Source organism: Pleurodeles waltl, chromosome 5 (genome assembly GCF_031143425.1).
Source record: "Pleurodeles waltl isolate 20211129_DDA chromosome 5, aPleWal1.hap1.20221129, whole genome shotgun sequence".
NCBI classification, from domain to species: Eukaryota; Metazoa; Chordata; class Amphibia; order Caudata; family Salamandridae; genus Pleurodeles; species Pleurodeles waltl.
The window spans coordinates 914,760,251-915,048,608 of NC_090444.1; positions in this window are offsets into that span (position 1 = coordinate 914,760,251).

Sequence of the window (288,358 nt, forward strand, 5' to 3'; positions counted from 1 at the left end):
GGATGAGTGAATAGAGGGCTGAAGTTTCCAGCAGATGCTGCATCTCAGTGACCTAACAACTCAACACTTTTCTCCTTTTCTCTATCCCATTGCCCTTTCCACTGCCCGGTTGGTCACAGTCACCATGCACTCTTCACAAGGCAGCTGGTAAGCAAGCTATGGAGGTGGGACGCCCATCAGACAATAGATCCTAATTGCTTCCGCAGGGCAAACCGATTAGTGAATCAGGTTTCTACAGATCCACATACATGCAGTGAGGTGTCTTTGTCATATAATCAACATATGATTTTATTTCGCGAGGATTACCACAGTTAATACAGACAGTGCTCCAAAAATCTTCTGCATTGTCCAGACAAACATGGCAAATATTAGCTACAAATAATCTGCGTCTGCCTAAGTACCAATTGTTTCTAGATAAGGCTAGTAAAATACTAAAGGAAGTCAAAAAGATCTATTGACAGCTTAGGCAATATGTGCTGCAGTGGCAAGATTCAGCTCAGATACCTACACATGCCCAAGTACCTACCATTAATTGACAAACTGTTAACGCACTAAAAAGACACTGTCCCACCAAGCAGAATGAGTTTTTATTTTGGGTCACCAAAACATTTTGAAGCAGCATACCCTCATTCCACTCCACATGATGAGCACAGGATGATAACTGTGTGCCTTCTTGTGGTGACAGTGTCTAATCCTCACAAATGTCATTCACGGGGAAATATGTAGGCAACCTTATATACATTTACACGTGATTATTTGGTTTACATGAACCAGAAAAATATAAATAAATCATTAATCATCATCCTAAAAGCGATCATTAGTGGGTAAAAACCTGTAAACATCAATAAAATTAAAATATTGGAAATACTTGCATTAATACTTAATGAAACCACATCATTTCCGATACATGGATTCACAGCAGTTATTTATCAGTAGGTTTTCCCTGAGTTAAATTGTTGAATAAAGGTAATCACAACTATACAGACCACGTCAAAGATAAACTGTTGTAAAAGGATGAGAGCAAGTCTGCCTTGGCTCATGTTACAATGATGTAACAATGGCAATAGGTACTTTTTCCAAGGTACTGCGAACAATTTACAGAATAATGTACAATGCAAAGTGTTCTGATGAAACTGGTTATCACACGGGGCATCTACAGGGTTCTGAGAATCATGTATTTCGCCTGAAACAGGTAACATTAAACCTATGTTGCTGATAAGTCACAAACGCCACATACGTTTCCAGCAACTTAGGTGTTGAAATAATCAAGTGGGCTCTTACCGATGGTTTATACATATATTGAGGTTCTAACATTCTCAAAATGGTTAAAACTAAATGCTTAACAGATTATTTAATAGTCTAATTAATTATATCAGTTATTAAATAGTGTGTGATACCCAATAGGCGCCAAGTCCTTTTGAGTTACGGTATTAAAGGAATTCAAGCCAAAGTGTCCCATGACTATAAGTCTCCCATGATACACCTGGTGAGGCAGGCATGCCTCCCGCTAAGCCCAAACTGAAATCCATAACAACAGCAAGTGAAATTTAATTAAACTATCTACGGGGAGTACTACTTCGTCATAACAAATAAATATTGAGCAGTTTTGAAGCTGTCAGGCGTCTCCAGATGAAACTATTATCAACGTACTTTAAAATGCTTGTAGCCCCATACCCCCATTACCTTGTTTCCGTATGTAGCCATCCATAGGCTCTTGCAATTGTAAACCTTGATTATCTCCCTAATTGTCTTCTGATCAAGCTTGGCCTCAAATCTAAAAACAGCCTGGACTGTCCTCATGAACTGTTGGGACCAAGCCATGAACAAATTATCCTAATTAGGAGCGGAATCTAGTGATATCCTCGAATACGAGAAAGTGTGCCCTCCGCACTCGAGTGCCCGGGCACTATGATATCACGTTTTCAAGGATTTAGGTCGACAAATCGTCCTTTATGATTTAGTCACATAAGTTTTCAGGTCAAGTTCCTCCATGAATAATGTGAAAGCAACAGTCAGAATCTGGAGCCCATTAGCGATTATAAACAGCAACTATATGCCCTCTGCATACAGTATTACCGGAATGGGGCAATCTCCTAGTTGTGGCATATCTTTTTCATTTTTAGCAGGAAATTTTCCAAGCCATTAGTCTTGAAAACAAAACCAGAGCGCCAGAAAGCAACCGTGGCACACTCCAGTATTGATTAAATTGACGCAGTACATTCCACACTAGGGCCAAAATGCACCTTAGCTGATACAGATACCTGGAACTGCCTTAATATGCACACAATATGTTCATCCAAACCCATTATTACCATCATGAACCTGAGCGCGGAGTGATTGACACTGTAAAGGGCAAAGGTCAGAGCCATAAAGACAGGGTGCAGTGAACCATTTTTGTCGGTCATATATTTGCTAGTAAGGAACTATAGGTTCAAACTCTTCTCCACTGTTCCAAGGCCAGGCCGAAATCCGTAATGGACATCTGTAAAATTAGAATGTTGCTAGGCCTTGGCATCTACTCTTTCCATCAGAATTGTTCTCACAATTTTGACAGTAGAATCACAGAGAGATATCGCTCAGTTGCACCTAGTATCGTACCGATGCCCTTTTTAAAAAATTGGTACGATGGTAGACCTCGACCATACTAAAGTAGGGTACTCATGATAGAAACCATTATGAAATTGGTTAGCAAAGGGCCCATAGGGCAATATTATTCTTAAACCAGTCCAAGGGGGTGGCTTCTGGGCACAATGCTTTACCACCGTAGCGGTTCATTATTGTGACCTCTAAAGAGAGATCTTTTGGCTTCTATTTTCCTCCCTGGGTCCAGTCATTGAGAGGAAGGTGATGCCGGGTACAAGAATAGACACTAGTAAAATGGTCACCCAGATAAAGGGCGGGATTACAATGTCGACCACAGATGGCTTCACTGCACTAAAGAACGGATGGTTTATAGTATTTCAAAAGGCTCTGTGGTCAAGGAACTTGTCTGCCAAAACAAGCGAGTCTTAGGCTTCCACCATGATTCTTTTCTTCCTGATCACCAGGGCATCTTTATACTACCTCCTATATGGCTTAGCTTCCATAAATATCCTAAGTGGTTTTTTAGAGCCACCTGGAGGTTTTTGTGGGACTGAAACCATCCGTGTACCTTGGCCATTGGAACCCATAGGGGAAAATAATAACCATCCATAGTGGTGCTACCAGAGAGTCTTGGATATGTTAAAAAAAGAGCATGGAGTCTCACCGCAGGTGACTTAAGAATGAAGCTGATAGGTAATACTGATACTGTTACAAGAATCATTTTTGGAAATATAATAAACGATGCACATGTTTTAGACACACACCCGAGGTAAGCAGCTACTTCATATGAATTGATGGTAGCTGAGTTACTAACGATGATTTCTCACGTTTTAGTTCCTATGAGAAGGGACTTTGGTAACTAACCATTCAAAGGATTAATTAAACTAGAATATGAAAATAAAGAGACTTCCAAAGAAAACTAACATGATAGACACAGATCTCAAAGGTGAGACTTGAAAATCGCGCATAGATGCCTTAAAAGAAAGTTTCAGTATTACCGTAGACCTGAGGACTGGGGGTGGGTTGATTACTATTTGGAATGCTCTTAAGGCTCCATAGAGATGCAAGTCTTCTGATGAGAATGAGTCTAATTCTCTGCTGAAACACGGGGAAAGGAGATCTAATCCACATAAGAGTGCACACTTATATGAAATACCTGAAAAGGACAGACTGCACTGAAGGCTAAATTCTAATCCATTCAGCGGAGTACAAATAGTAAAGGTTTTTATATGGTACTTATTAATCATCATCCGCCAACGAATTTTGAACAAAATGGAATAAACTGAATCTAATGACTTAAAAGTGCAAGCTCAGAATGACCTGAGATATAGTACTCTTGAGACATGCCATCTAAAAGTCATCGTGAACCCAAATGACAACATTTTAGAAAATTAATCTGATCCTATTTTCATACTAAAAATAGTATCTGTGTTAAGTGATGCATTACAGCCTCTAAGGGTACATCCGAATTATAACTCTCTGCTTTGCTTTGCTCGGCCCCATGTCCTAGCCTTAGAGTAAATAGGCAGCGGACAACTACCAAGAAATGTCTACCCCGAAGGGCGCTGTTTAATATGAAAACTTAAAAAATACGGGTGAAGCAAACCTTGTTATAACATAGAACTAGGATTAAAGCAGAAAGTGTAGAATCTCTGAGAAGGCCTTTTCCACTCCATTCTTGAAAGACTGTGGTAGGTGTACTACTTTACTGTCATAAACACGTTAAAGATGAAAAAAATAAATCACTTGTAACCTCTCACTAAATAAGAAGTGTTTGAGTATGTGCACAGAACATCAGGAATAGATTGATATTTTTTATGATAGTTCTCTTGTTAATTTTGGTCAGAATCATGATATATTTCTTCGAGAGATGCGATGAACCTTTGGATACCCACTGAAAATCTATGCTGAATATTAGCAGCCAGCCCCCTCCCCACTCTCAAACACTGTGGTATCAGTTAATGGCAGTGAACAATAATACAGGAGAAACATTTATGTTGGTAGTGTCTGTTGAGTACTGGAAAACAGGGATTAAAACAAAAACTTTGGCGCTGATTAACCATTCCTCAAATCTAAAAGCTACTATTAGAACTATTCCAGGCAATGCTGATGGAGATACGACCTGTGTATAAAAGCACCCTAAAATGAACGGTGGGATCATCATTTGAACCTATCAGTTGATCTCCTAAATAAGGAACTGGTCAGTAGGCAAAATGAAATCTCTGGGGTCCTGGACAGTTAACTCATTTGGCAAAGAAGAGATATTCTTAGGGAATATATATTTTTACATGATGTTGGCATTTGAGGCCCCATTGGCAGATTTCCGACAGAGAAGAAATTTACTTACACTTCTATTTTGCTTTAAAGCAATACAGTATTTGATTATACATGTTGCTCTTAAGAGCTCTTCTTATATCTGATTTTTTTTATTTTGCTATTATAAAAAATTGTGAAAGTGATCACTCACCGTCGTAGTTTACAATTAGTAATTCCAACACCAGATTCGCCCTTCAGCCGCTCGTGGATGTTGATACGAGCTTTGCGGACTTGAAAAGAATTAGTTTGAGAAATAAATAGAATCTCAGTTCACCTTGCAGAGAGCTTCCACCATCATCATCGCATTGCTCTCCCAACTAAAATACTCTGCTGTTAGATAAGTGATGATATACTCGTGGCTTCCAGGGGATATATTTCCAAGTTGAGTGGGGTTCCAGTCATTAGATGTAATAATACATGGTTTACACAAGCTTGAAAATATAAGAAAGGTGTTAGTCAAGGAACTTTGACTACTTGCTAAACACCTATTAATAAGGAATAAATAGAACACTGGAATATTGAAAGCTCAAATTCAGACAAATGATGATAACTTTTAAAAAAATGTACCAACGAATATAAATACAAATAATTAAAAATGTAATTTTAATAGGAAGGGTGGAACTTTTCTAAATTTAATTGAAGCCACACATTGTTTATAATATATACTGTTTGATGCACCTGTACTGCTCCCAAAAATCAATTTGAGGATACTAATTTAATTTTTAGGCCCAATTTGAAATTCGCCTGCCATCCAACATGGATCCAGCTCTCAGAAGCGCTACTCTTGCTTGAATCAAACCCAACACATCCCAAGACCCGATGTGAGTGGTTTCCAACCATTATCAACCTTATATAAGTGATCATGATCAGCATTCAATGCCTCGTGCCCCAGCCGCTCGACACAAACCAACATGACATTGCCTGATCATCTCCAATGAATATGAGACGACTACAAGTGGTATTGCATCCCCACTACACCTGCGTGAAACCTAATCTGCCACAAAACCCATTGTAGGCTCATTTCATACCTTTGGCAACTATTCAATGAGCTCTAATGAAGCTCAGTGGGCAGAGAGATCAGAACGGTTGGAACATTTGGTAGGCCAAGCAAGAAAGCAGTAAAGCGCCCATCTAGCCAGGTTGGAAGATCTGCATGCCACTAAACATTTGAAACCTCACCAGATTTTGTGATTTGTATGCCACTGAACCTCCAAAATCTCGCAGGCACCCAAAGATAACACCCTTAACTCCCCTCGCTGTTCAGCATAATGATTTTCACAATTGAATATGGGGCAAATATAAGCAGCTTTACATCTTCGCCTGACAACTTAGTGTGCTGTAATCTCAAAGAACGATTGAAGCATTTGATGTGACCCGTGTGCACAGCATAGCATGCCTGTCTTTCCTGACTGAAGAAACTGGTGTGCTACTGAGCTTTCAGAACAACACGGCAACCAAAAATACCATCCTGAACTCCTCTTGCCCCGCTGGCTAAATTAAGTTAACGCTTTCACCCACACTGCCTACCTACCATACAGTGCTCAATTTAACGAGATTGATCCATGCTTAACAAATAGGTACCTGAACGTGCTGCCTGCAGCATGGTCTAAGTACCATGTAGATTTCTCACTCTCCCTAGCTTCTTCCATTTGCCTTCATAAGAAGAACTGGAATCTGTTCAATAACACCGGAATAACTTTAGACCACTTACTACATGTGATTACTGTACCCCTGCAAGTACATATACCATTTAACACATGAGATCACAGTAAGTCTCTCAGATAAGATTAGCCTGGCACAAGGAACTAGACAAGACTGCTCCCTCTCTCCTCTACCATACCTACTAGCAATAGAACCACTCTTACCAACTTTCAGAACCTCTACATTGATAACAGGTATTTCTTTTGACAACTTATCAAAAGTCGCTGCTTACTCTGACGATGTACTCATCTTCACAATGGATGCTGAAAGAGATAATTCTGAAATACTGGAACTAATATCCTGCAATGCTAAAGTCTCAGGTTACTCCTTAAATTCAGACAAAACTGAAGTCTTTCCCCTCTACAATATTAAGTTTGCTTCAATCTTAAAAAAATACCAAGCTACATTGGCAACCCACAAAGATTAAATAATGTGGTGTCTCATTCAAAAATAATTTAGGAGGTACAAAGAAAATAACAGAAGACAACCTACTCCAAAAAATTAGACTTGCTTTCAGCAGGTCACTAAAATTCATGACCTGGTGGAGACGTATTGAATGCAGTAAAATTATGATTGATCCACAAGTTAACTTTGTCTCGTCTATGTCACCAATACAACTACCTGAAAAATCCTTCACTAATATAGATAACCTGATCACAGAGTTTATATGGAAAAGGAAAAGAAGCAGAATGCCCCTCAAAAAGCTAAATCTAAAGAAGCAATTTGGAGGCTTTTACCTCCCAAAATTTCATAAGTACCAACTTGCCTTCCTAATCAATCAAGCTACTTCATTATTAACCACGAAAAGAACACCACTACTATCCTCATACAGCATAATAAACTACATGATATTTGCACTCAGATCACTAGACAGAATGCTTCCAAATAAAAATTATAACTCGGACTATGCCTCTGTATGGAACAACCCTAAGATAAAAATTTATGGTAATTCCCCCACATGGTACACCTGGGCATCTAATAAGATCTTTTTGAAAACTAGACAACATAGAATTTTACAACTTTCTAATAATAAAAGTTGCATTAAATAAGATCCCAACCCATATACATGTGATTTAATAGCCCTATTAGTCAAATTCTCCAAACTACCACTCGCAGCATCTTCAATATGTAAAATCTTAACACCTACCACTACTAACCAGAAATTCATGTCTGAAATCCAATCTAGATGGATCGACACTACCAACACCACCCTCACTCATAGTATTAGTGATGATACACGGAAAAAGATATGGACATCTGCTATCAAAAACAAAATATCTCCTATCCTATTACAATGCAAATACTGGCTTTAACATAGAATTTACTTGACACTGGAAAAACTTTCAAATTTAGGACTCATAGACTCTACCACTGTTCATAACTGTCAAAACTTTATTGGCTCTCTCAGACATATCTTATTTCATTGGAAAATACTCCAGGAATTCTGGAATGAGATCCAAAAACAATTAATTATATTTTTGAAACCAATAAACGCCTCGACTTCCATTTAGTAACCTTAGGTCCTTGGTCCCTACAGTCTAAATTGAAGTTAAGCCCCCTTGACATGTACATACTACACCTCTTACTAACTACAGGGATCAAAAGAAGCCTATGCAAATGGAAACCACATCGAAATTTACAAGAAGCACAGACAATGACATATCCACTGCTAACTTCAGCCCTTAAACCACACGGAAGCTGTGAAGCAAATTAGATCTCTACCTGCAAAAAAATTGAACCTCTTTAATATGATATACAACACACGTCCACAGATAAAGTTCACCCCTCCACCTCTCAGCCTATGCAACACTAACCACAATGATTCTGACACTGTATGACCATGGTGACATCTCTCCTTTCCTCTTCTCCCTTCATCTCTCTTCTTCCTACTCCCTTGGGATACATCCCCTATTCTTATCCCCCTTCCAAGGGTGTACATAGCTAAATGTGTTTTCTGTACTATATAATGCCAATATGAATGTGGCAATATCCATTAAAAACTATGTAATTGCTGATAAATGTGATCAAATTACTTGTCTCTGTGCATTCTGATCAGTATCCCTCTCTGCTCCTCCCCTATCGCTCTTATCGTCTCAGAAAACACATAATAAAATGTTTTGAAATCACGCTACACTCACTTGGTGTAGTCTATGAGGGAAAGAACCAAAAGATGGTAGGATCAACCCTTCGTGTAAATGTTGGGTAACAAAAGACCAGGTTCTGAAGGGTGAGGTATGCAATTTAGGAAACCTGATTCATTTGTGGTGCTAGAGTTAGATCAGAGTTTATTATCATTCTGAGTTTCCTTACTACAGCTGATCTCAGAGATGGTTCAAATCTAATTATTGGATCAACATGGTGGTACAGTATCAATAGTTCACATTAATATAATAACCTGTCTATCAACATGAATTGAAGAAAGGCTACAAAGTACTCGTTTCCCTATTTCCTGCAGCACTTTCCCAAAATGCGAGACGTGCAATATTGATATGAACAGTGGCTATTGCTATCAATGATAGACCAACAACCATATACAAAATAATAGTCTAAGGAAAAAAACATGTTTTGCTTAAGTCTCATAGTTTCATTATAGGGTCATTCCAGGAAATGTGATGCATTTCTTTTTTCCTTTTTAAGAGGAAAAGCATACTCAGGAGTTCTATCTTCACCCTGAGCCCTCTATCTGATGTCTCAAATTAAATCATATGAGGGTGGGTACTGATCCTTAATAATGTCTACCAGTCCACGCATAACCCTCTTGTCATAGGTGACATGCTTTAGTGCTTTGTTAAGCCCAAATAGTGTGGTGTCACATGCTTTCATCATGATATTACCTGGCACATTCACCTGAACATCATACAATCAGGCTGATGGAGTGGAGATTTAGTCATAACCACACCCTTAAATATTCTTCCACTGACTACATAACAAATCATCACTTTAATGTCCTGAAATAGACACACCCATATATTACTAAGATATGTCAGAAGTATAGCGCATGTTCATATGAATAAACATTAGGAAGGGTAAACACAGATAAAAGCAATGACTGAACAGTCACCCAAAGACTAAAGACTAAAAAGGGACCAATCTATGTTCAACCAAACAAAAAAAATAGCTATTGTTGGAGTGTGACTTTTATAATCAATATTAACGTGAAAAGCTTGCAAAATAATGTATAACGAAGCTGTATGGAAAACGTGAGATGTGCCCACGGGGTGTGGCCACCAATGTATAAGATGACTAATGAAACTGACTAATAATGAATTAATAATGTACTCATGTATGCATTTGTATTAGCATTAAGAGCTATGTATTGAGGTCTTGCTAAATTACTCATTAGGCCTTAGTTAACAAGGGTCTGGGCCTAGCTGCCTGGTCTCAAATTAACTGTGTTTTCTAAAGTGCAATGTGCTGCTTTCCTGAAGGACACAACGCTGTACTTTTCCAGAAGCTAGAGATGAGTGTGTAGCCATAGTAAATTTTTTCTCATGGGACCCGACTTGCTCAAGGAGACATTCTTGCTGAATGCAACAGTGTAATTCACAGCAGGCGCAAGGTCACCTAAACTGGTAAAGACAATGGAACTACTGACTGGAGCGACAAGTGTAACCTTTCTTACCTGACATTCTACCCGTTGAAGACTTCAATCACAGGAGCCAATAAACTGCATGAGAACTGTCTTAGGTGAAAATTCTAGTAAGGTGTGTGACGGATTATTGGACAGAGATAACGATGCACCAAATATTGCCCAATGGGAAATTAGAGACTTGTTCAACAATTTAATATAACGGCAAGGCACAAGGAGAAATCAGCCATTACTGGAAATTCCACTGACCCATTACTTTGTCATCCTTTGCCTTTCTGAAAAGACTTTGGGGGTCATTACAACATTGGCGGTAAGTGCCGCTTATCGCCGTGCTTGAAGACCGCCAACACACCACCTCGGCCGTGGAATTCTACCACAGCTATTATGACCCACAGCTCGGAATCTGCCAAAATTTAGATACCCACACAAGTCCGCCACACCAGAGGTCAGTGATAAACTGGCGAAAACAAAACCTCCACCGTCACGCCAACAGGAATAGTCCCACACTATCACGACCCACAAATTCACGTGGCGGTCTTTCAACCGCGGTATTCCATTGGCGGTACACACCGGCGTGCTCAAAATACACACACATTTACAAAACACTACCACATTGGACAAATCGAAATACACACACCTGATACACATAAACACACCACTCCCACACACCCAATACAATATAAAACACATACAATATATATACAATATATAGCCACAAACCCTTACGACCACAATTGCGACTGAAGGCCAGAGAGAGACACCTCCATCTACAAACTAGCATCCACAGGCACTCAACACCATCAGTCACAAAACATCCACGCACAAAACACCACACACCCCTAAACATCACTCCACACATCACAATACACACCACCCCACACATCACCCACACCACCCCATGGCACCGCAAAGATACCCCAGGTTTTCTGAGGAGTAGCTCAGGGTCATGGTGGAGGAAATCATCTGGGTAGAGCCACAGCTATTCGGATCACAGGTGCAGCACACCACCATAGCTAGGAAGATGGAGCTATGGCGCAGAATCGTGGACAGGGTCAAAACAGTGGGACAGCACCCAAGAACACAGGATGACATCAGGAAGAGGTGGAACGACCTACGGGGGAAGGTGCATTCCGTGGTCTCAAGACACCACAGTGCAGTTCAGAGGACTGGCGGCGGACCCCCACCTGCTCCCCCACAACTAACAACATGGGAGGAGAAGGTCTTGGCTATACTGCATCCTGAGGGCCTCGCAGGAGTAGCTGGAGGGATGGACTCTGGTAAGTCAAATCTTAACTATTACATCCCCCACCCTACCTGCATGCTATCACATACCCCCACCCTTGCCCTCACCCCATCACTCCAACTCCTCACATATGTCCCTCTATCACAACCCACCCATCCCAACACCAAGCCCTGCATGCAACACCAAAGCATGGACACCCATCACCAATGCATGGCCACTGCACATACCTACACAGACCCCTAACCAATTATCACACAACGTCCCACACAAGAATGCAAGCACTGGGGTACAGGGTCACCCACCCATTGCACACCATGGCACACACAGATGCAATAATCATGCCTTTACACACCTGCAGGACCCCTACACAATGTCACCGGACAGGAGGGTCCAGACATGTCCACTCCACCAACAGAAGAGGCCCACAGTGATGACAGCACCTCTGTCCAACTGAATCTAGATGATCAGCCCCGTCCATCTGGGACCTCGGGACAGTCGGTTCCCCTCACACTGTCACAAGCCACAATAGAGCCTCCCCCCTCAGGAAACACCAGCACAGCACCCACCCAGCGGGCCCATACCTCTGTTCCCAGGACACGTCAAGCAGCAGTGTGTCCACCACTACAGGGAACCCAGGCTAACCCACCACCCCAACAACACCAGGGACCTGGGGGCAGTGGTAGTGGGCACACAGTTCAGGGGGGAGAGAGGCCCAGGAACACAGGGGAACTGGGAGGGCTGCTGTGCGACGGGGGAGGACAGGCCCAGGGAACCCACTCTCCAGGAGGCCCTCTCCAACATCATGGGAGCCTACCATCATTCCCAGGAGACGATGTCCTGGCCAAGTTTCAGGAGACCCAGCGGCTGCAGGAGGAACAATATTTGGGGTTCAGGGAGGAACTCAAACCAATCAACACCACCCTGGGCACCATTGTAGGGGTGCTGAAGGCACTCGTCAAAACCAGGAGGGACACTGTGGCACAACAAGGGGCCCCTGACACTAACCTCGATGATGAAGTGCCCACCACCTCCGCCGGCGCTAGTGGACAGGAGGCACCACCACATGACCGCGACACCAGCACCCCACCCCCTGCAGATGGAGAACCACCCCACAAGCAGTCCCTGAGATCCAGGACGAAGACAACGAGCAATGCCAAGACCCCAGCCAAGAAATGAGACCACCCTGATTGTCATCCTTCTGTCCCACTTTGTCACCCTATCCATCCTTAAACTGCCCCATCTCCACTTCCCATGCCCCTTTGGACAATGCACCTGTGAGACTAATAGGCGGACGCTGCCATGGACATTCCTCCACCATCACCCCTGACCATTTTACAACACCCTCCAATATTTCGCACTTAAATAACCACCCTTAAAGCACAAAACAATCTGGAGTCAGTCTGTGCTTTCGAAAATGTGTATTTGCAATAACTGTAAAAATGCAATATCCATTGTATTGTCAACATACCTATGTCACACAGCTCTAGTCAATGCGGAAACAAAGCAGATGGCAGTGATGTCTTCTTACCTGTGCCCCACTGGAAGTATTGATGAATCGCTGTGTTTCTGTTGTTGAGGTCTTCTTCTTCTGCTTCCTCTTCTTCACTGTCCACAGGCTCCACAGCTGCCACAAGACCTCCATCTGGACCATCCTCCTGCAGAAAAGGCACCTGTTGTCCCAAAGCCAAGTTGTGAAGCATACAGCAGGCCACGATGATCTGGTACACCTTCTTTGGTGAGTAGAATAGGGAACCACCTGTCAGATGGAGGCACCTGAACCTGGCCTTCAGGAGGCCGAAGGTCCTCTCTATAACCCTCCTAGTTAGCCCATGTGCCTCATTATAGCGTTCCTCTGACTTGTCCTGGGATTCCTCACTGGGGTCAGTAGCCATGACAGGTTGGGGTAGCCAGAGTCACCTGCAAATGTCGAGGGAAATCTGTTAGACACACACTAACTCTTAGGGACATACCCAGACACCTAGTCACACTGTATAGACTCATTGTCCTCACCTGATAGCCACACACGGTGCCTCTGGATTGCCCCATCACGTAAGGGATGCTGCTATTCCTCAAAATGAAAGCGTCATGCACTGAGCCAGGAAACTTGGTGTTCACATGGGAGATGTACTGGTCGGCCAAACACACCATCTGCACATTCATTGAATGGTAACTCTTCCGGTTTCTGTACACCTGTTCACTCCTGCGGGGGGGACCAAGGACACATGTGTCCCATCAATGGCACCCATGATGTTGGGATATGTCCCAGGGCAAAGAAGTCACCTTTCAATCCTCCACCTGAGGGAAAACGATGTAGCTGCGCCTGTGTTTCAGCAGGGCAGACAACACTCTGGACAACACGTTGGAGAACATGGGCTGGGACATCCCTGATGCTATGGCCACTGTAGTTTGAAAAGACCCACTTGCCAGGAAATGGAGTACTGACAGCACCTGCACTAGAGTGGGGATTCCTGTGGGATGGCAGATAGCTGACATCAGGTCTGGCTCCAACTGGGCACACAGTTCCTGGATTGTGTCACAATCAAGTCTGTAGGTGACAATTACATGTCGCTTCTCCATTGTTGATAGGTCCACCAGCAGTCTGTACAGAGGAGGATGCCGCCACCTCCTCATCTGCCCCAGCGGACGTGCTCTATGGAGGAGAACAGCGAGCAGAGAGTCAACCAACACTGAGGTACATTAACACAACTTTATTCCTCAATTTTTTAAAACCGCTATGTGCCTGTATTAGTGTATATGCAAGGCCTAGATATATGTGACACATTTAAAATTAATGCCATGTGGCCCCCTGAAATGTCATCTGCCTGACCTGTAATGTGGGACAAGGGGATATGAGGTAACTGTGATGGCGTTGTACACCGTCGCGGTAGGCGGTCGAAGACCGCGGCGCAATCCTGCATTGGTTAAAATTGGACCCTATGGGTCAGAGGAGCCAATGACGATGTACACCGCAGGTGGCGGTACGCACCGCCGCGGACGTGACCGCCATTTTCTCTCTGTTCAGTCACTTGATACCTGATCTTCGACATGAGAGGACCTACGCTGCAAGTGCTGCTGTGACCTCAGTCTGGAAGAGACAATGGCTCATTGAAAGGGCCCCTGCCTTCAGCACGGAGGACCTGGAGAAACTAGTGGATGGGGTCCTCCCCCAGTACACACTACTCAACGGTCCTCCAGACAAACAGGTAAGTACACTGTGAGCATGCTGTATGGGTAATGCCTGTGTGGAGTGGTGTGGATGGAAGATGGGGGGGGAGAATGAGGCGTGCATGAAACTGAGGTGAGTGCATGTGCGTCATGGCAAGGGTAGGGATGCGGGCCAATGACTGTGACGGTGCGGATGGTTATATCTTCTCCTTTTCCCCTGTACTATTCCTGTAGGTCAGCGCCCACCAGAAGAACGATATTTGGCGTGCCATCGCCAAGGAAGTCCGGGCGCTGGGGGTCCACCACAGACAGAGCACCCACTGCCGTAAAAGGTGGGAGGACATTCACCGCTGGAGCAAGAATACGGCGGAGGCCCAGCTGGGTATGGCCTCCCAACGTAGGAGGGGTGCCCATCGCACCATGACCCCCCTGATGTTCCGGATCCTGGCGGTGGCGTATCCGGAGTTGGGTGGGCGCTTGAGGGCATCACAGCAGCCACAAGGGGGTGAGTACACTCTCATACAGCTGATTCAGCGTGCAGTGGAGGTGTCTGGGTGGGGGAGGTGGGCTGTGAGTTCCCCTAGGCCAGGGCGAGTTTAGTAGGCAAGGTCCTGTCATAAGGCAGGCCATGTGGCACCCCAGCCCACCTGTGTTCAGAGGCAACTACACCTAGACAGGCTCCTGTGACTTCCATGTGTGCAGCAATCGGGCATAGGCCTTGTAACCCATGTCCCTGTGATTAATTAGGGAACTCAAAGTGCACGGCATAGTGCGGGGGACTTCTTTGTCTGTGGTGTCCGCCAACTGTAGCGGTATTGCATGCACTCAACATGCCTTTCTTCTGTCCCCCCCCTTTTTGTGGTCTCCCTGTTCTTGTGTGCATTAGCATCATCAGGCGGAGGAGCAGTGGCACCGGAGCAGGAGGCATCTGCATCCTACATGGCCCTGGAGGGCGAAACAACGGAGTCTGAAGCCACCAGTGGGACGGAGGGCGAGGAGAGCTCCACGGCAGGGACAGGAGCTGAGACCAGCGACATGGACCCCTCCTCTGGGAGCACCCTTGCGATGGCGGGCCCCTCTGTGCCCACCGCATCTACAGCTACAGCCGCCACCCCCCTACCAGCACAGCCATCCCAGCAGCCCCACAGCGTGTGACCCGTGGCCGCTCACCCAGGAGGGTGGGCATCTCCTTCGCCCCAGGCACCTCAGGCCCTGCCCCAGTCAGCCCTGCTGCCCTCAGTGAGGAGGCCATTGACCTCCTCAGGTCCCTCACTGTTGGGCAGTCTACCATTTTGAATGCCATCCAGGGTGTAGAGAGGCAGTTGCAACAGACCAATGCATACCTGGAGGGCATTCATTCTGGCGTGGCAGCCCAACAGAGAGCATTTCAGGCTCTGGCCTCTGCACTGATGGCAGCCATTGTCCCTGTGTCCAGCCTCCCCCCTCCAACTTCCTCTACCCAGACCCAAACCCCTGTACCTCAGCCTCTCCCAAGCACACCATCAGACCAGCATGCACACACCTCAGCACACAAGGGAAGCTCTGGCAAACATAAGCACCACACATCCCGCAGGCACTCACACATGCATCATACCCATACACACATACCAACATCTACTACCTCCACTGTGTCCCTCTCCTCCACACCTCCCTCCTCCCTCTCTGTCTCGTCTCCACTCACACCTGCATGCACTACATCTTCATCCACTACGTCCATCACCAGCACACCCATCACCACACCCAGCTCACTTGCACTCACCACCCCACAACCATTCACACGTCCCCTGTGTCCTCTCCCAGTGTGTCTGTGAGCCCACCTCCCAAGGTACACAAACGCAGTCACACACCCACCCAACAGCCATCCACCTCATGACAGCCTCCAGCCCAGGCACCTTCACCCAAAGTCAGCAAACGTACACCTTCTACAACCACTACCTCTTCCTCCACTCCCAAACCCCCTCCATCTACCCGTCCCAGTGTGTCCAAAATGTTTTTCCTGTCCAACCTTGACCTCTTCCCCTCACCTCCCCCACCCCTTCAGTCCCCTAGGGCCCGCCTTTCCAGGTCCCAACCCAGCACCTCAGCCACAACATTAGACAAGCAAGTCGCCAAAAACCTGCTCGGCGGACAAGACCCCCACCAGCACCGCTGCCAAGGACACCGCCGCCACAAGCACCGCTGCCAAGGACATCGCCGCCACCAGCACCGCTGCCAAGGACACTGCCGCCACAAGCACCGCTGCCAAGGACACCGCCGGCACCAGCACCACTTCACAGGACACCGCCGCCACCGGCACCGCTGCCAAGGACACCGCCACCACCAGCACCGCAGGCCAATGAGCGCCAAAAGCTCCGACGCTACTGGGGCTGCCACGTGCAGGATGAAGCACCCTGGGCACCAAGCCCCCTCCAGAGCCAGTGGAGAAAGGCATCCACTACCTCAGTCCTTGGCAGGATGAAGCACTCTGGGCACCAAGCCCCCTCCAGAACCAGTGGAAGATCCCATCCACTACCTCAGTCTTTGGCAGGATGAAGCACTCTGGGCACCAAGCCCCCTCCAAAACCAGTGGAATATCCCATCCACTACCTCAGTCCTTGGCAGGATGAAGCACTCTGGGCACCAAGCCCCCTCCAGAACCAATGGAGAAAGGCATCCACTACCTCAGTCCTTGGCAGGATGAAGCACTCTGGGCACCAAGCCCCCTCCAGAACCAGTGGAGTATCCCATCCACTACCTTAGTCCTTGGCAGGATGAAGCACTCTGGACACCAAGCCCCCTCTAGAACCAGTGGAGAAAGGCATCCACTACCTCAGTCCTTGGCAGGATGAAGCACTCTGGGCACAAAGCCCCCTCCAGAACCAGTGGAGTATCCCATCCACTACCTCAGTCCTTGGCAGGGTGAAGCACTCTGGGCACCAAGCCCCCTCCAGAACCAGTGGAGAAAGGCATCAACTACCACAGTCCTTGGCAGGATGAAGCACTCTGGGCACCAAGCCCCCTCCAGAACCAGTGGAGAGATACATCCACTACCTCAGTCCTTGGCAGGATGAAGCACTCTGGGCACCAAGCCCCCTCCAGAACCAGTGGAGACTGTTATCCACTTGTGAGACTGTGGCTCCCCAGGATAAAGCAGTGGGCAACCCACCCACTTGCGAGACTTGAGAGACTGTGGCTCTGCACTCCCCAGGATAAAGCAGTGGACAACCCACCCACTGGAGAGACTTGAGAGACTGTGGCTTTGCACTCCCCAGGATAAAGCAGTGGGCAAACCACCCTCTTGAGAGACTTGTGAGACTGTGGCTTTGCACTCCCCAGGATAAAGCAGTGGGCAAACCACCCACTTGAGAGACTTGAGAGACTGTGGCTTTGCACTCCCCAGGATACAGCAATGGGCATGCATGGAGCCCCTTCGTGGATCTTGTGTCGTGCACTCATCCGACTGAGGTGCCCCCCCTTCCCTTCCCTCTGAGGTGCCTGGTGTATTTCGAACTGATGCCCCAGCAGTGTTCTCTCCGTTTTGATCAGGTATCTTGTGTGGGCCTCGCCCACGCATTTTGGGCCCAGTGGTCCACGGACTTTAATGGTAGAATACCTTGGACTTGTATTATTGGTGAATATATTTGTTTATAGTGTATATCTATATTTTTGAGTACTGGATTTTAATAGATAAAAATTTTTCAAATAATTTCCTTTTGTCTTTGCATTCTTCTGGGGGGGTTGGGGGTGTAACTGTAATGTATCATGATGTATTAGTGTGTGTGTTGTCGTGGGTGAGGGTGGGGGTGTTGGGTGTTGCGTGTGTGTGTCACTCTTTTTCCCCTCCCCCCTCCACTGTGTCGTAGGTGCAGTACTCACCGCGGTCGTCGCCGCCGGCGTTCGTGCTCCTGGTGGAGGAGCAGGAAGACAAAGGCAGGGAATATCTGGAGTTCCGGTTCCATGGCGTCCTGGTTCCTCGTGGGGTGTGTAGAGGTGAGCGTTTTCCCTTCAAAGTCCTGTTTCCGCCGTGTTTTTGTTCGCAGTGAATCCGCCCCGGAAAAGGTGGTGGATTGGACTGTTTTAATACTGTGGGCGGTACATTGTCTTCTGCCTGTCTGTTGGCGGTTACCGCTGCGGTATTTGTTTGTACCGCTGTGGCGGTTGGAGAGTTAAAGTGGCTGTCTATGTTGGCGGTTTCCGCCACGGTCGTGATTCCATTTTTTTTACCGCCGGCCTATTGGCGGTTTTACCGCCACTTTCACACCGACTGCCAGGGTTGTAATGACCACCTTTGTCTTTTACTCTTAACCATCCTCGCCTTGCCCTTTTCCTGAGATGCACTTCTCCTCCTTATGAGGGAAGAGCCTTTTGCTACACCCTGCTAAGACTTACCTGTTTATCTGGCTGTTGGTGAATCAACTGATGTCCTGAGGACGAAGGCTGACACTGTATGCCACCCCATTTGGATGGGTAACTATCTGATGATGTATTGTAATTGTCTGTTTGCCTTTTCTTTCTAGGTACCAACTGCTCTTTTGACAGAGACCATAGTTAGATGTTTTCTAAATTCATGTTCTAAATTGTTTTTCATGAAGCCCAACATGCTGATGCTAATTAGAGGTTAGTTAAGGATTTCACAAAATCGGGTGCAAATAGACAAATGACTGAATCTTTGCTTTGTTGAATAATGTACTAATGACACTCTGCTAAAGTTGATTCATGTTGACGTTGTGCTTTGTCCTAATGTTCATGAACTATGCTTTGATAAAATCTTATTCGAGTTGCCATATTGTAGTTTTGTTGATGTGCTTATTGATATTGAGACTAATGAATATGCTAGTAGGTTGTAACTAATAGGGAATAAATATCAAAAATCTTACTAGATATGTGTGGTTATTCATGGCCGAAAGGTCATGGTGTGTTCAACTTTTATTACATGTTAATGACTAATTTTATTGATTAAGTAATTGTGAAGATTGATTAGACTATTGATTTATCATTGGAGATGTTAAATTGATATCTCATCCTGAGGAGTCTCCAATCAGGGTCAAAAGGTTAATTGGCCTAAAACTAGTCCCCTTGTAAGTAAATTATCAAAGTTGGGATGCGTTATCAGTTCTGGTATTAGAGGATGGTTACGGCACTTTGGGGTCCTATGACGAGATACCATTGATTGAAAATTGGTTTTGAAATAATGCAAATTGGAAAGATGATGTGCCCCTAAGTTCCAAATGACTTTCCCGGAATCTCGGAGCTTGCCTAAGTGAGTTGGGTATGTTCTCAGCGTTCTAGTGATAGTGTGAGTGACGTAGGGTTTGCGCTTGCGCAGCTTATGCATACCGCAGGTGAATTGTGAGGTTTGTGACAATTTTAGGCCAGGTAATGTTTTAGTAGGAGTGTGCGTACTCCGCAGTATGAGAGTAGGGAAGTCAGCGAACTTCATATGAGTGTGGCACTCTGTGCTCAAAAATTGTCCACGTGGTTGTTGGTGATGTATGGACCCTGCGTGGTCTAAGACTCCGGGGTATATTGATGGTTTATGTTGTAATTTGCATGGTTTAATAGATCAATCGGGCATGGTTGACGAGCTGAGTTTGAGTCAAAGTGAGTGAATGAAAACTTCGATGGAGATTTGGTGAGTTCTAAAGTGCACTAGGACGAACCATTGACAAGTCGAGAGTAGAATTTCCAGGTCAAATTTTGCTTGCGAGTGCGGGATCTGAGAAGGAGAGAGTAGCGGCTGAGGCTTAAAGCAAAATCTATGTAAAGTTCTGACTCGATTGTGTTACCCTTCCTGTAGTTAACCGGCAAATTTGAGTTTTATTAGTGCTCGCAATATATTGCATTCGTTTGTGCGTATCGAGAGTGAAGAAGACAAGCCGCAAGACTTTGTCAACTGCAGTGTGTGTGAGTGTGACATCATTGGAGCTGCGCTTGGATAGCTTAGGTGGGATAGTGAGCATAGGATGTGGAGAAGGGAGATAATAGATGGAGTTAGGATGTTTCCGGCAATAACTCAAGAAGCCGGAACGCAATGAAGAAAAGCCACTTGTAAGACGGATAAAGGGTCTAGCAAAGAAAAGAAGACTAAAAAGTCCTGGGAGGAGGCAGATGACTCAGATGATGATGAGTTCCTTAATCAGTTGTTACATGATCGACCACCACCATATGCCCTAGATGATAATAGACCAAGTACTAGTGCGGGTCCTGTAAATTCAACACAGAACCAGGGAACAACAAATACAGCACAAGTAAATACAGTTGCAACACCATCTCCGGTACAGAATAGTGTCAGTGTGTCTACTGCTCCAGAGAGGCAGACACAGTTGCAGCCACCACCAGTTCAGAGGCTTTATCCTGATATCTCAATATTAGAAACCACTACGAGCTTGATGGTGCCGTCTGATCCGGCATATAGACCAAAATTAGTGCACATCAAGCCAACTCCAATTTTACTGCCTCAAGCACAGCAACAGATGGTTCCGAATTATGCCTCAGGTACGGGACCGCAGTTAGCTACAGCACCAATAATGAATCAGAACATGGGAGCTAATGCTCCACAGGCTTTGGGGAGCAGGCAGTCGCCAGCCGCCATATCCTTACCTATTACAGTTGGTCCGCCAGTACCATTGTATGCACAGGCGAAGTCTAGTGTATGTGATCAGGGAGTAATGACCCAAGAGGTGACAAGAGGAGGGGTCATAGGAAGCCCTCAAAGGGTGACTCCAGTGGAACAGACGATAGACAGATCTAGATCACTGTCCGATAGGGGTTCCTCCAGATACCATGAGACACTCAGGTTTGGGACTGCTGATGCTGCAGATCTCAAGTGCAAATGTACCGCAGACACCAATGATGCAGGCTGGTAATACATCATTGCAAGGGTTGACTGCGCAACAACTGAATGAATGGTTGGACAAGCTAAGTTCACCACAGACTACTCCTGCGACAGCAGAGCGGTCGGAAAGAGAAGATTATCTGAATTTTGTGAGGTTGGGCATTGAAGCAGCTGAGCTAGTTGAGGGAAGCATGGGAGTGAATAGATTAGGGTCATACACTGAAGCAGAGTTGAGGTATTTGTGCCCAAAGATAACTAAAGAAGTGAGCAAAGTGCACCATAGGTTGGCAAACTTAGCAGATAAATACGATATAGACCTAGACAATACTAAACATTTGAAGAGGAGTTACAGGTTAGACTTCGAGCCTAAGGATTTTGATCACATGAGGTCTACTGGGATGAAGGCACATCTTAAAGAAATTCTGCAGAGCATACAGGTTTGGGGAGCCTTAGAGAAATGGGAAGGCAGATGGGCAAAGAAAAGAGATAAAAGGAAAACTGACTGCTTGGAGCAGCAGCAGGCAAAATCAGTGCTGACACCGGTACAATAAAAATGCTACCCATGAGAGAGAAAGCTGGAGGAGTTCTTGTCCATGTACCATGGTCCAGGGGTGACATTCTGTCATTCACAAACGACTTTCCCAGGCTGAGGGAAAAGCCAATAGAGTGGTATGAGTAGACCAATAGGTTTGTGAAGCTTGCGAAGTGTCTTTGGGAAGACCTGAATACCCTGTTTGAGATTATAGTTCCAGCTGATTTGAGGATTGAATGCAAGAGAAGTGTTGATTGGCTGACAGCAGAACCGGCAAGGGACAGAGCTACAGGAGCACCGTCTCATGATGTAATGAGGTACTACTATAAGGTGATTGAGTTTTTGAAGCAGAAGGTGTTGCCGCAAAATATTGATTGGCAAAAGTTCTATCGAACGGCACAAGAGGCCAAAGAGGCAATACATGCCTATTATGAGAGGTTGTTAAAGGTGTTCAAACACTACAGTGGTACTGAAGTCATAAAAGCAAAGGACATGAATCACCTTGTGTTCAGGTTTGTTAAGGGGTTGAGACTGGAAATTAGTTAGATGATTAAGAATCATTTGATCTGTTGGCAAGCGAATCCGATTGATGAGGTGCTGCAGTATGCAAAATACTGTGGTGACGAAATTGAGTTGAAGCAGAGAAAGTTGAAGGAGAAAGTGATGGTGATGCAAATTAAGGCAGCGCAAGCAGGAATGCAGGGAAATGGTCTACAGCAGATGGTGCAACAGCCACAAGGAAACGGGATGTTTCAGACGCAAGTAAGAGGCAAAGGTCGAGGAAGTTTTGCGAACCGTGGTCCAGATTTGAATACTGTAGTGGTTCAAAATGATGTACAGGGGATGAAGAAGGTGTTACCATGTCATGCTTGCGGGGGCGCCGGACACTGGAAGTGGGAGTGCCCGATGATGGTGCAGGAGGGTGTTGTTCAACAAAGCAATGATGTCAATGCATTCCAAAATGTTAAAGGACCAAGAAAGATGGGTCAAAATCAGAATTTCCAGAATAACTTGGTTCAGATGCAGGGTCTTTAACCCATGTAACAAGTGCAGATGCCACGTGTACAACCAGTGCAGATGCAGCAAGTGCAACATCAAGTTCCTCTGGTACATAGACAGCAAATGCAGTTGCCCTTAGCACCAATGGGACAGCAACACGTGATGCTTCCTCAACAGGTCACAGGTCAAGGAATTAGTCAAAACAATGCAGTACAACAGTTCCCTTTGCATGGTGAGAATTGAATAAACGATGAATGGTCGGATGACATTTCAGAGGGCGAGGAGTGCAGGCTTGCAGCGTCCCTAGAAGTGGATCAGAGAGGGCCCTATGTGCAAGGGAAAGTAATGGGTAACAAATTTTCATTCTTGGTGGACACAGGAGCTACACACTCTACAGTTCGAAGTGCAGAAGTTCCGAAGTTGCCTCTTTCGGGACGCACAATAAAGGTAGTAGGAGTGGCGAATCAGCTCATGACTAACCCAATTAAAGATCCGGTTCAGGTTGAGATTGGTACTTTTCAGGGGTAGCATAGATTTGTGGTTTGCTACTCAAGTCCAGTGTCGCTACTGGGAAGAGACTTAGGCCCATATTTATACTTTTTGACGCAAAGCTGCGCCGGCGCAGTTTTGCGTAAAAAATATTACCGCCGGCTAACGCCATTTTGGTGCGCCGTACGGGCATCATATGTATACTTTGAAGCACGGCGGCGCAAACCACAGGTGGGAGTCATTATTTTTGACGCACACCGCAGCGTCAAGTCGTAAAGCAAAATGACATTAACGCGGCGGAAATGACTGTGGGTCGATTTACGACCCCGCAAACCGGATATGCGCCGTTTTTTGAAGCAATAGCGTAAAAAAAGAACACGAACACCGCCATTACACCAGAGGAGAGCCAAAATGGATCCCAGATGCCACTACAGACCCCAGGAAGATGACAGCAGACCAGGAACCAGCCAGTTGGACCCACACAAGAACCAGGACACTTTTAAGAAGAAAACAAAGTGTCGCTTTAGTGCAGATGAGCAGGAAATTCTGGTTAAAGAAGTGACGGAACACCAGCACCAACTGTTTGTCACATCAAAGTTGCCAATCAGTAGGAGAGAGGCAATATGGCAACAAATTGTCGACAAGATTAACAGTGTGGCTGAAGTACGCAGAACAGTCATCGAGTGCAAGAAACGCTGGCATGACTGCAAGCGCAGGACCAAGGAAAAGATGGCCAGGAACAGGAAGGCAGCACTGCAGACTGGAGGTGGGAGTCCAGCACACCAGGAGGTCGTGGACCACATGGAGGAGATGGTCACAGCCGTCATCCCTGAGGAGATCGTCACAGGGATTCAAGGACAGGACAGCGCAGACTACCAGGAGACAACGCACATGCAGGGTAAGTCGCATGGGAAAATAAAATGCACTAATGTCAACTGTGAGCAGGGGGGGATAGCGACCACTAAATGCATGAAAGTCATTGAATACATGGAGTGTCATGGGTGAAGGGGCACGGCATGGGGGCATGGCCCGTTCTGAGAAGACCTGGGGCACACCATTACACAACACCAACAACAGTCCCATGGGGGCATGCTGTCATGCCAACGATGGAGCAAAGGGAAAGCCACGCCAGGAGGGAAGGCCAAAACGTCAAACTGACATCCCGGCACACGTCAGCCACCATACCCCCTACATTAACTAGGGCCCTCTTAACAACCTCTAGCCATACTGACAACTGGAATGTAATTTCGACAACAGTTGCCACTACCACCTCTGCTCTGTGTGCAGCTCAAGTAGCCAATGGCAGTAACCTCCCCATGGATCATACACACCTAAATTAGGGGGTGAGGATGACAACTTCTACAATCCCCAGAAACAAGACAAAGGCCCCAGTACTCTCAAATGTCAATGCCCATAGTTGTCGCAAACGTCAGCCAATGTAAACAACAATAGGAGCTACACAGCCCTAAGGACACCCCCATGCTGCATATGTCAGGGTCCATCCTGTGCCTGGGTAATAGTGTAACATCCCAAATGTCATACTGCTCAGAGAACAGCATTGAAGGGGGGGGACACATGTAACTGGTCACTGAAATACACCTGCACAGTCAGAGGCGGAAATATAACACTGCTACAACTATCAGTGCAATCCAATGCACCACACATTCCCCAACATCAGCAGTACACATTACCAATGTCAACATCCATATCGGATCATAACATTGCCATGCATAGGATATGCCACATGTCAATTACGTTTAAGTGGATGTGAAAGATCAGAGATTGGGGCAGGTCCAGATTGTTAAGTGTGCTGCCAGGGCCATCAGTACACCCACAGCCAGTGAAAGGTCTCACCATGAGAATGGATGTAGACGGAGGGTTGAGTAGGAAAAGAAGGTGGCAATTCTCTATTTGGCATAAACCAACACCTAGAGGCAATGAGGCTGACAAGTCTGATAACTCAATAACAAACATGTGACACACAGGTGGGCCATAGGCCTGGAAGAATGCCCATCTGAAGGACTGGAGAAATTAACACAAAACAAGATCACAAAGTGAATTCATCAAAAGGCAGGCACGTCACATCAAAATTGCTACAACACAGACACACTAATTGTACCCTGTTTCATTGCAGAGGAAGATGGATCTCCTGCGGATATGCATGTCCCAGATTTCCCTGATGACATGGATGACGAGCCGATAAACATTCCCCAGGAGACTATCCAAAAGGTCCTTGACACCCTCCAGACCCCACCTTCAGTCACAAGGAGGAGCACAGAACAAGCAGCCATCGCAGAGGATCCACCCACCACCCCAATTGTAAGACCTGCCAGCTCCAATACAGCTGAGGACTCAGACGACACAGGCACCAGCTTTGAGAGAACTGTAGTTAGAGTACAGCGGGAGCTGGCCAAGGAGGTGCGGGTGGGGATGCAAACTATGGCAGCCAGCCTTGTGGGGATGCGTTTGTGCATGATGTCATCTGCAGATCAGGCAGCACCTAACATCCATACTGCAAGGACTACAAGAAACTGTCAAGGAATTCACCACTGCAGTAAGGGAGATGCCACAACACATCGCACCCCAAACCTTCCACTGCATGCACAAATGCAATCATGACCCCCTCAGGGCCGACCTGGCTGCCTACCATTGTGATGTGGCTGCTATTCTCAAGAACCAGCAGACCCTCCTTGCTGCAGTACTGCCCTTAAGCCTTCACAGGGAGCAGCGACCGGGATGTCTGACTCCACGTCTTCTAACACTGAGGTGTGTGTTGCCCCTTCACAACCAACAACAACAAGGACAGAGGAGGCAACACACACATCAGAAGAAGAAGACATAGAACAGATAACATTCACAAGGAAAATGACCCGGAAGCACCAGTCCCTGCCACATGGCCCACATTTACCAAGGTCCTGCGCTTTGTAACTTGCCAGTCTTGCAACAACTTTATTCAAGCACTGTTCTGCAAACCACTGTATATCTTGTCACCCAGCCCAGTGATTGTCTCTCTCCTACTCATTGGCAATTCCTGTCCCTCTGCGCTGTCTGAAACATCAACCCCAGCATGTTAAAAGCATTTTCGTAACCCCTTGTGTAGGATCGCAATGTAAGATGTCACTAAAAGGGACTCACAATCATGGACAATGTACAGATAGCACTACAGCACTTTTCAATAAATAGCACTTACACAACAAATCTGTCTTTGGGTAATGTGACATATCAACTGTGCAGTAGATAACTGAAATGTGCCTACTGTCAAATTACGTAGCTTGTCAATACAACCGTCCTGATACTATGTAGGCAGAGAATTCTGCACAGTGCCCATGATTGCATCATAGTCTGCCCATCCTGAGGGACAAATCTGATGAAATGAGAAACCATACACCACCATGCTGTGTTGGACAGAAGAATACTTCCTGAGGGGATAACTAAGTCATCAAATAGTTGCTGCAAAATGTTGTCAACATGCAAAAATAACACAATAAACATGCCACACTAAACTAAGTAATTACTACAAAAACTGCATAAATTAAGGTGTCTGAGTTAACATACAAATAGGTAATCATGCCGAACTGTGTCACAAATGATGTATGAGGGTCATGAAGACAAGAATACAAGATTGCCAATGAGAACTCATCTTATAAGGGTGTGCATGATCATCACACTGCAGTCAGACCTAAAACTGTTTCCCCACTACCAAGTCTGGAAGCACTGTTTGTGACTTTGAAAACACACTTATCAACAGAAACACATTGTCATCCATATTAATTGTGATTGGTGGTTGCAACGAAGGGTCGACACTTTGCAAGGTAGCTCTGGGCTAGCTCCCAATCGTACTGCTCAGTTGGGATTTGGTTGTAGCATAGGACACAGATGTTATAGTACAAAATTGATGTACACTGAATCGAAAACACGATCAAGTACTATTCAACACATACTATTAAGGGTTAACCAAATATTTATTAAATGCTAATCACAGATGAGGAAACTGAGGGAAAAACGTACCTACCCTAATCTACCCTGACTACTCATTACCCACAACTGTCCCTAACTAACCTAAGCTACACTTACTTATCACATGTAACGAAACGTTCTAAATATCTACCCCCCACCAACCTTATGAGACGGGACACATGGAGGACAACACATACTAACCTAAACACATAGGCCCTCATTCTGACCTTGGCGGGCGGCGGAGGCCGCCCGCCAAAGTCCCGCCGTCAGGTTACCGTTCCGCGGTCGAAAGACCGCGGCGGTAATTCTGACTTTCCCGCTGGGCTGGCGGGCGGTCGCCTTCAGACCGCCAGCCAGCCCAGCGGGAAAGAGGCTTCCACGATGAAGCCGGCTCGGAATCGAGCCGGCGGAGTGGAAGCTGTGCGACGGGTGCAGTTGCACCCGTCGCGTATTTCACTGTCTGCGCAGCAGACAGTGAAATACATGTAGGGGCCCTCTTACGGGGGCCCCTGCAATGCCCATGCCAGTGGCATGGGCACTGCAGGGGCCCCCATGGGCCCCGCGACCCCCCCTACCGCCATCCGGATCTCGGCGGTCCGACCGCCGGGATCTGGATGGCGGTAGGGGGGGTCGGAATCCCCGCGGCGGTGCAGCAAGCTGCGCCGCCGCGGAGGATTCAATGGGGCCGCGGTACACTGGCGGGACCCCGCCAGTGGTGCCGGTTTGACCGCGGCTTTACCGCCGCGGTCGGAATCCCCATTGGAGCACCGCCGGCCTGTCGGCGGTGCTCCCGCGGTCCTCCGCCCTGGCGGTCAAAGACCGCCAGGGTCAGAATGACCACCATACTATACTATCCTATACAAATATATATATATTTTTTTGGTAATTGTTTTTAGTTTTTTTGGATTTTTTTTTTTTAAACACACAAGCACCCCAACATAGCCCCCCACCCACCCACACATGTAATAAGTAAAAATGGAAACAATCAGGACCCCCCACCCACTAACACTAACTAAACTAACAGCATATACTAACCTAACACTAAGCCCCCTAAGCCCACTAACTATAAGAACAAGGAAAGAGGAGGGAGGGGAGGGAATCATGTCCATATAAAAAAGTCTAGAGGTTGGCCCTCTGGAGGGCCCTCCTAATGGACTTAACACGCCAGTTAATGTGGCGCTCATCCCGGCTCAGGTGGCTCAACTTGTGCAGCACTTTGTCCATCTTACAGTCCATTTGGTTGAAGGCTGCAGGGTCAACATATGGAGCAGTGGCATTCTGGGTACCGGTGGAGGAGGTCTGTGTGGGTGTGGTGCCAGGCCTAGTGGGCTGTCCTGCACCGGTGGCAATGCTGGGGCCTGGAAGTCCAGCAGATGTCGGACCAACAGTGGCAGCTGTGGGTGGGGCCACCTGGCTCGGATTGGTGGTTGTGCTGGTGGTGGCTGTGGTGGGCAAAGTAGACCCACCCTGAGGGAAGGCTCTCAATGCCCCGGAGGCCCGTTCATGGCGATATCGCCGGGCCATCCTCCGGAACCCCGACTCCACCAGCAGGATGTGCTGGTATCACATGGCCCGGTGCTGAAATTCACAGACCTGGTCTGGAGTCATGTTAGCAGCTGTGAAGACAAATGCAGATATTCTACATTAGTAACTGCATTGTGTGAAATGGCACAGGAAGTTAATCAGACAATACATCTACTGTACTTGTAACAGCTCATATCACAATACAGATCATTGAATGTCCCTGAGGAAGTACATGGCAGGCCAGACTACAAAGGTCACATCACACATAGCACATCCATAACCTACAAGATGGGTAACAACTGGCTTTTACTTGCAATCTGAGTTCTGGCAGTTATGAGCTAAGAATCATTCTGCATATCCTCCGCCAAGACCTGTGCTACAAATCTCAGTGTATGGAAAGCAAAACTAAAGCCACCTGGTCTGCAAGTTGTAACTGGACTTGCCAGTATAGTACCAAGTGCCAAACCTGAGTGCATATACTAGTTTGCAACCAAACTGTCACTTATTCACATGTATGTGTAGCATACTGGTAGCATCAGTACTAGGTACCCCATTCACAAACTCATGCCCGTGTTTGAGGGGGGGTGGATAAACAACTATAATTTGCCAACAACATGTACACCGAGGAGTGTATAGAAAACTCCACACATGTTTGTCTCTACAGACACACCACAGGTAAGGTGTATCAACAATTGGGAGTCAGCAAACCCTAGAGCACTCATAGGGCCACACATGTCAGGAAATGCAGAACTTGGTACACAACATATACTTCCAGTGAGGCCTGACTTACATCAGACACAGAGTTGCTAGAACACTCATGATCATGAATTGCATGCACACCTAGGCCATTGCACTCAAGTTCCACAGACTTGTAGCACTACATGTGGTAGTACATGCTGCTAGGAGGTTCTACCTACTGTTTCAAAATTACGTAGGTAAATAGGGAAGCAGATGTCTATTGGAAAGCAATTTGCTGTACCAATCTTAGAGAATGTGGGTCTGACAGGCTGACTAAATCGGAGGTCACTTCCAGTGCGACTCTTGGTGATACAAGTGTCATCCAGATGACTAACCCCTGCACTCACAGTGGGGCCTACAGGAATGGCCTACAATCCCTACATGATACCATTGGATACGCATTGGCAAACTCAAAACATGTGAGAAACTGAATTCCCACTCATGGAACAAGAGAAAAGCTTGTACAACGCATCACATCTTGCTATGCGTCCAACTCACAAGAGTCCATAACCAGCAAATACAACACATAACAGACATATCAACACTTACTGGAGTGGTCGGGGTCCTCAAATGTCGCCACCTCTCCCACAGTGTAGGGTGCTGGTCCACCTGTAAGGTATGGAAGGAAGAAATGTGCTCAAAATTTGTGCACAGCGCAACAATTTCATAAACATATACAATGTGTAGGTTGAATAAGGAACTGGCGGCCATTCAGACATGATGGTACTGCATCTGATATATCACGGCCAACTGGTACATAGCATGGGTCTCCTGTGACAGCTACACACATATCTGCACACATACATTGGCCCTAACTATCATGTGGTTGCAAATATGCCCCGTAATTGGTGACTAGAAAAAAACATGGAGTGTAATCGTCTCATCAAGTGCATCCAAGAGAGACATCCAAAGCCTGGTTACTTGAGGACTGCATTACCAGTCAAACATGCCTTGTGGCCATGACACATTTATTACACATAGGTCCAATATACAGAGGGAGGGGCAGGGACTTTTGTAAGCCATCCTGTTGTTACAGTTTATTCATTTGATGTGGCCCAGCCATGGTGATTAGCACCAACCATGGAGATGTGAAGCCATGTGCATACACTTGGACTGCCATCCATATTTGGAATGTGGCACAACTAACTCCAACAAACATTCTAAGATGTTAGCTGAGGGCACCTTTCACCTTTTTACGATGTTTTCAAATCCAGAACTGACATGTATCCAAAAAGATCCAGGAACACAATAATCCCACACATTCATAGTACTTCCGTGAACGCTTTCCTTCCACACTCACCAGACTCACATGAGACATATGTCTGAGCCACTTTGCTATTATCAATTGACGTGAAGGCAGCACTCATTTTCTGCATCATGTAGTGATTCTAAAGTCAGTCTAGCAATTGCGTCTACAAAGTTGGCCTAAATGTTGATACATCTGTACTTCTCTGTCAATAGTACCCTATATAGACATGATTGGCTCCTATTTTGTTTGCTTTTCTGACAAAAAAGGGCGCACCAATTTCCTTCATGGAAAAGTAACCTGTAAGTTTGCTGAGCACGTGCTACCTGACAGCTAGCAATTGTGATCCTTACCATACTGCATCAATGATCCCTTTATATTTCCCCAGAATTACTCACAGTCAGCAAGTTAGCTGGCAGACATTGTACTAATCCCCTTATGTCACTACAGAGCTGTTAATTATGCACATTAACATGATTCGTACTCACCAACAGTGCCACCAATCATGATTCCCAGGTGGTCCAAGAGATCCTGCTCCCCGGTGCTTCAGCTGGTGGTCACTCCTCTGGCTGGCATACACACGCTGCAGGTGATGCAGCACCTTTCCCCACCGGATTCTGCGTGCCTCTGTTGGATACCCCTGTATCACCGTGCCTGGATCATGAGCGGCAAGAAATGTGTCACAAGCCAGATTAACCCCCCCAACTCCTCTTCCCCATCCTGCTAAGACGTGGCCTACCAGACATACTTGGAAGTGAAAGGGAATAGGGGTAAAATAAATAGAAAGGAGAAAGGGGGAAAGCAGGGGTAGAAAGACAGATTAAAAGTAAACCTAACCACTAAAAGAGCCCAACTATCCCCAAACTAACACTACCCACAACAGACTCCCACAAACAACAAAAACACAAGATAAATGGACAAATGTAGACAAAACACAGTAGTACAGTATACAGCAACAATATTTATTTCACAAATTGACAATACAGATAGCACACAGGACAAAAAAGCACAAAATCTCAGGACAACACTCTCCACACAGCCACACAGTCTAGAAGGATCATAGACTGCAAAGTGAAAGTGAAAGTACACCCACTGTACATGATCTGTAAACAGGATATCCTATTACATCACTTCCTGTATGAAAAGTCCCGCGAGTGAAAATTAGCCCGCATCCACATAATAGTACATGGCCTGTACAAATATCTGGATGTGGGCTAAATTTCACTCCTGTGCGTCACAAAAAATGACGCAAATACAGTTTTGGTAGACAAAAAATGACGCATAACGCCAGGGACGTCAAAATTACAGTGCATTAGCTGGTTTTGGGCAATTTTACTTGTTTTTTTGGTTATGTTACATTTGGGATATATCAGAGATAGGCTGATTGAAGACAGTATGGAGTTGATGGTGTATGTTCACATGTGTGACATCATACTGCAATGACCATGATCCGCTACTCCCTTCACAGTATTTTTACGGTTGGCTGACGCAATAGTTGGTCATAAGTGTGGCCTACATATATGTGTTGCAGAAATTGTGCATGTTTGGCATAAGGAGAGGATAGCAATGTGACGCACATATGTACAATACCTAAATGCCTTGGGCTCAAAGTGTGTGCTTTGGCAACTATTGTATTTGTTGACCAAGTGTGTGTGTATAACATGAAGCATATTTGTACATATGCTTGTATGAATGTGATGTCCATGTGTCCAATCCTTAGAAGCAAGTCATTGTGGAAAGGAGCGAGGGCATGTGTTAGTCATTCTTGTAACAACACCCGTAAAGTGGACTTCCAAGTTTTAGGGTCACGTAGACACCACATGTGACATAGCATGCACCAGATGGATGGCAGACGCTTGTTTATGTCAATGGTCCACATTTTCTACATCCTATGTCCTAGAGTATTGGTAAGAGCTTCCTAGTCACTAGTTGTTGAATCCCACAGTGAGTCATACACATGCATGGAGGAAGTGGGTACCATGTTGTTTGCACAGACAGACAAGGGTGAATCTCAAATCTATGATGACACCACAGTTGAGGCCATAGAAGTGAGCCCCAACTATCAAGTGGCTGTGGTGGACCAGCATACAAGACAGCACGTGTCCACATATTTCCAGTGATCAATTACACATAGGTGTCTTGTTCATGTATGTGGTCCAATGATGATCCTGTATATTGTTTGGGGTGTAATTTGTCACAGTTCGGTCCAGGACTCATCATGAGTCAGTGGCAGCTATTCCTGTATCTACTGAGTATCCTTGGTTGATCAATGTGAGTAAAGTGGATGTGGACATGTGAACCAACATGTGGATGGTCCCACCCTGTCACTAACGACGTGTAATGAGACAGTCAACAGGGCAACTTTGGTGTGCTGAGTGAGATAATGTCTCAGGTGTCATGTTCTTGCAGGTGTCATTTCAACATTTGTACACAGGTTGGCCTCTGCACTTCCCACTGCATCTGGGAACATCATAGCCTCTGTGCTGATTATTCTCGCAGCTATTCACCACACATGGCACATCACTATGTTGTGAGCACTGTGATTCTGTGTGTGAACTGTCATGGTCCTGACACATGTGTATTATTCATGGACATTATCAGAGGTTGCTGGTTGTGCTGAAAGCCCCATATCCAATCCCTGCCTACTGCCCTGGGACACTGTCACACTTTGTCATTCATGCATAAATGCAACCCAGACAAGGGATGGGCCATGAATTTTGCTTTTCCAAGAGGATGGGACTCAAATGGTACAGTTAAAAGGCAGATGATGCTATACAATGTATTTGTGTATGCATTGAAGAAGCCCATGCCCAATACCCCCTGATGAATGAGAGGTTTGCTAACACAAGTGTGGTACATATGTAGACACATGGATACTTTAGTGTGACGCACAGACAGTTGCCAGTCAAGCTGACAGAATGCAAGGTGATTCAGGATCCAGCTACTTGACAAGTTACATAATCAGTGGTCTGACTAAGACTGGAGGACAAACTAGAGAGCTGACATGTCAAACTGTGTATGTCCTGTGTTTTTGAAGGTGACAAATGCACCCAGTGGCTGTGTTACACGGCTTAATTAGTATCAATGCTTAACGGTGTATTTGACATAATGGCAACTCCTATGCTGTTCCAGGCATCAGCAGGGGCAGTGTGTTTTTAAATGGGTGGTGTGCATGGAGGTGATCACAGGTGTGGGCTGCATCTGTTTCTCACCAGTCCTGTCGGTGAGACTTGCATTCTAAGGGCCAACAGACATTTTCACAGGGGAAGCAATCTGCATGTGCTAACAGGGCTTTGAAACTAGAAGACAGGGTATAAATTAACCTGATGTCCTTGCAGTCAGATGTTCTATGACAATGGCATACCATAGGAAAGGGTGTAGCACACTGGTTTGCTAATGTTGGTCTGTGTGTGTAGAGGAGGGAATATCAGGGTACACATCTTAGTATTCCAGGGACCTCTTCCGACAGGTGGGTTGTGACCAGGTGAATGGGTGTGTCAGGAGTTAGGAAATGGGCTGACATGTACATGGAATGTCATGTGTGCAATACTGCTCATATGTGTGGCACTTGTGCTGTCTATGTTCTGCTTCTATGGGACTCTGGTCACAGATATTCCTTGCAAATATTGGATGCAGTTGGACTTACTGCTGTCAAGGGTCTGGTCAGGCATTCCTCTTACTGATGCCAAAGCACATTTACTGCCTCATGTATGAGGCTTGTTTTCCCCTTATTGAGTGATGGTGTCTTAGTTGCGTGCCATATGCTGCTTTGGACCTTGATTTCAACATGTATGTGTGAAATAGTTGTGGTCCTCTGCTATTGGCCTTCAAAGGAGAAATGTAAATGATATATGTCATTAACAGTGTGTGTGTATGTGACCATTGTATGTTAGGCATCACATTAGCTCTGGGATGTTCTATGTCCTACTCAGTATCTCAGCAATGCTCCATGAGGCAACACTCTTATTCTGATAAGTAGAGATGAAGGTGTGCAAAAATGAATAGCCAGGCCATTATATGGTGATTATAATAGGTGTTTATTTAAATTAGTTAACTAAAGTGGTGAAGGTGATCATATTAAAAAATCTGTTGCCGCCTGCGTATACCAGCGGCCGTGTTCTGTAGTTCCCCCTCATGTTGCAGGCCAGCATCCTCCTCTTCCTCTTCTTCAGGCATGTGTGGCTCTGATTCCAGGAGGGGAATGTTTCTTTTGATGCAAATGTTGTGCAATATTGCACATGTTAGGATGATCCGACAGAGCATCTCGGGGGAATATAGGAGGCTACCACCAGTGATGTCGAGGCACCGGAACCTTGACTTGAGGATGCCAATGGTCCTCTCGACAATGCTGCGTGTCCTCCTATGTGCGTCGTTGTAGGCACGCTCTGCAGCAGTACTTGGGTTGCCAAATGGTGTCATAATCCATGGCTGGATGCCATACCCCTGATCAGCTGCAAGAGAAAATTATTGGGATCATGTTGATGTAGCTGGCACTATTGAAATGACCTTTCATGGCAGTAGTTGTTTTGTGTTGTCTGTGACTGTTTTGTGTAATAATGTAGCATCCTATGCTTGTAGGATGTACCATCTGCATTGTGTTGTTTCCTTGGCTGAACAAGTGTTTGTCTGCTAACCGTTTGTCAGCAGTATGTTTTGGGATTTGCAGTACAGTGTGCCCTCCCTAGCATTGTGACTTGTGATACAGGTGTCCATGTGTCTTCACTGGGGGTGAGATGATAGTTCCATACACAGTTAAAATTGACAGTGTTGTTAACACGTTCATATCAATGTACCCTGGACATCCCATACCTTTAGACTTAGGCAATGGATTAATGTAAAGGTCATTGGGACACTTACATTTTGCAATGTGACATTTGGGCAACCCACTCCACACGTTGTGATCTTTGACGTCTTAACATTGGGCCGTACTGTAATTTCCGATGTGTGACAGGTTCAATGGTGACCTAAGAAACATGGCTAGCGATGTCACGTCCTTAGTATGTTCCTGTTCACATGTTGCTGTTGTGGTGTATGTGTTGTGTGTCCTAGAGGGTTGCTGTGCAGTGTGTATATAAGTAGGATTTTTTACTTACCAACAAGTAGTCCATTGCCATACCATCCATCCTGGAAGTGTTCATTGATGGTGCAGTGATGGAAGATGTATGAGTCATGTACACTAAAAGGATATTTAGCCACGATGTTGGTGATCAATCCCTGGTGATCGACTATGGCCTGCACGTTGATGGAATGTGTGTGCTTCCTGTTGCGGTAGAAGTGTACAGTTGCAGCAGGTGGCACAAGGCATACATGTGTGCAGTCGATTGCACCAAGGACGTGTGGGAAGCCACTGATGAGGTAGAAATACTGTTTTGTTTCCTGCTGCTTCTGCAGTGTGTTAGGGAAGCAGATGTGGCGAGGTGTCAGTCCAATGATGGCATCCAGTACTTTGGGCAAAAAGGCGGAGAATGATGGTTGTGATATTCCGCCAACCAGGGCACCAGTTGTTTGGAAAGAGCCACTTGCCAGCATGTGAAGTACGGCAATCAGCTTTGTTTCTGTTGGGATGGTGCGGGGTGTCACCAAAGTGGGGGCCAACTGCAGTTCAATGTTGCGCAGCAGCTGCTGAATGGCCTGCCAGTTCAACCGGTACCTCTGGATGATGTCGTGTTCCCTGAGGCCCTGAAGGGTTGTTCTGGGGTGGAATATCCTCCCCTGCCTTCTGCGCTGCCTTTGGGGTCCCTGCTGGTGTTGTTGTAGCTGCTGTTGTTGCTGCTGGGCTCTGAGTCTGCGTGCACGCTGGATTAGAATCACCTCCATGGCTCCCTGTTGCTGCTCTGCTGCTCTGCTGTTTGTTCTGTGTGTGCTGATTAAATACAGGTGTGTTTGCCCCATTTTAACGCCTGCCCTGACCCAGGTGTTAAATTTTGACGTAAATCGGGCTGTGTGTCATTTTCTGGCTCCGCCTCCCGGCTGTGCGTCATTTTTGCCCAAAAGCATAAATACGACGCACGGCCGTTTAAGCCATTTTTTGGACGGGAACGCCTACCTTGCATATAATTAACGCAAGGCGGGTTGCCGCATCCAAAAAATGACGCACACAGCGGAATTTTGTCGTCCGCGGGCTCGGGCATCAAAGTTTAAATACAGGGCAACATTTGTACTGATTGTGCGTCAAAATTATTGACGCACAATCGGCGCAGACGGAGTATAAATATGCCCCTTACTGTGCAAGACAAGGTGTTCTATCACCTGTTCTAATGAAGGGATTGAGGTGCAGACAAACAGTGACGATGAAGGGGATGCCGGACAGATCTCAGAGCCTGAGACAGAGACAACAGATGAGGAGAACCCCCTGGTAAGCTTCTTCCCAATGTTCACAGTGACCGACCTGCCAGCAGATTTGCAGGGGACAGTAAAGGAAAAAGTGTGGGATTTGACAGGAAAGGAAGTGGGACTGATAAAAGGAGTAGAATCAGTTAAGGTCAGTGTGAAGCCAAATGCCATGTTTTCCCAGGTACTGCAGTACCACATGGCGCAAGATGTCCTTATACAGGTAACACAGATAATTGCAGACCTTTTGAAGCAAGGGGTCCTGAAGGAAGTGTTGAGCAGTCCATGTAATTCACCTATAATGGGACTGAGAAAGCATTGTGGAAAGTTCAAATTGTGCAGGAATTGAGAAAGATTAATTACATAGTGGTGAAATGTTTCCCAGTGGTGCCAAATCCAGCTGTGATCATGTTCCAGGTTCCATGTGATGCAGAATGGTTCTCAGTTGTCGATTTGTCCCAAGCATTCTTTTCTGTGCCTCTTCATGAGGACAGCCAATTTCTTTTCAGTTTCAAATTCTTGGACAAGGTTTACAGTTGGTGTCGAATTCCTCAAGGGTTTTCGGAGTCACCTTCAATCTTCAATCAGATACTGAAGAAAGATTTGGAGTCATTGGAATTGCCTTTCCAATCAACTCTAGTGCAGTACATTGATGACTTGTTGATTGCATCCAAAACAAGAGATGACTGCAAGTACGATACTATTGCCTTACTGAACCACTTGGGTAAGAATGGGCACAAGGTGTCCCCAAAGAAGCTGCAATATTGTCAGAAAGAGGTGAAATACTTAGGCCATCTGATTGAGAAAGGGTGGAGGAAAATATCTAAGGAAAGAGTGACCGCCATATTCCAGATGAGTCCCCCAACGATACGAAGAGATGTTAGGATGTTTCTGGGAATGGTGGGCTCCTGTCGTCAGTGGATCCTGAACTTTTCATTCATCTCCAAGCCATTGGTAAGACTGATGGTTAAGGAGGTTAAGGATGGGCCAGATGTCATAACTATGTCTGAGAGAGAGATGAGGGCATTCATTTAGCTAAGGGAATGTATGTGCAGGGCTCCAGCTTTAGGTATGCCTGACCACATGCCATGACTGTTTTGTCATGAACGTGATGCATGTTCTTTGTCTGTCCTGGCACTGGTCCATGGAGGTGCAAACCGACCAGTAGCAAATTTTTCAGCTACTTTGGACCCAGTCGCAGCAGCCATGCCAGTTTGTCTGCGTGCAGTAGCAGCAGTTGGTCAAAGCCTCACACAGTGTGAAGGCATAGTGTTGGGACATCCTTTAACAGTTATGGTCCCACACTCAGTCGAGATTTGGTTAACCCGTACCAAAACGCAGCACATGACAAATGCAAGACTGACGAAATATGAAACAATCATATTGGGGTCACCAAATGTAACTTTAAAAAGATGTACAGTGCTGAAGCCGGCAACTTTGCTTCCCAATGAAAATACAGAAGTTGAGGATGCTGATGATGTAGAACATGATTGTCTTGAGGTAACAGAAATGTGCACCAAACCTAGACCTGATATTAAAGATACTCAATTGGAAGAAAATGACCACATTATCTTCGTTGATGGCTCATGTTTGAGAGACTCAGCAGGAGTGCTGAGAGCCGGACACGCTGTGTGTACAATCACTGGTATCTTGGAAGCTTCCTGGCTTGAAAGAGTGTATTCTGTGGTGGAGTTGGTTGGTCTTACTAGAGCTTGCCATGCTGCTGCCCAATTGAAAGTGACTATCTATACTGATAGCAGATACGGATTTGGAATTGTTTATGATTTTGGTCAGCTGTGGTCACAGAGGGGTTTCCTGACCTCTTCTGGTTCTCCAGTGAAAAATGGTGAAAGAATTAAGGAGTTGTTACACGTGATTCAGATACCTCATGAAATTGCTGTGGTGAAACGCAGCGCTCATGTGAAATCACAAGATTTTGTCTCAATGGGAAATGGATATGCCGATCAAGTCGCAAGGTTTTGCGCATTGAACTGTATATCATTTAAAGATCAGTGGGAATTGTTACCTGAAACAGAAAAGGAGACATGCACAGGTTACGCATTAAGGGTGGTTGACACGTTGGAGGAATTGAAATTGTTGCAGGGATGTTCCAGCAGAGATGAGAAACGCACTTGGGTTAAAATGCAATGTGTGCAAAGACCAGATGATTTGTGGGTTTCAGATGAGGGGAAAATGGTTTTGCTGAACAGTCTTCTGTCACAGTTTGCAAGGTTTTACCATGGGCAAGCACATATTGGGAAAGATGCCATGATCAGGTTGTTCAAGATTGATTGGTTAAACCCAAAGTTCAGACAAGCCGCAGAAGTAATTTGTCACAGGTGCATCATCTGTCAGCAGATGAATGCGGGGAAAGAAACAGTGGTGAATTTGAGCCACACTGAGAGAGCAGGAGGTCCATTTAGCAGGATGCAATTGGACTTTATTCAGATGCCTGTGTGTGGACGTCTGAGATACGTGTTGGTGATTGTGTGTTTCTTTAGTCATTGGATTGAAGCTTACCCTACGAGCAGAAATGACAGTCTCACAGTAGCGAAGCTGCTGCTTAGGGAATTGATTCCACGTTTCGGGTTTCTGATCTCTTTAGAATCAGATAGGGAAAGTCACTTCAACAACGAGGTGGTTAAGCTCTTATGTGCAGCATTAAACAGCGAGCAAAAGTTGCATTGTAGTTACCGCCCTGAAGCATCAGGATTAGTGGAGCAGATGAATTGTACCCTGAAGTCAAGAATGGCAAAGATGTGCGCAGCTACAAATTTGAAGTGGCCTGTTGAGTTGCCCTTAGTGCTAATGTCAATGAGAAATACACCTAACAAGAAAACAGGATTGTCTCCTCATGAAATTCTCATGGGCCGAGCTATGAGACTGCCCGCCGTGCCTGCAAATGCTCTTGTGAATATCACGGATGATATGGTGTTGGACTACTGCAAGGGACTAGCTGACATGGTCCGCTCTTTCTCTCACCAGGTGGAGCTACCGCATTGCCAACAATAAGTAATCCAGGTCACAATCTGAAAGCTGGTGTCTGGGTTGTCATCAAGAAACACGTGAGGAAGTCGTGTTTGGAGCCAAGTTGGAAGGGGCCATATCAAGTAATACTGACTACTACTACTGCTGTGAAGTGTGCGGGAATTCCAAACTGGATCCATGCCAGTCACACGAAAAAGGTGACGTGTCCAACTGATGTGGAAATTGAATTGTCGAGAATAACAGCTCCAGAAAAGGAAGTCTCAGGGCCGGAAAGTAATCAAAGGGGAACTGAGACAGAAGGAGAGCCCGTTGAGGACGGCTTGGTTACCTCAGTAAGAGATGAGACCCAGAGGGGTAACAGTGTGCCTATCTCAACTGAGGCGCCAGGAGGACCGACCCAGAGAGAAGTTCTCCCAGAAGCAGATGGATGTGGTATTGAAGTAGAGCCCCTGACAGACCCAGAATGCGAAGGAGCTGAGGTTAAGAGAGTCAGAGTGTTCGAACTCATCCTGAGCAAATCGCAGGTCCATCAAGAGAAAACACCAAAGAGTCAGAGGAGGGCAACGAGCTGCCACAAGGAAGATCAAAGTCCAGAGAGACCCTGAAAGGAGATAAGTGGCCAGAGTTGCAAGTGACAAAAGGAAAGGTGGTTGTCGATGATACAATAGAGGAAGAAATTGATACCACAAGAAAGGAAGATCTGAGTGAAGGAGAATTGTAGGGCGATCGCAAGTTGAAAAGAAAGAGAGTAGCAAACAGAAGGTACACAGGTCCTGAATGGGCATACGCAACGTCAGCTGAGTGGCAGCAAGAGTTCTTGGCGTTCTGTTTTGATCGAGAAGTTCCAGGTCAATACTATGGTACCTGAGTCTGGCTAAAGAAGGCGATTGTGTTGATGTGGAAATTGAGTTAAAGAAAACTGAAAAAAGAGACTGATAAATTACCGGATGTGACACTGTTAATCTGAATTGACTTTTGAGAACTGATTTTGACAAGCTGCTAATCGGAATTGTCAAGGATCCTGGGAGTGAATGTGGAAGCTGTAAATAATTGCTGCAGAAAGACTTTTGCTTGCTTTAAGAGCTGAAAAGGAGAAAAAAAAATTACAAAAAAATGTTTTTTTTAAAAAGGCGTTAACCATCCTCAGTTGGTTAATGTTTGCACTTATAGCACTTTTGCTTTCTGATTCTTTACAGATCATGCCTGGCACTAGAGACGACAATAAGGGAATTAGGCATTGTAAATGTTTGGGTGTTGCTTTGGGTGTTGTATGTGTGATATTCATTATAGTTCTGATTTTTGGGATGCTTTTGGTGGATAAAAGTGAAAATAACAATGCTACAATTTCTGAGACTGCTACACTAACGCCTTGGGAGAGGTTCGAGCAGGAGACAAAATATTTGCATGAGGGAACTAACGTAAAAGGGGAACTATCTACTAATGTTTTCTATCACTTGCTGAGTGAGTATGTTGACACTATGGATGCGAAAGCTTGTTATGGGTGTACACAAATTCCCTTTTCAGTAAAAGATGGAGTTACCTATCATAGTTTGCCTCTAACTTTTGGGATAAGCTGTAGTTTGTTACTAACTCGATTCTACAACCAGGAAGGGATTCAGTACTTTTACTCCAATCATGATCTGGTGTTTTCTTATGTGCCTATCATAGAGGATCTGAATAGTGCAGCAAAATATTATAGTATAAAATTAGTTAGAGGGTTCTTTGAGGCGACATTAGCAATTAGTACATCTTACGCACACCGCAATAACCTGACCTGTTTGCTTTCACCTGTAGAGAAAAGCTTTCTAGATCACACGGACAACCGAAGAAGGGCTTTGAAAGGGAAATTGGAGAAAGGCTTGCAGCAGCGATCTTTTATTAGTAGTGAAAATTATAGTACAGTTAGGGAACAAGGGAAATTAGCTTTAGATGCACTACATGTAGGAAAGCTTTGCATAACACGACCTAAGTCATATTATGATAATGTGTTTGTGGGAATGAGTGAATGTGAGCATGTGCTCTTGTTTCAGAGTAAGTGGACGTTCATGTTGAATGGATAGGATCCAGCGAACCCTGGGATCTATTATATCTGTGGACTTAATGCTTATTACCGTCTTCCAAAGGGATGGTATGGGACATGTTATTTGGGGATAGTTTTCCCAAAGATATATCAGTTAGAGGATTTGAAAGGGTTTCCGAAAATGTCTGAATTAAATCGTACTAGACAAAGGAGAGACTGCTGCTGGTGTAGTAGGAGAATTCCTTCAGTGGGAGTTATCTTGAACTCCATAAAGATTTGGAAGTTGTCTACTATTGTGAATAACATGCTGACAAATTTTACAGGAGCTATACTCCTGATGGATACCGAACTTGCTGCGGAGATGGCTGTGACTCTTCAAAACAGGCTTGCTTTAGACATTCTTTTAGCAAAAAATGGCAGAGTTTGTAAGATGCTTAGGGGCACATTTATACTCTCTTTGCGTCGAATGTGCGTCAAAATTTTTGACGCACAATCGGCGCAAACACTGCCCCATATTTATACTTTGACGTCCGACCCCGCGGGCGTCAAAGTTCCACCATGTGCGTCATTTTTTAGAAGGGGGAACCAGCCTTGCGTTAATTATATGCAAGGTAGGCGTTCCCTTCCAAAAAATGACTTTAAGGCCTGTGCGCCTTATTTATACTGTGACGTCATTTTGACGCACAGGAGGGGGCAGGCCTTAAAAAACGGTGCCCAGCCTGATGGGCGCTGTTTTTTAACGCCTGGGTCAGGGCAGGCGTTAAGGGACCTGTGGGCTCAGAAGGAACCCAGAGGTGCCCTCCCATGCCCCCAGGGACACCCCCTGCCACCCTTGCCCACCCCAGGAGGACACCCAAGGATGGAGGGACCCATCCCAGGGAAGTTAAGGTAAGTTCAGGTAAGTATTTTTTTCGTATTTTTTGTGTGGCATGGGGGGCCTGATTTGTGCCCCCCTACATGCCACTATGCCCAATGACCATGCCCAGGGGACACAAGTCCCCTGGGCATGGCCATTGGGCAAGGGGCATGACTCCTGTCTTTGCTAAGACAGGAGTCATTTCAATGGGGGTTGGGCGTAAAAAAAAATGGCGCAAATCGGGTTGAGGCCAAAATTTTGCCTCAGACCTGACTTGCCCCATTTTTTGACACCCAAGCTCCATGTTCCCCTACACCGGCGCTGCCTGGTGTGAGTCATTTTTTTTTACGCACACCAGTCAGCTGCGCCGGGTAACGTCATTCAATAAATAAGGCGCCCGCATGGTGCTTTGGAATGGCGTTAGCCGGCGTTAAAATTTTTGACGCACAACTGCGTTGGCGCAGTTGTGCGTCAAAAAGTATAAATATGGGCCCTAATGAGCGACATTGTTGTGCATATATACCGGACAATAGTAATGAGATTATAAGTAGGCTTACTAACCTAACAAGAGATAGTGCAGATTTGAAGGAACTGAAAGAACCAGGTGTTTGGAAAAAGGTTGGAAAGGGACTTGCTAAAGTGGGAAGCTGGTTTAGTAACATTTGGCATGGGATATTGGCAAAGATAATACAGGGAATATTAATTGTTTTGGCTTGCTTATTTGGATTATGGTTGTCATGCAAAATTAGTAAAAGAATTAAATTGAAAAGGGCAAAAATGAACCAGAGGAGGGAAGAAAAGAAAAGGGAGAAATTGTTCAGAGAAAAATTAGACGCAACGAAAATGGGGGAAAAAATTGAAATGAAGGAATTCAGAAGATGAATAAATTGTGAAGGAAAGGTTTGTGTGATGACAAGAGTCATCAGAGGAGAGATTATTGAATGTGACTTTTATAATCAATATTAACGTGAAAAGCTTGCAAAATAATGTATAACGAAGCTGCACAGAAAACGTGATTGAATAGTATTAATGCACACGTTTGAAATGTGCCCACGGGGTGTGGCCACCAATGTATACGATGACTAATAAAACTGACTAATAATTAATTAATAATGCACTCATGTATGATTTTGTATTAGCATTAAGAGTTATGTATTGAGGTCTTGCTAAATTTCTCACTAGGCCTTAGTTAACAAGGGTCTGGGCCTAGCTGCCTGGTCTCATATTAACTGTGTTTTCTAACGTGCAATGTGCTGCTTTCCTGAAGAACACAACACTGTACTTTTCCAGAAGCTAGAGTTGTGTGTGTAGCCGTAGTAAATTCTTTCTCATGGGACCCGACTTGCTCAAGGAGACATTCTTGCCACATGAAACAGTGTAATTCGCAACAGGTGCAAGGTCGCCTAAACTGGTAAAGACAATGGAACTACTGACTGGAGCGACAAGTGTAACTTTTCTTACCTGACATTCTACCTGTTGAAGACGTCAATCACAGGAGCCAATAAACTGGATGAGAACTGTCTTAGGTGAAAATTCTAGTAAGGTGTGTGACGGATTATTGGACAGAGATAACGATGCACCAAATATTGCCCAATGGGAAATTAGAGACTTGTTCAACAATTAAAAATAATGGCGAGACACAAGGAGAAATCAGCCATTACTGAACATTCCACCGACCCATTACTTTGCCATCCTTTGCCTTTCTGAAAAGACTTTGGGGGTCATTACAAACCTGGCGGTCGGTGTTAAAGTTGCGGTAAAACCGCCAACAGGCCGGCAGTAAAAAAAATGGAATCATGAACATGGCGGAAACCGCTAACATAGACAGCCACTTTAACACTCAGACCGCCACTGCAGTACAAACAAACACTGCAGCGGTAACCGCCAACAGACAGGCGGAAGACAAGGTTCCGCCCACTGTATTACAACAGGCCAATCCTCCACCTTTTCTGGTGCGGATTCACCGCGAACAAAAACACGGCGGAAACAGCACTTGGAAGGGAAAACGCTCACCTCTACACAACCCACGAGGAACCAGGACGCCATGGAACCCGAGCTCCAGATACTCCCAGCCTTTATCTTCCTGCTCCTCTACCAGGAACAACAAAGATGGCGGCAAAGACCATGGTGAGTACTGCACCTACGACACAGGGGAGGGGGAGGGAAAAAAGAGTGACACACACACGCAACACGCAACACTCCCACCCCCACCCTCACCCACTACAACACACACACAAGTACATGTAGATACATTACATTTACAACCCCCAACCCCCCCTGGAAGAGTGCAAGGACAAAAGGAAATGAGTCGAACATTTGTAATCTATTCAAATACAGTAATCAAAAATATATATATATATATTTACACTATAAACAAATATATACACCAAGAATACAAGTCCGAGGTATTCCACCATCATAGTCCGTGGACCACTGGGCCCAAAATGCATGGGCGAGGCCCACACTCAATACCTGATCAAAACGGAGAGAACACTGCTGGGGCATCAGATAGAAATACAACAGGCACCTCAGCCGGATGAGTGCACGACACGAAATCCACGAGGGGGCTCCATGCCCACTGCTGTATCCTGGGAAGTGCAAAGCCACAGTCTCACAAATTTTTACAGTGGGTGGGTTGCCCACTGCTTTATCCTGGGGAGTGCAAAGCCACAGTCTCTAAAGTCTTTCCAGTGGGTGGGTTGCTCACTGCTTTATCCTAGGGAGTGCAAAGCCACAGTCTCACAAGTCTTTCCAGTGGGTAGGTTGCCCACTGCTGCATCCTGGGGAGTGCCAAGCCACAGTCTCACAAGTCTTTCCAGTGGGTGGGTTGCCCACTGCTGCATCCTGGGGAGTGCAAAGCCACAGTTTCACAAGTCTTTACAGCGGGTGGGTTGCCCACTGCTGCATCCTAGGGAGTGCAAAGCAACAGTCTCACAAGTCTTTCCAATGGGTGGGTTGCCCACTGCTGCATCCTGGGGAGTACAAAGCCACAGTCTCCCAAGTCTTTCCAGTGGGTGGGTTGCCCACTGCTGCATCCTGGGGAGTGCCAAGCCACAGTCTCTCAAGTGGATGCCTTACTCCACTGGTTCTGGAGGGGGCCTTGTGCCGAGAGCGCTTCATCCTGCCAAGGACTGAGGTAGTGGATGTAAATCTCCACTGGTTCTGGAGGGGGCCTTGTGCCCAGAGTGATTCATCCTGCTCGTGGCGGCCTCAGTAGCGTCGGACGCTTTTGCGCTCATTGGCCTGCGGTGCTGGTGGCTGCGGTGTCCTTTGCAGCGGTGTTGGTGCGGCGGTGTCCTGTTCAGCGGTGCTGGTGGCGGCGGTGTCCTGTTCAGCGGTGCTGCTGGCGGCGGTGTACTGTTCAGCGGTGCTTGTGGCAGCGGTGTCCTTGGCAGCGGTGCTGGTGGTGGCGGTGTCCTGTTCAGCAGTGCTGGTGGCGGCGGTGTCCTGTTCAGCAGTGCTGGTGGCGGAGGTGTCCTGTTCAGCGGTGCTGATGGCGGTGGTGTCCTTGGCAGCGGTGCTGATGGCGGCGGTGTCCTTGGCAGCGGTGCTGGTGTTGGTCTTGTCCGCCGTGCAGGTTTTCGCCGATTTGCCTGTTTTTCTGTGCCCCTTCCCCACCGTGGATGGTGACGCAGCTGTCTTCCCACTCCCAACTGTACCCCTGGGAGAGGCCTTGGTGGTAGATGTTTTGCCTCTCTCCCGCCGGGCACTGGCCAACTTTTTGTGCTTTTGAGGTGGGGGACTGTCCGTGGTCTGTCTCCTCGGCACACTGGCTTCCCTGCTGTTTGGCGCACTCCAGAAGCCGGTTACTACTGGCACCACTGTTCCTGCAGATGTTTTGGCTGAGGTGCTGGGTTGGGACCTGGAAAGGCGGGCCCTAGGAGACTAAAGGGGTGGGGGAGGTGAGGGGAAGAGGTCAAGGTTGGACAGGAAAAGTTTTTTGGACACACTTGGACGGGTAGATGGAGGGGGTTTGGGAGTGGAGAAACAGGTAAGGATGTAGGAGGTGTACGTTTGCTGACTTTGGGTGAAGGTGCATGGGCTGGAGGCTGTTGTGACGTGGATAGGTGTTGGGTGGGTGTTTGGCTGCATTTGTGTACCTTGGGAGGTGGGCTCACAGACACACTGGGAGAGGACACAGGGGATGTGTGAATGGTAGTGGGGGTGGTGAATGCATGTGAGCGGGGTGTGGTGGTGCGTGTGCTGGTGATGGAGGTAGTGGCTGAAGATGTAGTGCATGCAGGTGTGAGTGGAGACGAGACTGGGAGGTAGGAGGGAGACGAGGAGGAGGGGGACACAGTGGAGGCAGTGGATGTTGGTCTATCTGCATGTGTATGATGCTTGCATGAGTGCCTGTGGGATGTGTGGTGCTTATGTTTGCCTGAGCTTCCCTTGTGTGTTGATGTGTGTGCATGCTGGTCTGATGGTGTGCTTGGGATAGGCTGAGGTACAGGAGTGTGGGTCTGGGAGGAGGAAGTTGGAGGGGGGAGGCTAGAGACAGGGACAATGCTGCCATCAGTGCTGAGGCCAGAGTCTGAAAAGCTCGCTGTTGGGCTGCCTGACCAGAATGAATGCCCTCCAGGTATGCATTGGTCTGTTGCAACTTCCTCTCTACACCCTGAATGGAATTCAAAATGGTAGTCTGCCCAAGAGTGAGGGACCTGAGGAAGTCAATGGCCTCCTCACTGAGGACAGCAGGGCTGACTGGGGCAAGGCCTGAGGTGCCTGGGGCGAAGGAGATGCCCACCTTCCTGGGTGAGAGGCCACGGGGCACATGCTGAGGGGCTGCTGGGAGGGCGGTGCTGGTAGGGGGGGGTGGCGGCTGTGTCTGTAGATGCGGTCGTCACAGAGGGGACCGCCACTGCAAGGGAGCTCCCATCAGAGGAGGAGTCCGTGTCGATGGTCTCAGCTCCTGTCCCCGCCGTGGAGCTCTCCTCACCCTCCGTACCAAGGGTGGCATCTGACTCCATTGTGTCGCCCTCCAGGGCCATGTGGGATGCAGCTCCCTCCTGCTCCGGTGGCACTGCTACTCAGCCTGATGATGCTAATGCACACAAGAACAGGGAGACCACAAAAAGGGGGGGGACAGAAGAAAAACATGTTGAGTGCATCCAATACCGCTACCGTTGGCGGACACTACTGACACAGAAGCCCCCTGCACTACGCCGTGCAGTTAGAGTTCCCTAATTTATCACAGGGAGATGGGTTACAAGGCCTATGCCCAATTGCTGCACACATGGAAGTCACAGGAGCCTGACTAGGTGTAGTTGGCTCTGAACACAGGTGGGGTGCCACAGGGCCTGCCTTAAGAAGGGACCTTGCCTACTAAACTCGCCCTGGCCTAGGGAAACCCACAGCTCACCTCCCCCACCCAGACACCTACAATGCACGCTGAATCAGCAGAAGGAGAGTGTACTCACCCCCTTGTGGCTGCTGTGATGCCCTCAAGCGCCCATCCAACTCCGGATACGCCACCGCCAGGATCCGGAACATCAGGGGGGTCATGGTGCGACGGGCACCCCTCCCACGTTGGGAGGCCATCCCCAGCTGGGCCTCCACCAACTTCTTGCTCCAGCGGCAAATGTCTTCCCATCTTTTACGGCAGTGGGTGCTCCGTCTGTGTTGGACCCCCAGGGTCCGGACTCCCTTGGCGATGGCACGCCAAATATCCTTCTTCTGGTGGGCGCAGACCTACACGAATAGTACATGGTAAAGGAGAAGATATAACTGTCTGCACTGTCACAGTCATTGGCCCGCATCCCTACCCTTGCCATGACACACATGCACTCACCGTCGTATCATGCACGCCTCATTCTCCCCGCTCCCATCTTTCATCAACATTACTCCACACAGGCATTGCCCAATCGGCATGCTCACAGTGTACTTACCTGTTTGTCTGGAGGTCCATAGAGTAGCCTGTACTGGGGAGGACCCCATCCACTAGTTTTTCCAACTCCTCCGTGCTGAAGGCAGGGGCCCTTTCCCCAGATACATGAGCCATTGTCTCTCCCAGACTGAGGTCACAGCAGCACTTGCAGTGTAGGTCCTCTCCTGTCGAAGATCAGGTATCAAGTGATTGAACAGAGAGAAAATGGCGGTGACGTCTGCGGCAGTGTGTACCGTCACCGCCGGCGTACATCGTCATTGGCTCTTGGGACCCATAGGATCCAATGTTAACCAATGCAGGATTGTGCCGCGGTCTTCGACCGCCTGCCGCGACGATGTTCAACGCCAGCGCAGTTACCTCATATCCCCTTGTCCAACATTACAAGTCAGGCAGCCGCCATTTCAGGGGGCCACATGGCATTAATTGTGACAGCGTCACACATATCTAGGCCTTGCTTAAACACTAATACAGCCATATATCGATTTTCAAACATTTTGCTATAAAGTTTTGTTTACGTACCTCAGTGTTGGTTGACTCTCTGCTCGCTGTTCTCCTCCATAGAGCACGTCCGCTGGGGCAGGTGAGGAGATGGCGGCATCCTCCGGTGTACAGACCGCTGGTGGACCTGTCGACAATAGAGGAGCGCCATGTAATTGTCACATACAGACTTGATCGTACCACAACCGAACTGTGTGCCCAGTTGGAGCCAGACCTGATGTCAGCTATCCGCCATCCCACAGGAATCCTCCCTCTAGTGCAGGTCCTGTCAGTACTCCATTTCCTAGCAAGTGGGTCTTTTCAAACAACAGTGGCCATTGCATCAGGGATGTCCCAGCCTATGTTCTCCAACGTGTTGTCCAGAGTGTTGTCTGCCCTGCTGAAACACATGGGCAGCTACATCGTTTTCCCTCAGGTGGAGGATTTGCCTACAGTGAAAGGTGACTTCTATGCCCTGGGACATATCCACAACATCATAGGTGCCATTGATGGGACACATGTGGCCTTGGGTCCCCCCGCAGGAGTGAACAGGTGTACAGAAACCCGGAAGAGTTACCATTCTATGAATGTGCAGATGCTGTGTTTGGCCGACCGGTACATCTCCCATGTAAATGCCCAGTTTCCTGGCTCAGTGCATGACGCTTACATTCTGTTGAATAGCAGCATCCCTTATGTGATGGGGCAACTCCTGAGGCACCGTGTGTGGCTATTAGGTGAGGACATGGATCCAATACAGTGGGAATAGTTGTATTGGTCTGTGGATGTCCCTATGAGTTAGTGTGTGACTAACAGTTGTCCCTCGCCATTTGCAGATGACTCTGGTTACCCCAACCTGTCATGGCTACTGACCCCAGTGAGAAATCCCAGGACAAGGGCAGAGGAACACTACAATGTGGCCCATGGGCGAACTAGGAGGATTATAGACAGGACCTTTGGCCTCCTGAAAGCCAGGTTCTGGTGCCTCCATATGACAAGTGGTTCCCTATTCTACTCACCAAAGAAGGTGTGCCAGATCATCGTGGCCTGCTGTATGCTTCACAACTTGGCTTTGCCACGACAGGTGCCTTTTCTGCAGGAGGATGGTCCAGATGGAGGTGTTGTGGCAGCTGTGGAGCCTGTAGACAGTGAAGACGAGGAAGCAGAAGAAGAGGACATAGACAACAGGAACACGGTGATCCAGCAATACTTCCAGTGAGACACAGGTAAGAAGACAACACTGCCTGCTACATCTGATTTAATTCTTCTGCCTCTCATCTGTCTGTCATTTTCACCCAGTGTATGGACCCTGATTTGTCACTTTCCCTTTCGATTTCACAGATGTGGGTCCCACTGTGTGACCTCTGCTTTGCTTCCTCATGGACTAGAGCTGTGTGACATAGGTATTTTGACATTACATTGGATATAGCATTTTTCCACAGTTATTGCAAATACACATTTTCGAAAGCACAGACTGACTCCAGATAGTTTTGTGATTTAAGGGTGTTTATTTAAGTGCTAAATAGTAAAGGGGGTTGTAAAATGGTCAGGGGTGATGGTGGAGGAATGTCCATGAAGGAGTCCAGTCTATTAATCTCACAGGTGCATTGTCCAAAGGGGCATAGGAAGTTGAGCTAGGGCAGTTTAAGTATGGACAGGGTGACAAAGTGGGACAGAAGGATGACAATCCGGGTGGTCTCATTTCTGGGCGGGGGTCTTGGCATTGTTCTCTGTCTTTGTCCTGGATCTCAGAGACCGCTTGTGGGGTGGTTCTCCATCTGCAGGGGGTGGGGTGCTGGTGTGGTGGTCCTGTGGCGGTGCATCCTGTCCACTAGCGCTGGCAGAGGTGGTGGGCAGTTCATCGTCCAGGCTAGTGTCAGGGGCCCCTTGTTGTGCCACAGTGTCCCTCCTGGTGTTGACGAGTTCCTTCAGCACCCCTACAATGTTGCCCAGGGTGGAATTGATGGATTTGAGTTCCTCCTTGAACCCCAAATATTGTTCCTCCTGCAGCCGCTGGGTCTCCTGAAACTTGGCCAGTACCGTTGCCATTGTCTCGTGGGAATGGTTTTAGGCTCCCATGATGTTGGAGAGGGCCTCGTGGAGAGTGGGTTCCCTGGGTCGCACAGCAGCCCTCTCAGTTCCCCTGTGTTCCTGGGCCTCTGTACCCTGAATGGTGTGCCCATTACCACTGCCCCCAGGTCCCTGGTGTTTTTGGGGTGGTGGGTTAGCCTGGGTTCCCTGTAGTGGTGGACACACTGCTGCTTGACGTGTCTTGGGGACAGAGGGATGGGCCCGCTGGGTGTGTGCTGTGCTGGTGTTTCCAGAGGGGGGAAGCTCTGTAGTGGCCTGTGCCAGTGTGAGGGGAACCGACTGTTCCGAGGTCCCAGATGGGCTGGGCTGGTCATCTAGATCCAGTTGGACAGAGCTGCTGTCATCACTGTGGGCCTCTTCTGTGGGTGGAGTGGACATGTCTGGACCCTCCTGTCCGATGATGTTGGGTAGGGGTCAGGCAGGTGTGAAAAGGCATGATTATTGCATCTGTGTGTGCCATGGTGTGCAGTGGGTGGGTCACCCTGTACCCCAGTGATTCCATTCGTGTGTTGGACCTTCTGTGATAATGGTTTAGGGGGGTGTATGGGTATGTGCAGTGGACATGCTTTGGTGATGGGTGTCTATGCTTTGGTGTTGCATGCAGGGCTTGGGTTTGGGATGTGTGGTTTGAGATAGTGAGACATGTGTGAGGAGTTGGAGTGATGGGGTGAGGCAGAGGGTGGGGGTATGTGATAGCATGCAGGTAGGGTGGGGGATAGGGTAGTTAAAGGTTTGACTTACCAGAGTCCATTCCTCCAGCTACTCCTGCGAGGCCCTCAGGATGCAGTATAGCCAAGACCTGCTCCTCCCATGTTGTTAGTTCTGGGGGAGGAGGTGGGATTCCGCCGTCAGTCCTCTGAACCGCAATCTGGTGTCTTGAGACCACGGAACACACCTTCCCCCGTAGGTCGTTCCACCTCTTCCTGATGTCATCCCTAGTTCTCTGGTGCTGTCCCACTGCATTGACCCTGTCACTGTTCTGCGCCATAGCTCCATCTTCCAAGCTATGGTGGTGTGCTGCACCTGTGATCCGAATAGCTGTGGCTCTACCCGGATGATTTCCTCCACCATGACCATGAGCTCCTCCTCAGAAAACCTGGGGTGTCTTTGCGGTGCCATGGGGTGGTGTGGGTGATGTGTAGGGTGGTGTGTGATGTGTGGGGTGATATTTAGAGGTGTGTTGTGTGAGGTGCGTGGATGTTGTGTCAGTGATGGTGTTGAGTGCCTGTGGAGGATATTGTTGTTTCTGGTGGTGTCTCTCTCTGGCCTTCTGTCGCAATTGTTGTCGTAGGGGTTTGTGGGTGTGTGTTTTATATTATATTGGGTGTGTGGGAGTGGTGTGTGTATGTGTATCAGGTGTGTATATTTAGATTTGTCCAATGTGGTAGTGTTTTGTAAAAGTGTGTTTATTTTGAGCACGGCGGTGTGTACCGCCAATGGAATACCGCGGTTGAAAGACCGCCGTGTGGATTCGTGTGTCGTGATAGTGTGGGGGTATTCCTGTTGGCGTGACTGTGTCAGTTTTGTTATCGCCAGTTTATCACTGACCTTTGGTGTGGCGGACTTCTGTGGGTGTCTAGATTTTGCCGGATTCTGAGCTGTGGGTCATAATAGCTGTGGTGGAATTCCACGGCCGTGGCTGAGTGTTGGCGGTTTTCAGCACGGCGGTAAGCGGCTTTTACCGCCAATGTTGTAATGACCCCCTTTGTCTTTTACTCTTAACCATCCTCGCCTTGCCCTTTTCCTGAGATGCACTTCTCCTCCTTATGAGGGAAGAGCCTTTTGCTACACCCTGCAAAGACTTACCTGTTTATCCTGGCTGATGGTGAATCAACTGATGTCCTGAGAACGAAGGCTGGCAGTGTATGCTGCCCCATTTGGATGGGTAACTATCTGACGATGTATTGTGATTGTCTGTTTGCCTTTTCTTTCTAGGTACCAACTGCTCTTTTGACAGAGACCATAGTTAGATGTTTTCTAAATTCATGTTGCTAAATTGTTTTGCATGAAGTCCAACATGCTGATGCTAATTAGAGGTTGGTTCAGGAATTCACAAAATCGGGTGCAAATTGACAAATGACTGAATCTTTGCTTTGTTGAATAATGTACTACTGATACTCTGCTAAAGTTGATTCATGTTGACGTCGTGCTTTGTCCTAATGTTCATGATCTATGCTTTGATAAAGTCTTATTCATTTTGCCATATTGTAGTTTTGTTGATGTGCTTATTGATATTGAGACTAATGAATATGCTAGTAGGTTGTAACAAATAGGGAATAAATATCCAAAATCTTACTAGATTTGTGTGGTTATTCATGGCCGAAAGGTCATGGTGTGTTCAATTCTTATTAAGTGCTAATGACTAGTTTTATTAAGTTATTGTGAAGATTGATTAGACTATTGATTTATCATTGGAGATGTTAAATAGATATCTTGTCCTGAGGAGTCTCCAATCAGGGTCAAAAGGTTCATTGGCCTAAAACGAGTCCCCTTGTAAGTAAATTATCAAAGTTGGGACGCATTATCACTATCTTATCCTCATAAATAGAATTTTAGACTTATGAATTTATATTAGACCAGTACTGGAGACCAATGAACCACAATCATCTTTTTTGCAAAGTATAGGAAAGTGCCTTTTCTGCCTGATCCTCCCCATTGTATTTGAACTGATGCTGTTGGTTTTTGTACTCTGTACACTGGAACCTACATAATCATGCCCCAGTGCAATAGGTTTTGACCTCTAAAAACATGTTGCAGTGGTTAAAAACCCTCATTTCACATCTAACTTACCTTACCTATAAGTCCCTCGTATATGGTATCCATGTGTACTCGAAGCCTGTAAGTTCAATGTCACTGCGGGACTACAGACCTTTTGTGCCACCACAAATGTGACAATACAAAGTACATCTTCAGGCCTAACCTTGCAGATAGAGTATGCAGTTTTAAAACCGCAAAGTCAAACTGGCAAAGTAACCCTTTTGCCAGGCCTAGCTCTTTCTTCGTAGTAATTACAAGTCACCCCTGAGGTAAGACCTAAATTTCCATAGGGCAGGGTGCATGGTATTTATAAAGTGAGACGTGTACTTAACATTTACCTGTCCGGGCAGTGAAAAATCTCAAAAGTAATTTTTCACTGTGGCACAAAAAGGGTCTCCCATAGAAAAGCAAAGATTTCCATTATAACACATTATAATGCATAACATAATTTTGGAATTAGAAAAAACAATGAATAGAACTCAAAGTAATGGTGCCCAAGTGGGTTGAGGCACCCAGAGGAACTTTCACCCTATTGGTTAGGGAGCATGCAGGAGGTTCCTCATTCGTTAGGCTGGCACTGTACATAAATATGGCACGTTCAGAACACAACTGCAGCCATGGCCGGCTTTACGTTGGTGTGACAGGGGCGACCATAGTGGGCGCTGACCCAGAGGGAGGTCACTGACCTGAGGTGGGACATTGTGTTTAAAAATAACTTATGATTTAAAAGTACCTGCTGCAGAGTTCTTTGTGCATCCAGCTTTCAGTCAACAATAATAATGTCAAGATACATTTGGTGATTAGTGTTCCTGCTAGAAAGAGAGAACAGAATTTTGTCTAGTGGCAGTTTTGACTCACCATAAAGTAAGACAGAGGGTTAATATGCCTCCTGCAAAGAACAGATCTGTTTTTTTATTTTGATAGCTGAGTGGAATAGTAAAGCTAGTCTTTATCAGCACTTTCAAACATATAAAATGTATTTGAGAGAGGGGCTAGGGAGAGATGTGGGGAACTGTTTTTAGGTGGTAATGAGGGAATCTGAGGAGGAGGTCATGAAGGGGTCACCAAAAAAGATTGTCGTATCGGGTGCCACCAGCGTTAAATCTGCCCTGGATGGGCCTGTGGAAGACAGAAGGACTGCATCGACTGTTAAACTCATGGAGAGAGACCCAAAGGGTGGACTTGCTCCTATTTGTGCCCACGACTTAGAATTGGACTGCAAGGGTCAGTTGGCTGATCTGTTGAGCTCAGGGACACAAAAGGTGCAAGAAGACCATACTCATGAAGAGCCCAGTTGACCACTTTGACCGGGACCTGCTTTGCTTCCGACTGGTGTATTCTCTTGGAGTGAGTCCTAACCCTGAAGTGGTGCCCTACCAGAGCCTGGACACATGGTTGGTATTAGGGTATACTTCCCCAGTCCCCAAATTGCAAGAAGTGCAACCTTTTAAAGGTTAAAACTCCTAGGCAACTTTCTGCATAGAGAACTGACTGAAACTAGGGTCACCATCAAGGCTACAGCCATTGATGTTTAATCACTGGTCAGCCTCAACTTGCTGGCTTGCACAGCTGAAGAAGAGCTAACTTCCAGAAACATTTCTAAGTCCTGGCATTAAAGGTTTTATCAGGTCCAATGTTGAGCAACATCCAATCACCATCGAGGCCTTTTGGGGCACAGACTGCAGAATTTGCCCACTAGGAGCTTTCTCACCTTTGATGACAGCACTGGGACCTCACTCTTTAGCAATCTGCTGTCATCAAGCCCAGGTTTAGCTTTAGCTTGCTGCTTGCTCTGCTTATGACTCATCAATGACAACTTTTTTTCCATGGAAGTTTCTAAGTCAGAAGGTAAAGTGTAGACTAGGATGACAAGGATGAGCCTGGTCCCTTTAGCGATCCAGTGATCCATCATAGTTGGCTTTAATTTTTTACTTTGACCTCTTCTAGCAATGTCAGATGCTTCCAGTTGTCACTTGATGCTTTCTGGTGCTATCGTCATTAAAACTTTTAAAACTTCATATCTCCCGTTCTCCTTATTTGATTTGTGTTGTTTTAGTGTCATTTTGTTAATTAGAATATTCATTATTTTGTTTTTACATTGGAGTGGAATTTTTATTGTGTTTCAACTTTTTCATTGTTGTGTTCTTCATTTTATTAAGCTAAGTTTGCCTCCTCTGTGCCATATCAGTGGATAAGCTTTGCTTTACGTTACTGACCCTTTACTGGACTTAACAAGAATAGTAACATTATTATTTCCATCACAATTAATAATTGACTTTCTCACAAATTCTTCATCATGTCATGATTTCTTCAGGGATACCTTCACACATGGAAACATTTCATAAAAATTAAATTGCACTTTTAATTGTAGGAACACTGATGGGTCACCTTACACCAGGACAGATGGTCAATTAAGACAATACAATATCCTATATTTGATGGTACAGTATGGAAAGGTTCCAACCCTTCCCCCAATCATTGCTATGCTCTTTCCAGACAAAATGCACTCAATCCCACATTTCCATCAGTGACCAAGACTTGGTCACTCTTATTGCATTTTACACATCTTTTGACATATCCATCTATCTATCATGTTAGCACATTTTCCTTTTGGTTTAGTCAATCCCATGACTAGTCACTGTAATCCTTGAACTGTTGCATTCAGGAGGAACCAGCCTGTCACCTCATATCAATTTATTGCCTTAATTTGACAAGTCATCTGTTTTTTCCAGAAAGCTTGAAGATATAGGGGGAGGGAGTACACTGCCTCTCATCCTATCACAATTCACCCCATTTCTTCTTAATAAATGCCATACGCCTACTTCACAATTGCTGTCGTTTTCCACCAAATTTGATGCAGGTAGTGCTGTTGTTTCTAGACATGTGTTTCCAGATTTAGTCCTTCATCAGTAGAAAGCAGAAGTAGTGTAGAGCAGAGGTCATTTGGGGTTACCGGTGTGCTGCCTAAGTCTTCACAGGTCACAGTACCACTACACAGGCACACAGGTGCATCCCAGGTGAGCTCGTCAGCTCATTGTCCCAAGAGAGCTTTTTAAACACATGGGGGGAGGGAACACACTGCCTCTCATCCCAGCACAGTTCACCTCATTGCATGCTGGTAAATGCAGTACACTTACCTCAAAGTTGCTATGATTTTTCACCAAAGTTGGTGCAGGTAGTGCTAGTATTTCTAGACGCATGTTTCTGGGCTTAGCCCTTCATCAATAGCAGAAGTCATAGAGAGCAGAGAAAATTAATCTGGGGCTGCTGGTATGCTGCCCAGGTCTTCACAGGTCACAGTACTACTCCACAGACAGCAAGAGTTTTAATGTAATGTTGATTTCTGCCTGATGTAACCATCTATAAATTGATTACCTTCTTAGCTTCATACACTTTTTGACTGATGGATGCACCCGACATTTCACTTGTAGCCCAGAAATAGCCTATCAGATCCATTTTACGCCCTTCAAAAGTGACTGTAAGCATATCTGGCGGTAATAACAATTTCTCAGGCCAACATTGTTTTAACTTATCAATGGACAAAATCGTAATGTGATCTCCAGTGGCAACCAAAAGTTTGTTGCATTGTTTATCAATTAGAACAATAATATAGGGGTCAGCAAACTCCTATTCTGTTCCTGTGTTTTTAATTTTTAACCACAAAAGCTTAGGGGCATATTTATACTCTGTTTGTGCCGGATTTGCATAATTTTTTTACGCAAATCTGGCGCAAACTTAACTCCATATTTAGATTTTGATGCTAGACACGTCTAACGTCAAAATATTGGAGTTAACGTCATTTGTTTACTGTGAAAACCTACCTTGCGTCAATGAGATGAAAGGTAGGCATTCCTGGACATAAAATGACTCTAAGGCCTTAGCGCCTTATTTATCCTCCGTGCAAAAATCACGCATGGGAGGAGGAGGGCCTTAAATAATGGTGCTAAGCTTGCTTTGTGCCATTATTTAACGCCTGGATCAGGGCAGGCATAAGGGGACCTGTGGACTAATTTCCATGGTCAGTGACCATGGAAGCAGCCCACAGGTGCCCTTCTCTGTCCCCAGGGACACCCCCATCCACCCCACCCACACCTGTAGGACACCTAAGTATGGGGAGACCCAGGTATGTCCAGGTAAGTTTTTTTTTTTTTTTTTTTAAAGAGCCATTGGTGGGCCTAACTTGGGCCCCTCCTATATGGCACTGTGCCCAATGGCCATGCCCAGGGGACATAAGTCCCCTGGGCATGGCCATTTGGCAGGGGGGCATGACTCATGTCTTTACTGAAACAGGAGTCATGTACATGGGGTGTGCGTCAAAAAATGACGCTAGCCAGGTTAGTGTAATTTTTCTGACTCTAACTTGACTAGTGGAATTCTTCGACGCACAACCTCCTGTTTCTCCTACTCCTCCCCCACCCAGTTAGCATCATTTATTTTGACTCTAACTGGGCCTTACCGTCGGCTAGCGTCAGTCCTTAAATATGACTCCTGGCTGGTGTCCAGGAATGGCGCTAGCCGGCGATAAACTTTTTGATGCAAACCTGCCCTAATGCAGGTTAGCATCAAAAAGTATAAATCAGGGGCTAACTCCTTAGTACTTTCACTTTTATCTCTATTAATACCTTAGTGTTCATTTACAAAACAGCAGATGATGCTTTTTTCCTCCTCTGCATAATCTAAAAATTCCTGCTTTCCCATAATTTCTGTATTGTTGACCTAAAGCTAGATAGTTATGATAAAACGTGCAAGGATTAGCCACATTTATAAAACATTACTTTCTGTGTTTGTTTAAATTGTGTATTTTTCCCTGATGAGTTTTGTTTCTCATTTTCTGTAACATTATTAGGAAAAGTTCTCCTAACTGCTGCCCCTGAAATTGCGACATGAAATCAAGAGATCTCTAATTGTTTTACATCTTTAAATTAACTTTCTATGCTCTAAGTTAGATCAATAATAATATGTAATGCTGGGTCTTTACACAATAAGAGACTTTCTTGATTTATTTCAAATAGCATAATAGCATTTAGCAATTAATTGATTCCTAACTAATTGTGAAGTGCAAAATCTAAATTTCACACTTCCATTAAAACATATCAATGACTTGACATATGCATCAATAGTTTCACTTGATACTTATGCCCTTGTAAAATACTTGTATCTATGTACTGATAAGTTATTTCAACCTGAAAAACGTTTGTCCAGTACAGCAAAGCTATTTGGAACTCATCAGGATAGACTCCATTGGGTGGAACATATTCATGAAGATGGTCAGTTATATCTTGACCTTCTCATCTTAAATAATAGTTCATGAAATTTTTCTTTCTTTCTGGGCTACATCGCTGAGCATCCATAGAACCCAACTATGCTTTTAAACTTCTTAACCACAATTTTAATTCTATTGAAGGGCCCTGTGGAGAGCAGACACAGTCTAGTCTCTCCACGGGAGCTTTCGGGAGGGGAAGTGGCATATGTAGGGCAGGATTGTGCTAGGGGTGTGGGGGTGTGATCTGGAGGTGGGATATAAGAGTGTGAGGGCCTCTTCTGCACTAGCCCGTTTGCATGGTTAGAAGTTTTGGGCTGGTCCTTGTAGGTAGGCAGGGAGGGTTTTTGGATTGACAGCGCCAAGGCTCAGAGCCATGACGTTGCTACAGTGATGGTTGCGCTTCGCCTTCTCAGCAAAGCCAGCCAAGCTGATCTCCTCAGGCCTGGTATGTTGGACCAGGCCTGGTTCAGCATGACGCGCCCAGCGCGTGTGGCTTCCAGCTGCGTGGTGGCCACAGTTGCCACGTGCGGATCGCTCGATAGGGCTAAATGCAGGAAGTCAGCAGGGGGCGGTGACTCAGTGCATCCTCTCCCCCGGTTTAAAAAATGGCCCAGCTAGTGTTGGGGCAAGACAGGCCTGCAGTGGGGGGTGGAGGGTTGTGGCTCCCTAGTGAAGTGCATTCGTGGGGGGTCGGGCCCCATGGTGATGTACAAGTGCTGTTTCCTGCAGAGGTGGGTACTGTGAGCGTAGTTTGTGGCCCCAAAGGGGGCCAGGCAGGCCCAAAGGCTGGGCACTGTAGTCAGGACAGCCCACCTCTGGTTTCTCAGGCAGGCAAGGTGGGGGCCAAGAAGGCTGGGTTCAAAGAGGCCCCTGGTAAGCAGAGGGCTAAAAACGCAGGCAGGCATGGCACGGGGGGACAATGGACAGCACACTGGAGACTGGGGCTAAGGGGGATGGTGAGGAGCGGCAGGTGACATTGAGGGCCCCTCAGGGCCAATCAGGGGAGACATGTCATAGTGAGCCAACAGGGCAGCTCGCAGCACAGGACTGGTCCACTGTGGACATTGAGGCCAGGATCTGGGAACAGAGGATGGTGGTCAAGGAGATGGATGAGAGATGGGCCCAGCTATGTAGGGACAGGGAGGAGGCCCTAGAAAGAGAGCGACGCCCAAAAAGGAAGGCAGACAAGGAGGAGGCGGGGTGTTGATGGGCCCTGGGACTGGGCAGGGCAGTTGGGTATCGGTCCGGAGGGAGAATAGCGTGGAGGCTTGCACGACCGAAGGGTCTGGCCATGCCATGTGATGGGCACGAGTGGCGCATACGTCCATGGGTGGCACGAAGAGTCAATGCCAGTGGAGAAGACTGGAGGAAAGAAGGTGGTGCCAACAGGGCGCAATACGCCCCAGGACGTTGGTCTGAAGTAATGGAAGTGTCTTTGGAGGCCTTCTCTACAACGCAGGAACGGCTGGGGCTCAAGTATGGCGGACGCCATGAGGGAGGTCCTCGTGATGAATTGAATGAGACCATGGCTGGCAAGGGTGTGGACGATGAGTGTGAGATGGATGACGAGCTGGAGGTGGAGCTGCATTATGATGATGAGTCAGACAAATGAAAAGAGGGGTAGAATACGTGAAAGTGAGGTGAGAGCTGAACGTAGGAGGGGGGACGGGCGTGAGAGCAGCGCAACCCCCTCTTCGAATTTTATATTAAAGGAGCAGGTGGACAGTGGGACAGTGGGACAGCAAAGGCGACAGTACGCAAGGAGGAATGCGTTTGCCAGGTCTTGACAACGGCAAAGGGAAAAAGTTCCCTGGGTTCAAGGTAAGGGAGAATGGTGGTCGGTTTGGGGTGAGGGTCAAGGAAAGGTTGTGACTAAAGCACGCAAGTCCATAGATGTGGGCGATCAATCCATACATGACATACCTGGTGTTAGAACAGCCAGGTAGGGGATGGTACGCAGGCAGTACAGGTTGCAGCTCCTGCAGGTGACCCTGGCGGAACTTCGATAGGAGACGGTAAGGATGGTGATGACAAGGCTTCCTTATATGGGCCTTGCAATGCCTTTAGGTTCTCACGTGGCAGACAAGACAAAATCCAGGATTTGGCGACACGAATATGTAGATGTGTTTAAACTACTCCATAGAGACATACAGGCTAAGGAGGGCTCCAAGGAAGAGTGGGAGGTAGCGCGTAGTCCCAGGGTACCGATTACAATGGACAACTGGACGTCTGCTTTTTTGATATATGCAAGTATCTATTGCGAAACATTTCCTGACATGGCCATTGCGCTTTTTACATAATGTATATTATACGCAAGGCCCAAATACATTTTGGGGGTTTTGCATGGTTGAACTATGACAAAGAGTTCCGGGCAAGCGTCAGCGTGAATCCCCAGAAACCCAGTGGGGAAGTAGACTCAGAGTTGTGGATGCCGTAGATGGCTTCATCATATTCCATGGCATCTTCACATACCACCAGTGGGCTCCCGGTGGTGTACAAGCCCCTTCAGGCATGTCCTGCCCAAGGGGGGGTGGGCACCCTACAACGACCACAGTTATCTACTTCTGGGGCATGTTGGAACTTTATCAAGGGTTTCAGCTCGAGACATCCTTTTAATTTCAAACATGAATGTTCCAAATGCGGGGGACAGCATCCGGTCATGCATGTTTTTCTCGCACCAGTCCAGCAGAAAAGTGGAGGTCTGCCAGGGGTAGAGGGATGCAGGATGCTCCTGCGCCAAAGGGCGCCTATGCCAATTAAGCTCAAGTTCTTGTTGCCGTAGTTGCGTATGTACCCAGACAGGGACACAGCATGCAAATTGGAGTGGGGCTTTAAGGAAGGGTTTCGGATAGGCTATCATGGGCTGAGATAGAAGAGATGGGCAGACAACTTGCAGTCTGCTATAGAAATGCCAAGGGTGGTAGTGGACAAATTGGTGAAAGAAGATGTAGAGAGCAGAATTGCAGGTCCATTCTTTGACTGCTCTCTGGACACATTGATGATTTCACCTCTCAGCGTGGTGCCTAAGAAGAATAAGGGTGAGTTTCGTGATCGGTCACGTAGAGGTCCCGTCGTGCTCCGTGACTGAGAGCCTGATGGATCAGCAAGATGGCGGAGCGGAGCGCATCGACAATCGCGGATGCTTTCCATTTTTCACAAATAAATGGCTTAAGCTTCCCCTCTTCTTAGGGAATTGTGTGACTGCTAGTGAGCCTAGCAAGCAAGGACAACCCGATCCTGCAGACCCCAACGACAGCAGCATGCAGTGGGAATAGTGTGGCATGACTCCCGGCAGGGGGCAGCTGAAAATCTTATTTAGTGCAATCGACGTGGCAGCACTTGGATGGGGCTTACCTTTTACCAACTGGAGGACTTTGGCACCTCCTCTGGAGGCCCTAAATCTACGATGCAGAACGAGACATAAGTAATAAAGTAATAAAGACAGTTACAAAGACAGTGTGGCCGAGGGGGGGGGGGTGCTACAGGTTTACCAAGACTGTTTTATTTCGGAAAGGACATTTGTGATTAGCCCTGAACTGGCACCTTAAAAACTATGAAATAGAGTCAGAAGGACATATGGCAGCTCCTGTGGGGCTGGAGATAGTAGTAGGTGGGGAGATTGCTATTGGAAATAATTTTTTTTATTTTATCTGCAAAACCTCGGGAGAGATTTACAGAGTCTGAAAAAAAAACCTTTAGTATTTGGGTGATTTCTGGTTCAAGGGGGGGCGGAACACCCTGCCACACCAGTATCAGTATCAGGTATTAGACATTGAAAATTGGCACTCTGTTCTCAAACAAGACATTCTTGCTCACTCTGTGCTTCTTCCAAGGCTGCAGTAAGATAGGTTGCCGGTGAACGTGGTATAAGTTTAGTCTCTGACATTCATAGAAAATACGCATCCTTATGTAGGGACATTTTCTTAGAACACCAGTTGTTTTATTAAATAAACACCTCCCTGTCCCTTACACATTAGAGCTAGATTCCAGCCAGAGAACCACGACTGCATGCTGATTGCTGAATGCTTCGCTATAGCTGTATTGCAGACCTCAGGCCTTTGCTCAGCTATGGGGATTATGTCTTCCCAGGTGAACCTGAAGGGCAGAATTAGAGCTTAACACGCTTTGCTCTATCATAGCCTAGGTAAGAATTAGTCTGTTGACTCTAGTGACAATATGGTAGCATTATTTTCATGTTTTACTCTCCTTGTCACAATTTTAATCTTGTCATGCTGTACCGTCCTGGTTATTGCAGTTCACGCTTTGCTATCTAAGATGCAGTCACTTTATTCAAGCATTATTGAAATATATACAGCCTCTGTTTGTCATTGTGTATGTGAGACTAATGTAACTCAGAGAAGTGGATAAAACCTGAGTGACCACGGCTTCCCTGAGAAACCAGTTATGTTATGCGCACGGCTGCCCAATCATCCCTGCCCTGGGGTAGAGATGAGGCACTACTAGCTAGCTAGAGCAGAACCTGGATTGGAGCGACAGATGTCACCTGTAGTGGGTCGGACTCAGTCTCCCACACTGCAGGCGATTCTGCCACTCGAAATCCAGTAGTCTCATCAGAATAATGAGAGCCTACGTGACAATACCATCAGTCAAAGAAGGGGCTATAGACAGTGGTACAATCCCCGGCACAACTTCAAATCCTGTACTAGAAAACTCCTGTTTGGATATGTTCAATTTGGCATTACGAATGTTAGTGCTAGTGCTTGTGCTGGTGTATTTCCTCGCACCCCCAGCCCTAGTCCTAGTAACCATAGTCCAACACGCAGGATATCTTGCACCTTTTAATTGGAAGAATGGATGGGGCAGATTTTAGGGGAGCTGCGAACAATCAAGCTATCTCAGGAGGTGGCCCATGAGGAGACCAAGGATCAGCTCAGCCAGTTGAACATTCATTTAACCCACCTCTCCACAAGATTAACCCAAGTGGAACAGAGAATCTTGGTCTTAGAAGGTGCAGGAAATCAAGCAGAGTCAGCAATACCTTGGATCCAGTCAGAACTTGAGGAGCTCCAGTTAAAGATAGATGAGATTGAAAACAGATCTCAGAACAAAAAATCTTAGGTTCGTAGGGGTTCCAGAAGAGAAGGAGGCAGCTTCATCCGTAACCAAGGAAGTCTTGGATCTTTTCTGCAATTCCATTCTTCCAGACAAGGCAAAAACCGACGTGGATCTTTCAATAATGAGAGCACGGCAAACTCAAAATATCCTCGTACTATACTAGTCAATTTTTGTGACTATAGGATTAAAGAGCAAATCAATTCGCAAGCAATCAAAAAGAGGAACTTTAAGTCTGGGACACCTTCAGTTTTCACATATTTTCTGATATGTCTGTTACTGCGGCTCACAGGTGACGTGAGTTTGTTCAACTGATAGATGACTTTAAAGGGCTCAGGGCTCCGGGTGGTATTGTACAGTTAGCCAAGCTTAATGTGCTTCATAAAGGACAAGCGCATGTTTTCCAGCGCGTACAGGATGCAAATAACTTTTTATCTTTCTTAAAGAAATGTTGATGTGGTTCTTGCAGGAGAATAGGGGAGGATGATGTGAAGGGGGAGGGGGAAAGAAAAGAGGTGATAAGATGAGTAGCAAAGTAAGGGGGAAGAGGGGGAAAAGGAGTAGGAAGGAAAACTGTCTTGAGAACATTTTTGCTTATTTGAATTAATTTCAGGTCATGTGTTTTCCTTTTCTCTCTCTCTTTGGATTTCTCTGCCCGACTATCTTGCGGGTCTTCTGGGGTCAGGCTCTAGGAGTGCCATGTTAGTGCACTCTCCTTTTGGGTATTGTGGGGGAGGCTAGCGTGGAAGGGGAAGCACAGGGGGTTTAAGGGAGGGAGGAGCCAGTTCGGGTGCGGCCCTTGATGATGATGGGGAGGGGAGAAGGCACAGGGTGGAGCTAGAGCAAAAATGAAAGTGGAGGTCAGCCATCTATAGCCTTTATTATAAGGTGAGATACAAGATGGGAGTGCAATTAAGCACTTTTAGAAAATGCAGTTGAAATACAATTGACCACGGAGATGATGGGGTGGAATATTAAGAAATTATTGGGTACAATTGGAGCTAATAATAAGGTTAAACTTCAAGCAGTTCTTAACTGGTTCGAAACATCTCAAGTACAAGTCACACTTTTGCAGGAAACTCATTGGAAGGCCAATGTCAAGCTACCTAAACTTCCTCCGTGTATCGCCCACTCCTACTTTGCGTCTGCTAACGCTGCGGTATGAGGTGTGGCAGTTTTATTTTCGAAAGCAGGGAGGCTAAAGGGAGTTTTTAGAGATCCGCAGGCAAGATGGATAGTGATCCATTTTGTACGTTTTTATGGCCCAATAGAGGATGATGCAGCATCAATGCAGGCTCTATTTGTACATTTATCTTCACTGTCAGGCTATTTTCTAATCGGAGGGGATTTCAATATTATATCCAATATCAAATGGGACACATCACGTAGGAATAAAGCGCAAAATAAAGCAAGAGCCTGTCAAATGCTTTTTAAACTGATTTCGGATCTAGGATCAGTAGAGGTGTGGTGGGCTGACCATCCCCAGGAGAAAGAATTAACATCCTATTCAAAAAGGTACAATACGGCATCAAGAATTGACTATATTCTAATCTCATTTGCACTGAAGTGGCAGGGGTCAGGAATACTTGCTAATTCTTTTTCTGATCATTCCGATCCCTGAGATATTAATGAAACAGGAAATCAGCAGAGCCGCCCGCAATGGCGATTGGACAGATCCCTTTTGGCAGAGGAAGGTTACAGAATTTTTGGAGGTGAATAAGAATTCAGCCTCTCTTCTTAGCATTTGGGGAGCCACTAAAGCTTATATACGAGGGGAGGCAATTTCCTTTAAGGCTTACCTAGGGAAAACAGCTCGCGATCAAAGTAATTCACTTCAATGGGAGCTAGATCAGGCATTAAAAATAAATCAACTACTACCCAGTCCAGAGACAGAGTTAATATTGAAAAGGGCTCAGGCCAAACTAAGGGATTTCTATCTCACTCTGGAGACATACAAACATACAAGCTTTCAGAGGCAGTATGAAGAAAGTGAGCATGCAGGTAGATTTCTGGCCTGGTCAGTTAGAAAGAGATCCAACTCTAATTTCATAAAAGCTATTTTTGATGGGTATAATGGTTAGTCAGCCTAAGGAGATAGAAAAATAATTTATTTTGCATTATTGTAAGTTGTATACCGAGATGATGCAATCGAATACTTTACAAATCAAACAGTATTTAGACTCAGTGGTACTGCCAAGCTTAGACCCAGGGGCCCAGAATATATTAACGGCCGCCATCACTCTTAATGAAGTAGTAGAGGCAATAAGGGGTGCCTCCAATAGAAAACTCCAGGAGAAGATGGCCTTCCCGTGGAGGTTTATAGAATATTAGAGGGTCTAATCGCCAAAATGTTTGTCGATCTGTTCAACAAAATTATAGAAGAAGCTGAGGTCCCTTCAGCATTTTCCAGGGCTGTAGTGGTTAGCTTTGCTAAAAAGGATAAACCACCGGAATATCCGGACTCATAACGTCTGATTAGCCTTCTAAGTCAGGACTATAAATTATTCATCAAGATACTTGCGGTCCGTATGGCTCAGGTGGCGCAAGGACTGATACATGAGGATCAATGCAGATTTTTAGCGGGAAAGTTGCTGTCCACCAATACAAATTTTTTGGTTCAGGCGATGGATTACTTATCTCATAATCATCATCAGATCATAATGCTCAATGCTGAAAAAGCATTTGATTTAGTTCAATGGGAAGCATTGTTTAAGGTTCTACGCAAGTTTGCCTTTCCAGGGAAGTTTATTCAGATGCTGCGTAGGCTATATGAAGGGGCTCAAACCAAGGTCTCGGTAAACGCACAAATAGCAGGACTGGTACAGACATCACGGGGCACGCGACAGGGTTGTCCTTTGTCCCCAGTGCTGTTTTCACTCATTATTCAGCCATTGGCTGCAGCAATCCAGCAGGTCCAATATATACAGGCTCCGCTTCCTTTAGGTGAAATTATTCACCAATGATGTGATCTTTTATATTCATGCAGATCTACATTATATTGACAGAGCTTTTTCAAAGATCAAGATTTTTTCAGACTTGTAGGGCTATAAAATGAATCTGTCAAAATCAGAAGCTCTTTTGTATAATGCAGAATCATCAGTTCTATCAAAGGATATTCAGGTATTATCTTCATCTTCTAGCCCCATTAGGTATCTAGGCATATATGTGTCCAAGAACCTGGAAGACTCGTTTCAGTTGACCTGCATGAGGGTTCTTAAAAAAATCAAGGGTTAATATTGAAATGGCAGGAATCTACTATGATGATTATAGGAAGGACCACACTGGTCAAAATGATATTCTTGCTTTGTTGTTATTTGTTTTTTCTAGTAAAGTTTTGAGAGTTCCTAAAATGTTCTTCCACAAGCTGGATTCATTGATTAGCCAATTCATATGGAACCATAAGAAACCTCAGCTACAGACAGAGAAGCTAACTTTTACAGTGGAAGATGGGGGGGTTGACACTCCCCAATGTTCAAACATACTATAAAGCTACTATATTGGATTGGGCTCCAAGAGCTACGCAAATGCCAAATCTCAATTTCTATCTTAACGAAATGCTGGTACAAACGACCATGCAGCTTTCACGATTTCTTAAATATCCCAGCTTCCCAAAAAGGGTAAGATATAAAATACCACTAATGATACAGTCTAGTATATTATTAATACAGGCTAAGGGGGTCATTACAACCCTGGCGGACGGTGTTAAAGCAGCGGAAATACCGCAAACAGGCCGGCGGACAAAAAAAGGGAATTATGACCCTAGTGGAAACCGCCAACAAAGACAGCCACTTTAACACTTTGCCCGCCACGGCGGTACAGACAAGCAGCGCGGCGGTCACCGCCAACAGACAGGCGGAAGACAATGTACCGCCCACACTATTACAACCCGCCAATCCGCCACCTTTTCCGGGGCGGATTCACCGTGGATAAAAACACAGCGGAAACAGCTTTTGCTATGGGAAAACGCTCACCTGAACATATCCCACGAGGAACGAGGAATTCATGGAGCCAGAACTCCAAATACTCCCTGCCCTTGTGTTTCTGCTCCTCTATGACCAACAGCTACGTAGGCGCCGAAGACAACGGTGAGTACTGCACCTACAACATGGGGGAGGCAAAAGTTAGGGGGACACCCACCAAACACCCCCACCCCCACCCTTGCATATTACAACATACACACCAATGCATTCACCAAAAATCACAGTAACAACCCACAATCCCCCCGGAAGAATGAAAACACAAAGCGAAAATCGGTGAAACAATGTAATGTGCCAATATACATGTCATACAAAAATATACAGATATATATTTGAAAATCAGTCTTAATTATCTACAAGACGAGAAGTAGTGCAGATATGTACATAACAATGTCCGTGCACCATCAGTCCAAAAATGCATGGGCGAGGACCACAAACGATACCTGACCACAACCGGAGAGAACACTGCCGGGGCATCAGATAGAAATACTACAGGCACCTCAGGGGGAAGGGAAGGGGTGGCACCTCAGCCGGATTACTGCAAAGCCAGATCCACGACGGGGCTCCATGCCCATTTATGCCATCCTGGGGAGTGGAAAGCCACAGTCTCTCAAGTCTATACAGTGGGTGGTTTGCCAACTGTGCCATCCTGGGGAGTGCAAAGCCACAGTCTCTCAAGTCTCTACAGTGGGTGGGTTGCCCACTGTGCCATCCTGGGAGTGCAAAGCCACAGTCTCTCAAGTCTCTACAGTGGGTGGGTTGCCCACTGTGCCATCCTGGGGAGTGCAAAGCCACAGTCTCTCAAGTCTCTACAGTGGGTGGGTTGCCCACTGTGCCATCCTGGGGAGTGCAAAGCCACAGTCTCTCACGTCTATACAGTGGGAGGTTTGCACACTGTGCCATCCTGGGGAGTGCAAAGCCACGGTCTCTCAAGTTGATGCAGGTCTCTACTGGTACTGGGGGGGACTGGTGCCCAGACTGGATGAGTCTCCCCGTGAAAGGTCGTGTCCTGTCACTGTCCCAGCTGCACATGGGATAAGGATGCCTGATGTGGCGGTCCATTCATTCCTACCCGGTGCTTGCCCTGTGCAGCGGTGCTTTGCCATGGCGGTCTTTACCCTGTTCAGCGGTGCCTTGACATGGCGGTCTTTGCCCTGTTCAGCGGTGCTTTGCCATGGCGGTCTTTGCCCTGTTCAGCGGTGCCTTGACATGGCGGTCTTTGGCCGGTTCAGCGGTGCTTTGCCATGGTGGTCTTTGCCCTGTTCAGCGGTGCCTTGACATGGCGGTTCAGGACTGTTCAGCGGTGCTTTGCCATGGCGGTCTTTGGCCTGTTCACCGTTGCTTTGCCATGGCGGTCTTTGCCCTGTTCAGCGGTGCCTTGACATGGCGGTCTTTGCCCTGTTCAGCGGTGCCTTGCTATGGTGGTCTTTGCCCTGTTCAGCGGTGCCTTGACATGGCGGTTCAGGACTGTTCAGCGGTGCTTTGCCATGGCGGTCTTTGGCCTGTGCAGCGTTGCTTTGCCATGGAGGTCTTTGGCCTGTTTAGCGGTGCTTTGCCATGGCGGTCTTTGCCCTGTTCAGCGGTGCCTTGACATGGCGGTTCAGGACTGTTCAGCGGTGCTTTGCCATGGCGGTCTTTGGCCTGTTCAGCGTTGCTTTGCCATGGCGGTCCTTGCCCTGTTCAGCGGTGCCTTGACATGGCGGTCTTTGCCCTGTTCAGCGGTGCTTTGCCATGGCGGTCTTTGCCCTGTTCAGCGGTGCCTTGACATGGCGGTTCAGGACTGTTCAGCGGTGCTTTGCCATGGCGGTCTTTGGCCTGTTCAGCGTTGCTTTGCCATGGCGGTCTTTGCCCTGTTCAGCGGTGCTTTGACATGGCGGTTCTGATAAGAACATTGGTGTGTGGCATGACGTTCTCTACACTGGACATTGGTGTGTGGCATGACGTTCTCTACACTAGACATTGGTGTGTGGCATGACGTTCTCTACACTGGACATTGGTGTGTGGCATGATGTTTCATCATTGCCCAGCGGGGCTGTGGCAGCCGGGGCCCTCCAGGGCACTGACTCCGGCAGTGGTCTCCTGACCAGTGACGATACTTGGGCCCTCCTGGGCACTGACTCCAGCGGTGGCGGTGGTCTCTGGACCAGTGACGATACTTGGGCCCTCCTGGGCACTGACTCCGGCGCTGGTCTCCTGACCAGTGACGATACTTGGGCCCTCCTGGGCACTGACTCCGGCGGTGGTCTCTGGACCAGTGACGATACTTGGGCTCTCTTGAGCACTGACTCTGGCGGTGGTCTCCTGACCAGTGACGAGATTTGGGCCCTCCTGGGCTGTGCCTCCGTCCCCTGGACCGTGTGCCCACTACCACTGCCCCCAGGTCCCTGTTATTGGGGTGGTGGGTTACCCTGGGTGCCCTGTAGTGGTGGACACACCTCTGATTGACCTGTCCTGGGTAGGGAGGTTTGGGCCAGCTGGGTGGGTGCTGTGCTGGTGTTACCAGAGGGTGGAAGGTCGGTGTTGGGCTGTGCCTGTGCAAGTGGAACCGACTGTCCCGAGGCCTACGATGGTCCGGGCTGGTCATCAGGATCCAGTAGGGCAGAGCTGCTCTCATCACAAGATTGTCATCTTTTTGTCCCACCTTGTCACCCTGTCCATCCTTAAACTGCCCCAGCGCCACTTCCTATGTCCCTTTGGACATTGCACCTGTGAGACTAATGGACTGGATTCTGCCATGAACATTCCTCCACCATCACCGCTCACCATTTTACAACCCCCTCCAATATTGAGCACTTAAATAAACACCCTTAAAGCACAAAACAATCAGGAGTCTGTCTGTGATTTCGAAATAGTGTATTAGCAATTACAGTGGCAAAATGCTCTTTCAAATGTAATGTCAACATACCTGTGTCACACAGCTCTAGTCCATGAGGAAACAAAGCAGATGTCACACAGTGGGACCCACATCTGTGAAATCGTAAGGGAAAGTGACAACTCAGTGGCCATGCACTGGGTGAAAATGACAGACAGTAGAGAGGTAGTAGATGTAAATCAGATGTAGCAGGCAGTGTTGTCTTCTTACCTGTGTCTCACTGGAAGTATTGCAGGATCACCGTGTTCCTGTTGTCGATGTCCTCTTCTTCTGCTTCCTCGTCTTCACTGTCCACAGGGTCCACAGCTGCCACAACACCTCCATCTGGACCATCCTCCTGCAGAAAAGGCACCTGCCGTGGCAAAGCCAAGTTGTAAAGCATACAGCAGGCCACGATGATCTGACATACCTTCTTTGGTGAGTAGAATAGGGAACCACCTGTCATATGGAGGCAATGGAACCTGGCCCTCAGGAGGCCGAAGGTCCGCTCTATAATCCTCCTAGTTTGCCCATGGGCCTCATTGTAGCATTCCTCTGCCATGGTCCTGGGATTCCTCACTGGGGTCAGTAGCCATGACAGGTTGGTGTAATCAGAGTCACCTGCAAATGGCGAGGGACAACTGTTAGTCACACACTAACTCATAGGGACATCCACAGACCAATACAACTATTCCCACTGTATTGGATCCATGTCTTCACCTAATAGCCACACCCGGTGCCTCTGGAGTTGCCCCATCACATAAGGGATGCTGCTATTCCGCAGGATGTAAGCGTCATGCACTGAGCCAGGGAATTTTGCATTAAAATGGGAGATGTACTGGTCTGCCAAACACACCGTCTGCACATTCATGGAATGGTAACTCTTCCGGTTTCTATACACCCGTTCACTCCTGCGGGGGGGTACCAAGGCCACATGTGTCCCATCAATGGCACCTATGATGTTGGGGATATGTCCCAGGGGACAGAAATCACCCTTCACTGTAGACAAATCCTCCACCTGAGGGAAAACGATGTAGCTTCACATGTGTTTCAGCAGGGCAGACAACACTCTGGACAACACGTTGGAAAACATAGGCTGGGACATCCCTGATGCTATGGCCACTGTTGTTTGAAAAGACCCACTTGCTATGAAATGGAGTACTGACAGCACCTGCACTTAAGGGGGATTCCTGTGGGATGGCGGATAGCTGACATCAGGTCTGGCTCCTACTGGGCACACAGTTCCTGGATTGTGGCACTATCAAGCCTGTAGGTGATGATCACATGTCGCTCCTCCATTGTCGACAGGTCCACCAGCGGTCTGTACACTGGAGGATGCCGCCATCTCCTCACATGCCCCAGCGGACTGTGCCTATGGAGGAGAACAGCAAGCAGAGAGTCAAACAACTCTGAGGTACGTGGACACAGCATACTCTGAAAATGTTTGCAAATCGAAATATGCCTGTATGTGTGTTTAGGCAAGGCCTAGATATGCGTGACGCAGTCCAAAATAATGCCATGTGGGCCCCTGAAATGGTGGCTGCCTGACCTGTAAAGTGGGACAGGTGGATATGAGGTAACTGCGCTGGCATTGTACACTGTCGCAGTAGGAGGTCGAAGACCGCAGCGCAATCCTGCATTGGTTAACATTGGACCCAATGGGTCCCAGGAGCCAATGACGATGTACACGATCGGTGACGGTACGCACCACCGCGGACGTGACCGCCATTTTCTATCTGTTCAATCACTTGATACCTGATCTTCGACAGGAGAGGACCTACACTGCAAGTGCTGCTGTGACCTCAGTCTGGAAGAGACAATGGCTCGTGAGTCTGGGGAAGGGCCCCTGCCTTCAGCACAGGGGAGTTGGAGAAACTCGTGGATGGGGTCCTCCCCCAGTACACGCTACTCTACGGTCCTCCAGACAAACAGGTAAGAACACTGTGAGCATGCTGTATGGGCAATGCCTGTGTGGAGTGGGGGTGGATGAAAGATAGGGGGGGTGAGAATGAGGCGTGCATGAAACGACGGTGAGTGCATGTGCGTCATGGCAAGGGTAGGGATGCGGGCCAATGACTGTGACGGTGCAGATGGTAATTACTGTTCTTTTTCCCCTGTACAATTCTTGTAGGTCAGCGCCCACCAGAAGAAGGACATTTGGCGTGCCATCGCCAAGGAAGTCCGGACCCTGGGGGTCTACCACATCCGGAGCACCCACTGCTGGAAAAGATGGGAGGACATTCGCCGCTAGAGCAAGAAGACGGTGGAGGCCCAGCTGGGGATGGCCTCCCAACATGGGAGGGGTGCCTGTCGCACCATGACCCCCCTGATGTTGAGGATCCTGGCGGTGGCGTACCCGGAGTTGGATGGGCGCTTGAGGGCATCACAGCAGACACAAGGGGGTGAGTACACTCTCATTCTGCTGATTCAGCGCGCATTGTAGGTGTCTGGGTAGGGTAGGTGGGCTGTGGGTTCCCCTAGGCCAGAGTGAGTTTAGTAGGCAAGGACCCTTCTTGAGGCAGGCCCTGTGGCACCCCACCCCACCTGTGTACAGTGCCAACTACACCTAGTCAGGCTCCTGTGACATCCATGTGTGCAGAAATCGGGCATAGCCTTGTAACCCATGTCCCTGGGATTGAATAGTGGACTCCAAGTGCGCGGCGTAGTGCAGGGGGCTTATGTGTCTGTTGTGTCCGCCAACTGTAGCGGTATTGCATGCACTCAACATGTATTTCTTCTGTCTCCCCCCCTTTTTGTGGTCTCCCTGTTCTTGTGTGCATTAGCATCATCAGGCGGAGGAGCAGTGGCACCGGAGCAGGAGGGTGCTACATCCCACATGGCCCTGGAGGGTGACACTACAGAGTCTGAATTCACCAGTGGGACGGAGGGCGAGGGGAGCTCCACGGCGAGAACAGAAGCTGACACCAGCAATACGGACTCCTCCTCTGATGGGAGCTCCCTTGCGGTGGCGGGCCCACATGTGCCCCCCGCATCTACAGGCACAGCTGCCACCCCCCCTACCAGCACCGCCCTCCCAGCAGCCCCTCAGCGTATGCCCTGTGCCCGCTCACCCAGGAGGGTGGGCATCACCTTCGCCCCATGCACCTCAGCCCTTGCCCCAGTCACCCCTGTGCCCTCAGTGGGGAGGCCTTTGACCTCCTCAGGTCTCTCACTGTTGGGCAGTCTACCATTTTGAATGCCATCCAGGGTGTAGAGAGGCAGATGCAACAAACCAATGCATATCTTGAGGGCATTCACTCTGGTCAGGCAGCCCTTCAGCGAGCTTTTCAGACTCTTGCCTCAGCACTGATGGCAGCCATTGTCCCTGTCTCTAGCCTCCCCCCTCCAACTTCCTCCACCCAGACCCACACCCCTGTACCTCAGCATATCCCAAGCACACCATCAGACCAGCATGCACACACCTCAACACACAAGGGAAGCTCAGGCAAACATAAGCACCACACATCCCACAGGCACTCACGCAAGCATCACACACATGCAGACATAGCAACATCCACTGCCTCCACTGTGTCCCCCTCCTCCTCGTTTCCCTCCTCCCTCCCTGTCTCATCTCCACTCACACCTGCATGCACTACATCGTCAGCCACTTCCTCCATCAGCAGCACACCCACCACCACACCCCGCTCACGTGCAGTCACCACCCTCACTACCATTCACCCGTCCCCTGTGTCCTCTCCCAGTGTGTCTGTGAGGCCACCTCCCAAGGTACACAAACGCAGCCACACACCCACCCAACAACCGTCCACCTCACGACAGCCTCCAGCCCATGCACCTTCTCCCAAAGTCAAACATACACCTCCCACAACCACTACCTCTTCCTCCACTCCCAACCCCCCTCCAGCTACCCGTCCCAGTGTTCCTAAGAAACTTTTCCTGGCCAACCTTGACCCCTTTCCCTCACCTCCCCCACGCCTTCAGTCTCCTAGGGCCCGACTCTCCAGGTCCCAATCTAGCACCTCAGCTACAACATCGGCGGGACCAGTGGTGCCAGTAGTCACCGGATTCTAGAGTGCACCAGGCAGCAGGGCAGCCAGTGTGGCAAGGAGCCAGAGCACGGACAGTCCCCCACCTGTCAAGCATAAAAAGTTGGCCAGTGCCCGGCGGGAGAGGGGAAAGAAATGAGCCACCAAAGCCGCTCCCAGGGTACAGTTGGGAGTGTGGAGACAGCTGCGACACCATCCAAGGTGGGGTAGGGGCACAGTAAACCCGGCAAGTCTGGGAAGATCAGCACGGCAGAGAAGACCGCCAGCAGCCCCGCTGCCCAGGACAAGACCGCCACCAACAGCCCCGATGCCCAGGACAAGACCGCCACCAGCAGCCCCGCTGCCCAGGACAAAACCACCACCAGCAGCCCTGCTGCCCTGACAAGACTGCCACCAGCCCCGCTGCCCAGGACAAGACCGCCACCAGCAGCCCCGCTGCCCTGCACAAGACCGCCACCAGCAGCCCTGCTGCCCTGACAAGACTGCCACCAGCTCCGCTGCCCAGGACAAGACCGCCACCAGCAGCCCCGCTGACCTGCACAAGACTGCCACCAGCAGCCCCTCTGCACAGTACAAGATCAGCACCAGCAGCCCCGCTGCCCAGGACAAGACCGCCACCAGCCCCACTGCCCAGGACAAGACCGCCAGCAGCCCCGCTGCCCAGCACAAGACAGCCACCAGCAGCCTCGCTGCCCAGGACAAGACCACCACCAGCAGGATATAAAATACCACTAATGATACAGTCTAGTATATTATTAATACAGGCTAAGGGGGTCATTACAACCCTGGCGGACGGTGTTAAAGCAGCGGAAATACCGCAAACAGGCCGGCGGACAAAAAAAGGGAATTATGACCCTAGTGGAAACCGCCAACAAAGACAGCCACTTTAACACTTTGCCCGCCACGGCGGTACAGACAAGCAGCGCGGCGGTCACCGCCAACAGACAGGCGGAAGACAATGTACCGCCCACACTATTACAACCCGCCAATCCGCCACCTTTTCCGGGGCGGATTCACCGTGGATAAAAACACAGCGGAAACAGCTTTTGCTATGGGAAAACGCTCACCTGAACATATCCCACGAGGAACGAGGAATTCATGGAGCCGGAACTCCAAATACTCCCTGCCCTTGTGTTTCTGCTCCTCTATGACCAACAGCTACGTAGGCGCCGAAGACAACGGTGAGTACTGCACCTACAACATGGGGGAGGCAAAAGTTAGGGGGACACCCACCAAACACCCCCACCCCCACCCTTGCATATTACAACATACACACCAATGCATTCACCAAAAATCACAGTAACAACCCACAATCCCCCCGGAAGAATGAAAACACAAAGCGAAAATCGGTGAAACAATGTAATGTGCCAATATACATGTCATACAAAAATATACAGATATATATTTGAAAATCAGTCTTAATTATCTACAAGACGAGAAGTAGTGCAGATATGTACATAACAATGTCCGTGCACCATCAGTCCAAAAATGCATGGGCGAGGACCACAAACGATACCTGACCACAACCGGAGAGAACACTGCCGGGGCATCAGATAGAAATACTACAGGCACCTCAGGGGGAAGGGAAGGGGTGGCACCTCAGCCGGATTACTGCAAAGCCAGATCCACGACGGGGCTCCATGCCCATTTATGCCATCCTGGGGAGTGGAAAGCCACAGTCTCTCAAGTCTATACAGTGGGTGGTTTGCCAACTGTGCCATCCTGGGGAGTGCAAAGCCACAGTCTCTCAAGTCTCTACAGTGGGTGGGTTGCCCACTGTGCCATCCTGGGAGTGCAAAGCCACAGTCTCTCAAGTCTCTACAGTGGGTGGGTTGCCCACTGTGCCATCCTGGGGAGTGCAAAGCCACAGTCTCTCAAGTCTCTACAGTGGGTGGGTTGCCCACTGTGCCATCCTGGGGAGTGCAAAGCCAGTCTCTCACGTCTATACAGTGGGAGGTTTGCACACTGTGCCATCCTGGGGAGTGCAAAGCCACAGTCTCTCAAGTTGATGCAGGTCTCTACTGGTACTGGGGGGGACTGGTGCCCAGACTGGATGAGTCTCCCCGTGAAAGGTCGTGTCCTGTCACTGTCCCAGCTGCACATGGGATAAGGATGCCTGATGTGGCGGTCCATTCATTCCTACCCGGTGCTTGCCCTGTGCAGCGGTGCTTTGCCATGGCGGTCTTTGCCCTGTTCAGCGGTGCCTTGACATGGCGGTCTTTGCCCTGTTCAGCGGTGCTTTGCCATGGCGGTCTTTGCCCTGTTCAGCGGTGCCTTGACATGGCGGTCTTTGGCCTGTTCAGCGGTGCTTTGCCATGGCGGTCTTTGCCCTGTTCAGTGGTGCTTTGCCATGGTGGTCTTTGCCCTGTTCAGCGGTGCCTTGACATGGCGGTTCAGGACTGTTCAGCGGTGCTTTGCCATGGCGGTCTTTGGCCTGTTCAGCGTTGCTTTGCCATGGCGGTCTTTGCCCTGTTCAGCGGTGCCTTGACATGGCGGTCTTTGCCCTGTTCAGCGGTGCCTTGCCATGGTGGTCTTTGCCCTGTTCAGCGGTGCCTTGACATGGCGGTTCAGGACTGTTCAGCGGTGCTTTGCCATGGCGGTCTTTGGCCTGTGCAGCGTTGCTTTGCCATGGCGGTCTTTGGCCTGTTTAGCGGTGCTTTGCCATGGCGGTCTTTGCCCTGTTCAGCGGTGCCTTGACATGGCGGTTCAGGACTGTTCAGCGGTGCTTTGCCATGGCGGTCTTTGGCCTGTTCAGCGTTGCTTTGCCATGGCGGTCCTTGCCCTGTTCAGCGGTGCCTTGACATGGCGGTCTTTGCCCTGTTCAGCGGTGCTTTGCCATGGCGGTCTTTGCCCTGTTCAGCGGTGCCTTGACATGGCGGTTCAGGACTGTTCAGCGGTGCTTTGCCATGGCGGTCTTTGGCCTGTTCAGCGTTGCTTTGCCATGGCGGTCTTTGCCCTGTTCAGCGGTGCTTTGACATGGCGGTTCTGATAAGAACATTGGTGTGTGGCATGACGTTCTCTACACTGGACATTGGTGTGTGGCATGACGTTCTCTACACTAGACATTGGTGTGTGGCATGACGTTCTCTACACTGGACATTGGTGGGTGGCATGATGTTTCATCATTGCCCAGCGGGGCTGTGGCAGCCGGGGCCCTCCAGGGCACTGACTCCGGCAGTGGTCTCCTGACCAGTGATGATACTTGGGCCCTCCTGGGCACTGACTCCAGCGGTGGCGGTGGTCTCTGGACCAGTGACGATACTTGGGCCCTCCTGGGCACTGACTCCGGCGCTGGTCTCCTGACCAGTGACGATACTTGGGCCCTCCTGGGCACTGACTCCGGCGGTGGTCTCTGGACCAGTGACGATACTTGGGCTCTCTTGAGCACTGACTCTGGCGGTGGTCTCCTGACCAGTGACGAGATTTGGGCCCTCCTGGGCTGTGCCTCCGTCCCCTGGACCGTGTGCCCACTACCACTGCCCCCAGGTCCCTGTTATTGGGGTGGTGGGTTACCCTGGGTGCCCTGTAGTGGTGGACACACCTCTAATTGACCTGTCCTGGGTAGGGAGGTTTGGGCCAGCTGGGTGGGTGCTGTGCTGGTGTTACCAGAGGGTGGAAGGTCGGTGTTGGGCTGTGCCTGTGCAAGTGGAACCGACTGTCCCGAGGCCTACGATGGTCCGGGCTGGTCATCAGGATCCAGTAGGGCAGAGCTGCTCTCATCACAAGATTGTCATCTTTTTGTCCCACCTTGTCACCCTGTCCATCCTTAAACTGCCCCAGCGCCACTTCCTATGCCCCTTTGGACATTGCACCTGTGAGACTAATGGACTGGATTCTGCCATGAACATTCCTCCACCATCACCGCTCACCATTTTACAACCCCCTCCAATATTGAGCACTTAAATAAACACCCTTAAAGCACAAAACAATCAGGAGTCTGTCTGTGATTTCGAAATAGTGTATTAGCAATTACAGTGGCAAAATGCTCTTTCAAATGTAATGTCAACATACCTGTGTCACACAGCTCTAGTCCATGAGGAAACAAAGCAGATGTCACACAGTGGGACCCACATCTGTGAAATCGTAAGGGAAAGTGACAACTCAGTGGCCATGCACTGGGTGAAAATGACAGACAGTAGAGAGGTAGTAGATGTAAATCAGATGTAGCAGGCAGTGTTGTCTTCTTACCTGTGTCTCACTGGAAGTATTGCAGGATCACCGTGTTCCTGTTGTCGATGTCCTCTTCTTCTGCTTCCTCGTCTTCACTGTCCACAGGGTCCACAGCTGCCACAACACCTCCATCTGGACCATCCTCCTGCAGAAAAGGCACCTGCCGTGGCAAAGCCAAGTTGTAAAGCATACAGCAGGCCACGATGATCTGACATACCTTCTTTGGTGAGTAGAATAGGGAACCACCTGTCATATGGAGGCAATGGAACCTGGCCCTCAGGAGGCCGAAGGTCCGCTCTATAATCCTCCTAGTTTGCCCATGGGCCTCATTGTAGCATTCCTCTGCCATGGTCCTGGGATTCCTCACTGGGGTCAGTAGCCATGACAGGTTGGTGTAATCAGAGTCACCTGCAAATGGCGAGGGACAACTGTTAGTCACACACTAACTCATAGGGACATCCACAGACCAATACAACTATTCCCACTGTATTGGATCCATGTCCTCACCTAATAGCCACACCCGGTGCCTCTGGAGTTGCCCCATCACATAAGGGATGCTGCTATTCCGCAGGATGTAAGCGTCATGCACTGAGCCAGGGAATTTTGCATTAAAATGGGAGATGTACTGGTCTGCCAAACACACCGTCTGCACATTCATGGAATGGTAACTCTTCCGGTTTCTATACACCCGTTCACTCCTGCGGGGGGGTACCAAGGCCACATGTGTCCCATCAATGGCACCTATGATGTTGGGGATATGTCCCAGGGGACAGAAATCACCCTTCACTGTAGACAAATCCTCCACCTGAGGGAAAACGATGTAGCTTCACATGTGTTTCAGCAGGGCAGACAACACTCTGGACAACACGTTGGAAAACATAGGCTGGGACATCCCTGATGCTATGGCCACTGTTGTTTGAAAAGACCCACTTGCTATGAAATGGAGTACTGACAGCACCTGCACTTAAGGGGGATTCCTGTGGGATGGCGGATAGCTGACATCAGGTCTGGCTCCTACTGGGCACACAGTTCCTGGATTGTGGCACTATCAAGCCTGTAGGTGATGATCACATGTCGCTCCTCCATTGTCGACAGGTCCACCAGCGGTCTGTACACTGGAGGATGCCGCCATCTCCTCACATGCCCCAGCGGACTGTGCCTATGGAGGAGAACAGCAAGCAGAGAGTCAAACAACTCTGAGGTACGTGAACACAGCATACTCTGAAAATGTTTGCAAATCGAAATATGCCTGTATGTGTGTTTAGGCAAGGCCTAGATATGCGTGACGCAGTCCAAAATAATGCCATGTGGGCCCCTGAAATGGTGGCTGCCTGACCTGTAAAGTGGGACAGGTGGATATGAGGTAACTGCGCTGGCATTGTACACTGTCGCAGTAGGAGGTCGAAGACCGCAGCGCAATCCTGCATTGGTTAACATTGGACCCAATGGGTCCCAGGAGCCAATGACGATGTACACGATCGGTGACGGTACGCACCACCGCGGACGTGACCGCCATTTTCTATCTGTTCAATCACTTGATACCTGATCTTCGACAGGAGAGGACCTACACTGCAAGTGCTGCTGTGACCTCAGTCTGGAAGAGACAATGGCTCGTGAGTCTGGGGAAGGGCCCCTGCCTTCAGCACAGGGGAGTTGGAGAAACTCGTGGATGGGGTCCTCCCCCAGTACACGCTACTCTACGGTCCTCCAGACAAACAGGTAAGAACACTGTGAGCATGCTGTATGGGCAATGCCTGTGTGGAGTGGGGGTGGATGAAAGATAGGGGGGGTGAGAATGAGGCGTGCATGAAACGACGGTGAGTGCATGTGCGTCATGGCAAGGGTAGGGATGCGGGCCAATGACTGTGACGGTGCAGATGGTAATTACTGTTCTTTTTCCCCTGTACAATTCTTGTAGGTCAGCGCCCACCAGAAGAAGGACATTTGGCGTGCCATTGCCAAGGAAGTCCGGACCCTGGGGGTCTACCACATCCGGAGCACCCACTGATGGAAAAGATGGGAGGACATTCGCCGCTAGAGCAAGAAGACGGTGGAGGCCCAGCTGGGGATGGCCTCCTAACATGGGAGGGGTGCCTGTCGCACCATGACCCCCCTGATGTTGAGGATCCTGGCGGTGGCGTACCCGGAGTTGGATGGGCGCTTGAGGGCATCACAGCAGACACAAGGGGGTGAGTACACTCTCATTCTGCTGATTCAGCGCGCATTGTAGGTGTCTGGGTAGGGTAGGTGGGCTGTGGGTTCCCCTAGGCCAGAGTGAGTTTAGTAGGCAAGGACCCTTCTTGAGGCAGGCCCTGTGGCACCCCACCCCACCTGTGTACAGTGCCAACTACACCTAGTCAGGCTCCTGTGACATCCATGTGTGCAGAAATCGGGCATAGCCTTGTAACCCATGTCCCTGGGATTGAATAGTGGACTCCAAGTGCGCGGCGTAGTGCAGGGGGCTTCTGTGTCTGTTGTGTCCGCCAACTGTAGCGGTATTGCATGCACTCAACATGTATTTCTTCTGTCTCCCCCCCTTTTTGTGGTCTCCCTGTTCTTGTGTGCATTAGCATCATCAGGCGGAGGAGCAGTGGCACCGGAGCAGGAGGGTGCTACATCCCACATGGCCCTGGAGGGTGACACTACAGAGTCTGAATTCACCAGTGGGACGGAGGGCGAGGGGAGCTCCACGGCGAGAACAGAAGCTGACACCAGCAATACGGACTCCTCCTCTGATGGGAGCTCCCTTGCGGTGGCGGGCCCACCTGTGCCCCCCGCATCTACAGGCACAGCTGCCACCCCCCCTACCAGCACCGCCCTCCCAGCAGCCCCTCAGCGTATGCCCTGTGCCCGCTCACCCAGGAGGGTGGGCATCACCTTCGCCCCAGGCACCTCAGCCCTTGCCCCAGTCACCCCTGTGCCCTCAGTGGGGAGGCCTTTGACCTCCTCAGGTCTCTCACTGTTGGGCAGTCTACCATTTTGAATGCCATCCAGGGTGTAGAGAGGCAGATGCAACAAACCAATGCATATCTTGAGGGCATTCACTCTGGTCAGGCAGCCCTTCAGCGAGCTTTTCAGACTCTTGCCTCAGCACTGATGGCAGCCATTGTCCCTGTCTCTAGCCTCCCCCCTCCAACTTCCTCCACCCAGACCCACACCCCTGTACCTCAGCATATCCCAAGCACACCATCAGACCAGCATGCACACACCTCAACACACAAGGGAAGCTCAGGCAAACATAAGCACCACACATCCCACAGGCACTCACGCAAGCATCACACACATGCAGACATAGCAACATCCACTGCCTCCACTGTGTCCCCCTCCTCCTCGTTTCCCTCCTCCCTCCCTGTCTCATCTCCACTCACACCTGCATGCACTACATCGTCAGCCACTTCCTCCATCAGCAGCACACCCACCACCACACCCGCTCACGTGCAGTCACCACCCTCACTACCATTCACCCGTCCCCTGTGTCCTCTCCCAGTGTGTCTGTGAGGCCACCTCCCAAGGTACACAAACGCAGCCACACACCCACCCAACAACCGTCCACCTCACGACAGCCTCCAGCCCATGCACCTTCACCCAAAGTCAAACATACACCTCCCACAACCACTACCTCTTCCTCCACTCCCAACCCCCCTCCAGCTACCCGTCCCAGTGTTCCTAAGAAACTTTTCCTGGCCAACCTTGACCCCTTTCCCTCACCTCCCCCACGCCTTCAGTCTCCTAGGGCCCGACTCTCCAGGTCCCAATCTAGCACCTCAGCTACAACATCGGCGGGACCAGTGGTGCCAGTAGTCACCGGATTCTAGAGTGCACCAGGCAGCAGGGCAGCCAGTGTGGCAAGGAGCCAGAGCACGGACAGTCCTCCACCTGTCAAGCATAAAAAGTTGGCCAGTGCCCGGCGGGAGAGGGGAAAGAAATGAGCCACCAAAGCCGCTCCCAGGGTACAGTTGGGAGTGTGGAGACAGCTGCGACACCATCCAAGGTGGGGTAGGGGCACAGTAAACCCGGCAAGTCTGGGAAGATCAGCACGGCAGAGAAGACCGCCAGCAGCCCCGCTGCCCAGGACAAGACCGCCACCAACAGCCCCGATGCCCAGGACAAGACCGCCACCAGCAGCCCCGCTGCCCAGGACAAAACCACCACCAGCAGCCCTGCTGCCCTGACAAGACTGCCACCAGCCCCGCTGCCCAGGACAAGACCGCCACCAGCAGCCCCGCTGCCCTGCACAAGACCGCCACCAGCAGCCCTGCTGCCCTGACAAGACTGCCACCAGCCCCGCTGCCCAGGACAAGACCGCCACCAGCAGCCCCGCTGACCTGCACAAGACTGCCACCAGCAGCCCCTCTGCACAGTACAAGATCGCCACCAGCAGCCCCGCTGCCCAGGACAAGACCGCCACCAGCCCCACTGCCCAGGACAAGACCGCCAGCAGCCCCGCTGCCCAGCACAAGACAGCCACCAGCAGCCTCGCTGCCCAGGACAAGACTGCCACCAGCAGCCCCGCTGCCCAGGACAAGACCGCCAGCAGCCCCGCTGTCCAGGACAAGACCACCACCAGCATCCCCGCTACCCAGCACAAGACCGCAACCAGCAGCCCCGCTGCCCAGGACAAGACCGCTAACACCATCGCAGGACAGTGAGCGCCAATGATTACAACGCTACTGAGGCCGGCACGGGCAGGATAAAGCACTCTGGGCACCAAGCCCCCTCCTGAACCAGTGGAGAAAGGCATCCACTACCTCTGTCCTTGGCAGGATGAAGCACTCTGGGCACCAAGCCCCCTCCAGAACCAGTGAAGACTGTTATCCACTTGAGAGACTGTGGCTTTGCACTCCCCAGGATTGAACAGTGGGCATGGAACCCCCTCGTGGATCTGGCATTGTGCAGTCATCCGGCTGAGGTGCCCCCCCTTCCCTTCCCCCTGAGGTGCTTGTTTTATTTCTATCTGATGTCCCAACAGTGTTCTCTCCACCTTGTTCGGGTATTGAGTGTGGGCATCGCCCATGCCTTTTGGGCCCAGTGGTCCACGGACTATGATGGTGGAATCCCTTGGACTTGTGTTCTTGGTGTATATAATTGTTTATGTTGTTGTAAATGTATATATATGTAAATATTTTTGATTAATGTAATTGAATATATAACAATTATTCAACTAATTTCCTTTTGTCCTTGCATTCTTCCAGGGGGTTGTGGGGTGTAACTGTAATGTATCATGCTGCATTAGTGTGTGTGTTGTCGTGGGTGAGGGTGGGGGTTGGGGTTTTGCGAGTTGAGTGTGTGTGTCACTGTTTTTTTCCTCCCCCCTCCCCTGTGTCATAGCTGCAGTACTCACCGTGGTCTTCGCCATTGGCGTTCGTGCTCCTGGTAGAAGAGCAGGAAGGTAAAGGCTGGGAGTATCTGAAGTTCCGGTTCCATGGCCCTTCTGGTTCCACGTGGGGTGTGTAGAGGTGAGCGTTTTCCCTTCCAAGTCCTGTTTCCGCCGTGTTTTTGTTCACGGGGAATCCGCCCCGGAAAAGGTGGCGGATTGGACTGTTGTAATTCTGTGGGTGGTACATTGTCCTCCGCTTGTCTGTTGGCGGATACCGCCGCTGTGTTTGTTTGTACCGCCGTGGCGGTCGGAGTGTTAAAGTGGCTGTCTATGTTTCCGCCATGGTCGTAGTTCAATTTTGTTTACCGCTGGCCTGTTGGCGGTTTTCCCGCCGCTTTAACACCGACCGCCAGGGTTGTAATGACCACCATAGTGATCAATTAGCCATTTTCAGATGGTATAAGACAATTCAGGGAGGACGTTCAACTAAAGCAATATCCCAACTTTTGGTCAGAGTAGAAAATATTACTGGGTGTAAAATAGGGATAAAGCAAAGGCGAAAGCACAACGAGGTGTCGTAAAAAGCACTTAGAGGGGAGAATTATAAAAGAATCACAATCTATTCCAAATGGCTGCTTTATTAAATCCCTGCTAGACTAAAGGAAATGTACCCGGAGGCATCAGGTCTGTGCCCGCGCTGTCAAACGACTCAGGGGGATTGGCTTCATATGTTCTTCTCATGCATGCACTTGGCAGGGTATTGGGAAAATATTTTTCAAAGGCTTAGGTGGTCATTACAACCCTGGCGGTCGGTGACCGCCAGGGTTAAAGTGGCGTTCGTACCACCAACAGGCTGGCGGTACGAAAACCCATATTTTGACCGCGGTGGTACCGCCACGGTCGCGCCGGTATTCCGCCATTTTAGCCCCGGCGGTGATAATCCGTCAGGGTAGCACTGCAAGCAGCGCTGCCCTGGGATTATGACTCCCCTACCGCCAGCCTGTTTCTGGCAGTTTGCACCGCCAGGAAGAGGCTGGCGGTAAGGGGACTCAGGGGGCCCCTGGGGGCCCCTGCACTGCCCATGCACTTGGCATGGGCAGTGCAGGGGCCCCCAGGCAGAGCCCCGTCACAGAATTTCGGGCATTGAAATGCGCGACGGGTGCTACTGCACCCGCAGCACATCAGCATTGCCGCCGGCTCAATTACGAACCAGCGGCAATGTTGATGTGACTTTTCCGCTGGCCCAGCGGAAAAGTCAAAATACAGAGCCAGCCATACCGCCAGCACTGGCGGTATTCTGGCTTCCGCAACCTAAGTTGTAATGACCCCCTTAATGTCATGATATCGTACGAGCTAGTTCCTAGCCCAGGGTTCTGCAAAGTTGTTCCTGGAGAGTCGGGTCCATGCCAGACTTTTAGCATATCCACATTTAGAAACAAGATGTTTCAGAAATTTACATTTTTCTAAATATGGATATGCTAAAAATCTGGCATGGATCCCGCTCTCCAGGACCGACTTTGCAGAACCCTGTCCTAGCCCATTAATGGCACTATGGGGTATTACAGAAAGCACAGATTTGTCTATTTCCGATAGCCAAATAATATTTGTGGGTACATCGACAGCTAAATCACTGATTCTTCAGGCGTGGAAATCACCAGTACCCCCTACGTGTGCGGCATGGGAGGCAAAGATGGAGGCAATACGGGCAAAAGAAAACTTGTATGCTCAACGAGTCAGAGCTTTACGGAGATACCAGGTATATGGGGGAAGATGAGCAATTTGGAGAATGATTAGGTCGGGGGGGAATAGAGGTTAAGATACAAGGCCCCTCTTATAGATATGTTGTCTTAATTATTATTGAGATAAGGGCATTTTGTAAGTATTGTAGTACATTAAATTGGTTTACAGAAATTGTATGCCATGATGTAATAGGATCAAGGTTTGAATTATGTAATGTAATAGCACCTGCAAAACAAAATAAAGTGTGAGTTTTGTCTCATACATCATTTGTCCTGGCCGGAGGGGGCGTCGGTGAATGATTTCATTGTGTATGAAGACACAAAGGTGGTATAGCCTTCCATGGATGACGCCACTCAGCTTGTTGGAGGGTGCGGTAGCGGAGCTGAGCTGTCAAAATGTGACATTAAAGCAGGCCTTTCGGCTCTTGCTTATCCATCCTGAGGATTTTTCATTACTGGGCATGCAGCTAGATGGGGGGATCTGTGTGGACATGGTTCTTCGATGCGCTGCGTCATTTCCTGCACACGTTTTGAGGCTTTCAGTACATTCCTCCAGTGGGATTTTGTAAAAGCGTGTGGGCATCAGGAGGTGATATATTACTTCGACGATTTCCTCTTTGTGGGACGCGCTGGCTCCTAGTCTTGTAAGACGTCTTTGGTGGGGTTTCAAAGACTGGCAAGAGAGATGGGGGTTCCTTTGGCTCCCAAAAAGACGGAAGCCCCATTTGTATCTTGACATATCTGGGGATTGAGATGGATACAGAGGCACTGGTGGCAAGACTGCCAACAGGAAAGATGATGGAGATTTTGGAATTTTTGAGACAGGTGAGGTGTTTGTATAAGATTGACTTGCATATGGCACAGCAGCTCTTAGGTTTCCTCAATTTTGCATGCAGGGTGGTTGGGGGTTTAGGACATTTTGTAGGCACCTGGTGCTCACTATGCCGGGTGCCTCCCTCCCTCACCACAGAATTCGGGTGTCAGTGGTGCTGCAGGAGGAAATCAGAGTATGGGATACATACCTGGCACAGTTCAATGCAGTTTCCATGAATGTTCAGGAAGAGGACACAATCTGGCAGGTACAAATCTTCTTGGATGCAGCTGGGGCCTCACGTTTTTGTCCTTTTTTGGGATGTCAGGTGGTGTGCGGAGCAGTGGCCAGCACGTTGGTTGACACAGGACAGGAGTAATGCTTTTTTAGAATTCTTTCCCCTGTTGGTAGCTTTGACTGTGTGGGGCGATGAACTCACCAAGAGGGCTGTAGTCTTTCATGTGGACAACATGACGGTTGTAGAACTAGTAAACAGACAAAGGGCCAATGACCTGAGGGTGTTACATTTGTTGAGATGTTTTATGCTTAGATGTTTATTGTTAAATGTTATATTTAGGGCAGCACACATTCTTGGGGTGAACAATGCCATTGCAGATTCCCTATCTCGTTCACTGCGGCACTGTTTTTTGCAGTTGGCGCCAGGAGCAGAGCAACAGATGACAGCAGTCCCGGCAAACATTTGGGAGTGGGGGGCGTGATGGTCATTGGGCTGGTGGAGATGTCTTTAGCCGAATCAACTCGGAGGAGTTATTGCCTAGCGTGGGTGGAATTTCAGAGTTTTGAGTGTTTGGAGGGGGATTTTTGGGTGCAGAGTGATGACATGCTGCAATCTTGCACTTTGCGTTTTGTTTTGTTTCCGATTCAAAATGGTTTGTCGCCTGCAACGATTGGGGGCAAGTTGACCGGCGTGTCTTTTTATGGGAAATTGTTTTTGGGTTTGCGACCCGGCAAAGGATGATAACCTGGGTAGAATGTTGAAGGGGTGAGATGGAGCTGGAGCAAGGCAGCAAGGGAACCTATTACGTTTGAGTTATTGTTGGAATCTTTGCACAGTAGCTGGTTTGTTGTACTGACCCTTGTGAGCTTGCATTGTTTCAATTTTGCATGGTGTGGAGGTTTTTTGGTGCATTTTGGGTTTCTGAGCTTTTTTGGTATGGGCAGGTGTGTAGATATGAAGAAGGGTGAAATTTGCCTAAGATGGGGGCTCTAGGGCATATGGCTCAGAAAGTTCAAGATGGATCAGCTGGGAAAGGGAAAGTGGATGTGGCTGAAGAAAGGTGGTGTGCAGCTGCTTGCCCGATTGTTGAGTGGAGCATTTTGAGGTCTACATGGCTGACTGGTGAGGGTGGCGTTTTTAGCCATGCGAGTGGCAAGAAGCTCACTGTGTTCCAGTTGCTGGCTGTTTTGAGGGTGGCGTTACGACAGATTGGGAGACAGGCACAGTGCTATGGGAGTCATTCTTTCAGAATTGGGGTGGCTACAGCTGCAGCGCAATTAGGATGGGATTGTGCGGAGATCAGGCGAATTGGTAGGTGGCGATCTAGATGCTGCGAGCATCATGTGAGGGTTTGATTGAGGGGTAGGTATTGTAGAGTAGGACGGGATAGGGCTGGGGAACGGGGGGAGCAGTGAATGTTGTATTAAAATTTGTTCTTTTTGCAGGTTGAGTGGCCAGCCCCAGGAGTGGGAAGATGGTCACTTGGATGTTCGGTCATTCATTCATCCACTGGGCTGCGAAATATGCAGAAAGGCAGATATATGGACGCTCATTGGGATTGTCAAGTAGCCGCCATAAAGTATTGTGGTGGGTTAAGAGCGGAATGAGGTGGGGCAATTTGCTTCCTTTTCTAACATCGATAATGCCCAATTGGGGTTGTCCGGATATGCTGTTATTGCATTTAGGGGAAAATGACTTGGTAAAACATACAGGGCTCACCCTACTGCAACATATGCACCTCTCCCAGCTGTATAATGCATATTACATCATGGAGCTTTGCTTACTGTTGGGGGTTGGGGGGGGGAGAATGTAGCTGAAGGAGAAAGTGTAAGTTGTACAATATTGGAGTGGGTTTACTGGTGGGACAGCAAAACTCCTAACAGGTTTGAGCTGAGTGGAAGTAGATAGGGGAAGGTTAAGAGTCAGATGCAGGCCTGGCCACCCTTCCAGGGTGGAGAAAGAAGCAGGTGAAGGATGATAGTGTGGGGGATGCCCGAAGCAGGCAGGGGATGAAATGAAAAGGGCGATATGTGGATGAATTTGAGTGGAAGATCGGTGCACAGAGGAAAATGGAGGGGATGAATGAAAGGAGGACTAGGGAGAGGTTTCAAAGGGGTGTTTTTTTTAAAAGTTAATTTAAAGTTTGGTATCTTCAATGTTATGTATATGAGGCATCCTGTCCTAAATAAATGGCCTTTTACACTTCATGAACACTGTGTCACTGACTGTGTCCCGATGGAGGGCCCCGTGGACAGCAGATGCAGTCTGGTCTCTCCACGGGAGCTTTCAGGAGGGGAAGTGTTGTAGGTAGGGCAGGATTGGGCTAGGGTGCATGTGGATGGGATGTGGGAGGTGGGATATAAGAGTGTGAGGGAGAGAGACTGGCCTCTTTCCCACCAGCCCGTTTGCGCGGTCTGAAGTTTTGGCCGCCCACCCGCCCTGCATGGGAAAAAGTTAGGAGGGTATTTTTTTGTGTGGTCGTGTCGGGTTGGGTTGACGCCAGTTAAGGCAGTTGCTGACAGGGGTTGGGTGGCAATAGATGGGGGAGGGTGGAAAGTCAGATGCACGCCTGGCCACCCTTCCAGGGGGGAGAAAGAAGCAGGTGAATGATCATAGTATGGGGGATGCTGAAGCAGGCAGGGGATGAAAGGAAAAGGGGTATGTGTGGGTGAATTGAAGTGGAAGATGGCTGAACGGAGGCAAATGAAGGGGATGAGTGAAAGGAGGTCTGGGGATAGATTTCAATGGGGTGGGTTTTTTAAAAAGTTAGTTTATAGTTTATCATGTACAATGTTATGTATATGAGGCAATCCTGTCCTAAATAAATGTCCTTTTACACTTAATGAACACTGTGTCACTGACAGTGTCCCGATGGAGGGCCCCGTGGATAGCAAATGCAGTCTGGTCTCTCCACGGGAGCCTTCAGGAGGGAAAGTGGCGTAGGTAGGGCAGGATTGGGCTAGGGTGCATGCGGATGGGATGTGGGAGGTGGGATATAAGAGTGTGAGGGAGAGAGACTGGCCTCTTTTCTACCAGACCGTTTGCGCGGTCGGAAGTTGTGGCCGCCCACCCGCCCTGCATGGGAAAAGGTTAGGAGGGGATTTTTGTGTGTGGTCCTGTGGGGTTGGGTTGACGCCAGTTAAGGAAGTTGGTGACAGGGGTTGGGTGGCAATAGATGGGGGAGGGTGGAGAGTCAGATGCGTGCCTGGCCCCTGTAGGAGGCTGGACTGGCTTGTAGTGAGTACCAAGGGGTACTTACACCTTGCACCAGGCCCAGGTATCCCTTATTAGTGTATAGGGGTGTCTAGCTGCTTAGGCTGATAGAAAAGGTAGTTTAGCAGAGCAGCTTAGGCTGAACTAGGAGACGAGTGAAGCTCCTACAGTACCACTAGTGTCATATGCACAATATCATAAGAAAACACAATACACAGATATACTAAAAATAAAGGTACTTTATTTTTATGACAATATGCCAAAAGTATCTCAGTGAGTACCCTCAGTATGAGGATAGCAAATATACACAAGATATATGTACACAATACCAAAAATATGCAGTATAGTATTAGAAAACAGTGCAAACAATGTATAGTTACAATAGGATGCAATGGGGGCACATAGGGATAGGGGCAACACAAACCATATACTCCAAAAGTGGAATGCGAACCACGAATGGACCGCAAACCTATGTGACCCTGTAGAGGGTCGCTGGGACTGTAAGAAAACAGTGAGGGTTAGAAAAATAGCCCACCCCAAGACCCTGAAAAGTGAGTGCAAAGTGCACTAAAGTTCCCCAAAGAGCACAGAAGTCGTGATAGGGGAATTCTGCAGGAAAGACCAAAACCAGCAATGCAACAACGATGGATTTCCAGACGAGGGTACCTGTGGAACAAGGGGACCAAGTCCAAAAGTCACGATCAAGTCGAGAGTGGGCAGATGCCCAGGAAATGCAAGCTGTGGGTGCAAAGAAGCTGCTACTGGACAGTAGAAGCTGAGGATTCTGCAGGAACGACAAGGGCTAGAAACTTCCCCTTTAGAGGATAGATGTCCCACGCTGTGGAGAGTCGTGCAAAAGTGTTTTCCTGTGGAAAGACCGTAAACAAGCCTTGCTAGCTGCGAAGATTTCAGGTGGGGGTTTTGGGTGCTGCTGTGGCCCAGGAGGGACCAGGATGTCGCCAATTGCATCAGGGGACAGAGGGGGCAACCAGCAAGACAAGGAGTACTCTCAGAAGCAAACAGCACCTGCAGAAGTGCCAGAACAGGCACTACGAAGTGGAGTGAAACAGTGCTCACCTGAAGTTGCACAAAGGAGTCCCACGCCACCGGAGGACAACTCAGGAGGTCGTGCAATGCAGGTTAGAGTGCCGTGGACCCAGGCTTGGCTGTGCACAAAGGGTTCCCTCGGAAAGTGCACAGGAGCCGGAGTAGCTGCAAAACACATGCTTCTCAGCAATGCAGTCTGGCGTGGGGAGGCAAGGACTTACCTCCACCAAACTTGGACTGAAGAGTCACTGGACTGTGGTAGTCACTTGAACAGAGTTGCTGGATTCAAGGGACCTCGCTCGTCGTGCTGAGAGGAGACCCAGAGGACTGGTGATGCAGTTCTTTGGTGCCTGTGGTTGCAGGGGGACGATTCTGTCGACCCACGGGAGATTTCTTCGGAGCTTCTAGTGCAGAGAGGAGGCAGACTACCCCCACAGCATGCACCACCAGGAAAACAGTCGAGAAGGCGTCAGGATCAGCGTTACAGAGTTGCAGTAGTCGTCTTCGCTACTTTGTTGCAGTTTTGCAGGCTTCCAGCGCGGTCAGCAGTCGATTCCTTGGCAGAAGGTGAAGAGAGAGATGCAGAGGAGCTCGGATGAGCTCTTGCATTCGTTATCTAAGGAATTCCCCAAAGCAGAGACCCTAAATAGCCAGAAAAGAGGGTTTGGCTACTTAGGAGAGAGGATAGGCTAGCAACACCTGAAGGAGCCTATCATTAGGAGTCTCTGACGTCACCTGCTGGCCCTGGCCACTCAGAGCAGTCCAGTGTGCCAGCAGCACCTCTGTTTCCAAGATGGCAGAGGTCTGGAGGACACTGGAGTAGCTCTGGGCACCTCCCAGGGGAGGTGCAGGTCAGGGGAGTGGTCACTCCCCTTTCCTTTGTCCAGTTTCGCGCCAGAGCAGGGCTGAGGGGTCCCTGAACTGGTGTAGACTGGCTTATGCAGAAATGGGCACCATCTGTGCCCATGAAAGCATTTCCAGAGGCTGGGGGAGGCTACTCCTCCCCTGCCTTAACACCTTATTCCAAAAGGAGAGGGTGTAACACCCTCTCGCTGAGGAAGTCCTTTGTTCTGCCTTCCTGGGCCAAGCCTGGCTGGACCCCAGGAGGGCAGAAATCTGTCTGAGGGGTTGGCAGCATCTGCAGTGAAACCCCTGAAAAGGCAGTTTGGCAGTACCCGGGTCTGTGCTAAAGACCCGTGGGATCATGGGATTGGGCCAACAATGCCAGGATGGCATAGAGGGGGCAATTCCATGATCATAGACATGTTACATGGCCATATTCGGAGTTACCATTGTGAAGCTACACATAGGTAGTGACCTATATGTAGTGCACGCGTGTAATGGTGTCCCCGCACTCACAAAGTCCGGGGAATTGGCCCTGAACAATGTGGGGGCACTTTGGCTAGTGCCAGGGTGCCCACACACTAAGTAACTTAGCACCCAACCTTTACCAGGTAAAGGTTAGACATATAGGTGACTTAAAAGTTACTTAAGTGCAGTGAAAAATGGCTGTGAAATAACGTGGACGTTATTTCACTCAGGCTGCAGTGGAAGGCCTGTGTAAGAATTGTCAGAGCTCCCTATGGGTGGCAAAAGAAATGCTGCAGCCCATAGGGATCTCCTGGAACCCCAATACCCTGGGTACCTTAGTACCATATACTAGGGAATTATAAGGGTGTTCCAGTAAGCCAATATGAATTGGTAAAATTGGTCACTAGCCTGTTAGTGACAATTTGGGAAGAAATGAGAGAGCATAACCACTGAGGTTCTGATTAGCAGAGCCTCAGTGAGACAGTTAGTCATAACACAGGTAACACATACAGGGCACACTTATGAGCACTGGGGCCCTAGCTGGCAGGGTCCCAGTGACACATGCAACTAAAACAACATATATACAGTGAATTATGGGGGTAACATGCCAGGCAAGATGGTACTTTCCTACAGCCCCCCTTCCAGGGGGGAGAAAGAAGCAGGTGAAAGATCATAGCATGGGGGATGCCCGAATGAGGCAGGGGATGAAAGGAAAAGGGGTATGTGTGGGTGAACTGAAGTGGAAGATGGGTGAACGGAGGCAAATGAAGGGGATGAGTGAAAGGAGGACTGGGGATAGATTTCAAAGCGTTTTTTTTTTTTAAAGTTAGTTTAAAGTTTATTATGTACAATGTTATGTATATGAGGCAATCCTGTCCTGAATAAATGGCCTTTTACACTTCATGAACACTGTGTCACTGACTGTGTCCGGAAGACGGTTGTCCTTGTTCCTGCAGACATGGCGCTGGTGTTGTTATGTTTTGCATCATAATAATTATACTTATTGTCAGGAATCTCCAAGGTGCCTCCTGTGTTATCTGTCAGCATCCCCAGGGATTAGGGTTAAATTATATCTCTGCTCTTAGTTAAACCTTCATGTTTTTAAGTAAACATAATGTGCTGTCGTACACAATTGGTTTTTATCAATGCTTGTTTTACCAATGCTTGTTTGCTAATGTGAGCAGGTGTAGACATGTGCTTCTAATTGGGTGTGAAGTTTACATGTGCTTCTAATTGGGTGTGGTGACTCATCCATATGTGGATACTCAACTGCTTTCCTGATTGGCTATAAATAGCAGAGTGAAGCATGCCTCCCTGCTTGGCTTTGTTTTGCTTCCTGATCTCAGCAACTGATTTGGCAGTCCAGCCCCTGCTGTTATCCTCGTATTCAGGACTTTTGAAGCAAATCCTTTTTTTTTTCCTGTACCAGCTGACACCAGGCATTCCTCCAGCCCTCCGGAAAAGACTGCAGCTAAGTGACTAGTATTCTCCAGGGAGTTTGTTCTTTGAGCGCTGTGCTTTCCTAGAACAGCTGGTGTATTTCAGACCTCATATTCTGCAGAGTGCTTATCTTGCAGAGACAAATGCATTTCTGAACATTCTACATTATTATTGTAGTTACTTCTCTAAATGTGCTTAAGGAAATCTGCTTGAGCTCAAGTGCTACAAAAAGTGACAGTGCTATTTTAAAAGAGCATTTACGTGACTTTTCTTTCTCTAATAGCATAACTCTTGGATTTAAATTGTGTCATTCATGCCTGTGTTTCAGATTTGAGGAATTTGCTTTTGAAGGGTTTTTCACATACACTGTGAAACCAAACCAAACTCTGTCGCCCTAACTGTTTAAACCCAGAGTGGACATTTGTGTTTCTTTGATTGTTTTTGTTCCTTTTAGTTTAACCCTATGCATTCAGGAAAGTTATATGTGATATAATTAGTGCCCTTGTTTGTCTTTCTTGTGCATGATAAGTGCAACCACAGTTCTAATTGTAGTGTGCAACAGTGAATCTCTATAAAGCCTGCCTTAGTGTCGCAGTACTTATTGTTGTGGTACTCAGTTTGGGTTTTTGGTAATGCAGTGTTAGTAATTGTGCCAACAGATATTATCATCCAAGAAAAGTGCGGGAGCATCCTGGTGTTCTTCTACCGCTCCCGTGCCCATATCAGAAAGAGAGATTCAGTTTCAAGGAATGTGAGTGCACTAACTCTACTATCCCTCTGTCAACAATGACCTGCCCCCTGAAGATACAGACTTCCTGGCTGGACCGGCAAGACGTGGTATTGTTTTGTCTGTTTCTCTTCCACTCCCCCTTTCCTTTTGGGACACCTGCCGGAGTTTCTGTGTCCACCAGGAAGTGTCAAGAGGTGTTCCAGGAGGTCGGGGCATACCAATGCCCGTACAGACATCCTGCTTTTCAGGTGAGTGGCCCCGTCTCAACACTTATCAGCACAATACAAACATTGGAAAACATCTGAGATATACAACTGACAAGGATAGTTACAAATAAAAATATAACGCAGAAAAATACAGTACTGGTGGGTTGCTATGGAAAGCTTATAGTTCACTGTAGCTTGAATGTTTCCAAATCATATGTTTGTGATCAAACTGATGTTGCTGTCTGACACTGTACTTCTGTTGTCCTAGAGATCGCAATCTGAATGCATATGTTCAAAGAAAATACACACTGCTGATTACAATCTGCACATGATTTTCATAAAGCATGCACATCACTGAATTTGTTTTTATCACACATCATAATACTGAACATTACTGCAGATCAGATATTCCTTCCGTAAACCATAGCTTTTTATGTTTGTGTCTCTTTAAATGCTGGAAATGCGTATAAGCACTTTGTACTCTCCTTTTATGTTGGCGCTTTACCTGTGGACAAGCACAAAAAGTTGTGTTGCTATGTTGAGCGCCTGTTAAAATTTCACTCTTTGTTTCCTGTTGTTTCCTTTGAGTGTCACTGCTTCTTCAGCAATGATAGAAAACTGAAATATTGTTTTGTACTCAGGAAACTCAGACTTTGTCACAACCTTGAAAGGGAATGTGAAAAGAAGAAATAGAAAGTCAGTGTGACCATACAAGGGGAAGTCACACTTTTTAGGTCAGCTTAGACAGCGTGCTGTCTGCAAGACCTGTTGGATGGAGTATAGAACTTTGCTCCCACCTGCCGCTTACCTTAGGTTGAAGGCAGTGTTGTTCTTGTTTTGCTGCCTTCTAATTGGTTTGGCAGCCGATACATCACCTCCTGTACTGGGCTGAGGAGTACCGGCCAAGTACAGTTTAATTACACCTGGAATGTTTTTATGCTGAGCACTACTGTTTACAAGCGCAGTTCGTTTTCCACATTTGCCCATCACTTGGTCCTTATTTTGCATAATTAGCAATTACAAATAGTTGTGTATGCTTGTGTTTGTAAATTTTTTGTGGCTTTAGATAGCATGAAATCAACCATGATTGAATCTTCAACAGCGACTCTCCACACAGCAAGAGAGCCGATACTACAATATTCACTGCACTCTGGGAAACTCACCCCATAAACCTTTGCAGACATTCTTTTTACAACACATTTTTGTCCATAACTCAGCCTGTGGATGTCCTAGGACAAAGGGACCACCACCAAAACATTCAGAACATAACACTATTTCTTTTGGATCTAGGTTAGAGGGGGGGCAAAAATCATAACCTCTTCCACCATTCAACATGTATTTAATCTTTCCTGTAGCTGAAACTTTTGTTTTGTTATAATTGAAAGGAGTTTGTACTATAAGGGCTTTGTTTAGACTGCGAATGTGTAATACACTGTGCTCTTCAAGGGCTGAAAAATGATAATTGCCCTAAGGCATTACTAATTCAGTAAGTTCCACAGGGACATCTAGCCACGACCAGTGGTATTACTCTTTCTGCTAATGCCCAAATGCACTTTAGCTCTAATAAAAGTCTAATGTATGCACCAAAACTCACCCCATAATACTTTGCAGGCCTTCCTTTTACAACACATTTTTTCACATAACATCGCCTGTGGTGGTCCTATGGCAATGGGACCACTGACAAAACATTCAGAATAATGTGCTCTTTCTGGCCAGGCCATCTTGTGAGTCACACTAGGTTAGAGGGGGCATGAAAATCATAACCTCTTCCACCACTAAATGCATGTCTTTGTTTTATAACTGGAATGTTTGTTTTTATGTTTGAGTGAAGTGGGTGTTGTGAGGGGTTTTGTTGTGATAATATTCTGATATCCATGTTCAGTGTTAGAATGTGTAATGCACTTTGTTTGTCAAGGGTTGAAGAATGATAATTACCTCAAGTTACTATTAACTTAGTAGTTTCCACAGGAACATCTAGGCACAACCAGTGGTATAGTACCTTCTGCTAATGTGCAAGCATGGTTTATTTCTGATAAAGGTTTAATGTATGCACAGTAACTCACCCATAATTATTTTCAGATATTCCTTTTACAGCACATTTTAGACAATAACTCAGCCTGTGGTGGTTCTAAGGCAATGGGACCACCACCAAAACATTCAGAGCCACCTGCTCTTTCTGCCTATGACATTGTGTGGGTCACACTAGGTTAGAGGGGGCCCCAAAATCATAACCTCTTCCACCATCCAATGAATATTTGAGCTGTTTCATGGTTGTTTTTTTAATTTTTATTATAAACATATTTGAGTGGCATGTGAGTTCTAAGTGTCTTGTTAAGCTTATACATATACATTGTATTATACTCTCCAAGGTCGGAAAGATGATAATTACCCCAAGGGACTACTAACTCAGTTGGTTCCACAGAGACATCTAGCGACGACCAGTGATATTGCACCTTCTGTTAATGCACAAACACAGTGCATTTCTGATAAAAGTTTAATGTATGCACAAACACAGTTTATTTCTGATAAAGGTTTTATGTATAGCATGGCTAAATATTTCAGCCATTTCATTGAGGACCTGGTACTTCTCCAGCCATTTCCAGGTTTGTGAAACATTCTGAGCTTCTGACATTAGAAGAAGTTCTGTCAGTGCTGTGTGACACCGTACTCCGAGTGCTTTTGGCTCCCCAGGGACATCTAGCTACAGCCAATGGTACTGCACCTTCTGCTGTTAACTCTACAGGAACATCTAGCAACAGCCAGTGGTACTGCACTTTCTGCTGTTGACTATACAGGGACATCTAGGCACGACTAGTGGTACTGCACCTTCTGCTGTAACTCTAATGGGATATCTAGTAACAGCCTACGGCACTGCACCCTTGTGCCACCAAATTCACAGTTAAAAATTTAAAAGGCCTGCTAGACCTGAAAATGGGTAATACACTATGCCCTCAAGGGGCTGATTATATGGTTACACTGCAATCTTCTTTGTCATTCTTTTTTCATGTGATTCTGCCCTATAGGAGCTGTCAATAAGGTTACATGATCATGTTTCATCCAAATGCTATTTTTGCTGTGGTGCTCTTTAGGGGCTGTTCAGACCATTAGAGTCTAATGCCAAATGTTTGAAGGAATGCACAAACACAGTTTATGTCTGATGAAGGTTTAATGGGTGGCATTGGTAAATATTTCAGACATTTCACTGAGCAACTGTTACTTCTCCAGCCGTTCCTGTGTTTTGGAGACATTCTTGACCATATTTATACTTTTTTAGCGTTGCATGTGTGCCGTTTTTTTACGCAAAAATGGCGCAAACTTACAAAATACAATTGTATTTTGCAAGTTTGCGCCGATTTTGCGTCAAAAGATGACGCACTTGCAGCGCTAAAAAAGTATAAATATGGGCCTCTGAGCTTCTAACTTCAGAAGATGTTCTGGCAGCGTTCTGTGATACTGTACTCTGAGTGCTTTTGGCTCCACAGGGACATCAAGCCATGGCCAGGGGTACTCCACCTTCTGTTGTTGACTCTACAGGGACATCTAGTAATGGTCTGTGGCACTGCACCCTTGTGCCACTGACTACACATTTAAATTATATTTAAAAGGCCTACTAGGCCCGAAAATGTGAAATACACTATGCCCTCAAGGGGCTGATTATATGGTTAAACTGCAGTGTTCTTTATCATTCTTTTTTATGTGATTATGCCCTCTACAGGCTGAATACATGGTTACATGACCATAATTCATCCAAGTGCTATTTTTACTGTGGTGGTCTGTAGGGGCTGTTCAGGCCATTACAGTCTAATGCCAAGTGTATGAAGGAATGCACAAACACAGTTTATTTCTGATAAAGGTTTAATGTGCTGCATGGTGAAATATTTATAAGGTCAAAAATGCAAGGTTGTCATTATCATTTAGAATGCCACCAGCTTTAACTCTTGCTAATGCAAGACCTATTGCATTGTAAATGCTTGTTATTCTTCAGTTACAGCTGATTTTACAGCACATTATTATTACTTGCAGGCATTAGGTTTGTCCTCCCATTTCCGATTGGCTCTGATGAGATAAGATATGTAGGGGCATATTTATACTCCGTTTGCGCCGGAATTGCGTCGTTTTTTTGTACGCAATTTCGACGCAAAACTAACTCCATATTTATACTTTGTCGTTAGACGCGTCTAGCGCCAAGTCCATGGAGTTAGCGTCATTTTTTAGCGTGGACACCTACTTTGCGTTAATTATATGCAAGGTAGGCGTTCCCGTCTAAAAAATCGACTCCGAGGCATGTGCGTCGGATTTATACTCCCGGGCAAAAATCACGCCCGGGAGTGGGCGGGTCAAAAAAAATGACGTACGGCCGCTTTTGTGCCGTTTTTTAGCGCCTGCAAAAGGCAGGCGTTAAGGGACCTGTGGGCTCTGAAGGAGCCCAGAGGTGCCCTCCCTTGCCCACCCCAGGAGGACACTCAAGGCTGGAGGGACCCATCCCAGGGACATTAAGGTAAGTTCAGGTAAGTGTTTTTTTTGTTTTTTTTTGTGGCATAGGGTGGCCTGATTTGTGCCCCCCTACATGCCACTATGCCCAATGACCATGCCAAGGGGACAGAAGTCCCCTGGGCATGGCCATTGGGCAAGGGGGCATGACTCCTGTCTTTGCTAAGACAGGAGTCATTTCTATGGGGGTTGGGAGTGAAAAAAAATGGCGCAAATCGGGTTGAGGCGAAAAAATTGCCTCAACCTGACTTGCCCCATTTCTTGACGCCCAAGCCCCATATCCCCCTACGCCGGCGCTGCCTGGTGTACGTCGTTTTTTTTAACGCACACCAGACGGCGCCGCCGGCTAACGCCGGCTATCGTCATTCAAGAAATACGGCGCCCGCATGGCGCTTCAGAATGGCGTTACCCGGCGCTAATTTTTTTGACGCAAAACTGCATTAGCGCAGTTTGGCGTCAAAAAGTATAAATATGGGCCGTATTTTCTAATAGCATGAGCAACACATTTGGAAACCAGACTAGTCATTTTATGTGTTTGACAATTCACTAAAACAATATACATGCAGCAGAGCACAAAAAAACCTTGGCCCCTGCTTTGAGTCAGTAAGAGGATCTCTGTTACACTGATAATGGATTATGCTGCCAATATGACAAATACACACCTCAGCATGTGCTGCACATTAAGGGGCATATTTAAGAAAAGTGGTGCTGCACACAGTGCAGCATCACTTTTCTTGCGGCCTTTCGCGCCTCCTAACGCCACCATGTGTGCACCGTATTTAAAATATGGTGCACCATGTCGATATTTAGGGGACCAGCATAAACATTTTTGATGCTAGTCCAGCGCTTTGCAGAATTAGCATAAAAATGTTGACGCTAATCCTGCAAAGCAGCCAGAGGCCTATTGTAACAAATGGAACCCTCCTTTTAACGCCTGCTCTAAGCAGGCATTAGACACGCCAAAAGAAATGGTGCAACAAAATCTCTTGGATTTCCTTGTGCCATTTTTTTGGCCCCCTACAGGAGAATGCCTCCTTTGCACACATTGTGCTTGGCAAAGGCAGAATGTAGCGCAAAGATTTACAAAGTGGCCCAATAGATGCATTGCACCACTTTGTAAAATGGCGTGGTGTTTTTGGCCTTCTAACGCCACATTAGCATAAATAAAATTCCGCTAAAGTGGTGTTGGAATTGCGCTGAGGGCTCTTAAAGATGCCCCCAAGTCTTCAGCACTCACATCTAAACACACTCTTCAAGGTTCCTAACTTCGCTCTTTGGCAAAATTGTAGTGATGTTGCTCACACAGAATTCCTTTAACATACTTGTTTATTACCATCTCCAAAATATGTCCTCAACAGCAATGGCCCAGAATCAACTGACTCCCAAATAACACCAAGGGTACTTACATCATAACATTCTATGAAGTTATGACATTTCATGTAATTTTATAAACCATCCCCACACTTTCCAATCAGTTACGCACAATGTAAGGTGAACTCAACCAGAAAAATATTCTCCCAGTATATAAACTATTACCAAATAAACAGACACAAAGCGAAAATGTATTATTAACCCAAATTCAAATGATTACAAACTTTCAATATCCCATGCTACAATTAATTTAAAGAAATGCACATCAAACCAGACCTAAGTGAGTTACTTACATTTCTGTCATACCCTATGGAAAAACACGCAAAATATGTCATTATCAGATGCATATCTCACTAACAACCTGTTTCAACTGGAAGTAAAGATGCTCATTTCAATAGCATTTGCCAGCTAAAATGTTGCAATCGAATACTTAGAAACACTTACACAAAGCAAATAGTACACTAAGAATGAAAATAAATTAGGACCTGTTTTAGAATATTTAGAAAATTATCGATAGGTCTTCAAAGTTTTGGACTCAGACATCCATCAAAATTTGTAATACCTTGATTGGATTGCTGAAAAAGTGCAATAGAAAGCGAGTCTAAAAAACAACAACACTGTAGAGGGGTGACATAATGCCTTGCAGATGACAATAGGAAAATAGCATCCTAATTTCCACACATTTCTTGAGATTCAGCAAGCACAGGGCTTAGCAACAATCTAACACAAAGAGTTACCCAAAGTAAAATGAAATGCATGCATCACTGGGCCAAAATGACCTTTTTTTGGTATAACAACTGCTATGGACTAGCTAAATATAAATATGCTTGCATACAAACTAGAATGTTAGATCAGTAAAAACAATAATCAAAATGATTAATAACAGGAATTTGTGCCACTCTTGTAACTTGAATTGTGGTTGGGACAGACCTTGGTGTGAGTTACCGCTGCCTGTGGCAAGGGATGCCCTCTGGAAGCTTGTGCAGCGCCGCTTTCCATAAATCTGCCCTGAGGTTGATCCCACACCATGTGAGAACTGTTGACCCAGTCCGTTTCCAGCCAACTAGCAGCACCTAACCGATGCCCAAGAGCATGGATGATTTGTTGCAACTGGGTGAATGACATTGTGACCTCTCAGGGAAATCATGGTGGATCAGATATTATCCCTTTCTCCCAGTTACATTTGTCTCACACATGCAAAGACAAACAGAAACAGAAAATGTTTCAATAAGTTTTATTGAATCAGCTGCACTCTAGATAAAAAGACATGGGCCCTCATTACAACCCTGGCGCTAAATCCTGCTTTCTGCATTGCTGAAGACCACCAACATACCGTTGCGGCGGTGGAATTCTGCTACAGGTATTACGACCCACATTTCGGAATCCGCCACAATAAAGACACCCACACAAGTCTGCCACACCAAAGGTCAGCGATAAACTGGCGATACCAAAACCTAAATCGTCACGCCAACAAGAATATGCCCACACGATCACAACCCACGAATCAACGCGGAACTCTTACAACCACGGTAATTCATTGGCGGTACACACCGCCGTGCTCAAAATACACACACATTTACAAAACACAACCACATTGGACAATTCAAAATACACACACCTGATACTCATACTCACACAATACCCACATACCCACAGCACTATAAAACACACACCCACATTACCCAAAACACCTTACAACAAACAATTTTTGAAGAAGCCCAGAGAGATAGATTATCAAACACAACACCAGCATCCACAGGCACACAACACCATTACTCATACAACATGCACGTACCTCAAACAACACACACCAACACATCCCCCCACACATCACAACAGACAGCACCTTACACATCACCCACACCACATCATGGCACCACAACTAACAACATGGGAGGAGCAAGTCTTGGCAATACTGCATCCTGAGGGCCTCGCAGGAGTAGGAGGAGGACGGGTCTCTGGTAAGTCATATCTTTACTACTATATCCCCCGCCCCACCTGCATGCCATCACATACCCCCACCCTTACCCTCACTCCCATCACTCCATCATCTCACATATGTCCCACTATCACAACCCACACATCCCAATACCAAGGCCCTGCATGCAACACCTATGCATGGACCACCATCACCAAGGCATGTCCAGTACAGATACCCACACAGACTCCAAATAAACTATCACAATTATGCAAGCATAGGAGTAGAGGATACCTCACCCTGTGCACAAAATGGCACACACAGATACTAAAACTATGCATTTACACCCCAACAGGACCCATACCCAACGTCACCTCACAGGAGGTGCCAGACATATCCAGTCCCCCCACAGAAGAGGCCCATAGTGATGACAGCAGCTCTGCACGCCTGGAACAAGATGACCAGCCCGGCCCATCAGGAATCTCTGGACAGTCGGTTCCCCTGCCACTGTCACAAGCCACCACAGATCCTCCTGCCTCAGGAAACACCATCACAGCACCCACCCAGCGGGCCCATCCCTCTGTCCCCAGGACACGTCAATCAGCAGTGTGTCCACCACTACAGGGAACCTAGGCAAACTCACCAACCCAAGAAAATCAGGGACCTGGGGTCAGTGGCAGTGGGCACATGGTTCAGGGAACAGAGGCACAGGATAACAGGGAAGCTGGGAGGACTGCTGCGACAGGGGGAGGACAGGCCCAGGGAGCCCACTCTCCATGAGGCACTCTCCAACATCATGGGAGCATACCACCATTCCCAGGAGACCATGGGCACAGTACTGGCCAAGTTTCAGGAGACACAGCGGCTGCAGGAGGAATACTACCTTGGGATGACTTGAAGTCCATCAACAACACTCTGGTCACCATTGCAGGGGTGTTGGCAGACCTTGTCAACACCATGAGGGACACAGCGGGACACACACGGGCCCCTGACACTTGCCTGGACGATGAACAGCCCTCCACACCCGTCGGCGCTAGTGGACAGGAGGCACCGTCACAGGACCAACACGCTGCAAGCACCCCACTCCTGCAGAAGGAGAACCACCCCCCTAGGGGTCCCTGGGATCCAGGAACAAGACAGAGAACATTGCCAAGACCCCCACCAGGAAATAAGACCCTCCTGAATGTCATCCTTCTGTCCCACTTTGTCACCCTGTCCACCATAAATTGCCATTGCTCCCCTTCCTATGCCCCATTGAACAGTGCACCTGTGAGACCAAGAGACTGGACTCTGCCATCACGTAAGCCCATTGCACACCCCCTCCACTTATTAGCACAGAAATAAACACCCTTGAATCATAAAACAATCTGGAGTCAGTCTGTGCTTTCACAAATGTGTAATAGCGACATCTCTTAAATATAGCAAAGTCAATGTACTTGTTCACGTACCAATGTTACACAGCTGTAGGCCAGCAGTAAACATAGCAGAGGGCACAAAGTGGGACCCAGATATGTGAAATGGAAAGCCAAAGTGATATGTCAGGGTCCAAACACAGAGGTAAAAAGGCAGATTTATGCTAGGTCCTACAATAGTATGAGATGTGGGAAGCAGTTCTATCCTCTTACCTGTGTCTCACTGGAAGTATTGCATGATGATGTTGTTTCGGTTGTCTACGTCCTTTCTTCTTCTGCCTCCTCTTCTTCACTGTCCAAAGGCTCCACAGCTGCCCAAAAACCACCATCAGGTCCATCCTCCTGCAGAAAAGGCACCTGGTGTCGCAAAGCCAGGTTGTGCAACATACAGCAGGCCACGATGATCTGGCACACCTCCTTCAGTGAGTAGTATAGGGATCTACCTGTCAGATGGAGGCACCAGAATCTGGCCTTCAGGAGGCCGAAGGTGCGCTCTATTATCCCCCTAGTTTGCCCATGTGCCCCATTGTAGCGTTCCTCTGCCCTTGTCCTGGGATTCCTCACTGGGGTCAGTAGCCATGACAGGTTGGGGTAACCAGAGTCACCTGCAAATATCGAGGGACAACTGTTAGACATTCTCCAAGCATTAGGGAATCTCCCATACCCAGACAGCAAATGAAATTGTGTGGGGGCTCACCTATCAGCCACACATGGTGCCTCTGGATTTGCCCCATCACATAAGGGATGCTGCTATTCCTCAAATGGAAAAGCGTCATGCACTGAGCCAGGATGCTTGGCATTCACATGGGAGATGTACTGGTCTGCCAAACACACCATCTGCACATTCATAGAATGGTAGCTTTTCCGGTTCCTGTACACCTGTTCATTCCTGCGGGGGGGACAAATGCCACATGTGTACCATCAATGGCACCAATGATGTTGGGGATATGTCCCATGGCATAAAAGTCACCTTTCACTGTGGGCAGATCCTCCACCTGAGGGAAAATGATGTAGCTGTGCATGTGTTTCAGCAGAGTAGATAACACTCTGGACAACACGTTAGAGAAGATTGGCTGGGACATCCCTGATGCCATGTCTGCTGTTGTTTGAAAAGACCCACTGGCCAGGAAATGGAGTACTGACAGGACCTGCACTAGAGGGGGTATTCCTGTGGGATGGCGGATAGCTGACATCAGGTCAGGCTCCAACTGGGCACACAGTTCCTGGATTGTTGCACGATCAGGTCTGTAAGTGATAATTATGTGTCTGTCTTCCATTGTCAACAGGTCCACCAGGGGTCTGTACACCGGAGGATGCTGCCATCTCATCACCTGCCCCAGCGGACGTGCCCTATGGAGGAGAACGGTGAGCAGACGGTCATAAAACACATAGATTTCACAAGGCTGTTTAGCACAAACATAACATTTTCTCTATGTGCCTTTGTCTGTCCGTATTCCTGGCCTAAACATGTGTTACGCAGTTAGTTGGCCTGCCATGTGGCTCCCTGAAACGGCAGCTGCCTGACCTGTAAGGTGGGACAAGGGAAAATGAGGTAACTGCGCTGGCATTGTACAACGTCGCGCAATTTAGCATTGGTTATCATTGGGCCCTATGGGTTCCAGGAGCCAATGACGATGTACGCCATCGGTGACGGTACACACTGCTGCGGACGTGACCGCCATTTTCTATCTGTTCACTCACTTGATAACTGACCTTCAACAGGAGAGGACCTACACTGCAAGTGCTGCTGGGACCTGATCTGGAAGTGACAATGGCTACAGTGTCTGGGGAAAGGGCCCCTGCCTTCACTGCAGAGGAGTTGGACAGACTAGTGGATGGGGTCCTCCCTCAGTACATGCAACTGTACGGTGCTCTAGACAAACAGGTGAGCAAACTGTGTGCATGGTGGATGCTACATGATTGTATGGAGTGTCGTGGATGGAAGAGACAGGGGTGGGTGACAGGCCAGCATGTGAGGATGGTGGGTGTATGTATTTCTGGGCCAGGGTGGGAGGTTTGTGGCCAATGTGTGAGAAGAAATGTACGGGGGAGTAACATCCATTTTCACTTCACTTTTCCTCTAGGTCAGCGCCCACCAAAAGAAGGGTATTTGGCGTTCCATCACCATGGAAGTGTGGACCCTGGGGGTCTACCATAGACGGAGCACCCACTGCTGGAAAAGATGGGAGGATCTGTGCCGCTGGACCAAGAAGACAGCGGAGGCCCAGCTAGAGATGGTCTCCCAACGCGGAAGGGGTGCCTGTCGCACCATGACCCCCCGATGTACCAGATCCTGGCGGTGGCATACCTGGAGTTGGATGGGCGCTTGTGGGCATCACAGCAGCCACAAGGGGGTGAGTACACTCTCATTAAGCTGACACTGCGCCCTTTACGAGGTATTTGGGTAGGGGAGGTGGGCTGTGGGTTCCCCTAGGCCAGGGCTGACGCTCAAAGGTAGATCCATTGATTTGCAGCCTCATTCCCAGTCCAATCCCAAAGGTGATATTTGCCCTCTACACCTAGTCAGGCTCCTATGGCTTCCAGCTGTGCATAAAATGGTTCTCGACAGAGTCCCCTATGGGCATGTGCTTTTCCCCTGCCCTGTCAGTGCATGGCTTAGTGCATAGGGCTACTCCCTGTGTGTTGTGTCCGCCAACGGTAGTGTTGTTGCAGGCATTGACCATGTGTCTCTTCTGTCTTTCCCCCCCTTTTTGTTTTGTTATCCTGTCCTTGTGTGCATTAGTATCATCTGCCGGAGGAGCAGCGGCACTGGAGCAGGAGGGAGCTGCATCCCACATGGCCCTGGAGGGTGAAGTAACAGAGTCCGAAGGCACCAGTGGGACGGAGGGCGAGGGGAGCTCCACGACGGGATAGGAGCAGACACCAGGGACAGCGACTCCTCCTCTGATGGGAGCTCCCTTGCGGTGGCAGGCACCTCTGTGACTACCGCATCAACAGGTACAGCACCACCCCCCTATCAGCACCACCCTCCCAGCAGCCCCTCATCGAGTTTCCTGTGCCTGCTCACCCAGGAGGGTGGGCATCTCCTTCGCACCAGGCACCTCAGCCCCTGCCCCAGCTAGCCCTGCTGCCCTAAGTGAGGAGGGTATTGACCTCCTGAGAACCCTCACTGTTGGGCAATCAACCATTTTGAATGCCTTCCAGGGTGTTGAGAGGCATTTGCAGCAAACAAATGCATGCCTGGACGGCATTCATTCTGGCGTGGCAGCCCAACAGAGAGCATTTCAGGCTCTGGCCTCAGCACTGATGGCAGCCATTGTCCCTGTGTCCAGCCTCCCCCCTCCAACTTCCTCTACCCAGACCCAATCCCCTGTACCTTAGCCTATCCCAAGCACATCGTCAGACCAGCATGCACACTCATCAACACACAAGAGTGAACATGGCAAACAGAAGCTCTACACATCCCACAGGCACTCACACAAGCACCATCCACATGCAGACACACCAACATCCACTGCCTCTCTGTGTCCCCCTCCTCCACGTCCTCCTCCCTCCCTGTCTCGTGTCCACTCACACCTGCATGTACTACATCTTCACCCACTACCTCCATCACCAGAACGCCCATCACCACACACCGCTCATGTGCAATCACCAACCCACTACCATTCACACATCCCCTGTGTCCTCTCCCAGTGTGTCTGTGAGCCCTCCTCCCAAACTACACAAATGCAGGCACACACCCACCCAACAGCCATCCACCTCACAACAGCCTCCGGCCCATGAACCTTCACCCAAATTCAGCAGACGTACACATCCTACACCACTACCTCTTCCTCCACTCCCAAACCTCCTCCATCTTCCTGTCCCAGTGTGTCTAAGAACCTCTTCCTCGCAAACTTTGACCTCTTCCCTACACTTCCCCCTGTCCTTCCCCTAGGGCCAGGCTGTCCAGGACCCAGCCCAGCACCTCAACCACCAAATCCTCCAGCACAGTGGTCTCATCAAGTCTGGTCATATCGAGGGCAGCACCCATCAGGACTGCCAGTGTGCTACCTAGCGAGGTCAAGGAGCAGGCCATTTCGCCACCTGCCAAGGTGAAGAAGGTGCCCAAATGCCGGAGGGAGAAGCTGCACCTACCGGCAAGCAAGGGTTCCTCCAAGCCAAAAGGGGACAGTGGCAAGGCACCAGCAGCGACATCAAAGGTGGGGAAGGCACACAAGCCAATGAGCAGGAAAGGGCATGGAGGCTCCGGCTGAGGGACCAGAGTCACCCCTTCTGTCAACCACAACATCAACCTGTACGGCGGTGGACACCGCCACCTGCACGTCTGCTGCCTCAGCAACATTCCTCAGCATCATCCCCAGTGGGCAGCTGTCCGAGGCTCAACAGGTGCAGACACATGCACCACCGCCACAGACACCGCCGTAACCACCGCCAACAGCCCCGCGACCTGCTCAGACAGTGCCACCACAGCTGACATGACAATCATCCTCAGTGGCCAGCCATCCGAGGCTGCAGGAGACATCCTGGACCCTGCCCAGCGTACATGAGGCATGACTCCCAGCACTGTCGGTACCTGCAGGTGGCAGGCAAAGTCGCAGCAGGGTAGAGTGTGTCTCTGCCTCCATGGAGTATCATGCTACCTGTTCCCAGGCAATTTCGTGGCACACACACCCAGGTGAGGGAATGGAACCTGCCACACTGCATGTGAAGCACTCTGGGCACAAAGCTCCCTCCAGAACCAGTGGAGATTTACATCCACTACCTCTGTCCTTGGCAGGATGAAGCACTCAGGGCACAAAGCCCCCTCCAGAACCAGTGGAGATTCACATCCACTACCCCAGTCCTTGGCAGGATGAAGCACTCTGGGCACAAAGCCCCCTCCAGAACCAGTGGTGATTCACATCCAGCACCTCTGTCCTTGCCACGATGAAGCACTCTTGGCACCAAGCCCCCTCCAGAACCAGTGGAGAATGACATCCACTTGAGAGACTGTGGCATTGCACTCCCCAGGATAAAGCAGTGGGCAAACCACCCACTGGAGAGACTTGAGAGACTGTGGCTTTGCACTCCCCAGGATAAAGCAGTGGGCAAACCACCCACTGGAGAGACTTGAGAGACTGTGGCTTTGCACTCCCAGGACCAATCAGTGGGCAAGGAGCCCCCTCGTGGGGCAGTGACGTCGTCCGTTCATCTGGCTGAGGTGTTCCCCCTCCACCTCCCCCTGAGATGCCTGTATATTTTCTATCCGATGCCCCTGCAGTGTTCTCTCCGTTTCGAGTCAGGTATCTTGTGTGGGCTTCGCACATGCATTTTGGGACACTGATCCACGGACAATGATTTCATTAATATCTGGACTTGTGTAGAAGCGTCTGATGAAACCAGAACCAACAGCCTTATAGAAATGTACAATCCCTGTAAAGTTTGTATTTAAAAGGGACTGTATCCCTCCAGTTTACCTCACTGCGTGGAGTGCGTAGGTCTTGTGTGCAGATGTCAGCGCCACATGTTTTTTAAGCAATAGAGCTCTTAGTCTGCTTAACTTGTTCAAATTCACATTTAAAGTAGCAAGGTGAGGCCAAGTATCTGCCACTCTCGTCTGTTGCTTGGGGAGGAATAGTACATTACCACAGCAGTTGACAATTCGGGAGACTGAAACTACATTAGCAATTCCAGCTTGCTTCCCACAATATCTCTCACTATTAAGAAGCACATAACTTCCATTAGAGAGCCTGTGGAATGCTGGTCTAATCTAGGGGACTGGAATTCCTTCAGATAGCTAGCTAAATTTGCTGCTGAAGCATTGCATGCCCCGTGCAAGGACAGCTGCCTACAAACCATTGAATGGCTCACAGAAGTCTTGCATTCACTGCCACTAAGAAATATGTATTTTATGCCACTGAGACATTTGTGCAAAAAGGGTAGATCCTACACCTCATGAATGTAACTATCTCCTAGCCTGTCGTATCTGCCAACAGGAATGTGTTTTAAGCAAGACATGAAATGCAGTGTTGAAATAGGCAGATTGATAACCCCATGTATCAACCATTCAAAAGATGGTATTTCAGCCAAAGTAAAGCACAACTTTTAAAACTTTTTGATGTTAAGCATAACATAAGTTCCTTCTTTCTTAGCCATTACTTGTTGCTATTGCATCAGATTAAATGATGAAAAAATGTCCCTTTCACTAACGTATTGCCAGGGAACGCGTTCAGACTTCAATGTTTGTAGTGTCCATCCTAACTGCATAATGGACATAAGCTGACTCTGTCCATGTTGTGAAAAAGACGTGTCACTTTGTACAATGTCTATTGTAGATGAAACAATATTATTTGAAGTGTATTTGTGGTCAAACAAGATGTTAATCCCATTATCTACAATGGATAATGCTTTCCGTAAATTTTCCTGATCTATTTGCCTTAACCAGGCAGTGGCTTCTGGTTTGGAAAGTTTCAAAATTTCACTGTAAACTGCATATAAGAAGTGCTTTTTATGTTGCCTTCTGGGGCCTAACAGGAAATCCTGCAAGTCTGTGTTGTTTGACAGGAGACTGACATGTTCTTTAATAGCACCTAGTGAGGAACTTTTTAACCATTTCTGGCATAATTACCTTACACTGTATGTTGTTTTTACACCTGAATGTTGTTGTGACACATAACAAGGGTCTGGTCAACTAGTTCTCACACCCCCTGTGGAGTTTACAAAACATGCATGACAACCATTTGTATCCACTGGCCACAATAACCACCTGCCAGGACGTGTAAGCAATGTGTTAAATGTTTCATTCTGGACCCAACAATTGAGCTGTTATTCAATTGCAAAAATGTATGTTTGCCAATTGTTAAATTTAGCATGGGCAGGGATACTGGGTGCATTTAGGCCCATATTTATGAAAAATGTCTCACAGCTGCGCTAACACAGTTGTGCGTCTTTTTTTTTAATGTCTGCTAATGCCATTCTTTAACACCATCCATGTGCCATATTTATAAAATGACGCATGATGGCACTAAGGAATGTCTAACGTCTAGTCTGTTAGGCATGGCTTTAGGGGAATTGGCGCTAGTGGGTCAGAAATGACGTTAGGCTGGTTAGCAGCAAAATATCTGCCGCTAGTCAGCCTAGCATCATTTTTTGACGAACTAGAAGCCAAAAAATGACGAAGCATAGACAGGAGTCATTACCCCTAGCCCAATGCCTACACCGGGGACCAGTGTCCCCTGGGCAAACCCTACATACCAAGGGCAAGGCACGGGGCTCCATGAAAGAGGCCCCCAATGACACACCACACATATACACTCACCTGCAACTTACCTGGGATGGGTTCCCTCCTCCTGTAGTGTCCCTGTGGTGTGGGTTGGTGTTGCAGAGCACTGGGGTGGGCATCTTTGTGCCCATTTCATGGTGTTCTTCCATGAACTTTAACTCTTGGTCTGACCTCTTGTTGAATAATGGTGCTAAATGGACTTGGCGACATTATTTAGGTCCTCCTCCTAGTTGCACATCGTTTCTGCTTCGGGACCAGCATAATTTTTAGGAAGGGAACGCCTACCTTGCATCCCAAGGTGGGTTGACGCTTCCTAAAAATGGTGTTAACTCCAATAATTTGACGCTAGATGGGTCTAGCGCTAAGGCAACGCTAACCTTCCATAAATATGGGCCTTAATTCCTTAATTTCTGCCAATCCTAAAAACGTGTCTGTTGTACAGTTTCATTTAAAAATATCATTTGAACAGGTATCAGGCATGTTCTAAATAAAGCTTCTTTTGCCTTTCTTTTCCAACTTTTAGGCCCGTATTTATACTTTTTTAGCGCCACATTTGCGTTATTTTGTGATGTAAAAGCGGCGCAAACTTGCAAAATTCTATTGTATTTTGTAAGTTTGTGCCGCTTTTGCGTCAAAAAGTGGCGCAAATGCGGCGCTAAAAAAGTATAAATACGGGCGTTAGTTTCCCAAACACTCTTTAAGTTGATCGATTTCAGCTAGTATTCATAGCCTTCTAAAGCCAACCGGGAAACAAAGGAATCCAAATACATTAATTTTGTGTCCCCTAGCAAAAACTTGTGAGCTTCCATTTTAGGCAATTTAAAATAATATGACTCAGCATTTTTAACATTATGCCCAGTAAAATATACAAACTTTTCAGAGTATGTTTTTGAACTCCCCACTGCTGGAGTTGGACAATGTTCCCATTGTGTGTAATTAAAAATAGTCTTTGGGGGGCTTGCTCTGTGAATAAAATGGTGTCCATAATAATTGTAACAGAACATATCTCCATACTTTTATTTTAACTGATAAACCTCTTCACTTTCAAATACAGTAAAATATTGAGCTCAGAGAGCATCAAATCAACCTTTTTTACATCCCAGTCATCAGAAACAACTCCAGCTATTGTCAAATCATTCATGGAAAGTTTGAATACATATGAAATTTGAATAACCTCCATCTGGCTGTAAATATCAAAATAAACTTTATTCCAAACAATCCCATCAGGAATTGGTATGGTTGAAATGTTCACTAGAGACAAATCACAACGGACCTCATGGGAGGAAAAAATTGGTTTTAAGACCTCATCCACCAGTTCAACTGCAGAGCGTTCAGGAAGGTAATGATCATGTATCATTAAGAAAAAGATGATGACAAACCCATTCCATAGAAAGAAGGCAAGTACAGTTAACAGAATCCATAAATAGTACCAAGTAAGAATGAAATAGTTAATTTTGAACCAATTCATCAGCATACATCCCCTTAACAGTCTTGTTGCAGAAGTGGCAGATGAGTCAGTGAAAGAGTCACTGACATCGGCAATATATCCAGAAGCAGTTTGTTCAAAAACTGAAGCCGTGTTTGGAAGAGCAGAACAGGCAGAAATATCCCTTGGTGGTTCATGATAAACAATCCAATCTGTTTGAGTTGAATTTGAGAACAATTGCTCATTGTTGTGGATGTTTCTTGTCAAAGAAGAAGATAGTGGTACTAATAAAAGATCATATTACCCCCCCCCCCCCAAGATTTGGGAGTGTCAACATTGCTGTTCAAAAACCTGTAGAGGAACATCATGGTCTGTAGTGAGAGGGAGTCGGGAACTACCCAGGACTCCTCTAGGTCTGCTGTGTAGGATTGGCCATATAGTGTAGCCTGACTTTGTCGAAGGAGGCAAAGCAGTTTCCTTTAGAACCAGGCAGCGGTGGTAGGATAACAGTTCTTGTACCCTGTATTCCCAGGATTGGAGACGGTGCACAATAAGAAGGACAAAACTCCTTTTTCACAGCAATCTTTTCACACACTAAATCCTCAACTTTTGGAATCGAGCAGGTAGTTGTTTATTAGTGTATCCTTTGTTCCCAAGGAGGCGGCACTGGCAGATGTGTTGTTGTCACGGAACTGTTGTAAGTCCCTCAAGACAGTGACATATTAATTTATGTCAAAAGGTGTATCTGCTGCCTCTATGCCAGGACCTTGAAGATCTTGAACATACATTTATGTTCACAACAGGACTTCATATCGGGTGCACCTGCCCAGGAACCTTCAGGGCAGATTATTAAGTGCTCTCTGGACTCCATACACGTGATTAAGTCAACTATTACTTGTGCCAAATACTCTTGCTGTTAAGGATTGCTTTAAGCCTCAGTTCTTTTGCTCCACAACACTATTTCCCTCTGGATGGTACAGAGACAAACAGTACAGTTGGACCCCTAACAAATCCATGATATCCCTAAATGCCCTTCAAGTGAAAGCAGGGTCCTGGTACAAATGAAAGCCGCAACTGCATATGTGCCAATAAAGACTTGCAAATCTTTAATAACAGTTCAATTGGCAGCTGTGCATTGTGTCCATACTCATAGAAATCTGGAGCATGAGTCGACTGAGATATATTTGTATACCCATCAGGTGTCAAAGGACCACAATGGTCCAGGTGTACACATTGTAGTGGTTTGTTGGAAATTAAGAAGGGTGTTTGTGGTAGGCGTTTGATGGTGGACCCTTTTAGTTGCTGACAGATCAGACAACAAAAGACATTTTGGCGGTCATTATGAATATGGCGGAAAAGACCGATGACCTCTGTGTCGGCGGTGAACAGAATCCCGCCGTTGGCGGTGAATGGAAACCCACCATGTAATGATCGAAATCCCAACCCCGCCAAAAATTCCCACACCACCATTCCCCGCCAGGAAACTGTCGGCGGGAATCCCGGCCCACCCCACCCCGCCACTGCCACCGCCAAGCACACCCACATCCGCCCTCCAAATAATGATGCACAAATCACCTTGGCGGACAGTGGAGGCCGGACGACCATTGGCGGCTGCGACCACCACAGGCTGCATGTGGACTCAACAGCAACAAGTGCACACATTGGATAGGCGTATCACTCACACACCTGACACACATCCAGAACCCTATTAAACACCCCCAGACACACCCCACAATCCCTTGCAATGAAACCAGGACAAGAAGAAGGAGAGTACCAGAGCCAGACAGCGAACTGCAGCATACAGGAGACACACATCGACCCACAGAGGAGCACCCTTACCTAGTCACCAGTCCCAACGCCATCCACCACACTCACCATGTCTCCCCCCAAAAATCCAAGCTTCACTGAAAGGGAGCTAAGGACCATGGTGGACGAGATCCTGAAGGTGGAGCCACAAATATTCGGGCAAAGGTGCAGCACACACCCATCGCCCTCGAAATTGGAGCTGTGGCAGACCATTGTCAACAGGGTGAATGCAGTGGGACACCATTCACGCACCAGGGACGACATCCGGAAGAGATGGAACAACCTGCGGGGGAAGGTCAGGGCCATGGCATCTAGGCACCACATTGCAGTGCAGAAGACTGGGGGAGGGCTGCCACCAACACCACCCAACTTCACCAACTGGGAGGAGAAGGTCCTCGCCATCCTGCACCCAGAGGGACTCACTGGACTCACTGGAGGAATGGACTCGGGTAAGTCATCTACAATTACCCCATATACACCACAACTGCAATGCATGCACCACCCCACTCCACCCACACCCACCTGGACCTACACCCCACCCAGCCATTACCCACCACATCCACAACCCTGCATTACCCACAACCCACTAACAGGCCCAAATCACTCCCGCCATGCACAGCCACCCACCCCTGCACGTACCCACGATGGAACAATACCCCCCACCACAATGCAACCCCACCACTGGCGCTAAATGCTATGTCAACCTCTCAAAGGCACCCTGGAAGGCCACTGAAATTAACACCAGCACAAAATAGCACAGTCCTGTACACCTCAAACCTACATGCATATGTAACAGACATGTGTATGTCCCCAAACAGGTACCACAACCCATGCAACCCTAACAGACGGGACAAGCGGTTCCACAGCCCTCCAGGGAGACAGAGCCACCTCACAAAACCTTGGCGAAGGATCCCTGGACACTGATGAGCAGGCAAGCCCCTCACATAGTCCTGAATTCTCACCATGCAGCAGCCCCACCCAGGAAACCACTGTCACCCCTAACACCCAGTCAAGACCAGCAGGCCAGGGGAGGCGTACCCACGCCAGTGTCCCCAGGGCACAGACTGATGTAACACAGCTACAGAGGCCACAGTCTCCCACTCCCAACATGCAGGAAGGTGAGGGCCCCAGTACAAGTGGCACGTCAAGACCTGTGCATGGGACAGAGGCACAGGGGGCTAGGGTAAGTTCAAGTGTCCAAATGGGCCAAGGGGAGGCCACAGGATGGATGTAGCAGCCCATGACGTTATTGCACAGGAATTGGGGGGCTACCAAGGTACCCAAGACAGGTTGGCACAGATTGTGTCCACCCTGGAGCAAAGTCAGAGGATGCAGCAGCAACAACACCAACAGGCCACGGAGCAGTGGAAAGAGCACAATGCCACAATGGCCACCATTGCTGGAGCACTGCTGCAGTTGGTAAAAAAACAGTCTGACACCCACACCGGACAAGAGGCCTCCACAACAACCCTGGACAACCAGCATCTGATGACCCAAGCAGCAGAAACATCACAGTAAATACCCTCCCAGGAAACACAAAGGTCAATCATGCCACCCCAAGAAGCTCCACAGCAGGTGCCCAAACGCACTCCTAGGCCAAGATATGGCACTGGAAACCCAGCTAAGAACAAGGCCCCCTCCAACAATTGACTCTGCTACTAATGCAAAGCAACCATCACACACATTCACCAACAACACTTAGCTGAGGGCAATTTGAAGTACTGTTCGACAAAAGTGACCCATCTAAAACATCCAGCAGGGCTGCCACCAAGTAGATTTTGAGGACACCCAACCCTTACGACTCCCATCACTGCATATAGCACAATTCACTCAATTCTACCAATAAAACACATTTCACACCTGTAACACTGTCCCCTGTCTTAAATTGTGAACAAAGTGGAGTATGGATGTAACTGGCAGAGAACACCTTTATTGTCAATTTTTGCTTGATGGTGGTACTGTGTGCCCAAATGGTGGCCAGGAGGGAATGCATATATTTTCTGTCAGTACCATGCAGAAGTGGTCCATGTAATGCCTATCATGACCAATCCCCCAATATGACAGAGCACACTGACAGTATTACTCACCAACCCCAATGACAGGCTTAAGTCCCACACAGTTATTGGAAGAAGAGTTGTATCAGTTGTTTACTGGACTGGACATCTTCCCCTTCCTCATCCTCACCATCACTCTCCTCAGCTCTCTGAGGTAGCTAATCAGGACCTATAGCACCCTTCACCTCGAAGAGGGGGATTGAATGTCTCACTGCCACGTTGTGCAGCATGCAGCAGGCCACCACTATTCTACACACCTTATCAGGGCCACAGGCCAGGGAACCCTCAGATATATGTAGATACCAGAATCTAGCCTTCAGGAGACCTCTAGTACGCTCTATTACCCTCCTAGTGCGTCCATGGGCCTCACTGTATTTCCTCTCTGCATCCGTCCTGGGATTCCTCACTGGTGTCAGGAGCCACACAAGTTTGGATAGCCAGAATCACCTAAGAAATGGTTCAATACAGACTTGTCATTGTTATGTCCTTTAGTCAGACAGGCTGGTTTTCAGCAATGTGTCAGCTATTGACAGGCAAACTTTCCTATGATCCACCCTCTGTCCTCTTGTAGTTGTTCCATCTTCTGTGGCACTCTACTGTTCCTCAACACAAATGAATCATGGACTGAACCTGGAAACATGGCATTCACATGGGAAATGTACTGGTCTGCAGTACACACCAATTGGATGTTCATGGAGTAAAAGTTCTTCCTGTTTCTGTACATATGTTCACTCACTCTTGGGGGGATGATGGGTATATGGGAGCCATTGATGGCACCTATGACATGGGGAATGTTTGCAAAGGCATAGAAGCCAGACTTGATGGCAGGGAGGTCAGTACTTTGGGGAAACCGAACATAGGATTACAGATGTTGTACAAATGCATTCAGAAATCTTGTCAGTACCTGGCTGAACATTGGCTGTGAGAAACCAGCACCCATGCCCACTGTCACTTGAAATGAGCCTGTGGCAAGGAAATGGAGTGCGGAGAGCACCTGCACCTCAGTTGGAATGGCATGCTGATTATGATTTCCCGGAGTTAGTGCAGGATCCAGTAATGCACAAAGGTCCTGAATAGTTGCACATGTGAGTCTGTAAGATTATGATCTGACGCTCCACCATGGTCCCAATATCCACAAGTGGTCTATACACCGATGGTGCCCTTCCTCGCCACAGGGGTTGGTACCTGTGAGGGGTTACAAAAAGGAGTGATGTAGACACATACATAGGCACACTTCTCAACATTTCTGCACTGCATTGTTCATTGTAGTGTATCTACAATAACTGCTACCTGACAGATATATGTGTATGTCCCTGGGGGGAAACAGAGTAATTTATGTGTGCTACTTTACAGAATGGATAGAGGCCTAGGTGCTTCATGTGGTTAATAGGCCCTGCATTGTGAGTACCAGGAAATTCAAGATGCATAGGTGATGGCAAAATGTCTGCCCACCGTAGATCTGCCCCTTCGTTGTGGAAGTGACCTCATACCGCTAGTGGTTTACGTCACAGCGTAAGGCGGTGTTAACCGCTGTTTGCACCCTCATTGGCTAACATGGATGCCAATGGGGAACCCTGGCGTATCATGACCGCCGCCGGAGTTGACGGTGCATACTGCTGTGGAACGTACGTGCATTCGTCATCATTTGATCACTTGACTCCCTGATCTCGTGCAGAGAGGTACTCTACTCTGTGTACTGCTGTGGCCTGCCTCTGGTTATGGATGTGCCACGTGGTGCAGGTGAGAGGGCCGCGGCCTTCACCCAGAAAGAACTGGAGAAACTAGTGGACGGGGTCCTGCCCCTGTACAGCAAACTCTACGGACAGACAGAGGTACAGGTGAGTCTGGGTTTGGAGGGCACTGTGTGTGTAATGGATGGTGTGGATTGGACATGTGTGCTCCTCTGAGCCTGCATGGGCCATTGTGCATGGAATGCTGCGTGCGACCGTCCTGTATGTCTGAGAGTACTGTCTGTCACATGTTGGACAATTTGCCAGCTGTACCTATCGTGCATGTGCCTGACCTCTGTTTTCCATTTCTGTGTCGCCCTTCTAGGTCAGCGCTCGCCAGAAGAGGGCACATTGGCATGCCATCGCCAAGGAGGTGCGGACCCTGGGGGTCTACAACCGGCGGAGCACCCACTGTCGAAAGAGGTGGGAGGACCTGCGGCGCTGGGTGCAAAAGATCAGTGAGGCCCAGCTGGAGAAGTCCTCCCAACGTGGAAGGGGTACCTGTCGGGCACTGACTCCCCTCATGCGAAAGATCCTGGCGGTGGCGTACCCAGATCTGGATGGGCGCTTGAAGGCTGCACAGCAGTCACTAGGGGGTGAGTACTCACTGACCATACTTCAGTCTGGAAGGATGTCTGGGTGTGCAATAGGGAACATGCTGCACAGAGCAAGGAATTTGACTGGCATTCCATCCCCCCTCCAACCTCCTCTATCCCTTCCAGCACCTCACTCCCTTCACCCGTCCAAAGCACACAATCAGACCCGCTGACAGCACATCAACACACAAGAATCACACTTCAAAACACAAGCACCACACCTCCCACTACAAGCATTCACACAGCCAACAGACACTTGCACACACAACAACGTGCACTTCCCCCTATGTGCCCACCTCTTCCGCCTCCCTGTCTGTCCCCTCTACATCCACACCCTCATGCACTGCACCTTCACTCACTGTTACTGCTCCTCTTCCTGCACTCACCCCAATCGCAGACAGCCATACATGCACCCCACACCTGCACTCACCACCTCTACTGTAGTTGACACATGCAGCACACTCACCAGACTTGTAGACACCCACACAACATACATCCACACTAGCTGTCTGTCTTCTCCCACTGTGTCCACCCCCCACCTCCCAAGACACACAAACACACCAAGACAGCCACCCATCAGACATCCACCACACGACAGCATGCGGAGCAGTCACCTGCACCCACCACATGCACCCCTACACCCTATACATCCACTCCCTCTGCCTCCACTCCCACCCCCTCATCCACACCCACCCCAATTGCTCCCAAGAAACTTTTCCTCTCCCGTGCTGACCTCTTCCAACCCACTGGCCCACCCCGTCTTGTCCCCAAACGTTCCCACCTCCTTGCCCTTTCCGCTCCTTCCACATCACAGCCCACCCTGGTCCACCCTTCACATTCCCGTGCCCATTCCCCAGAGAAGAAGAAGGCCCGGTCTGAGCCTAGGCCATCCAGCTCCATCCGAGCCAAACAGACCCCACCCCCTTCAAAGGAGAAGCCCACCTCCCTCCACCCTCCACAAGAAAGTCAAAAGCCCACCCCTGTCGAAAATCCTCATCCCCACCACCCACTCCCCCCCTTCCGTGAGGTGCCTGGATCCCCATATGGTGCCCCGTTCTGTTGAGTACCCAGCACTTGTGGGAGTTAGGTGTGGGCCGTTGTGGCCCATGACAATTGGGAATTTAGGGACTGGCCATTGGCCCTGTTTGCACTGTTTGCACTGTTTGGCTCAGAGAGCTTCTTATTAAAGTTTCTGTGTGGCCGGTGTTTGGGCTGCACGCAGTAACACTCTGGTGTTTGTTTATTTTTTTATGAATGTGTGGGGCTATTCTTTATACTTAGGTCAAGTTGCATTTGCCTTCGATCGCGTCCATCCCTCTTGGTGTGGGGTGTATGACTTGTGCTGCTGGGAAGGGTTGGGGGATGTTGCCTGATGGGTAGAGAGAGTGGGTATGTAACTGTGCCCTTTCCTCTCTTGTTTCGTAGGTTGCGGTACTTACCATCGCCGTCTTCGTCGGCGGTCTCAGTCGTGTAGGTATATGGCAAGGAGCAGGGATGGCATGATCTGCAGCTCTCTATCCATGGCTGCCGCAGTACGTTCTGTGGGACTCTGGTACATGGTTCCTTATTGTGAGAAAACAGGGCTGATTGCAGAGGCCCCCTAACTTTTTGCCCCCATTTGTAACTTTTTGCTGGTGTTTTCCTGACTCTGATGGTGCCCTGGGTACGGCTAACCAGTCCCAGGGCCTGTGCTCTGTGTAAAATCAATATGCAAATTAGGCTAATTATAATTGGCTAAGTTAACCTACTTATAAGTCCCTAGTATATGGTAGGGCATGTAGGTTTAGGGACCAAAGCATAGGTAGTGCACCCATAGGTGTACTGCTGAGGTGCCCAGTGTCATTTTAAAGGCAGGCCTGCCTTGCTGGCTGCTTTTAAATTAAAGTTATATGCAAATTTGACTTTGGAATTAAAAGTAGTTCCAAAGTCTTAAACTACCTTATTTTTACATATAAATCACCCCTAAGGTGTGCCCTATGTGCCCCTAGGACTGGGTGGCATGTAACTATAAGCAGGGACCTTATAAAAATAGTTTTATAAGCCCTGGTGAGGTAAAAACAGCCAAATTTGTTTTTCCTCATTGTAGTAAATGGCCTTCATAGGCTAGAATGGGGAGACTTTATTTTAGAGTTTGGTATCAAATTAATTGTTATAGTAAATCCCACAACTTCCAGTTATTGGATTTAATATAACTTGTTCAGGTAAAGAATTTTAAACTTTACCTGAAAAGTTGCCAATTTCAGCCCTGCATTGTTTTTGCTGATGTGCTCTGATTGGCCAGCCTCTAGCTGCTGAGGTGTGAAGTGGCCTGGCTTCACACAAAGGAATGTGCCTGCAGGATGGTATCTCCCCTCAGCAGATGGTGAGGCAGGAAGGGGGAGGGCTGCCAAACTGGTCTTCAAAGGCAGAGAAGGACATTTGGAGCAACCAGCAACACCCCCACATCCTGCAACCCCAGACAACTAGGTGCCCCCTTGATTAGATTAGGAAAGAGCAGGAGAGGGGTGTGTTTATGATTTTTAGCCACACCAGTGGGTGGGCTCAGCCAGATGTAACCTCCAAAAATCAGATTCAGCCATGATGGATTTTTGGAGAATGTTGCCTCCTGGGATTGATTTTTGCCACACTTCCCAGGAAGTGGTCATCACAGGGGGAAGGACCCTGCACCTGATTGGAGAACAAGGACCCCCCCCCTGCTTTTCACCCAGGAGCAAGGATAAAACTGGCAGACCTGCACCCACACCTCAGTTCCCTACCACATTCAACAAGGAAGAACTACAGAAGAAGAAGGACTGCCCTGCTGGACCCCTGGCCTGCACCTTGAACCTGCACTCAGAAGGACTGCACCAGCTGCACACCTGGGCTTCACCACAAGAAGGACTTTGCCTTGCTTCAACTGGTACAGGGAGGGACTCCCTGTTTGCTACAGGTGAAAAATTGCTAACCAGAGTCCCCTGTACCGACACCTGAAGAAAGCGACCAGCTGACCACTGTCCAGTGGCCTAAAAGGAGTTTGCGCCAGGTGCATTCTGGGAGTTGTAGTCCTCACCCACCAAGGACCATCTCAGAACTTCTGGACCCTTGCGGTGAGCTGTGGACCTCAAAAGAACCTTAAAAGGACAAATTGGAGAAGCCCCAGAAGTTTGGAGAAGTTTGGAGAACTTTTGAATAAAAGCTCCATAGAGGGACTGACCCGCCACATCAACTCTAGCCGGCTTGCCTCAACCCTGACCCGGCCTGATTTGCTGGTTCGTCCCGGTAAAGAAAATCTCAGAAAAAGAGACTAAGGGGGTCATTACAACATTGGCGGTAAAAGCCGCTTACCACCGCGCAGAAGACCGCAAATACACCGCCGCGGCTGCGGAATACTGCCACAGCTATTATGACCCACATCTCGGAATCTGCCGAAATTCAGACACCCACACAAGTCCGCCACACCAAAGGTCAGTGATAAAATGGCGAAAACAAAACCTCCACTGTCACGCCAACAGAAACACGCCCATGCTATCACGACCCACGAATCCACGCGGCGGTCTTTCATTGGACAATTTGAAATACACACACCTGACACACATACAAACACCACTCCCACACACCCAACACAATATAAAACACACACCCACATCACGCACAAACCCCTACGACCAAAAAATCCGAAAGAAGGCCATAGAGAGACTATAGCAATAGACAACCCCACCACACAGAGGCACACAACACCATCACCCATACAACATCCACTCTCAAAACACCCCACACCACCACACATCACCACACTCATCAACACATACACCACCCCACACATCACCAACACCACCTTATGTCACGCCAAAGACACCCCAGGTTTTCAGAGGAAGAGCTCAGGGTCATGGTGGAGGAAATCCTACGGGTAGAGCCACAGCTATTTGGAGCACAGGTGCAGCACACCTCCATAGCCAGGAAGATGGAGCTATGGCGCAGAATCGTCGACAGGGTCAACACTGTGGGACAGCATCCAAGAAATCGGGAGGACATCCGGAAGAGGTGGGACGACCTACGGGGGAAGGTGCGTCCAGTGGTCTCCAGACACAACATCGCGATTCAGCGGACTGGCGGCGGACCCCCACCTCCTCCCCCACAACTAACAACATGGGAGGAGCAGGTCTTGACCATCATGCATCCTGAGGGCTTCAGAGGAGTCGGTGGAGGAATGGACACTGGTAAGTCAAATCTTAACTATCATATCCCCCACCCTACCTGCATGCTATCACACACCCCTACCCTCACCTCCTCCCCTATCACTCCAACTCCTCACTAATGTACTAATAACACAAACCACACATCCCAACACCAAGCCCTGCATGAAACAACTAAGCATGGACACCCAGCACTAACGCATGCTCACTGCACATACCATAACAACCCCCCAACCATCATCATACAAGCCCCCACACAGGAATGCGAGCACTGGGGTACACGCTCACCCACCCTTTGCCCACCATGACACACACAGATGCAATAATCAGGCTCTTATACCCCTGCAGGACCACTACGTAACGTCACCACACAGGAGGGTCCAGACATCTCCACTCCACCCACAGAAGAGGCCCACAGTGACGACAGCAGCTCTGGCAAACTGGATCCAGATGACCAGCCCAGACCATCGTGGGCCTCGGGAAAGTCGGTTCCCTTTGCACAGGCACAGCCCAACACTGACCTTCCACCCTCTGGTAACACCAGCACAGCACCCACCCAGCGGGCCCATCCCTCTGTACCCAGGACACGTCAATCAGCTGTGTGTCCACCACTACAGGGAACCCAGGGTAACCCACCACCCCAACAACAACAGGGACCTGGGGGCAGTGGTAGTGGGCACACGGTCCAGGGGACGGAGGCACAGGAACACAGGGGAACTGGGAGGGCTGCTATGCGACAGGGGGCGGACAGACCAAGGGAACCCACTCTCCACGAGGCCCTCACCTCCATCATGGGAGCATACCACCACTCCCAGGAGACGATGGCGACGGTCCTGGCCAAGTTTCAGGAGACCCAGCGCCTGCAGGATGAACAGTATTTGGGGTTCAGGGAGGAGCTCAGAACCATCAGCTCTGCCCTGGGCACCATCGTAGGGGTGATGAAGGACATACAAAAGACCATGAGGGACACCGTGGCACACCAAGGGGCCCCTGACACTAGCATGGACGATGAACTGCCCACCACCTCCGCTGGCGCTAGTGGACAGGACGCTCCGCCACAGGACCACCACACCAGCACCCCACCCCCTGCAGACGGACAACCACCCCGCAAGCGGTCCCTGAGATCCAGGAACAGGACAGAGCAAGATGGCAAGACCCCCGCCAGGAAATGAGACCACCCTGATTGTCCTCCCACTGTCTCACTATGTAACCCTGTCCAGATTGGAACTGCCCCAGCTCCACTTCCTATGCCCATATGGGCAGTGCACCTGTGAGACTTATAGACTGGACTCTGCCATGGACATACCTCCACCATCACCCATCACCATTTTGCCACCCCTTCCAATAATTAGCACTTCGATAAACACCTTTGAACCACAAAACAATCTGGAGTCAGTCTGTGATTTTGAAAATGTATATTAGCAATGACAGTGACAAAATGCCTTTTCAAATGTAATGCCAACATACCAATGTCACACATCACAAGTCCATGAAGGATGCAAGCAGATGACACACGTTGGTAACCACACCTGTGAAACCGTAAGGGAAATGTACCGCTCAGTTACCAAATACTGCTACTAATTGACGGACAGGATAGAGGTAGAAGTGTGAAAGTGAAGGTAATAGTAAAACAATTGTTCTCACCTGTGTGTCACTGGAAATATTGCTGTATGACTGACTCCCTGTTGTCTATGTCTTCTTCCTCAGCTTCCTCCTCATCACTGTCCACAGGCTCCAAAGGCTCCACAGCTGCCACAACTCCGTCATCTGGACCATCCTCCTGCAGAAAAGGCACCTGGCGTCGCAAAGCAAGATTGTGAAGCATCGAGCATGCGATGATGATCTGGCACACCTTCCTTGGTGAGTAGAATAGGGAACCACCTGTCATATGGAGGCACCTGAACCTGGCCTTCAGGAGGCGAAGGTGCGTTCGATCACCCTCCTAGTCCGCCCATGGGCATCATTGTAGCGTTCCTCTGCCCTGGTCCTGGGATTCCTCACTGGGGTCAATAGCCAGGACAGGTTGGGGTAACCAGAGTCCCCTAATAGCCACACACGGTGCCTCTGGAGTTGACCCATCACATACGGGATGCTGCTATTCCGTAGGATGTAGGCGTCATGCACTGAGCCAGGGAACATAGCATTTACCTGCGAGATGTACTGGTCTGCCAAACATACCATCTCTACATTCATGGAATGATAACTCTTCCGGTTCCTCTACACCTGTTCACTCCTGCGTGGGGGGACCAGAGCTACATGGGTGCCATCAATAGCACCTATGATGTTGGGGATATGTCCCAGGGCATAGAAGTCACCTTTCACTGTAGCCAAATCCTCCACCTGAGGGAAAACGATGTAGCTCCTTACGTGTTTCAGCAGGGCAGACAACACTCTGGACAACACGTTGGAAAACATAGGCTGGGACATCCCTGATGCCATGGCCACTGTTGTTTGAAATGATCCACTTGCCAGGAAATGGAGCACTGATAGCACCTGCACTTCAGTGGGTATTCCTGTGGGATGGCAGATTGGTGAGAGCAGGTCTGGCTCCAACTGGGTACACAGTTCCTGGATTGTGGCACGGTCAAACCTGTACGTGATGATCAAATGTCGCTCCTCCATTGTTAACAGGTCCACCAGCGGTCGGTACACTGGAGGATTCCGCCATCTCCTCAAAAGTCCCAGCTGACGGTGCCTAAGAAGGACAACAGCGACCACAGAGTCAACAAATTCCCAGGTATGTACCCACAGCTACACAGAACACGACACCAAATACAAAACTCTTCCTGTATGTGTGTTAAGTGTAGGCCTAGGTATGTGTGATGCAGTAGTAAATGAAGCCATGTGGGCCCCTGAAATGGCGGCTGCCTGACCTCTAAAGTGGGACAATGGGATGTGAGGTATCTGCACTGGCATTGTACACCGTCGCGGTAGGCGGTCGTAGACCGCGGCGCAATGCTGCATTGGTTAACATAGGACCCTATTGGTCCCAGGAGCCAATGATGAAGTGCGCCGGCGGTGATGATACGCACCGCCGCGGACGTCCCCGCCGTGGACGTGACCGCCATTTTCTATCTGTTCAATCACTCGATACCTGATCTTCGACAGGAGAGGACCTACACTGCAAGTGCTGCTGTGACCTCGGTCTGGAAGAGACAATGGCTGCTGCGTCTGGGGAAAGGGCCCCTGCCTTCACTGCTCAGGAGTTGGAGAAGCTAGTCGACCGGGTCCTCCCCCAGTACACGCGACTTTACGGTCCTCCAGACCAACAGGTAAGTACACAGGGAGCATGTTGTATGGGTTATGCTGGGTGGAAAGGGCTGGATGTCAGTAGGAAGGGGGCAGATGTCAGCGACCATGAAGGACTGTGAATGCATGTGCCACATGGCAAGGGTAGGGATGGGGGCCACTCACTTCGACGGTGCAGTTGGTAATGACTTCTCTTCTTCCCCTGTACATGTCATGTAGGTCAGCGCCCACCAGAAGAAGGACATTTGGTGTGCCATCGCCAAGGACGTCCTGACCCTGAGGGTCCACCAGAGACGGGGCACCCACTGCAGTAAAAGATGGGAGGACATTCGCCGCTGGAGCAAGAAGACGGCGGAGGCTCAGCTGGGGATGGCCTCCCAACGTGGGAGGGGTGCCCGTCGCACCATGACCCCCCTGATGTTCCGGATCCTGGCAGTGGCCTACCCTGAGTTGGATGGGCGCTTGAGGGCATCACAGCAGACACAAGGGGGTGAGTACAACATCATTCAGCGGACTTTGCGCGCAGTGGAGGGGTCTGGGTGGGGGAGGAGGGCTGTGGGTTTCCCTAGGCCAGGGCGAGTTACGTAGGCTAGGCCCCTCCGGAATGCAGGCCATGTGGCACTCCACCCCACCTCTGTAGAGTGCCAAGTACAGGTATACATGCCCCTGTGTCATCTATGTGTGCAGATGCCCACCATAGCCATGTAGGCCATATCCCAGGAATTGCATCTGTAGAGGCCAAGAGTACGGCGTAGTGCAGGAGGCTGCTGTATCTGTATTATCCGCCAACGGTAGCGGTAAGCCATGCACTCAACCTGTCTTTCTTCTGTCGTCCCCCCCCCCCCTTTTTGTGCTCTCCCTGTTCTTTTGTGCATCAGCATCATCAGGCGGAGGTACAGTGGCACCGGAGCACGAGGGAGCTGCATCCCACATGGCCATGGAGGGCCACACCACAGACTCTGAATACACCAGTGGGACGGAGGGCGAGGGGAGATTCACGTCGGTCACCGGATCACCAAACAGCGACACAGACTCGTCCGCCGATGGGAGCTCCCTTGTGGTGGTGGCACCAGCTGTGCCCCCCACTTCTACAGGTACAGCCGCCACCCCCCCTACCAGTACCGCCCTCCCAGCAGCCCCTCAGCCTTCGCTCCGTGTCCACTCACCCAGGAGGGTGGGCATCACCTTTGCCCCAGGCACCTCAGCCCCTGCCCCTGTCACCCCTGCTGCCCTCAGTGAGGAGGCCATTGACCTCCTCAGGCCTCTCACTCTTGGGCAGTCTACCATTGTGAATGCCATCCAGGGTGTAGAAAGGGAGTTGCAACACGGTAATGCACTCCTAGAGGGCATTCATTCTGGTCAGGCTGCCCTTCATCGAACCCTGCAATCTCTGGCCTCAGCACTAATGGCAGCCATTGTCCCTGTGTCTAGCCTCCCCCCTCCAACTTCCTCCACCCAGACCCAGTCTCCTGTACCCCAGCTTATCCCAAGCACACCATCAGACAAGCATGCACACACCTCAAAACACAAAAGTAGCTCAGGCAAACATAAGCACCACACAACCCACAGGCACTCATACACGCATCACCCACATACAGACACAGCAACATCCACTGCCTCCACTGTGTCCCCCTCCTTGTCGTCTCCCTCCTCCCTCCCTGTCTCGTCTACACTCTCACCTGCATGCACTACATATACAGGCACTAGGATTCGCACCAGAACACCCAGCACCACACCCGCTCACCTGCACTCACCACCCCCACTACCATTTACACGTCCCTTGTGTCCACTCCCAGTGTGTCTGTGATGCCCCCTCCCAAAGTACACAAACGCAGGCACCCACACACCCAACATCCATCCACCTCACGACAGACTCCAGTACCTGCACATGCACCCAAATCACCTAAAGTTCCACTCCTACAACCACCTCCTCTTCCTCCACTCCCAGAACCCCTCCAGCTACCCGTCCCAGTGTTCGTCAGAAACTCTTCCTGAGCAACGTTGACCTCTTTCCCACCACCTCCACCCCTCCAATTCATAGGTCCCGTGGTAGCACCTCAGCCAAAAAAACTCCGGTACCAGTGGTGCGTGTTAAAGGTGTGTGGAGTGCAGCGGCCACCAGGGCAGCCAGTGTGACACGGAGCCAAAGCACTGCCAGTCCACCCCCTGTAAAGCACCTTAAGTTGGAAAGTGGCCGACGGGAGAGGGTGAAGACTCCTGCCGGCAAAACAGCTCACAAGGGTCCCGGGGGAGTGCCGAGTCAGCTGTGGCTCCTCCCACGGTGGTGAAGGGGCTGAAGAAGTCTCCAAAGTCTGGGAAGAGCAGCACGGCGGACAAGGCCGCCATCCTCCCCGCCGGCCGGGACGCCACCGCCAGCAGTATCGTCACTGGTCCGGAGACCACCGCCAGAGTCAGTGCCCTGGAGGGCAGCAGTATTGTCACTGTTCCGTAGACCACCGCCAGAGTCAGTGCCCTGGAGGGCAGCAGTATCGTCACTGGTCAGGAGACCACCGCCAGAGTCAGTGCCCTGGAGGGCAGCAGTATCGTCACTGGTCCGGAGACCACCGCCAGAGTCAGTGCCCTGGGGGGCAGCAGTATCGTCACTGGTCCGGAGACCACCGCCAGAGTCAGTGCCCTGGAGGGCAGCAGTATCGTCACTGGTCAGGAGACCACCGCCAGAGTCAGTGCCCTGGAGGGCAGCAGTATCGTCACTGGTCAGGAGACCACCGCCAGAGTCAGTGCCCTGGAGGGCAGCAGTATTGTCACTGGTCCGGAGACCACCGCCAGAGTCAGTGCCCTGGAGGGCACCACTATCGTCACTGGTCAGGAGACCACCGCCAGAGTCAGTGCCCTGGAGGGCAGCAGTATCGTCACTGGTCCGGAGACCACCGCCAGCGTCAGTGACCTGGAGGGCCCTGGCTGCCACAGCCCCGCTGGGCACTGAGGGACCGTTATGCCACACACCGCTGAACAGGGCAAAGCACCGCCATGGTGAAGACCGCTGAACAGGGCAAAGCACCGCTGAACAGGTCAGAGACAGCAAAGGCAAGCACCGCTGAACAGGGCAAAGCACCGCCATGGTGAAGACCGCTGAACAGGGCAAATCACCGCTGAACAGGTCAGAGACAGCAAAGGCAAGCATCGCTGAACAGGGCAAAGCACCGCCATGGTGAAGGCCGCTGAACAGGGCAAAGACCGCCATGGTGAAGACCGCTGAACAGGGCAAAGCACCGGTGAACAGGTCAGAGACAGCAAAGGCAAGCACCGCTGAACAGGGCAAAGCACCGCCATGGTGAAGGCCGCTGAACAGGGCAAAGCACCGCTGAACAGGTCAGAGACAGCAAAGGCAAGCACCGCTGAACAGGGCAAAGCACCGCCATGGTGAAGGCCACTGAACAGGGAAAAGACCGCCATGGTGAAGACCGCTGAACAGGGCAAAGTACCGCTGAACAGGTCAGAGACAGCAAAGGCAAGCACCGCTGAACAGGGTAAAGCACCGCCATAGTGATGACCGCTGAACAGGGCAAAGCACCGCCAAATCAAGCATTGTTAGCCCATGTGCAGCTGGGACAGTGACGGAACTGGGACCGTCACGGGGAGCGTGATGCACTCTGGGCACCAGTCCCCTTCCAGAACCAGTAGAGACATGCATCCACTCTGTCTGTCCTTCACAGAATGAAGCACTCTGGGCACCAGTCCCCCTCCAGAACCAGTGGAGACATGCATCCACTCTGTCTGTCCTTCACAGGATGAAGCACTCTGGGCACCAGTCCCCCTCCAGAACCAGTGGAGACATGCATCCACTTGAGAGACTGTGGCTTTGCACTCCCCAGGATGGTACAGTGTGCAAGCCACCCACTGTAGAGACTTGAGAGACTGTGGCTTTGCACTCCCCAGGATGGTACAGTGGGCAAACCACCCACTGTAGAGACTTGAGAGACTGTGGCTTTGCACTCCCTAGGATGGTACAGTGGGCAACCCACCCACTCTAGAGACTTGAGAGACTGTGGCTTTGCACTCCCCAGGATGGTACAGTGGGCAAGCCACCCACTGTAGAGACTTGAGAGACTGTGGCTTTGCACTCCCCAGGATACATCAATGGGCATGGAGCCCCGTCGTGGATCTGGCGTGGTGCTGTCATCCGGCTGAGGTGCCCCCCCTTCCCTTCCCCCTGAGGTGCCTGTTGTATTTCTATCTGATGCCCCTGCAGTGTTCTCTCCGTTCCAGGACAGGTATCGTGTGTGGGCCTCGCCCATGCATTTTGGGCCCAGTGGTCCACGGACATTGAAATGTGCATACCTGTACTACTATTCATGATGTATATATTTGGAATGTGTATATATTGATTTTTGATACATTACAATGTTTGAACTCATTTCCTTTTGTCTTAGCATTTATCCGGGGGGGGTTGGGGGTTGTTACTGTGGTTTTCGGAAATGCATTGGTGAGTGTGTTGTAGTGGGTGAGGGCCGGGTTGAGGGTGGGGAAGTTGATTGTGTGTGTTCCTGACTTTTGCCTCCCCCCTCCCCTATGTCGTAGGTGCAGTACTCACCGTTGTCTTCGGCGCCTACGTTGCTGGTGATCGTAGAGGAGCAGGTAGACAAGCGCAGGGAGTATTTGTAGTTCTGGCTCCATGGTGCCCTCCTTCCTCGTGGAGTGTGTTGAGGTGAGCGTTTTCCCATTGCAAAAGCTGTTTCTGCCGTGTTTTTATCCACAGTGTATCCGACCTTGAAAAGGTGGTGGATTGGCGGGTTGTGATACTGTGGGCGGTACATTGTCTTCCGCCTGTCTGTTGGCGGTCACCGCCGTGCTGCTTGTCTGTACAGCCGTGGCGGTCGGAGTGTTAAAGTGGCTGTCTTTGTTGGCGGTTTCTGCCACGGTCATAATTCCCTTTTTTTGTCCGCCAGACTGTTTGCGGTATTACCGCAGCTTTAACACCATCCGCCAGGGTTGTAATGACCCCCTAAGTCTGAAGGTAAAAAGTTGACCGGGACCTCCCAGCCAGCCTATCCGAGGAGGGCTCCAGGGACGTCGGATCAAGATCCAGGTTTACCCCGGTCGAAGAATTTTCACCTCAAAAAAACGACTAAGTCCGAAGGTAAAAATCTCCACCGAAGATTCCCGCGACGCGTTTCCGGAGAAGGGCTCCAGGAGGTCGGATTGGACTGGCAGGTTCGTCCCGCTGAAGAAAATCTTCGAAAAAGAGACTAAGGTGGTCATTCCAACCCTGGCGCTCCATGACCGCCGGGTTGGAGGACCGCGGGAGCACTGCCGACAGGCCGGCGGTGCTGCAATGGGCATTCCGACCGCGGCGGTAAAGCCGCGGTCGGACCGGCAACAGCCAGTGTACCGCCGCCCATTGGAATCCTCCAAGGCGGCACAGCAAGCTGCGCCGCCGAGGGGATTCCGACCCCCCCTACCGCCATCCAGTTCCCGGCGGTCCGCCCGCCGGGAACCGGATGGCGGTAGGGGGGGTCGCGGGGCCCCTGGGGGCCCCTGCAGTGCCCATGCCACTGGCATGGGCACTGCAGGGGCCCCCGTAAGAGGGCCCCTAAATGTATTTCACTGTCTGCTGCGCAGACAGTGAAATACGCGACGGGTGCAACTGCACCCGTCGCACAGCTTCCACTCCGCCGGCTCGATTCCGAGCCGGCTTCATCGTGGAAGCCTCTTTCCCGCTGGGCTGGCGGGCGGCCTGAAGGCGGCCGCCCGCCAGCCCAGCGGGAAAGTCAGAATTACCGCGGCGGTCTTTCGACCGCGGAACGGTAACCTGACGGCGGGACTTTGGCGGGCGGCCTCAGCCGCCCGCCAAGGTCCGAATGAGGGCCTAAGTGTGAAGGTAAACTTTTAACCGAGGCCTCCCGCGGCCTGTAGCCGAGCAGGGCTCCATCACGGTCGGCCTTAAACTTTGACTTTGCCCCGGTCGAGGTTAACCAGATGACCCGATTGGCGCTTTTTGTTTCTAGGCGCTAAAAAAACAATAATTCTTTAAAAATTCATATCTCCGGTTCCCCTTTTCCGATTTTATTTGTTTCTGTGCCATTTTAAAGATAAAAATATAAACTATTTTTATAAATTGGTTTTGGATTTTTAAACTGTTTCCTGTGTTTTATTTAATTACTGTTTTGTGATATTTGAATGCTTTACACTCTGTCTACTAAGTTAAGCCTTGACGCTCGTTGCCAAGCTACCAAGGGTTGAGCTGGGTTTAATTTACTTAGATCTAACTGGACCTAAGTGGAGGTTAGTGGCCTATTGCTAAGTGTAGGTACCTACCTGCCCTTACCAATAACCCATTTTCCACCATTTTTATTTGGTTAATTTCCACCTGGCTTTGTGTGGCGGTGGTTCCCGCCCCGGAACTGGCGGCGGAATGGTGGTTCATAATTTGAAGAAGGACTGTGGGTGGACTCTGCCGTCAGCAGCGGGACTCCTCTCCTGGTGATGGGTGGTTTGCGGGATGCGTGTGTTTCGTTTGGATCATTATTTGGCGGTCTGGACCGCTCCTCTGTTGACGGTTTCTACCGCCACCGTTGGCGTAGCAGAACGGACCGCCATGTTTGTAATGAGGGCCTTTTTGTATAAATCTGCCCACCAGTAACATGCTTGTAGTACAGAAATAGTAGCTGTCACACCAGCATGGGCAGAAGCAATTCCCTCATGCGCTGCTTTAATCAACTCAGGTTTTTGGTCTTAGTTCGAGATCACATGTTCACCCACCCTTGGTATTGTTACCAGGGCAGTATTTAGGCTCAATATGTAGTAGGAATATTTGCCAGGATATGCCTTTGGCATTGGCTTGCTTTTGGCTGCAGCTTACACAGTAGCCAATGTTTCATCATCTAACGTCGTCCGTGAATGAGTTATGGTAGCAACAGAAGCAGTAGTTACTGCTGACTTGGCTGCTTCGTCAGCCAAGGAATTGCCTGTAACGTGTATTCAAACATGTTGATGTCCCAGTGTATGAACTACATGGACATTAGGTAGCCTTTCTTTCAGATCTGCTACTTTCTCTCACAATAATCTTTGTTTGAATGGTGTTTCCTTTTGGATCTATGAACCCATTCTGGCACCAGTAATGCAGGTGTTCATTGCAGGACTGGACGCAATATTATGAATCACGGATGATTAATGTTATTTGTCCTGGATCTGTGCGTTCCAGTGCCATCAACAGAACCTTATGCTCTGCTAGTTGTGCAATGCAGTTCCCTAAGGTCTGTGTGTAAATATGTTGTAGATGGAATTCACATTCTTCATGTAGCCACTCACAACCGCCAGGCAGCAATTTATTGATGTTTAGTGCATATAGCTGCTTGGGCTGAACCATAATTGTACATAATTTTGTCATATTGGTAAATAGGCAAGGTGTTTGCTGGAACTGGGTACTCTAGCTCTTGTTGAGGAAATTCTTGAGTTTGTAATTTAGGGTGGAAAACGTAGTCAATATCAGTGGCCATCAGAGATGTTGCCCATTGAATCCAACGTGAATATAGTGCCTTTGCATTAGGAATGCTGGCTTTTGCGACAGCCTCTAGTGTTCAGATCAGAGACACGACAATAATACATTTCCCCTGGGCTAGAGGTCTCTCTTTAATGACAGCCATCTGAACAGAAGTCAGAATTTTTTCTGTGGCAGCAAAGTGTTGTTCAGCTGTGGAATACAGATGTGATTTGTATGCTGTAGGGACGGCATCACACTCGTTGAACCAACGGCACCAGCAATTACTCTGATGAACAAATGTGTTTTGTTGTCCCTAGTGTAAGTGTTTTGCTGCAAGCAAATCTTGTTTTAATGCTCTAAGAATGTGGGTGTGTTCAACTGTCCAATATTTACTTAAAAAGTAAGGATGTTTGTTAGAAATGGGGTCTTTGGTTGACAGTCAGGTTACCCACTTTCCAAGCAAGGACCCTCACTCTAGTCAGGGTAAGTCACACACAATCCAAATTATCCTGTGCCCACCCTCTGGTAGGTTGGCACTGAGCCGTCAGGCTTAGCTTAGAAGGCAATGTGTAAGTTATTTGTGCAATGAATCATGCAATAACACAGTATAAACACCACAAAAATTCACCTTTTTTAGAAAAAAATTGAATATTTATCTGGTTAAAATAAGGTCAAAAAGATCAAGATTTGATAAGTACATGTTGAAATATCACTTTAGAAAATGGTTAAAAAAAAAGTCTTAAGTTCTTAAAAGCAAAAAGTGTCTCTTGCAAGCACAAAGTACCTGGTTTGTGTCTAAATTATCAGCAAGGGATCGCAGAGGAGGAGATGTGTAGAAAACTGGGAGGAGTGCATTGGTTTCTCCAGACGCACACAGATGATGCATCAATATTTTCCATGCAGCAAGGGCTTTGTGTCGATTTCCGGCTCGTGGTCTAGGATTCTTTATGGGTTGCAGAGTATTTGGACACCCCGGGGACAATGTGGAGAAATCCTGGGCATGCAGAACGAAGTCACAGTAGCTGCGTCAATCCAGTGGGTGATGCAGGGAAATTTCTGTTGCACGGCAGGCGCTGCATCGATACTTCTCACAGGAAGTCAAGCGTCATCGTTCCAGCTCCGCTGTGCATCAATTCAGTGGGCCGTGCGTCAAAGGTCCGCTCGAAACGCTGGAGCTGCGTTGATCTCCACTCGGGGAGCCGGGCTGCGTCGTTCCGGTTCGGTGTGTGGTGATTTTCTCACTGCGATACAGGCTGTGCATCGACTCCGGCAGGCTGTGCGTCGATTTTTCGTCTCACAAGGAGTTCTTTGCATAGATGAAGGGCCATATTTATACTTTTTGATGCACAACTGCAGCAACGCAGTTGTGCGCCAAAATTTTTACCGCCGGCTAACACCATTCCTACACGCCATGTTAGCGCCTTATTTAAGGAATGACGTTAGCCGGTGCTGCGGACTGGTCTGAGTAAAAAAAATGACGCACACTAGGCAGCGCCGGCGTGGGGGAAAATGGGGGTTGTGCATAAAAAAATGGTGCAAGTCAGGTCTGAGGCAAAAATCAGGCCTCAAACCGGACTTGCGCCATTTTATGACACACAAACCCTATTGAAATGACTCCTGTCTTTGCAAAGACAGGAGTCATGCCCCCTTACCCAAATTAGGCACCCCTATGCCACTTTAAAAAATAAAAAAAATACTTACTTCAACTTACCTGTACTTACCTGAAATGGGTTCCCTCATCCATGGGTGTCCTCCAGGGGTGGGTGAGGGTGGCCGGGGGTGTCCCTGGGGGCAGGGAAAGGCACCTCTGGACTCCTTCCGAGCTCACAGGTCCCTTAATGCCTGCCCTGACCCAGGCGTTAAAAAACAGCCACATCAGGCTGTGCACCATTTTTTAAGCCCCACCCCCCCCCTGTGCGTCAAAATGACGCTGGGGTATAAATAAGGCACACCGGCCTTAAAGTCATATACGCTTACCCTGCATATCATTAACGCAAGGCAGTTTCCTGCCTCCAAAAAATGACACACACGGTGGAATTTCGACGTCCGCGGGGTCGGGCATCAGAGTTTAAATATGGGGCAAGGTTTGTGCTGAATGTGCGTCAAAATGTTTGACGCACATTCGGCGCAAACAGTGTATAAATATGCCCCGAAGTCTTTTTGGCCCTGAGACTTTCGGAAACAGGAGGCAAGTTCAATCCAAGCCCTTGGAGAGCACTTCTCAGCAAAGCTGGAGGGTAGCAAGGCAGCAGGGCAACAGCAAGGCAGCAGTACTTTTCAGCAGAGCAGTCAGGTGATTCCTGTGGGCAGCCAGGTACCTTCTCTTGGCGGGTTGCAGGTCCTGGTTCAGCGTTCCTTTCTCAGTAGGTATCTTGTCAAGAACTGTCTGAGTTGGTAGGGTGAGAGGCCCGGTTTGAATACCCAAATGTCCCTTTGAAATGGGGGAGACTTCAAAGACTGGCTTACGAGTGCACAAGGTCCCCTTTCAGTTCCATCCTGTCTGCCAGGGTCCAAGTAGGGGGTTTGGCAGTCCATAGTGTGAGGGCAGGCCACTGTCCTTTGACATGTAAGTGTCAGCCTCTCCACCCTCCAAGCCCAGGAAGACCCATTCAGTATGCAGATGTATGCAGGTGTGAATTAGCATCCTGTGTTTGGGGTTGTCTGAGTGAAATGCACAAGGGAGCTGTCAACTTACCCAGCCAGACATGGATTGTAAGGCACAGAAGGATTTAAGTGCAGATAAATGCTCACTTTCTAAAAGTGGCATTTCTAAAATAGTAATATTAAATCAAACTTCACCAGCCAGCAGGGTTTTGTATTACCATTCTGGCCATACCAAATCTGACCTTGTTACTCCCTTCAGATCAGAATCTACCAATCACCCAGTATATGAGGGTAAGTCAATGAAAAGAGCAGGTCTCACAGCAGTGTAAAACTAATTGAGTTTTACACTATCAGGAAATATAAACTACACAGGCACGTGCCCTGCCTTTTATCTACACAGCACACTGCCCTATGGGTCACCTAGGGCCTATCTTAGGGGTGACCTATATGTAGGAAAAGGGGAGTTTAAGGCTTGGCAAGTACTTTTAACTGCCAAGTCAAATTGGCAGTGAACCTGCCCACACTGGCCTTGTGATGGCAGGCCTGAGACATGGTTAAGGGGTTACTTATATAGGGGCACAACCAGTGCTGCAGGGCCACTAGTAGCATTAAATCTACAGGCCCTGGGCACATGTAGTGCACTTTACTAGGGATGTATAAGTAAATTAAATAAGCCTATTGGGTATGAGCCAATGTCACCATGTTTTAAGGGTGAGAGCATATGCACTCTAGCACTTTTTAGCAGTGCTTAAGTGTGCAGAGTCCTAAAACCAGCAAAAACAGTGTCCAAAAAGTGTAGGAAGGCAGGCAAAAAGTTAGGGGTGACCACCCTAAGACTGTCAGGTCTAACAATATATGAGACAGTATAACAGTTTGTGATAATATGGAATGTAAGTTCTGCCAAAGTTTAAAAAGTCTAACAATGACTTGAGCTTTCTAATAGTGTTTGGAGGTTGCAATTGTGCACACTTTTCTAGAAAGTGGGGAGCTAGGCTCCTGCATTCATCTGATAGTTTGTATCCCAAAAATAGGACACTAAGAAGGGCTATTTTTGTTTTTCTGAAATTAAATTTGTAGCCTAAATCGGCAATGCAGTTCAACCGTCTTATATGTTGAATGAGATTATCATCCGTAATGTAGATATCATCTACATAAACAATGCCTCAGGGTCAATGTTGTATAAATTTAAGTAACACAAGCTGAAAAAAAATCCTGGGCTGTTTTTATACACTTGTGGGAGTCTACAAAACTGTTTTTTTTTAGTGTAAAGAGCTAAAGCTTGTTAAATACCTACTTTCAGGCACTATGTTTTGGCAAAAAAAAAGTTGGAAATATCCATGGTTGTTTTGTATTTTTTGGGCACTATATTGTTAATAAGTTCTGTATTGTGCACATCTTGAATGGCAAATGTCCATGTATGACTATTTAAATTCCTATAATCTAAGACTGTCGAAAAAAAGGCATGGTCTGGTTTAGCTACAGGGAACAATGTGTTGTTCATTATTGAGTGAGGCACAGGGTTCAATTATGCCCTAGTACATCTAGCTGAGTGAGGATTTCCCTCACAGGTGCTTTAGATTCATGTTTAATAGGATATTGGGATTGATCTAATTGGTATTATATAGTAGGGAGAATCTTTATCCCACCCTACCTAGTTGTGATACAGCATGGGTGCCTGCATAAACACCCAATCAATTGCGCAAGCCTCTCTGAGCTTTACTGGAACTAGGGGAGAGAAAGAGATTTCAATTACCTTTTCCCCATATGGAAGATTATGGGCGGATTTGGTGGCCAATCTTTTTCAGCCAGTAAAATATCAAACATGGTAGTTACGTAGTCCCCAGAAGTAAGAATAAATTGTGCGCTCATTGTCTCCTTCTAAATATACTTTTTGTTTATACATCCTGTCTGGTGGGAAGATGTGCATATCCACATTCTCGACTTCTAAAAAGTTGTTAGCTGCTTTCACCACCAGATGCTCTTGAAGATTCCAGTAAACTATTGTGACCTCTGTCACACTGTGTAGCAGGGCCTGTGCCCACTTCATGTTCTTCAGTGAAGCTCTAATCCTGCATGACATTTGGTACAGAAATTGTTGCCACCTTCTTTTTAAATTGAGGTTTTTGCTGGGGAAGTTCCTCTTCTTTTTTAACAGAAACTTCTGATGAGTGTTGTGAGTCCTTTCTCAGTTTTATGTACTCAGTTCGCTGCTCTAATCGCCCACCTCTCTCACTGTATTTATCCAGTGAGTCCTTAAAGGAATGAGATTAGCGTGTATCTGTATATTGATATCTATCAGGAGTTGTTATGTCATCTCTATTTCTAAGGTTATAACGGTTTTGAGGGGTCTCTGAATGCGGAGATTCTCCTCTTTTTTTTTAGGTGTTTGTTTTTGTTTATTCCAACATTTTTGAGAGCCGCCAGGTAGAATTATCATAGCATTTACCCTTTAATTGTGGTTTACTACGTCTGGCTCCCGGACTTTCCTGACCAATACTAGAGTAGGTTTTGGGGATAATCTTTGGCAACTCACATTCTTGATCCTGTTGAGGAACGTCCCAGACCCACTGGCGTATAGCCAAAGCTACTGATTCCCCTTTAAGATTACTTAATACTAAAGACACAGTGGCAAAATTGTCCATTAATTGCATCCCTAATTCCAGGACTGGGGCAGCCTCACATTCATCTTGTATATGTTTTAATAATTACGGAAAATGAGCAAGTGTTGGAGTACCATGTTTGGAGGTACAGAAAGTGTCAAAGGCCTGACCACAGGTGATGCAATTATCGACTGAGGGAACCATCCCAAATGGCAAGCACATAGTAAGAATTCTATATTTATCTTGAGGTCCTGTATGGGGAATACTGCCTCCAGCGCATTTAGGCGCTGATTTATACTTTTTATGTACCGCATTACTGTCATTTTTTTACGCAAGTGCGGCTCAAAGTTACAAAATACAAAATACAATTGTCAAAACATGACGGTAATGCGGCGCCAAAAAAGTATAAATCAGGGCCTTATTTTATGAGCTAACCAAAACTGAATTGTTTCCCCTTTGGCGGGTACTTTTCCCATAATTAAATGGACAGTCTCAGGGTTAATGCCTGATGTAGCTGCATGTGGTTGCACTGGCACAGCGCATGTTGGGTTGGTATTACAAAATGTGTTGCTGTTTCCATCTACTGCTGGAAATTTTACCAGAGATTTAAAAAATGTTGTTCTATAGGCTGGATGATTCTCAACTACAAAAGTAAAATTGCCCCCCTGAGCCATGAGGCCATGTTATAGTAAATAATTAGTAAGCGGGGGCCTCATGTTTACTTCTATTACCACCTTGTTCTGGTTGGCTATATTGATTGTATTTTCTTCAGAGATAAGGACACTAAATGGTGATTGATCCTTTCAACATTCGAGCTTGAACAACCTACATCATTAAATGGGTGCTACCTGTCTAGTAGTGGAGGAGATCCTCAATGCCACGGACATCTCCATGTATAGTACTGAGGTGCCTTTAGCACGTAGTGAGACAGAGATACTCATGGAAGACCGAAAATCAGTACTTGACCAAACGTTGGTGGTGACATATCGCTTTCGCTCTCATTGTACCAATAATACTGCTGAATTTAGGCGGCAGCTTCGTCTGAATTATGGGGAACTGAATTTGATCCCACACCATGTGACAACTGTCGACCCATTCTGTTTCCAGCCAGCTAGCAGTGCCTTTCCTATGCCCAAGAGCAGAGGTGATTTGTGGAAGCTGCGTGCATGACATAGTGACCTCTAAGGTAAATCATGGTGGATCAGATCTTATCCCTTTCTCCCAGTTACATTAATCTCACACATGCAACAGCAAAGAGACGCAGAAAATGGTTCAATAAGTTTAATTGAATCAGCTGTGTTCTAGATAAAAAGACATAGGCTGTAATATTAGGATTATAAAACATCCTAAAAACAGGATGGTGACAAGAAAAGTGAAACAGGAAAAGTCCCACCATATTTTCAATATGCAAGATATATAATTCTTCCCCATGCCACTAATGTTCTATGTTAGAGCACAGCAGGATAAGCCTTAATCTACCCTTCAAGACCCCCAGGAAGATGTCATGCCCCATACCTGAGTATGACAATAGTGAAGAAGCCTGTTGATTATTAAGACACCTTCCCTATATAGGCCAGGGAACCAGCAGTCTCAGCAAGCAGTTGTAGCTAAGTCAAACAACATGCAGTGGCAGTCATCTGGCTGGAACCTCCCTAACATACAGGGAGCAGAGAAATGTTTTATAATGAAACAGCCAGTGTTCTTAGAAAAGTGTCCCCCATGTAAAAACACGTATGTTTCTGTGAATTGTTAGAAACGTGATGTACACTTTGCGCAGGCAACCCTATCTTGTCACAGCCTTGAACAAAGCACAGAGTTGAAAGAATGTTGTGCTAAGAAATGTAAATGCCTTTCTAGGTGAAAGAACAGCAAGATAGAGGAAAATAAAACCACCACAAATGTTATTGCTTCTAAAACCATGTAAGTGGACTAAAAGGTGATGTAACTAGGCTAAAGGGCACACGCACCAGGCCTATTTGCTAAAAGAAAAGTCCCCAAAAACACAACAAAAAATGCATTCACTACAAGATCCTCTCACTTGTATTGATCATTGTTTCCTGAACAAAATTATTATTAAAAATTCTTACTCCATTCCTTTCATATCATTAATATTAGACTGAATTGAAGATGCTAAGATTTTATGGAAAGTGGACCTTAAAACTTAAAAGTGTTTATCATTTGCTATGAATTTGTGAGGGAGATCAGTGGAAGACGTCAATGCACAGTAAATTTGGGTGTTATGAATATCCAGTCATGCTATTTGGTCTATGCAATGCAACCACAGCATTTTAGTGTTTTATTAACAACATCCTCAGAGAATGTATTTACATTTTTGTCATTGTTTACACGGAAGATTTTGTATTCTCGAGACAGACAACACATTCAGCATGTATGCAGAGAATTGAAATAATTGTGGGGAAATCAGTGATATGAAAGGTGGGTGTTTAATGTACCTCAGATAAAACATTTAGGACCTGGTTAAAGAAAAGTGGCACTGCACCCCGGTCAGCGCCACTTTTCTGGCACCCCTTCATGGCCACCTACCGCCACCATGTTTGTGTTGTATCTAAGATATGGTGCACCATGGTGGTAGTTAGAAGAACTAGTGTCAACATTTTAGATGCTAGTTCGGAGCTTTGCAGGATTAGCATAACAAATGTTGACGCTAATCCTCCAAAGCCCATTGGGGCCCATTGAAAACAATGGTGTGCCTCCCTTTAACACCTGTTCCAACTAGGCTTTAAAAGGGCCAAAACAATGCCGAAAAGAAATCTTTTTGATTTCTTTGTTGCATTTTTTCACACACCCCCACCAATGGGGAACACCCTCTTTGCAAACAATATGCCTGGCGCAGACATAATGTAGCGCAAAGAGTTACGAAGAGGCGTAATGCATGCATTGTGCCACTTTGTAAATTTAGGGGTATATTTATACTCCGTTTGCGCCGAATTTGCGTCATTTTTTTCGACGCAAATTCGACGCAAAACTAACTCCATATTTATACTTTGCCGTTAGACGCGTCTAGCGCCAAAGTTCATGGAGTTAGCGTCATTTTTTGCGTGAACACCTTCCTTGCGTTAATGATATGCAAGGTAGGCGTTCCCGTCTTAAAAAATGACTGCGATGCATATGCGTCATATTTATACTCCCGGGCAAAAATGACGCCCGGGAGTGGGCGGGTCTAAAAAACCTGCATTTGCGCCGGATTTTAGCGCCTGGGTCAGGGCAGGCGTTAAGGGACCTGTGGGCTCAGAATGAGCACAGAGGTGCCCTCCCCTGCCCCCAGGGACACCCCCTGCCACCCTTGCCCACCCCAGGAGGACACCCAAGGATGGAGGGACCCACCCCAGGGACATTAAGGTAAGTCCAGGTAAGTATATATTTTTTTTTGTTGTGGCATAGGGGGCCTGATTTGTGCCCCCCTACATGCCACTATGCCCAATGACCATGCCCAGGGGACAGAAGTCCCCTGGGCATGGCCATTGGGCAAGGGGGCATGACTCCTGTCTTTGCTAAGACAGGAGTCATTTCTTTGGGGGATGGGCGTCGTAAAAAAATGGCGCAAATCGGGTTGTGGTGATTTTTTTGCCTCAGCCTGACTTGCACCATTTCTGGACGCCCATACGCCATTTTCCCCCTACGCCGGCGCTGCCTGGTGTACATCGTTTTTTTTAACGCACACCAGACAGCGCCGGCGGCTAACGCCGGCTAACGTCATTCAATAAATACGGCGCCCACATGGCGCTTCAGAATGGCGTTAGCCGGCTCTAATTTATTTGACGCTAAACTGGGTTGGCGCAGTTTTGCGTCAAAAAGTATCAATATGGGCCTTAGTGCAGCAATTTTGGCCTTGTTGGGCCACATTAGTGTAAAAAGTAATGACAATAATGTGGCACAAGGAGGTGCTAGAGGCTCTTAAATCAGCCCCTTAGCATTTGTGATTTCCCCTGAACTTGATAACAAAAAGGAAAAGGCTCAGACAGTTATTGATTGGCCTAATCCAAAAACAATGAAAGACCTTCAGAGGTTTTCAGACTTTGTAAACGTTTACAGACATTTTATAATGATTTTTTTCTTAGATCACATAGCCCATTACTAATCTGTTAAAGAAGGTGATTCCATTTTAGTGGAATAATGCTGCAGAAGAGTATTCCAGGAATTGAAGAACAGTTATACTTTGGTGTAGGCATTTAGACATCCTGACACTAGTCTACCTTTATGTTTTGAAGCTGATGCATTGGCTGAAGCTTTAGGAACAGTATTATCTTTAGTAGTAGTACTATCATCAAGAAACAGGTTAAATTAATTCAGTATCTAGAAATCTGACTGATGCTGAAAAGAATTATACAATTTTGAGATGTATTTATTGCCTTTTATAGTAGTATTTACAGAATGGGGACACTATTTGTTTGAACACAAGTTCCAGTCACAATTTACACAGATCACCATAATTTGGTGTTCTTATGACCAGCCAAATCATTACCAGATAAACAGATGAGGTGGTCCTTATTTTTTCTCAGACTTTAATTTTTAAATATCCTTCAGACTGGGGCAACAAAATCAGAAAGCTGTCTCATTGTCTTATATAAAATATGACGGTGCTGAGAAGGCACAAACGGATTGCTGAATGATTACAAAAGAAAAATCTGAATGGTATATATTTCAGAGAGTATTAAGAGAGGTATGTTTGTTGAGGGAAGAAGGATTAGGTTGATAATAATGAGAGACAGAGAATTGAAACTCACTTATTGTGGTTTAACCGAGGTCTACATTTACTTAGGGTGGAGATTAAAAAGCGTGTGTTAAAGGAAGCACATGATTCCTCATCGCCAGGTTATCCAGGTATAGCTAAAGCAATTGAATTAATGAAGAGGTACGTTTGGTGGGAAAACGTGGGCATAGATATAAAAGAGTATGTTTCCACTTCTGACATTTGTTATAGAAACAAGAATGATCATAATCAGCCAATGAGATTGGAACAGCCATTTAAAGTCCACAGAATAAAAGGAAATTATTCCCATGGTTTATCGATCTTCCATCAGATAAAAAGTTTAAAGCCATTTTTCTAATTGTTGATTACTGATTCGTTTTATAATCACCAAATAATTGCAATCAACCTAAGAGTCTGCTCTTTTGTTTACAACACATAGTAAAACTTCTTGTGTAACCCAAACAGTGGCTTCTGCTCATGCACCTCAATTCATCCTAATATTGTAAAAATAATTTTGTAAAAAAACTGAAATTGAAGATCAGGCTGTATCACCACCACACAGGTGGTCAAACCGAAAGAGTCAATCAACAGTTCAACACATATATAGAATGTTTTATCCAAGATTAGAAATCAGGATTGGCTCATTTGTGGTTGGCAATATTTTGTCACAATAACACTATACATTCCTCTACTAGTCATAGTCAATTTTCTATCATGCAAGGTTTTCCTGCACTGTTCTTAGTTAATATATATCTCTCACTAATTTATCCATCTGTTGAAGAAAGAATTCAGCAATTAGACAATATTTATTGGTGAGTAATGGAGAATTTAACAGAAGCCAAATGTAAGATGTTAAGTAGATGTTAAAAATGAAGATGCAATGTAGCTTTCCACTTAGCATATTAAATTGCATAGCTGAAGAAAATTTCCATCCAGATTTATTGGACCTTTTTCTATAAGTAATGTGATTAGTCTGGTGGCTGTGAAGCTGACATTACCAAATACAATGAAAAGCTACCCAGTGTTTTGTTATTAGTAATTAAAACCAAGAAAGGTACTTGAATTGAAAAACCACCAGACCCTGTAATTCAGGACTCTGAAGTAGATCAGGCTGTCATCTGCATATCACCTCCACACAGGTGGTCAGACTGAAAGAGTCAGTCAACAGTTTAACAAACATTTAGAATGTTTTATCCAAGATTAGAAATCAGGGTTGGATCATTTGTGGTTGGCTGAATTTTTTCACAAAACACTAGATATTCCTCTACTAGTCATAGTTAATTTTTTATCATGCAAGGTTTTCCTCCACCGTTCTTAGCTGATATATAACTCTCACTAATTTATCCATCTTTTGAAGAAAGAATTCAGCAATTAGACAATATTTATTAGTGAGTAATAGAGAATTTAACAGAAGCCAAATGGAAGATGTTAAAAATAGATGTTAAAAATGAAGATGCAATGTATCTTTCCACTTAGCATATTAAATTGCATAGCTGAAGAAAATTTCCATCCAGAATAATTGGACCTTTTTCTGTAAGTAATGTGATTAGTCTGGTGGCTGTGAAGCTGACATTACCAAATACAATGAAAAGCTACCCAGTGTTTTGTGATTAGTTATTAAAACCAAGAAAAGTACTTGTATTGAAAAACCACCAGATCCTGTAATTCAGGACTCTGAAGTGGAATATGAGGTTCAGGTGTCTTGGACTCGCAAATGGCGAGAAAGAAATTGAAAAATTTCATAAAATGAAAGGGTTACAATGCAGGGAAAAATTTGTCATAACCAGCACAAAATGTGCATGCCCCTAAGGCTCTAAAGAAAAATCATAAAGAGGGGAAGGGAAGGCCCTGACTAAAGTAGTACTGTCATAATTACACCTATAGCAGTGTTAATTGTTAATAATTGTCCAGTTACATGTGATAATGTGTAAAAATGGTGTTAAATGAGTAACACAACCAGAGAGCTAGACATAAGGATATGGAAGTTTAGAGGAAAGCTGCCATGCACATTGGCGAATGCCTTGGCCAAAACAAAACACAATTGAATGACATGGGAAATGGTACTTTGAATACTGGGGCCATTTTGGATTGAGACTGGATAAAAAGAGAGTGAATTCAGAGCCTTCTCACTTCCCTGAGCAGTTTATGTTTGGCAGTTGTCAGAGGATCATCATGGAGCCAGTCACTTGTGGTACAAGTGTCATACTTGAACTTCTGACTTCCTACTATTCACACCCTCTTGCTGCTCATATTGTTTTCACAATCATTGCCATTTTCAAGGGCTTGTTTGCTTGTAACTCTTCTGCGCACACATTATTTTCTGTCACGTGTTTTAGTTTTTGCAAATCCTATTTTAAACTTTGAGTCTCTCCCATTTCATCTTCAACATTGTATATATTTTCATTTTTCCTTGGATTACACAACTGGAACTCATTTTGAACTTACGAGCATTGAACTCTCCAGTAAGTCCATAACATTCTTATGCAAAGTTTACACCACAAAGATTTTCAAGAAAACAAATGATAACCATTGTTTTCCTATATTTTCTGTGAGAAAATTGAATTAAGTTTTGGGGAAAAAAGGGTTGAATTAGCAGATTTGTTACTTGCTAATTTTGCATATTTCAGTGAAAAGTTAGACAAGAAAGCACTGGGTTAGAGGACTTTTTGCTTGAGTAATTAAATTAATGGATTGCATATGATTTGAAAGTTGCAAGTTTCTTTTTCTAATCTGGTAACGTTTCATTGCATACTTCCATAAGCACATTTTGAAGAAAGTGTGATACGCCTCGAATCAGTGCTTTCTCTCTCTTCCCATTTCCATTTTCCCCTCTGTATGGGCTGCTGTGATTTCTGTTACATCTTCCTACTTTTCTTTTGTGCCCTTTACATTCCAGTGCTGTTGGGAAGGCTTTATGGGGAGCTTTCTGACTTGCTTTGATGGTGCTGGGCCCCCTCATAATGGCGTCATTGTCAGTTTCAGGGACAAGTTGATTCTCTATGGTACTTAATTCCTTAGAGTAGCCATTGTGGAGCAGGGGGCTTGCAAGAGCTGTTAATTGGTTCAGGCCATTGCCCTCTCCTCCTCATATGAGATCTTGGGAGGATATTGTTTGCGCCATTAGACAGAATGTCTCTCTGCATTTGTTTTCACTACATTGGCTCCAAACCGGGCACAACTTACTACTTACACTGCAGGTGACCTGTGTTTTGCTTGCAGCCTGTGTTTTGAGGAGCTGGTAGCCCTACCTAGGTGAGCTCTTTTTTGCAGAGCAGGAGCTCATGCCTGGTTATTATTTGGTGCTCAAGCCCATTTTAATATTAATGCCAGTGGATAAGGAAAGATTCTTTCCTTGTAGGGTAACACTCATTTGTGGCAGGTTCCCTCTGTAGACGTCGGCCTCTGTTCTATGGGATTACAAAGTCAGAGGTAAGCTTAATATATAAGGCAACTGAACTATGAGATATCTTTTTGGTGCCTCAAAGCATTCAGAGTTCTCTAAAGGAGAGGAGAGGGGAACTGTCTGGAGGAGGTAAACACTTTATGATCAGAAGGTATTTCTTGGAGTTTTCACACAATTTGGGCTGTTCTGTAGAAAATGTAATGGTTTGTGTTCTCTTTTTCCTCTGGATTCCTTCAGGCAGTTTTAAGAGATGCCTAAGGCCTAAGGTCTCAGTGGGTATTAATAGGTCTTTCTCATGCAGATTTTTCCATTCTGTTATGTACCTAGTTGGTTGTATCATGTGAAGCACACACAGAAAAAAAGATAGTATGAGAAAACAAAACATCAAGCCACATATACAAACGATCAGCAAAATGTATCTTTAAAAACATGGAAGATAAAATATAAGAAGCGTTAAAAAGCATAGCCACCATAAAAACCATAAAAACATAAGGGCAAAAGTATTTGGGACAAGTGTCACAATCAAATACAGTACAATTAATTAATCCTAGTAGACCTCAGCTGAATTGCCGCTCTTAAAAAGCAAGTTACTTTAGAAATAGTGTGCTCATCAGGTAAAAACTGTAAAGACAAAAGAGCTGGATGAACCTGCACAAAGTTCAAGGATTTCAACAAAGGAATGATAGTCTCCTAGGCAAATTGAAATATTCACAGAACATGGTAAAGTGTAGGGTATCTTGCGGAGACATACTGTCGCAGTCGCAAGGACCCAGGGGACCAGGGGCATTCCATCAGCTAGGACATGCCAGTAGATGGTGCAACATGTCAAATCTGAATCGAATCAACAAAAATCTATCCCTGTCCCTTGTACGGAACCGTTTTTGGGAGCATATGACCACAAACAGAGCGTTTCAACATTTCCACCTGCTCCCTATGATACATTCTACGTTCAAGGAAATGATCCCTCACCCAGTTCGACTCAGATCTGACCATGGACTGTGTGCTCAGAAATAAGGCCTCTCTCCCCAGGCTTTTAAAATACTTTTTGATATGTGCAATGCAGGTGATTATAGCTGCATTGTTAAGAGACAAATAATCCTTGGAAATCAGCCTATTTAGATGAGATTCACACCTTGTCGAAAACTTATTTCCAATATAAAAGAGGCCTGAAGACAACATTATCCCTGAAATACCTAGCTCCTCATTAACATAAACTGATGGGACACTTTGAGGTACACCCAATAAACGCCTTAAAAAACATTTTCAATAGTCTGTAAGTGTCTGTTTTTACATACCCCCAAATGTCACTGCTATACATGACCTTTAAAACACATTTGTGGGAATATTTATGAGCCCATTGAGCCACCTTAGCACTGCCATAGCAACATTTTTTTATGCTATGGCAGAACTAAAGTGGCTTTTTCCCCCGCCATATTTACAAAGTGGCACAATGCATGCATTACGCTCTTTGTAAACCCCTTCTGCCACAATATGCCTTCGCCAGGCATAATGTATGCAAGGGGACATTCCCCGGTTGGGTGGCTGAAAAAGTGGCACAAGAAAAGAAATTTACTTACACCATTTTTTTCAGAGTAGGCATTAAAAGGGGGCACACCATTATCAATAATGGACCCCTGTTTACTCTGCAGGTGTAGCACCAAAACTTTGAAGCCACTCTTGCAGAGTACATCAATAGAGTAAAGAAAATGACTCTCTTGCCCCTTACCCTGCGCCATGGTCCGCCGTATGTTAAATACAGTGTACACATGATGAGTGTAGTGGGGTGCTAGGGGCGCAAGGAAAGTAGCGCTGCACTGGGTGCAGTGCCTCTTTCCTTAAATCAGCCCCTTAGTCCTATAGACCTTTGTTAAAGCTAGTGGTGACCTGCTCCCCAGTATGTGTAAAGCTGGTCACAGATGTGTTCCCCTTTATAAATTTTACCCCCTTGTTGACAATCAGGGGTTTCCAAGACATACTGGAGTCAAATAATATCCCAAGAAAGGAGAAAGCTGGAACTGTAGTCAAGGTGTGAGAACACCCACTGAATGTTTTTGTTCTGGTTGAACGTGGGCCTACAACCATAACATAGGTCTAACTAAATTAACACAAAGATCCAGGCCTTGGCATCAGGACCACATTGTCTGCATATAGCAGTACCGGGCACAATCTCATCCCTACCTTTGGACAATCAACCTCCACAGACAATAGGCTTGCTATAACTCATTTATATACAGGGTGAATAAAAATGGGGCAAACATACACCCCTTTCATACACCTTTACTCATTGTAACTGTACGGGTGCAGGCAGTGTCATGGGTGTATTAAATTGATGCTGTGGTGCTTGCATGCAATTCGTTAAGGAAGTACACAATGTCAGGGTCCACCCCCATAGAGAGCAGCATACATCAGAGCTTAGTCCATTTGACCCTATCATAAGCAGATGGACCGATTCGGATTGGGACACTGTATACTTGTTTTTAATAAGCAAATACAAGTTCAGACATTGATCAATTGTAGATCCATTCAGCCTGAACCCATATTGCACTTCAGAGATTACATTATTCTTATCTTCCCACATTAGCCTATCCAAGAAAACCCTCCCCATAACCTTCATAAAAGAGTCAAGCAAAGAAATCGAGCAGTAACATTGTCTTTGTCACCCTTATTTAAAACAAGGACAATGACTGCGGTGGACCACGAGGGTGGCAAGCCTACTCTAATGGCTGCATTTCAAACCACCATCAGAGATGGGCCTCAGATCTCGGTATCTTCAATAAATATATATGGAGGAATACCATCAGGCTGGAGGCCTTATTACTTGATAAAGCTAAAATGCCCTTCTTTACTACACCTAGAGTAAAGAAGAGCCAGACCTCCCTAGCAAGGGAAAATGCAAATGATTATCTGTTTGAATAGATAAGTAGTTATCAATCTCTTTCAAAATGTACAACCCAATGGCTGGCTGTAATATGGTGGAGTAAGGCGGGGCAGTTATCATTCGCAAAACGCAGCTGATCGATAAGGTGCTAAAACACAGAACTATTTTTATTGGCACGTGCTTGCATTTGGTCATCCCAGGCTATTTAATTTAGAGTGGCTTTGCGTTTTTGAGTTCCATTGTATAAATCCTTCTGCAAGTAGCTATACATTCCTGGCCTTTAGGAAACATTTTAATGTCTGCTTTAAACTTCATAATACCTTAGAGCAATTATGATCAAACCATTTTGGAATGGAAGAAACATTAACAGCGGGAGTGTTAAGTAAGGCTATCATTTTGACAGGCCACGAAAAGAAATTTTGTTAAAGTGCCTGGGCTCTACTCAGGTCTATTTTAATCACCTGCCTTGGCCTATAGGGAAAACACCCCCCGAGGCCCTGGCTCCTAGCATGAGAGCCCAACTCTCTAAATGACAGAGAAGGTGGGTTATGGTTACTAAAAAGGCTAGTCAATGTGCTAAAGTTGGGAATCATCATATAGAGGTATGCTGATACAAAATATAATTTTATATTGAGGAGCAACTTCTTCCTGTAAAGATTGATAATATGTAAGTCCTTGCAGAACGAATCATTTTGTCCAGGGTAACAAGAAGATTATCACTATTTAATACTTCATTAAGATCTGAGCCTTCCCTGAAGTGATCCATATGTAGCCTCTCCACAACAATACATTTGGACAAATTGGTAAATGGGACATGAGGGCGCTCGCGAAGATGGATATTAAAGTCACCCACTAGAATTTGATTCACAAGGCCTTGTCTATTAGCCATCAATGTACTTAAAACATAGTTTAAAGTTATAACGTTAAAGGATTCGGTTGGCCAGGCCTTGGCATTGTAGAAATTGATCAGAGCAATGATAGTAAAACCCGGAATAGTAATATTCAAAACTTGCAACAGACTTGAGCCATACTAACCTTAAACTTCCCCCGAAATCTAAGGAAATAAAGGTGACTAAGCCTATCTTGGCCCACCCAGCCATCAAAGCCACGCTGGGGTAAATATGTTTTATAACCTTTGACAAAGAAACAGTTTGACCATTCCCATGTCTATTGCAAACAAATGACCTGGTAATGCCTTTTGAACTGCAACCAATTTAAATCATTGAACTTGATGCAAGTCCAGCAATGTTCGCTTACAGTAGTAGGAGGTCTTGGGGGCCAACAGGAGTCTTTCAGGCAACTGAGTATCACACAACAAGGAGGAAAACAGGTACAGACTGAACAAGTCAATCACACAAAACCAGGTTGCTCAAATCCACTGCTCAGAGGCATGCAGTGCACTACAGTGCATTGCATACCACTCAGCACCCTTACATACTGATGTATGTTTAAACAGGGCTAGAAGAGGGAACAGTCCCTCTATGTTTAAAAATCTCTGAAGATTTTAGTTTAATCTGCAGTGTTTATTTTAAGCATAGAGGAACTGCTCCCTCTTCCTGCCCTGTTTAAAACAAAACAGTTCTGATTTAATTCCACCAGCAGAACGATGGCGTTAATTAGTAATTCTGCTTTACATGGGTAAAATGGAATTACTAAATTAATCCACTTCCTCAAGTGGAATTTAAAATTCCACCCACCCTTACAATAAAGCTGTTTTAGCTTAAAAAATGGGTGTCTGCTATCTGTGTCGGGTCCGTTGGCATGTATGAATTGAGCTCAACCTCCTGACTTATTGCCCTTTTTTGTGTAATGTCTTCTCCTTTCATGTCCAAATGAGCGGTTTATCATTAGGCCTGTGTTGTCATGTGTGTTATCCAGGCTTCACCTGTCTTCATGACCCTCATGTTAGTATATAAAAGAATCCAGTAGGAAGATGAAAATTAGGCCTACATTTCAGAGAGCAGCACCAAGGCCACAGCAAAAAGAAAGAGGACCAATCCTTTCACACACTGAATAACTGGTTTCTGGCCTCTGAGGACACAGGAAAAGATGTGAAATACACTCTGCTATGACGATTTTAACCACTTCCATATCAACTTGAAGTAGACAGCAGACATTACAAGTAGACAGCAGTATGGCCTGCTTGCTCACCCAGCTAGCCAGCCCTGAAAGTGATTATTTCAACCTCTGGCCAGCTGCTGAGTAAGAGGAAGAGAAGGGCTGACCGGCTCTACCAAGACAGAAGTCAAAGGTATCCCTGCTACTTTGTATTTGCAGGCATGGGTACATGAAAGGCTCAGGGCCAGATTTACTAAAAAGTGGTGCAGCGCGGTGCTGTGCCAAAATTGGCAGTGCTGCACTGCATCACTTTAGAAACAAAGGGATGCACCATATTTACTAGAATACGTCGCATGTCTATGTTTTCTCCTGCACTGACCATTGTGCAAGGATGTCTGCTTTTAGGGGTTTGATTGTTTATGTGCAGGGAGGTGTGCCTTCCTGCACATAAACAATCACTAATGGCGGTTTGGCACTTCTGTGAGTGCCGCAGAATGCAGCACACACAGAAGTGCCAAAGCGTAATTTTGAAATGATTGTTGATGTGCAAGAAGGGACACCTTCCCCCATATAAACAATCATTTCTGACACTTTGTTCTTTCTATTCGTGCTGCAGAATGCAGCACACATAGAAAAAGCAAAAAACGAGGAGGAATAAAAGTATTCCTCCTTGATGCATCTTGCTAATGCCAACCCCTGGGTGGCGTTCGATTTTACCACTGCCTCAAATTTACGAAAACTCGTAAATCTGAGGCAGCGTCAAAACAGTGTTGCTGTGGCACACCAACAGCAACACCCACTGCACGTCCCTTTCCTGCAAAGGGATGTGTGGGAAGAGGCCGGATTTACAAGGTGGTGTTAAGCCACAAACAGTGACTTAACACCACCTTGCATATACAGTAGAAGGCTCTTACGTATGCTCCTCAGTTCTAATTGTTTTGTTGTGGCCTAAATACTGGTTCAAAGGCATCCCTTGGCTTGTGCTTAGGACCAGGAAATTAGCTGCTTGTACAGGTTCTTTATGTGTTTATTTTTGCACGTTCACTTTTGAGTGGTGTGGAGTTTTTCTGTGGTTTGCTACTGTAACCACTGCTCTTCTCTTCATGTAGGAGACCTTATTGAAAAGGTCACTAAAGAGTACAGGTGGATGCCAAAAATGTGTTGATTGATGAAATGGAGCAAGGATTCAGTATGAGAAAATATGTTGATTATTTTATCCCTTATCATTCCAGATCCATCTGCGTGGTGACTTCAGTAGGCAAGGTTGCAATTGGGTATAATGAACAGATAAACCAACACGAGAAACATTATAAAGAGGTGCTAGGCACTAAGAATTAGAGCATATTAGAGGAAATCCAGAAGAAGAAGATCTCAGCAAAACAAGGAAAAAATAAGCAAAGCATTATGTGAAGTGATTCCTTAAATGGGAGGACACAGTAAGTTGTAGACTATATGTGCATGACTTCAAAAGACCACGAACAGGTGGCCCATTTTGGTAAGGGTGAAAAAATTCTCACTTCCTATCTTGGCATCATGGAGGAGAAACAAGTAAAAATGAAGGCCATCCTTATGTGATGCCTGCCTAACTATTGCCAATACACTCCTAATCAGACTACAAGGGAGGTCTTTCTACAGAACATGGTGCCAGGAGGTAAACATTTGCACATCAGTGTCCCTTGGTGCTGTCCTGGCAGAGCCCAGCATGCAAAAGCTCTCTGGCAATTGAATGGTCATGTTTGCAGACTACAGCACTGGCCAGTAGAGCCACACCAGCAAACAAATGAAGGCCCTCCTTCTAGCATAATTCTGCCAAGAGTGGGGAAGGACTCTGCGTGGGCTGCAACATACCTAGAGGACTTGTACTGTAATATTTTTCACAAATGGACAATTTGGTTCTTCCAATGAAAAATCCTCCATCAAGGGTCATTAATTTTACCAATGATTAAGAAATCCTGATCAACAAGGAAGTAGCCTATATGTTCTCCATAGGTGTAATTTATCAGTTGGACCCCCATACCCTTTATATCAAAAATGTTGTCAGAGGGAAAGCATTTAAAGATATCCTTCAATCTAGGCATTATTCAAAAGAGCCTGACATTTAGGGTGGTGTTTTGCCGCTTAAGATTAAGGGGCATATTTATACTCCGTTTGTGCCGAATTTGCGTCGTTTTTTCCGACGCAAATTCGACGCAAAACTAACTCCATATTTATACTTTGGCGTTAGACGCGTCTAGCGCCAAAGTTCATGGAGTTAGCGTCATTTTTTTGCGTGAACACCTTCCTTGCGTTAATGATATGCAAGGTAGGCGTTCCCGTCTAAAAAAATGACTGCAATGCTATTGCGTCGGATTTATACTCCCGGGCAAAAATGATGCCCGGGAGTGGGCGGGTCTAAAAAACCCGCATTTGCGCCGGATTTTAGCGCCTGGGCATGATCATGAGTGGGCAACTTCTGTCCCCTGGGCATGATCATTGGGCATAGTGGCATGTAGGGGGGCACAAATCAGGCCCCCCTATGCCACAAAAAAAAAATATATACTTACCTGAACTTACCTTAAGTTCCCTGGGATGGGTCCATCCATCCTTGGGCGTCCTCCTGGGGTGGGCAAGAGTGGTAGGGGGTGTCCCTGTGGGCATGGGAGGGCACCTCTGGGCTCCTTCCGAGCCCACAGGTCCCTTAACGCCTGCCCTGACCAGGCGTTAAGAAATGACGCAAAAGCGGATGGACGTGATTTTTTTTTACCCTCCCACTCCCGGGTGTCATTTTTGCCCGGGAGTATAAATACGGCGCACATGCCTCGGAGTCATTTTTTAGAAGGGAACGCCTACCTTGCATATCATTAACGCAAGGAAGGTGTCCACGCTAAAAAAATGACGCAAACTCCAAGATCTTTGGCGCTAGACGGGTCTAACGCCAAAGTATAAATATGGAGTTAGTTTTGCGTTGGATTTGCGTGAAAAAAAACGACGCAAATCCGGCGCAAACAGAGTATAAATATGCCCCTTTGTGTTTGAATATGCAATCCTTGTACACCACGATGTCCAGTAATGGTTTATATTAACCACTTTTCAGCATAATATTAACTGCCTGAGTGGCACAAAATGCAATACCCTACACAGTTTCTTGAGGGAAGTCCAGCACTAGAGCTAGGATCGTCTATTGTGGCAAAATACATTTTGGGTCTCAGTAATGAGGTGACAAGTATTAACCCGCATCACCTGTGGCATTCAAGTGATTGTATTATTCATTGTGTATTATTCTTGAATGGTTTCACCATAATGGCAGTTTATGAATGCTTAGGCGCTCATTACAAATGGGCTCTAGTCCTAATGGGACCTGGAACACTAGTGTTCCCATCAGTATTAAAAGTCCCATCGGAATGCTCCTGGTAGGGAATGTTTCACCTGGACAATTCACCTGCAGAAAGCAAATAAAATGTGTGGCTGAAATAGCAGGAATGGAATAACAAAAGAAATCAGGTGCAGTATTACCCTGGTAATTCCCCGCTTCTCAGGAGGACCACAGGATTCAACTCATGGTGGTGCACTATCAGGAGTTCTGGTGAGAGAGGCAATACTAGGTCATTTTGAGGGCAATTTGTATTGAGCCTGTCAGTTTTTGTCAGCTGGAAGGTGGACCCAGGTGTGAAGACAGTGGATGCATTCTGACAGTGGTTGGTTGAACCTATCTATGTTTTCTCAAACTTATTTCATTTTTTAAATAGTTTTCACAGACCTCCTTCACATGCAGAAGTGTGGAGCTGCTTTGGTATTATGTTGCTCTTTAGCCTTTGTAATATTGGAAACTAACTATGTAAATCATGCTATAGTTGTTTCAAAGCTTCTCCTATGAATCTACTCTTTCCTCCGCAACCCCCTTAGGTGCTGCCAAAACCTTGTTCTGGCTGTTCACTTCTGCGCAAAGACTCAGCCTACTTCAGGGTTGGCCAGTTTCTGCCAAGGCCTTTAGAACCAAACGTTTTCCCCCCCGACAGATTTCTGTGAATCAGATTTCTTTAAATGGGACTCCTCTTTTTTTAAAATTTTTGGTTTAAACCTTCCTGTCGCTATAAAGTACAGATGTTCAAAGGAATGATGATTAGAAGGAGAGTTATTAAAGGGAGACAGGAGACCACATGCAGCATGCCTACTCACAATTGAAAGATGTTTCTAATTGAAAAACAAGCATTTGAGCAACCAATACGTTTTTCCTTTTTAGCTTTGCCAGTGGCTGTTGCCCATGCTGTTCAATGATGGCAAAATGAAAAATAAAAGTCATTGCCAATGATGAACAACATTGGCAATAGGAGCCCCAGTATAATGATGTATACGCATGCATTCATCATCTGCCATGCACAAGTATTCCCTATGATGCCATGGTGGCCCTAGTGTGATGACTTATGCCACAGATGCATCAAAATTTTAGAATGCTGTTCCAAGATTGTGGACAGATATCTTGGAGTGGAACATAAAAAAGAAATATGAGTTTAAGAAGAGCGGCCTGGCAGCAAATTGCAGGTGCTTGGCTTTTAAATAGGAAACAAAGAAAACATGTTTAACAAAAGGTACATGAATGTGTAGAGTGGTGGGAACAATAGTGGAGCGAGCGAGGATGTACACGTAAACGCCACTGAGTGGTGAGAGCAATGGAGGCCGACAAGGCAGTTAAAAATTAAAAAAGGAAGCTGATTGGGAAAGGGACAGGCAGGGAAACAACAGATAGCTTGGGGAGGAGCAACATGGAGAGCACAGGGGATGGACATTTGAGGGAAGAGAGGAAGAAAAGACATGCACTTCTGTGGAGTGCTACAATAAAAAATAAAAAGTAGTTACCTAATGTGGAGTTGTCAGAAATTGAGTCTCTAGTAGGCAGAGGTATACACCCTGTCCAAGTGGGGGCCACAATCCTAGTCAGGGTAAGTCACTACACAACCCAAATTACCCTCTTCTCAACCTCTGGTAGCTTAGCACAGAGCAGACCAGCTTAACTGAAGAGGCAATGTGTAAAGTATTTGTGCAGCAACTTATACAGTAACACAGTGAAAACTCGACAAAAGTACTCCACATCAGTTTTAGGAAAGTAGATTATATTTATTTGAATAAAATAACACCAAAATGTTGAGAATCCAATGTACACAAGCAAAGTTATGAATTTTGCAAGATTAAATCCCATTTTAGCACTTAGAAACACAATAGCTTCAACTGGGGTAATTACAATGCTGTGACAAAGTCATTCCCAACATTCCAACACTACTCGTGGGGGAGTCATGGAGTGAAATGGACCCTAGGCACATTACCTTTGGAAAATGAGGCAACGATTAAAGCATGGAGTTGGGGAAATGAGGAATCGCTGGGGCCGGTGTCGTGTCGGTTCCTGACTGCGGACAGTGAGATGAGGCATTGATTTCTAACGGCTACGCACGGGAGGTGAGACATCGGTTCTGTACAGTTGGAGGGGAGGTGATGAGTCATCAGTGGCAATGCTTCAGTTCCTTGTGACCCGGCAGGGTTGATGAGTCCAGCAGGTCAAGGCACAATATGCCAACTTCTCAGTGTCGCAGTCACACCATGAGACTTCAGCGGTGGTGCAGCGACATTGGGTTTATGTTTCAGGCTGCGCTCATTGTGATCAGCGCAGAACACAGAGCCGGAGCAGGCAGAGGCGCAGCGCCAGACAGCATCGCCGGTTCTGGAGTCACTGAAAATGGTGGACTAGCTAGGAGCTAGTAGATGAAGTCTTTGTTGGCCCTGAGACTTCAGAACAGGTTGCAGGCTTAGCCCAAGCCCCTGGAGAGCACTTGTGGAGGAAGGCAGAGACCTTCTAGCAGAGTCAGGTAGCAGCAGGCAGCAAGGCAACAAGCAGTGTAGCAGACTTTCTAAAAAAGAAGTCCAGATGAGTCCTTCGAGCAGCTCAGCAGTTCTTCTGACAGAGTCCAGTTGTAAATCCAGAAGTGTCTGATTTAGGGTGGTTAGAGACTGCTGCAGCGCCAAGGTATCCTAGCTATTATCTCAGACCAAAATAGTGATCTCGCGCATTAGGCCGATGGACCGACACAACATTGATTATAGAGAATGTCAATAGTGCATGTCATTATCATCACAATAAACATCAATCAATGAGAAATTGGCAATTTAATTTCACTGCAATGACCACACCAGTTTATTAAGAAGAGTTGTAAAATGTATTTCCCTATATTAACAATGCTAACGTCACGAAAATAATTCTCAAACACAAATGATACTTATAAAGAATCATTAATGGCTGGTTTGAACGCCTTATATATCTAAGTTTAATCAAAGCAAGTAAACAAATTATTTCTAGAGTTAAGACACAACTTAATAGCACCAGAATCTGGACCAGTGAGATTATATACATTGAAGCACTAGATCAAAGAACGTGAATATGATTCATGAGCATGTAAAGATAAACTCCCTCACTAACCACTAATTAGCATTAACATGTTGGACTTCATGTAAAAGTTTTAGAAACACAAATTTAGAAAAAAACATACTAACTCGAGTTATAACAAAAATAATATCATTATTATGCAGCTGTTAATTCACGAGTTGCAGCTGGTACCTGTAAAATAAAAGACACATATAGCAATTCACAATTTATACATTATATATAAGATCAATGAATAACAACAGGATTCGCTTCAGCAAGGGGACACCATCAGTGGAAGCGATCTATAAATCCCTCAAGTCTACATGACTGAAAAACTCCCCATTAATTCTAACTCTGGAAATATCACTGGAAAGTCTCTGGAAAATCTCATAAGGTCTGCTCAAAGAATAAGTGACCGAACGTTATAATAATCTTTACAAAGCTCACGATCGGTCAGGACATAGGGTGTTGCACATTCAACCAATAAAACCACCATTATATAACTAAAAGTTAATTGACGACATCAGTAACTAAACACAATTATAACAATTTCTTCTTCTCTTCCGTCTCGTCTGGGGTGCCATTGTTCCAACTCGTCAGGATCTCAGTTTCAAGGGGAAACATTTAACAATCTACTTCTATCCTCGTGGAAGAAACCACACGTTAGTGACATTTTCTGAACAATAGGACAGTCAAACCCTGGCAATGACCTAATAAATCTCACTTTATAAGGCATAACAGGAAACTCCACTAGGGGAAGCTATTTACACGTATATGAACTATTAAATACATTCTTTTTGAGTAAGCATTGAGCAATGAAAAGCAACTGCAAAGTTAGCTACAGTTAGCCTCAGAAGGAAACAAAATGGATTATGGTGGCCATTTACAAAAGTCACCCGTTTTGTTAGCATTCATTAGATAAATCACACATTAGTTAATCAAGATCAATACATTATTAATCATAAATGTAATCAGTAAAATCTCTGCTCCTGCAATCCCTACTCCAATGACTAATTATGTCATCACACAAATCCCAAATAAATGTATTTCTTTTTTTTCAAATTTTTAAAATCTTGTTTCTTTCACCTTTTCATGAATTTTCTTTTTCCTTGTATTTTTCCCATAAAATCTATCCATTTGAACATCAAACCTTTTCTGATTCTTTACAAACCTTTTCCTTTTCATCCATTTGAATATTTGATATGATCCCCAAATTCCAATTACAATTAGACAAAACACAATTATTGAAAACCATTTAACTATTTTTATTACAATCCCTTTTCCCAAGTTGCCAAACCAGTTTCCCACAGTTGTGATTCCCTTGCCAGATTTCTCCCAGATAGTAGTTTCAGTTAGTTCCTTTAAATCTTCTTTGTTAATTGTTACATTATTAATCAAACCTCTAACTTCTTTAGAATTACCCAGTATATATGTGCAACAATGACTCAAACCAAGTAATTTGCAAACTCTGCCCTCTTTCGCCAAAAGAATGTCTAATGCAAGGCTGTTCTGAAGAGCCATAGCTCTTGTAGCAGCTAATTTAGTATCGAGGAGTAGGCTAGCTCCAGAATAACTCATCAACATGTTAGTCACTATTGTAGACAACGTCTGTATCTTGATTGAATTCAGTACGACTCCCACTGAAGGAATTAAAGCTCCAAAAATGTCTCCCACAATGCTAGAAACTGATTCTCGCTTGTGTCTCATTGAGAATTATTCTCAATTTAGGAAATTTAATCAAGTCTTCCAGGTGGTATCTCCAATTTACTCAGAAACATAAACACATGTCTACATTCACTGATGCCCACAAACACTCTATCTCTACTATACATAGAAAGCTTTCCCACATGTTCAGCACCAAGTGTTACTTTTCCTTGTTTAGTAATGTCAATATAAGCATAATCAATCCCAGGTCTAAGACTAATCATTCCTTATTTATCTTAGTCTTTATTTCTCTTCGCCTATCTTCTGTGTTATCTAAAACGTTCTTCTCTACAGGTGTTAGTAAACATGTTAGATTATTCCTATGTGCAAAAGCAGTACCAAAGGTTAATGTAGGCTCAAAGAAATCGCTCATAATGGCTATGTTATTATCCTTGGCTATTTTATTCACATAACCAATGACAGGCACAAACGAAAACACAACATCAAAATTGGAAAATAAATATTGGATATACTCTTGGTTATAGAAAAGCGTTAGTAAAAGACTGCAACTTATAGCATAAGTTACAGGTAGACTATGATAAGTAGTTCCTTCTTGCACCGAAGTCGGAATCTGCGGACAGACAGAACAATCGTTTGCGTGCATCACTTCAACATACTCACGCAATAAGCGATAAAAAAGAAGAAAGCTCTTTCTCTTCATGTAATTATTGGACATCTATTCCAAACCTATCTTTAGTTAATGATGTAGTAGTAGTAGTCTCTCAAGAATTGTCAATCTCCACTATATGGTTGGCTCTACTCATCTCATAAACAATCACACCTACAAATAACAATAAGCATATTAACGCACTTGTTACCGTCAAACCAACACCTACACATTTGCAACAACTAATTCTGTTGTTTTGATTACTGAAGTTTCTCATGGACTTTGAAGAATCAGGAAAAACAAATAAAAAAAATCAAATCAAAATAAAAATGTTCAAAAAGTTTCAGCAAATCCCATTTTTAAATTTTTTTTTTCAAATGTTCATTCACACAGGACAGTCTTCTTGTCAAATCAGGTATAACAGCTTGTTAAAATCAGTAACAATGTAGAAAAAAAGCTATCAATTTCTCTTTTAGGCACAACTTTTCAAGTCTTCTTTTTATTTCAGCTCTTCCAACCATGCAATCTTGTTCTTCTCATGCCAAAATGAAAATTTGCAATCTCTCGATCAAAACAATAACTCAAAAATTCTTCTTGCCATTCATTGGTAGTTACATATGCCCATTCTGGACCAGAATGCCTTCTGTTTGCAACTCTCTTTGTTTTTTGCCTCTTACTACTTTCACCTTCTTCTCCACCAGTATTTTATCCTTCATTCAGTTCTTTCTCCTCCTGAGTTGGTGGAATTACATTTATCTTCTCTCCTTTTGAACTTTTCTCTGGCCAATCATCACCTTTCAGTGGCTTTCTGATCAGCAAGTTTTTAAAAATTGAATTCAAACTCGAACTCGAACTCTTTTCTTCCGACGTTCCCGCAACTGGTTCAGGAAGAGTCAAATCCACTTGGGCAGGATTTGTCTCGATTCCTTTTCCAATGGGGTCAGTCACTTGTTCAGTTTGGTATGTCAAACCACCTTCTGCCGAGGACACCCTCCTCTGAGCAGATTTTCTTTAATCTGGTTGCCTCTGATCACCCTCTTCTGCGGACACCCTCCTCTGATCAGAACTTCTCTCAACCGTTATTTCTCTTTGCTCTTGTACTGATTTTCCCACTACTCCACTTGTAGAGGATTCACTTTCCTCCAAGCTTCTTTCTTTTTCATCTATCATAGGAGTAGGTACATCTCAAACACTCTCAGGAATCTTCTCCAGTTCTTCTCTTTCTTGTTCTTGACCTGTAATGCCATTAGCTATGGGTAATATCAACAGCTCCTCTTCTTGTTCTGTTGGATTATTCACCTTTCTCATATGGCTGGCATGCACCCAGTTCGACAAACCTGCACACTTCACAGCTGTCGTTGTTACGAGGATAATTTGATAGGGCCCCTTCCACCGTGGTTCCAAACACGATTTCCTCACATACTTTTGTATGATGACCCAGTCACCAGCTCTCAGGTTGTGACCTTGACCTTGAGATTGCTGAACTGTTGTGGTTTCCACCTGATGAGAAAAAGATCAGACCACATCAGCCAAGCCTTTGCAAACACCATGTCATCGGTAATATTTACAAATGCATTTGCAGGTATTGCTGGCAATCTCTTTGCTCTCCTCATCAGGATCTCTCAAGGAGACAAGCCAGTCTTCTTGTCAGGAGTACTTCTCCTTGATAGTAGAACCAAAGGCAAAGCATCCGGCCATTTCAAATTCGTTGATGCACACACCTTTGCCAGTCAGGACTTTAGAGTTCCATTCATCTGCTTTACAAGTCCTGAAGCTTCTGGGCGGTGACTAATATGTAGCTTCTGCTGAATGTTTGAAGCTGAAAATAATAGTTTTATCACCTCATTGTTAAAGCGACTTCCTCTATCTGATTCTAAGGAGGCAGGGAGACCAAAACGTGGAATCAACTTTCTAAGAAGAAACTTAGCTACTGTAAGGCTATAATTTCTCCTTGTAGGGTAAGCCTCAATCCAGTGACTAAAAATGCACACAATCACCAACACATATCTCAAACCAGCACACGCAGGCATCACAATAAAATCCATTTGCATCCTGCTGCATGGACCTCCTGCCATGCCTATGTGCCCCATGTTGACCACTGTTCCTTTTCTAACATTCATCTGCTGGCAGACAATGCAACTATGGCAAACTATTTAGGCAGCTTGTCTAAATTTTGGATTGAACCAAAACTCCCTATGTATGCTTGACCTTGATAGTATCTGGCCATCTGAGTCAGCAAACTGTTTGGCAGAACTACCTTTCCTTCCACTGTCACCCAAATGTTATCTTCCCTTTGTATACAGTTTTGTTTCACCCATTCTCTGGGCTCTTCTTCTAGAATATTGTTTTGTAATGCTTTCAACTCTTGCAAAGTCTCAACAATTTGCATTGTAAAATTTGTATACACTTCATTATTTTCAGGCATCAATTCCCACTTTCTCTTGAAAGAGATACCATTTAAGGCATAGACTTTTGCAACCTGATCTGCATAAGCATTTCCCAAAGTCACATACTCCTGTCCTCTTTGATGTGTACTGCATTTAACCACAGCAATTTCCTCAGGTTTCTGAACATCTTGTAACAATTCATGTATTCTCTCACCATTTCTTAAAGGTGAACCAGTCAGAGTTAGAAAACCTCTATGTGACCAAAGTTGTCCAAAATCATGCACAATGCAGAATCCATACTGGCTATCTGTGTAGATTGTAACTTTCATCTGATCAGATATTTGGCATGCTCTAGTAAGAGCCACTAATTCTGCTATCTGAGCAGAAAACTCTCCATTAAGCCACGAAGCTTCCAATATGCCAGTAACTGTACGTACTGCATATCCTGCTCTCACTGTATCTATATTATCTCCCAAGCAGGAGCCATCAACAAAGATAATTCGATCATTGTCTTCTAGTCAGGTGTCTCTAATATCTACCCTTAGTTTTGTGTATAATTCTGTATCCTCCAAACAATCATTTTCTGTGTCGTCCATGTTATCTGAAATAATTATTTCAACTGGTAATAAAGTTGCTGGGTTAAGCACTGTACATCTCTTAATTGTTACATTGGGTGCTCCTAGAATCACTGTCTCATAATGTGTCAGTCTTGCATTGGTCAAGTATTGCGTCGTTGATCATGTCAACAGAATCTCTATTGAATGAGGTACCATTACTATCAGAGGATAATTCATCACAATATTCTCACTCTGGGTTATACTCTGCTCGACTGCTGCAACTGCTCGCCTGCATCCTGGTAAGGCTGCTGCAACTGGATCCAAAGTAGCTGAAAAATATGCTACTGGTCGATTGGCACCACCATGTGTCTGTGTCTAAACAGATAAGGAACATCCATCTCGTTCATGACAAAAAAAGACCTAAAACTGGAGCCTGGCACAAACTCTCTTTCAACTCAGTAAATGCTTTCATACAGTCTTCATCCATCATTATAGGATCTGAAACATCCTTATGTGTCAGCTTTTGCATAGGTGTCGAAATAGCTGAAAAATTCAGAATCCACTGACAACAATATCCTGCCATCCCAGAAACATCTTCATCTCCTTCTGAGTACTGGGTACTTTCATTTGCACAATTGTCGCTACTCTTTCCCTTGAGATTTTCCTGGACCCTTTCTTGATCAAATGATCCAAATATTTCACCTCTCTCTGACAATATTACAATCTTGTAGACCATTGTCTCAACAATGCAATTGTATCCTCCTTGCATCACTCTTTGGTCTTTGATGCAATCAATAGATCATCTATGTACTGTACCAATGTCGATTGGTAAGACATTACTAATGACTCCAGGTTCTTTTTCAAAATGTTATTGAAAATCGATGGTGATTCTGAAAAACCCTGAGGAATTCTGCACCAACAATAGACTCTTGTCAGGAATTTGAAACAAAAGGGATATCTACTGTCCTCATGAAGAGGCACAGAGAAAAATGCTTGGCCTAAATCTACCACAGTAAACCATTCAGCATCACATGGAATCTGGAACATAATTACAGCTGGATTTGGCACAACTGGAAACCATTTAACCTCAGTATCATTTATTTTCCTCAAATCCTGGACAACACGAATCTTCCCGCTTGGATTTCTCAAAGCCAGTATTGGTGAATTACACGGACTACTCATCATTTCTTTCAGGACTCCTTGTTCCAAAAACTGCTCTATCAAAGGTCTTATTCCTTCAATTGCTTAATTTGTCATCCGGTATGGTGCAGTCTGTGGAAATACCAGATTCTCTTTTACTGCCAATTTGACTCCTTCAACTCCCTTGATCAAGCCAATGTCTTTCCCTGAAAGATCCCAAACTGTCGACTTAACCCTTTCCTGCAAATCGACTGGAAGATCTTTCATTTCAAAAACTGGAAAGAAATTAATCAAATCAACAGAATTATTCTCCTCATTTTCTGGTTCATCAAATTGGATCAGAGGAAACTCTCTGGACACTTGCTCATAGTTAGCACTGAATTTTCTTCATCACTGTGTGTCACAATCTCAATTCCCTGAATTGAACAGTTAATTTAACAATTTATTTTACACAACAAATCTCTTCCCAGAAGTGACACTGGACTGGATTCACAAACAAAAAATCTGTGCAAACCTTCAAAATTACCAATTTTAACAATAACTGGTTCTGTAAGAGCATTAGTCAAATGCTTGTTCGCAACTCCTATGATCTGAACTGTCTTCTCTGATAAAGGTAAGTCTGGAAACTCTTAAGATCTTACTGTTGAGCGTGTAACTCCTGTGTCAACCAGAAAACTAACATCATGACCATCTACTTTACCCTTTACATAAGGACCTTTCTGATCCACTTCTAATGATACTGCCATCATAGACGCCTCCTCATCTGAACTATCCAACGGCCATTCATCGTTTATTTCATTCTCACTGGGTAAAGGAAATTGATCAACTGTTTTTTCAATTTTGTTTGATTTCTGATTCGTGACCACCTTTGAGAGCATAACCTGTAGTTGATCCATAGGACCCTGTTTCATTTGAATTTGTCTCTGCATGTGAATTTGTTGTGCAGGCACCATCTGCATCTGCACTTATGGCTGCAATTGTTGTACGTGTGGCATTTGTGCTTGTTGTAACTGGGGTTGTACATTTTGCATCTGCTGCATCAGCTGCAAAGGTTGAAAACCCTGCATAGTATTTACATTATTCTGAAAATTCTGATTTTGACCTCTCACTCTTGGTCCTTTCATGCTCCGATAAGAATTGACACCAGTGGTCTGTTGCACGACACCACCTTGATTTAACAATGGACACTGTCTCTTCCAATGTCCAATTACCCCGCAATTATGACAAGGTAACACTCATCCACATTTCTATTGACAACCTGAAACATCATTCTACCTCGACCTCTACCTCTGCCTTGACTCTGAAACATGCCATTTCCTTGAAACTGCGGGTGAAAATGTCCCTGCATTCCTGTCTGTGCAGCCTTGACCTGCATCACCATTACTTTTTCCTTAAACTTTTTCTGATTCATTTCAATCTCGTCACTACAGTACTCCACATACTGCAACACCTCATCAATCGGTGTGGCTTGCCGACAGATCAAATGATTTATAATCATTTGGCTAATCTCTGGTCTCAATCCTTCAACAAACCTAAACACGAAATGACACATGTCCTGTTACTCAATTGTTTCTGTACCACTGAAATGTTTAAATGCCTTCAACAACCTTTCATAATATGCATGAATTGATTCATTCACTTCCTGTGCTGTTCTATCTATGTGTTGCCAATCAATATTTTTTGGCAAAACTTTTGCTTTCAGGAACTCAACAACTTTAAAGTAATATTTCATTACTTCTGGCGATGGTGCACCTGTTTTCAAATCTCTTTGCGGCTCACTTGTTGGCCAATCCACACTCCTTTTGCACTCAATCCACAAATCTGCTGGAACAACAATATCGAGGAGTATATTCAGGTCCTCCCATAGACATTTCGCAAGCTTCACAAACCTATCTATCTACTGATACCATTCTACTGGCTTCTCTTTCAAACTTCGGTAATCATTTGTAAAGCTTAAAATATCACTCTTCTCCAGGGTACATGAACAAAATTCCCTCCTGGTGTTTCTCTCATCAGTAACATCTTCACCGATTTGCCTGTCTGCGCCACATCTCCTTTCATTGGCCCTTCTCTTTTCTTGACCCATCTGCTTTCCCATTTGTCTAAGGCTCTCCAAACTTGTACTCTTTCGAGTAATTCCCTAAGATGTGTTTTCATACCGGCACACCTCATGTGTGCAAAATCTTCTTCTTCAAGATTTCACCTATAACTTCTCTTCAGGCTTTTCAATTTTGTGAGATCAATGTCATACTCAGCTGCTACTTCTTGTAACTGCTGATGTACATTTCCTTCTCGTTTTGTAATGATCTTACACAAGTATCTCAATTGCACTTCAGTATATGACTCAAGTCTGTTGACACCCATTGTCCCTTCAAGAAGCTCGTTTCAACAATCTTACTCTGACTATTGAGTCTTCTTCCCTATTCTGCCTCTTTATGGTTTTTGAACTACTTAGGTCTTCTAACCATTTTGGTATTTCTTGTGTGGATAGACCTTTTAAAGAAATCTAATTTGACTGTGTACTCAGGCTTTGCTGTACTGTACTCGCACATTGCTGTGGAGACAATAATCTCCCTTCCTAATTGCTGCAGGATCTGATCCCAGAATTCCCAACAGGAGACAAATCTATCAAAGTCCTAGGCCCTTAATATGAACATGGTGGTCTGGACCGCCATGCCAGAGGTGGCAGAAATTACCACCACTGGCATGGCGTTCCGGACTGCCATATTATGTACACGTGGGGAGTGCCACAGGCTGAACTCCGCCACCACTAGGCCTCCGCTGCCAGGCAGCCTGACGATGGCAGAGTTCCTTATCCGACAGAACAGCGCTGCAAGCAGCACTGCCTGCCGGATAAAGAACCTGTGTTCCCCCAGCCTTTCCCTGGCGGTTTAGGCTGCCAAGGAAAGGCTGGTGGAATGGGAGCCCCTGCACTGCCCATGCACTTGGCATGGGCAGTGAAGGGCCCCCCGTGCACAGCCCCGTCGCACATGTCACTGCCCGATTTATGGGCAGTGATGTGCGCGACTGGTGCTCCTGCACCCGCCGCACTGCTACATTGACGACGGCCCTATGTGAATCCGTCAGCAATGTACAGGCCCAGCGGAATGTTGTTTATTGGGCCGGCGGGGTCTTCAAGGTGCTGGTAGTCTCATTCAGGTTATGTTCTTGCCTTGGAGTCGATTTTTCCAAAACAACATTCTGAAACTGGACCAAAGAACTCACTCAACTATTATTACTCTGTAGATATAGTGGCATAAGCAGCCCCATTGTAACAGGTACTGAAATTGGATCTGAACTAGCAAGAGATCCAGTATTCTGTGTCTGCATTGTTCTCATGCTCTGCATTTGAGGAATCTGTATTTGAACAGGCTCTTTCTGAATTAAACTCAGCCCTTGTTGACCTGGTGTCAACACTAAATTAGTAGTCGTCCTTACGATTGGAACTTCTTCATAAGTCTCAGGAATGTTCTTCTCCAACTACTGTCCATTGTTCAATGAATCATTAAAACTATTCTGCATCTGAACTCGTTTGCTGTTCAGGATATCCTGTGATACCCCCCATGTGGATGGTGCAGTAGGACTCATATTACCAATCCCACTTCCACTAGTTCCACTTTCACTAGTTCTACTCTCACTGGTTCCTTGACCTCCCTGAGCTGTATATGGTGATGGATAAGTTCTCTATATATCAGAAACTAATTCATCCTACTCCAATTCATCATCATCTTGCAGCATAATTGTAGGAAACTACCATCTTCCTTGGCAGGTTACCCCCATTTTAACCTGTAAGTCATTATGTTTTTGTCTGTCTCACTGGGATCCTGCTGGTCAGGACCCCAGTGCTCATAGTTTATGACCTAATGTGTGTGTCTGTATAGTGCTTGACTGTGTGACTCAGACTCTGCTAACCAGAACCTCAGTGCTTATGCTCTCACTGCTTTTAAATTTGTCACTGTAGGCTAGTGACTTAATTTACCAATTTCAATTGGCACACTGGACCCCCCATATAAGTCCCTAGTATATGGTATCTAGGTACCCAGGGCATTGGGTTTCCAGGAGATCCATATGGGCTACAGCATTTCTTTTGCCACCCATAGGGAGCTCAGCCAAACCCTTGCACATGCCTACCATTGAAGCCTGCATGAAATAACACACACATTATTTCACAGCCATTTTCAATGCACTTAAGTAACTTATAAATCACCTATATGTCTAACCTTCACTTGCTGAAGGTTAACTGCTAAGTTACTAAGAGTGAGGGCACCCTTGCACTAGCAAAGGTGCCCCCACATTGTTCAGGACAATTTCCCCGGACTTTGGGCCACATGTACGAACACTTTTTCCCATACACACAGAATGGGTAAAAACCTTTGCTACATCTGGCCCTTTGTGAGTGTGTCGACGCCATTACACGCATGCACTACATTTAGGTCATTACCCATACGTAGCTTTGAAATTGTAACTCTGAATATGCCCATGTAACATGTCTAAGATCATGGAATTGTCCCCCCATTCCAAATCTGGTAATGGGGAGCCATTTCCATGTATCCTGGGGGCTCCACTATGGACCCCGAGTGCTGCCAAACCAGCTCTCTGAGGCTTGCACTGCAGGTACAGCTGCTGCCACCTCACAGACAGGGTTCTGCCCTCCTGGGGTCTGGGCAGCCCAGTCCCAGAAAGGCAGAACAAAGCATTTCCTCTGAGAGCAGAGTGTTACACCCTCTCCCTTTGGAAATAGGTGTTACAGGCTGGGGAGGGGTAGCCTCCCCCAGCCTCTGAAAATGCTTTGAATGGCACAGATGGTGCCCTCCTTGCAAAAGCCAGCCTACACCGGTTCAGGGACCCCTTGTCCCCTGCTCTTGCATTAAACTAGACAAAGGAAAGGGGAGTGACCACTCCGCTGTCCATCACCACCCCAGGGGTGGTGCCCAGAGTTCCTCCAGTGTGTCCCAGACTTCAGCCATCTTGCTTTTCAAGGTGTGAGGACACTCTGGAGGCCTCTGAGGGGCTAGTGCCAGCAGGTGACATCATAAACCCCTCCTGATAGGTCCATACCTGATAAGATAGCCAATCCCCCTCTCATGGCTATTTAGGGTCTCTCCTGTGGGTTCTCTTCAGATTCTGCTTGCAAGTTTCCTTCAGGAATCCTCTGCAACTACTACTTCATCCTCTGACCTCGGATCAACCTTAGCCTGCTCCAGGACCCGCTGTAACAGCAACAAAGTATTCACAAGGGATAATTTTCCTCTGCAACTTCATCTCCAGCCAGCAACTGCAACAGTTTCCATGGTCTGGACGCTCTGAGGACTCCCTGTCTTCATCCTGCACCAAAAGGCCTGATGAAATCTCTCCTGTGGTGACAGAGTCAATCCCCTGCTCACGCAGGCACCTTCCAAGATGACGACCGGTACCCTTGGACTCCTCTCACAGCGACAAGCATGCTCCTAAGGACACAGAGGGTGGACCACATCGACATAGACTGTCCTGACGTCCTGCTGACGCAATTTGGAGTAGGTAAGGCTTTGCCTTGCCTGAGAGGGATGGTACCCCGTGTACTACGTCTTCTTCACCTCCTGATGCCTCTGTGCACTATTTGCAAAATTCCTTCATGCACAGCCTGGCCCAAGTCCCCAGCACTCCATCCTGCAACGCTCAACTCCCTGAGTTGTTCTCCAGCGGCGTAGGACCTTCCTTTGTTGTGCTGCACCAACTGCATTTTGCACCTCCTTTTTCCCCCGTGCCCTGGAACTCCCATGGGTGTTGTCTGGCATCCTGAGGGCTCTCTAAAGTGCTAAGAGCCCTCTCTTCCTACTCGCACAGAGTTGAGGCCCCCAGGTCCCTCCTGTGTCCATCCAGCACCATTTTGACGCAAAACACACATTTGTTGTAACCAAGGCTTGTTGGCGACTTCCATCACAAAATTACATCTGCATCCATCTTCACGTCGTGAGACATCCTTTGCATCATGCAGGAACCCGCTGGCATCTTCCTAGGGTGCATTTCTGCAGTCTTCGACTAACCAGGTACTCTTCTTTTGTACCCTCGTCTGGGTTGGCCCTTCCTGGAACTTCTTTCAACTTCTGGACTTGGTCCCCTTCCTTTGCAGGTCTTCAGGTCCAGGAATCCAGCAGTTGTTGTTTGCAGACTTGGTTGGTTACTGCAAAATCCCTATCTCGAGGTGTAGTGTGTCTTAAGGAAACTTGCAGTACTTTACTCCTGCTTTTCTGGGCTCTGTGGTGGGGTAATTTAACACTTGTCTAGGGGGAATTCGTGATTCGCATTCCACTTTCTTAGTATGTGGTTTGTGTTGCCCCTAGACCTATTTTTTCTCATTGCATTCTGTAGCATTTCCTATTGTTTTCATTTTTCTATGACTATTTACTTGTCTAATTTTGGTGTCTAGTGTATATATTGTGTATAATACTTACCTCCAGAAGGAGTATTGTCTCTAAGATATTTTTGGTACTATGTCACTGTTAGAAATGGGGTCTTTGGTTGACAGTCAGGTTACCCCTGTTCAAGCAAGGACCCTCACTCTAGTCAGGGTAAAAGAGAATCACCCTCAGCTAACCCCTGCTTACCCCCTTGGTAGCTTGGCAGAGCAGTAGGCTTAACTTCAGAGTGCTAGGTGTAAAGTAGTTGTACCAACACACACAGTAACTTAACGAAAACACTACAAAATGACACAACACCAATTTAGAAAAATAGGAAATATTTATCTAAACAAAACAAGACCAAAACGACAAAAATCCAACATATACAAGTCAAGTTATGAATCTTTAAAGATTAAACTAAAAAACTAGCGTTTAGAAACAAAAATGCTTCGATGAGGTGTTAACACGGTGTCGTGACGGAGTCGTTCCCAACAATCCGACACCAGCGGCGCCGGACACGGAGTCGCGTAGAGCCCCAAGTACAGTACCTTTGGTGAAGAGTGAAAACAAGTCGATGCGCGAAGTCGGGGATCGCGGCGTCTGTGCGAAGCGTTGAATCTGCGCGCTTCGTACGGCGCCTGTCACGACGTGGTGCGGCGACTTCCATGGAGTCGCAGACTTCAGCGGGGCTACAGCGGCGTCGGGCCTGCGAAGAGCGTTGCATTCCAGCAAAGGTCACGGCGTCGGGTGCAGGCGGCGTCCCCGGATTCAGCAGCGGCGTCGGTCCGGAGTCGTCCGAAGTCGATTTCCTTGGATTTCCACCAGCTTTCCTTTCAAGGGTCCAGGGACTGGATAGGGCACCACTTGTCAGGGCAGGAGTCTCTCCAGAGACTACAGGTGCTGGCAGAGAGAAGTCTTTGCTGTCCCTGAGACTTCAAACAACAGGAGGCAAGCTCTAAATCAAGCCCTTGGAGATTTCTTCACAAGATGGAAGGCACACAAAGTCCAGTCTTTGTCCTCTTACTCTGGCAGAAGCAGCACTGCAGGAAAGCTCCACAAAGCACAGACACAGGCAGGGCAGCCCTTCTTCCTCAGCAATACAGCTCTTCTCCAGGCAGAGGTTCCTCTTGGTTCCAGAAGTGTTTCTAAAGTCTGTAGATTTGGGTGCCCTTCTTATACCCATTTTAGTCTTTGAAGTCACCTTTCTTCAAAGGGGACTCACACCCACTTGTGAAATCCTGCCTTGCCCAGGCAAGGCCTCAGACACAAACCAGGGGTTTGGAGTCTGCATTGTCAGAGGCAGGCACAGTCCTTTCAGATGAGAGGGACCACTCCACCCCTCCCTCCTAGCAGAGATGGCTAATTAGGAAATGCAGGCTACACCCCAGCTCCCTTTGTGTCACTGTCTAGTGTGAGGTGAAAAACAACCCAACTGTCAAACTGACCCAGACAGGGAATGCACAAGCAAGGCAGAGTCACAGAATGGTTTAAGCAAGAAAATGCTCACTTTCTAAAAGTGTCATTTTCAAACACATGGGGGCTGATTCTAAGCTTGGCGGCGGCGGGAGCAGCCCGCCAAGCGGGAACCGCCAGAAGACCGTACCGCGGTCAAAAGACCGCGGCGGTCATTCTGGGTTTCCCACTGGGCTGGCGGGCGACCGCCAAAAGGCTGCCCGCCAGCCCAGTGGGAAACACCCTTCCCACGAGGAAGCCGGCTCCGAATGGAGCCGGCGGAGTGGGAAGGTGCGACGGGTGCAGTTGCACCCGTCGCGAATTTCAGTGTCTGCAAAGCAGACACTGAAATTCTTTGTGGGGCCCTCTTACGGGGGCCCCTGCAGTGCCCATGCCATTGGCATGGGCACTGCAGGGGCTCCCAGAGGCCCCACGACACCCCATACCGCCATCCTGTTCCTGGCGGGAGAACCGCCAGGAAAGGATGGCGGTATGGGCTGTCAGAATCCCCATGGCGGCGCAGCAAGCTGCGCCGCCATGGCGGATTCCCATGGGCAGCGGAAAGTCGGCGGTACACCGCCGGCTTTCCGCTTCTGGCCGCTTCTGTACCGCCGCAGTCAGAATGCCCGGCGGAGCACCGCCAGCCTGTTGGCGGTGCTACCGCCGACCCCGGCCCTGGCGGTATTTACCGCCAGGGTCGGAATGACCCCCACAATCTCAAAACCAACTTTACTAAAATATGTATTTTTAAATTGTGAGTTCAGGGACCCCAAACTCCACATGTCCATCTACTCTCTAGGGGAATCTACACTTTAATCATATTTAAAGGTAGCCCCCATATTATCCTATGAGAGAGACAGGCCTTGCAACAGTGAAAAACTAAATTGGCAGTATTTCACTGTCAGGACATATAAACCACATTACTATGGGCCTGATTCTAACTTTGGAGGACGGTGTTAAACCGTCCCAAAAGTGGCGGATATACCACCTACCGTATTACGAGTCCATTATATCCTATGGAACTCGTAATACGGTAGGTGGTATATCCGCCACTTTTGGGACGGTTTAACACCGTCCTCCAAAGTTAGAATCAGGCCCTATATGTCCTACCTTATCCATACACTGCACCCTGCCTTTGGGGCTACCTAGGGCCTACCTTAGGGGTGCCTTACATGTCAGAAAAGGGAAGGTTTAGGCCTGGCAAGTGGGTACACTTGCCAAGTCGAATTTACAGTGTAGCAATACACACACAGACACTGCAGTGGCAGGTCTGAGACATGATTACAGGATTACTTGTGTGGGTGGCACAATCAGTGCTGCAGGCCCACTAGTAACATTTGATTTACAGGCCCTGGGCACCTCTAGTGCACTTTACTGGGGACTTAACAGTAAAACAAATATGCCAATCATGGAGAACCAATTACATACACATTTTAAACAGGAGCACTTGCACTTTAGCACTGGTTAGCAGTGGTAAAGTGCCCAGAGTAATAAAAACAGCAAAATCAGAGTCCAGCACACATCAATAACCTGGGGAACAGAGGCAAAAAGTTAAGGAAGACCACGCCAAGGATGAAAAGTCTAACAGTCACCCAAATAAATACCTTTATTTTTGGTAACACTGAGTATTGTCTTTACTTGTGTATATGTACTGTGTAACTATAAGTGGTATTGCATGAGCTTTGCATGTCTCCTAGTTCAGCCTAAACAGCTCTGCTATAGCTACCTCTATCAGCCTAAGCAGCTAGAACACTACTACATTTCACTAATAAGGGATAACTGGACCAGGTATAAGGTGTAAGTACCCAAGGTACTCACTACCAACCAGGCCAGCCTCCTACAATAACTCTTTTTTAAATCTTTTAATTTTCGTTCTTTATTTTCTAAATAATTCTTTTTCTTTTTCTTTTCAGCCTTTGACTTGTTCTCATCATCTTTTGTTCCTGCAGGAAATAATCTAATTCTCTGTAGGGTAGCTAGTCTCCACTCTTTCTGCTCCTCATCCCATCTAGCTTCTGCTAGTGTCTTTTCTACTCTTTTCACTCTCCTTTCAAATTTCAATGCATGTTGCTGTTTAGCTACTTGCTCCCATATCGCTAAAGCTTCATATTGAGCTGGTCTGGGAGGAGGTTTTAAACTGTACATTTTCTGCCCCAGATTCTCCAAAATCCTCAAATTAAAAGTACAATTTTCTTGGAAAAGTCAAACAACCTTCTTTCTTTGTGATCTTAACCCAGTGTTTCAACAAGAGGCATGCTCCTGTACCACTCTCCTCAATCACAATATATGCTGGAGTATTTTTTGGTGGACAAAGTTCTCCCTCTCTTGCCGGAATATACTCATCACCTTTAAAGGCACTTCTTAAAGCTTTAAGAAACTTCATTTTCAACAAAATCTGTTCAGAAACAATTTAATCAAGAAGTGGTTCACAAAATGTACTTCAAATAGAACAAAACAACAAACTTGGCTCAAAAATAACCAATCAGAAAGAGTGATTATAATCCCACAATCCTCTCTGACGCTCCTGCCTTCCAATCACACTACACAAGTGTCGGACAGATAGACGGATCCGTACGCGACCCATCTAACTAACCAACCTATCCCAGCACGGCACAACTTACGTCACACTAATACACACACACCCTCTCAGGGCGACTGCTGAGATGCTGACAAAGGCCTTCATTACGACCTCAGCGGTCTTTTTTCAAAGACCGACGAGGAACCGCTGTGCTGAAGACCGCCAGTGCAGGCGGTTTTCTGCACAGCGTGTAATGACTGCTGGTAGCCCTCCGTCCTTTTTAGGACGGAGAGCCGCCAGCAGCCATACTGGCGGTCGGCAGGGAAGTGGAGGTTGCTCCACCTTCACCACCCGTCACCAGAACACCGCCTACCGAATCACGTCCCATGATTCGGTTTGGGGTTGTTCTGGTGACTGGGACCCCAATCAGTGCCAGGGAAGGAATTCTCTGGCACTGATAGTGCCTACCACCATGGATTTCATGGCGGTTCCAAACCACCCGAAATCCATGGCAGTATGCAGGGTCGTGATACCGCCGGCGGTCTGGTGACCGAAGTCTCCAGCCCAGCGGTCGTCACCGCCCTGGCGGTCAGAGTGGAGAAGTGGCGGATGACCATGGCGGTAACCGCCATGGTCATAATTAAAAAAAAAAATCCGCTGGCCTGTTGGCGGTATTACCGCCACTTCTCCCCCATCCGCCAGGGTTGTAATGAGGGCCAAAGTCTTTTGGCTTGACTGTCACACAACTAACACACCAAACCAATGCAATATTAATTCGCGAGCAAAGCCTTAAACCAAAAATAAGAAAATAAGTTTGTCTATTTACTACAGGCAGGGTAACACATTTGCTTCAATACCCTGCACCATATTTATACTATGATGCCCAACCCCACAAACATCAAAATTCCTCTGTGTGAGTCATTTTCTGGATGCGGGAAACTGCCTTGTGTTAATGACATGCAAGGTAGGCATTCCCGTCCAAAAAATTACTTTAATGCCTGTGCACCTTATTTATACTCCTGTGTCATTTTGACGCACAGGAGGGGGCGGGCCTTAAAAAATGGCGCCCAGCCTGCTGTGCGCTGTTTTTTAATGCCTGGGTGAGGGCAGGCGTTAAGGGACCTGTGGGCTCATGGGCCCCTCAACATGCCACTGTGCCCAATGGCCATGCCCAGGGGACAGAAGTCCCCTGGGCATGGCCATTGGGCAGGGGGACATGACTCCTGACTTTCCTAAAACAGGAGTCATTTCCATGGGGGTTGTGCGTCGAAAAATGGCGCAAGTCCGGTTAGAGCCATGATTTTTTACTCTAACCTGACTTGCACCATTTTTTGACGCACAACCCCATTTTCCCCTATGCCGGCGCTGCCTGATTAGAGTAATGTTTTTTTACTCTGACCAGCCCGCAGCACCGGCTAACGTCAATCCATAAATAACGCGCCCGTCTGGTGCATTAGAATGGCTTTAGCCGGCGGTAAATTTTTTGATGCAAACCAGCGCCGGCGCTGGTTTGCGTCAAAAAGTATAAATATGGGACTAAGGGGGTCATTCCTACATTCAAGCGGGAACCGCCGAAAGACCGCACTGCGGTCAAAAGACCCCGGCGGCCATTCTGGCTTTCCCGCTGGGCCGTCGGGCGACCGCCAGAAGGCCGACCGCCGGCCCAGCGGGAAACCCCCTTCTACGAGGATGCCGGCTCCGAATGGAGCCGGCGGAGTCGAAGGGGTGCGACGGGTGCACTGGCACCCGTCGCGATTTTCAGTTTCTGCTTTGCAGACACTGAAAATCTTAGTGGGGCCCTGTTAGGGGGCCCCTGCAGTGTTCATGCCAGTGGCATGGGCACTGCAGGGGCCCCCAGGGGCCCCACGACACCCGTTACTGCCATCCTGTTCCTGTCGGTGAAAACCGCCAGGAACAGGATGGCGGTAAGGGGTGTCGTGGGGCCCCATGACGGCGCTGCAAGCAGCGCCGCCATGGAGGATTCCCTGGGCCAGGGGTAAACCGGCGGGAAACCGCCAGTTGCCCTTTTCTGACCGCGGCTTTACCGCCACGGTCAGAAAGGCCAATGAAGCACCGCCAGCCTGTTGGCGGTGCTTCCGTCATTTTAGCCCTGGCGGTCGCCGACCGCCAGGGTTAGAATGACCCCTAAGTACTCACCAAATCCCAGTTATAATTTCAACCTCACAAATTATCTCAAACTTGATTTACTAAAGACGCCGGATCGGTGTACTAAACAGACAAATTACAACATATACCAAGTGTCTCCCTACACTTGTACCAAGTTTCTCACTACACTTGTCAATATACTTCGGAGTCTTGGACCTCTCTCATTAGGTCTGTCATCAACAACCATGTGGACAATTTTTCTACATTAAGCGCCACACTCAAAAGAAGAATGCCGCTTCCCTGGTCTCATACCTATTGGAGTACGCCCACTTTTTCTAAACTCTATTAGAGTATGCCCACTCTTTCTAGACTCATGAACACCTCAATCATCTGCAAATTAGCTCAAGCTGTGCAAGCACAAAATAATCTGAACTCACTCGATTCAATCAAACCCCACTAAGAACATACCCATCAACCTAGAGCATCTCCAAAGACTGGGGAAAGTCACTCAGGGCAATTAGCAACTCATTTTCTCAGATCTGTAAAACATTTCAGAAAAATGAGTAAAAACAATTTCAAGAAAATTCTTTCACAAAATGATGATATCACCATGACATCATGTAGTAATGACGTAACCATCCTCTGCTACCAAAAACTGTTGCAGCACCAAGGAAACCTAGCTATTATTTCAAACCAAAATAGTGGATCTCAGGCCTTATGCCGAAGGACCGACACAAGATTGATTATAGAGGATGTCAATAATGCATGCCATAATCATCAAAATAAGCATCAATAAATGAGAAATTGGCAATTTAATTTCACTGCAATGTCCATACCAGTTTATTAAGAAGAGTTGTAAAATTTATTTCCCTATATTAACAATGCTAAAGTCACGAAAATAATTCTCAAACACAAATGAAACATATAAAGAATCATTAATGGCTGGTTTGAATGCATTATATATCTAAGTTTAATCAAAGCAAGTAAACACATTATTTCAAGAGTTATAACACAACTTAATAGCACCAGAATCTGCGCCAGTGAAATAATATACATTGAAGCAATAGGTCAAAGAACATCAATATGAATCATGAGCATGTAAAGATAAACTCCCTCACTAACCACTAATTAGCATTAACTTGTTGGGCTTCATGTACAAGTTTTAGAAACACAAATTTTGAAAAAAACATACTAACTCGGGTTATAACAAAAATAATATCATTATTATGTAGCAATTAATTCACACGTTGCTGCTGGTACCTGTAAAACGAAAGACACATATAGCAATTCACTATTTATACATTATCCATAAGATCTATGAATAACAAGAGGATTCACTTCAGCAAGGGGACACCATCAGTGGAAACGATCTATAAATCCCCCAAGTCTACATGACTGAAAAACTCCCCATTAATTCTAACTCTGGAAATACCACTGGAACGTCTCTGGAAAATCTCGTAAGGTCTGGTCAAAGAATAAGTGACAGAATGTTATATTAATCTTTACAAAGCTCATGATTGGTCAGTGCATGGGGTGTTGCACATTCAACCAATAAAACCACTGTTAGATAACTAAAAGTTCATTGACGACATCAGTAACTAAACACAATTATAACAATTTCTTCTCTTCCGTCTCGTCTGTGGCTCCATTGTTCAAACTTGTCAGAATCTCAGGTTCAGGAGGAAACGTCTAACAATGTTGCATCTACTTCCATCCTCGAGGAAGAAACCACACGTTAGGGACATTTTCTAAACAATAGGACAGTTAAACTCTGACCTAATAAATCTGATCTTGTAAGGTATAACACAAAACTCCACTAGGGGAAGCTATTTACACGTCTATAAACTATGAAACACACTCTTTTTGAGTAAGCTTTGAGCAATGAAAAGCAACTGCAAAGTTAGCTACGGTTAGCGTAAGTAGAAAACAAAATGGATTATGGTGGCCATTGACAAAAGTCATCTGTTTTGTTAGCATTCATTCATAAATCACACATTAGTTCATCAAGATCAACACATTATTAATCATAAATTTAATCAGTAAAATCTCTGTACCTGGAAGACCCAGAAAATATAAGTATCTTTGAAGTGGAGGAAACTTCAAAGAGTGGTTTTGAAGTAAACAAGTTCCCCTTTCAATCCAGTCCTGCATGCGAGGAGCTCTGTGGGGGATTATCAGTCCTTTGTGTGAGTGGAGGACCTTGGCCCTTGAAGTGTAAGAGAGAGCCCCTCCACCCTTCGTACCCAGAGTAACCCATCTGCATGCAGATGAATGCAGATGCAGCTAAGTGTCCTGTGTTTATGGCTGTCTGGGTGGAATGCACAAGGGGAGCTGTCAACCCGCACAGACCAGACATAGATTGGAGACACGCTGTAAGGCACAGATGGCAGTAAGTGCAGAGAAATGCCTATGTTCTAAAAGTGGCATTTTTGAAATAGTATTGTAAAATCCAACTTCACCAGTAAGTAGGATTTCTTACTGCCATTCCAACCACACCAAATATGACAAGTCCTCTCAGACCAGAAATTACCACTTAAAAACATATAAGGGGATCTCTAATGCTGCCCTATGAGAGGAGCAGGCTTCAGAGCAGTCAAAAACAACTTTGGGAGTTTTTCACTAACAGGACATGTAAAACTTATAACTCTATGTCCTGCCTTTTACTTACATAGCACCTTGCCCTATGGGTCACCTGGGGCCTACCTTAGGGTTGACTTATATGAAAGAAAAGGGGACTTTAAAGCTTGGAAAGTAGTTTTAAATGCCAAGTCAAAGTGGCAGTGAAACCTCACACACAGGCCTAGAATGGCAGACTTGAGACATGGATAAGGGGGTACTTGTGTGGATGGCAAACTCAGTGCTGTAGACCCACAGGTAGCATTTAATATACAGGCCCTGGGGTCATCTAGTGCACTTAACCAGGGACTCCTAGGCAAATTAAATATGCCAATTGAGTATGAGCCAATGTTACAATTTTGGGGGAGAGAGCACAAGCACTTTAGCATTGGTCAGCAGTGATAAAGTGTGCTGCGTCCTAAAACCAGCAAAAATGAGATCAGAAAAATGGAGGGAGGCAGGCAAAAAGTTTGACAGCTGGCTAATGAAAGCTGTCTGTAAGTTAGATGTTATTCTGAACTTTGGGAAAGTAGAGCAAGCATGATGGCCATAGCAAAGGAGACAAAACCTTTTAACATGCAACCATACACAGAATAAATAGAGGACCTACAATAGGGTGTAACACAAATAAATATGAAGCATAAAGTTAGCTGTAGCAACTGCACAGCTTCAAATGTTCATGTCTGAATGTGTAAATAGGATGAACTTCTGTTTTTGATATAACATGGAGAATTCAGGACTTAAGCTAAACCGGTGCGTCCAATATTTTCCTTTACATCATCGCCATAGTACGTGCAGACATCAGCCATCCCACACAATAACCCTCATAATTGGTGGTGTGGTCAGTTGCTGTTTCCTGGAGTTCTGCAGTGCTATTATAAAAAGCATAAATACATAAAATATGGGCAGGAGCCCCAGGTTTTTGAAAGGCTGCCACTGGCACTGCCAAATGCCATGTTTGCCGAATACCTATCATTTGCTTTCACCTTCTTTCTGTCTTTTCTGCATTTTTCTATCTTTTTCTGGGTCAAAGTTTGATAGCGAAAAAAGTCCTGGTACCCAAACATTATATCCGATGCCCACCACCTGCAACCATCAGCACACTCTAATCACTTAAGTTTTGACTGACTGTCCATTAAATTGCTAATATGTTGTGGAGTTTTGCTTTACAGCCACTTGTCCTGTGATCTAATAAGTAGCCTTGGACCTCGCTCGCTCTCTCTCTCTCTGCACTCCATATGCTTCCAAGTGGAGGATCTTTCTTCATTCACAAGACATCGACAAATTCTATTTTTTTGTTTCACTGGAGAAAGGGGAGCGTGCTGCAGCCAGAGGTTTATATTCTTCTTCAAACTTTATAGTTGCCAAGCAACATTTGATTGATGATCTGGTGTTATGCAGTTGTGAGTGGGGCAGAAATGAAATTAATAGGAGCATATTTGACTTATAACATGTTTTTCCGGTTGTTAGACCAGACAGCCTTAGGGTGGTCACCCCCAACTTTTTGCCTGCCTGCCTCCCTCCACTTTTTGACACTGTTTTTTCTGGTTTTAGGACTCTGTGCACTTTACCACTGCTGACCAGTGCTAAAGTGCATATACTCTCTCCCTTAAAACATGGTGACCTTGGCTCATACCCAAATGGTATAATTAATGTATTTGTAAGTCCCCAGTAGTGCACTGCATGTGCCCAGGACCTGTAAATTAAATGATACTAGTGGGTCTGCAGCACTGATTGTGCCACAAACATAAACAGCCCCTTAACCATTTCTCAGGCCTGCCATTGCAAGGCCTGGGTGCACAGTTTCACTGCCACTTTGGCTTGGCATTTAAAAGTGCTTGACAAGCCTTAAACTCCCTTTTTTCTACATATAAGTCACCCCTAAGGTAGGCCCTAGGTAACCCAGAGGGCAGGGTGCTGTGTGGGTAAAAGGCAGGACATATATCTGTGTGTTTATATGTCCTGGTAGTGGAAAACTCCTAAATTCTTTTCCCACTGCTGTGAGACCTGCTCCTTCCATAGGCTAACATTAAGGCTACCCTCATAAACTGTTTGAGTCGTAGATTCTGATTAGAAAGGGTTAAACCGGTCATATTTAGTATGGCCAGAATGGTATTACAAAATCCAGCTGACTGGTGAGGTTGGATTTTAGAGTATTATTTTCGAAATGCTACTTTTGGAAAGTGAGCATTTCTCTGCACTTATATCCTTCTGTGCCTTATAGCCTGTTTCTAATCCAGTCTGAGCTGGGCTGGTTGACAGCTCCCTTGTGCATTTCACCCAGGCAACCACAAGCACAGGATGCTCAGTCACACCTGCACACATCTGCTTACTGAATAGGTCTTCCTGGACTTGAAGGGTAGAGGGCCTGACACTTACATTGCAAAGGACAGTGACCTGCCCTGAGAAAATCACTGCATCGTCGGACCGGAACGACGCAGCCCGGTTCCCGGACTGGAGATCGACGCAGCACCAATAATGTGACCAGAACTTCGACGCACAGCCCTCTGGATCGACGCATCATTGAGGAAGAACAATGCACCTGGACTTCCTGTGAGAGGGATCGACGCACTGTCAGCCGTGCAGGAGAAATTCCGCTGCATCACCCGCCGGATCAACGCAACAGCTGTGACTTTGACCCACACACCCAGGATTTCCACACATCATCCCTGGGCGTCAAAAGACCTCGCATCGCAAAGAGGATTCAAGCCTGCGTACCAGAAATCAAAGCAAAGCCCTTGCCGTGTGGGAAAAAATAGATGCATTGTCTGTGCACGCCCTGATAACCGACGCACACCTACCTTTTTCCACGCACCTCCTCCTCTGTGGTACTCATACATGTAATTTGACGCAAACCAGGTACTTTGTGCTTGCAAGAGACAATGGTTTCTTTTAAGAGCTAAAGACTCTACTTATCATTACAAAAGTGATATTTCAGTTTGTGATTATCAAATCTTGATTGTTTTGACCTTAATTTAATCAGATAAATATCTTATATTTTTTCTATACCTGTGTGGTGTCTTTCTGTGTTGGTCCAATAGGTATGTGTACACTACTTACCCACAGTTGAAGGCCAACTTAAGTTTTTCTCTTTTTCTGCAATTTTGTTTTTCTGCTTGCCAGTGTAATCAAATCTTCATACAACATGTCTTTGGCTGGGTCTCAAGCAGGAGCTGGAGGGTTTGACCTAGCCAAGCTGGAGACATACACTGTCAGCTAGCTGAAAGGGTTCTGCAAGGGGATGGGAGTACCTACCCGGGGTGCCTCCAAGAAGAAGGAGTACCAAAAGGTGCTGAGGGCCTGGGCAGAAGCCTGTTCACAAGAGAATGCTGAGATTGAGGAGCCAGAGGATGGCCCGTCAGAGGATTTGCCACCATCAGTGGGGGATGTTACCCCTGGAATTACGTCCCCTGGTAAACCAGAGAGCAGAGTCCCCAACCATGGCCTGACTGCAGAGGAAAGGAGGGAGGAGAGAAAATTCAAACTGCAATTGGCAAGATTAAGGCTAGAGGAAAAGAAAGCAGAGAGAGAAGCAGAAGCCATACAAGCTGAGGCTAAAAGGGCTTTGGCTGAGAATATTCTTCTGTTGGCTCATGAACTGAGTCTCAAAGAGCTGGATATCAAGGCAGTCTGAGTCCAGCAATGATGGTGGCAGCATACATGCAGGACCTGCTGGGGACAAGATGGTTTGTTTACCCAAAAATGTGGTGCCAAGTTATGTGGTGGGAGATGATATTGATAAGTGGTTGGCAGCTTATGAAGTTGCACTTAGGGCTCATGGGGTTCCTGAAGAGGAATGGGGGCAGGCTTGTGGGGATATGTACCAATTGTTGGGAGGGACACACTTCTCACATTAGATCCAAAGGATCAGAACACATACTCACCCAGGAAAACCACTTTGCTTGCCAAGTTTGGGCGGACCCCTGAGAAGTACCGTCAGAAGTTCAGGGACAGCACCAAGCTCTCCACACAAACTTGGATAGACTTTTTTGATTTGTCCAATAAGGCACTGAATGGATGGGTGGGGGGCAGTAAAGTAGATGGCTATGTGAGGTTGTATAATTTGATCCTGATAGAGCATATACTCAGGGTTTTCTTTACAGAGTTGTGCCAGCACCTAGTTGACAGTAAGCTGACTGACCCTAGGAAGCTTGCTGAGGAGACGGATCTCTAGGTTAGCACGAGAGTGTTCAGAAAGGTATCTGGGGGACACCCACAAAGGTGGTCAGGGTTCCATCAAAAGAAAAAGGGGGAGAAAAACATAAAAATAAGGATTTATCAAAAGGCCCCTAAAACAATTCCCATGGGGGTGCTGGTAAACATGATTCTGAAAAGAGGCCAGGGTTCTTTGATAAAAAAAGAAAGGAAAGTTTGTACCCAAATGTTTAGAGTGCACCAAGTTTGGTCACTACAAGGGCGACTTCCAGTGTCCAATGGGGGCACAGCCCCTCACTGGAGGGCAGGCCCCTTGTTTGGCTAGTGTAGCGCTTGTGGAGGAGGTAGTCCTAGATAGTTTTGGGGAACAGATATAGGTAACCCTAGTGTCCCTGGCAGATGAGAAAAGGTGCCAAAAGCCCACATGCCTGCCAATACTTCCAAGTATAGGCAGTGAGTCACCATTAATGGACAAAGAGTGGAGGCTCTGTGTGACACAAGATCCAACATGACCACTGTCAGGCGTCAGCTGGTGTCAGCAGAACAGGTCATCCCCAATACATTCCACCAGGTCATAGTCGCTGACAATCGTGAGAGTCCCTACCGGTGGCTCTCATTCCCTTTGAGTCAGGGGGGTCTCTGGTACTCTAAAAGTGTCTGTGAGTCCTGCCATGCCTGTAAAGTGTCTGTTAGGCAACAACCTTGAGCATACTACCTGGAAGGTGGTGGAACTCAGGTCTCACCTGGAGATGTTAAGTTTGCCAGAATGGGTCTGCATGACCACACGGTCCATGGCTGCCCGGGAAGGGAGCCAAGGACGTCTGGAGCCTGGTCACCGACTTTTATTGGCCCCGAATGCGGGTAGCCTCAGATGTTTTCTGTAGGTCCTGCCTATCCTGCCAGGCTAGTGGGAAGACAGGGAAAAGGCTCAAGTCCCCTCTGATCCCACTCCCTGTCATTGGCACCCACTTTGAAAGGGTGGGCATTGACGTCATTGGCTCCTTGGACCCCAAAACTGCCCTAGGCAACAGGTTTATCACGGTTTTGGTGGACCATGCCACTCGGTACCCAGAGGCTATCCCTCTAAGGACAGTGACTACACCGGTGGTAAACAGAGCTCTGATGGGAATATTTACCCGTGTGGGATTCCCAAAGCAGGTTGTGTCTGACAGAGGCACAAACTTCATGTCTGCATACATGAAGTCCATCTGGGATACGTGTGGCGTGTCCCACCGGTTCACCACCCCTTACCATCCTCAATCCAATGGGCTTGTGGAAAGGTTCAACAAGATCCTAAAAGGCATGATCACAGGCCTGCCTGAGGCCATGAGGCATAAGTGAGATGTCCTCTTGCCATGCCTTCTCTTTGCTTATAGGGAGGTGCCCCAGAAAGGGGTCGGGTTCAGCCCCTTTGAACTTCTCTATGGGTACCCTTTCAGAGGACTCCTAAGCATAGTAAAAGAGAAGTGGGAGAAAGCTCCCAGGAAACCCCCATAGGATGTGGTCAGTTACATGCTGGCCCTCCGTAACCAGATGCAGCGCTTCTGGAAGCAAGCCAAGAGCAACCTCGAGGCCAGTCAAGAGTTGATGAAGCAATGGTATGACCAGAATCCCACCCTGGTAGAATTCTCACCTGGAGACACAGTATGGGTAATTGAGCCAGTAGAGCCTAGAGCTCTCCAGGACCGCTAGACTGGCCCATTCAAGATAAATGAGCGGAAGGGAGAGGCCATTTACTTAGTGGACCTCAAGTCCCCTAGAAACCCCCTGAAGGGTGCTCCATCAAAACAGACTGAAGCCTCATTTTGAGAGGTCTGAAGTCAGCATGCTTCTGGTGACAGATGAGGGAATGGAAGAGGAGAGTGAGCCTCTCCCTGACCTCCTCTCTGCCGAAGAAGGTGATGGGTCAGTGAAGGGTGTCAATCTCTCTGACTCCCTGACCCTAGATCAGAGAGGGGACTGCTACGAGTTATCAGAGCAGTTCTCTTCCCTGTTTTCCCTCACTCCTGGACTCACACACTTGTGTGTCCATGACATTGACACAGGAGACAGTCCCCCTGTAAAGATTACAATTTACAGAGTGCCAGATAAGGGGAGGTCCAACATCAAGGAGGAAGTTGCCAAGATGCTGGCTCTTGGGGTTATAGACAAGTCCAGCAGTCCCTGGTCCAGTCCAGTGGTGTTGGTTCCCAAGGTTGCTGATCCCGGTGCCAAGCCAGAGCTTAGGTTCTGTGGGGTCTCGCCTCTGTCACAAAGACAGATACTCACCCCATCCCCCGAGCTGATGAGCTCGTAGACAGGCTAGGTGCTGCCAAGTTCCTTAGTACCTTTGACCTCACATCAGGGCACTGGCAGATCGCCTTGACTGAAGGGCAAAAGAGAGATCAGCTTTTTCTAGAGTCATTACCAGTTCCAGGTCATGCCCTTTGGACTGAAAAATGCCTTGTTACCTTTCAACGGCTGGTTAACAGGGTCCTAGCTGGCAGGGATGTCTTCTATGCACTGTATCTAGACAAGTTCCAGCTGGGAAGTTCCAGCTGGGAAGAACACCTGCTCCATCTCAAAGAGGTGCTTCAGGCCCCGCAACAGGCATGCCTGACCATCACAGCCAGTAAATGCCAGATTGGACAGGGTTCAGTGGTGTACTTGGGTCACCTAGTAGGTGGTGGCAAGGCGCAGCCCCTCCAGGCCAAGATTAAAACTATCAAGGCCTGGCAACCACCTAGAACCCAGACAAAGGTGAGGGCCTTCCTAGGTCTCACCAGATACTACAGAAGATTTGTTAAGGGTTATGTCTCCATAGTGGCCCTCTCAACAGAACTCACATCCAAGAAGCAACCTAGGTTGGTGAATTGGACAAAGGCTTGTCAGAAAGCCTTTGGCTCTCTGAAGGAAGCCATGTGTACGGCACCCATGCTCAAGGAACCTGACTACTCCAAAGAATTAATCGTGCAGACCGATGCTTCAGAGCATGGTATAGGGGTGGTCCTATCACAGCTGAGGAGGGTCTAGACCAACCAGTAGTCTTTAGTAACAGAAGACTATTATCCCAGGAACAGAGGAGGAGTGGTATTGAAAGAGAAGCATTTGCTGTCGTCTGGGCACTGAAGAAGCTGGGACCATACCTGTTTGGGACTCACTTCCGAGTTCAGATAGACCACAGGCCCCTCAGGTGGTGTTCCCATTGTGTTAATGCATGATTTATTGCACACATACTTTAACCATTGCCTTCTAAGTTAAGCCTGACTGCTCAGTGCCAAGCTACCAGAGGGTGTGCACATGATAATTTGGATTGTGTATGACTTACCCTGGCTAGGATTGTGATCCCTATTTGGACAAAGGTCTATACCTCTGTCAAATAGAGACCCTATTTTTAACACCGGTCATTAAGAAAGAAGCAATATTAATTTTGGGATTAATGGCAGTGTTAAGGTATCTGGTATTCCATAGAAATCTTTCAACTGGAAAGACATAATTGCAACATAGAAGAGTATATTTGACATGTTTTTTCTGTTTTCATGTTTTTTAATTTCTGTTTTGTGTTTTAATATTATTCATGTTTATGCCATGTTTTGTGGTTTTCTTCATTGTTTTTCGTGGTGTCTTATTGGTTGCTAGCTGGGTGAACACCTTCATATATAACAGCAAGTGATTCTGTGCAATAGACATGGAAGCGCTGGAATTAGTAAAGGCCAGTTGCTACTGAATAATGATGAAGGAGCAGTTCCTGGTAGACAAAGCATGCTTCAAAACACAATAAAGTTCTTTCTAGGCCTGGGCAGAGTCTGCGGAGTTCTGTTACGAAGAACTCTCCGAAGTGCAGAAAAAACTCTGCCTTGCTATGTGGAATTCTGTGAGTGACGGAGTTTGGAGAAAACACGCTGTTTGTGCTGATTTTCAGTGTCAGGAGATTCTCCTGTGCAAAAAAACCCTGCATAAACGGCATCACACGGAGCGCCAGAGGATGCTAACTTCTTTCTGTCACTCGAGTAGATTCTTTAATCAAGCAGCAGCTTTCTCATTGCGAGCGGTCGCGGCCTACCCTGACTGTTCACATTCAGAAATCTTGCTCGCCAACTTAGCAATTTCTCTCACTCACACATGCCAACCGAACGTTGGCGAGCAAGAGAAAAAACTCACCTCATCGCCACTTCACAGAGTTTTTGGGAACTCCGCGTGGAGTGGGGAAAACTCAGTGAAATCCACCGGCAGAGCAGAATTCTTCGCCCACCTATAGTTCTTACTAGAAGATTTGGTGGCTAAATCTAGAAGCGGTTAGCTATTCATTCCCTCAAGGTTGGTGGTCTGAATTACTGTGAGAAGTCAATAATCTGCCTTTTTGTAGCACACTGGAAGGGCTCCAGAAGACAAAGTTCCAGTTTACCTGAAGTGCTGCTAACGCTCTCACTGTCCCTGCTTACACATGTACATCTAGATACTAAAGTAACAGTGCACTTCTGCAAGCTGAGTATTTTTATTGGGATGAAATCATTATCTTTATTCTTTTTTTATTGTTTTCATGTGTAGTCTGATACAACATGCATCTCCATTGCAAACATCTTAGACCCCCACCACTTTAGAAACGCAGGGATACACAGTATTTAACTGAATACGGCGCACCCCTGCGATTCCCCCTGCATTGGCACTAAATTTAGCTGCCAACGCAGGCATCCCCGCACCATCGTGCAAGGATGTCTGCGTTGAGGGGTGTGATCGTTTATGTGTGGGAAGTTGTCCCTTCAACAATCACTAATGTTAATTTGGCACTTCTGTGTGTGCCGCGGAATGCAGCACACACAGAAGTGCCAAAGCGTCATGTTCAAATGATTGTTTATGTGCAGGAAGGGACACCTGGCACAGAAACAATAATTTCTGTCATTTTGCTCTTTCTATGCGTGCTGCAGGATGCAGCATGCATAGAAAAAGCAAAAAACGAGGAGGAATAAAAGTATTCCTCCTCGTTGCACCCTGCTAACACCACCCCTGGGGATGGGGTTAGATTTTGGTGATGCCTCAGGCTTACGAAATTTCATAAATCTGAGGCAGCTTCAATATTCAATGGATGTTGCTGTGGCATGCCCACAGCAACACCCATTGCACGTCCCTTCCACGCACAGTGTTGCGTGAGAAAGGGCCATATTTTCAAGGTGGCGTTAAGCCACAAAAAGTGGCGTAACGCCACCTTGGAAATACGCGCAGTGCTTAGCGCCACAGGAGCGTCACAAAAAGTGACACTCCTGTGGTGCTAGGTGCCTATAAATATGGCCCACAGTTCTCTTTACCCAGAACTGCATCTCTACCACCTACCAACAAAAAACATTCTGGAATGTTGCGTTTTCTGATGATGCCATCGGGAGATATCATTCATGGGTGATTCCTTTAATACATTAACCTGTGGGCATGTATCTGTCAACTATATGTGCGGAAGTGAGCTTTTCATAACAGTGGCTAGTGTATCACTACCATTATGCAGATAAAGGGCCCTCTCACATGAAATCTTTTGATCTAGGGTTTATCAGTTTTAAACTCTGCGCATTCGGCCATGAACAAAGAAAAAACAACAAACCAAGTTATTTATTCTCATTCACTTTCATACCAGAAAAACAGCAGAAACATTCTTGTTAAGCACTCGCTAAAATACAGATCAAAGTCTCAAACATTTCCTTCCGTATCATTATAGAAATCAGCAGTTTGGCAGCACAATTATGCACGGCTTCAGACAAGTGTGTTGGTTTTTTCCATTCTTATCATGGTAAACAGTATTCCTGCTAAAAGACCCAGTGCACAGTTTATATCTGCTGAGTAGAGCGCAGCTATTCTTCTACCAAAATGCATTTATTTGTGCATTGTTGAAGTTTATTAATCGATAATAGGAAGAAAAATAGATACCTTGGCATTTGAATCTAATTACAAGATTGGATGCAGAACTTTAGTGATATTAATAACATTAAATGAGACTGTACCGTGACTCTATTACAAGGTAGTGAGCTATTTGCTCCACCCAGTTTGAACAGACTACATGATATTTATCATGTGTTGAAAATACATCCAATTCTGACATTTCCTACTGAAAATGAGCAATTAGATATACATTTTGGCACTTGTTCACACCAAATTCAGCATGTATCAGAATTCTTCCCATGTTTTATATTGCCAACATTCGGCAGGTTTGTGTGGACAGAATTTACCACGGAAAATCTGGAGGGATGCGGGTAATGACAGGTTGGTCAGGGAGCAAAATGTAACACCTTTGTTGAAGGTTTCTAAGTCAAGTGCGTATATTCTGAAGTGACCCATATATCAGTGTAACCATATCTGTCAGTGACACCTTACTGATGAGTGAAAGGGTCCAAAGTTAATTTGTGGCTGCCTTGTTTTCTGGACAGCGGTGTAAAGGATAGCATCAGACTACTCGTTTTGGGTAATGGTTGGATTGATCCGAGTACTATAGGCTACAAAATATTGGACAAAGTTCCCTGGGTTATTCCCAGTGGCTTGGAAGTGTTAGGTAATGTATGCCAATCAACTCTTCTTCTCATCTTTACGCTGTGTGCCATAATGTAGTGTTGACTTGATATACCACTGATCAATATGTTTTGGTTTTATAATATATTAACATTACAAGTTATATTGATTTCCTTGTGGTCTTTCCCCCTTTGCTCTGCCCCTTCTACCACCTGTGTCTGGGTGTGCAAGTGCCTCACAATCGGTTTAGAATGTTCAGGGGTTTGGCACTGTGTGGAGTTATGACAGGAACAATAATAAATTCCATTGTGCTTCTTACATTTGACCTGTGTCACTACTATAGGCCTTTCTGATGACGAGGACAGGATACTGTCTGCTGCACCTTTCCTTGTCCACTCTGGCCTATCCGTCAAGCTGCCCCTGCCATCCAGACTCCCCCCACAGACTTGGGTAGTGCTTGCTAGTGCCTCTGTTCCCGTGCTCCTGTGCGGTTTGGCTGAGGCTGCCCTTCCATTCATTGACTGATATCCCTATCCTGAGGCTGTCTCTTCCTATTTCTGTAATGCTCCACAGCCATATGCGGGGGCCTCTTCTCATTTTTAGAGACACCTCCTGCCTTACTCATCCAAGCCTTGAGGATGGATCTTGTGAAAGGACATCTCATCCATGCTACTTGAGCATTGTGCTCTCAAGGCTATACGTATTTACAGTACAGCTTCACCACCTGCTGGAATTCTGGCAAATTGCCACCATTTGCTTAAGGTTTTTTCTCCAGCAGTCTCTATCTCTTTCTCACCATTTATTCATCTCCAAGACCCTTATATATACTAACTGCAAGTTCTCCTGCACATCAACTGAATCTCCATTATATGCTCAGATAATGAACTCAGTGGCGATTCCTGCTACTTTCCTAAATGTTCCTGGTGCACAGAGGGAACAATAGGGGTATTGTATCAGCAGTTGTAATATGCACCTGGAGGTCAATAATGGAACACAGTATAGTGGCCAGCACAAGCCAGCCCAGCTTTATAACTGTTTCGTTGCTTTGGGATATTTTGATACTGGCATCATTAGCTTAATAAAATATCACAATTTTCATTACAGATACTAAGCTCTGGGCAAGATAGTAGAAACATATGTCGCTACATTGGGTATGTTAGCATTAACTTGTGCATTCAGCAATACATATGAAATGATCTGTGAAAAAGTCATGGAGCACACATCGTCTGTCAAGGCACTTGAGCAGTTACCATGTCACAGAACTCAAGTCTCAACAACGTGATCAGTACCAACATTGGCGTCTATGTTGTGGCCTGGGGGAGCTGTTCATGCTTTCTGCATGGAGACATGACAGGAACAGTAATTTATTATATTGTGTTCCTTACCATTGGCCTGTGTGCTTACTACATACATCTGCTGATCCATACCAGCTACCTTTAACCTCTAATTGAAAGGGGTTGCAGTGTATTTACAAGCCCCCAGCTTTGGAAAAGTTAAAAAGACATAAGGCTAGAAAGATCTTGGCTGTGCATAAGATGGTCAACTCAAGCTGAAACTTTTAGCAAGCCTGGCATCCTGACACAATTTAAACACCCCTGGGGTATTATCCATGAATCCATGGTGAATACTGCCAGGACGGGAGCCCACAGATATTAGGTGGTCCGGTGTATGGCAAAGTGATGCAGTGGACACTCATCAGCAGAATGACACTACCCTTGTGGGTGCACCAGGGATCACTGGCCCTCAAATTAGTATGTTCACTGAAGATGCTAGACCCCCCGACTGATAAATGCCACTGCAACAACTGTGAGCAGAGTACTGAGCCAGAGGCCACAACACTGTGTCCTCAGAATTCCCTGACAAAGAGAGATGCTTTGCGTGTGGAAGATGCTGGATGCCAGCAGGCTCTACTATCAGGACTTCTGATGTACTGTGACCAAAGGTAATAGTGGTGTTGCACATACACAGGAAGGCCAGCTATTCTGGAGCCAACAGCCAAGCAAGTAGTGGGCAAAGACTGGTGCTCCCCAATGGTACAACTGATACCTGACCATGCTCCTTTAAATAGAGTTCCACACAGTGCACATTTCCTATTGATGAGGACTGAGAGGCTTAGGAGTCTGGTAGGCCTAATAGAAATCTTGCCACTGAAATTAGTCATACAATCAAACAGGGCCAAAGGAAAACGTGGAGGATAGGGATGACCACTGTCACATTCATGGAAAGTGACATATTAGATGCAGCCCCATGACATATGCGACTCTCTGCCCTTATAGTCACAATAGCTTCAGTGGAAAACCACATATCTGCATACAGCGACCCTTGATCTGTTCGTGGTCTGGAGAAGCTCCCCAGGCCGTGCAGCTCCACCTGACAGCCCCTGTGTCCTTCTCCCCGCGCTCGCTGATGCTGCTAGTTCGAGGCCCTCCTCCACCCGCAGGTTCCCACCTGTGCCTCATCCCTGGTAGCCTGTGGTGAGCCGTAAGTATTTGGTGTTTACTGTTTTCTCTGTTTTCACCTTTGTCTGTGTTTTTTGCCCTTTCACGCTGTGTTTTGCTCTTCATGCTCTCTCTGTACCCCCCTTCATGATACCCGCCGCTGCGTCCCCTGTGGCCCGCCCCCCTCGCGCGCCCATTGCCGCTCCGCTTCTGCCTCCCAGCTGTTCCTTCCTCCCACCTCCCCTTCTTAATGGCGGCAAGCCAGTCTGCGCCCATCCGCGCCTGGACCGCGCCAGACCCCTGGCCCCCATGACCGCCACGTCCCCCGACGCTACTACGACGCCAACACTCTCCATGCCCTCAACACCGCCAGATCAGCCACCTGCTTCCAGGCCTCACCAAAGCTCATCCACAAACCCTTCTCCTGTTGGAGCTGCAGCTTCACCAGCCCCCAAGCCACCACCCGCCTGCCACAGCTGGACGCAACCACCTCAGATGTGTCCTTCTCAACACCCGCTCAGTCCACAAGCACGCCATTGAACTCTGAGACCTTCTTGACTCATCCTCCCCGGACATCACCTTCCTGACTGAGACCTGGATGAACCCATCCTCAGCACCTGACATCGCCATAGCCATTCCGGACGGCTACAAAATCACACGCAGAGACCGCACCAACAGACCGGGAGGAGGGATCACCATCATCCACAGGAACACCATCAGAATCTCGACCAACACCGCAGACACCCTCAGCACCGCCGAACACATGCACTTTGAAATCCACATTGACCCCAAGATCACCCTCAGAGGAACCCTCATCTACAGACTTCCTGGACCTCGACCACAGTTCAGTGACTCCATCGCCGATGTCATCAGCACTCAAGCCTTTGGTTCTACAGACTACGTCCTCCTCGGAGACCTCAACTTCCACTTTGAGAACACCAATGATAGCAACTCCACTGCCCTGTTTGACAACCTCGCTAACCTTAGACTCAAACAGCTCATCACCTCACCCACCCACTCTGCCGGACACACGCTCAACCCCATCTTCTCTGCCAGCAGCCACGTCACCTTCAGCCACACCACCATATATATATGTCCACAATGCAGTCACTTCACATGATGCGCTCACCAGCTGGTGCAGGTGCCAGGAGGGGAGACCGCTCTATTCAATCCAATCACAATCCAAAGGAAATTTGCACCGCACTCCATTATATATATGTAAACCATGAAACTATATATCAAACATTATAATTAAATTAGCATTTGCCATACAAGGAATAACTGATCAAACTTTCAAACTAAAATAACCAGGAAAATCAAACTATGAACAATCTTAACCAAGAAAATTGACAAACAATTAAGGGCCTGATTATGAGTTTGGTTGTCAGGCTGCTGGACCGCCAATATGGCAGTAGGGAGGATGCCGCCAAGCCAGCAGTCTCCCAAATGCTTTATTATGATTTTCCCGCCAGACCAGACAGCGGAGAGGGTGCAGTGCCATTGGCTTCATCTCCAAGGGACAACCAAAGCCAATGCCTCCACATTGTCTGCGCCATCAGTACCTTGGAATGCACACTGTTGCCATTACATAAAGTGTGTATTCCGACTGTGCTGCATGGGGGTCTTTACACTGCCCATGACATTGGCATGGTGGTGCAGGGGCCCCCCTGAGGCCCCATCTCTGCCTTTCCACCAGCCTTTTCATGGCAGTGTCCCTGCCATGAAAAGGCTGGCAGAAAGGCAAGTCGTGATCAGCACACTGGTGCTGACATGGGTACCGCCGAGCTTGACCACGGCTTTCACTGCCAATGCATCGGGGTACATGATCCTGGTGGTGGCAGCGGTCTTATAATCTAGACCTCCAAGGATGCATCGGTCAGACCTCCACCACTGGTACAGCAGTCTTAGGACCGATGTACTCGTAATCAGGTCCTAAATCAACAATGTGATAGATACACTTGTTTTGTCAAATAAATATATCAAAAACAGCAAATGATGCAGGATGAGACTCTGCCCGATTCTCTGACTAGACCCTTAGAGAAGAAATATATTAATTCTGACACCTACCCAACCAGGTAAGTGAAACTTAAATTTAAATAAAACTTACTTGTAAATAAAATTGAAAATGTAAAAGAGCAAATATTTAACGAAGCATTCTCCAACTTCTATCTCTTTACATGTACTTCCTAAAAGAAAACACTATGGGCCTCATTACGACCCTGGAGGCCGGCGGTAAGCTGGCGGTAACACCGCCAACAGGCTGGCGGTGTTCTGCCAGCTAATATGACTGTGGCGCAATGGCCACAGTCATACCGCTGGCCCCTCCACTATAACACCAGGCTTCCGCCTGGCAGTCATAATCCCCAGCCACCAGCCTGTCCACAGCGGTAAACACTGCCATGGAAAGGCTGGCAGTAAGGGGGACTTGGGGCCCCCAGGCACAGCCCCATCGCGCATTTCATGCGCAACGGTTGCTACTGCACCTGCTACACATCAACATTGCCGCCGGCTCTATTACGAGCTGGCGGCAATGTTGATGTGACTTTTCCGCTGGGCCAGCGGATGGAAACATTGATACAGTCCGCTGGCCCAGCAGAAAAGTCACAATAGAGAGACAGATATACCGCCAGCATTGGCGGCATACTTTGAGAAAGACTGCCGAAATTGTAATAAGGGCCTATGACTTTGAAAAGAGAAAACTCGCCGGACATTAAAACACCTATGACAAACCAGCAAAAATATATAGCAAAGTCAGTATACAGAAATTATTAAAAAATATAAACTCATCCCAAAAAGCGAATAAAAATAAACCTAAAAATTCAACCTCTACAAACTACCACCAAATAAACATTTAAAATTGAACTAACGCTTTTTTGCCTTCTAACAGAAAAGTAAGCACTGGCTCCACATTCCAGCACTCCAACAGACAAGCTGTAAAACAGTGGGAAACATCTAAAAAGGAACCTATGTGAAAGTATAAGTCAGAGAAGCAGTTGCATATTTTATATGTAGATGACAAATGCATAAACTTTTTAAAATACATATTTATTTATATTATTGTGCTACTTTCATACACAATGACAGAGAGAGAGCTAAATATATAACATCCCAGAAAGAAAAGCAGTTACTGAGTTACATGGGGTATACCTACATTCAAGAAAGTGCTCCAACAGAAAATGTGACTTGATAATCTTCTGAATATTATTCTAGTGCATGCTATGGGAGGGCCACTACAAAAGATGATGTTGTAATTAATGTGAGAGGGCACAACCACTCTTCAAATGTGAAAGAAATATAAGTAATGGAGGTAATGCAGGATAAAAGAGTTGCAAGTACTAGCTCCCAAGAACCCTAAAAATCCTAAAAGGCATACTTCCTAAAGTCCCCAAACACATCACATGCCGACTGCTACCTATCCCTACTTTAAAATGTTTAATAACACAAATTTAAAAAGTCACCAGTGATATTCCTCATGCCCCTGGAAGATACCATGAAATAGAAGTACCTGAACATTTTAAAATAACACATAATGAGAATCTTTTCCTGCTATATGATAACCTAAGCAATGATAAACAAATCCTAATATTCTCTACAGTAAATAACTCACTAAAAGTAAGGGCCTCATTATGAGTTTGCCGGTCCTGAGCCTGTCAAACGTACTCCTGGTGGTCCTACCACCAGATTACGACCCTTGCAGTCGGATCTCCAGGAGACCGCTGCCACTGCAAAGATCAGGGATCCCGATGGATTGGCAGCTGTTGAAGTTGTGGTCTGCCACGGCAGCACTGAGTTCAGCACCGCCGTGCTGATCACAACTTGTCCGTAATGAAAAGGCTGGCTGAAAGGGAGTGCTGGGGGCCACATGTGGGCACATGCACTGCCCACAACCATGTCACAGGAGGTGCTGGGGCTCCCTGCCCAGCACCCTCAGAATGACTGTCTGCTACGGCAGATAGTGTCAATTCCGAGGGTGTGGGGCGCACCCTCTGTGCAACAACATTGGCCTAGGCTCCCTGAGGAGCTGAGTTTGATGCCTCCGTACTGCTACCTCTGGGCTGACTGGTGGAAACCTACTAATAGCTGGTAGAAACATTGTAGTAGTGCTTGGGGGAGACCTCCAGCTTCGCAACGGTCTCCTCCCTATGGGTCTGGCGGGCTAGGGGTCGACCCGACAAACTCATAATGAGGCCCTAAGCGACTGCTGAACCTGGGGGATGGATGGGGTATTCAAAATGTGTGCAAAAGCATTCACTCAGATATGCACTACGGATGGTGATGATCAAAACACAAATATGCCTTTTATATAAGCCCTACCACCAAATAAACAAAGCATCACTTACTACAAACTCTTAAACCACATTAAACATAAAACAAACATCTACTAATCACAAAAAATAATCATGGATTTTGAACAAGCCATGATTCAAACCAGTTTAAAAATGTTCACCCACACAGCCATACAAGGTTGTTACTACCATTTCAATCAAAGCATTTGGAGAAATCTTCAACAATGTCTACTAAGTGTAGAACATGCTACAATCAGTCAATTTGTCTTTAAAATAAAAATGATAGCGCTCATGTCCCTGTCACAGCTGTAGTTAACTACTACAGTTTACAAATAGAAAGCCCTTTTTCCAAAAAAACAAACATAAGCTAGACCCCCTAATGGATTATTTCAAAGACATTAGGGTTGGCAGACTGCATCGCTGTGAGCGCAGATTCCAACCTAAATTTCAAATAGCATGGTGGAATGTCTAACACAGCAGCTTGGCAGAGGAAGCCAAAACAAACAACTCATTGGAAGGATGGCACAATTCCTTTCATCCGCACTAGGCAACAACCTGTTACCGAAATTGAACTTAAACTTAACAAACAAACCAAGAGAATGTACGACATGCTACAATGTGAAGTCAAAATCTTTATAAACAACAAAAAAAAGATTGCATAGGAATAATAGTCAAAAGCATATTATGAAAAAAATAGTAACCTAAAAAGTTCCAAAAATGTTCCAAATTTAAGTCATCATAATGAATAATTTTTTTATAAATAATAAACATAGGGCCAGATGTATCATTTTATCCAATAGCAATTATCTAATTGCGATTTTTTGCCAATCGCAATTAAGTAATCGCTATTGGAATGTTTGAAACTCCAGGAGTTTCATACTGCGATTTCCAAGGGCTCGCAAATGGCCCTACCTCATTATTATTCATGAGGTAGGTCGCAAATTTGTGAGCCATTGTGAATGGCTACAATCACAGGGATGGTGGCCTGCTGGGCTCAGCAGACCACCATGTCTGTGATTGCTTTTCAATAAAGCAATCTTTTTTTTTTTTTTAATGCAACAGGATGCATTTTTCATTTTTGAAGAGTAGGCAGTGGTCCGTGGATTGTTTGCAGACAATGTGCATTCCGATGGTGCTGGGTCGGCCCCCTGTGCAACGGCAATGGCCTCGGCTCCATGTGTTGCCAAGACTAATGCCACCAGCTCAGTTTTCCCTGGGCTGACTGGCAGAAACTGTGGTTTCCGCTGGTCAGCCCAGTGAAAACCTTGCAATTAGTCTGGTGGGGAGACCGCCAGCTTCGTGGAGGTCTCCTCTCTGCAAGACTAGCGGTCAGCGTTTCTGACCGCTAGACTCAGCATGAGGCCCTAAGTTCCCATAGAAATGAATAGGAAATAATAAAAAAAATTTGAATAAATGTATTTAAAAAACCCATGTGATTGTGAAAATAAATAAATAAACATATATATTTATATGTTATATATTATAGATATATATATATATATTTATATATATATATATATTAATACATAATGAACAATTTAAGAAATGTTAAAAAAGGTTAAATGATTGAAAAAAGTGAAAAATGTACAACATAATATTCAATTATAATTTAAAATTGTATATAATAATGAACATGTCTTAAAATGTTTCTATTTACTAAATGTATGCATAGGAAAATGTAGAAATATACATGAAAAAGCTTTCAAAACACAAATAAAATCTGAAAAAGTGTTATGTCTAAATTGTATAAAATATATTCAATTAATATTAAAATTTGTTATAAACATACAACTCATTTTTTATTGTATTTCTAAATACCAACACCAAGAATACTAATTAAATAAACGGTTTGCACTAAATACAACTGCAATTTGACTCGTGTTAACTGCTAAATGGGTGCTATTCTCTATTCAAATTCCAATCTAAACCAATTTGGGTACATTGTTGAACACTAAAAGGGCACACTGACTATTCCTATTCCAATCTAAACCAATTTGGGGGAAGAAGTTGAACACTATACGGGTGACATTTAATCTTTCCACTCCAATTTAAACAATTTTGGGGAATGTGTAGGACATTAAAAGGATAACATATACTATTACCTTGTGATTTCAAGAGTGCTGGTGCACCCGGCATGTGGCAGCATTGCTTCAGGCTCAATTGTGAGCCAGGAACAGTGCTACCGCACATTTCCAACTGGACTTACCAGAGGTTCCGCCGCTCAGCCCAGTGAGAAAGCTGTAATGGGACTGGTTGGGAGATCACCAGCACCATGGGGGGTCTCCTCGTTAGGAGTCTGGCAAAAGGGTGACAGTTACCATTCCCACTCCAATCTAAACCAATTTGCAGAAGGTGTTAGAAATGAAAGAGGTGACATTTACTGTTCCCATTCCAAAGTAAAGCTTTAAAAGAAAGTGTTGAAAACTAAATGGGTGACATTTACTATTCCCAGTCCAATCTATACCAATTTGAGGAAGTTGTTGGACAGTTAATGGGTAACAGTTACTATTCCCACTATAATATATTCTGATTTAGGGAAAGTGTCTGACACTAAAAGGGTGACATTCACTGTTCCCACTCAAATCTAAACCAATTTTGGGAACGTGTAAGACAATAAAGAAGTGATATTATTTTTAGACAATGAAACAGCTACAAATAATAATTTCAACAATGTCACAATTAATAAATTATCTTCCTAAAAATACTTATAAAAAAAATATTCATCATGTATTATCAAACACACTACAATGAATTGCATACAAAATAACACCTACAAATGATATTACATACAACTATATTTTGTAAAACAATACCATGACAATATTAAAAAAAAAAAAAACTTAAAAAAGATATTCTCACCTACAGTTTTCCTGTCAATTATATTTTTGACATCCTGGTTTTCTTCACCCAATATTTTCGCATCGCTATATTTTTTATTCAATTGCTTGTCCGAACACCCCATTTGCTCCCAATGATGCAAAGACTGACTTTTCACTAGACACTATGGCCCATATTTAACAGAAAATGATGGAGCGTGACACTGTGCCAAAATTGGTAGTGCTGTGCTCCATCAATTTCACAACGTAGGGATGTGCTGTATTTAATTAAATACGGTGCACCCCTTTGTTGTCCCTTGCACTGGCGCTAAATTGAGCTGCCTAGCACCAACACAGGTGTCCTTGCACCATCATGCAAGTAGGTCTGCTTTGAGGGATTTGATTGTTTATGTGTGGGAAGGTGTCCCTTCCTACACATAAACTAGATTTTGGCACTGCCTCAAATTTATGAAAATTCCTAAATATGAGGCAGCGTCAAAATGCAATTTGTGTTGCTGTGGCACGCTCACAGCAATACCCAATTCATGTCCCTTCCACGCAAAAGGCTGCGTGTGAAGGGACCGTTTTTACAAGGTGGCATTAAGCCACAAAAAGTGGCTTAATACCACCTTGTAAATACGGCGCAGGGCATTGTGCCATCGGAGGATCACAAAATGTTATGGTCCGGTGGCGCTAGGAGCTCCTAAATATGCTCCTTTGTTTAGCAGAAGAAATACTTAGTCATGCGACCTCTTCTCCTGAAATGGAATATATCATATGGATTACTAGAGCCCTCCATGATGTTACTGTGAATGGCCAACATGAAGAGTTCATCAAACCAGAGGATTTCCAACATTTCCTGGAGAGACGGGACAGTCCTGAAATGGACCAATCTAGACCCTCAGAGGATCTCCTACCCTCCGCAAAGCAGAATGCCTCCATGACTACAGAACCTGTAGACCTTCCTGATGACCTAGGATCAGAGCATCAGAAACTGATGGCAAAAAACAAAATGGGAAGAGAGAGAAGTCAAATGGTCCCTGACACCTACTCCGAGAGATAAATCCTGATCTCTGCTGAAGGTTTTACAACCTGTATAAAGACCACCCACAGAAGAGAGGGTGATACCTCCAGCATTAGACTTATGGTAATATCTACCCAATTTAATATCCTTTGATAGTGGTGCAACTGGACTCTCCTCGGCATAGCCCATGTAGGGGAATATATATGCCTGGATAGAGATTTGAACCCATACGCCAGGTTCTATGACATTGATAAATGCTGGGAAACCTCACTAAGGTCAGCGCTGAGAGACTGAATGATACTTGAGGGTGAGAGGCATCTTAGATCATGCTCCAGCACTATTAAACTGGACCTAGGACATATCGCCAAAGCCTCCAAGAGACGTTCACTAAATATGGCTTGATACTAGCTGCCTGCTGAGAAAAAGATTTTGACTGACCACCTGCATAGTAGGGTGAGAATTTAGACTCAGGGCCTCATTACGAGTTTGGAGGTCGGACTGCCAGACTCCCATGTTGGCGGTCCTAAAGACCACTGCGCCAGAGGTCCCCAAAGTGCCATATTATAATACAAACAGGAAGGACCGCCACCTGCTAAGCAAAAAAGGCAGACCACCAGTGGTGACGCAACGTGCATCTAGGTGGTCCTACATCTAAAGCCATCAGCACCACGCCAAACCACCGAGCTTACTACAAACACACAGTTGCTGTGGTGGTCTCCTTACAGCAGTCAAACAATGGCGCTCAACCTCTGCGGTAATCGTCCAGCAAAGTGTCAGGCAAGTAAACATTGGCTGACACATATTCGTTCAGTGGACACACCTGCAAATCACACTATAAAACACCCCCCTTCACAGATCACAATCCTTTGAATTTCCACAGGGAGCCAAAGAACCCCGACCACTGTATTTTTAATTTTTCATCAATTAGGGGACCCTTTTTTCACCATCCCATAGAACACCCTGCACACACTTTTGTCTATTTGCTCCCTATTGTATTTCCCTTGTTAAATAAGTCCCTGTCACCCACTTTAATTGTCCACCATGTCACGTTCCAAACATCCACATTTTTCAGAAGATGAGTTGAGAGTCATGGTGGATGAAATCATAAGAATAGAACCACAATTGTTTGGTAACTCTTAGTTGAAGTGTGCTCACCTGGGAGGATACCATTTTTTTAGTGTGTGTAGTAGAGTGAGTGAGCTGAGTGCAACTCCCAGGAGGCCTTGTATCTGTAACTCCAAACACCAGCCCAGTGTGCACTTGCCCAATTACCCGTGTGTCTTAACTCTCAATTTAAGTGTACTCACCTAGGAAGATATCATTTGTATAGTGTGTGTAGTAGAGAGAGTGACCTGACTGCAACATCCCAGGAGACCTTGTGTCTGCAACTTTAAACACCAGCCCAGTGTGCACTAATCCAAATGCCCTTGTTTGGTAACTCTCAATTGAAGTGTACTCATCTGGGAGGATACTATTTGTATAATGTGTGTAATAGAGAGAGTGACCTGACTGCAACTCCCAGGAGGTCTTGTGCCTGTAACTCCAAACACCAGCCCAGTGTGCACTTGTCCAAATACCCCTGTTTGGTAACTCACAATAGCTTACTCACCCGGAAGTGACCAAGATACAGATCAGGCTCAACACAGAGACGTGTCTGTCTACCTAGCTCCATCTTGATCTACTAACTCAAGATGAAACTATTGAGGACAGGAACAACACCTTACCCAGTGTGAACATTAAGTATTCCTAAGGCCTCACATTGCATCACTTGATTGGTATCGTCAGCAGACACACTAACACAGCACTGTGGACATGTTGGCTTCATTGGAGGTAATATATAATTTTCACTCCATCTTCCAAAGTGCAACTGATCTGCACATGTCATCAGCTGCTTGAAGCAAATAGTTTAGGAATGCTTTACACGTCGTGTCAAATAACGCAATACCATGGTAATTTGGCACAATATGATTACCTAAATTTACTATGTTCAATGTCACTACTTACTGTAACACAAAACATTTGGAGGTAGATGTCACAATACAATCAGTAACATTGTATGTTCTTCATCAACAGGTTGAGCTGCCACTGGGCACATGGAGGCCATAGAACCCCTGGATGACGCCCTCAGAGACGATAACACTCCTGGACTTGTGGAAGTGGAGGAAGGTTCTGGCCCATCTAGGCAACTTGGTCAGATGGCAACAATGAGTCTCACTGTGGACAAATGTCACATCCCATCCCTGTTGCTTGAACAGCGCAGTCAATGATGTACCCCCAACCTGTGTACCTAGCACAGTTTCCACCATCTTGAGCCCCCCTCATTCCTGAATCCTGGGGTTCAACTCGACACCCAGGACACTGAGGGTCCATGACCTAGTTGGAGAGGGCACCCTGTGCCAAGAGCACAGGCTTGTGGGGGTAGGGTGTGTGGGAGGGATGTTGTAGGCCAGCAGAGTGAGGCCACTGGGGTTGCTGTCAGCCAGGACACTATCAGCCACATCTGGGGGATCTATCAGTAGTCCCAAGGTATGATGGGCCAGATGTTGACTGAATTGAAATAGCTTCAGGAGTACATGCATAGGGACATGTGAAAACAAATGGAGGCCCACAATTTAAACAGGGCCTCCCTAACAGGGGTGTTAGGGGACATTCATAAAACCCTGAGCAGGGCTTTTCTAACTCAATCTTCTCCTTTCTTTAGGTCAACAACATCAGACTCATGTAGATTGGCGCCAGCCATATGAAGGGAGGCACTGACAGAGGCACAACCATCCACAGACACCCCTGCCTCTGTATCAGCTGCCCCCTCCCCCCTCACAAGCAGGGACATCCAGCAAAGAATCCAGGAGATGAGAATGGCAAGTGTCACATGTGAGCCCAATGGTTGGCAAGACAAGTGTTCACAGCATGGATTTGTGCAACAACCAAATATCTCCTCCTCTTATGCTCCATGAAATTTAACAGTATTTTCCGACAGCCAAAAATGCCATCATCAACGGTGGATAGTGCACCGCCATCATATGCCATCTGTGCCCAGCAAGCTACACACTGCACTGGTGATTGTGTAGTAGGACCTTCACAACATGACTGATTTAGGATGAGTAATGTTGTTGTGATGCATTTAACAGGTCCATATACTGTATTTCCAACCTCCCTGTGACACAACCATTTGTGAAAAAATGTGTGTTTGTAATCTTTTGATTTGCCTCTTACATCCATACACACCAACGCCCATCAGAAGAACAGGATTTTGAGAGCCATTGCTTGGAAGGTGTGAACCCTGGGGGTCCATAGCCGGCGGAGTGCCCACTGTCAGAAGAGTTGGGAGGACCTGAGACACTGAGCCCAGAAGATCGCTCAGGTCCAGCTGGGACTGTAATCCCAACATGGGCAGGTGCACATCGGACCCTCATCCCCATAATGGCCCGCATTCTGGCATTGGCCTACCTGGAGCTTGATGGGCGTTTGAGGGGAGAACAACAGTCACAATGGGTGAGTCCAGGGCAAATTCCTGCCTGCCACCTTACCAAGTTGATGTATTAGGTTTGGCCCTTACCCCCGAAGATTGGGTATGGGCCATGTGTGACACGCAAGATGAGCAACTGTTTGTGTAGGTATCATGCCTATTAGCTCAGATACCTAGGACACTACGGAGTACAGTCCACAAACAATTTCCTCTCCTGGGCCAACACATGGCTTTGTTCAATGATCAATCAAGTAACGTTGGTTGTTATTGTGGGTGTAATGTGTACGCAACAGTCCACTACTCTTCAGTGTGACAACCCAAACAAAATGAAGTGATGGATTATACATGTGACACAGCTTACATTGTTCTTTGGATGCAGCTACAGGTCACTGATTTGTGTGACATCACCGTTGCCAACATTCTTTGTGCCTACATGCTAGGCAACAGTGATGTCATACAAATCATGTCAATGGACATTCCCCACTCATCAAGGGAAAGTATTGATCTGTAGTCACAGACAAGAGTGTGTCAGCATTGATTGGTCGCTCACACATACCCTCACTGATCATTGTATGTTATTTGGCATGCACAACTGCAGTAGCAATGAATGACATGACAGGTAGGGCTGCAGTTTGTTTCCACAATGTGCATTTCCATTAAATTGATGCAGCATCATGTAGCAAAGTACTCTGCACATGTGAAATGGGGAAGGTTCGTTACCTGACTGTTGGCATGCATCAAGGAGTGGCTTGCAGTTCTGTGGGAATCATATGTGGTTGTGTACAATCATTCATCCACGGAAATCTGGGTTTGCAGGACCTAAGTGAAGACACGGATGTATCTTCCCATTCGGCAATGTGTTGAGTGACATCTACAAATACTTGAGAATCCCTGGGCCTCTCCAACATTCAAAGGACTATTGGCTTCAACTGATGCAATCAGAGTATGTAATTGCCAAGGGTGCCATTCAAGAAAGGTGACTTTTCTGGGGCTAGCTGATTCATTGTGTTGTGGATTTTGTAGACAGATCTCCCTGACATTTTGCACAGTTTCTCTACAGTGTACATTTCCACTCTAAATGTGTAGTATATCCATGCAACATTAGTACAACATCCATGACTCCATTAGGACAATTTACACATGGTGAGCATTTTTCCCCATTTTAACATGGGTGTTTCCAAGTCACCTCCTTCAGGCTACTGTATTTCTGTCAGCAACATGCCAAGGTCTTAGACCATCATTTCCTATTATTGTGGTATTGTGTATGTGACAAATAGATGTATACATTACCTTGTGTGGGATCTATGGGAATGACCTTGGCATTGTCCTACTATTGTATGACAACATGTAACTGAGGTATGCTACACAAGGCAAACATTGAAGGTGATAAGATCTGCTACGTGTTCAGTGGTTACCTTGTTGCACAACTTCACCCATGCAATTAGAGTTGTCTGAGATTCTGATTTTCCTGTGAGAAAATGTTTACATTTCATGTGGCATGCATGAATATGGTGTGGTAAATGTAGGATCCACTTTGATGGAGTTTGTTGCTAGAGCCTACTGTACGTCATAGTAACATTTGCTAATCACAGCTGTTGTTTAAGTGTCATCAGGAGCATGTAGTGACCCTATTTATCTTTGCATTTGCAACATCATCACAGGCAAGCGAAGGAAACATGGAGGAACCAAGTCGGGAAACATCTGGTAATGGTACCTCCAGTCATTATATTGTGTAGACAATTTTTACTATAGCTCTGTGCACGTTATTTTAGCATACTAGGCCTCCTGCTGTGCACTTTAACCTAGATATATTTTATTTGGCTTCATTTTATTATTGTTACAATAGCCACTTTCAAGGTCTTGTTTTCTTTTCTGTTTATCTAACTGTTTTTTGCCTAGACCAGCACTCTGTTCTCAAACAAGACATTCTTGCTCACTCTGTGCTTCTTCCAAGGCTACAGCAAGGTACATTGCCGGTGAACGTGGTATAAGTTTGGTGTCCGACATTTGTAGTAAACACACTTACTTACATAGGGACATTTTCTCAGAACATCAGCTGTTTTTATTATAATATTATAAAAACACTTCCCTGTCCCTTACACGTAAGAGGGAGATTCCAGCCAGAGAACCACTACTGTACGCTGATTGCCGAATGCTTCGCTACAGATGCTAGTGCAGAGTTCAGGTCTTTACTCAGGTATGGGGGATGATGTCTTCCCAGGGGAACCTAAAGGGCAGATTTAGAGCTTAACACGCCGTGCTCTCCTACAATGTAGGTCAGAATTAGTCTATTGACTCTAGTAACAATATGATAGCATTATTTTTATACTTTACTCTCTTCATCACAATTCTAATCTTGTTATGTTGTGTCGGCCTGGATATTGCAGCTCATGCTTTGCTAAATAAGATGCAGTCGCTTCTTTAAAATCTCACTGAAACATATACTGCCTCTGTTTGTCATTATGTATATGAGACTGATGTAACTGAGAGAAACGGATGTGACCTGAGTGACCACGGCTTCCCTGAGAAACCATTTATGTCATGCGCTCAGCTGCCCAATCATGCCTGCCCTTGGGTAGAGATGAGGCACTGCTAGTTAGCCGGAGCAAAACCCAGATTAGATCGACAGGTGTCACCCGCAGTGGGTCAGACGCAGTTTCCCACACTACAGGCGATTCTGCTGCTCGAAACCAGTAGTCTCATTAGAATAATGACAGCCTTCGCGACAATTACACCACCGACACGGAGGGCCCCGAGTGGTGAGGGGAGTGCCATGGAAGACACAGGATCAACCTCCTCCTCACCTGATTCTACCTCCAGTTGCCACTGCCTAGTGGTGGCAGACCCATGAGGACCTGCTACTGTACCATCCTTGTCCACTACTTCCTGTTCTATCACCACCTTAACTGTTGCTCCCCACCCATTTGGCCATGCCCGCTTACCCAAAAGGGTGAGTGTCTCATTCACTCCAGGCACCTTCACCCCTGTTATGTTATCCCTTCTGCCCTAAGTGAGGAGGCTATTGACCTCCTGACGAGTATCTCTGTGGGGCAGACTGCCATTGTGAATTCCATTCAGGGCTGGGCCAGCCAACTTCAGCAGACAAATGCGTACCTGGAAGGCATTCATAGTGACATGTCTGGCCTGGCCTCCTCACTAACAGCAACCATCCTCCCCCCACAACCCCACCATCACCACCTCCTTCTTCCCAATCCAAATTCCCTATTTCCCTACCTGCCCCAATCCCACAGAGAAATTCACATTGCACCTATCTCAACACACACAAGCAGCACACATAGACACAAGCACCACAAGACACACTGGCAGGCAAGCACTCAACAGTCGCTCACAGACACCCACAACAGCCACCATTTCCACAGACACCCCCACCACCCTCACTGACCCACACACCACAACCACCATACCCACAGACAACACCCCAACACACAGACACATCCACCATATCCCAATACCCACATTCACATCCAACATTCCCACATCACCTAACACCTCCACCTCACAGCCCCAAGACATGCTTATATCCACACTCTTAAACAACTGACACTACCCAAACTCAAGCATACCTCACTTGAGCACACACCAAAGGCATCAACACCTACGAGCAAGCCCACCACTCCCTCAACCTCTAAATCCCCAATCCCTTCAGATGAGCCTACCCATTTTCCCAAGGAAAGTTTACTTTTAGACCTTGCCCTTTCCCCTGTTACCTCCACCACCTCCCAAACCCAAGAGGACCTACCCACATCCCAACCCATCCCTTCCACATCCAAGTCCTCCTCTGTCACACCTGCCTCCCCTGCAAGCACCCATACCACTCATCCCAAAGAAGAAGCCCACCACTCCTAAAAAACAGTCTACCCCTCCCAAACCCACCCATCCCAAATCGGACCCCACCCAAGCATGATCCCTGAGGTGCCTGCATGTTCAATTGATGCCCCTTCCTGTGGAGTTCCCTGTCAGTGATTAGAGGCAAGCTTGGGCACAATCATAAGCATGGATTTGTATTTGGTCTGGCCTATGGCCTTTGCTCTTCAGCGCTGCTATTAAACCCAAGTTGTTGTTTTGTTAGGTACACATTCATCCTGCCATTACTTTTCTACCTTTTTGTTTTTCCTGAGTAATTTGTGTTGTATGGTTTCAGTTGTGTGTGTTTCACCCTGATTGCTGATTCATTTGCTTTTTTCAGCAAACTCTGACCTTGTGGACAGTGCTGGTGTCACCCAGGACAAGGGTAGATGTTCACTGTATGGATATGTGTTTGTTAACCCAATTGGGGTGTCATTGAATTGTTTCATGTTTGATATGGTAAGTATTTCATCTTTGGTTGGCAAATGTCAGCATCTCTACAGTTAGAAGTGTCTCCCTGATATGGATTGGACATTCAGCTCATGTGTGGAAGTTTAAGTTTTGTTTCTCCACAACTGGAGAGTGTTCAATTGTGCTATCCTTCCTTTACAATTGACTAGCCATGTGCCCATTTTGATGTAGATACCTTCCAGCTACTTCATCTACATTTATGGCCCATGCTCTTGCAGGTGTATTTGCTTCCTTGACTTGCAACTACACATTTGGCAGATTGGCATGTCCCTTAACTCTAATATATTACTTGAGATTAGGGGTGGGTAGTGAACTCCGCTCTGCTTGCAGGGTTTGTGGAGCATCTCCTACTCCGTGCTCCGCTTAGCATGCGTAGTTGCAAAAAACTCTACAGAGCAGAGTTTTTTTCCTCGTTTGCGTTTGCCAACGTTGGCGATCGCCAGCGAGGAAAATCTTACTCCAGGCCACCTCCTGGTAAGATTTCTCAACTCAGGTGGTCGCAGATGGTCGCTACTGCTTGTGTTGAGAAACCTGTTTGCGTTGAGAAAGCTGTGGCTCAAGTAGAAAATCTACTTGAGTGGCAGAGACAAGGAAGCGCCATTTTGCAATGCACATGGTGCCCTTCGTGCTGATTTTACAGTGCAGGACAAATACCCGGTGTTAAAAATCAGGGTGAACTGAGACACCTAATGCACTCCACCGCTTGCGGAACTCCACATGTCGTGGCGGAGTTTTTTGGACATTTTTCTGAACTCTGTGAACTCCGCTCACGCCTACCTGAGATACATGTAGTGCCATTTCCTGTGCAAATTGTGTTTTGGAGCATGTGCAAAGTAAAATGTGTCCAAGGGCAGCATCCTTCTAGGAGTGCTCCTGCTGCCTCCATTCCTATTGTACAGGTATTCTTTACATTGTGAACTTTGGATATTTGTCCCACAAAATATTGTGTATCCCGTTGACCTTTTGTGCTGCAATGTGGGTGATATGTGTGGGTCCATTACAGGGATGTTTCATGGGAGGGGTACTTGTGTTAAATGACACACCCATACATATGTGTCTTTAATCTGACGAGAGTCCATGGCAAGTGAGCAATGTGTTGAATTATGTGTGATGTTGATGTGTTGTTTCTGTTGTGTGACACAATTTTCTATACACTTCCCTGTCCCTGTGACTAAGATGAGCAGACATGTTTTTTTGTGGAGTGCGGTGGTGTAGTGTCAGTGACCTGCCCAAAGGAGGCATTTTATGGCTAAGAATGTGTTATTCATTGTGAATAACTCTGGCCTGGTACACAATGACTAGTGTACTTGGTCCACGTAGCGCAACCTCCATAACCTGTAGATGACGGCGTGACGATCTGTTGTTGAGCTTAATGTCACAGATAGGTGTGTGATCTTATGGCCGGTTGCATCCACGACTGCATGGATTTTGTGCTCCATCTATGAGCAGTGGCAGGATGTGTGTTATCAGCTCCATGGCAGCACAGGATGTGTGACACTGTCTGCGGGTGAGTTCCTTCCTTTATACTCTCGGTTTCTGCCTGCTTGAACGTGGTGGTTGGACCCCACGCAAACACTATCCAGGATTCTTTGGAAGGTGCAGATTGATCCCAATGACAAACTACTGCTATTACTGGATGCTGAAATAGTATTTTATAGAATAGAGTAGGGATACTTATTCCTAACACTAGAGAGGGAGGGTATAGGCCCAAAGTTTAGAGTACTATATATAGGCCCTCATTACAACCTTGGCGGGCGGTTGAAGCTTCCCGCCAAGGTTGGACCGCTGGGCGACCGCCAATATGGCCGCACTCCCACGGCGGCCATTATGAGATCCCCGCTGGGCCGGCGGGCGGAAACCTGGTTTCCGCACGCCGGCCTAGCGGGGATCACGGCCGCAACACAGGAGCCGGCTCCAAATGGAGCCGGCGGTGTTGCGGCTGTGCGACGGGTGCAGTTGCACCCGTCGCACTTTTCACTGTCTGCCATGCAGACAGTGTAAAGCTGCACGGGGCCGTGGCAGGGGGCCCCGCATCTCCCCTTACTGCCAGCCTTTTCATGGAAGTTCAAACCGCCTTGAAAAGGCTGGCGGTAGGGGGACTCGTAATCCCCTGGGCAAGCGCTGCCCTGGCGGATTAAAACCGCCGGGACCACTGTGGCGGGAAACCGCCGATCCTGGCGTTGCGACCGCGGCGCTTCACCGCAGTCGTAATTCCCAAAGAAGCACCGCCAGCCTCTTGCCGGTGCTTCCTCCAGAACAGCCCTGGCGGTCTTTGACCACCAGGGTTCTAATGACCCCCATAGTCTCCACAGCACAGGTATATGCAGATGCACTTGTCCCAGACATTCTAATTATGTTGAGGATTAAAGGAGGGATGCTTTCTACCACTGCTTCTCTTTCTTCTCGCTCTCGAACCACTGGGTGCTATTAGGTAAGCAGAACATATATTGGATATAAAGACGGTGGCAAAGCAAATTAAAATAAACTTCACACCAACAACATTCTCCTTAAACTCAATGACCTAGATAGTTCACATCGAAAGTCAATGTGCCAATAACCAGTGGCAAAGTCACACATACAGCCAAAAATTATTGGTTTACCTTGAAAACTACTGAACTGAAATATTTCAGCATACTAGTAAATAGGGGCCAGGGCAGCATAGTCACGGATATCATTCAACTTTTGATATAAAATGTCGACCCCGACTTTTTGAGGTGGTGAGCTCCACACTTTCGCTCTGGGGCACAGGACAGGTGTGGAAGATAACTGCACCCAGCTTTAATTACGTTTTCAGGATGCTGCTGAACCAAATATCCATGGAAGTGCTTCGCACAACTAACAAACATATCAAAGACATCATCTGGGTGGGTAGAAAGACTGCACATGGACATAAGAGCTGGGGGATTACGCTGCACGACTTACGCCTTTATTATCTGGCACATCACCTATCACAATTATTGTATTTTATGGATGGGGAAGGAGAACTTACAACCCTTCAAATCACCCCGGGTAGGTCAAGCACCTCAGAGGCACTGCATTGCACTGCTACACCCCATTCAATGAGGCTTGCAGAAGGGGGCAGAACCCAGGAGCATCGCAGTGTACCTCCCCTAGTTCCCATGACAGAGAGTAGAGTCAGATCCTATCATGGAACACAAGAGCTCTGCAAGGGATAAGGACCAGCAAGGACAATGAGGGTGGGGGGAATCCCTCGTGGTCCCCACGGAGAGTCTGTAGGTGCCCTGCTTAGGAGAATGCAAATGACAAAAAAGTGTACAGCTACACCCACGAGCACGTTTGTAAAAAAAGGTAAAAACCCAAAAGAGAAAATTACATGGCAGCATTAAAGGCAGTACCATATACTCGAATCAGCCCATGACTAGTGGTGTATGAAATGTGTGTAATTTGCTTTTAAGTAATTACAGAAAATGTTGGCAAAATTATTCAAACCTACGAATAATTATACAAAATGCTAATTCATCATTTTCCGTTATATTTTAGGGTGAAATGCGACCCAGCGTGAATTTTTGATGCAAAGTGCAACAAAACAAAAGCATCATGATGAAGAGCCACTCACATTCTGTTTTCCCATGTGTTCCTGGTACATTTTTACCTTGAATTGCACATTTTACAGTAAATTTTTACTCTATGCAAAGTGGTGTTATAGGCCCTCATCACAACCCTGGCGGTCGGTCTTAAAGCAGCGGTAATACCGCCAACAGGCCAAAATTTAATCACGACCACGGCGGAAACCGCCAACATAGACAGCCACTTTAACACTCTGACCGCCACGGTGGTACAAACAAACAGCGCAGCGGTAACCGCCAACAGACAGGCGGAAGACAATGTACCATCCACCCTATCACAACCCGGCAATCCGCCCCCTTTTCCGGGGCGGAACCAACGCGAATAAAAACACGGCGGAAACAGTACACAGAAGGGAAAATCACTCCCCTCTCCACACCCCACGAGGAACCAGGATGCCATGGAGCCAGAACTGCAGATCCTGCCGGCGATGGTCTTCCTGCTCCTCTATCAGGAGCTCCAACGACGGCAGCGACGACCACGGTGAGTACTGCACCTACAACACAGGGGAGGGGGAGGGAAAAGAGAGTGACACACACATGCAACTCGCAAAACCCCCACCCCCACCCTCACCCACAACACCATACACACAAATACATGCTGCAACATTACATTTACACCTCCCCATCCCCCCTTGAATAATGCAAGGACAAAAGGAAATGATTTGAATGATTGTAATCAATAAAAATCCAGTGGTCAAAACTCCAAATCCAGTATATACAATTATGTACACCAACTACACAAGTCCGAATAGTGCACCAATCATTGTCCGTGGACCACTGGGCCCAAAATGCATGGGCGAGGCCCACACTAGATACCTGACTCCAAACGGAGAGAACACTGCTGGGGCATCAGACCAAAAATATACAAGCACCTCAGGGGGAGGGGGGCACCTCAGCCTGATGAAAGCACGACGCCACTGCTTCACGAGGGGGCTCCATGCCGATTGATGTATCCTGGGGAGTGTAAAGCCACAGTCTCTCAAGTCTTTTCAGTGGGTGGGTTGCCCACTGCTTCATCCTGGGGAGTGCAAAGCCACAGTCTCTCAAGTATTTTCATTGGGTGGGTTGCCCACTGCTTCATCCTGGGGAGTGCAAAGCCACAGTCTCTCAAGTCTCTCCAGTGGGTGGGTTGCCCACTGCTTTATCCTGGGGAGTGCAAAACCACAGTCTCTCAAGTGGATAACAGTCTCCACTCGTTCTGGAGGGGGCTTTGTGCCCAGGCTGCTTCATCCTGCCAAGGACAGAGGTAGTGGATGTGATACTCTACTGGTTCTGGAGGGGGCTTTGTGCCCAGAGTGCTTCATCCTGCCAAGGACAGAGGTAGTGGATGTGATACTCCACTGGTTCTGGAGGGGGCTTGTGCCCAGAGTGCTTCATCCTGCCAAGGACAGAGGTAGTGGATGTGATACTCCACTGGTTCTGGAGGGGGCTTTGTGCCCAGAGTGCTTCATCCTGCCAAGGACTGAGGTAGTGGATGCCTTTCTCCACTGGTTCTGGAGGGGGCTTTGTGCCCAGAGTGCTTCATCCTGCCAAGGACAGAGGTAGTGGATGTGATACTCCACTGGTTCTGGAGGGGGCTTTGTGCCCAGAGTGCTTCATCCTGCCAAGGACTGAGGTAGTGGATGCCTTTCTCCACTGGTTCTGGAGGGGGCTTTGTGCCCAGAGTGCTTCATCCTGCCAAGGACTGAGGTAGTGGATACCTTTCTCCACTGGTTGTGGAGGGGGCTTTGTGCCTAGAGAGCTTCATCCTGCCAAGGACAGAGGTAGTGGATGTGATACTCCACTGGTTCTGGAGGGGGCTTTGTGCCTAGAGTGCTTCATCCTGCCAAGGACTGAGGTAGTGGATGTCTTTCTCCACTGAAAGTGATGCTTCATGGAAGCTGCCCAGGCTCCTGGAGCTCACCACCAGCCTCGGATGACTGACCACTGGGTATGGCAGCCATGTCTGCAGTGGTGCCACTCGCTCAGGATGTCGCGGGGCCGCCGGCGGTGTCAGACCTGGGGGTGCTTGCGGTGGTGACAGTCGCGGCGGTGCTTGCGGCATGCTCTGTGGCAGCAGTGCTGGTTGCGGGCTCTATGGCGGCGGTGCTGGTTGCAGGCTCTGTGGCGGCGGTGCTGGTTGCGGGCTCTGTGGCGGCGTGCTGGCGGCGGGCTCTGTGGCGGTGGTGCTAGTTGCGGGCTCTGTGGCAGCAGTGCTGGCAGCGGGCTCTGTGGCAGCGGTGCTGGCGGTGGGCTCTGTGGCAGCGGTGCTGGCGACGGTGCAGGTTGCGGTGCAGGTGGCGATCTTCTCCGCCGTACAGGTTGGTGTCAACGTGGAAAGAAGGTGTCACACTGGTCCCTCAATCGGTGCCACCATGCCCTCTCCTGACCTGCCCTTCAGGTTCTGGCCCTTCCCCACCTTTGATTATGGCGCAGCTGTCTTGCCACTATCCCCTTTTGTTTTCCCTGACTCCTTGGTGGCAAGTGTTTTCTGCTTCTCCCTCTGGGATGTGGGCAACTTTTTTAGCTTGGCAGGTGGCGGAATGTCCTTGCCCTCGCTTCGTAGCACACTGGCCGCCCTGATGGTTGGCGCACTCCATTAGCCCGCAGTTGCTGGCACCACTGTGCCTGGGGATGTGGTGGCTGAGGTGCTGGGTTGGGACCTGGAAAGCCTGGCCGTAGGGGATGGACGGGGGGGAGGTATAGGGAAGAGGACAATATTAGCCAGGAAAAGCTTTTTAGACACACTGGGCCGGGTAGATGGAGGGGGTTTGGGAGTGGAGGAAGAGGTAGTGGTTTTAGGAGGTGTACGTCTGCTGAATTTGGGTGAAGGTGCATGGGCTGGAGGCTGTTGTAAGGTGGATGGCTGTTGGGTGGGTGTATGCCTGCGTTTGTGTACTTTGGGAGGAGGGCTCACTGACATACTGGGAGAGGACACAGGGGATGTGTGAATGGTAGTGGGGGTGGTGAGTGCACGTGAGCGGTGTGTGGTGATGGAGGTAGTGGCTGAAGATGTAGTGCATGCAGGTGTGAGTGGAGACGAGACTGGGAGGGAGGAAGGAGACGTGGAGGAGGGGGACACAGTGGAGGCAGTGGATGTTGGTATGTGTGCATGGGTATGATGCTTGTGTGAGTGCCTGTGGGATGTGTGGTGCTTATGTTTACATGATCCACTTTTGTGTGTTGAGGTGTGTGCATGCTGATCTGATGGTGTGCTTGGAATAGGCTGATATACAGGGGATTGGTTCTGGGTGGAGGAAGTTGGAGGGGGGAGGCTGGACACAGGGACAATGGCTGCCATCAGTGCTGAGGCCAGAGCCTGAAATGCTCTCTGTTGGGCTGCCTGGCCAGAATGAATGCCCTCCAGTTATGTATTTGTTTGTTGCAAATGCCTCTCAACACCCTGGATGGCATTCAGAATGGTAGACTGCCCAACAGTGAGGGATCTCAGGAGGTCAATAACCTCCTCACTAAGGGCAGCAGGGCTGACTGGGGCAGTGCCTGAGGTGCCTGGGGCAAAGGAGATGCCCACCCTCCTGGGTGAGCGAGCAGGGGCTGCTGGGAGGGTGGTGCTGTTAGGGGGGGTGGCGGATGTACCTGTTGATGCGGGGGGCACAGAGGGGCCTGCCACTGCAAGGGAGCTCCCATCAGAGGAGGAGTCGCTGTCACTGCTGTCACCTCTTGTCCCCACCGTGGAGCTCCCCTCGCCCTCCGTCCCACTGGTGGCTTCTGACTCTGTCGTTTCGCCCTCCAGGGCCTAGTGGGATGCAGCTCCCTCCTGCTCCGGTGCCACTGCTCCTCCGCTTGATGATGCTATTGCACACCAGAGCAGGGAGACCATAAAAAGGGGGGGGGGAGACAGAAGAAAGATATGTTGAGTGCACGCAACCCCACTACCGTTGGCGGACACTACAGACACAGCAGCCCTCTGCACTACGCCATGCACTTATTGTTCCTAGATTATTCACATGCCCATGGGGTACAAAGCCTAAGCCCGATTGCTGCACACATGGAAGTCACAGGAGCCTCACTAGGTGTAGATGGCACTAACCACTAGTGGGGTTGGGGTTCCACTGAACTTGCCTCTCAAGGGACCTTGCCTACCAAGCTTGCCCTGGCCTAGGCGAACCCACTGCCCAACTTCCCCACCCAGACACCTCGTAATGCGCGCAGAGTCAGATGAATGTACTGTACTCACCCCCTTATGGCTGCTGTGATACCCTCAAGAGCCCATCCAACTACGGATATGCCACCGCCAGGATCCGGAACATAAGGGGGGTCATGGTGCGACGGGTACCCCTCCCATGTTGGGAGGCTATCCCGAGCTGGGCCTCCGCCGTCTTCTTGCTCCAGCGGCGAATGTCCTCCCATCTTTTACGGCAGTGGGTGCTCCGTCTGTGGTGGACCCCCAGGGTCCGGATGTCCTTGGCGATGGCACGCCAAATATCCTTCTTCTGGTGGGCGCTGACCTAGAGGAATAGTACAGAGGAAAAGGAAGATCTTTACCCATCAGGACCGTCATACTCATTGGCCCACGTTCCCACCCTTGCCCTGACGCACTTACACTCACCGTCCTCTCATGCAGGCCTCAGCCCACCCCCACATGTATCTTCCATCCACACCACTCCAAACAGGCATTGCCCATGCAGCATGCTCACAGTGTACTCACCTGTGTGTCTGGAGGACCGTAAAGTTGTGTGTACTGGGGGAGGACCCCATCCACTAATTTCTCCAACTCCTCTGAAGTGAAGGCAGGGGCCCTTTCCCCAGACACATGAGCCATCGTCGCTTCCAGACTGAGGTCACAGCAGCACTTGCAGTGTAGGTCCTCTCCTGTTCAAGGTCAGGTATCAAGTGAGTGAACAGACAGAAAATGGCAGTCACCTCCGCGGCGGTGCGCACCGTCACCGCTGGCGTACATCGTCATTGGCTCCTGGGACCCCTAGGGTCCAATGTTAACCAATGCAGGATTGCGCCGCGGTCTTCGACCGCCTACCGCGACGGTGTAGAACGCCAGCGCAGTTACCTCATATGCCCTTGTCCCACCTTACAGGTCAGGCAGCCGCCATTTCACGGGGCCATATGGCATTAATAATAACTGCGTCACACCTATCTAGGCCTTGCATACACACAGTAACAGGCACATTGCGGATGAATAAATGTGTGCAAATGACATTTTGTGATACCTCAGTGTAGGCTGACTCTCTGCTCGCTGTTCTCCTCCATAGGGCACGTCCGCTGGGGCAGGTGACGAGATGGCTGCATCCTCTGGTGTACAGACCACTGGTGGACCTGTTGACAATGGAAGAGAGACACGTAATAATCACCTACAGACTTGATCGTGCAACAATCCATGAACTGTGTGCCCAGTTGGAGCCAGACCTGTTGTCAGCTATCTGCCATCCCATAGGGATACCCCCTCTAGTGCAGGTCCTGTCAGTATTCCATTTCCTGGCAAGTGGGTCTTTTCAAACAACAGTGGCCATTGCATTAGGGATGTCCCAGTCAATGTTCTCTAACGTGCTGTCCAGAGTGTTGTCTGCACTGCTGAAACACATGCGCAGCTACATTGTTTTCCCTCAGGTGGAGGATTTGCCTACAGTGAAAGGTGACTTCTATGCCCTGGGACATATCCCCAACATCATAGGTGCCATTGATGCGACACATGTGGCCTTGGTACCCCCACACAGGAGAGAACAGGTGTACAGAAACCAGAAAAGCTCTCATTCGATGAATGTGCAGATGGTGTGTTTGGCCGACCAGTACATCTCCCATGTGAATGCCAAATTTCCTGGCTCAGTGCATGACGCTTACGTTCTGAGGAATAGCAGCATCCCTTATGTAACTCCAGAGGCACCGTGTGTGGCTAATAGGTGAGGACAAGGACCCTATTCAGTGTGAATAGGTGTCTGGGTAGGGGGTTGTCCCTATGGGTTAGTGTGTGTCTAACAGTTGTCCCTCAAAATTTGCAGGTGACTCTGGGTACCCCAACCTGTCATGGCTACTGACCCCAGTGGGAAATCCCAGGACAAGGGCAGAGGAACGCTACAATGAGGCACAGGGGTGAACTATGAGAGTGATCGAACGGACCTTCGGCCTCCTGAAGGCCAGGTTCCGGTGCCTCCATATGACAGGTGGTTCTCTCTACTACTCACCAAAGAAGTTGTGCCAGATCATTGTTGCCTGCTGTATGCTGCACAACCTGGCTTTGCGACGACAGGTGCCTTTTCTGCAGGAGGATGGTCCAGCTGGAGGTCTTGTGGCAGCTGTGGAGCCTGTGGACAGTGAAGAAGAGGAGGCAGAAGAAGAGGATATCGACAACAGAAACAACGTTATCCAGCAATACTTCCAGTGAGCCACAGGTAAGAAGATGTCACTGCCTCACACCATCTCATACTTTTGTTTGAGCTATCAGAAGTCTGTTATTTTCACCTAGTGTATGGACTCTGACTTGTCACTTTGACTTTCCATTTAACAGATGTGGGTCCCACTTTGTGCTCTCTGCTATATTTCCTCCAGACCTAGAGCTGTGTTTCATCGGTATGTGGACAATTCAATTGACATTGCTGCATTCCATAGTTATTGCAATTACACATTAGTGAAAGCACAGACTGACTCCAAATTGTTTTGTGATTGATGTGTGTTTATTTCTGTGCTAATAAGTGGAGGGGGTTGTAAAATGGGCAGGGGTGATGGTGGAGGAATGTCCATGGCAGAGTCCAGTCTATTTGTTTCACAGGTGCATTGTCCAAAGGGACATAGGAAGTGGAGCAAGGGCAGTAGAAGGATGGACAGGGTGACAAAGTGGGACAGAAGGGTGACGTTCAGGTGGGTCATTTCCTGTCGGGGTCTTGGCAATGTTCTCTGTCTTGTTCCTGGATTTCAATGACCGTTTGTGGGTGCCTCTCCATCTGCAGGGGGTGGGGTGCTGGTGTCGTGGTCCTGTTGCGGTACTTCCTGTACACTAGGGCCAGCGGAGGTGGAGGGCTGTGCAACATCCAGGCTAGTGTCAGGGGCCCATTGTTGTGCAACAGTGTCCCTCCTGGTGTTGACAAGGTCCTTCAGCACCCCTACAATGGTGACCAGGGTGGTGTTATTGGACTTCATTTCCTCCCTGATCCCCAGATAGTATTCCTCCTGCAGCCGATGTGTCTCCTGTAAGTTGGCCAGTACTGTTGCCATTGTCTCCTGGGAATGATGGTACCCTCCCATGATGTTGGAGAGGGCCTCGTGGAGAGTGGGTTCCCTGGGCCTGTCCTCCCCCTCTCGCACAGCTGTCCTCCCAGTTCCCCTGTTTTCTGTTCCTCTGTCCCCTGAACCGTGTGCCCACTGCCACTGCCCCCAGGTCCCTGATTTTCTTGGGGTGGTGGGTTTGCCTGGTTCCCTGTAGTGGTGGACACACTGCTGCTTGATGTGTCCTGGGGACAGAGGGAGAGGCCTGTTGGGTGCGTGCTGTGCTGGTGTTTCCTTAGAGGGGAGGCTCTGTGGTGGCTTGTGCCAGTGTCAGGGGAACCGACTGTCCCGAGGTCCCTGATGGGCCAGGCTGGTCATCTTGATCCAGCTGTGCTAGCTGCTGTCATCACTGTGGGCCTCTTCTGTGGGGGGACTGGATATATCTGGAACCTCCTGTCTGGTGATGTTGGGTAGGGGTCCTGCAGGGGTGTAAAGGCATGATTATTGCATCTGTGTGTGCCATTGTGTGCAATGGGTGAGTGACCCTGTACTCCAGTGCTTGCATTCTTCTCTAGGTCCTTGTGTGATATTTGGTTTGGGGTCTGTGTGGGTATCTGTAGTGGACATGCTTTGGTGATGGGTGTCCCTGCTTTGGTGTTGCACGCAGGGCTTGGTGTTGGGATGGGTGGGTTGTGATAGTGGGACAAATGTGAGGTGTTGGAGTGATGGGGGTGAAGGTGAGGGTGGGGGTATGTGATGGCATGCATGTAAGGTGGGGGATATAATAGTTAAGAGTTGACTTACCAGAGTCCATTCCTCCTGCTACTCTTGCGAGGCCCTCAGGATGCAGTATTGCCAAGACTTGCTCCTCCCATGTTGTTAGTTGTTGGGGAGGTGGTGGGGGTCCACCGCCAGTCCTTTGTACTGCAATCTGGCATCTTGAGACCACGGAACGTACCTTCCCCCGTAGGTCATTCCACCTCTTCCTGATGTCATCCTGTGTTCTTGGATGCTGTCCCACTGCGTTGACCCTATCGATGATTCTGCGCCATAGCTCCATCTTCCTAGCAATGGAGGTGTGCTGCACCTGTGACCCGAATAGCTGTGCTCTACCCAGACAATTTCCTCCACCATGACCCTGAGCTCCTCCTCAGAGAACCTGGGGTGTCGTTGTGGTGCCATGATGTGGTGTGGGTATCTGTAGTGGACATGCTTTGGTGATGGGTGTCCCTGCTTTGGTGTTGCATGCAAGACTTGGTGTTGGGATGGGTGGGTTGTGATAGTGGGACATCTGTGAGGTGTTGGAGTGATGGGGGTGAGGGTGAGGGTGAGGGTGGGGGTATGTGATGGCATGCAGGTAAGCTGGGGGATATAATAGTTAAGAGTTGATTTACGAGAGTCCATTCCTCCTGCTAATCCTGCGAGGCCCTCAAGATGCAGTATTGCCAAGACTTGCTCCTCCCATGTTGTTAGTTGTGGGGGAGGTGGTGGGGGTCCACGCCAGTCCTCTGTACTGCAATCTGGCGTCTTGAGACCACAGAACGCACCTTCCCCCGTAGGTCATTCCACCTCTTCCTGATGCCATCCCGTGTTCTTGGATGCTGTCCCACTGTGTTGACCCTGTCGATGATTCTGCACCATAGCTCCATCTTCCTAGCAATGGAGGTGTGCTGCACCTGTGACCCGAATAGCTGTGCTCTACCCAGACGATTTCCTCCACCATGACCCTGAGCTCCTCCTCAGAGAACTTGGGGTGTCGTTGTGTGCCATGACATGGTGTGGGTGATGTGTGAGCTGGTTTGTGTTGTGATGTGTGAGGGGATGTTTTGTTGTGTGTTGTGTGTTGTTTGAGGTGCGTGGATGTTGTGTGAGTGATGATGTTGTGTGTCTGTGGATGCTATTGTTGTTTCTGGTGGTCTCTCTCTCTGGCCTTCTTTCGGAATTTTTAGTAGTAAGGGTTTGTGGGTGATGTGGGTGTGTGTTTTATATTGGATTAGGTGTGTGGGAGTGGTGTGTGTATGTGTATCAGGTGTGTGTATTTCGAATTGTCCAATGTGGTTGTGTTTTGTAAATGTGTGTGTATTTTGAGCGCGGCTGTATGTACCGCCAATGGAATACAGCGATTTTCATATTAATGAAAAGTAGTACAATTCTGGAATATTGATTGCGCTGTGATTTGACCTTTTTAATCCTGCCTTAAACTATTATGGTGAAAATGTTACAAAGCTAGTAGATCTGACTTTTGTAACTGCACCCTTATATTTTGTTACATACATATTTTTTTGTAGATTTCAGGTTTAGGACTTGCTGGTACGCAGACAGAAGTGCTTTTGGTGCAACCAAACTTAAATCATTATGACCACAGTATTAATAAATTGTATTGAAAATATACAAGACCTCTATTCAAAATAAAGGACACATGAGAAGGGCAGAGCCAAATTTGGAGACAGAATTTGTGTAAAAAGGCTAAATCAAAAACACTGTATTTGTTAGGGCAAAACATCCTGAAAATATGTCTGTCCTAATGGGGGGTTGTTGACTTTTCAATACAGTTGTTTGAATACGTTGGTCATAAATCAAAATAATATCCTCACAAGTCTGAATAATTCATGAGGATGCATGAAAAGATATATAAGCCCTCATTACAACATTGGCGGTAAGTGCCGCTTACCGCCATGCTGACTGCCGCCAACACACCGCAACAGTGGTGTTATACCGCTACCCGTATTTTGACCCATACATAGAAATCGGACACTATACAGACATACACACAAGTCTGCCAGCCCAAAGGTCAGTGATGAACTGGCGGTACCAAAACCCACACCGTTAGGCCAACAGAAATATGCCCACAGCATCATGACCCACAAATCACTGCGGCGGTCATTCAACCGCGGTAAACCATTGGCGGTACACACCGCCACGCTCAAAATACACACACACTAGCAAAACTACACCACATTGGACAATACAAAATACACACACCTGACACTCATACACACAACACACCCACACACCCACACCACTCTAAAACACACTACCTACAAGCCTTTACGACCCATAGATTTTGGCAAGAGAGAGAGAGACAAGCCAGGAGTACCCACTGAATCTGAGCCACAAAACACCATCACCCACACACCATCCACGCAACTCACAGCAGACACCCCAACACATCACCCCACACACCCTCACACATACCACTCATACTACACCCATGGCACAACAACGACACCCCAGGTTCTCAGATGAGGAGCTAAGGGTCATGGTGGAGGAAATCATCCAGGTAGAGCCACAGCTGTTCGGATCACTGGTGCAGCAGACATCTATTGCAAGGAAGATGGAGCTATGGCGGAGAGTCATGGAACAGCAACCCAGAACAAGGGATGACATCAGGAAGAGGTGGAACGACCTATGAGGGAAGGAGTGTTCCGTGGTTGCAAGACACCAGATAGCTGTACAGGGGACTGGCAATGGATCCCTAACTCTCTATTAATATCACCCCCCACCTCTATGCCATCACAAACTCCTACCCCTACCCTCACCCCCATCACTCCACCCCCTCACATATAACCCACCATCACATCTCATTCATCCCAATACCAAGCCCTGCATGCAACACCAATGCATTGACCCCCATCACAGACCTGCGTGGACACCCATCACCGCAGCATGCACACCAGTGACAATCACTTAGCCAAACCAATAACATCTCACACAACCCAAGTCTACCTTGCTAAAAACAACCATAGAGGGAAACATATCCATGCATAAGATGGCACGCACAGAAACAATAACACTGCATTTACATCCCCACAAGACCCCCACTCAACATCACCGGAGAGGAGGTGCCAGCCACATCCAGTCCCCCCCAGGAGAGGCCCACAGTGATGACAGCAGCTCTGCACGCCTGGATCACAATGACCAACCTGGCCCATCAGGGACCTCTGGACAGTCGGTGACCCAGCCACAGTCACAAACCACCACAGAGCCTCCCCCCTCAGGAAACACCAGCACAGCACCCACCCAGCGGGCTCATTCCTCTGTCCCCAGGACACGTCAATCAGCAGTGAGCCACCACTACAGGGACCCGAGGCAACCCCACAAACACAGGACGATCAGGGACCTGGGATCAGTGGCAGTGGGCACACGGTTCAGGGGACAGAGGTACAGGACAACAGGGAAGCTGGGAGGACTGTTGAGCGACAGGGGGAAGACAGGCCCAGGGAGCCGACTCTCCACGAGGCACTCACCAACATCCTGGGAGCATACCACCATTCCCAGGAGACCATGGGCCAGATTCTGGCTAAGTTGCAGGGGACCCAGCGGCTGCAGAAGGGATAGTACCTGGGGATCAGGGAGGACCTGAGGGAAATCCACACCACCCTGGTCAGCATTGCAGGGGTGCTGGCAGACATGGCCAACACCAAGAGGGAGGGAGTGGCACACCAACGGGCCCCTGACACTAGCCACACCGAAGAACAGCCCTCCACCTTCGCTGATGCTAGTGGACAGGAGGCCCCGCCACAGGAACAACAGGCCACCAGCACCCCACCCCCTGCAGAAGGAGAACCACCACGCAAACGGTCCCTGAAATCCAGCCAGAAGCCAGAGAACATTGCCAAGACCCCGCCAGGAAATAAGACTCTCCTGTTTGCCACCCTTGTGTCCCACCCTGTCCACCTTTAACTACCATTGCTCCACTTCCTATGCCCCCTTGGACAATGCACCTATGATAATAAATAGACTGGACTCTACCCTGGACTTTCCTCCATCATCAACCCAGCCCATTGTAATGCCCCCTACACTTATCAGCCCCTAAATAAACACCCTTGGAACAAAATCAAATATGGAGTCTGTCAATTGTGTCACAAATGTATTAGTTACACAAACTGTAAACATTGCAATTCAAATGTACTGTAATATTTAAATAGGTATGACCTGTAGTGGGCAGCAGTAAACACTCCAGGATCCAAAGTGGGGCACAGAGATCTGAAAATAGAGATGCCAAAGGGTTCAGTAAGTGGCCATAGAAATAGGGAATTCAGGTTGCCATACTCAATGTCCAACACAAAACTGCAATGGAAGGTGAAGTTACTGTGTCTTACCTGTGTGTCACTGGAAGTACTGTTGAATTAGTGTAGTTCTGTTGTCACATCTTCTTCCTCTGCCTCCTCTTCGTCACTGTCCACAGGCTCCACCGTTGCCACACGACCATCCCCAGGCTCATCCTCCCGCAGAAAAGGCACCTGGCGTCTCAAGGCCAGATTAAGCAACATGCAACATGCAATGATGATCTGGCACAACTTCTTGGGTGAGTAGTACAGGGATCCACCAGTCAGATGGATAGATCTTTTGATGTCATTTTTTCCGGTTTAGGCCTGCCAATGAAAGCCTTGTGGTGGCATTCAGGAAAGCAAACAAAATCACCCTACAGTCTGGTAGAAAACATCCAGTGCACCATGAACATTTATCTTTTGTTGGTAACTAACAGTCTCCTAATTGCAACTTTGTAGTTGAAGAGCAAAGGGCCCTTATTTACATCTTGGCTGAGGAAATACCCTGCCACAAATGTGACAGGTATCCTGTCTCCCGAATTACGATCCCCATAGGATATAATTGGATCGTTATATGGCAGAGGGGATACTAGTCAAGTTTGTGACAGTATTTCCCTCTGCCAAGATCTAAATCAGGCCCAAAATCTTTATTGAATGGCTCCATTGCAGTCACTCAGAAATATTTAAATGATCATAATAGAGCCGCCTTCATGGTGAATTTGGGGAAGATACGGAGATCTCGGTCTGCCTGATGGAGGCCTCTAAATATGGCGGCCCTTTTTCTGCTAGGTCAGCAGAGCTTGTCTTTCTGCTGAGCTGGATGAACGGAGAACAGCCCACCGTACTCTAAAAGAGGACAAATGATTATTTTTTTAAAGTCATTCAAGAAAACGTCTCCAGACATCTATGGGACTGTAGAGTACTAGTAGCCGGTCGGTAGTGCATTAAATATGCCCAACCATTATAAACACAGACTAGTGACATTGAACTCTGACTTTGTGATGAAAAAGTACCACTATGAATAGAAACGTATTACTTAGAATAAGAATATCAGAGACAAACAAGTATATGCAATCAAAAAATTATAGAATTCCAGCGGAAATCTAGCTAATCAATCCAAAACAGTCATAAAACTCACTAACCTAAAGGGGATATCAAGTACATATGTGGGTAGGTGTGTCACATAGGGTAGGCAGCCTGGGCCATTTGTGTTTGTCCCTTCTCTTTGAAAGGGCCCTGCGGTCCAGTATGAAATGCATTCATCGAGGCCTTTCTCTGCACTGTGACAATGCAGCAGGTATGTGCTAACAGATCTCAGCACTGCATAAAAATAATAGAACAGGGCCTCTTTCTCTATTTTTAACACACCGTTTTGGTACAGATTTTGGCTTGTGGTTTTTCAAGTAGGAGGGAAAGCAAAAGTGTAACCGACCAGAAAAGAAATAGTGAGATATAGATATTTGCTTCCTGAGCCAAATGCTTTCTGGCCCCAGTCAGTATTACTGTCCCCTGCCAGAGGCAGAGGGCTACCTATCTCATTTGACTGTCTATTTCCATGTGTTCTGTGGTGCGCACGAGTGTGTGTGTTTGTATGTGTGGGGATGTACCTGGTTGAGAGCATGATCTGTTTATGCTTTTCTTTATATTTCCTAATATTTTTTGCCATCTTTTATTGGATGAAAATCAGCGTAAGCACCACTTGTAAATGTTGCCCCAAGCCCTATAAAATCTTTTGATAAGCCTCGACGTGGGCAGTAGTGTGAGAATCGTCTTGCACGCCATTTAGCAACACAAGAAAGGAACAACGCAAACATTAAATGTTTCTGCAGCTCATGCCAAACCACGGGTGGCAAGCTATGAAGTGGGTATAGCAAGAGCAGCAGACAAAAGATGAGATAGCATGAGGGTTAAGCAAGTCCATTTCATAGCAGAGAAATGGTCAGCGTGTGGCAAATAGTTCAGAAAGAGTGACAATTGCACATTATATTAGTGTCAATAGGTTTGAAACCAAACGACTAACTACCAGATGTGTAGCACGGTGACAATAGGTATTGAAAAACACTTGAATCAATACATTGATAGCTACATTTGAAGCACTTAATCGGACTTTCCAATTGCAATGCGTGAAGCTAAACAACAGTTACACAATTGACGGCACACACCTTGTCACGATCAGTTCCAATAGAGATAGTGCCAAACGATGTAAAATGCAATCACAAAACATCAGACTAATGAATATAAAAGGAAGATTTGAAATTGACATTTCGTGAAGAGTCAATAACTAGAAAGGAAAAGGCATGAGGTGCTGAAGTCATGTTATTTTCAGAAAGCTCATAAGAATAGTTGCCGTGGATGTTATGGACTGTCAAAGAATGACCACACCTCATTCCTAAAACGTCCACAACTTCTTAAGGGCAGTAGAAAAGATAGTGGAGTTCTAGGGGAAAAGCAGAAAGGGAAGAGCAACATCAGTCGTTGAAGCAGAAAACTGATTGGAGCAATGCTGTCTTGTACCTACGAAGGAGATAATGAGGAACTCTATTACCAACATAGTCTAATTGTAACAGAAACATTCCAGCCCATGTTCTTCTGCCCCCAGCTCTTCTCCCTTTCTTTAGTCTTGTCTGTACGTTTCACTCTAGTAGCATATCCGTGTGTAAATGGACTGAGCCTGTGAAGAGTGCAGAAAATAAGACGAAAAATAAATCCTCTACAATACATTTTTCTACCTTTTATGGGACTGGTGGGTACCTTTAATTAGAGGATCGAAAAACATCAAAGTCACGCCTTAAAAATATTTATATACATTGTTAAGTGCTGTCCAGTGGGATTTGAGCATACGCTTATCAGCAGGAACAAAAACGTCTATAATCACAATCAAAGGTCAAAGAAAGCAAGTTCAAATCATTCTTTCACAAATGAACTTGTTATGCACCACTTTAAATTCCAAAACACAAGGCTCATAAAAACCAACTGAGGAAAAAAGCAATATGTTGCTAAAGAAGCTTTCCACAGCAAATACCAGCATCTTAGTTATAACAGACACTCACCATGTCTTTCACCCATGTGCCGAACTTGTGCGCATTGAAAGTGGTGGACGTAGGGCTATAATCATGAATTTGCATGCAGCAGTGAATCCACCGTCGCATACAGTTGTCCCACTGAGGATTCAGGACAGTTCATCCTCTGAGACATGGATCTCCCCAATAAGCTTTGGTAAAATGAAATAAGCAAACCTTTTTTAAAATGCCAGAGTTCTCTATGTAGTTTCAAGTTTAAGTTTATTATGTTATGGAACTCCGAAGGATAACCACATAAAATAATAAATAAATATCCAAAAAGAAGAAATATAAAAGTAGCGAATGGATTAAACTTTGAGAAACATATTGATTAAGCTAATACAAAGTTAAAAAAACACTTAAAATAGTTAAAGACTCTAGCACAAAACGTTTAATTAGGCAGAATAAATAAGGCTTGTAATAGATTAGAAGCAGAACTAAGCGAAGGGGATAGGCAAATAGGGCGTAGCCACTTACGACGATAGATAAGGAAATAGGACAGGGCAAATTAAAACAACATATTTCAAATCTTTGAGTCATTATGACATAGATTACAAATAGTGAAATAGCCAAACCATTTTGCTTGTAATTTGTTCAGGGGGAGCTGCTCCTGTTGCAGCAGGATCCAGAATCTTCTCACCCCATGAGGCAAGTTCCAGATGAGGTAGGGCTGTGTGATCCTTGCACTTAAGGAATCAGATATTATATGAAAACTCTGTCTATGTGTGTAGGCCTGACTATCCAGGCAGAAACTCACTGCCCAAGTTGCTTTCCTGAGTGTGGATTTAAGCTGTGCTGGAAAGAGAGTAAAAGTTGCAGAGGGATCTAATTGGAAATGATCCATGGCATATAAAAAGTTCCTGCAGATGGTATATTTTACTTTATGACCAGCTAATATTTCTTTTCTTAGCAGTGACAACAAAGAGTCGCCACTGCACGTCATCAAATTAAACATCCAACGAATTACTGCAGCCAGGCCTTGAATGAAAGAGCTACGCAGGCACAACTCAAGTCTTAATAACAGTACAGAAAAGGTGGAGTTTACAGTTAAAATATTTCTTAAGATATGTCCCTCAAGTTTATCGAGAAAGATCCACTTTGATACCGCAATATGCTCTACATCATACAGTAAAGATGGAGGTAGCTTCACCCGATATACCTCTAAGAGATGTTTAAAATGCCTTCTGCCCGTTGCCCTATATAAGGTGTTCAGACTATTGGCTTGGGATTGGGCCTTCCTTTGATTATGCTTAATATGCTCTCTGTCTTTGAGGTTCCCACAGACAGTTTTACCCAAAAATGCATAAGAGGTTACTCTTTCAAGGTGTTGAGCTCCCAAGGTCCAGCTAAAATTGCTGTACTTGAATCTTTTGTTCCATGAAAGCACAAGATTTTGCTTTTTGAGCAATTTATCTTTAAAAAGTGAGCTTCAGTATATCGTTTGAGGGCTTTTAGGCTGTTATTAAGCCCCGTTGGGGTACAATCTAAAATAATTATGTCATCTGCATAAAGTAGACAGCATAGTGATCTACCTCCTAATTTGGGGACAAAGCCCTCACATAGAGTTAAATGTGCTGGTAAATCCAAAAGATACTGGGAAAATAACAGTGGAGCCAACACACATCCTTGTTTTATGCCGTTTTTGGTTAAAATGACATGAGATAAGATGAGTTTTCTTTGTACATGCATGTCAGGTTGACAGGCTGGGATCATAGAGGACAATGGGTGCATATAAAGAAAGGCATGAAGTTGTGCAGATGATCTGATTGACAACAGCTACTAGGCCAGCGTACACTTTCTTAACTTTTCTGCTGCAGAAGGAACAACAATGTAGTAGTCATTGTGACCTATGAACCTTCTTTGTAAGGGGTCTCCATTCATCTCTTAAATGTATTCTACTATGGTTATTGTTTCATGAAAATACTAGGGCCTTTTGAAGGCTTACGTCTGGTAAATGGCCAAGGTACCTAAGGGAGAAGGAGCAAGTGTACCTACAAAAGTACTAGCCTTTCCTTTTGTCATCATGGCTCCATTATGATGTCAAGGAAACTTAGGTCAACTCCAGGCCAGCACAGACAGCTGTCTTACAGCACCACCATTAAAAGTTATAAGGGGGAGAAAGACTGCAAGAAAGTTGCCTCAAGAAAGGCCTTTGCTGTTACAGAAAATGTAGAGCCTAAGCAGCAAAATGTCATTTTGTGAGAGTTCAGCTCACTGCAGTTAAAAGTACACAAAAAGAAACAGAGTTGAGCCAATATCCATCTTCATGTCAGAAACAATTTTCCTTTATTTATTTATGTATGTATTTATTTATTTATTTATTATTTATAGGTTTATAAAGTGCAACAGCTACCCATATCAGGTTTCCGGGTACTAAGCAGCAGGTAGGGTGACCAAAGCAGCAGCTAAAAATAGCCAGATATTCAGGCCTTTACAGAATACAAGAAGTGAAATACAATTTCTTAGAGGCAATGGGAGTACTTGCCACAGTTTTGAGCCCAGAAATGTGAAGAAGTGACCTCCCATAGGGGCCAGACTGAATCTGGGTACGGTGCACAGGGCTTGATTCATTGATCTCAACATACGTGTGGACTGATAAGGAACAACCACATCCTGGATATACCGTGGACCCAATACAGCTATAGCTTTACACATGTAGCACAGAGCTTTGATTTGATGCACGTTGTAATCATAAACCAATGAAGCTCATGGAAAAATTGTGAGACTAAAACATATTTCGGCAGTTGATACAGAAGTCTAGTGGCTGAATTCTAGACTAGCTGTAGCTGTGGGATTGAAGCCTTATTGTTACCTATATACAACAGATTGCCAAAGTCGAAACTCAATAAGATAAGAGCTTAAATTAAATCACAGTCCTTCGGGCCGGTTTGGGAATCATCCAAATGTTATTTTTTCACGTACTTAAGCACTGCAAAGTAGGAGGAGCTGACGTTAGCCACCTAAGGCTTCTTTGATATGTTCTCATCCAGCACAAAGCACATATTTTTGACCTTACAAGATGGATTGGGAAGAGCTTCTAAGGTTTCCAGCCAATGTTGTGGACCCCAGAGAAGAGAGTTCATACCCAGGATCATGACCTCCTTCTTATCACCATTGAGCTTGAGCGGGTTATTCATCCATAAGGAGATTTGGCTTAGGCCCAAGTTAAGAACAGAGGGTCCAAGAGCTTGTGAAGATGACAAAGAGAAGATGATTTGTGTGTCATCTGCATAAGAAAAAAAGGTCAGCCCACAACTCTCCACTACATCTGATAAAGGGTGGATGTAGAGATTAAACAACATAGGGCTTAAGACTGAGCCCTGAGGGACTCCCGAAGTAAGAGCCCTTGATGCCAACCTAACAGTGGCTGAAAAGACTTGAACCATCCATGATGTTAACCGGGCAAGCACTGTACTTTGAAGGCCAATTGTCATCAGTCTTTTCACCAAGAAGGAATGGGATACACTATCAAAGGCTGTGCTAATATCTAGTAAAGTAAGCGCAGCCTTTTCACCCGCATCCAAGCACCGTCTAAGATGTTCAGTGATGCCGGGGAGGATTCAGTACTGTGCCCCGCACTGAAGCTGACTGTGAAGGATGTAAAATATGTTGGGCCTCCACAAAAGATGTGAGCCAGGCATTAACATGCTTCTCTAAGATTTTGGAGAAAGTGGGCAACAGAGAGATTGGTTGAAAATGTGACAGGTTGGTCGGGTCGAGGTTAGTTTTTTTTAAGTGAGGTAGAACCATAGCATGCTTCCAGCTCTGTGGGACAAATCTCTCTAGAAAAAAGGTAACAATGACTTTTTATCAAACACATTGTTTATTTCAGAGTTCCTTCTAATGAATAACACTGCTGTTCTAATTTTTCATTCCATCTTTAACTCTGCCTAAGATAAGTTTTTAAAGTTATTATGGTACCAACACTGCAAGAGATAGGACAGTAGTAATTGTAATGGAGTGGAGTTTTCTGTCTCTGCTTAGACGTATCACCTCAGCACGGATCAATGTATATATATATATATATATATATATATATAAATAAACCTAGGTAGTTATTATAGTTAGGTGCAAAAACAACAAGTGATGGACGGAATGCTGAACATTGTCAAACATTCACCCCCAGTCACAGATCTGGGTTTAATCCATCGTTTTTTTGCTGCCCATGCCATTCCAGTTTGGACCCAGCCATATGCAAATCAGTCTTGACCCTGTTCCCCATGGGCACAGTACAGCCCGAACTGCTAGGCCAGGTCTTCCCTGGACTGGAAACAAGCATCCTGGGACCTAGTTTTTATAGAAAAAGTGTTTTTTGTTTTGCTAATAACTTTGGCGCTGTTTGATGAACCTTCTCAAAACTTTCCAAGGAAATATGACACTCACTTCAGTGTCTGTCTGGAAAGTTTCAGGATGATCTGTCAAGCCGGGGCCAAGAAAAAGGGGGGTTCCAAAATGCTTTTTACCCATAAATTTTTCCATCAGGATTTCGAACAGTGATAAGGCCCAAACTACTGGACAGAATTGCACCAATTTGGCAGAAAGGTAGCTCTTGGTGCAGAAATAGCTCTTGTTGTTATTTTGTGTAAATCCTTTCAGTAGTTTTTGAGAAATTAAAGAAACTCAATTTTTTTATAAATAGGGACACAAAGGATTTGCGACCCCTCCTGATCTCATGCCGAGGTCTAATTGACAGCCACCAGTTCAAAAAGAAAGTGTTGGCAGCCATGTTGGGACTCAGCCTCAGCTGAATCCCTGAAAAAAGGTAAAAAATTAAGAAAAGGTGCCAGGTTACTGACACCCTGATCCCTTGGCTCTGGTGGTGGGGTCCTAGAGGGACCACCCAGGGTTAAAAAGCACTTCTTTTAAAAAACTTTGCTGCAAATTCATGACGGGGTCACAAATCCAGGCAAAACTTTAAAAAAAACAAGCACTGGCTCCATCTCTTGTTTTGTATCAAGCCTCTGGGTAGGCCAGGTCCCAGGGGCATTTAATATTTTAATGCATGAGAGGGTAATCCTATCACACACACAGTCCTGGAGGCTGCCACCTCCCCAGGGATATTATTACATTAAAGGCGGGGGCAACATTCCCCCCACAGCTCTGGCACCACCACCTTTCAAGGCATTTCTGTTATTATGAGCAGGGTGGGCCTTGCGGCCACCCATAGCCTCGGGAACCACCTTCTCTCCGGGGCATTTGTGTAATTATATATAAGGGGCCACGCACCCCCCCCCCCCGGCCAACCCGGGGATCACCACCTCCCTGGGGCATTGTGAAAATAGAGTGCGGGGGCGTGCAGCCCCTCCCCAGCCCCTAGGGGCCACCACCTCCACGGTGCATTGTGAAAATTGAGTGCAGAGGGGCTGCATGGACCCCCTCAAGGAGCCAATGATGGCCCTTCATTTAGCTATAACTCACCCGCCGCCATGCACATATTTTCTTCATTAATTTGACTGCTAATGCTTCATTTATATTATTAATAACGTTATTAAAGTTGTCATGAGTACTGTAATATCTGGAGTAATTAGCAGTGCATGGCGAGGGTGCAAGTTATAGGTCCTCATTACAAGTCTGGCGATCCTAAGATGGCCAGACTTGCGGTGGCAGTCTGACTGCGGCGATCATGTAATTCCGTTCAGCTTTTTGGGCTGTAGTTGTGTTCAAAAATTTGAAAAATCACATTGATGTACAATGGGGAAAAAGTGTTTTTGGACTCCCACTTTTTCTTGGTCCCCGATTGACAAATCACCCTGAAACTTTTAACACAGTAGATGAACCAATGGAAGTATAAGTTTTGAACATTTTGTGAAGATTTGTCTATCAGCACCAAATATATATATATATATATATATATTTAAATATATATATATATATATATATATATAGACACAGATTCAGTTAAAAAACCAAAGGTTACAGGGGGGTTATAGTTAGGCTCATGTTTTTTTGTTAATATAATGTAATTTTCATTACAATACCTAAATCCAACCACCACCACGCATGTCCTTAGGCCCTGCGCGGCAGTAGTTGGCCGCAGGGCCCGGGCTGTGGCAATCCCTATGTCTACCGAACCCAGTGCTGCGCATGCCAACCCCTATAACCACCCGGCTGTGCACAACTGGGAATTTACCACAGGGTGTGGCGGCATGCCACCATCCCCAACCAATTTCTGCCCTGGGGACCATATTCCCTGGGGTCCAGCCTTCTAAAATGTATTGTTTTGGGGGGAGAGGGATGCACGGTCCCCCTTCTCAGGCCAATCTTGTCCCGGGGACCCCATCCCCTAGGGCCCAGAGTAGTTATTTGGTTTTCCTCTCCCTAGGTTCAATCTTAGCCCCGAGGACCCCATCTCTTGGGACCCATGTATTTTTTTGGTGTGAGGGGGGTCATGTGGCCCCCCCTCTCCAGGCTGATCTCAGCCGTGGGGCTCCCATCCCCTGGAGTGCAGCCTACCTATTTATTTATTTTTGGAGAGGGGGCTACGCGACCCTCCTCCCGAGGTCCGATCTCAGCCCTGGGGACCCCATCACCAGGGCCCAGCCATGTGACCTGGGTGCCCCCAGGGCACCCGGTGACAATGTTGGGGACCACAGAGGGAGCCTAAAGGCTAATTCAGCACCCTCTCTGTGAGAGCAATGTTTCCTCTGTTTCCCTCCCTGAATCTATGCAGACAGGGAAGCAGAGGAAACCTCCACTTGCATGAAGTGAGAGCTGGCAAACAGATCTCACTTCATCCAAGCGGAGTGTATGCTGTGACTTTGTGGGAGCAATCAAAGCGGCCCCCTGCACCAGTTTACTATTCTAACCCGGGAAGGTGGCAGTCCCTCGGGCTACAAGGGGAGCCTCTGCATAAGTTTACTATTCTGCCCCGGGGAGTTGGTGGTCCCTGGGGCTGCAAGGGGGTTTGCACAACCCCCACATTAGTTTAATATTCTGCTCTGGGAAGGTGGCAGTCCCTGGGGCGGCAAGGGGAGCATCCGCATAAGTTTAGTATTCTGTCCGGGGAGTTGGTGGTCCCTGGGTCTGCGGGAGGGGGTTGCACAACCCCAGCATTAGTTTACTATTCTGCCCCAGGGAGGTGGCAGTCCCTAGGGCTGCGTGGGGGCAGTGCAGCTCTGTGCATCAGTTGACTATTCTGCCTCGGGAAGGTGGTGGTCCCCGGGGCTGTAGGGGGGGCTAGTTGGCCCCCTGCATCAGTTTCCTATGCTACCCTAGGGAGGTACTAGTCTCCAGGGCCATGATGGGCATCCCAAATCAGTTTACATTTCTGCCCAGTGCAGGTGGTACTCAGGGCTGTGGGGGAGTTGCGTGGCCCCCCACATCAGTTTCCCATTCTGCCTCTGGGAGATGGCAGTCCCCAAGGCTGCAGGGGGGACACACAGCTCCCCACATCAATTTACTGTTCTGCCCCAGGGAGGTGAAGGTCCCTGGGGTTAAGGGGTGGCCTGGTGGTCCCCCTGCATTGGTTTTCATATTCTGTCGCAGGGAGGTGGCGGTCCCTGGGTTGGCTCCCCATATTTGTTTACACAGTTTCAATGACCCTGGGACCTGGCCCACCTGGGGACTTCACAGAAACAAGACTGAGAGCCTGCACTTGTTTTTTATTTTTTATTTTTTATTTTTAGTGGATCCCCGGGATGTCCACTGATCCACCACAAAGTCCACCAAAATTATTTTTTTTGATGTTTTTTGCTCTTGAGGGGTCCCTTTGCAACCCCTGCACCAGAGCTAAGGTCCCTACCCTGGTCCCTTTTCTTATTTTTCATTTTTGTCTAGGTTCCAGCATGGCTGCCAACACATCCTTATTGAAGTGTTGACAGACAATTAGATCTCAACAGGAGATTGGGATGGTTCCTGAAGCCTTTGCGTCCCTAACTATACAAATATGCGTTTTCTTTAGTTTCCCTAAAACTACTGAAAAGATTCACAGCAAATCACAAAAAAGGTGGCTTTCTTGACCAGGCCCTAGCTTTCTGCCAAATTTGTTGTTATTCCGTCCAGTGGGTTCAAACTCTATCGTTGTTCAAAATCCCTATAGAAAAATGAACGGGGGAAAAAGCATTTCGGGACCTCCTCTTTTTCTTAGCCCCCTGCTTGACGGATCACCCCAAACACTTTCCAGACAGCAGCTCAAGTGAGCGGCAAATTTTTTGTTAAAATTTTGTGAAGATTCATCAACCGGCCCCAACATATAGGCAAATAAAAAAAAGCTTTTTCTAAGAAACTAGGTCCTAAATATATATATATATATATATATATATATATATATATATAGGCAGATGGCATAATAGTTTTTTAGACCCTTAAGACCTAGATTGGGCCAATAATGGCCTGACTACTGCCTCTTTTCACAAACATGGGAAGCATCTTGTACTGATGGCTGTATTCATGATTGATGTAAAGGGGGAGCAATGGTGCTGACTGCTAAATGTATGGAATTGGAAAAGGATTGTGATTTTATACTCAGGAGGTGTAGTTCTAATTGTTCTGCTGCCAAGTGTGTGAAGCATAATAGTTCAGATATATATTTAGATAAATGTTTCCCAAATCCCTCTCTGCTCTCTGGGGCACCAGGATCATACTTAAGGTCCTGCTGTGAGAGATTTAGAGCCTCAGTACTTGGAGAATAAAATTCCTTATAGATGGTAAGAATTTTTGTTTGAAAATAGTCTACCAATTTATTGCAGAAATTGGTAGAGGCCTCTAGGTTGGGGACAACTTTAGGAACCAATAGCAGATTAACCATATTAAATAGTTTTCTTAGGGAGTTAATTTTTTTGGTGTGAAAGTTGGATTTCTCTTCTCTAATCGCTACCTTATAGTTCCTGAGAAGGACTTTACATGCAACTTTTTTGAATATCATAGTTTTTTCGCCAGGTACGTTCTTGTCACCGTCAGGTCTGTCTACGTTGTCTGAGCCGCTTGGTGAACTATGGAGATGATGGCAGCTTCCTGAGTTTCTTAATCTCCTTAAGTGGGGCAACCATGTCCACCACCGAGCTGATTCAGGATGAGAACTTCACTGTGGCCAGCTCCACATCCTCATGATCAGTACTATGGCTCTTTCTAACAGTATTAGAGAAGATGTCTCCAGTTAATTCCTTCCAATTCCGTTTACATACTCTGTTATTCATGCATTTAGGGTCCTTCTGTATGCTCAGCAAGGTGAAAGAGAAACCTACTGCATAATGGTTCGACCAACTAAGTGGTAATATTTTGTTTAACTTTACTCATGAGGCATTAGAGAATATTCCGTCCAATGTGTGCTTGCACTGTGTGTGGGGGCACTTATTAATTGAGAGAGATCACCCCATGCCATCATGTCCTTGAGAGCCCTTGAGATTTTGCAAGTATCATCCTCTAAATGGAAGCTGAAATCTCCTAAGATGGTGAAATTGTCTTTTCCAAGATGACAAATTCTTATGTAAAGACAAACCTAGGTCCTGGGGATCTACACACTAGAATACTAGCAAAAGATTTGGTTGAGTATATTTTTATAGAAAAATACATGGCCTCACAACGAATCAAGCTCTGAAGAGGCTTCATGAGGCTTTGGTACTTTATCTTATGTATAATTTCAAGGCCTCCCCCTGACCTGCCTATCCTGACTTGTTTAAGGATCCTAAACCACATGGGGAAGTCAGCCATCAGGTCCGGTTGCCAAGGTTTCAGTGACAAACACCCAGCCTGGGTCTTGTGCCACAGTGAATTTGGTGAACTTTATTTTGCTTTTAAAGATCTAGCATTAACCAGGAACCCATTATATTTTTTCTCCATAGGGGCCAAGTTCTCCTTTAAGTGGCCACAATCTGAAGTGCTATTAGAATTTAAGGGCCTTGTGGAAGAGGGAACAGGAATACCAAGCCTGTTACTCCATGATGTAAAGAAACAAATATTACTTTGATAGCGTTCATTATACCCAAAAGGAGAGCAGCGTACAGATGGTTTACCACAGTATTGAAGCTCCCAAAGCTGTTCTTGTGAGTAGGAGAAACACAGGACCTTTTCTTGGGGAAAACAGCCAGGAATCCTTGTGCAGGGTGTAGTCCAGATGCAGACGGGCACTGACAGGCACAACAGAGTCAGGCTGGTTCAGATGGACTTTCTTGTCACATGCCAACAGCGGGCCTGTGGCACTTCAGCACAGTCACAAAATGAGTTTGGGAAATGACAACCAGGAAATGGGGCAGCAACTTTGCCCCCCTCTGCAGCAATCAGCAGTTAGGAAGCTGTGGTGGACCGGGGATTTAACTAGGTATGTGGATCACACTTTCCTCTTTTTAATTCAATGTGTAGCACAAAAAGGTACAACACAACCAAACCAACACAAAAATCAAAAAAGTATTAGGGAGCATGATGTGCAAGTTGCACTGCAAGAATACAATTGACATAATTGGTATTAAATTAAATAATGAATAATCAATTACTAATCAATAGTTAATTCATTATTACCTAACAAACTTTCCATCCTATACCCTTCAAACCAAGCAACCCACACTTAAAATATATCTAAAAAATATAATCATTACTCAACTTAAATAATTACTTATCAATTAAGTAATTAATTAAACAACTAAAAACTACATCTTAACTTCTTAATTATCTACCCACCCTATGCCCCAACAAACCTATCAATCCTCACCGAAAATATAACTAAAATATATGAGTATAATATAGTTTACATATTTAATAATCAATGAAATAATTAATTCTAAAATAATATTTAGCTGTTAATTAATAATTAATTAGCTTCCTTCCCCAACCCCCTACAAACCCAACAACCTGCTACAGCACTACAAATTACTATTAAGAATTAATTAAAAAAATTAAAATCATTTAAAATTACAAACTATTGCCCTCATTATAACCCTGGCGGTCGGTGACTGCCACAGCTATAGTGGCGGTAGTACCGCCAACAGGCTGGCGGTACTGCGAGTCTTATCACGGCCGTGGCTCTTCCGCCATGGTAATACCGCCGGGACCGGCAGTATACCGCCATGGCAGTCCCAGCGGTCGTAATCTGCCTGGGCAGCGCTGCAAGCAGAGATTCCCTGGGGATTTCGACTCCCCTTACCGCCAGCCTGTCCATGGTGGTAGACACCACCATGGGAAGGCTGGCAGTAAGGGGACTCGGGGTGCCCCTGGGGGCCCCTGCACTTGGCATGGGCAGTGCAGGGGCCCCCAGACACAGCCCCATCGCGCATTTCACTGCTCAAATTTTGTGCAGTGAAATGCGCGACGGGTGCTACTGCACCCGCTGCACATCAGCATTGCCGCCGGCTCTATTACGAGCCGGATGCAATGTTGATGTGACTTTTCCATTGGGCCAGCGGACGGTAACACAGTTACTGTCCGCTGGCCCAGCAGAAAAGTCGAAATAGGGAGCCTGACATACCTCCAGCACGGCGAGGTTGTAATGAGGCCCAATATGTTAAAACATTAGAAACAATTATACAAACAATAGTGACCCATAAAATCAATTTATGAATTAAAACATATCAAAATGGTTTAAATAAATATTTTTGCAACTATACCACTGTAAATGATATTACAAAAAGTATTCATAAAAACAATATTACTTACCAATTTTTTTTTATTCTTGACATAATATTCTTGCATCATGACATTTTTGTATCACAATATTTTATCTCCAATATTTCTCTTTCCAGATGTTTACAACTCAATATTTTGTCCAAACACCCCGGAGCACTGAATGATTGTAGAGGAGGAGAATGGGCTTCAATGTGAGTTATGAAACTTTGTGCTGCATTGTCCTTGTGAGATGCATAGTGGTCATACTTTAGTGCCTCATGTACTCCTGGTACACTGTCCCACTCTGCAAACCTTCAGGTAGGCGGGCTCGAAGGAGAGTAGACAAAAGTTGTGAGAGGGTAAAATTAGGAGGGCTCAAGGGGTGAGTGGACCTTAAGCAATGACTGGGGAGAGTCAAGGAATGCTGGAAAGGAGAGTGAGCAAAACTCAATAAATGGGAAAGAGTTAATGGTGGCTGGGGAGAGTCAAACAATTTCAGGGTAGATGAGAATTTAAAAAACATAGAGGAGTGAGAACGCATAAAGGAGTAAAGGGTTGATTGTTCAGGGATGCTAGTGGTGAGCGTTGAGGAGGGCTAGAGGGATAGGTAGTCAAAAAGACATGCTAGGAAAATAGTTAAAGAGGGAATGGAGGGGAAATTTAACAAATAGTTTGGATGCTGGATGAGAAGGAGGACTGGGGTTCAAAGTGGAAGAAAAGCCGATAGGTGGATACAGGGAGAAGACAAAAAGACAAAAGATTGTGTGAAAATATTCCAGGAAGGCTGTGCCTTTTCACTAATGGTCATGTTTGGAAGAGACACTGAACAGCAGAGGAATGCATTAGCTTCACCTCATCCATTTCTTTTACCAATGTATATGAAACAGTGTAGTGCTGGTGCCTGATGTGTACACAGGTCGTCTACTTCCATGGGCTTGTCTTTGTCATACCTAGTAGTTTAGTTCCTGTCTGTAAAGAAAACTGACAGCATGGAGCTTGTGATGAAAACATTTTAGCAATTGCACATGGAGCACCAGGTAGGCTGAGTCCACCCTCAAGTACCACTGTGTGATATGTACCTCGTAAAGACACCTACTGTTAGACTGCAACATTTTTTACCTTTACCCACTGAGTGGCACTCATTAGTTCACCCTTGGGAGGCTGAAAGTCTGAGTCAGTCCTGATTGGATTCAGTATTCATGCAGTGTTCTTTACCTTACAAGAAAATCAAGGAACGTTTGGGTCCTCAATGTGAGTTTGGTGGGCGGAAAAGGCTGCTTGCCGAACTCCTGCATTCAGGAGACCGCCAGTGCGGTCTCCTTCCAGTGGGCCCTATTATACGTTTACAGCTGGGCCAGTGTGCGGAAACAGTTTTACCCGCTGGCCCAGTTGAAAACACCCAACAACATTGACGCTGGCTCGTAATACGGCCAGTGGAAATGCTGCTGTGCGTTGGGTGCACCAGCACCGATCGCCTAAATTACTGTCTGCAAAGCAGATAGGGCTGGCTAGGGGGACCCCCCACACACTGATAATGCCAAGTGTGTTGTCAGTGCAGGGGCCCCCAGCAAGCCGTCTCTGCCAGCATTTACATGGTGGTGCAACTACCATGTTCACACCGGTGGAGAGTGGGGTCGTAATCCCCAGGGTCGTCGGCTGGTGGAAACGTGGCAGTGCCAGCAGTCCGACCGTGGCACATTCGCAATGATCATAATGAGGCGGTCGGACCGTGAGGCTTGCGGTCTGAAGATCGCCAGCCTCGTAATGAGGGCCTTGGAGTTCTGGTGAAGCCTAATTCAAGATGGAGCCAATGTGTCTGCAGCATTACAAAATCAATCCCTTAGAAAGCAATCATGGAGTGCTACATGACACCACCTGAAACATTCCTGACAGCACTAGTTCAGAACTAGAAAGAAATGTGCCACAGTGTAGATACATCAGATTCGGGGTGAAATGCTTTTCAGAAATCTACATTCTCAACTCATCTCATTGCAGGATTTTGTTTAACACAGCGTGATATAGGAGATTGGAAGAGGAAGTAGAAGTTTATCATGCCAGAAATTGGGGGGAAAGGTGATAAGAAATGGGTCCTGAGAGATTACTCTAAATCCTGGATTATCATGTTTGAAGTGTTAAGGCTGAACTTTACTAATGAATATTCATGTATTCTGAGTGTTGGATTTGCGCAGAAAATGTATTAACTTAGAGAAAAATAATGCCCGCATTTGATGTTGCCTCCACCTGAGTGACCGTCAATGTTCACAAGGTGTACTTATTAATGGCTTATTAATATGAAATGTTGAGCCTATGTTTGATTAATGTAGTAATATGTCATATTAAGGGTTATGCATTTGGAATTAGCTTTATTAATCGTAGGCCTTAACTTAGCAAGGTCTTGGGCCTAGTTGCACGGCCTCATGACAAGCTGCATTTTCTGGTGTTTTATAAATTGGTTGCTTAAATAATTAAATTGTGATTTTCCACTGTACTGACCATGTGCTCGTAGTTGAAGTTAGTTCTCATGAGAAACTGCTTGCTAGAAGATGCTGTACTAGCCTGGGATACATTCTTTATTGTAGTATGTGAAAAGGTGACCTTCCAAAGAGAAGACTGCACTGACTGGTGTATAAGCTGCAATAATATTGATACCTGACAAGTCAAACGATGGGAACAGGAGAAGAGGAGCCAATCATCAACATGTGAACCGTGTAGTAGTAAAACTTTAGATTTGGGGTTTTATTTTCATTGGACTAAGTGTAAACATGCGATTCTTTGACCTACGAGGATGTAGGAAGTAGTTTTAGGAAATCTTAGCCAGACTGCACAGAGAGAAGAAACACCATTTTCTCTATTCTTTTAAACTGTTTAGGGAGCCCATTCTCCCCTTGCTTCTTGAGTGTTTAGTTATTATCCTGTACTGCATGAAGAGACTCTACTTTTCCTGAACTTTGATGCTGAATCCTGATGTCTTGCTGACCGTTCAGACGTCCAAATGATGAAGACTGTCACAGCTTGCTGAACCCTATTGAGGACAGCTATAAGATGATGTTACTGATTGTTATGTCTATTTGTTTTTGTTTCTAGGTACCAACCGCTACTTTTGTTAGGGCCTTAGTTAGATATTTCCAAATTTGTGTTGACTAAATTTATTTTGTATAAAGCACAAACATGCTATTCTAATCTGATGTTAGTTAGGTTCTCACTGATGAAGTTTGCTACATGTGATAATAGTTGATGACTTTTCTTTGCTTAATCTAAATGTATGTTATTTCGTTTGCGCAGTTATTCGTGTTATTAATTTGCACTGTAACCTTAGAATGTGTGGTAGCTCAAGCTTTGATTAGATTGTGATTCTTTCACCGCTTTGGCCAGCCAGAATTGTTTCTGTATGTTTATCATTTGATATTCAGACTAGGTTACGTGACATTAGCATTGTTAATATAGGGAAATAAACATTCTAACTTTTACATAAAGGTTGTTATTCATGGCCGAGAGGTCATGGTGTGTGGAAATTACTGACTCCTATTGATCATTGATGTCATCGATTGCTATTTGTTATTGATTTGTATTGGTACAGGGTTACATGGTGGGAACACCTCGAAGTGTAGTCAAAAGGTCCATCAGCCTATACTTGTGTCCCTTGTAAGTTTACTTAATAAAGTGTGACGCGCTAACAGAGATGGTAGTAGAGATTGATGGTTTGTCTTCTTAAGAGCCCATCATAAAGGCCCAGTACATGGTTTGTCTCCTCAAAAGCCCATCATAAAGGCCCGGAACATGGTTTGTCTCCTTAAAAGCCCATCATAAAGTCCAGCGATAGGTAGTAGAATATTTGGTCCCAGAGATTATAAGGGAGAAATAACAGGTGCTCCAAGAGATGGTAGTAGGGTAAGGGTTAATAACCTACAGAGAGCAAAATAATTCACAGATTTGGAGAAATTGGTGAAATTTTGGATTTTTCTAGATTTGATGATGCAAAATGGAAAGAAAATGTGCCCGCAAGTGCTTAAGTTGGCTTTCCCAGAATCTTGGAGCTTGCCAATGATCGTTTGAGGATGTTCTTGGCATTCTGATGATGGTGTGAATGAAGTAGATTTTCGCTTCCACAGCTTATGCAAATTGCAGGTGAACTGTGATGTTTGTGAAAGTTTAGGGAGTTTGCGTACTCCAAATTAAGTTGAAGGAAGAGTTTGCGTACGACGAAGTGTGAGAGTGTTGAAGTTATTGAACTTTACATGTGTGTGGCATTTTGTGCAAAAAAAATGTCCACGTGGTTGTTGGCATACGAACCCTGCATGTCTCAGACTCCAGAGTATATTGAAAAGTGTATGAGACACTTGGTTTTTGTTGTAATTTGTCTGGTTTGATAGGTCAATCAAGCGTGGTCGACAAGTCAGAGTGTGAGTCAAAGTGAGTGAATGAAGTTTTAGACTGAGATTTGGTGAGTACTTTTGCATCACGACAAACCCACTAATGAGTTGAGAGTGAAATTTGCGGATTGAAGTTTGCTTGCGAATCAGGGAAACTGAGAAAGAAGGAGTACCTGCTAGAGCGAAAGCTGTCAGGGAAAAATCCGTAAAGTTTCTGAAGCAATTGTGTTACCCTACCTGTAGTAAAAGGACAAATTGGGTTTTGATTTTGTTTAGTGCTCACAATAATTTTGCATTAGTTTTAGTGTAAATCTGAGCCCAGGAGGACAAGCCACAAGACTTTGTCAGCTGCAGTACGTGTGAGTGTGACGTCATTGGAGCCGTGCTGGAATAGGTTGGTTAGTGAGAAGGGTTGCGCACAGACTAGCAGTCGTCCGTGAAGCGTAATTGGTTGAGAAAGTAGGCGAAGAGTATTCTGGGATGAAAAAAGTAACTTTGTGATTTGATTTAGAATAACATAAAGGTCGCAAAAAAAATTCAAAGCTTTAAAGAGTGCTTTAATGGACGATACATACATTACATTGAGCATAGGGGACATTGAACCACGAGAAAGTACACCAACCTACATTGTAATCGAAGAGCAGGTTGTTGCGCTATGTCTTTGGCTGAAGCAGTGGTGCAAGGTGACAGAGAAGCATGGCAGTTTAGTGTTTCCTGCCCACGGAACATTTAATTTGAGGAGCTTAAAGAATTTGAGGAGGGTGCTGACCTTCGAGACCAGCACAGTTCGAGGCATTAGCAATCTGGGAATTAGTAGCCAGACAGCAACAGCAACAGAAATTTGAGAGGAGGATGCGAAAAGCAGAGAAGACACTAATGGAGGCCAGATAGGACAGTGATCAGAAATTGTGGAGAGCCGAGACTTTACAGGGGATTAAACTGTTTCCAGCTATTCCCAAGACAGCGAGAGAGAAGAAAGGAAAGCTACCAGAAAAACAAACAGGAGCCCTTCCGGGAGTAGGGAGCGGAGATCAAAGGAGCCTAGAGGATCTTTTATGCTTGAGGAAGAGTCAAACGATGATGAGTTTATTTTACAGTTACAGAGAAATCACCCCCCACCATATGCATTGCAAGAAAATGGTCTGAGCACTAGTGTAAATCCTTCAGCACCGACACAGGTTAACACAACAATGAGTTTGGTGCAGATTAATCCTAGTATGACACAGAGACCAATGCAGAGCAGTCTTAATGTGCCTATTACTCCAGTAGCACAAAATCAGGTGTCTCAGTCAAATGTCCTGAGAATTTACCCAGATGTACCCATTGTGGAAACTTCCACAAACCTAATAGTGTCGACAGGACAGGTTTTCCTAAACCCCATGTTGGTTGAGACAGAACAAACTCCACTTTTACTACCCCAAGTGCAGTCACAAGCAGTGCCAACATACCCGCCAGTAATAGGGACACAGTCAGATAGGTCTGTACTGATGAGCCAGAATATGGTAACTATGCACCCACAGAACCTGAGTCTTGGACCAAGCTCAGATGCTGTATCTGTACCTGTCACCATTGGTCCAGTTGTACCTTTGTTCGCACAAGAGAATAATAGTGCAAATGGACAGGGAGTCCTGAGTCAGAATTTAATGAGAGGAGGACCTAATGAGAATATACGAGTAGTCTGTCCTATGGGACAGGCCATTGATGGATCGAGATCATTGCTAGACATTAGTCCATTCGGAGTTCATCCCAAAACTATCAAAGGGTCGATTGCTAGTCAGAGCCTGAAATTTCTGAAGAAGCAGACCCCAAATACAGTGGTGCAACAAGTGCCACATGCCCAGGCCAACAATATTTCGCTGCAAGGTTTGACTGCCCAACAACTGACTGAATGGTTAGACAAGCTGAATACCCTGCAGAGTGCTCCTAGGGGAGAGGAGTACTTGAAATACACACAACTAGGAATGGAAGTGGGTGAGCTTATTGAAAGAACTATGGGTGTCAACAGACTAGAGTCGTACACAGAGGCAGATTTGAGATATCTGTGCCAGACAATTGTGAGGGAAGTGAGCAATCTGCATCAAAGACTACCAGACTTGGCAAAGAAGTATGGCATAGAAATAGAGAAAACAAACCATTTGAAAAGGAATTACAGGTGAGATTTTGACACAAAAGACTTCAAACAAATTAGATCTGCAGGAATGAAGGCACACCTTAGGGAGTTACTCCAAAGTCTCCAGACATGGGGAGCCTTAGACAAATGGAAAAGCAGATGGGAAAAGAAAAGAGATAAAGGAAAAAGGGATTCTGCGGAGCTGGTTTCAAATGTGCAGCAGGGAAAGGATCCAGTGAAAATCTTACCAATGAGAGAGATTCCAGGAGGGAATTTTGCCCATGTCCCTTGGAGCAGGAGTGACAGTCTGTCCTTTACAAAAGACTATCCCAGGTTGAGAGAGAAGCCAGTAGAATGGTACCAGCAGACAGGCAGGTTTGTAAAACTTGCAAAGTGCCTGTGAGAAGACTTGAACACTCTATTAGAGATAGTATTTCCAGCTGATCTATGGATGGAGTGTAAAAGGAGTATAGATTGGCCGACAAAAAAAACAGAGAGAGATCCGAATACGGATGTGCCATCTCCTGAAGTAATTAAATATTACTATAAAGTGATTGAATTTTTGAAAATAAGAATTTCCCCCAAAATTATTGACTGGCAGAGAATAGACTGGACAGCTCAGGAAGCAAAAGAGTCAATACATGCGAGGTATTGTTGCAGTCGTTTAAGCATTACAGTGGTACAGAGACAATGTAGCCGAATGACATGCTTCATTTTGAGTTCAGATTTGTGGAAGGACTGTGACCTGAAATTAGCAAGATGATTAAGAGTCATTTGATTTGCTGCCAAGCAAAGCTGATTGATGAGGTGTTGTAGTACTGTAATGACGAGATTAAGCTGACGCAGAGAAAGTTGAAGGAAAAGGAGATGGTGATGATTAAAGTGGCACAAACAGGGATGCAGGGAAATTTTCCACAGCAGTAACGGCAGCAGTGGGGAAATGTCTTGTTTCAAAATCAGATGAGAGGTAGAGGTCGCAGAGGAATTGGTAATGGAAACCGTAGTCCTGATTTGAGTACTGTAGTGGTCCTGAATGATGTGCAGGGAATGAGAGAGTGTTGCCTTGTCATGCTTTCAGAGCGGTCTAACATTGTAAACAGGAGTGTCCGATGATGGTGCAAGAAGGTGTCGTTCAGCAAACAAGTGACATCAACTCGTTCCAAAACATGAGAGGACTGAGAATGAGAGGTCATAATCCAAATTTTCAAAATAATGTGAATCAAATGCAAAATGTTCAACCCATGAAGCAGGTGCAAATGCCATGTGTACAAATGACAGAGTTGCAGCCAATGCAACAGCAGGTTCAGGTGGTACCTAGACAGCAAACTCAAATACATCAAGCCCCTATAGAACAGCAGCAGGTGATGCTTCCTCAACAGGTCACAGGTCAGAAGTTTAACCAAAGTAATAACACAGTTCAACAATTCCTGTTACACAGTGAGAATTGAATAAATGATGATTGGGTGAGGAAGAGAAGGCCCATATGTGGAGGGAAAGGTAATGGGTCACAAAGTTTCACCCTCACACAGTGAACCTCCTGCCCCCCCCAAGCGCCTTGAGACCCTCCCGGGTGAGTAGCGCGCTTTATACATTTTTTTGATTGATTGATTGATTGATTGATTCCCAATTTTTCAGTAATTTCGAAGCCATTGCAGAAGCTGACCCACAAGGAGGTTACTGATCCCCTAGTGTTAGACCAGACTTGCATGAAAGCGTATTCTGAATTGAGAGAGAGTCTGTGCAAAGCTCCAGCTTTGGGTGTGCCTGACTACAATAAGTCCTTTGCGCTGTTTTGTCATGAGCATGATGCATGTTCTTTGTCTGTCTTGACACAGGTCCATGGAGGTGTAAACCACCCAGTAGCATATTTTTCAGCTACGTGGGATCCAGTCGCAGCGGCTTTGCCAGGTTGTTTGCATGCAGTTGCAGCGGTTGGACAGAGCCTCTCACAGTGTGAAGGCATTGTGATGGGACTTCCCGTAACTGTAATGGTCCCTCACTCAGTTGAAGTTTTACTTACACACACCAAGACCCAATATCTGACAGATGCAATATTGACCAAATATGAGACAAGTATCTTGGGGTCACCAAATGTGTCATTGAAAAGATGTACAGTGCTGAACCTGGCAACCTTGCTTCCAAATGAAAATGTTGAAATTGAAAAATTGGAAGACATTGAGTATGAGTGTCTTGAAGTAACTGATCTGTGCACAAAACCGAGACCTGATATTAGAGATAACCGAGTGGAAGAAAATGACCAAATTATATTTTTTGATGGTTCCTTGTCTAAGAGACAATACAGGAGTACTGAGAGCAGGATATGCTGTGTGCACAAGTACTGGCATACTGGAAGCTTCCTGGCTTCGAGGAGTATATTTTGCACAAGTAGCGGAACTGGTAGCCCTCACTAGAGTGTGCGATGGTTCTGCTCAGCTTAAAGTTGCCATCTATACGGATAGCCAGTATGATTTGGAATCTTCCATGACTTTGGCCAGTTGTGGTCACAGAGAGGTTTCATGACCTCTTCTGGTTCACCAGTGAGAAATGGTAGGAGAATTAAAGAATTGTTGCAAGCTATCCAAATGCCTGAAAAGACTGCCGTGGTGAAATGCAGTGCACATCTGAAATCACAAGATTTTGTGTCAATGGAAAATGGATATGCGGATCAAGTCTCAAGGTTTTGCACATTGAACTGTCTATCGTTCAAGAATAAGTGGGAATTGTTACCTGAAGAAGACAAAACATGTCCAAGTTATGCATTGCATGTAATAGATACGTTGGAAAAATTAAGAACACTGCAGAATAATATTGACAGGGAGGAAAAACGATCATGGAGCAAAATGAAACGTGCACAGGAACAGGATGAATTGTGGGTTTCAGAAGAGGGCCAATTGGTTCTACCAAAAGTTTGTTGTCTCAAATGGATAGGTATTATCATGAAACAAATTAAAGAAGAGGAGGGACCGGGAGGATAATGGTCCAGTGCACAATCTCCCAATAATGATCCTAATAAATGTAAAGGGTACACTGTTCCAAAGAGAAAGAAAAGGGGCCTAATCCTACAGGAGCGAGAACCCTCATGCATCGCATTGGATGGCTAGCTTCATCATCGGGAAAGCTCCTCGTCAGGCCGGCGCTGCAATGCCTGATGGGCTCCCCGAAGGGGGCTCTAAACCGTATTGCTCTGGGAGTAGCAAATAAAACCAGGTCGTATAGGTGGACTACCTTCATCAGAGTACCTGAGCAATATGGAGAGAAAAAGGATTAAAATTGGTTATCCATCTTGAACATACATCATAAATTTAATCAGCAATCATAAGATGGAGACTAAGGTTAAAATCAAAAAGGAGAGAAAATAGGTGAGTAGTAATGCTCACTTACTCTCTACAGGAATGCAAGAGGACCAGACCTATTATGGTACCTCAAGTCGTGGGTCTACATGTTTCGCGTCTAGTGGTCCAGCCGGATCCATTGACGCTTCACCAGGACCAGTGCAAAAATAACAACTTCTCCAAACAATAAATTAATGCAACCCTAATAAGGGGGGGAGGGTCAAATAACAAAAAAAGCAGTTACTTACTTTGAGTCAACCTGCTACGTCAAAAAAGGTCGCCCTAGGAAAAGACAAACACATATAGAAATAATAGCCAAAAGTGCCCTTGTGAGTTTTGTGATCAGTGCATAGTCACATAACTGTGTACATTGATTGAGCTTACCATCCCCAGTCTCAGGCTAGAGCTCCATAGGTAACACATGTCAGGAACCGGAACAGACAATCTTTGTATACCGCAATCATGAGAGGAATAGTGTTATCAACAATATACCACGATAGCAGTATTAAACATCCAACAAGTATTGTCATATCGCATAAAGTCAATATATTGGTTAATGAGAACCAGCTTCCAAACAGTGGCAGTTCTAACAATGTATAATATATGAGATGCCCAAATGTTTAATTGATGTATGTCACAGTTCAATTATCGTCTTGTTTGGGGGAAAAGCTCTATGGAACTACCAAGATTTATTATACTCCAGCTATTGTGGGGAAAAGTGCCATTAATCAAGTATTGAAAAACTATTGGTCACAAGAGTTTTGTTAAAAACATGTGCCAAATGAGAAAAAGCAAGGTTATACGCAACGCAGCATCGGTTCAGTGGGAAATGCATTAACCGGTGCATGTGCGTCTTTAGTTGTATTGTCGGTAGTAAAAAGAAGAGCTGTAGAATCGCCAATCTCAATGGTATTAAAAAGACAGGGGTACTTACAGTTTTGCCATGTTTGTAGGTTGATTCACCTACCCTCCTGACAGCGTCTTGATCCAAAGTAACTGGACGCTCGTCGGAGCTGTGCTAAATGCGGTGAGACCTGGAAGTGGATTTCGGCTCGCGCGCGTTCTGATGGTAACGGTCACAAAAAAGGACTCAGTCCTAATTAAAGGGCCAATGTCACTGTTTATTCCTAGAATATCCTTACTCTCGTCGATGTTGCAAGTGAAGTCCACAGTATGCATTAAGGCAAAATAAAGTAAATAAAACTCATCATAGAGTCAAGTCATTTGTTTTTCAACATCTTTATCAACAAGGGTAAAAATCAAAGTAATAGGATGAATATAACTCTTCATAAAGTCAAGTAATTTATATTTCAAAATTGTTATCAACATGGATAAAAATCAAAGTGAGAGGAGGAGGAAATCAACTCTAACTTGATTGTATTGAGACAGCAAAGTAAACATAAATTGTTACGCCGAACCTTGCTAGGTTTCAGATCATGATTGGACACCCGTACAAATTGACAAAATCTTTTTTTAAAGAATTTTTTAAAAAGGGATTATTTTGCTGAAAAGTTTCAGCTAAAATGACAACGTGGTCCACGGTATTTCATCATTCAACCCCCGTACAGAGGTCCCTAGTTTGAAAACCCAGCGCTGTTCAGTTCTGAAAAGAAAGTCCGGGTCATTAGGTCGAACTTGGGGGGCTTCCAAAATCACCCACCAAAGATCTTCTGGAGTATGTGAAGTCTCTATGAAATGCGCACTGAGTTAGGTGGTGACCCTGCGGCATCTAATATTGCTCCTGTGTTCATTAATGCGAATCTTGACTGGTCGTGTGGTCATCCCCATATAGCATAATTCACAGGGGCAAGTAGTCATGTAAATGCAATTCTTAGAGTTACAGTTGGTGTGTTTTTTTAACTGCCACCTACCGATAGGGTCTAGGTCAAGTGACGTGGTTCGTCTCGTAAATGCACAGACATTACAATTACCACATGGATGGTGTCCTTCAACTGGAGAGAGGTCCCACAGTGTTTTCTGAGTTGGAGTGTCATGGGAAACGTGTGGACGAGTATGGACTACCATGAATTTGGTATTAGCGGTCCGTTTAAAGGCAAATAATGGTTTTGGGAGATCAATTCCGCCACTCCCCAATATTGACCAGCGTTTGTTAATTAATTTGTTAATGTTATTGGACAAGGGGGTGAATGTGGAGACACAGGTTATTCGTGTTTGTGGAACCTTTTCTTTAGAGGCCAGTAACCATTCTCGTTGATTATTTTTGGCTCTCTTACGGGCCAAATTTACAATCTTAGTGGGGTAGTGTCGTTCATAAAGTTAGGTATTATCATGGTCTAGCACATGTTGGGAGGGATGCCATGATTCGCCTTTTTACGCAGAATTGGTTCAATCCAAGGTTTAGACATTGTTATGTCATTTGTCAATAAATGATTGTGGGAAAAGGGAAAGTGGTAAATTTGAGCCACATTGTGGCTCTGTCCATTCTATAGGTGAGTATTATGTGCCTATCCTCTAGTGTAACTAACTCCACCATAGGTCTGTACACGGGGGTATGTCTCCATCTCCTATTCATTCGCAGCGGTAGGTATCTAAGGGACAAAAGAGGGAGTAGGCTGTCACAATTCGAACAATGAAAGCCCAACCTCAGTGTATATAGTGCATTCATGTGATGGGACAGTGGAATTGAAAAGTATGTGCCTTTTATCCTTTGACGCAGCAAGTATTGCTAGGCATGTTTCCCCCCTGAAGTGGCTTTCGCCTGTCCTGTGTGGAGGGACAGGTGGAAGTGAGGTAAATCCACCAACGTTGTGAGCCGTGGTGGGAGGCGGGCGCCAGCCACAGTGAAATTCTTCATTGGATATTATTGGGCCCTATGGGGAACAGTGGCCAATGGAAATGTACGCCGGCGGTGACGGTATACACCGCCGCGGACGTGACTGACATTTTCTATCTGATTCCTCCCTCATTTCCTGACCTTCCACAGGAGAAGACTTACACTGGATGTGCTGCTGTGACTTGTATCTGGAACCTACCATGGCCAGTGTGACCGGAGAAAGGGTCCCAGCCTTCACTTCTGAGGAGTTGGAGCGACTGCTGTATGGGCCTCCAGACCAACAGGTGAGTACACTGTGGACATGATGCATGTGGATTGAATGCATGGAGATGTTTGTGAAGGCATCATGTAAGGGGGGTGGGATTGTCTGTTGACGGTGTACATGTGCGATGGGCTATGTGTGTGCCAATGGTAATGAAAACCGGTATGGTGGGCCATTTGTGTAACAGGCTGGACTGTTTATTCAATGGTGTCCTCCTGTCTGTATTGCCTCTGCAGGTCAGCGCCCATCAAAAGAAGGGATTATGGTGTGCCATCTCCAAGGACGTGCAGACGCTGTGGGTCTATGGCAGGCGGAGCACCCACTGAAGGGCCACAAGAAACCCAGCAAGTCTGGGAAGAGCAGCACGGCGGAGAAGAACGCCATCATCCCCGATGTCCCGGAGCCCACCTCCAGCACAAGCCCAGCTGCCCAGGACAGGACCGCCAGCACTAGCCCACCTGCCCAGGAGGGGCCCGCCAGCACAAGCCCACCTGCCCAGGAGGCCACCGCCAGCACCAGCCCAGCTGCCCAGGAGGCCACGGCCAGCACCAGCCCACCTTCCCAGGAGGCCAGCACCAGCCCACCTGCCCAGGAGGCCACCGCCAGTACCAGCCCACCTGCCCAGGAGGCCACGGTGGGAGGACCTGAGACACTGGGCACGGAAGACAGCGGAGGCCCAGCTGGGAATGGTCTCGGAATGAGGAAGGGGTGTCTGTTGGACCCTGACCCCTCCTGATGACCCGCATACTGGCTGTGGCCTACCCTGAGATGGATGGGCGCTTGGGGGCGTCACAGCAGCCACAAGGGGGTGAGTACAGTGGGTATCATTACAACGTATGGCTGGTGGGGTGGTATCCGGGTGGTGGTTGTGTGCTAGTGGGTGCCCCTAAGGCCAGGTCATATATAGCAGTGCAGGTCATCTGAAGGGTAAGGGTTGCATGGCAAATAAAGGTAACTTAGCTTGTTAGTATTCACCTCTAGACAGGGCTGCACGTGTCCCAGGTGTGCTGCAGTTGGTGGTGTGTGCTCCTCCTCATGCCTTGGTGGCTAGCAATATCACTGATAGTGCAATGCATTGTGCATAGGCCTGTTCCCTGTATGTGAGGGTGCTGTGTACGCCATCGGTGGTGATGGGGCAGTCATTGACCCAGTGTATCCTTTGTCTCACTCCCCCGTTCTTGTTTTGTCCTTTTGTCACATGTGTGCATTAGAATCATCTGGCAGAGGAACAGAGACACCTGCGACAGATGGAGCTGCATCCCACAGGACCCTGGAGGCAGAGTCCACTGACGGCGAGGGAACCAGTGGGACGGAGGGCGAGGGGAGCACCACAGTAGATACAAGAGGGGACAACTCAGACTCTGACATCTCCTCTGATGGGAGCTTCCTGGTGGTGGAGGACACCTCTGTGACCACCCCAACTGCAGGTATAGCCCCCACCCCCCGTACCAGCACCGTCCTCCCAGCAGCCCCTCAGCGAGTTGCCTGTGCTCGCTCACCCAGGAGGGTGGGCATCTCCTTCGCCCTAGGCACCTCAGGCCCTGCCCCAGTCAGCCCTGCTGCCCTGAGTGAGGAGGCTATTGACCTCCTGAGATCCATCTCTGTAGGGCAGTCAACCATTGTAAATGCCATCCAGGGGCTAGCATCCCAGATGCAGCAATGCAATGCATTCCTGGAGGGCATTCATGGTGTTTTGGCGGCCTAACAGAGATTGATTCATGCTCTGGCCTCCTCCCTGATGGCAGCCATTGTCCCTGTTTCAACTTTCTCCCCTCCAACTCCCACTTGCCAGTCCCATTCTCCTCAAACTCAACCCATCCCAAGCACACAAACAGACGTGCATGCACACGAGGCAACACCCAAGAGTGTCACAGGCAAACACAAGCACCACACTTCATCCTATAGGCACTCACACAAACAACATCCTGTTGCAGACACAACAACATCTGCAGCCTCCACTGTCTCCCTCTCCTACTCTTCCTCCTTCACCCCCTCCTAGTTACGGCCACACTCACACCTGCATGCACTACATCAACATCCACTACCAGCATTACCACACCAAGCAGAACATACACCTCACTGGCACACAACTCCACAAAATTCATGCACGCGTCCCCTGTGTCCTCTTCCACTGTGTCTGTCTCCCCCTTCCTAAAGGACACAAACGCAAACACTCAGACACCCAACAGCCATCCACCTCACATCAGCATACAGCCCATGCACCTGCACACAAGACCCGCAGACATACACCTCCGACAACCACTCCCTTATCCTTTATTCCCATTACTCATCCCACCTCCCACCCCAACGTCCCTAAAAGGCTTTTCCATGCCCAACTTGACCTACCCCCTGCCTGTCCCGCACGTATGGGCAAGGTACCAAGGACACAGCCCAGCACCTCAGCCAAACAGTCCATGGGGACATTGGTAGCATCACCTACTCATGGTGGTAAGGATACCAGATCTACAACACTAAAGGGGAAGGATCCAGCACCACCAGGGATGAAAGGGAAGAGTCCTGCACCAGCAGTGAGGAAGGGGAAGGGGCCTGCACCAGCTGTGAGAAAGCGGAAGGAGCCTGTACCAGCTGTTAGGAAGGGGAAGGAGCCTGTACCACCAGGCAGAGAGGGGAAGAGCCCATCCACCCCTGCAAGGAATGGAAAGAGGTCCTTGACCCATGAACAGGAGGAGAAGAGTCACTCTATGCCAGCAGAAGCTGTCAGGCTAACACCGCCACCACCATCAGCTGTCACGGGGCCCCCACCACCAGGTGTGAATGTGCAGCCATCAGTGAGTGCAGGGGCTGCCCAGGAGCCTCCCCCAAACAACACCAGCATGCAGCCATCAGTGAGTGCAGGGGCTGCCCATGAGCCTCCCCCAACCTCCACCACCATGCAGCCATCACCGCCGGCAGACAACATGTAGTCCACCCTCCAGGGGCTACTGTACAGGCTGTCCCCTCCAGAACCAGTGGGGATGACACCCACTCCAGAGACTGTGGCCTTGAACTCCCCAGGACAATGAACAGGGTATGTTTCCACCTCCACAACCAGTGAGGAAGACACCCACTCCAGAGACTGTGGCCTTGCACTCCCAAGACAAGGCCCAGGGCATGTTGCAGCCTCCAGAACCAATGGGGAAGACACCCACTCCATAGAATGTGGCCTTGCACTCCCCAGGACATATCACTGTGCATGTTGCCCCCTCCAGAACCAGTGGGGAAGACACACACTCCAGAAACTGTGGCCTTGCACTCCCCAGGACAATGCACAAGGCATGTTGTCCCGTCCATGACCAGTGGGGAAGACACCCACTCTAGAGATTGTGGGCTTGCACTCCCCAGGGCAATGCACTGGGCATGTTGTCCCCTCTAGAACCAGTGGGCTTGTTCCCCGCATCCATCTGAGGCCCCCCCCCCAAGGTGCCTGCCTATTCACAAACTGATGCCCCTGCAGTGTTGGGCATTATACTATGCTCTGTGGCCATGTGGGCCCTTGAACTTTGGACTGGGCAGTGTCCCTTTTATGTACATGTGTACATATCTGTTTCATTACCAAATCGCATTATTAATTTTGTTGTTGATCTGATTGCAATCACTTTAGTCAATTCCTGTTGTCCTTGCATTATTCTGCCATTTTTCAGGGACAAATTGTTTTTGTGGTGCAGCTGGTTGTGTGTATGATGTGTGTGTGTCGGATGTGAGTTGCGTGTGTGTCACTCTCATTTTCCTTCCTCCCTCCCTTGTGTGCTAGGCATCTGTACTCACCATCGTTGGCTGCGTCGGCATTGGTGTTCCAGGTGGAGCATAATGTAGATCATCGGTAAGACTTGCAGTTCGGGTTCCATGGCAGCATGGTTCTTCCCTGTGTCTCCAATGGTGAGTCCTTTCACTTTTGAGCTCTGTTTCTGCCAGGCTTTTGTAGGCGTTGGTACCACCCTGAAAAAGGTGGTGGATTTATGTGTCTTAATACGGTGGGCAGAACTTTGACTTCCACCTGGCTGTTGGTGGCTACCGCCGTGGTGGCTGTTGTTTCTGCCCTGGCGGTTGGTGTGGTACATTGGCTGTCTATTGGGGGTATCACCGCCATGGTCATAATTTGGCAGTGATTACCACCAGCCTGTCGGCGGTATTACCGCCACTTTATCACCCACCGCCAGGGTCATAATGAGGGCCTTAGTCATCAGAGAAGGGATTGTTGACGCTGAACTTCACTAATGAATATTCATGTACTTTGAGTGTTGGATTTGCATAGAAAAGGTATTAACTTAGAGAAAAATAATGCACACATTTGATGTTGCGCCCATCTGAGTAGCCGCCAATGTTCATGAATGGCTTATTAATATGAAATGTTGAGCCTATGTTTGACTAATGTAGTAATATATCATATTAAGGGTTATGCATTATGTATCAGCTTTATTAATCAAATGACTTATCTTTGTGAGGTCTTTGGCCTAGTTGCACAGCCTCATGTCAAGCTGCATTTTCTGGTGTTTTATAAATTGGTTACTTAAAGAATTAAATTGTGATTTTTCCACTGTACTGATCATGTGCTCATAGATGAAGTTAGATCTCATGAGAAACTGCTTGCAACAATATGCTTTACTAGGTAGGGATACATTGTATATTGTAGTATGTGCAAAAGTGACCTTCCCAGGAGAAGACAATGGATGTAGTGACTGGAGTATAAGCTGCAACAATATTGATAGCTGACAAGCTGAATGACGGGAACAGGAGAAGAGGAGCCAATCATCAACATGTGAACCACGTAGTAGTAAAACTTTAGATTTGGGGTTTTATTTTCATTGGACTAAGTGTAAACATGCAATTCTTTGGCAAATAAGGGCGTGGGAAGTAGTTTTAGGAAATCTAACTTAGCCAGACTGCAGAGAGAGAAGATTCGCCATTAGCTCTATTCTTTCTTACTGTCTAGGGAGGCCATTCTCCCCTTTCTTCTTAAGGGTTTACTTATTATTCTGTATTGTAAGAAGAGACTTTGCTTTTCCTGAACTTTGATGCTGAATCCTGATTTCTTGCTGACCGTACTGATATCCAATTGACGAAGACTGTCACGGCTTGCTGAACCCTATTGAGGGCAGGTATGAGACGATGTTACTGATTGTTATGTCTATTTGCTTTTGTTTCTAGGTACCAACCGCTACTTTTGATAAGGCCATAGTTAGATGTTTTCCAAAGTTGTGTTGACTAAATCATTTTGCATGAAGTCCAAACGTGCTATTCTAATCTGATGTTAGTTAGGGTTTTCACTGATGAAGTTGCTACATGTAATAAGAGTTAATGACTTTTCTTTGCTGAATCTAAATGTAGGTATTCGTGTTATTCATTTGTACCATAACCTTAGAATGTGTGGTAGCTCAAGCTTTAATTAGATTGCAATTCTTCTGCTGCTTTGGCCAGCCAGTGTTGTTTCTGTATGTTTATCATTTTGAAATTGAGACTTAGGGCCAGATGTAGCAAAATTTTGCGAGTCGCAAATGGCCCGAATCGCTATTTGCGACCCTGCAAAATCGGAAATGGGATGCAAAAACCCCTTTTCCGAATCGCAAATAGCGATGCGAGCCAATACCGACTTGCTAAATTTGAGACCCCATTGTGCGACCCGCAAATAGGAAGTCGCAATTTGCGAGTCGCAAACCATATGAAAAAGACACTTGCAAATTGCGACTAGTCGAAAAAGCCCATTTTGCACACCCAATTTAACACTAACGCAGAGCAGGTGGTAACCAGAACCAAAGTATAAAAGGAGACCCAGAAGGCACCTGGGTTACTCAAGATGGCGGAGATATATGTGATAGCAAGGAGGAGGAGAGTCCACGCCGCACAGCAGAGGAGGAGGAGGAGCCAGAGACAGGAGAGGATATACAGAACCAGGCAGACACTTTTCCAACAAACTGAGGAGGAGATTTATGATAAATACAGACTCAGCAGTGCAGCAATATTAGAAATCATAGATCTACTCAATCCGCAGCTTCAACGCCGGACTGTGCGCGGCAGCGCCATCCCCACACATGTGCAAGTGCTATGCTCACTGCACCTCTTGGCCTCGGGTAGCTATCAGGGGGTCATTGCTGTGGAAGGTGGGGTATCCCAAAGTGCACTCTCACGGTTTTTCAGATGTTTCTTAGATGCCATACTCACACACATGTCCAGATACATTTACCTACCCGGGAATGAGGCAGAAATCAACAGCACCAAGTTGGAATTCTACAGGATTGCCAACTTCCCACATGTAATAGGGTGTGTAGACGGGACACATATACAAATATGTCCTCCTGCAAATCTGGAATATCTGTTCCCCAACCGGAAGTGTACCCACTCACTGAACATCCAGGTGGTATGTGACGCCCATTATGTCATCACTGACATGGTAGCCAAATTTCCAGGGAGTACACATGACTCTCACATTTTCAGGCACAGTGGGATATACCAACGCCTAGAACGTGGGGAGTTTGGAGACGGATATCTCCTAGGTATAGCTGAATACACCTTGAAGACATACACACAGGTCAATGTGGAAACCATCCATGCCCTGCTAACATTGTTCATTTTTGCCCAACAGGTGACAGTGAATATGCGCTACGACCGTGGATACTTACCCCATACTTAACACCCAGCAATGAGACTGAGAGGCGATACAACAGTGCCAATAGGAGGACCCAAAATGTTATAGAGAGGACCTTTGGACTGTTGAAGGCAAGATTCAGATGCCTCCACAGAAGTGGAGGTGCCCTCCAGTATGCCCCAATAACAGCATTCAAGATCGTTGGTGCATGCGCTATACTGCACAACATTGCAACCAGACGTGGTCTACATCTCACCCCTGAAGACCCAGATTCGGAGGATAACGAGCAAGAGCTACCACATCGCCATCATGGGGATAGAAGCATTGCAAATCAAGGCAGACAGAGACTGGACCACATTGCAAACCAATACTTTGGAAGGTATGTGCTGCCTGTCACCACACACACACGAATGTCACACACAAAGAGCCCAGGTGTGAAGTGGAACAAACAAGAACTTTTATTAAGTGAACCAAATAACTATAGAACAGAACTGTTGGTCAGGGGCTGTAAATGTCCACCTGCTATGAGGACACATTAACCTCATGTGCCTCAATTGTCCGTAAGTGCGTAGCTCAACTTCTACGCCTGGACGCCCAGCATGGCTAGTGCCTGGAGCGTCAGCAGATCCCTGCCGTGCACTGCCACTCCTCAATACCCTGGTGTCCGTGGCAGATGCACTACTGATAGTGGAGCCCTCCTCACTATCTTGAGGCGTGTCTGCCGTGCCCCTAGCCACCTGTCTTGCCTCCATCATGTCCACAGCGTGGCTTATCCGTCCCAGGCCGCGAGCCACATCGCCTGCAAAGTGGCCCATGTCTACTTGTAAACTGACTGTCCGGCGTGACAGCCCTGTTGTATTCACAGCCAGGCGGACGATGGAGGCAGCCATGCGGTCCAAACGGTGGATGAGTTGGCGTTCAAGGCGCCTTGCACTCTCTCTCTCTGTAACAAGTGCAGTCACTAGTTGCCTGATGGAGAATGCAAGGTCACCCACATGACTGTTCAGGTTTTGGAAGTCTGTGTGGACCTGTGCCAGCCCTGTTGTGAAATTTCTCTCCATTCGCTGCATGGCCCCTGATATCACTCTCATGTCCCTTGTTTGCAGGCGCTGACCTCTGATGAGAGCTGCCTCGGCGGCGGACATGGAGGAGTCCCCTACATCTCCCTGGGACACTGCAGGGACATGGACACGTCGTCTTCGACGTGGTGGAGCATCAGGGTCCTGTTGGCTGGCACTGTGGCTGGGACCGGGTGCTGGGTCAATCTCCACAATGTCCAATGGTGAAACTGGAGGGGACTATGGTCGGGTGGTGCAGGGCACTGTGGTGGCTGCTCCTGGGTCTTGTGCTGCCTGTTGGCTGACCTCTGCACCCTGGATGGACTGGCTGGTGGGGATGTCTTGTGGGAGACCTGTGGGACATAGGGAACACACTGTCAGTATCTAACATCTGTTGTATGCTTCCTAACAAACTGTTGCCTATCAGCTGCCTACTGGACTACATTGCCCATAATGCACCATTCTGGTGGTTGCTCCTCTGAAATGGAGCTCATTTGGTTGTGCATGCTGCTGTGTACTGGGTGGGTGGGGGTATGGCAGATATGGGTGTACATGCATGTTTCATGGTACTCACTTGTTGATGGTCCTGGTGCTGACGTGTCCAGCTCTCCTATTCCAGCCACTGCCTCTGGCTCCAGGGTCTGTTGCACTCAGTCCTCCATGGGTGTGGGCGGTGGGACAGTAGATGGGCCTACTCCTGTGCCCCTCATCTCCCAGAGGCGCTCTGCCACCCTCTCCTTGGTCCTGGAGCGCAGGTCGTACCATCTCTTTTTCAGCTCATCTATGCTCCTGTGGCTCACCCCGATTGTATTCACCTTCTCCTGGATGTCAGTCCAAATCTTCCTTTTGTCAGACTCTGGCACACTGAGGGCAGCCCATCGAAATAGTTGGTCATGGTGCTGGCAGCATTCATCTGTCAGCAGCTCCAGTTCCTTCTCTGAAAATTTGAGTTTCCTCTTCCTGCCTGAGTCCTCCATTCTTGCTGCTGTTCCTCCCGGTGGTTGTTCAGCAGTTGGAAATGGGTGTGGTCCTCCCTCCTCCCTGGTGTATTTGTAAACTTCCTGGCTGTGATGTCATCATCAAGAGCCAGGAAGTGTTTTCCAGAGTGTTCTGCTGCACCTGCATGCAATTTGCGGCACAGTCGCAATTTGCGACACCCACTCGCAATTTGCGTGTTTGTTTTTAGCGAGGTCGCAAAAAGCGACCTCGCAAACAGCGGACTCGCAATCTGCGGTGCGACTTCATTTGCGAGTCGCAAAATGGAGTCGCTTCTTCTTGTTGGATACCTGTTTGCGAGTCGGAAATTGCGAGTCGCAAAGACTCGCAATTTCCGACTCGCAAATTTTTGGCTACCTACATCTGGCCCTAAGTTATGTGACCTTAGCATTGATAATATAGGGAAATAATCATCCTAACTTTTACATAAAGGCGTGGGTATTCATGGCCGAGAGGTCATGACATGTGGAAATTCCTGACTCCTATTGATCATTAATGTAATTGATTGCTATTTGTTATTGATTTGTGTTGGTACGGGGTACATGGTGGGAACAACTCGAAGAGCAGTAAAAACATTCATCGGTCTATAAGCGTCTCCCTTTTAAGTTTACCTAATAAGGTCTGACGCGCAATCAGAAGTCCAAACAATTCACTTCTGAAATGCACAGGTGTGTGTAGATGCTGCACAGTCAGCATACATGCCTGTCAGACAGTTTAAGAGAGGCTTGAGTGTGGCAGAAACCATGAGCTGTCAATCTTTATTTATAAAATCTCTATCCCTTTTCAAATTGTTCTACTTTACAATACCCCAAAATGCAATAACATACTTTTAATTGAGAACCTTCTATGGGCCTAATAGTTCTATATTTCAGAATGCAGGTGATTTTGCAGCACTCCAAAGCCCAAGACTTATTAATCGTGAGTTGTGATCATTGCACTGGTTAATTTCTTCAGCTCATTTCAGTTACTGCCAGCTTTGATCCAATATATGGAAGAAAAGCCTGCACAGTGAGGGAGAAAAGAGCGCAGAGCTGTATTTTCATGGGGAGCACATTCTCTCATTGCTGGCTGAGTGAGGCAAGTCACATCCTAATGCTAGCTGGCTTTAACTTTCCTGGCTAACCTGACAGACCTACACCTTTTCCATCACTGTGAAGCTGAACGGATCCAGCAGCATCAGAGGGAGAGTTTATAACAGGGCCCAGGTAGAATCAGCAACTAGAAATAAATTGATGAGATCATATACAGCCTCCATGCTTCACTGAAGCAGGCACAGCAGACATTAAATCTTGCACAGTGTATTTGTTTACAGCGTTTGACTGGCATCACATATTACTCCAGCGACATGCACAATGATTCACCTCTGCATAAAAGAGGCCAAATCTTAATGTGAAGCTCACCCCTTAGCTAACTCATCAAAGGGAGAGGTCCACAAGTGGCTTAAGGTTGACTTCCCACAAGAGAACTTTGAGCAGCAAAAGCAACACATGGAATTCTGTGGCCATTCCTATGTGGAGCATCCACAGGGGTTCAGTAATTTTGAAGATGGAGAATGTAGGGCATAATTTGTGTCAGAAGCCCACCACAATGTATGTACAAATACTGAATCTATCAAACCATACTGCCAATTCAACTAATGATTATTATGATGTTGGTAAACTCTTTTATTCAAGAAAAAACACATATTTTCCCAGAGGCTTAGGAGTGAAAACCCTTTTAGTACACATGGCCATGAGGATGGTAAGTCAGGAGCTCAGGGCCAGCTATGTGGTGTTAAAAAACTAACTGGAGACATCTGTGAGAAAAATAACTGTAAATGGACAAGATACAGTCCAAGGGATACATCAAATATTTTTATGAAACAATCCAAGATGTAAGACTTTTTACAGCAACCGATGGCATGCCACAAGCCTTTCCACTGTTCACTCCTGCATAGTAGTTATAACCTTGGGACAAACTGCTGGCTTCCAGAGAAAATGTGCAACACAGCTACAATGACAACACAATGCTATTTTTGTTTGTGAGCTAAGATTTTGAAATGCTTAAGAGCTATTTCAGCCCCATTTAAGGCTAGGTGGATATTAGATGTCTCACACTCATTAGAACCAAAATCAAACTTATGATTGAGGGTCCCAAGTGTGTTCAGGAAACCTGGCACCAGTCAATTAAGTCTTTCAAGACAAACATTTTTTACTTCCCACGTTTTTAATATAATCATCCTTGTGAAAGTCACTTAACATGACCTTAACAGTTATAAACAAAAAAAAAAATGTTGGCCAGAATGCTCAAAACTGTCTCAGTCACTAGTATTTAAGCTGGAACATTGTTTTTGCTTGCAATACCCTGACATACAAAGACCAACCTTATGCATATCAGCACTGGTCTTGCTCCAGCTGGAACAGTCTATCCTAAAATGCAAGACCATGTCCCCCCTCAATGGAAACAGAAGTAACTTGAGAACTGTTTGACTTTGTTAGCATGTTAGACTTTATTAAGTAAACTTACAAGGGAGACGCATATAGGCTGATGGACCTTTTGACTCGCTTCCAGGTTTTCCCACCATATATCCCGTACCAACACAAATCAATAACCTCAACAATCAATAACATCAATAATCAATAGGAGTCAGTAATTTTCACTCATCATGACCTTGCAGCCATGAATAACCACAACTTTATGTAACAGTTAGAATGTTTTTTTCCCTATATTTACAATGCTGATGTCAGGTAACTCAATCTTAAAATCAAATGATAAACATACAGAAACAATACTGACTGTCCAAAGCGGCAAACGAATCGCAATATAATCAAAGCTTGGACTACCACACATTCTAAGGATACAGTACAAATTAATAGCAAGAATAACTGCGCAAACAATATTACATACATTTTAATTCAGCAAAGAAAAACATCAATTGTTATTACAGGTAGTGAACTTCATCAGTGAGATAACTAACTAAGACCTGACTAGAAAAGCATGATTGGGCTTCATGCAAAACAATTTGGTCACACAAATATGGAAAACATCTGACTATGGCTCTATCATTAGTGGGTGGTTGGTACCTAGAAATAGAAGCAAATAGACATAGCAATCAGTAAAGTCATGGCATAGCTGTCCTCAATAGGGTTCAGCAAGCTGTGACAGTCACTTCAACAGGATATCAGTTCGGTCAGCAATTCATCAGGATTCAGCATCAGAGTTCAGAAAAAAACAAAGTCTCTCTATGCAGTTTGAAAGAATATAGCTAATGGCCCTTTGGGCAGTTCAAAAGAAATGGTGCATCTTCTCCTGGTGCAGTCTGGCTAAGTTAGATTTCCTAAAACTACTTCCCACATCCTAATTGGTCAGGGGATCGCATGTTCATACTTTGTCCAATAAAACTAAAACGTCAAATCTATAATTCTACTAGTACATGGTTCACATGTCAACGATTGGCTCCTCTTCTCCTGCTCTCGTCATTCAACTTGTCAGGTATCAATATTTTTGCAGCTTATACTCTAGTCAGTGGATCCATTGTCTTCTCCTGGGAATGTCAGTCTTATACACATTACACTAAACATTGTTACACTAGCAAGTACATCATCTTCCAGCAAGCAGTTTCTCATGAGAAAGAACTTCAGCTACGAGCACATAGTCAGTACAGTGAAAAATCACAATTTAATTCTCTAGACAGCCATTTTTATTAAATGCCTAAGCAATGCAGCTTGACATGCGGCAGTGCAACTAGGCCAAGACCTCGGTAAATTAAGGCCTACGATTAATAAAGCTAATACATAATGCATAATCCTTAATTTGACATATTACTACATTAATCAAACATAATCTCAACATTTCATGTTGATAAGCCCTTAATAAATACACTTAGTGAATATTGACGGCCACACTGGTAGGCGCACCTTCAAATACATGCATTATTTTTCTATAAGTTAATACATTTTCTACGCAAATCCAACACTCAAAATACATGAATATTCATTAATAAACTCATTAAAAACTCTGCGTTAACAACCCCTCCTCTGATGACTAAATATGTTATCACACCAAATCTTCCCACACAAATTTTTGCATCAGCTAAAATTCTGTCATCTCTAACCTCTCAAATCTTTGTTCCCTTTTTGAATTTCTCCTAAACAATTTTCCCCTTTTCTTTTCTTCCCCCCTCTGATCATTTTTCTTTTTCTTCAATTTAATCAATTTACATATTTCCCATGCTCCAATTATGTAAACCACGGTAATCAATATCCTTAGAAGGATATTCATTAATATCCTTTGTGCTGAGCCAATTTCCCACTGAAGCAAATCCTTTGCCAACTTTTTCCCAAATATCTGGTTCTTTCAACTCTTTCAAATCATGCTTTCATTAGTTAGATTAGTAAGTAAGCTTCTCATTTCTTTACTATTATCAGGAATAAATGAACAGCAATCCTCCGAATTAAGCGTTTTGCACCCACCACCATCCTTTGCCAAAAGAATGTCTAGAGCAAGGCAGTTCTGAAGAGTCATATCTCTTTCCGCAGCCAATTCTGTACCTATCAGGATCATGGCTCCTGAAAAATTTGTCAGCATGTTATCCACAATAGTAGACAACTTTTGAATCTTTACAGAATTCAGAACAATTCCTACTGAAGTTCTCATTGCTCAACATATACTAGGAGACTCTCTCCTTTCTCTGCTGCGAAGTAACTCAGTCAATTTCGATAATCTGCTTAGGTCATCCAGTTGGAAATACTTTGGGAACACTATCCCCAAATAGCATGTGCCATACCATCCTCTTGGAAGACGGTAATAAGCATTAGTTCCACAAATGTAATATATCCCAGGAATCGCTGAATCCTGTTTATTCAACATAAATGTTCATTTACTCTGAAACAAAAACACATGTCTACATTCACTCTTTCCCACATACAAAGTGTCAGTACTAGATTCAGGCTTACATACACAAAGCTTCCCTATGTGTTGTGCATCTAAAGCTAATTTCCCTTGTGTTTTTATTTCACTGAAAGCATAATCATTTCTAGAAGTCCTTTTCTCTAAGCCATTTTCTAATTTATCCTTCAATTCTTTTCTGCTGTCATCTGTATGATCAAAGAAGCTCTTTTCTAAAGATGGAAGCAAGCATGTCACGTTATTTTTGTGAGCGTAAAAGTTAATGTAGGCTCAAAGAAATCCTTCACTGATACTATGTCATTATCCTTAGCTACTCTACTCAGATATCCAATTATGGGGACAAATGAAAACACTACGTCGTGGTTGGAGTAGAAATACTGAATGTATTCCTGATTATAGAATCTTGTTAGTAACAGACAACAACTCATCCCATAAGTTAGAGGCAAACTATGATAGGTAACTCTTTCTTCCACTGATGAAGAAATCTGCGTACACACATAACAATTCATCACATCCATCGTCTCAACATACTCAATCAATAAGCGATAGAACACATTAGAAGAAAGTTCCCCTTGGGCTTTATCTACGTGCAGACGCTTCTCATCTAACCTAAACTTCTCTACTGCTGTTAATGCAGTGGTTGTCTCTAAAGCTGAACTAGGGTTGGCTTTATTCTTATCAAGAACAGTCATGCCCACAATCAATATCACACACAATATCACGCACACAATTGCCAAATCAACTTACAACACCTGTTCTTCCTACTCTGCTGGTTAATGTTCCTCATGATCTGTAAAGAATCAGAAAGTAGAAGAGAAATAGTTTGAAACTATGCAGCAAAAATCAAAAACAAAAATCTTCTTTCAGCAGATATGTACAGCTTTCAGTCTCACTTCCAGGATCCTTTTTCTCAAAAAAAGCAGTAAGCTTGTCAAAAATCTATTTAGCAGCTTGTCAAATCAGGTTATCTAGTCAAATCAGGTTATCAAAAGTCTTATTCGGTTACTTCCAACAGTCGTTTTTTCTCTTCGCAGTTTTCTCAATTTGTCTCAACAGTTCAGTTCATTAGCTTACCTCAAGTGCCAAAATATTGACCTGGAATGTCTTGATAAAAACAAAAAGACAAAAACTCTCTTTGCCATTCACTTGTAGTTGCATAGGCCTATTCAGGACCTGTGTACCTTCGAATTGCTATTCGCTTTCTTTTCAGCTTTCGATCTCCATTCATTTCTCCTTAACTCAGATCGTCTCTCCTTGTTGTATCTACTTCTTCCTCTATTGTTGTCTCAACAACTGCTTCCTTTCTCTTGGCTTGTGAATCCTGCCACTATTCTCCTTTCAGTGGACCCTTGGTCAATGCTCTTTTCTTTTCAGTGTTGAACTCGAAACTTCTTGCTCTGCAGGATTTTCTCTTGATGGACCTGAAAGTGGTTCAGGAGGAGTCAGATCACATTGGCTTTGAAACACCTCAACTCCTTTCCCCTCGGAGTCTTGCATTTGCTCTGTTAGTCGCTCAAATTCATCTGCTTCTGGGAAAGCCCTCCTCTGACTTGGTTCTCCTGCTGCCTCAATTGAGATTGGCTCACTCTCACCCTCCTGGAGGTCTTCCCCTTTGTCTCTCACAGAAGTGACTGAACCGTCTTCAATGTGCTCAGATCCGGTCTCAGTTCCTCTTTCTTCTCCTTCTGGCTCTGAGGCTTGTCTAGTCGTTGTTGGTACTCTCAACAACTCCTCTTCATCATCCAAAGGACATGCTACTTTTCTCGTTTGGCTTCGATGGATCCAGTTTGGAATCACCCGGATTGGGCCTTTCCACTGAGGCTCCAAACACAGCTTTTGCACGTGTTTCCAGACCACCACCCAGTCACCCGCTCTCAGGGTGTGTCCTTGATCTTGGACTGGTGGCAGTGTGGTGGCTTCCATCTGCTGAAAGAAAGAGCAAACCACATCAGCAGACCTTTGCAGTAGTCCAACACCGTATCATCTGTAATGCTCACAAGCGCATTTGCAGGGACCGCTGGCAATCTCATTGCTCTGCCCATGAGGATTTTGTGCGGTGACAATCCTGTCTTCCTGTCGGGTGTGTTTTTCATTGTCATCAGAACTAACAGCAGTGCGTTAGGCCATTTCAGATTCGTGGACGCACACATTTTCGCCATTCTTCATTTCAAGTACCATTCATCTGTTCCACTAGTCCTGATGCTTCAGTGTGGTAACTACAATACAAATTCTGCTCAATGTTAAAGGGTATGTATAGTAATTCAATTACTTAATTGTTGAAGTGACTTCCTCTTTCTGTTTCTAAAGAGATCGGAAACCCAAAATGTGGTATCAGTTATCTAAGTATCAATTTCGCTACTGTGAGGCTGTCATTTTTTTGTGAAGGGTCCGCTTCAATCCAATGACTAAAGATGCAGACAATTACCAACACATATCTCAAACCTCCACACACAGGCATCTCAATAAAATCCATTTGCATTCTGCTAAAAGGGGTCTCCTGCTCTTCCAAGGTGGCCTAATTAACCATGGTCCCTTTTCCCGTGTTCATTTATTGACAAATGACACAACAATGGCAAACTGCTTCAGCAACTTGTCTAAACCTCGGACTGAACCAATTCTACTTGAACAGGTGAATCATGGCATCCCTCCCAACATGTGCTTTACCATGATAGTACCTAGCCATTTGAGACAACAGACGATATGGCAAAACCAATTTATCCTCTTTTGAAACCCACAATTTATCCTGTCGCTGTACACATTTCATTTTGCTCCATGGTCGTTTTTCCTCTCTCTCAACATTATTCTGCAATGTTTTCAATTCTTCCAACATATCTATTACATACAATGCAAAACTTGGACATGTTTCATTTTCTTCAGGTAACAATTCCCACTCATCTTTGAACGATATACAGTTCAATGTGCAAACCCTTGTGACTTGATCCGCATATCCATTCCCCATTGACACAAACTCTTGCGATTTCAGATGTGCACTGCATCTCACCACAGCAGTCTTTTCGGGTAATTGAATAGCTTGCAACAATTCTTTAGTTCTCCCACCATTTCTCACTGGTGAACCACAAGAGGTCATGAAACCTCTCTGTGACTACAACTGGCCAAATTCATGGAAGATTCCAAATCGATACTGGCTATCCGTATAGATGGCAACTTTAAGCTGAGCAGAACCATGGCACACTCTAGTAAGGGCTACAGTTCCGCTACTTGTGCAAAAGATACTCCTCAAAGCCAGGAAGCTTCCAGTATGCCAGTACATGTGCACACAGCATATCCTGCTCCCAGTACTCCTGTATTGTCTCTTAGACAAGAACCATCAAAAAAGATAATTTGGTCATTTTCTTCCAATCAATTATCTCTAATATCAGGTCACGGTTTTGTGCACAGATCAGTTACTTCAAGACAGTCATGCTCAATGTCTTCCAATTTTTCAATTTCAACATTTTCATTTGGAAGCAAGATTGCCAGGTTCAGCACTGTACATCTTTTCAATGACACATTTGGTGACCCCAAGAAACTTGTCTCATATTTGGTCAATATTGCATCTGTCAGATATTGGGTCTTGGTGCGTGTAAGTAAAACTTCAACTGAGTGAGGGACCATTACAGCTACGGGATGTCCCATCACTATGCCTTCACACTGTGAGAGGCTCTGTCCAACTGCTGCAACTGCACGCAAACAACCTGGCAAAGCCGCTGCGACTGGATCCAAAGTAGCTGAAAAATATGCTACTGGGTAGTTTACACCTCCATGGACCTGCGTCAAGACAGACAAAGATCATGCATCACTCTCATGACAAAACAGCGCAAAGGACTTAGGGCCTGATTACAACTTTGGCGGAGGGTGTTAATCCGTCCCAAATGTGACGGATATCCCGCCCGCCGTATTACGAGTCCATTATATCCTATAAAACTCGTAATACTGTGGGTGGGATATCCATCACATTTGGGACAGATTAACCCCCTCCGCCAAAGTTGTAATCAGGCCCTTAGTGTAGTCAGGCACACCCAAAGCTGAAGCTTTTCACAGACTCTCTCTCAATTCAGAATACGCTTTCATGCAAGTCTGGTCTAACACTAGGGGATCGGTAACCTCCTTGTGGGTCAGCTTCTGCAATGACTTAGAAATTACTGAAAAATTGGGAATCCACTGGCGACAGTAGCCTACCATCCCTAGAAACATCCTGACATCTCTCTGTGTTGTCGGGGGACTCATCTGCAATATGGCTGTAACCCTTTCTCTGGATATTTTCCTTATCCCTTTCTCAAGCTGGTGACCCAAGTATTTCACCTCTTTCTGACAGTATTGCAATTTAAGTGGAGACACTTTATGACCATTCTTTCCCAAATGGTTCAGCAAGGCAATCGTGTCAAACTTGCACTCGTCTCTCATTTTGGACGCAATCAGTAGGTCATCAATGTACTGTACCAAAGTCGATTGGAAAGGCAATTCCAACGACTCCAAATCCTTTTTTCAAGATCTGATTGAACATAGAAGATGGCTCTAAAAACCTTTGAGGAATTCAACACCAACATTAAACTCGGTCCAAAAATTTGAAACAAAGGAGAAATTGCATGTTCTCATGAAAAGGCACAGAAAAGAAGGCTTGTGACAAGTCTATGACAGTGAACCACTCAGCATCACATGGAATCTGAAACAGATTCACAGCTGGATTGGGCACCACGGGGCAGCAGTTGATCACAATAACATTTATTTTTCTCAAATACAGGACAATTCAGACTTTCTCACAGGGCTTTTGCAATCCCATTATCGGTACATTACATGGGCTGCTCAAAATCTCTTTCAAAACCCCTTGTTTTACAAGTTCTGCAATTATTTGAGCAACCTTTATAAGGATATCCTGTGGCATGTGGTACTGGGGAATCTAAGGAAAAATTGCGTTGGGCTTTACAAGAACATTAACTGGCTCAACTCCCTTACTCTTTCCCTGTCAAATCCTACACTTTCTCTTTTACCGATGCCTATAAATCAGGAGGAAGCTCCTTCAATTAATCATGGGGTACTCCTCATTTATCATCTCATAGTCAGTCTCTTGAGCTGGGTCATCCTCATCACTATTCGTCTGTATCTCGATCCCATCATTTGAGAAAGTAATCGAGCACCTAGTTTTACACAGCAAGTCTCTTCCCAGTAGGGATACCGAACTTGAATCACAGACTACAAATTTGTGCAATCCTTTAAAGTTTCCAATTTTAACCTGAACTGGTTCTGTAATTGGGTTGGTCAAATACTTATTCGCTACTCCTACAATCTGGACGGTCTTTGCTGAAGGGGGCAAATTTGTGACTTTCGCAGTTCTCATTTTAGAGCGTGTAGCTCCTGTGTCAACCAAGAATGAAACCTTGTGACCCATTACTTTTCCCTTCACATATGGGCCTTTCTGATCTACTTCTAAAGAAGCTGCAAGCACACATTCCTCTTCATATGAACTTTCGCTCACCCAATCATTGTTTATTCCATTCTCACTGTGTAACAGGAATTGGTGAACTGTTTTATTTCTCCGGTTGGACCTCTGACCTGTGACCTCTTGAGGAAGCATCACCTGCTGCTGTTCCATAGTGGCTTGAAGTATTTGAATTTGCTGTGTGGGTGCCATTGGAATCTACTGTTGCATTGGCTGCAACTGTGTCATTTGTACACGTGGCATTTGCACCTGCTGCATGGGCTGAAAACTCTGCATTTGATTCGCATGATTATACAAATTCGGATTATGACTTCTCATTCTCAGTCCTCTTGTGCTTTGAAATGAATTGATGCCACTTGTTTGCTGAACGAGACCTTCCTGTACCATCATCTTGCTTCTAATGTCCGACCGCTCCACTAGGGTGACAAGGCAACACTCTCTTCATTCCCTGCACATCATTCTGAACCACTTCAGTATTCAAATTGGGGCTACAATTTCCATTACATCCACAACCTCTACTTTTCATCTGATTTTGAATCACCACATTTTCCTGCTGCTGCTGAAAATTTCTCTGCATCTATTTGTGCCACTTTAATATACATAACCATCGCCTTTTCCTTCTACTTTCTCTACTTCTACTCAATTTCGTCACTACAGTACTTTTCATTCGGCAACACCTCATCGATCGGTGTTACTTGCCAGCAAATCAAATGACTCTTAATCATCTGGCTAATTTCAGTTCACAGTCCTTCCACAATTTGAACTCAAAATGAATCATGTCATTCGGCTATATTGACTCTGTAACACTATAGTGCTTAAACGCCTGCAACAATCCCTCATAATACGCATGTATCGACTTCTTTGCTTCCTAAGCTGTCCTGTCTATTCTCTGCCAGTCAATGTTTTCAGGGGAAATTCTTCTTTTAAAAAAATCAATCACTTTCTAGTAATATTTCATTACTTCAGGACACCTGTATTCAGATCTCTGTTTCTTTTGTCGGCCAATCTGTACTCCTCTTACACTCTATCCACAAATCAGCTGGAACTACTATCTCTAATAGAGTGTTCAAGTCTTCCCACAGGCACTTCGCAAGTTTCACAAACCTGTCTGTCCGCTGGTACCGTTCTACTGGCTTCTCTCTCAACTTGGGCTAGTCATTTGTAAAAGACAGAATGTTATTTCTTCTTTAAGGGACATGAACATAATTCCCTCCTGGAATCTCTCTCATTGGTAAGATTTTCACTGGATCATTGCACTGCTGCACATTTGCAGTCAGTTCCGAAGAATCCCTTTTTCTTTCATCTCTATTCTTTGTCCATCTGTGTTCCCATTTGTCTAAGGCTCCCTATGTCTAGACACTTTGGAGAAACTCCCTAAGGTGTGCCTTCATCACTGCAGATCTCATGTATTCAAAGTCCTTTGTGTCAAATCTAACCTGTGTCTCCTTTTCAAATGCTTTGTCTTCTCTATTTCTATGCCGTACTTCTCTGCTAGGTCTGCTAGCTTCTGATACACATTGCTCACTTCCCTCATAATCCCCAAGCACAGATATCTCAACTCTGCTTCTGTGAAAGACTCTAATCTGTTCACACCCATAGTTCCTTCAATTAGCTCACCCGCTTCCATTCCTAGTCTCGTATTGTTCAAGTACTCCTCTCCCCTGGGAGCACCCAGAAGGCACCTGGGTTACTCAAGATGGCGGAGATATATGTGATAGCAAGGAGGAGGAGAGTCCACGCCGCACAGCAGAGGAGGAGGAGAAGCCAGAGACAGGAGAGGATATACAGGACCAGGCAGACACTTTTCCAACAAACTGAGGAGGAGATTTATGATAAATGCAGACTCAGCAGTGCAGCAATATTAGAAATCATAGATCTACTCAATCCGCAGCTTCAACGCCAGACTGTGCGCGGCAGCACCATCCCCACACATGTGCAAGTGCTATGCTCACTGCACCTCTTGGCCTTCGGGTAGCTATCAGGGGGTCATTGCTGTGGCAGGTGGGGTATCCCAAAGTGCACTCTCATGGTTTTTCAGATCTTTCTTAGATGCCATACTCACACACATGTCCAGATACATTTACCTACCCAGGAATGAGGCAGAAATCAACAGCACCAAGTTGGAATTCTACAGGATTGCCAACTTCCCACATGTAATAGGGTGTGTAGACGGGACACATATACAAATATGTCCTCCTGCAAATCTGGAATATCTGTTCCGCAACCGGAAGTGTACCCTCTCACTGAACATCCAGGTGGTATGTGACGCCCATTATGTCATCACTGACATGGTAGCCAAATTTCCAGGGAGTACACATGACTCTTACATTTTCAGGCACAGTGGGATACACCAACGCCTAGAACGTGGGGAGTTTGGAGACAGATATCTCCTAGGTATAGCTGAATACACCTTGAAGACATACACACAGGTCAATGTGGAAACCATCTATGCCCTGCTAACATTGTTCATTTTTGCCAAACAGGTGACAGTGCATATGCGCTACGACCATGGATACTGACCCCGTACTTAACACCCAGCAATGAGACTGAGCGGCGATACAACAGTGCACATAGGAGGACCCGAAATGTTATAGAGAGGACCTTTGGACTGTTGAAGGCAAGATTCAGATGCCTCCACAGAAGTGGAGGTGCCCTCCAGTATGCCCCAATAACAGCATTCAAGATCGTTGGCGCATGCGCTATACTGCACAACATTGCCACCAGACGTGGTCTACATCTCACCCCTGAAGACCCAGATTCAGAGGATGACGAGCAAGAGCTACCACATCGCATCATGGGGATAGAAGCATTGCAAATCAAGGCAGACAGAGACGGGACCACATTGCAAACCAATACTTTGGAAGGTATGTGCTGCCTGTATCCACACACACGAATGTCACACACAAAGAGCCCAGGTGTGAAGTGGAACAAACAAGAACTTTTATTAAGTGAACCAAATAACTATAGAACAGAACTGTTGGTCAGGGGCTGTAAATGTCCACCTGCTATGAGGACACATTAACCTCATGTGCCTCAATTGTCCGTAAGTGCGTAGCTCAACTTCTACGCCTGGGACGCCCAGCATGGCTAGTGCCTGGAGCGTCAGCAGATCCCTGCCGTGCACTGCCACTCCTCAATACCCTGGTGTCCGTGGCAGATGCACTACTGATAGTGGAGCCCTGCTCACTATCTTGAGGCGTGTCTGCTGTGCCCCTAGCCACCTGTCTTGCCTCCATCATGTCCACAGCGTGGCTTATCCGTCCCAGGCCGCAAGCCACATCGCCTGCAAAGTGGCCCATGTCTACGTGTAAATTGACTGTCCGGCGTGACAGCCCTGTTGTATTCACAGCCAGGCAGACGATTGAGGCAGCCATGCGGTCCAAACGGTGGATGAGTTGGCGTTCACGGCGCCTTACACTCTCTCTCTCTGTAACAAGTTCAGTCACTAGTTGCCTGATGGAGAGTGCAAGGTAACCCACATGACTGTTCAGGTTTTGGAAGTCTGTGTGGACCTGTGCCAGCCCTGTTGTGAAATTTCTCTCCATTCGCTGCATGGCCCCTGATATCACTCTCATGTGCCTTGTTTGCAGGCGCTGACCTCTGATGAGAGCTGCCTCGGCGGCGGACATGGAGGAGTCCCCTACATCTCCCTGGGACACTGCAGGGACATGGACACGTCGTCTGCGATGCGGTGGAGCATCAGGGTCCTGTTGGCTGGCACTGTGGCTGGGACCGGGTGCTGGGTCAATCTCCACAATGTCCAATGGTGCATCAGGAGGGGACTGTGGTCGGGTGGTGCAGGGCCCTGTGGTGGCTGCTCCTGGGTCTTGTGCTGCCTGTTGGCTGACCTCTGCACCCTGGACGGACTGGCTGCTGGGGATGTCTTGTGGGAGACCTGTGGGACATAGGGAACACACTGTCAGTATCTAACATCTGTTGTATGCTTCCTAATAAACTGTAGCCTATCAGCTGCCTACTGGACTACATTGCCCATAATGCACCATTCTGGTGGTTGCTACTCTGAAATGGAGCTCATTTGGTTGTGCATGCTGCTGTGTACTGTGTGGGTGGGGGTATGGCAGATATGGGTGTACATGCATGTTTCATGGTACTCACTTGTTGATGGTCCTGGCGCTGACGTGTCCAGCTCTCCTATTCCAGCCACTGCCTCTGGCTCCAGGGTCTGTTGCACTCGTTCCCCCATGGGTGTGGTTGGTGGGACGGTAGATGGGCCTCCTCCTGTGCCCCTTATCTCACGGAGGCGCTCTGCCACCCTCTCCTTGGTCCTGGAGCGCAGGTCGTACCATCTCTTTTTCAGCTCATCTATGCTCCTGTGGCTCACCCCGATTGCATTCACCTTCTCCTGGATGTCAGTCCAAATCCTCCTTTTGTCAGACTCTGGCACACTGAGGGCAGCCCTTCCAAATAGTTGGTCATGGTTCTGGCAGCATTCATCTGTCAGCACCTCCAGTTCGTTCTCTGAAAATTTGAGTCTCCTCTTCCTGCCTGAGTCCTCCATTCTTTCTGCTGTTCCTCCTGGTGGTTGTTCAGCAGTTGGAAATGGGTGTGGTCCTCCCTCCTCCCTGGTGTATTTGTAAACTTCCTGGCTGTGATGTCATCATCAAGAGCCAGGAAGTGTTTTCCAGAGTGTTCTGCTGCACCTGCATGCAATTTGCGGCACAGTCGCAATTTGCAACACCCACTCGCAATTTGCGTGTTCGTTTTTAGCGAGGTCGCAAAAAGCGACCTCGCAAACAGCGGACTCGCAATCTGCAGTGCGACTTTATTTGCGAGTTGCAAAATGGAGTCGCTTCTTCTTGTTGGATACCTGTTTGCGAGTCGGAAATTGCGAGTCGCAAAGACTCGCAATTTCCGACTCGCAAATTTTTGGCTACCTACATCTGGCCCTAAGTTATGTGACCTTAGCATTGATAATATAGGGAAATAATCATCCTAACTTTTACATAAAGGCGTGGTTATTCATGGCCGAGAGGTCATGACATGTGGAAATTCCTGACTCCTATTGATCATTAATGTCATTGATTGCTATTTGTTATTGATTTGTGTTGGTACGGGGTACATGGTGGGAACAACTCCGAGAGCAGTAAAAACATTCATCGGTCTTTACGCGTCTCCCTTTTAAGTTTACCTAATAAGGTCTGACGCGCTATCAGAAGTCCAAAGAATTCACTTCTGAAATGCACAGGTGTGTGTAGGTGCTGCACAGTCAGCATACATGCCTGTCTGACAGTTTAAGAGAGGCTTGAGTCTGGCAGAAACCATGAGCTGTCAATCTTTATTTATAAAATCTCTAGCCCTTTTCAAATTGTTCTACTTTACAATACCCCAAAACGCAATAACATACTTTTAATTGAGAACCTTCTATGTGCCTAATAGTTCTATATTTCAGAATGCAGGTGATTTTGCAGCACTCCAAAGCCCAAGACATTTTAATCGTGAGTTGTGATCATTGTACTGGTTAATTTCTTCAGCTCATTTCAGTTACTGCCAGCTTTGATCCAATATATGGAAGAAAAGCCTGCACAGTGAGGGAGAAAAGAGCGCAGAGATGTATTTTCATGGGGAGCACATTCTCTCATTGCTGGCTGGGTGAGGCAAGTCACATCCTAATGCTAGCTGGCTTTAACTTTCCTGGCTAACCTGACTGACCTACACCTTTTCCATCACTGTGAAGCTGAACGGATCCAGCAGCATCAGAGGGAGAGTTTATAACAGGGCCCAGGTAGAATCAGCAACTAGAAATAAATTGATGAGATCATATACAGCCTCCATGCTTCACTGAAGCAGGCACAGCAGACACTGAATCTTGCACAGCGTATTTGTTTACAGCGTTTGACTGGCATCACATATTACTCCAGCGACATGCACAATGATTCACCTCTGCATAAAAGAGGTAGAATCTTAATGTGAAGCTCACCCCTTAGCTAACTCATCAAAGGGAGAGGTCCACAAGTGGCTTAAGGTTGACTTCCCACAAGAGAACTTTGAGCAGCAAAAGCAACACATGGAATTCTGTGGCCATTCCTATGTGGAGCATCCACAGGGGTTCAGTAATTTTGAAGATGGAGAATGTAGGGCATAATTTGTGTCAGAAGCCCACCACAATGTATGTACAAATACTGAATCTATCAAAAAATACTGCCAATTCAACTAATGATTATTATGATGTTGGTAAACTCTTTTACTCAAGAAAAAACACATATTTTTCCAGAGGCTTAGGAGTGAGGACCCTTTTAGTACATATGGCCATGAGGATGGTAAGTCAGGAGCTCAGGGCCAGCTATGTGGTGTTAAAAAACTAACTGGAGACATCTGTGAGAAAAATAACTGTAAATGGACAAGATACAGTCCAAGGGATACATCAAATATTTTTATGAAACAATCCAAGATGTAAGACTTTTTACAGCAACCAATGGCATGCCACAAGCCTTTCCACTGGTCTCTCCTGCATAGTAGTTATAACCTTTGGACAAACTGCTGGCTTCCAGAGAAAATGTGCAACACAGCTACAATGACAATACAAAGCTATTTTTGTTTGTGAGCTAAGATTTTGAAATGCCCGAGATCTATTTCAGCCCCATTTAAGGCTAGGTGGGTATTAGATGTTTCACACTCATTAGAACCAAAATCAAACTTATGATTGAGGGTCCCAAGTGTGTTCAGGAAACCTGGTACCAGTCAATTAAGTCTTTCAAGACAGACATTTTTTACTTCCCACGTTTTTAATATAATCATCCTTGTGAAAGTCACTTAACATGACCTTAACAGTTATAAACAAAAGAAAGTGTTGGCCAGAATGCTCAAAACTGTCTCAGTCACTAGTAATTAAGCTGGAACATTGTTTTTGCCTGCAATACCACGACATACAAAGACCAACCTTATGCATTTAGCACTGGTCTTGCTCCAGCTGGAACAGTCTATCCTAAAATGCAACACCATGTCCCCCATCAATGGAAACAGAAGTAACTTGAGAACTGTTTGACTTTGTTATCGTGTTAGACTTTATTAAGTAAACTTACAAGGGAGACGCAAATAGGCTGATGGACCTTTTGACTCGCTTCCAGGTTTTCACACCATATATCCCGTACCAACACAAATCAATAACCTCAACAATAAATAACATAAATAATCAATAGGAGTCAGTAATTTTCACTCATCATAACCTTGCAGCCATGAATAACCACACCTTTATGTAACAGTTAGAATGTTTTTTTCCCTATATTAACAATGCTGTTGTCAGGTAACTCAATCTTAAAATCAAATGATAAACATACAGAAACAATACTGACTGTCCAAAGAGGCAAACGAATCGCAATATAATCAAAGCTTGGACTAACACACATTCTAAGGATAGAGTACAAATTAATAGCATCAAAGCTTGGACTACCACACATTCTAAGGATAGAGTACAAATTAATAGCAAGAATAACTGAGCAAACAATATTACATACATTTAAATTTGGCAAAGAAAAGCATCAATTGTTATTACAGGTAGTGAACTTCATCAGTGACATAACTAACTAAGACCTGACTAGTAAAGAATGATTGGGCTTCATGCAAAACAATTTGGTCACACAAATATGGAAAACATCTGACTATGGCTCTATCAAAATTAGTGGGTGGTTGGTACCTAGAAGTAGAAGCAAATAGACATAGCAATCAGTAAAGTCATGGCATAGCTGTCCTCAATAGGGTTCAGCAAGCTGTGACAGTCTCTTCAACAGGATATCAGTTCGGTCAGCAATTCATCAGGATTCAGCATCAGAGTTCAGAAAAAAACAAAGTCTCTCTATGCAGTTTGAAAGAATATAGTTAATGGCCCTTTTGGCAGTTCAAAAGAAATGGTGCATCTTCGCGTGGTGCAGTCTGGCTAAGTTAGATTTCCTAAAACTACTTCCCACATCCTAATTGGTCAGGGGATCGCATGTTCATACTTTGTCCAATGAAACTAAAACGTCAAATCTATAATTCTACTAGTACATGGTTCACATGTCAACGATTGGCTCTTCTTCTCCTGCCCTCGTCATTCGACTCGTCAGGTATCAATATTTTTGCAGCTTATACTCTAGTCAGTGGATCCATTGTCTTCTCCTGGGAATATCAGTCTTACACACATTACACTAAACATTGTTACACTAGCAAGTACATCATCTTCCAGCAAGCAGTTTCTCATGAGAAAGAACATCAGCTACGAGCATATAGTCAGTACAGTGAAAAATCACAATTTAATTCTCTAGACAGCCATTTTTATTAAATGCCTAAGTAATGCAACTTGACATGAGGCAGTGCAACTAGGCCAAGACCTCGCTAAGTTAAGGCCTACGATTAATAAAGCTAATACATAATGCATAACCCTTAATTTGACATATTACTACATTAATCAAACATAATCTCAACATTTCATGTTGATAAGCCCTTAATAAATACACTTAGTGAATATTGACGGCCACACTGGTAGGCGCACCTTCTAATACATGCATTATTTTTCTATAAGTTAATACATTTTCTAGGCAAATCCAACACTCAAAATACATGAATATTCATTAATAAACTCATTAAAAACTCTGCGTTAACAACCCCTCCTCTGATGACTAAATATGTTATCACACCAAATCTTCCCACACAAATTTTTGCATCAGCTAAAATTCTGTTATCTCTAACCTCTCAAATCTTTCTTCCCTTTTTGAATTTCCCCTAAACAATTTTCCCCTTTTCTTTTCTTCCCCCCTCTGATCATTTTTCTTTTTCTTCAATTTAATCAATTTCCACAATTTACATATTTCCCATGCTCCAATTATGTAAACAACGGTAATCAATATCCTTAGTATTATTTTCAATAATATCCCTTGTTGCTGAGCCAATTTCCCACTGAAGCAAATCCTTTGCCAACTTTTTCCCAAATATCTGGTTCTTTCAACTCTTTCAAATCAGTGCTTTCATTAGTTAGATTAGTAAGTAAGCTTCTCATTTCTTTACTATTATCAGGAATAAACGAACAGCAATCCTCCGAATTAAGCGTTTTGCACCCTCCATCATCCTTTGCCAAAAGAATGTCTAGAGCAAGGCAGTTCTGAAGAGTCATATCTCTTTCCGCAGCCAATTCTGTACCTATCAGGATCAAGGCTCATGAAAAATTTGTCAGCATGTTATCCACAATAGTAGACAACTTTCGAATCTTTACAGAATTCAGAACAATTCCTACTGAAGGACTCATTGCTCAACATATACTAGGAGACTCTCTCCTATCTCTGCTGCGAAGTAACTCAGTCAATTTCGATAATCTGCTTAGGTCATCCAGTTGGAAATACTTTGGGAACACTATCCCCAAATAGCATGTGCCATACCATCCTCTTGGAAGACGGTAATAAGAATTAGTTCCACAAATGTAATATATCCCAGGAATCGCTGAATCCTGTCTATTCAACATAAATGTCCATTTACGCTGAAACAAAAACACATGTCTACATTCACTCTTTCCCACAAACAAAGTGTCAGTACTAGATTTAGGCTTACATACACAAAGCTTCCCTACGTGTTGTGCATCTAAAGCTAATTTCCCTTGTGTTTTTATTTCACTGAAAGCATAATCATTTCTCGAAGTCCTTTTCTCTAAGCCCTTTTCTAATTTATCCTTTAATTCCTTTCTGCTGTCATCTGTATGATCAAAGAAGCTCTTTTCTAAAGGTGGAAGCAAGCATGTCACGTTATTTTTGTGAGTGTAAGCTGTCCCAAAAGTTAATGTAGGCTCAAAGAAATCCTTCACTGATACTATGTCATTATCCTTAGCTACTCTACTCAGATATCCAATTATGGGGACAAATGAAAACACTACGTCGTGGTTGGAGTAGAAATACTGAATGTATTCCTGATTATAGAATCTTGTTAGTAACAGACTACAACTCATCCCATAAGTTAGAGGCAAACTATGATAGGTAACTCTTTCTTCCACTGATGAAGAAATCTGCGTACACACATAACAATTCATCACATCCATCGTCTCAACATACTCAATCAATAAGCGATAGAACACATTAGAAGAAAGTTTCCCTTGGGCTTTATCTACGTGCAGACGCTTCTCATCTAACCTAAACTTCTCTACTGCTGTTAATGCAGTGGTTGTCTCTAAAGCTGAAGTAGGGTTGGCTTTATTCTTATCAAGAACAGTCATGCCCACAATCAATATCACACACAATTTCACGCACACAATTGCCAAACCAACTTACAGCACCTGTTCTTCCTACTCTGCTGGTTAATGTTCCTCATGATCTGTAAAGAATCAGAAAGTAGAAGAGAAAAATGTAGGAACTATGCAGCAAAAATCAAAAACAAAAATCTTCTTTCAGCAGATATGTACAGCTTTCAGTCTCACTTCCAGGATCCTTTTTCTCAGAAAAATCGGTAAGCTTGTCAAAAATCCATTTAGCAGCTTGTCAAATCAGGTTATCTTGTCAAATCAGGTTATCAAAAGTCTTATTCGGTTACTTTCAACAGTCGTTTTTTCTCTTCGCAGTTTTCTCAATTTGTCTCAACAGTTCAGTTCATTAGCTTATCTCAAGTGCCAAAATATTGACCTGGAATGTCTTGATAAAAACAAAAAGACAAAAAATCTCTTTGCCATTCACTTGTAGTTGCATAGGCCTATTCAGGACCTGTGTACCTTCGACTTGCTATTCGCTTTCTTTTCAGCTTTCGATCTCCATTCATTTCTCCTTCACTCAGATCTTCTCTCCTTGTTGAATCCACTTCTTCTTCTATTGTTGTCTCAACAACTGCTTCCTTTCTCTTGGCTTGTGACTCCTGCCACTTATCTCCTTTCAGTGGACCCTTGGTCAATGCTCTTTTCTTTTCAGTGTTGAACTCGAAACTTCTTGCTCTGCAGGATTTTCTCTTGATGGACCTGAAAGTGGTTCAGGAGGAGTCAGATCACATTGGCTTTGATCCATCTCAACTCCTTTCCCCTCGGGGTCTTGCATTTGCTCTGTTGGTTGCTCAAATTCCTCTGCTTTTGGGAAAGCCCACCTCTGACGAGGTTCTCCTGCTGCCTCAATTGAGATTGGCTCACTCTCACCCTCCTGGAGGTCTTCCCCTTTGTCTCTCACAGAAGTGACTGAACCGTCCTCAATGTGCTCAGATCCGGTCTCAGTTCCTCTTTCTTCTCCTTCTGGCTCTGAGGCTCGTCTAGTCGTTGTTGGTACTCTCAACAACTCCTCTTCATCATCCAAAGGACATGCTACTTTTCTCGTGTGGCTTGCGTGGATCCAATTTGGAACTCCAGCACACTTCACAGCTGTGGTAGTGGTCAGAATTAACCGGATTGGGCCTTTCCACCGAGGCTCCAAACACATCTTTCGCACGTGTTTCCAGACCACCACCCAGTCACCCGCTCTCAGGATGTGTCCTTGATCTTGGACTGGTGGCAGTGTGGTGGCTTCCACCTGCTGAAAGAAAGAGCAAACCACATCAGCCAGACCTTTGCAGTAGTCCAACACCGTATCATCTGTAATGCTCACAAGCGCATTTGCAGAGACCGCTGGCAATCTCATTGCTCTGCCCATGAGGATTTTGTGCGGTGACAATCCTGTCTTCCTGTCGGGTGTGTTTTTCATTGTCATCAGAACTAACAGCAGTGCGTTAGGCCATTTCAGATTCGTGGACGCACAAATTTTCGCCATTCTTCATTTCAAGTACCATTCATCTGTTCCACTAGTCCTGATGCTTCAGTGTGGTAACTACAATACAAATTCTGCTGAATGTTAAAGGGTATGCATAGTAATTCAATTACTTAATTGTTGAAGTGACTTCCTCTTTCTGTTTCTAAAGAGATCGGAAACCCAAAATGTGGTATCAGTTATCTAAGTATCAATTTCGCTACTGTGAGGCTGTCATTTTTACGTGAAGGGTCCGCTTCAATCCAATGACTAAAGATGCAGACAATTACCAACACATATCTCAAACCTCCACACACAGGCCTCTCAATAAAATCCATTTGCATTCTGCTAAAGGGGCCTCCTGCTCTTCCAAGGTGGCTCAATTAACCACAGTCCCTTTTCCCGTGTTCATTTATTGACAAATGACGCAACAATGGCAAACTGCTTCAGCAACTTGTCTAAACCTCGGACTGAACCAATTCTACTTGAACAGGTGAATCATGGCATCCCTCCCAACATGTGCTTGACCATGATAGTACCTAGCCATTTGAGACAACAGACGATATGGCAAAACCAATTTACCCTCTTTTGAAACCCACAATTTATCCTGTCGCTGTACACATTTCATTTTGCTCCATGGTCGTTTTTCCCCTCTCTCAACATTATTCTGCAATGTTTTCAATTCTTCCAACATATCTATTACATACAATGCAAAACTTGGACATGTTTCATTTTCTTCAGGTAACAATTCCCACTCATCTTTGAACGATATACAGTTCAATGTGCAAACCCTTGTGACTTGATCCGCATATCCATTCCCCATTGACACAAACTCTTGCGATTTCAGATGTGCACTGCATCTCACCACAGCAGTCTTTTCGGGTAATTGAATAGCTTGCAACAATTCTTTAGTTCTCCCACCATTTCTCACTGGTGAACCACAAGAGGTCATGAAACCTCTCTGTGACTACAACTGGCCAAATTCATGGAAGATTCCAAATCGATACTGGCTATCCGTATAGATGGCAACTTTAAGCTGAGCAGAACCATGGCACACTCTAGTAAGGGCTACAGTTCCGCTACTTGTGCAAAAGATACTCCTCAAAGCCAGGAAGCTTCCAGTATGCCAGTACATGTGCACACAGCATATCCTGCTCCCAGTACTCCTGTATTGTCTCTTAGACAAGAACCATCAAAAAAGATAATTTGGTCATTTTCTTCCAATCAATTATCTCTAATATCAGGTCACGGTTTTGTGCACAGATCAGTTACTTCAAGACAATCATGCTCAATGTCTTCCAATTTTTCAATTTCAACATTTTCATTTGGAAGCAAGATTGCCAGGTTCAGCACTGTACATCTTTTCAATGACACATTTGGTGACCCCAAGATACTTGTCTCATATTTGGTCAATATTGCATCTGTCAGATATTGGGTCTTGGTGCGTGTAAGTAAAACTTCAACTGAGTGAGGGACCATTACAGCTACGGGATGTCCCATCACTATGCCTTCACACTGTGAGAGGCTCTGTCCAACTGCTGCAACTGCACGCAAACAACCTGGCAAAGCCGCTGCGACTGGATCCAAAGTAGCTGAAAAATATGCTACTGGGTAGTTTACACCTCCATGGACCTGCGTCAAGACAGACAAAGATCATGCATCACTCTCATGACAAAACAGCGCAAAGGACTTAGGACCTGATTACAACTTTGGCGGAGGGTGTTAATCCGTCCCAAATGTGACGGATATCCCGCCCACCGTATTACGAGTCCATTATATCCTATGGAACTCGTAATACTGTGGGTGGGATATCCATCACATTTGGGACAGATTAACCCCCTCCGCCAAAGTTGTAATCAGGCCCTTAGTGTAGTCAGGCACACCCAAAGCTGAAGCTTTTCACAGACTCTCTCTCAATTCAGAATACGCTTTCATGCAAGTCTGGTCTAACACTAGGGGATCGGTAACCTCCTTGTGGGTCAGCTTCTGCAATGACTTAGAAATTACTGAAAAATTGGGAATCCACTGGCGACAGTAGCCTACCATCCCTAGAAACATCCTGACATCTCTCTGTGTTGTCGGGGGACTCATCTGCAATAAGGCTGTAACCCTTTCTCTGGATATTTTCCTTATCCCTTTCTCAAGCTGGTGACCCAAGTATTTCACCTCTTTCTGACAGTATTGCAATTTAAGTGGAGACACTTTATGACCATTCTTTCCCAAATGGTTCAGCAAGGCAATCGTGTCATACTTGCACTCGTCCCTCATTTTGGACGCAATCAGTAGGTCATCAATGTACTGTACCAAAGTCGATTGGAAAGGCAATTCCAACGACTCCAAATCCTTTTTTCAAGATCTGATTGAACATAGAAGATGGCTCTGAAAACCTTTGAGGAATTCAACACCAACATTAAACTCGGTCCAAAAATTTGAAACAAAGGAGAAATTGCATGTTCTCATGAAAAGGCACAGAAAAGAAGGCTTGTGACAAGTGTATGACAGTGAACCACTCAGCATCACATGGAATCTGAAACAGATTCACAGCTGGATTGGGCACCACGGGGCAGCAGTTGATCACAATAACATTTATTTTTCTCAAATACAGGACAATTCAGACTTTCTCACAGGGCTTTTGCAATCCCATTATCGGTACATTACATGGGCTGCTCAAAATCTCTTTCAAAACCCCTTGTTTTACAAGTTCTGCAATTATTTGAGCAACCTTTATAAGGATATCCTGTGGCATGTGGTACTGGGGAATCTAAGGAAAAATTGCGTTGGGCTTTACAAGAACATTAACTGGCTCAACTCCCTTACTCTTTCCCTGTCAAATCCTACACTTTCTCTTTTACCGTTGCCTATAAATCAGGAGGAAGCTCCTTCAATTAACCATGGGGTACTCCTCATTTATCGTCTCATAGTCAGTCTCTTGAGCTGGGTCATCCTCATCACTATTCGTCTGTATCTCGATCCCATCATTTGAGAAAGTAATCGAGCACCTAGTTTTACACAGCAAGTCTCTTCCCAGTAGGGATACCGAACTTGAATCACAGACTACAAATTTGTGCAATCCTTTAAAGTTTCCAATTTTAACCTGAACTGGTTCTGTAATTGGGTTGGTCAAATACTTATTCGCTACTCCTACAATCTGGACGGTCTTTGCTGAAGGGGGCAAATTTGTGACTTTCGCAGTTCTCATTTTAGAGCGTGTAGCTCCTGTGTCAACCAAGAATGAAACCTTGTGACCCATTACTTTTCCCTTCACATATGGGCCTTTCTGATCTACTTCTAAAGAAGCTGCAACCACACATTCCTCTTCATATGAACTTTCGCTCACCCAATCATTGTTTATTCCATTCTCACTGTGTAACAGGAATTGGTGAACTGTTTTATTTCTCCGGTTGGACCTCTGACCTGTGACCTCTTGAGGAAGCATCACCTGCTGCTGTTCCATAGTGGCTTGAAGTATTTGAATTTGCTGTGTGGGTGCCATTGGAATCTTCTGTTGCATTGGCTGCAACTGTGTCATTTGTACACGTGGCATTTGCACATGCTGCATGGGCTGAAAACTCTGCATTTGATTCGCATGATTATACAAATTCGGATTATGACTTCTCATTCTCAGTCCTCTTGTGCTTTGAAATGAATTGATGCCACTTGTTTGCTGAACGAGACCTTCCTGTACCATCATCTTGCTTCTAATGTCCGACCGCTCCACTAGGGTGACAAGGCAACACTCTCTTCATTCCCTGCACATCATTCTGAACCACTTCAGTATTCAAATTGGGGCTACAATTTCCATTACATCCACAACCTCTACTTTTCATCTGATTTTGAATCACCACATTTTCCTGCTGCTGCTGAAAATTTCTCTGCATCTATTTGTGCCGCTTTAATATACATAACCATCGCCTTTTCCTTCTACTTTCTCTACTTCTACTCAATTTCGTCACTACAGTACTTTTCATTCGGCAACACCTCATCGATCAGTGTTACTTGCCAGCAAATCAAATGACTCTTAATCATCTGGCTAATTTCAGTTCACAGTCCTTCCACAATTTGAACTCAAAATGAATCATGTCATTCGGCTATATTGACTCTGTAACACTATAATGCTTAAACGCCTGCAACAATCCCTCATAATACGCATGTATCAACTTCTTTGCTTCCTGAGCTGTCCTGTCTATTCTCTGCCAGTCAATGTTTTCAGGGGAAATTCTTGTTTTAAAAAAATCAATCACTTTCTAGTAATATTTCATTACTTCAGGACACCTGTATTCAGATCTCTGTTTCTTTTGTCGGCCAATCTGTACTCCTCTTACACTCTATCCACAAATCAGCTGGAACTACTATCTCTAATAGAGTGTTCAAGTCTTCCCACAGGCACTTCGCAAGTTTCACAAACCTGTCTGTCCGCTGGTACCGTTCTACTGGCTTCTCTCTCAACTTGGGATAGTCATTTGTAAAAGACAGAATGTTATTTCTTCTTTAAGGGACATGAACATAATTCCCTCCTGGAATCTCTCTCATTGGTAAGATTTTCACTGGATCATTGCACTGCTGCACATTTGCAGTCAGTTCCGAAGAATCCCTTTTTCTTTCATCTCTATTCTTTGTCCATCTGTGTTCCCATTTGTCTAAGGCTCCCTATGTCTAGACACTTTGGAGAAACTCCCTAAGGTGTGCCTTCATCACTGCAGATCTCATGTGTTCAAAGTCCTTTGTGTCAAATCTAACCTGTGTCTCCTTTTCAAATGCTTTGTCTTCTCTATTTCTATGCCGTACTTCTCTGCTAGGTCTGCTAGCTT